The sequence below is a fragment of the Ahaetulla prasina genome, chromosome 2 (assembly GCF_028640845.1).
Source record: "Ahaetulla prasina isolate Xishuangbanna chromosome 2, ASM2864084v1, whole genome shotgun sequence".
Taxonomy (NCBI): Eukaryota; Metazoa; Chordata; class Lepidosauria; order Squamata; family Colubridae; genus Ahaetulla; species Ahaetulla prasina.
This window is the reverse complement of record NC_080540.1, coordinates 229,931,899-230,220,256: the sequence shown is the minus strand read 5'-3', so window position 1 is coordinate 230,220,256 and position 288,358 is coordinate 229,931,899. Positions and strand designations below refer to the sequence as shown.

At 39.8% G+C, this 288,358-nt stretch overlaps 3 protein-coding genes across 4 annotated transcripts; 1 reads left to right on the top strand and 2 right to left on the bottom strand.

Moving 5' to 3' along the window:
- The first annotated feature begins 67,472 nt into the window (after positions 1 to 67,472).
- KLF9 (KLF transcription factor 9) lies at positions 67,473 to 99,472 on the top strand. Its single transcript, XM_058165597.1, has 2 exons — positions 67,473 to 67,999; positions 94,222 to 99,472. Exons 1-2 carry the CDS (start codon positions 67,477 to 67,479, stop codon positions 94,449 to 94,451), a joined length of 753 nt encoding a protein of 250 aa, XP_058021580.1. The 5' UTR covers positions 67,473 to 67,476; the 3' UTR covers positions 94,452 to 99,472.
- A 5,057-nt stretch (positions 99,473 to 104,529) lies between these two features.
- Positions 104,530 to 151,545, bottom strand: SMC5 (structural maintenance of chromosomes 5). Of its 2 annotated transcripts, XM_058165595.1 has the most exons (24): positions 151,225 to 151,545; positions 148,286 to 148,427; positions 146,825 to 146,877; positions 146,089 to 146,251; positions 145,012 to 145,146; positions 143,202 to 143,342; positions 139,382 to 139,543; positions 138,284 to 138,355; positions 136,206 to 136,461; positions 135,423 to 135,577; positions 134,147 to 134,260; positions 132,266 to 132,360; positions 131,510 to 131,642; positions 131,093 to 131,266; positions 128,144 to 128,313; positions 126,793 to 126,916; positions 124,745 to 124,867; positions 117,455 to 117,580; positions 115,142 to 115,237; positions 114,357 to 114,461; positions 112,768 to 112,887; positions 107,486 to 107,665; positions 107,305 to 107,400; positions 104,530 to 105,319 (listed from the first exon to the last, which is right to left on the bottom strand). In XM_058165595.1, exons 1-24 carry the CDS (start codon positions 151,401 to 151,403, stop codon positions 105,191 to 105,193), a joined length of 3,243 nt encoding a protein of 1,080 aa, XP_058021578.1. In that variant the 5' UTR covers positions 151,404 to 151,545; the 3' UTR covers positions 104,530 to 105,190. The 2 variants fall into 2 exon arrangements, with proteins under 2 accessions (XP_058021578.1, XP_058021579.1); XM_058165596.1 differs by lacking the exon at positions 151,225 to 151,545 and having other exon boundaries at positions 146,827 to 146,877; positions 148,286 to 148,374.
- Positions 151,546 to 155,489: 3,944 nt separating this feature from the next.
- On the bottom strand, positions 155,490 to 228,619 carry MAMDC2 (MAM domain containing 2). Its single transcript, XM_058168059.1, has 14 exons — positions 228,340 to 228,619; positions 227,311 to 227,427; positions 197,214 to 197,485; positions 192,870 to 192,954; positions 191,721 to 191,858; positions 184,840 to 185,096; positions 179,954 to 180,047; positions 178,321 to 178,467; positions 168,324 to 168,334; positions 166,365 to 166,521; positions 163,342 to 163,494; positions 160,013 to 160,272; positions 158,242 to 158,326; positions 155,490 to 156,819 (listed from the first exon to the last, which is right to left on the bottom strand). The coding sequence occupies exons 1-14, from the start codon at positions 228,368 to 228,370 to the stop codon at positions 156,755 to 156,757; spliced, it is 1,872 nt and encodes a 623-aa protein (XP_058024042.1). The 5' UTR covers positions 228,371 to 228,619; the 3' UTR covers positions 155,490 to 156,754.
- Positions 228,620 to 288,358: the final 59,739 nt, after the last annotated feature.

Genomic DNA, 288,358 nt, shown 5'->3' with positions numbered 1-288,358 from the left:
AGATTTTCTCCAATATGTTTCATTGTCAATCTGGCCTTTTAAGTTTCTCAATTCATTGCGGCTGTAATTGCATCTGTACCTTTTGTTGTCATTTCCTTCTCTTTCATTCCACTTTTCTCAGCATTGTAGACTTCTTAAGGAATCGGAGTCTTCATGTAATGTGTTCATATTATGATAGATTCAACTTGATCATTTGTCCTTGGATTAAAAACTCTGGATTGATTTATTTTATGATGCATTTGTTGGTTTTCCAGTCCATCGTTAGTATTCTGAAAAGTCTTTTTCACCTCTATTGTTCAAATGTGTAGTACTCTTTCCATCCCATTTCTTCAAAGTTCAATTTTTGCATTTGTAGAGTGTCACAAGGAAAATAATTGTCTACATTATTTGGTAGTCTTTAGTTGTAGAGACACCATAGCAACTTTTTCAAGCCCTTCATTGCTACACGACTGCTAATTTATGGTGCATTTCTAGACTGCTGGCCGTTTACTGTTGTTATCTGAACCCAAAAATATCTACATTAGTGTCTTCAGTGTCAGTTCTAAGACTGTTACTGTACCTATAGTCATTAGATTGATATTTATTTTTCATCATAGTCCTGTTTTTCACAATGCTCCTTGACTTTCCTTATTAGCATGTGCAGATTGTCTGCATTCTCAGCCATGAAGCAGACGATCATCAACATAGCACAGATGATAGCTGTTTATTTGTCTACTTTAAAATCAGAGTCATCTTTTTCCAATCCAGAGTCCCTTGATACATATTCCACATAACTAAGAGACTTTATAGTCTTGCAAATAAGCAGATATTAGTGTCTAAACCAGTCTCATATTTGTATCGTCTCACAGTTCCCAAATTTAAGAGAGTTTTATCTTTAGCTCAGTTTAATGTTTTTCCCATAGTTGTGCTGGAAGAAAACTGTAAGAAAACCTCATATGAAACCCAGTCTATTCTTGTGATATGGTGCCATAGAAAGCACAGCCCATGTATTGCCAATTCTCCAATGGAACATAAAATGACAAGATTGGAAGGCAGCCCTTCCAATCTTCTAATTCAACCTCCTGATCATGCAGGAGAATTTATACCACTCCAGTCCAATCAATGAATCCCAAAAGACCCAGCAGCAAGTCCTGGCAATCCATAGATGGTTAAACCCGTCTTTCCCAGAATTTTTTACCACCGGACATTGTCTGGAGACTAAACCATGGGCGTTGGTCAGAAAAGTACAGCCAATCTACCAAGCCAGGTTTACAGATCAACAACTCACGCTGTGGCTCAGTCTTATGTGTTAACCCAGTTAAACAATTCCCCTTTGTGCAAAGACTTCTCCAGGTACATTCATAAGCAGTTGATTACCCATCTTTGATTTAAATTTCCAAGGCATTCTGGTAGCTTTTATATGCACTATTTGTTAAGCAATCAAGATAAATTTATTTCTCTAAAATATTGCTATATTATGTGTAAGTTTCTCCCACAAATGGTTGCTAATAGTTCTCATCACAAGACCCATCACAAGACCCTCACCTGACGTGACCCTCACCTGATGTAACCTCCCCATCATAAGATCTACTGACCATACAAAGCCCTTACAAGCAGAACTCGGACATTGTCATCTCCTGAACTCCACTGAAGATATTACCTAGCCTGGTAATGAAATGTTCGGAAACCAATCTACACGCAAAGAATGAACCCTCATCCTACAGATATTTACCACTATTGCATAGATCTCATTATTAGGGGGTACTTTTATCCTGTTTGTTTTATTGATTCCATTTTTATTGGTCAGTGCCCAAACTAAAGTTCCTTCCATCTCTATAGATTTTGCATGAGGACAATAAGATGCTCTGGCATTTGTGTTTTCTTAAGGACATTCTAACTTGATAAACCTGGCACAGTCAAAGACCTTTTTATTTATTTATTTATTTATTTATTTATTTATTTATTTATTTATTTATTTTGTCACAACAATATATGTAGGTATCATACAAAAAGATTATGTAGTATATAAACACATATATGAGTAAATATAAGGAGATATAAGCATATATATATATAGGAAGAAGAAAAGAAAAACAATAGGACAGGAACTGTAGGCACATTTGTGCGCTTATGCACGCCCCTTATGGTCCTCTTAGGAATGGGGTGAGGTCAATATTAGAAAGTTTTTGGTTAAAGCTTTTAGGATTATAAGAAGAGACCACAGAGTCAGGTAAAGTATTCCAAGCACTGATGATTCTGTTACAGAAGTCATATTTTCTGCAATCTAGATTAAAGCGGTTGACATTAAGTTTAAATCTATTAGTTGCTCTAGTATTATTGCAATTAAAGCTGAAGTAGTCTTTAACAGGAAGGACATTACAGTAGATGATTCTGTGATTTAAACTTAGGTCTTGTCGACCAATGAAACCTTTTTGGTATCCTTTGACTTTTCTAAGTTATCAGCATGCCTCAGCAAAACCCTTGCTGAAGATTTCATCAACCTTGGCCTTTTATAAAAAGCAGTTTGAACATCTTGCATTCCTCTTCCCTGAATTGGGTTATTCTGAGCATTATTTTACTAACATGTGAAATTAAGGATATTGTATACTACTTTGCACAATCTGTTAAATCTCCTTTCTTTGGTGTTGATATGTAGAAAAGATCCCTTCCAAACTGTTGGTCACTGTGTCATTCCCCAGATTTGCTGGCATTGTTTGGTTAGAAGCTTTAATGATTCTTATTTTGTGTAGTTTGTGTAGGTGTCCAGTTCCTGTAATCTCACAATTTGATGAAGTTCTGATTTGTCTGTTAGTATTAGAGCAGGGGTGGGCAACTATGGCCCCTTTATGACTTGTGGACTTTATGACTTGTGGACTTCAATGTCCTGGCTCAGGAATTCTGGGAATTGAAATCCACAGGTTAGAGGTTCATATAAAGAAATGACATTCTTCCTGTACAATGTTTCATTATATTCCTTTTATCTTGAGTTGATTTTTTTAATCTGTTACGAGCATCCTTTAGCATATTAATTTGAGTATGGAATCTCTTTGCAGGTCTTTTGGAAGATTTTCCTTCCTTTTTTTTTTTGGTGTTTTTTTCCAGTTTTAAGGAGAAAAGATGTTGTGCAGATGTTGTAATATGATCCTTTTTGTCTTGTCTCAGATACCTGGAATTCTTCGTGAAGTTCTTTTCTTCCATTTTTGTCTTCCTTGACTTTGGCTTCTCTTCTATTACATCCAGCTTGGTTTCTTAGTCTTTGTCAGTTTGTTTTCACATACATCTTAACATCTTCTTTGCTTTAATTCCACAATTTCTCTAATTCCATATGAATGAATCAGAATTTCAAACTTTTATATAGCTACCCATCCTATAACAAACACTGGGAGCCTCCTAATCAAAAATTAAAATAAAAGCAAGCACATTAAAAAAACACACCTGGTGCCTAGTTAAGCTCCTAATATGAAGTCACTTCATTTTATTCCACACTTTGCTAGACCAATCCTTGAATACAGCTCATCTATTTGGAACCTGCACTGCATATCAGATATAAATACAATCCAGAGAGTCCAGAGATATTTCACAAGAAGTGTCCTCCACTCCTCTGCTCGCAATAAAATACCTTATGCCACCAGACTCCAAATTTTGGGCTTAGACAACTTAGAACTACGCAGACTTCAATCTGACCTAAGCATGGTACATAAAATTATCTACCACAATGTCCTACCTGTCAGTGACTACTTCAGCTTCAACCAAAACAATACACGAGCAAATAATAGATACAAACTCAAGGTAAACCGCTCCAAACTTGATTGCAGAAAATATGACTTCAGCAACAGAGTGGTCAATGCTTGGAATGCACTACCTGACTCTGTAGTTTCTTCCCCAAACCCCCAAAACTTTAAGCTTAAACTGTCTACTGTTGACCTCACCCCATTCCTAAGAGGTCTGTAAGGGGCGTGCATAAGTATACCCGCGTGACTACCATCCCTGTCCTAATATTCCTTTTTTACTTACTCTTTTCATGTATCCAAATTATGCTTATACTTTTACCTGTTATCTTATATATGTTTGACAAATAAATAAATAAAAATAAATAAAAACACTTTGGGTGTTTGGGGAGTGAGGTCTTCATGTGCTTTGCTGAAGACTAAGAAGAAAGAAGCCTGCTGAACTTCAGGGCATACAGGTAGTCCTTGACTTATGACCACAATTGAGCCCAAAATTTCTGTTGCTAAGCAAGATAGTTGTTAAGTGACTTTTGACCCATTTTATGACTTGCCACAGTTGTTAAGTGATCAAGTTGTCACATGTTCCTGGGATACTGCAATGGTCATAAATACATGCCAGTTGCCAAGCATCCAAATTTTGGTCATGTGTCCATGCGGATGCTGCAATGGTTGTACATGAGAAAAATGGTGATAAGGCACTTTAATCAGTGCCATTGTAACTTCGAACAGTCACTAAATGAATGGTTGTAAGTCAAGGATTACCTGTATTCAGGACTTCATAGCAATTCCTGATTTCTTTTTAAAAAAAATTTCAATTTCTTAAAACTTATTAGTATATGTTCAAACTCATACTGTGGAAAATGTTTTGATTTGTTTTTTCCATTTTTAGTTTGGCTGGGAATTTAGCAATGAGCAGTTCATGACATATCCCACAATCAGCCCCTGAAGATGTCTTTGCCATTATAACTGAAGTGTCTCACCTCCTTGTATCAGTAGTATATTCGATTTGGGGTTTTTTGTGCTTCATCTGCGAATATCCATGTATATAGTATGTGTATAGGTAGTCCTCAACTTACAACAGTTCATTTAGTGACCATTTGAAGTTACAATGGCACTAAAAATAAGTGAGTTATGATTGTTTTTCACACTTGCAACTGTTGTAACAATCCCCATGGTCATGTGATCAAAATTCAGACGCTTGGCAACTGTGTTCTGACTTAGGCTTCCTTAGAAAATATGCAGCACAATCTTAGTCCCAGCAAACCTCTTTTATTCATACAGTTATGAATTATTGTCATTCCCAGTCCGAAAGGCTTCTCAAACAGTCTTTCAGGGGAGTGTTTACAAACACCCACCTTATCTCCCTTGGAATGCTGCTGGAGAACTAATTGCCGCATGCAGGGCAAGGCCAAACTTAGCACACAGTTGAACAGAACTTTCCTAAAGCTTTTACCGACCAGATGAAGTAACTGCTTCCTGCAAATGCGTCCCATTCTCTTCTCTTTTATGCCTTATGGGAGGGGCCAATCATCTCCAAGCCTTACTCCCAAGTCGACCCTGTTTTCTTGTTCCTGTCTTCTGGCAGCTCTGTGCATGCGCACACTAGGAACAGGCTCCTACTGTTCTTCTGCCTCGTTGATGTCAGAGTCCGAAGACAGCAAAGAACTACCAGATTGCCTTGATCCCCACTCTGCCTCTGATTCAGAGCCATCGTCCAAGCCTTCTCCAGACTCAAGGACTGACCCACATTCTTCCCCAACCTCCTCACTGTCTGAATCTGCTGCCAGCTCTGCTGGCCACTGCTGGGCCACAACAAACTGTCTCATATTTATGATGGTTGCAGTGCCCCAGGGTCATCCGATACCCTTTTGCAACCTTCTGATATGCAAAGTCAATGGGGAAGCCAGATTCACTTAATAACCATGTTACTAACTTAACAACTGAGCAATTCACTTAACAACCGTGGCAAGCAAAGTTGTAAAATGGGGCAAAATTCACTTAACATATGTCTTACTTAGCAGCAGAAATTCTGGGCTCAATTGGGATCATAAGTCAAGGACTACCTGTATTGTTTTGGTGTTTGAATAATATGTTAATAGTGAAGAAATAATTGTATTGGCAGAAACTAATAATTGATTCTTCCGTTTCATTACTCTTTCCAAGGCTATGCAATCCAGCTACATTTTCCTCCTTACTATTTTCAGTTTTGGCTTAGCAGGTTCCGACCACAGGCAACAACTCTTGCTTCACGTTCTGTTGATTTCAAATTAAACTTGACCATTAAATTTGTTATCTTTCTCTTGTTCAGTATCAGCGATTAGGACATAAACTGGAATAAGTGTTATTTTAAAGGGCTGTCTGCAGAAATTAATTTACAATGCTCCATTATTGACTGCACTGTACCTAAGAACTCTACTAGTGTTTTCGGACAATGCAAGCGTCATCTCCCTTCTTTGTTATCTTGTGTTCTGAGTAGTAAACCATGTGATCTTCTAACAAAGTGTCCAATCCCAGTCCTTTCCAATTTGTTATATGATGGCAATGAGTAGCAGATATCTGATTGTCATCTCTCATGGTGTGGCTTTCCTGTATTCATGTTTCTTACATTCCAAGATTCTGCTACAATTTTGTCTTTACAGCTTTGGATTCTCTTTTCCTGCTTGGTAACATCAGCAAAGTCGATGTCCTGAAGGCTCTAAACTGGCTACATCACAAACACCATTAGTACTCTGAAAGATCCTCAATTCTTTCTCAGCAGCATGTTGAGTACCATCTGACCTGAGGGTCCATCATCTGGCACTACATTAAAAATCACTTTATCTTCTCTATTTATGGATTTTTCCATGCCCTATGAAAGGCCTTTGTTGTTACTAAAGCGATCGTCTGCCACCAGCATCTTCCTGTTGCTACTGCCCAATGTAGATACCTGCTTGCTTGAACTCGGTAGCTGAGATGACCTTCATATGTTGGGTCAATCTATTTGGAGTATATGCTCTTGGTGTTCATTCCTGATACGTTTCATTCATTCATCCCAGGAACACCACCAATAAGGCAATATTATGACTGGGATGATGCCCTCCCACTTTTTCCTCTTCAAAATCCATTAATGACGTAGAACAGAGCTGTCAAACTTGATTTCATTGAGGGCCGCATCAGAGTTGTGTTTGACCTCAGGAGGGGGGGGCATGTGGGTGCGGCCAGGTTGGTCATGGCTGGGGAGGGTGTGGCCAGGGTTTGTTTCGCTAGCACCCTGCCAGCAAAAACAGAGCTTGGGAGGGCACCGCACGGTCCTCCCGAGCTCCGTTTTCAGCTGCCACGGCTTCCTCCAGCACTCTGCCAGTGAAAACGGAGCTTGCACATGCCATTCCTGAGCTCTGTTTTCCCTGGCTGAGTGCTGGAGCAGACTTTCGCAGCCGAAAACATAGCTCAGGATGAGCAGACCATGGTGAGTGGCTTGTTCTCTGTTTCCAGGGCAACCCCGTGGGCCAGGTCTAAGCACCCCATAGCCGGACCAGGCCTGCAGGCCTTGAGTTTGACACCCCTGACATAGAACAAATTCATAGTGAAGGATTTGTTTGATCATCTCTTTATACAATCATAGTTCCATGTCAGGCATTCTATCTAAATCATTATTTTTAAAAATGCAACATTGAGAGGACTAGATTCCCTAACATGTCAACTAGCTGAAGTGGTCAGACCTGTTATCCGAAAGGATTCTCAAGATGCAGCGATGTTAATTTAGGGGGATTATCTTTGTTGATATCTAGATAATACATTTTATTTAGAGCTTATATGATATTACTTTCTATTATGCACGATTGGTTGCTCTCTAAGAGATACACACATGTAAAGGTCAGTGAAAAATGAAATACAAAAAAATACAAAAAATTTGACCATGACAGAAAAATTGAAAACCTAAGTGTAGGGAGGGCGGGGACTGCAACAACCATAAAGTGGTACTGATAATGCAAATATTTTTGGTAAGTTAATGATGATCTCCAGGCATGGCAAATGCTTCTCCAGCAGCTTATATGTGTCTTAAGATCATCTTACCTTCGCAGTGCTAGCTGTGGGAAATGTGTACATCCAAATCCATACATTTTTGTGCCCCATGGGGGGAAATCATGCTCTAATGCTCAGATAATCTACAAATACAAAGACCTGTTTGTTAAATTCATGTGTCAATAGTTGCCAACATATGACACAATACAGAACAGAAATACCAGTTCTGTTATCAACGAATAACAGAAAGAACAGACATATGGCAAAAAAAAAGACATGACAAAAACTGTGGGTGTCACATAAAAGTAAGCATTCTAGAAATCGCAAGACGTTGATGGATAATCATCATGTTTTTGTGAGTAAAGCTAGTCCTCGACATACGACCATATTTGTGCCCGAAATATATGTTGCTAAGTGAGACATTTGTTAAATGAGTTTCGCCCCATTTTATGACTTTTCTTACCACATTTGTTAAGTGAATCCCTGAAGTTGTTAAATTAGTAACATGGTTGTTAAGGGAATCTGGTTTCCCCATTCACTTGTCAGGAGGTCACAAAAGGAGATCACATGACCTCAGGACACTGCAACCATCATGAATGTGAGTCAATTGCTAAGTGTCTGACTATGGGGATGCTGAAATGGTCGTAAGTGTGAAAAATAGTCCTAACTCACTATTTTCAGTGCTGTTATAACTTTGAACAGTCACTAAATGAAGTGCTGTAAGTTGAGGACCAACTTGCTGTATAAAACTTGCTTTGCTATTCCTTTCAAGCTGATGTAGTCCACACTGAGCTTGCTGGACAGTAAATTCTGGGAATTGAAGTGTCACAATTCTCTATCCAGCAAGCTGACGGAATTCAGCATCCAACCATGCTAAAGTTGAGAAATGTGACTTGAACAGATCCAAAGATGAAGGATTAGACAGAGCTTTACAGAGATCAGGATTTTCCATGCAAGTAACTATAACGTCAGTGTAATGATAAAGAAAATCAGGACTTCCGGTTGGCTCCGCTGACAATGGTGGCGATCGTGTAAGAACCGCTAGGACAGCTACAATCAGCTGCCCAGCAGTTCGTAATTCCCCCTCTTCAGGCGAAGAAGAGGAGGTGAGTGGCAGGGGCAGAGGTAGAGCTTCCCCAGAACCCCTGGACGATGCCAGTGAGTTCGAAGGGTTAAGCCCCCTCAGAACTCCGAAGTGCTCCAGATCCGAGGCTTTTTTCCTGCTTCGGCAGATTTAATTGCCGCGACCAATGCCGGGACCGACTTTAGCTTATAGAAGAAAATACCAGACTGAGCAGAAACAGGAGAACTCTAATTATAAAAGCAAGTAACTAAAAACAATTCCCTGTTATTTTACTTCAAGTTTTGGAGTTTTGTTCTTTAATGAGCTAACGAGCTGAAAACGAAAGTGTTAGAACTTTTACTGCTTGCTGTGTATTGCTGAAGAATTGCTGGAGACTTTTTAACATTGTAACAAGAAGGGGGAAGAGACATTGAGACTGTTTTTTTTTTATTATTATAAAGAGAAACTTTTTAGGAGATGGCAGCAAAACAATTAAAGACAACTGTAACAAAAACCCCAGGAACATCTACACCGGGAGTTTCTCCAGCACACACAGCAGATACAAAATCACTAAATTTGGAAGCACTACAGGATAATTTGAAAGACTTTATAAGAGAATCCCTTAATGATGCTATGAATTTGCAAACTTCTCTGATAGAAGAAAAGCTTAAATTAATTACAGATGAAATGTCAGAAATGAAAAACCAGATGTTAGAAATTCAAATTGGAAATAAAGAAGTCAAGGAAGGTTTGGTGTCAGCTGTACAGGGTTTGGCATCAAATGTGATTTTATTGGAGGAGAAAGTAGAAGAAATAAAGAAATTTAATTCAAACTTGGAAAATAAGATGGAGGAAGCTCAAAGTAAAATGGACAAAGTAGATGATGAAATTGTTTTGGTACAATATAAAGCTATGGAATTTGCATTAAGAATCCGCGGCCTAAAAGAGAATAAACAAGAGAACTTAAAAGAATTTTTTTCTGAGGCCTTTGCGGAGATTTTGGCAGTTCGCCCAGCAGATGTGGCTTTTCACATTGATAAAATTTATCGCGTGAACTCCAGGATAGAAAGACAAAGAAATCTTCAGAGAGACATTGTTATTTACTTCACTACTAGAACAGTGAGAAATGAAATTTTGCAAGCTTCTTTTAAAGGAGTAAAGGTTCAAGCAGCTGGTCAAGAAATTTTAATACTAAAGGAAATTTCTCCAAAAATGCTGAGAGGCAGGAAGGAATTTGCTTTTTTGGTGAATGAAATTAAAAAATGCCAAATTGAGTACAGATGGGATATTCCAACCAGTATAATAGTATATTATGAAGGGAAAGCACATCGTCTTAATACAGTTGGCAAAGCACGAGAGTTTTATGCTTATGTGCTTAAGGCTGGAAGTCCACCATCTTCAGATGGTAGGAGAAAAGAAGGTGAAATTAAGGAAAAAGAAGTGATAGTGATGGAAGAAGATCTTTTACAAGTGTTGGATGCCTCTAAGACAGGACCAGAGATTCCAAGAGAGCAAAGATTGACAAGAGCTGCCGTTAAACGTAAAGAACAGGAAGAAAAGGCCCAACAGGCTCAACTTGCAACTACTAAGACGGAAATAGTGGAAGGACCAAGGCCCAAAGGAAAATATGATTTGCGGCTGGTGCTTCAAAAGTTTCCGGTTGCTGATAATGGCAATTAGACTTTTATCATGGAATGTTAATGGATTAAATTCACCACAAAAGAAAGATATTTCACTATTTGAAGCAATTTAAAAATGATATTGCATGCTTACAAGAAACATATTAGAATATTAGACCAGAAATATCTGATAAATGCAAGGTTGGAAAAACATTTTGTTGCCTCTGCTATGAAAAAGAAGAATGGAATAGTTGTTTATATAAAGAGTAATTTAACTGCAACATTAATTGAGGCGGATAATCAAGGAAGATATATCACCATTGAACTTTTACTGGAGGGGAGAAAGATATTTTTAATAGGAGTTTATGTGCCAAATCAACAACAAGAAAAATTTTATAAGTTTTTACAAAAAAGAATAACAGTTTGGGATTATAAAACTCATATATTAATTGGTGATTGGAATGGAATGATGGATATTCAGAAAGATAAAAGAAGTCTTAGAAATATTTCCAGTCGTATTGAATTGCCAAAGGCTTTCTTTGATTTGATGGAAGATTTAGAACTGAGAGATGTATGGCGAGAACGTAATGAAGAAGAGAGAGATTTTACTTTTTTTTCTGATAGACATCAATCATTTTCTAGGATCGATTTTATTTTAATTACTAATGATTTGTTTTTCAGAGTGAAAAAGACTAAAATTTGTTCCAGAATTTTGTCTGATCACAGTCTGGTTTGGATTGAGCTTGATCGGGAAAAGGAGGCCAGGAGGTTGTGGAGGATGAATGAGAATTTGTTTAAATATGAACAAAATGTAAATGAATGTAAAATTCAAATGAAGGAATTTTTTTCTTTGAATATGAATAAGGGGACACCTATAGAGATAGTTTGGGATGCAAGCAAGGCTTATATGAGGGGAATCTTATTGGATATGAATAATAAATATAGAAATAGATTGCAGAAAAAGCGAAAGGAATTAGAAGAGAAAATTAAAAGGAAGGAGCAGTTATTGGTATGTAAGCCAGGAGATAGTAAAATTAAAGAGTCAATAAATATATTAAGAGATCAATTTAATATGTTAATGGCAGATCAGGTGGCAACTAATTTACAATATGCAAAGCATAACTTGTTTAATAATGCTAATAAGCCTGGAAGGTGGTTAGCATATTTATTAAGAAAGAAACAGAAACAACGTATAATTGATAAAATAGAATATAGAGGTAAGGAAGTATATTAGCAAAATTTGATTAAAAAAGCTTTTTTTACTAAGTTATATGCTAGAGATGTGATTAATGATAAAGACACAGATAGATATCTACAAGACCAAGGTATCTTAGAAATTACAGCAGATCAAAGGGAAGAGTTGAACCAATTAATTACTTCAGAGGAAATAGTGTTTGCAATTAAGCAGCTTAAAGCGAATAAAGCACCAGGTACAGATGGTTTGACAACTACTTATTATAAAAATTTACAAAATGAGATGATTGAACCACTTACAGAGTTATTTAATAGAATACAAAGGGGAGGAGAAGTCTCTCCCTCATGGAGGACACCTTTTATTTCATTAATACCTAAAGAAGATTGAGATGGTGTTAAACCAGAGAATTATAGGCCAATATCGCTTTTAAATACTGATTATAAGATATTTGCTAAGATATTAGCGAATAGATTGATGCCATTGATGACTCAAATAATACTTCAGAGGAAATAGTGTTTGCAATTAAGCAGCTTAAAGCGAATAAAGCACCAGGTACAGATGGTTTGACAACTACTTATTATAAAAATTTACAAAATGAGATGATTGAACCACTTACAGAGTTATTTAATAGAATACAAAGGGGAGGAGAAGTCTCTCCCTCATGGAGGACACCTTTTATTTCATTAATACCTAAAGAAGATTGAGATGGTGTTAAACCAGAGAATTATAGGCCAATATCGCTTTTAAATACTGATTATAAGATATTTGCTAAGATATTAGCGAATAGATTGATGCCATTGATGACTCAAATAATACACAATGATCAAAAAGGATTTATCAAGGGGAGGCAGATGAGATATAATATGAGACAAATTGTAAATTTACTTGAATATTTGGAAAGAAACAGCCAGGTCTCAGCAGCACTCTTTTTTTGGATGCGGAAAAAGCTTTCGATAGATTGGATTGACAGGTTTTATTTAAAGTAATAGAAAAAATGCAATTTGGGGATTATTTTATTCAAGCAATTAAGGCTATATATCGAAAGCAAACAGCACAAATAATAGTAAATGGTGGATTAACAGAATCTTTTAAGATTGAGAAAGGGACTAGACAAGGATGTCCCTTGTCACCGTTATTATTCATTTTAACTTTGGAAATATTATTGAGTAATATACGTGGTTTAGATCGAATAAAAGGAAATAGAATTAAAAATCAAGATTATAAGTTAAGAGCGTTTGCAGATGACCTGGTTGTTACTTTATCTCAACCAACACATTCAGCTGTATATCTAAAGGAGACAATCGATCAGTATAGTAAGGTATCTGGGTTTAAAGTGAATCAACAGAAGACAAAAATGATAATTAAAAATATGAATACACACCAGAAAGAACAACTAGAAAAAATAACTGGATATGAAGTGTTAAAAAGGTTAAATACCTAGGAGTATATATTAAAGCATCGAATGTAAAATTATATAAAAATAATTATGAGGTATTGTGGGGAAAAGTAATTAAAGAAATGGAGAATTGGAAGAAGTTACAATTATCATTGTTGGGAAGAGTGGCAGCTATAAAAATGAATGTTTTGCCTAGACTTTTATTTTTGTTTCAAATGATTCCAATATTGAAGAAAGATGCAAATTTACAGGAATGGCAAAAAGGGATTAGTAATTTTGTATGGAAGGGTAAAAAACCGAGAATAAAGTTAAAAATAATGCAAGACGTTAGGGAAAGAGGGGCTTTAAAAATGCCTAATTTGAAATTGTATTATGATGCAGTTGCTTTATCTTTAATTTCCGATTGGATTAATTTAACAGAGGAAAGGGTTTTGAATATAGAAGGTTATGGTTTGTTATATGGTTGGCATGCATATATTATATGATAAGAAAATTGATAAGATATTTAAGAATAATATGGTTAGAAGTGCTTTGTTGAGGGTTTGGAAAAAATATCAATATAAGTTAGATGGTAAGATACCAATATGGGCTATCCCCAGACATATGATAGAGAATATAAATATATTACAAAAAATGGAGGTTATTACTTATAAAGAGCTTTTGATTATGGAAAAGGGGGAATTGCAATTAAAATCTAGGGAGAAATTGAGGGATGAAGGGAGAAACTATATGTGGTTCCAGTATGGACAATTGCAATCTAGATGGAAAATAGATCAGAAAATTGGTATTAGGCAAAGTGATGATAACTTGGTAAAACAAATAAAAGATCAAGGTCAACAGCATATAAAGAGATTATATAATGTATTGGTAGAAATTGATTCAGAAATGGAGTTGGTTAAAGATTGTATGGTAAAATGGGCACAAAATTTTCAACAACCTATAATGTTAGAAACATGGGAAAAAATTTGGGTGAGGAATGTTAAATTCATAAGCACAAAATTTAAGAGAAAATTTTTATAAAATGTTTTATAGATGGCATTTAGATCCTAAAAAACTGTCATGTATGTATCCAAATGTGAAAGCAAAATGTTGGAGATGTGATTGTGAGGATGCTACTTATTATCATATATGGTGGACTTGCAAAAAAGTTAAAGCTTTTTGGATTAAAATATGGTGGATTATGCAGAACATTTTGAAAAAGATCAAGTTCGTTCCACAGTTCTTTTTATTAGGAATAATTCCAGATTGTACTGTTAAAGAGACAAAACTGATTTTGAACTGAATAACTGCTGCGAGATTATTGATTGCACAATATTGGAAGAAAGAAGACTTACCTACAATTGGAGAATGGATTAGTAAAGTATCAAATTTAGCAGAAATGGCAAAAATTTCTGCCTACTTGAAAGACTATACACAAGAAAAATATATTTTGGAATGGAGAAAGTGGATTGATTATATTCAAAATAAGTACCAGATTAAAAAATACCAATTAGTTTTTGAGTGAAGTTAGGATTTGCTGTGTATTAGAGTTTAGAAAGAAGAAAGAAGGGAATTGATAGTGTGATGGTGTGAAATGACTGAGGATTATGTTTTATGTTATATTTTAGATTAAGTTTGTTAGATATTATACCCTGTATTCTGTTCTGGGAAGTCTGAGAGGTGGGGAAGGGGGAAGATTAGAAATTGATTGATTGCCATTGTACAGGAATAATTGTAGAATAAAATAATTTGGAATGGTGTAAGGTCGGGGCTGCTCAGCAAACACTCCAGAAGGGAAAGGGTAGGGAGAGAGGAGCAGAAAGAAGGAAGAATGTAGGTAGGGAGGAAAGAAGGGAGGGGGAAGAGAGGGTAGGAGGAGAAGAAGGAGGGGAAGAGAGAGGATTAGAAAGGATGGAAGTGGGAAGGAGGAGAGGAAGTAGGAAAGTAAGGAGGAGGAAGGTTGGGGAAAGTAGAAGATGGTAGAGAAGGGTAGAAAGGATTGGGGAAGGGAGTGGCGGCTGAGCAGGCCCAACTGAGCATAATTTGTATATAGGATTGAATGTTGGATAAGTGATTGGACTGTACACCGGTCAAATTGTTGGAATTATTATGGAAAAAATAACAACTTTTTTGGAAAAAAGAAAAAAGAAAATCAGTAATAAAAATATGTGGCATCTACACATTATTAAGAAGTACAGTCAGAAATATTAGACCCAGGACTGGGAAGCCAAGTCCTTTTACTTTAGTGCTTTGGTTAAATCACGTTCATCTACATTTTCACATACTTGAAGGTCACCAAGTTGGGAAAAGCGACTCTACACTAATGCACAAATTTGGTAACCATGGAAATAAATGGCTGAAAGGCTTGATATCCAAGTGTGTGGCAGAACTGAGTTTTTGAGAATCACAGCCTATGTGTTTTAATTCAAATGATGAATGAAAGCTAAAGGGAAATACGGAAGATATAATCTCCATACGCCTTTATATAACCACAAATAATTCATGCAGTGAATATGGCACCTTAAATTTTATGCAGTTGCTGAAGCTTGAAATAGCAAAAAGGTGCTCCTCTGGACAGGTAGAAGAACAGAGTAAATAGAATCCACAGAATAACATTTCCTAGGCTACTTTCGGGGGGAAAAACAACAACCAATAGTTAATGGTATCCAAGGAGAAGGTATCCAATTCAAAGCAGGAATATGTTTCTTCATTCTTTCTTCCCAGTCAAATTTCATCATTCAGTGGTGGGTTTCAAATTTTTTTACTATCGGTTCTGTGGGTGTGGCTTGGTGGGCGTGGCATGGCTTGGTGGGTATGGCAGGGGAAGGATACTGTAAAATATCCATTCCCACCCTACTCCAGGGGAAGGTTATTGCAAAATCCCCATTTTCTCCCAATCAGCTGGGACTTGGGAGGCAGAGAATAGATGGGGGTGGGGCCAGACAGAATTTTTACTACCGGTTCTCTGAACTACTCAAACTTTCCACTACCAGTTCTGCAGAACTGGTCAGAACCTGCTGAAACCTACCTCTAATGCAGCTGGTATAGAACCGATATCTTTTCCATGAGCAAAAATCATATAAAGGTAGTCCTTGACTTACAACAGTTCATTTGGTGACCTTTATGAAGTTACAATAGCACTGAAAAAAAGTGACTTGTGGTCATTTTTCACACTTATGACCGTTGTAGCATCCCCATTGTCACATGATCAAAATTCAGACAGTTGGCAACTGATTCATATTTATGATGGCCGCAGTGTCCTGGGGTCATCGCGACCACTTTTGGAGACTTTCTGATGAGCAAAGTCAATGGGGAAGCCAGATTCACTTAACAATCGTGTTACTAACTTAACAACCATGGTGATTTACTTAACAATGCTGGCAAGAGGGGTCATAAAATGGGGGCAAAGTTCACTTAACAAATCTCTCACTTAGGAACAGAAATTTTCGGCCCAGTTGTGGTTGTAAACCAACCTGTAGTCACGTCAAACCATTTTAATGAAGGGGAGGAACACAGGAGGGAAAGAATTTCAATGCCTGGCCATGGGCCTGATCTCATTCTGGTCTCTCTAGCATTCAACTGTTTTTTGAGATGGGAGCTCCATCGCCATCACCATCACCACCAAGGCTGGTCCTAACCTTCAGGCAAATACCGGCTCCACAAAGGATTCTAGGTGGCTTTATAATATTTTTGGAATTCTTTTGGCTGTTTTTGCGGCTCGAGATGCCTCTGAGAGGTTAGCGTCTCCTCTCTTCCCATGTATGATTCACGCAAGGGAGTTTACCTTGCAATCCCAGTTTTGACAAGGATGTAAACATTATGGGAAGGGAATACGGCAGAGGAAAAGACGTGGCAATTTGATCATGGGAAAGGAAGGAAGGAGAGCTGCTTCTGAGCAGCAAGTAGGTTGTATTCCCTTTAACCGTTAGATTTCAAATGTGTGTTCTTGTTGTAATGTCAACGAGGAAGGGAAGGAATATTAAAAGGTTCAATTGAAACCGATCCCCCTTTTTAACCAAAAAAAAAATCTCCATCTTTCTCTTTCCTCTTGTGATTTCTGAGACCAAGTGGGCTGGGAAGTTCAACCTCAGTTCACTGAAGAGAACATTCTGTTCCCTGAACAACAGGCAAAGCTGCTGTAAAACAAGATCAACAACGTGAGCTCAGTGGCGGCAGCCGCAACAGCTCCACAATAGAGAAACTCTCAATCTGGATGAGTCAAAAGGTTGCTCCATCGACATCAGAGAAAAAGAAAGGGGGAAAAAAAGAGGAAAATACCCACATGGGTGTGCATAGATCAAGGTTGGCGAATGAGCGGACTTTCTGCCCTGCGAGCTCATTTGTTATTCTCCACTTAAAGGGTTTTCCCCTCCAGTTGTCTTTAATCTAATTATAGTTAAGAAAACCCAGGGCAACAACACCCCTCCAATCACAACACGTGTGGGTTTTGCAAAGGTGCTTTGTTACATTTGTCTGTCACAGATTCCAGGTTTTTTTCAAGAATCTCATAGCTATGATTTTTCCCACTGACTTGCACTGGACAGCAATTTAACCCCATGCTTTGCTTAGCTACTGTTTTGGATTAAAAACGGCAAGACCCCACCATCTGTCATAACTGAGATGAGCTTGTGCACTTAAACCTACAAGCGTCAACATTTTAATTTGCATCCTAGGGCATGACCAGTAATGAATGGCTCAGGCATAGTTGGCTTTATCAAAGATGAGCAGCAGCATTAACCTCCTTCACGTGCATCTTAAAATTAAAACTGGTGGCCTTGGATGCATTCACTCCAAGGGTTGCACCTGCACGACTGTGTATCTTACAGCCTTGCTCCAGATACTGCACAACTCTACTTAATCCTTCAGCATGAAAAAGGCATTCCGGTAAAGCCTTCTGTGGGGAGTATCTATGGAGATTCTCAGTCATCCAGATCATGGTTGTCCCAAAGGTGCTTTTTCAAGAGGCAACTGGACTTTCTGGTTTCGCTTCTCATCCAAGAAGCTTCTTCACTCTGACTGGATGGTGGGGAATGGAAGGATTTATACTCCTTGCAGACAGCTGGTATATAGTTCCACTCAGGGGTAAAATGCTCCCGGTTCGGACAGGATCACCTGATCCGATAGTGATGGCGGCGGATGGTTCGAAGAACCAGTAGAAAATTCCCTGCCTCCCCCGCCCAGCTGAGCCGCACGATCATCATAGGTTTTTTTTTTTTTTAAAAGCATTTTTTCTTCGGCTGAATAAATGCTTTTAAAAGTAAAAAAAAAGCCTCTGATGATCAGGCAGCTCAGCTGGGATCGCCAGAGGAGCCTTTTAAAAGCATTTTTTCTACAACCTCTTCGGCCAAAGAGGTTGTAAAAAAAATGCTTTTAAAGGGTTCTGGCGATCAGGCAACTCTGTGGGCATGGCTTGGCGGGGTGATTGGGTGGGCATGGCCAACTTCTTTTTTTTACTTTTAAAAGCATTGTAGAAAAAAATCTTTTAAAAGGCTCCTCTGACGATCCCAGCTGAATTGCCTGATCATCAGAGGCTTTTCTTTTCTTTTAAAAGCATTTTTTTTGCCTTTAAAAGAAAAAAAGCCTCTGACGATCAGGCAACTCAGCTGGGATCATCAGAGGAGCCTTTTAAAGCACTTTTGCTGTCGAAGATGTTTTAAAAGAGATGTGTTATGTTCCTTCTTGCTTCAAACGCTCTATCATCATCCCAGTGCCGAAGAAGCCCACCATCAAGGAACTGAATGACTACAGACCAGTTGCTTTAACATCTGTAGTCATGAAAACCTTTGAAAGGCTAGTGCTTTCCTACCTGAAAACCATCACGGATCCGCTGTTAGACCCCTTGCAATTTGCATACCGAGCAAATAGATCAACAGATGATGCTGTTAATATGGCTCTGCACTACATCCTACAACATCTTGAGTCTCCAAAGACCTATGCAAGGGTCCTTTTTGTAGACTTTAGTTCAGCATTCAATACCATCATTCCAGACATTCTTCTAACTAAGCTAAACCAGCTACAGGTACCGGAACAGACTTGTAAGTGGATCACAAGCTTCCTAACAAACAGGAAGCAGCAGGTGAAGCTAAGCAAGATCACATCAAATACCTCTACAATTAGCACAGGGGCCCCCCAAGACTGTGTGCTCTCCCCACTTCTCTTCTCTCTGTATACCAATGACTGCATCTCCAATGATCCATCTGTTAAGCTACTGAAGTTCGCAGATGACACAACAGTGATTGGTCTCATTCGAGACAATGACGAATCCGCATATAGACGAGAGGTCGAACGACTAGCCTTGTGGTGCAACCAAAACAATCTGGAACTGAACACACTCAAAACCGTAGAAATGGTGGTAGACTTTAGGAAAAACCCTTCCATACTTCCACCTCTCACAATACTTGACAACACAGTATCAACAGTAGAAACCTTCAAATTTCTGGGTTCTATCATATCGCAAGATCTCAAATGGACAGCTAACATCAAAAACATCATTAAAAAAGGACAACAAAGAATGTTCTTTCTGCGCCAACTCAGTAAGCTCAAACTGCCCAAGGAGCTGCTGATCCAATTCTACAGAGGAATTATTGAGTCTGTCATTTGCACCTCTATAACTGTCTGGTTCGGTTCTGCAACCCAACAAGAAAAACACAGACTTCAGAGGATAATTAGAACTGCAGAAAAAATAATCGCTACCAACTTGCCTTCCATTGAGGACCTGTATACTGCACGAATCAAGAAGAGGGCCGTGAAAATATTTGCAGATCCCTCGCATCCTGGACATAAACTGTTTCAACTCCTACCCTCAAAACGACGCTATAGAGCACTGCACACCAGAACAACTAGACACAAGAACAGTTTTTTCCCGAAGGCCATCACTCTGCTAAACAAATAATTCCCTCAACACTCAGACTATTTACTGAATCTGCACTACTATTAATCATTTCATAGTTCCCATCACCAATCTCTTTCCACTTATGACTGTATGACTATAACTTGCTGCTGGCAATCTTTATGATTTATATTGATATATTGATCATCAATTGTGTTGTAAATGTTGTACCTTGATGAACGTATCTTTTCTTTTATGTACACTGAGAGCATATGCACCAAGACAAATTCCTTGTGTGTCCAATCACACTTGGCCAATAAAAATTCTATTCTATTCTATTCTATTCTAAAAGCCTCTGACAATCCCAGCTGAGCCACATGATCATCAGAGGCTTTTTTTTTAACTTTTAAAAGCATTTTTTCGGCCGAAGAAAAAATGCTTTAAAATTTTTTTTAAAAAAAACCTCTGATGATCGCACGGGTCAACTGGGCATGGTGGGGGGCAGGGATTTTTGCTACCGGTTCTCAGAACCACCCACCACCATCGCTACTGGATCAGTTGATCCGATCCGAACCGGGAGCATTTCACCCTGGCTTAGGGCCTTCCAGTTCATCTCCAGTACTAAATGGGGTTACGCTGCCCTAGGCAGACCCAATGTGCAACTTGGAGGTCTTCTTGGATTTGCCACTCTGCTCAAAAAGCAGATAGCAGTTGTGGATAAGAGACCCTTTGTGTATCTTTTTGTTGTGAGCCAGTTGCATCTATTTCTGAATCGGGAGGCACTACTCACAGTCACTCAGGCATGATCATCTGATGGATGGGCTACTGCAATGCTCTCTACATGAGGCTGCCTTTGGAAGAGTACATGGAAACTTCAGCTAATGCAAAATGCAATGGCACGGGCAGTTATGTATATCCCTAGAACAGCATTTACACCTCTGCTCTACTTGCCCATTTGCTTTTGGGTCCAATTCAAAATACTGGTTTTGACTCTTGAAACCCTTCATAGCATGGGGGATGGGTTATTTGAAAGACTTCCCAATTGCTTCTGCCCATCCATCTTGTGTGGCAGAAGTGGTATGCTCTGGGTCCCATCTGCTAAAGAATTATGTTTAATAGAGCCCAGAAGATTGGCCTTTTCTGCCATGGCCCTTGCTCTATGGAACATCATCCCCCTCAAGCAAGATGACCCCTGATGATATCCTTTTAGAAGTCCCTTAAATCCTGATAATGTCAACAGACTTGAAGGTCCCATAGAAATGAGGATCTAACGAAGTGGCAATATTGTATGCAACATCTCATGCTTTCCCTAACCCTTCAGGTTTTTTAATTGTATGTTAATATTTTAATTGTAGGGTGTTTTTGAAATTACTGTTGTTATGATTTTATTGTATGCCATCCAGTCACATTTTTATAAGATATGTGGCATAGAAGATATAGCTAGATAGGTAGGTAGATAGGTAGATGACAGATAGATTGATAGATTAGATATAGAGATAGAAATATACAGATATAGATATAGATGATATAAGATAGATGATTGCTAGATAGATGAGGGGGGGATAATCTTCGAGTTACAAATGTAATGGAATCTGCCAATTACATTCATAATCCAAGGATTCATTTAATTGGATCACGTTAAATGAATAGGATCCCTCCCTGCTTTACCCAATGCATTCGCTAATCGAATGTGCAGGTCATTCAATGCACATGAGGTATCTCAGAGTGGGGAAGACCATGCGGGGCCTAGTGCTGGAACAGGCTACCCAAGGCCTCCCCCGACCCACTGAGATATCTCATGCTCGCTTACAATCTTTTGGGGTCCCTATAGTTGCTTCCCCTCATCCTGCCCCGCCGAGTCTCCACAGGCATTGGGCCTGCTTTCTTTGCTTCCCGGATTCCATTTGTTCTCCCCAGCACATTTCTCATCGCTTTCTTGCTTTTCAAAGATCTCCAGAGCTCCAGAAGAGGCTGACCCACATGGCAGAAAAGCCAAAATCTTTTATTCAGATCCTGGCAAAGCTGTAAGAACGTGAGATCTAAAGAAAACAGCATTTCCAGCATCCTAATAAAAGACTTTGGCTTTTCTGCCTCCTGGGTCAGTCTCTTCTGGAGCTCTGGAGATTTTTGAAAAGTAAGTAAGCGATGGGAAATGGGCTGGGGAGGAGTAAGTGGAAACTGGGAAGCTAGCAAAGAAGGCCCAGCGCCTAGGGAGACCTGGCGGAGCAGGAGGGGAATGGGAAATGGGTAGGGGGCATATTGCAGTGTCTCTGCGTTCAGTCGTAAGGGTGAACAACCGCTGTGGTGGTGCAACATACATAATTTCAGGACTGGATCATATATACTTTGGGAGGGGGGTGTCATAATTTTAAACTATCAGTAATTGAACTGTTGTAACTCGAGGAATACCTGTACATAGGGGGAGAGAGAGAGGAAAGAGAAAGAGAGGGAGGGAGGGAGAGAGAGAGAGGAGGGAGGGAGGGAGAGAGAGAGAGGAGGGAGGGAGGGAGAGAGAGAGAGAGGAGAAGAGAGGGAGGGTGGGAGGGAGGGAGGGAGAGAGAGAGAGAGAGAGAGAGAGAGGGAGAGAAATTTATGTTTATTTATAAACCAGTAAAAATATGGACCTGCCTGCCTGCTAATTTCCCCCTTTACAGGGGGAAGGATAACCGGGAGGATAGTAAAACTAGTGTCACTTCTGTAGGAGATGGGCAGCACTCAACTCTAACAAACACCAGACTTTTTCTACCAGTCTATTGTATTGGGGTGGTAGATGCCTGTAAGTGGGGAGGGGGAATCATCAATGTAACTCTACCTCCTCCAAGACCCACTCACGGAAAGAAAGTGTCTGGCACTTACTATCCCACAGATGATAGGGGGAAATTAAAAAGCAAGTCAGGGCCCATGGTATCCACTGTCGAGACAGAACAGCTGTCCAGTATTGTTGACATAGCTGAAGAACGGATTGAAATCTGGACATCAATTTCTTAAACTGGATTCATTTCCCGCCAATTTCATCTGGCTGGACAAGCACCTAAAAGCTACTATGTGGCTGAGACACCCAACTCAACAGGAAAGACTGAAAGGTTTAGCAAATTCTCTTCTGCTCATTCCCATCTATTTTTCCTTTTCAAACTACATGACAGGCACAGAACACCTGTCTTCCCTACATGATGTGACAGGAGATTTTCTTGAATATTTCAGTAAATCCTTAGGGATTTCTCAGCAATATTTACTCCCATCCTACTCGTGTCCCCATCCCTCACTTTTAGCTGACCTGGGCTCTTTCCTTAAATTTTACGAGAATTCTTTCTTCCTTTATTGACATTATGGCTCTTCCTAGTAACTCATCTCCTCTGCCACTACTTTCTTGTTCAGACTTACCACGCTATTCCGAGAGACACTAATATGACTAGATCGCAAGAAGGCTAGATTGATACAAGTGCTCTTGCCATCCTCTTAGTTCTAAACAGGATCTCTTTAGGGAGGGAGGGAGAGGGAAGGAAGGAAGGAAGGAATGAAGGAGAAAGGAAGGAAAGGGAGGAGGGGGGGAGAGAAGGAAGGAAGGAAGGAAGGAAGGAAGGAAGGAAGGAAATCAGATGGAAAGGAAGAGAAGGCAGGGAGGGAAAAGAATGAAGAATGGAAAACAGAGGGAAAGAAGGTAGGGAGGAAATGAGATGGAGAGAAAGTAAGGGAGGGAGGGAGAGGGAAGGAAGGAAGGAAGGAATGAAGGGGAAAGGAAGGAAAGGGAGGAGGGAGGGAGAGAAGGAAGGAAGGAAGGAAGGAAGGAAGGAAGGAAGGAAGGAAGGAAGGAAGGAGAACAATCCATGCCTACTGCTTACTCTTGATTCTTATATGTTGAATGCAATGAAAACTTGACCAAATATAAAATAAGAATTATTTTAGTGGATCAGGACAAGATCCACTTTAATCCATTATTTTGTTTCTCACAGTGCCCAACCAGATGTCCCTGGAGTGCTCCCAAGCAAGACATTTAATTGATTAACTGATAAATTCAATTTAGATTTCACCGAAGGCAACCGCTAACAGATTGCTGTTTTGGTTCCACAGAAAGAAGTCTTCTATCACCACCACCATTTCCCCGTCTTCGGGAAAGAGGCAGGGATCCTTGCAGAGCTTAGGTCCCTGATGGCGAACCTTTGACATTCCCGCATGCCAGCCTGTGTGCCGGAAGTGGCACACAAAACCATCCTGTGAGGTATGCGCGGCCCTGCGGGCCTTCGCACGCGCGGGAGCACCGATACCCGGAAGAGCAGTGGTCCATTGCGCATGCGTGAGCTTGCACCCAAACACCCGGATACCGGCATGGAAGCACGCCCGACAAACAGCTGGCCATCACGCATGCGCACAACGTCAACCCAGAAGTTTGGGTGCCAGCCTGCGTGTGTGTGCTGGAACGCCGCTCTTCCAGGTTCCGCCGCTTCTGCACCGGCCAGCTGACCGGCACATGTGTGATCACAGGAATGTGGAAGAGGAACCTGCAGGGCTGCACATTCTTCACGGCACGCGTGCTATGGGTTCACCGACACTGGCCTAGGTAATCCTTTTACTCCAGTTATAAAGTTTGTGGCAGCTGCTCTTCAACCATCAACAGTAGGGAATTCCTAAATCTCTTCTGAAACTCCAGAATAGAAGAACTTCTCTTGGCAGGAATGAGTTCCTCCATGTAGCTGTACCTTTGGCTTTTCTTCTATCCGACAGGAAGGAGAGGGTTAAGGATGGCAATCGGCCATGAAGCACAAATTTTTCATTCCAAAATAAAAACGATTTTAAGGATATGTGTCAAAGACAAAGGGTGATGGGCTTTCATTACTTTAGCTGTGTGTGGACACTTGTGTGATCTTCTAACCAACAAAGGCCCAAGCAAAGGACTTCCCTGAAGATGCTTTCTGAGAATTGGAGTGTCATAGCTCCTATTAGTACAATGAAGAGGCTACGTCGTTCTGTTTTGCCTCTTCACAAAGGCCTCCATGTTTTCAATATCCAGCAGTTCCAGCACTGCACCCGTGGGTGGGTGGGTGGGTTTGGCAACTGGAGCTATTCTCAAGACTTGGAGGCATTTTGAATCGCCTAGTGAAAGTTATTCGTGTTGTTGCTTTGCCTCAGCAATAATAGCTGTGTTGCCTCCGCAGCATGAAACCTCATCATGGTAAAGGCAAATCAGCTTGTACTGCCTTAAATGAGTATTTTTGCCAACATTTGTCAGCTACTGCTGTTGCTGCTCTGTCACTTAGAAGAAAGACATTTTGTAATTTAAAAAGAGGGATAAAACACACCTAAGTAAAAACAAAAACAAAAAAAACACTTAAACTTTCCACACCTCTCCTTCCTCAACAAGAATTATTGAAAAAGGAGAACAAACATACCAAAAATAGAGCAACATTGCTGGAGAGAAGAAAAAAAAAAAGACAAGCCATTTTCCTCAAAATTGGACTGTTAAGTTTGAGATAAAATGGATACATGTTACGTTAAAAGCTATTAAGACTAGAGAGAGACTGAATGGTAGGAAAAAAGGATGCTTCCAATTACTGGGGATGATTGTGTAAGTGTGTGTGTGTATTTATATATAGCTTACACACACACACACACACACACACACAAACACGTGAGGCACTACCTTAACGTGATTGTGGGGCTTTGAGGAAGATGGTTGCTATGCCAGAGTACTGGTACTGAAAAACCTCATCAGAGGAATCAGACAAATATATTTCTCCCATAAAAATACTGTGAGACATAAATTACACAAATCCATACCAGCCTGGTCATCACCCCAATCAACAAAGACCACACTAGGTGTTGGAGTCCCTAGACATCTGGTGAAAAACAGGCTACAAGGCTCAGAACTGTTGGCTGAGCATCCAGGGCCAGCAGCTGCAGAACTACTGGAAGAAAGGGTGTTTACCCATCTAAATATAGAGTGATGGAAAATGAAGAATGAAAGCAGACAACCAGAATGTGTTACATTAAATGTAGAAGCTGAATTTCTATGCATTATACATAATTTAAAACTCATTTTATAGCAATGTCAACTTAAGTCACTTTAGGATCTGTGGACTTCAACTTCCAAAATTTTTCAGCCAGCATGAGGAATTACAATTTTACAAAGTATACCACTTTTCATAGTCAAATCTGCCCTTTTAAACTCCGCCCCAGACCAATGAAATTCTTTTTAAAAGGACTGCAACTTATAAAATGAAGCTATTCTGCGCTGGATGCCCTCAGCATAGCAATGGTCTCCAGTTTTCAACATGGGTACAAGTACTCACATTTTTACGTAATGGAGAAATTCTGATTTCCAACATCAGAAAAAAGTTGTCAACAATAAACCAACTGTTGAAATAACAGCACCTGATATAAATTAGAGGCGGAAACATATAGTAATTTATTGGTTCTGTCCTTGGCTCATCCATAGAATCCAGAAAGCATGGCTGGCTGGAAGTGCACAGGTCTTAATGTCACCAAGGTTGAACACTAGACAATGACCTTTGTGGCTATGTTCCTTTGGCTGCAGGAGAAGCTGGGTCTGCAGCTTTGCCAAAGCCACCTGACCTCCAAATCCTTCATCAAGCCACATGGGTTTGTGCTCTTTTGAAACTGATTTGTAAATCTCCATTTAAGAAAGTAGTAATCCTGTGTGTTGCATAGAAGGTTTGTTTAAAATGGGTCCTCCCAACTGTGTTGTTGTGCTGTGCTGTCACAGATGAATACATTGCATTATTTTCTTCTGGCGAGAATAGAATAGAATAGAATAGAATAGAATAGAATAGAATAGAATAGAATAGAATAGAATTTTTTATTGGCCAAGTGTGATTGGACACACAAGGAATTTGTCTTGGTGCATATGCTCTCAGTGTACATAAAAGAAAAGATACCTTCATCAAGGTACAACACTTACCACACTTAATGATAGCCATAGGGTACAAATTTAACACTTAATGATACAACACTTAATGATAGTCATAGGCTACAATTAAGCAATCAGAAACAATATCAATATAAATCGTAAGGATACAAGCAACAAAGTTACAGTCATAAGTGGAAGGAGATGGGTAAGGGGGTTCATGTTGCCCTACATTTTCCTGTTTTGATTATTTGGGTGGGGGGTGGGGGGGAAGTACCATTTGCCAATTCCACAGGTTACAACTGGTCACCACTGGCTATGGCTACTTACCGCAAGTGCTGTTGCTCCTTTGCAGTTTTTGTCAAGAATAAAACTTGCTCATTGCCAATTGTTCCATCCTGATTCACCCTGTCTTCTCTACACTGCCTAGTCAAATACCTATTCCTGTTCATAGCTGGGAAATTTTCTTTCAAAAGAACATTCACTATTTCTTCACTCAAGATTAAGTATTTGGCACACTCTACCATACATCAAAAACATTTTGGAAGCGGTAGAACGCAGCTTCTGAGATCTGCAAGGGAGCATCACACTTGCAGAGGCTACCATACAAAGACAAATCATGCATTGCAAAGATCACTTAGAGATAGGAGATACTTCTAATGTAATCTACCTCTAATGTAATCTATTGAATTCCTTGCAAGGATTGCCCCTCCAACTAGGTAGGACAGACAGGGAGGAAGCTAACCACCAGATTACAAGAATACAAGTGAGCGGTTAGATTAGGAGAGCCAAATTTGCAGGTAGCCTCATATTACAATGAACAAGGACATACATTCAATTTTGCAGCTACTAAGATTGTTGGCTGAGCAGGGAGAAAAATAGGAAGAGAAATGATTGAAGCCTGGGCAATGGCCCCCTTTTCCATCAACAAAGTGCTGATTTACCACCAGTTTATCAAGTATTTAGGAGCCAAGTGCTTGGCAGCACAAGGAAACACCAGCCATTAACATCCTAATAACACATACAATCAGGCACCACAGAAATAACACACCTAGAACAGCCCAAGGCACACATTCTGTTAGAGAAAAGTTCCCGATGATGGGCTACAGTTCAAATCCGAAGACTAAACCTCTGGTTCTGGTGACCAACCCAGATTGAATCCTGCATTCAGTATTTGTTCTAAAAGAGCCCAATGGCAGATCACAGGTCCAGAGCTCCTCCATACCTCCAACCTGCTGGAGAAAACTTGGCTAAAATTTGGCTAAACAAGATATTCAAAGTAACCGAGACGACTTCCGGTATCCAGCGGCAACGGACGTCTGGAAGGCTTCTCCTGCCTCCAGCGCCCGAATCCGGCCGCCGCCGAGGCCCTCAGGGGCCAGGTGTTCCGAAAAGGACACCTGCCGCACGGACGGCTCGCCAGGGGTCTCCCAGCCGACATACAGGACTGTGGGGACCGATGCTGGCGCGTCCTAGGCTCGGCGGGGTTCGGAGGCCACAGGCGCGGCCATTATTTTGGTCGTCGCCTGGGCGCTGTGCCCGTGACACCGGGCATTGGATTATAACTGCAGCAGCCTGGTGGTGAACAGGGCACGGAGAAGAATTGAGGAGGAGAAGGAAGGAATATCGGTGGCGTGGTGGACTGCTCCGGAGTGCGGGGGTTTTTCTCCCCTGCGGTTGGAAGGAGCACGAGTTATTCTGGAGAGAGGAGAACTTAAAATAAGAAGATTACGGTTTTGTGGAGCTCTGGAGAAGAGGTGATGGAGAAATTTAGGAGGGAAGGTTTGAGGCCCCCTCCTTCTGGGGAACAGTGGTGGCGTCCAGCTTCCGCCTTCACTATGAGAATTTTGATGACATCACTTCCCTTGACTTCCTGGTTGACTAACTGTACTCTGGACTCGTTGCTCCTGTGAGTGCCCCTGGTGGATCCGGAGGAAATTACAAGGATACCGTGCCTGCCTGAGGATTTTGTATTTTTTTCCTTAATGGCAAAGGTCAGAGACCAACTGCTGGAGAGATGGAGAGAATTTTGGAAAAGTTATCTAATATGGACAAGAAATTGGATGAAATAAGAGCAGAAATTGTGACTATCCAAAAGGATTTAAAGGATACTCAACAAGTTTCAGCAGAAAACAAGCAGAAAGTGGAAGGTTTGGAGGGTGAGATGCGGGCAGTGCAGAAAGAGAGGAGCGACAGGCAATGCTGTGGTTGGACTACAGATGGCTAAAATGTCTTATTTCCTTAGGTTTCAAAATTTGGAAGAAGTGGACCAAGAAGACTTGAGAGATGTTGTGACTAAATTGTTGGGAGAATTTCTTGGGAGAGGTGTTGATTTCATGAATTGGGATGTGGATCGAGTTTATAGAGTTAATTAGCAATATGCATACGCATGCAGTTCCCAGAGAGGTTCATGTCAAATTTGTGAGAAGAGACGAGAGATGAAATTCTTAGAAAACATAGGAGTGGGGCACTGATTTACAGGGGCAGGAGATAGCCATTCTGAGGCAGATTCCCAGACAGGTACGTGAAAAAGAAAGAAATATTATTTTTGTCAAGCAAATTGTACCAGAAGGAGTGGGCTTCAGATGGCTGATGCCAGAGGATTGATGATTTTCGGGAGGGCATTACGAAAAAATCAGTACAATTGCGGAGGCTACGGCCTATGTGGAGGAACACAAAGCCTTCCTGGAATCAGATGACCCAGGAATTGAAGAAGGGGAGGTTATAGATCATGGGGCTGAAGCGGCTGGCGCTGTTGCGGCCCTGGAGTTGGGTCAGGCTGAACCCAGAGGTCTGAGATCCAAAACTAGGAAGTGATAAAGATATTTGGGATTGTGTTGGTTTTCCTTATTCTCTTTTGTACGATATTCTGTTTATTCTTGACTCTTCTTTATTACGTATTTAAAATTTGCAAACTTAGCTACTTCGTGTCACCTGCTTGCCTTATGGCTGTTGTATGTGTTAAAAAATTTGAGTAAAATTCTTATTTTAGATAAGAAAAATGAAAATTTACCATACCTGATATGTATTTGTATAAACCTTTTTTGACTAATAAAAACTTTTTGAATAAAAAAAAAAAAAAAAAAAAAAAGATATTCAAAGTAACCTTGACCACCAGGAGAACCAGGTGGTTATTTATTCCATTGGCAGATGATGCTCCATGGGAGGGGAAATGAAGCAAAGGAATCCATCAATTGCTCTCCTCAACTTCTCCCCATTTTTCAGACCCTAAGAGCGTGTAGCCCACCAAGGCAGGAGAGGGCTCAACTATGAGGGCAACAAAGTTTATCCTTTTCTTGACTCAAGACGGCCGGAATGTACTCTAAGGCAGCCATCTAGCTCTCCTCTTTATACTATGGCCAGGAGAATACTATGGGCAAAAACAGGACTTGCTTAAATCATTGGAATGGAATTTCAAGTACAGTTCATAGAGTTTTCTCAGACTAAAATTATAGTCTAAGAAGTGGATAATAACCAGCTGGTGAATCACACAATTACAACCATCCTTATCCTTTTCCAGAACCTAACAGTTGCCAACTTCCATAGAGTATATCCCCACAGTTGCCATCATAATGGCATCTGTGGGGTCCTTGGTGCTCTCTAAATTTGGCTGTTTTCTCTCAGACATTTCATTACCCAACTAGGGTATTCGTGTGCCAAAATGGCAATACTGGCATTTGCTTCATACTTATCTCTAAACACACACACACACACACAGAATGCTACCGTTCCCAAGAAATGTTAAAAATGTGTAAAAAATGCCAGTGAGAGGAGTTAAGGTAATCCCCACAGAAACCAGTCAGTGCCTCACAATCTCTTAATCAAACTTTTCAGAAATAAGAAGCGGCTTCTAAGCCTCTTATGGGGAATCAAGGGGTAGAGTTAAACCCCATTTTTAATGTTAAGAGAAGCACCCAGTAAAGGTAAACTTTTCTGTGCATATTTTTGGCCTTACCATGACCAATCCTCTTGCATTTTAGTGCTTCAACGTATTTTGATGGTAGTATGCTAAATTCAACAAAATATAACCTCTTAACCCCAGTCTCTCATTCCCTTGGTTTCTTATTGGAAAACGGAGGTTCAACAACTGACTTTTCAAGGAACCATTTCCATTACAAATAACCATCAACTTACAACCGCAGTTGAGCCCAGAACTTCCTTTGCTAAATTGTTGAATGAATTTTGCCCCGTTGACTTTTCTTGCCACAGTTGTTGAGTGAATTACTGCAATTATTAAATTAATAACATGCTTGTTAAGTGAATCTGCCTTCCCCATTGACTTTGCTTGCCAGAAAGTCACAAAAAGTGATCCCATGACCTTGGGACAAAGTAACCGTCATAAATACTTGCCAGTTGCCAAGTGTCTGAATTTTGATCACAGGGATGCTGCAACAGTCATGTGAAAAACAGTCATAAGTCACTTTTTTCAGTGCCGTTGTAACTTAGGTCACTAAATGAACTGTTGTAAGTCAAGGACTACCGATATATGCATTTCCTCGTGGGCAACACATAGAGAGGGAATTGTCAGGAAGGGTTGCTATTTTCCTTCTTTCCTTGTGCATTCTATATTGCCCCAATCCGAAAGGACTCTGACAGTCTCCTTTCAATTGCAAAATTAAAAGACAAAGAAAAGTAGTATAACAAAATGTCTTGACGTTTGGATAAAACATAATCCATAAAGGGCAGGAAGGGGAAGCTTTCTGCTTAAATAATTTCTACTCCCAGGATTCTCTTCAAAAGCCATGTCTGAATAGCTTTCCTGAAACTCAAAAGAGTTGTAACAAGCAAACACATAACATGAACCATCCAACCTCAAGTGTTAAATCCCCCTTGGATTGATAAGAGATGCTTAATCAATAGTAGTTATAACTGCTTAGCCTAACTGGGCTATTTCCCACAATGAATATACAAAGACAATATTCATTCTAAGACCACCCTGGATTGTCTATTTTTTTTCCACATATACACTTAAACAGGCCAATATTTACCCTGGCTTTATATAGATTCCTTTTGTGAGTGTGAAGCAAAAGGAATTTGTCAGGAGCCTGACAAGATTTCAGAATTAACAGGCACAGCCTAGACTGCAAGCTTCCAAAAGCTGGCAAGTTATGTTGTAGGGGAAAATCAATCTGTATTTCCTGTGTTTTCCACCCGCTTAATTCCAGCAATGCATGCGGAACAATTTATTCTGGTTACAAAAGGTAACATAGTCTAAATATTGTTATGCCGTTATTTAAAACCTAGGCACCAGTATTGCTCTGTTGGAAACTGAAAGCTTTGAGGTTAGTCACAAAAGTGAAAACATATAGTGTTGAGGAAGGGAAGGGGGGAATGAAGTTTCAAGACAGTCGGAAGGAAATAAGTAGGAAATGATTAAAGATGCAACTGCATGCAGTGAAAAACTTGAATATGCTCAAATGTGTAAGTGCTTGAAACTGGTTTGACAGCAAATGTGGAGGAGGAAGATAGATTTTATGTGTGTATATGTACTGCATATATACACAGAGAGAAAGAGAGAGAGAATTGATAGAGATAATGGAGACAGTAGGATAGATAGATGGATGGAGAGAGAGAGAGAGAGAGAGAGAGAGATCAGACAGACAGACAGATAATGGAGATAGTAAGATAGATGATATACGAATAGATAAGAGAAAATGAAAGAGAGAGAGAGAGAGATAATGGAAACAGTAGGGAAGGGGGGCAGGTGGTATAGGATCAAATATCACATATATCAAATTCTGATAATAAACCATGCCCTCTTAATGGTTTACTTACTACTCGCATTCCAGCAAGTGTCTGTACATGCACCGTAAATATTTTTAGTGAAGAGGCTTTCATGGCATCCATACACACAAGGTATCTTGCACTCTCAGGGTTTCTCCCATTGTGCAATTCAGTGTGTGCTAACGCACAAAGGCATCCTCAAGAAAAACATTGCACCGCAGTTGATTCAGCTGCATCGGCATCAGCAGAAATGTCTAATTCTGCCCAACTATGTTCTGAGTATGAAAGTGATTTTTGATTTGAAAAAGGAGGAAAAATTCATGAGCTCATGTTAAAATATTGCTTACTTGGGCACAGGAGCACTTGCCATCTTTCTTGATCCTATACATAGATGTACAGCATGAAGAAACATAGTAATATCAAATCCCAAATGCAAACAATAAGATTATCAAACCCTGAAATTTCCAACTTTCTGAGCATTATTTGTAGCTGTTGACATAGGAACAGTCTTTTGAGGGTGACGGATTACCCTAGATAATGTAAAGAACAAGGACAATGATTTTTTAGTATATTTGCTGCAGGGACTAGATGGAATTTTTCATGTATAAGTTGAATTTGATCAAGTAACATTTTTGTTGTTGTTTTTTCAAAGCAGGAAATGTTATTGTTTCTGGAACCCATAAATAAAATAAGACCACATGACACTCTGCAGTGTTGGAAAATAGATTAATAATGGAAAATGGAATTCCTGGTATGTAAAAAAAATTTGGCTGCATCTCCCTCCCTTGAAGCTATAAATCCCAACAGACAGCATTAAAAGGATGAAATCACAATCCAAACCTACCATGTCATCATTTGACCATAGACTGCACATTTCATAGTTAAAATGCTCTGGAAGGATTCATTTTGAGTTTATTTTTATCCTAAGGGCTTTAGCAGAGTTATTGTTTTGAATGTTGCACACAAACCAAAGGAGTTTGGAGATGATTTTTTGTTGTTGTTGCGGTAGTAACACAGTCAAACGTTGCTAAAATTATTATTCCCTTTAACCTATTTTCCCACCCCTCAACCCAGAAACTGTTTTTCAACCATGACAGAATTGAAGTATCCCCATATTCCTACTTCATGCCATTTGTTCATTTGACTTAGAAGTTATTGGGTAAAACATGTTAGGGCTATTATTCATTTCTTGCCATTAAGAACCAGTTGTCTTGGTAAAAGGCTCAGAACAAGAGACATCCTAGGTAAAACCTCTGTGATGAATTAGGGAATTCTTATACTCTGGCATGACAGGAGCACAAAAGAAATATTAGGGCCAAGTAAGATTTAAGGTCACGATCTCATAAAATAACTATTTTCTAACCACAAACATATTACCTGGCAATTTTTGTTAGAGGGTTTATGTTAATTGTTCCTTCTTGTTTTGGGGATACTGGAGACCAATTTGTAGGTTTGGAAATTTGGTTGATATTTTATTACATAGGTACTCCTCAACTGACAACAATTAGTGACCATTCAAAGTTACAACAGCACTAAAAAAAGTGACTTATGAGCATTTTTCATAGTTACGAGCTTTGAGGCATCCCTATAACCATGTGATCAAAATTCACATGCTTAACAATTGGTTCATGTTTATGACCGTTGCTGTGTCCCGGGGTCATGTGATCCCCTTTTGTGACCTTCTGACAAGCAAAGTCAATGGGGAAGCCAGAGTCGCTTAACAACAGTATTAGTAACACTGTTAGTAGCACTGTTACTAGCAACTACAATGATTCACTTAACAACTATGAGAAGAAAAATCATAAAATGGGACAAAAACTCACTTAACAATGTCATAAAATGGTATAAAAATTGCTTAATAAATGTCTCACTTAACAACAGAAATTTTGGGATCCATTGTGGTCGTAGGTCGAGGTAGTTGCAAGCTTCTTAGTCTTAAGATTAAAATAACATGAGTTGTGTAAATACATGTATAAAAATACAAGGATCCATCTACCCAATTTCTTTTTGAAATTCAATGGAAAAATATTTGGATTATGGTCCTGGTGTTTGTGCTATTTCTAGATTAATTCCACAGCCTTTCAATTTCATTTCCAGTGTAGCTGCCGTGCAGGGAGCTGCTCTGAGCCTCTTTTTTAGCTGAATCTCTTGCCTTGCTTTGAACTTCAGCTGTCCTAGGAACTCTTGCTACTAGTCAGCTTGCATCCTTGTCTTTAGTTGTACAGAAATTCCTTAAGGGTGAATTATTATAGTATCAACATTAATTGGGGGAAAATTTGAACAAGATAAAAATTTTCTTCAGGCAAAAGTTTTAAAAAACTCTTTGATGTTGGAGAATACTTCTGAGAATACCATGGACAGCCAAGAAAACAAACAAATGTATCATCAAGCAAATCAACCCAGAATTCTCACTTTAGGCACAAATAACCAAATTATCTTAAGAACCACGGTGGCGCAGTGGTTAGAGTGCAGTACTGCAGGCTACTTCTGCTGAACGCCAGCTGCCTGCAATTTGGCAGTTCGAATCTCACCAGGCTCAAGATTGACTCAGCCTTCCATCCTTCCAAGCTGGATAAAATGAGGACCCAGATTGTTGGGGGTAATACGCTGACTCTGCAAACTGCTTAGAGAGGGCTGTAAAGCCCTGTGAAGCGGTATATAAGTCTAAATGCTATTGCTAGTGCTGTCTTACTTCGGACACATTATGCAAAGACTTAGCTCTCTGGAGAAGGCTCTAATGCTGGGAGGACAACCAGCAATAAGGTGGAGGGACTCAGTTGTAGTGGCAATGGATGCATTGTTGGAAGACCTCAGAGACCAGGTTAGTGGGGTTCTGTGGGGGTTATTAAGATTCAACAGCAATTTGATGGCACATAATCAAACATCCGGGAAACACACTCCTCCAAACCAGTCCCAAGAGAGATCCAGAATCCCTGCAACTCACAATTTAAAGCCAGCCCTATGCCAGCAGTCACTAACCCACAGTTCCTACAACTTATACAATACTTTCCTTGAAGGTCCTACTCTGCTTCAGCAGCTGGTAAGCTCAGACAGAATAACTGTCAAAATGGTAATTGCCAGACTAAAACCACTTGAAAGGTTGATGTCAGGTGCCTAGCTTCAAGCAAGATTTATAATGGTGCCCATTCCTTCTCCGCTAAACATATTGACATACAGAGATGCCCTATGCACGGTCACTCACGCCCTCGTGACGTCTCGCCTAGATTACTGCAATGCTCTCTACATGGGGCTCCCCTTGAAGGGCATCCGGAGACTGCAGTTAGTCCAGAATGCGGCTGTGCGGGTGATAGAAGGAGCCCCTCGTGGCTCCCGGGTGACACCTATCCTGCGCAGACTGCACTGGCTACCTGTGGCCTTCCGGGTGCGCTTCAAGGTGTTGGTGATCACCTTTAAAGCGCTCCATGGCATAGGGCCGGGCTATTCTGGGACCGCCTTCTGCTACGAATACCTCTCACCGACCCGTGCGCTCTCACAGAGAGGGACTCCTCAGGGTGCCGTCAGCTAGGCAGTGTCGTCTGGCGACACCCAGGGGAAGGGCCTTCTCTGCGGGGGCTCCCGCCCTCTGGAACGAGCTCCCCCCAGGACTTCGCCAACTCTCGGACCTTAGAACCTTCCGTCGTGAACTTAAAACACACTTATTCAGGTGCGCAGGACTGGATTAGATTTTTTAGCTTTTAAATTTTAAATTTTAAATTTTATACTGATTTTAATTGGTTTTATTATTTTTAGTTCAATTGGCCGGCTAAATATTTCATTTTAAAATTATTTTAAATTCATTGTCTATCTATGTATTTTAATATGGCTGTACACCGCCCTGAGTCCTTCGGGAGAAGGGCGGTCTAGAAATTTGATTAATAAATAATAAATAAATAAATAAATTCTACCAGTTCGGACCAATTCGGACGAACCGGTAGTTCCCCACTTCCTGCCAAGAGCGAACTGGTTTTCTGTTGCTGTGAAAGTGGCCCCACCCACCCACTTATACTGACCTTTATTTCTGCTTCCGAAGCACAGTTGATCAGGGGCGGCAGATTGAATTGGCCCTTTTCAGCTGTTTTCCTTGCTCCTTTCCTTGTTTACAACACAGAAGTTCAATAAGGAAACTGCACACGTGCGCACAGTGAACCGCTTGTTCAACCAGTAGGATCCCGCCCATTGACATACATATTGACATACAGGTAGTCTTCAATTTATGACAACAATTGAGTCCAAAATTTATGTTGCTAAATGAAACATTTGTTAAGTGAGTTTTGTCCCATTTTATGACTTTTCTTGCCACAGTTAAGTGAATCTGCCTTCCCCATTGACTTTGTTTGTCACAAAAGGTGATCACATGACCCCAGGACATTGCAACCATCATAAATATGAACCAGTTGCCAATTGTCTGAATTTTGATCACGTGAGCATAGGGATGCTGCAAGTTGTGTGAAAAATAGTCATACCTCACTTTTTTCAGCGCCATTGTAACTCTGACCGTTTACTAAGTGAACTGTTGTAAAACGAGGACTACCTATATTATATTTTATCTGGGATCCACATTCACCTGACTTAAATCTCTTTCAATATCGCAACTCTGGTCCAAAGATGGTTATGTTTTTTACAGTGCTTTTATAACTAGTGTTATATCCATCCAGGATTCATGTATTAAATATACATCATGACAAGTTACTCAAAATCTTTACCAAGCATTTTTGTGGGGATGGCTAGGCATTCTCCTTTCCCATTCCCAGCCATGATTCTTTGCATTGTTTTTGAAGATTTCCCAAGCTAAAATTGGAAGTAGCCTGGAGAGTTCAGGAATTATTAGGCTGTGAAACAGAATCCACTGGGTACATTAGTAGCTTCCTGTATGGTTCTAATTGTAATCCGTATCCAAATAGATCTGATACTCCAGAGCTTTTTTGGCCGATTATACACACTACATCTCGTTCATCTTATGGCTGTCCGGCTCATATTATGCTGTAATAAGCTTTTTATGTGAGAATTGTGCAGGTTCATCATTCTTGGCTATTCCATATACATCAATGACATCTATGAAGGACCAATTCTTCTAATGAAACTTAGCTGGCTGCTAGACAAGTTTGCACCTTGCCATGGTTTTTTAACGTGCGTGTGTGTGTGTGTGTGTATCTATGTATGTATGTATGCTTATACCACATGTGTGAATGTACATATATACACTGTATTTTTTGGAGTATAAGACCCAATGGAGTATAAGACGCACCTTAGTTTTTGGGGAGGAAAATAAGAAAAAAACTGATTGGCAGGTGGATTGGCCTCCCGGAATACCCCCAATCAGCTGTTCCCAGAGGTGAATTTTAGCAACATCTTGGTTGTGAGCTCTGTGCCTTGGTTTTTTTGGCTTTTTTTTCCTGCCTCTGAAACTCCATTTCAGAAAAAACTTTTTTCTGCCTCTGAAAGCCTCCAAAACAGAACTTCAGAAAAAAAGCCTCTGAAGCTCTGTTTGGGAGCTTCTTTTCTGAAGCTCTATTTGGGGGCTTTTTCTCTGAAGCTCTGTTTGCGGGCTTCTTTTCTGAAGCTTCTTTCAGCCTCTGAAACTTCCTTTTGAGAGCTGTGTGGGCTACATTTGGAGTATAAGACGCACCCGGATTTTCACCCTCTTTTTTTGGGGGGGAAAGTGTGTCTTATACTCCAAAAAAAATATGGTAGACACACACATACACAACTTTCCTACCTATCTAAATTTTAAAATAATGTTCTATGAACTTTTTATGAAAAGTAGCTATGTAGAAAATACAAGCAGTCCTCACTTAACAACTGCAATTGTGAATGGCAACTCCATTGCTAAATGACACAGTCGTTGCTGCAATGGATGTAAATTCAAGACAATCAATCATAAAGCTACTTTTGCAGTGCTGACATGTTTGAATGGTCACTAAACAGGGCAATCATAACCAAAGACTACAGGGGTGGGTTCCACTTACCTTCGCTACCAGTTTGCAATGGGACCGTGCATGTGCGCAACTCACAGCACTTCTGTACATGGCAGAAGCTTCTGTGCATGCGCAGAGCGTACATGATGACATCCTGGTGGGTGGGTGGAGCCTCCCACCGCCATTACTACCAGTTAACAAGATCCAGACCGAGCCGATAATAAACCACCACTGATTACCTATAACCCAAAGCCACAAAGTCCTCCCAGAATCCACAAATGCAATGATTAAGAGTCTTGCTCATGTTTTTCTTATTTTAAAATTATTTCTAATAAGAAAACTTGGCACTCTTCAAACTGATACATTTTTTCCCCCTGGGGCAACACTTACACACTCCCAATATTTGCCCTGATGCAGATGGCATATCACTAATGTGCACTGATCTCGCAGCGGTAACAGCCAAATAAATTTGAGTGAAGCTGAGCATTTTATTCTGCAACAAACCTGAACCCTGATGTCTTTTGCTGAGTGATTATTTAACATAAACATTCAAAGATCTTGAAAAGAAAGACTCTGAGTAGTGTGCATCTAGCATCCTTGGAACTAATCCAGCATATTTACAAAACAAAGCTCATGATGCAAAATGGAAAGGCAGATGCCAAAATTCAACTGAATGGCCTGTGGTTTCCTCACCAGAAACACACCCAGTTAAACAGTCAGGCTTTGCTAGTTTGAAGAAGGCCCAAGACAGGACCTGTCCTGAAAAACAGCTTTCCATGACTCCAAAGTTATTATCTCAAAACGTATTGTTCACATTTGGCAGAACCTTTATTTTGAAATGTTGGTCCAAATTTTCTCACACTTTTTCTAAAGCGTAGAAACCATATCATTTCTGAATGTTCTATAAAAGACATATGAGAGGAACTTGCCTTCAAGGCTCCATTTATGGTCTTCCTAGAGCTAACCTCATCCACTCAGCTGTTTGGCTCCACTTTCTCATCCCAGAGATGGGAAGAAATTGTGTTTGCACAAATTACCCTGTTCCCACAGTGGGTTCTTAAAGTGCACATGGGGACATCCTGTACTGCCGTCCATGCAGCTCCATCATGTGACAATGTAAGAATAGCAATTGATGTCCAATATTTTTCCCCTTAATATTTCACCACAGGACTATCGATTTAATATACGAGGTCATTTTTTCTATCACAGCAAGAACCAGTGTGCAGTAGTACTATGAAACATTTATATAGATGCTGCTATCTAGCGGCCATCCAGATTATTGCAGGGTGGAATCAGAAATCAGAATTTTGGAAAATTGCTTAACCTTTAAATGGCAACATCTATTAAATTGTTTCATAGGAGAACCAGAACTGTCCTGTCAGAGAAAGAAAAATCTATGATAAACAATATTCCATAATTGCAAAAAAAAAGAGTTTGAATAACGAGCTTGGCGACTAGTAAAGGCAAAGATGAGCTGGCCTATTGAATTCCATCAAAACTTTTATGTTTTTGTACAGACTTTAAATTTTTGCTGTGGACTATTCAGGACAGAGGAACATACCAATAGGAGGTATTGCCATTATCAATAAAAATAGCTAATTCAACATTTGTAAATTTTCGGAAAGGTCAAAGGGGAAAGATCAAAGGGTAAACCACTAATAATAGCTGCACAAGGAAGAATTCTAGAAGAACTTGTATATATACTTGCAGTTATCTGTCAAATTCATTATGACTTTTCTCAAATACTGAGAATTTGTAATTCAATTTATTGTATTTTAATTCAATTTACTGTATTTTCTGTCATGTTTTCATGACATTTGCAACAAAAATGCCAACACAAGAGATGTGGCTGTTATTTCTTAGTATTTTTTTTTACAAGGATGCACAATGTTGAATTAATTAAGACTGTTCCACTATAAATGTGGCTCTAAATTCCAAGTAAACACAGGAGGGCAAATGACACTTTTGCCATTTTGCTGTTGATTGCTTAAGAGGCCACAATAGATTGCACGTCTCATTGGATTTTGTGCCAGTTCTCCAGAAAGTAGAGCTAATTAATAACAATGTTCTAAAAGAGGAAGATGCTACAAAACTATCAAGTGAACAGTGTAGGATAAAATCCAGATGTGTCAATATTTTGCCTCATTTTATGAGAAGTGTATCTTCCTGATGGTTCTCTGCAACACAGGTACGAATGGCACACACAGGTATTCTTCGATTTACAACTATTCAGTGACTGTTCGAAGTTATAGCAACACTGAAAAGAGTGACTTATGACCGTTTTTCACACTTGCAACCGTTGCAGGATCCCTATGGTCACATGATCAAAATTTGAGCGCTTGGCAATTTGTGACAGTTGCACTGTCTCGGAGTCATGTGATCAACATCTGTAACCTTACAGCTTCTGACAAGCAAAGTCAATGGAGGGAAGCCAGATTTGCATAACTACCACACAATTCCCTTAATGATTGCAGTGATTCATCTAATAACTGTGGCAAAAAGAACATGAGGCATAAAATCATTTAACAACGACCTTGCTTAGAAAAGGAAATTTGGGGTTCAATTTGGTTGTAAGCCAACGATTGCCTGTAGTCCCTTCATTATTATTATTTTTTGCATGATTAAAGAAAAAAACAAACATCTCTCTAATTAACCATGGTTTCCCATTTTGTCCAAATAGCAGATCAAGTGAGGAATCAATGTTAATGAGTAAAATGTCAGCTCATAGCTCTGTTAAGGAAGATTTTCACTAGCCAACATTTTCACCCTTAACATTTCAATCCTATTTGTTATTGAACCATTTAGTGAACTACATCGAATACTGACTGAAAGGCCTAAGCAGTAAAGGGTCATTTTTATTTGGCATCACTAGTCAGAAGTTCTGCTTTCCATTTCAGTGTGAGGAATTTAGGCTGTATGCAATCAAGAAACTTCACAAATACATTTAGAGATGTCCACAATGGGGATGGTGTCCAAACTGCCTGAACATACCATGGGTCAAAGCCCCATCCCTTTCTAAATATGTATATGTTGATATATGTTCAAAGAGGGGATTTGATCATGCAGTTGTACCCATCATCCCAATCACCCTGAGTCTCCCCCATCCCAAGTCATTGTGGATGCTTCTGAATACAATGAAATTACTTTTTCCCCGCCCCCCCCAGTACTCCTCTAAATTTGTTTCCTAAATTTTCAGAATTCTCACAGTAGCTGATGAATTGACCGCACACCTGGAGGGCATCTAAAGAAAACATAGCATAAGACATGAGTAATGGATATGTGTCCATGACCCCACTCGCAAAATCTCTTCTAAAATTAAGTAAGGTAATATGCTCCTGGTGACCAGACCTCCCATAATTCTCTGGTACTTTCAGCTGGGAATTCTGGGAATTGCAAACCCAACACATCCGGAGAGCACTGGTTTGGTGAATTTTATTCTAGGTTATTCTCTAAATAATGCTATATATTTTTGGCACATGTGGAATTTCTTTTTCTTCAAAAAATATCATTGTGTCATACACTGGCAATCCCTATTTATCATTTATCACTACAATGGAACTTGTCTATGGAGATTCTCAGTCATCCAGGTCATGGTTGTTCCAAAGGCGCTTTTTCAAGAGGCAGCTGGACTTTGTTTTTTCTTTGAAGATGTTTTACTTCTCATCCAAGAAGAACTGAAGAAGCTTCCTGGATGAGAAGTGAAACATCTTCAAAGAAAAAAACAGAACAAGTCCAGTTGCCTCTTGAAAAAGCACCTTTGGGACTACAATGGAACTTCAGCATTCCTCATCTCTGATTTTATAAAGAGTCTGTTCTCATATCCTCTAATACAGGAGTCCCCCACCCCTGGGCTTAGATGTGTAAGAACTAGGTTGTACACGAAACCATCATCACCACCCTGGTCTATGGAAAACCATTTTTCTTCTGAAACTGGTGCCAGAAAGGTTGGGACAACTGCACTAATATATTTGACCAGTGAAAGCTGCATGACTTTAGAAAATGCTCTGTCACTAATGTTGATTGGCCTACATATGAAAAGACTTAGTTTAAGTAACTTGCCAAAAAAAAATCCTCAATGAGCTCCAAAGCAGAGCTGAGATTTTTTTGCATCTAAACAAAGCAATGATATCTCACCATATATAATACTGTATTGTTCATCGAGTGGCATCAACTACTGGCCTCAGAACCAGCATGTCCCAATTGCATTTTTTTTGTGTGTGTGAAGCAAGTAGAGGTAGTCCTTGTGTAGTGATCACAACTGGGACCCGGAAGTCATTAAGCGAAGTAGCCACTAAGTGAAAATCACATGACCACACTTGCTTTTATAATTTTACTTCCCTTTTCATTTGCTTCTTGCTACCTCCTTTGACTGAAATTGGTTTGTTTCTCTTTGAGGACATCTTGGTACAGGGTAAACAAGCAAGTGAAAGTAAGGGCAGAGAGCAGCAAAGGCTGTAAATACAAGGACTGTTGCTAAGGGTTTTTTTAGCACCATTTTAATTTTGGATGGTCACTAAATGAGATAGTCACTCAGTGTGGATTACCTGTAAAAGCACTGTGATATTAGGGTTAAATGACTTGAGTAGATTGGCCCATCTCAAGACCACCCTCAGCCCTGGAAATTCAGTTCCTGGTTAACTTAGGGCAAATCACTAAGAATAACAGAGCTGGAAGGGACCTTGTAGGTCATGGTCTCATTCGAGACAATGACGAATCCGCATATAGACGAGAGGTCGAACGACTAGCCTTGTGGTGCAACCAAAACAATCTGGAACTGAACACACTCAAAACCGTAGAAATGGTGGTAGACTTTAGGAAAAACCCTTCCATACTTCCACCTCTCACAATACTTGACAACACAGTATCAACAGTAGAAACCTTCAAATTTCTGGGTTCTATCATATCGCAAGATCTCAAATGGACAGCTAACATCAAAAACATCATTAAAAAAGGACAACAAAGAATGTTCTTTCTGCGCCAACTCAGTAAGCTCAAACTGCCCAAGGAGCTGCTGATCCAATTCTACAGAGGAATTATTGAGTCTGTCATTTGCACCTCTATAACTGTCTGGTTCGGTTCTGCAACCCAACAAGAAAAACACAGACTTCAGAGGATAATTAGAACTGCAGAAAAAATAATTGCTACCAACCTGCCTTCCATTGAGGACCTGTATACTGCACGAATCAAGAAGAGGGCCGTGAAAATATTTGCAGATCCCTCGCATCCTGGACATAAACTGTTTCAACTCCTACCCTCAAAACGACGCTATAGAGCACTGCACACCAGAACAACTAGACACAAGAACAGTTTTTTCCCGAAGGCCATCACTCTGCTAAACAAATAATTCCCTCAACACTGTCAGACTATTTACTGAATCTGCACTACTATTAATCGTTTCATAGTTCCCATCACCAATCTCTTTCCACTTATGACTGTATGACTATAACTTGTTGCTGGCAATCCTTATGATTTATATTGATATATTGATCATCAATTGTGTTGTAAATGTTGTACCTTGATGAACGTATCTTTTCTTTTATGTACACTGAGAGCATATGCACCAAGACAAATTCCTTGTGTGTCCAATCACACTTGGCCAATAAAAAAAAATTTAAAAAAAATTCTATTCTATTCTATTCTATTCTATCTAGTCCAACTCCCTGCCCAAGCAGGAGACTCTACACCAGTGATGGCTAACCTTTTTGCCATTGCATGCCAAAAGCAGGGGGAGTCGCACGAGCATGTCCCCACACCCATAATTCTATGTGTCCCGCCTCCCCCCGCTTATGGTACTGTGGGCCCAGTAGGCCCATTTTTCACTCTCCCCAGGCTCCAGAGCTTTCTAGGAGCCTGGAGCGGGCGAAAACAGCGTTTCCCACCCAGCTCTAGAAGCCAGTAACTGCCCATTTGCTAACTTCCAGTGGGACCTGCTTTTGAGCTCGTGTACCTACCGATATGGCTCCATGTGCCACCTGTGGCACACGTGCCATAGGTTCGCCATCCCAGCCCTACACCATTTCTGACAGATGGCAGTCCAGTCTCTTCTTGAAAGCTTCCAGTGATAAAGTTCCCACAACTTCTGAAGGTGTTGCGATATTATGCCATATGAACCCCTTTATGAAACTGTTTATGAAATTACTTATGTGCAAATATAAGCATGAGCAAGTTTTGAGAAATTGCTTATGTGCAAAAATATCAGCATAGGTAAGTCTGGCTAATTGTTATCATGTAAGCAGAAATCTGTTTGATGCCAAGGTTACAAAGATGTTTGCCAGTAAATGTAACAACACCTATGAGATAGCCACAGAACATTCCTTCTCTGATAAGGTCAGCTTCATAGAGCTTCAAAAGAAGTTTGCTCCTACACACAATTATATGAGATTTATTAGTATGTAGTCAGGATGTCTCAAGATGTATTTCTGTTTGCTGTACCACGTAGGCAAAAAGCAGAGAACAAAGAACCACTTCATGGTAAAACTCCTCCCAAGAATCATGATCTTTCTCCCAAAATCATAGGCTTGTGGATGTGCTTGTAGTCACGTGTTCACGTGTTGAATATATGCTAATATGTAACCACCCCTGCTTACCTTCTGTAACCACCCCTAACCCCTAATCTTAATAAAAGGGTTGTTTCGAGCTAGCTCGGGCTCGCTCACCCGAGGAGAATTGGACTCTGCTTATTCATTTCTCACTCCGTCTGGCGCTGGGATTGCCCAGACCCTTTCGTGGCGAGCCCGCTGGCGCGAGAAAAGCCACAACTGGTGACCCCGACGTGATTTGATCCCGGTCCTGGTTGTTCGCCTTGATGCCCCGTACTTTCGCCAGTGAGGCGCTCCAGTCGTAAGACTTAGTAAGTATGGGGAACGGGTTGTCCAAGGGCCAGGTTACGCACCTCCAAGAACTTGGAGACCTTATTAAGGCTGCAAAAATTATTTGTATGAACCATGGCAAACCTTTACCCTCAATTTCAGCAAATGATCTAGTCAAATTATTGAAATTGATTTGGCAAAATATCCCAGCTATCCCCCTTCAGGGGATATTACATCTAAAAAATGGAGGCGCATATTGAAATATTTAAATGACCCCCCTAAAGCCAATCATGATTTGATTGTAACTTGTCAAGTAATTGTTATTAGCCTGGAGATTTATGAAAAGGCTATCAGAGATTCGAGCGATGCCATGGCGCTCAACGCTGCATCTCCACCTCCATACGAGGATGCCTCCACGCAGCAAAAATCTCTTGAGGTAAAATGTTCCAACATTGCCTCTTTAACTGAAACATCTCCACCATCTGCCCCCCCTCCGCCTCCGCTAACTGCGGACGGGGAGACCTCGTCTCATTCTGCTCTCGCAGCTGGACTGAAGAGAGCGATGGCAACGGGGGACCTTTCCTTAGAGGATTTGCAAATGTTTCCTGTTGCCCTTATAGATGACCCAAAATCCTAATCAAAAAATTCGAGGTCATCAACCCCTTGATTTCAAAATGGTTAAAGATCTTAAAAGGGCAGTGGCAGAATATGGGATTCAGAGTCCTTATACCAGGGGTTTGCTTACTTCCATGGCCAATGGTCATGAATTGATTCCGGAAGATTGGAAAAATATTGCCTCTATGCTACTTTCCTCTTCGCAATTTCTGATTTTGAATCTGTTTGGCGGCAAGGGTAAGAGTGGCGGTGGCCTGGAACCTCCCGCCGGCATCACCGCTGACCATCTTCTAGGGAAGGTGCTGTTAACACCATTGCATTGCAAGCTGCTTCCCCGCACTCCTGTTCCTCCACTTAATGCCATAATCTTATCTGCCTTTCTCAAAGTGGATGACCCTAAGTCATCCGTCTCCTCTTTGCTTCTATCCGCCAGAAACCCAATGAGTTGTATTCTGATTTCATTGAAAATTCTCCAACCTTTTCGTTCTTTGTTCCCTTCTTTTCTTGTGTATCATTATATGGATGACATTCTTGTCGCTGCGCCTGGGCCCCCAGGCACAGTCAAACAGCAATTGCCAAAACTCTTACACACCCTTCAGAAGGGTGGCCTTACTGTTGCCCCAGAAAAAATTCAATCCCACCCCCCCTTCTCTTATTTAGGATATACGGGTCTCAGGTCAGCGGCCCCGAATGTGCCAACCCTCTACCTTTCAAACAAGCCCACTTTAGTTCAGCTACAGCAATACTTGGGGACACTGAATTGGATTCGCTCTTACACAGCTCTAACCACTGCTCAATTATCTCCACTGTTCACAGCCCTCACACAAGGCTCTCAACCATCAGACCGTATACAACTGACCGATCAACAAACGCATGCCATGCATCAAGTCAATCTAACCCTAAAACACATATGGGTAGACAGACTTGCCCCTAACATCCCATTTGGCATGCTCATTGTCAACACTGTAATGCTCCCTACTGGGGCATTAGTTCAAAAGGAGGAGAAACTTCTAATCCTAGAATGGTTTCATCTTCCTCACACTTCACGCACTTCTTTAACTTCAAAGCCTACACAATTAGCACTGCTCATTACAAAGATTAGATCTAGGAGTAAACTCCTCGCTGGAATAGAACCATCTATTTTATATGTTCCTTTTTCTTTGTCTATTTGGGAATCTTTGTTGTCTGTTTCTGATGAATTGCAATTTGCACTTGCCGAATGGCCAGGAAAAGTCTCCTGCCATCCGCCACCAGACCCACGACTGCTACTTCTAAGAACCATTCCTTTCTCCTGGAATTCCCCCTTCTCTCCCCAACCACTACCTAATGCCCTCACTGTCTTTGCTGATGGCAGCAAGTCTTATGGTGCCTGTGCTTGGCAGAAAGGTGGTCAGTGGTACACTAAAATTACTCCTCCTCAAAAATCTGCCCAGAGAGCAGAACTCTTTGCTTCTATATTGGCTTTTCAAAACTTTTCTGATGAACCTTTCAATCTCATCTTAGACAGTCTATATGTCACTCAAATTATTAGCTCTCTATGAATCATATCTGGCTCCCTCCCTGGATGCAGAACTGCTATCTTTGTTTCTCAAACTACAAACACTCATTTCTGCTCGACATCTTCCTTTTCATGTTTCACACATTCGAAGCCACCAGCCTCTGCCTGGAATACTTCAAAAAGGCAATAATGTGGCCGATGCTGCAGCTGCCGCTGCCTCTGTTAGTACTTCACTATCTGTTCTGTCTCTCTCTCCCCAATCTCCCTGGGAGAGTCACGCTTATTTTCATCAAAATAAAAAGGCGCTCATGAAACAATTTGGTTTAACGGTTGCTGAGGCATCTGCTATAATACATCAATGCCCTACCTGCAGCCGCCAAGGTAACTCTCTTCCGATGGGGCCAACCCAAGAGGAACAGTGGCCTGTCAACTTTGGCAAATGGATGTTACTCAATATCCATCCTTTGCTCCATGGAAATTCTTACATGTATCAGTGGATACCTTCTCAGGCTTCATCATGGCCACCCCACAAAGGGGAGAAGCCACTAAACATGTAATCAATCATTGTATTCGGACCTTTGCATCGCTGGGATGCCCCAAAGAACTAAAAACAGATAATGGTCCTGCCTACACCAGTGCTGCATTTGCAGACTTCATGGACGGTGGAACATTACTCACAAATTCGGAATTCCATACAACAGCCAAGGTCAAGCTCTGGTAGAACGCGCCAACCAGACATTAAAAACAGCCCTTGACCGATACACCAAACAACAGGGGAAAAATGCCCCTGGCCTCCCAGCAGTGCAAGATACCTTGAATCGTTGTTTATATGTGTTGAATTTTTTAAACTTAACTGGACAACTGCTCGCGACCGCTGCAGAGCGACATTTTTCCCCTCCCCCATCTGCAGGTCTACCCAAACCACAGGTATACTACCGCGAATTACCTGACCTGACATGGAAAGGGCCTGCTGATCTCATCACCTGGGGTCGAGGTTACACAGCCATCCAGCTGCCGGACCGAGTGCTTTGGGTTCCAGCCAGACACACCAGACCGTATTTGGTTAAAGACGGTCCCCTTCAGCCATCCCTCAACTAGAAAGAATGCTGTAGTTCCCTGTTGCCTTTCAGCTACTGGACACTGCCTCCCTTCCCCCAGAGCACCCCTCCTTTTCCCCCATGGGTGCGATAGCTCAGACTATTTTTAAAAGTTTTTTTCTCTCCCTCTCTCCTCGCTGGCTTATCTTAACTACCCCCCCTTCGTTCCTTGCAGTGCCAGGGAAAAGGGTGGGCTACGGGGGAGAACCATTCACCCCCACTCCATTTTTTTTTCTCTCTTCTTTCTTGTCTGAGAAGGGAGGGGCAATTAGGCTCTCTGGAAGCATTGCTTTTGTAAAAAGCTATGTACAAAACTATGCAGATATATTTTCTTTTTAACCATGAAAACAATTTTGATTTTAATTTTTAACCCTACATACAATTTTGCTTTTGCTTTTAATTTTTAATTTTCCTTTTTCTGGAACTTTTTGAGGTTTAAACTGCCTGATTAAATCTATACCTTTATAAATGTTTTCAAAGCACTGAGTTTGACTCAAAATGTTTCATTTAGCTTTGTATTTTTGAACCTGTTAACATATATAAAGAGAGTTGAAAGGGACCCTTGGAGGTCTTCTAGTCCAACCCCCTGCCCAGGCAGGAAACCCTATAGCATTTCAGACAAATGGCTATCTTCTTATCTGTTTTTTGAAAAATGCACTCAGGTTTTCCACATAAACTGACTCACCCAAAAGTTTAAACCCTTATTTGCTGTTTGTATTGTTTCTTTTTCTTTTTAGCAGCACAATATGTGCCCTGTTTTAGGAACTATTTCAGAGATACGTTAGAAAGTTACAGGATGTGATAAGTTAGAAGGTTACAGTATGTGAAGAGAGAGTTAAGAGGATGTTTTGATACTAGTGCTGAGAAAGTTTTAGGAAGTTAGAAAAGTATGAGTAAAGTAAGACAGATGGTGATTTTGCTAAGATATAATGTGGTTTGTTTTTGAAAGTTTTTGATAGCATGGTTTTGTTAGTGACCAACTTCCACACATAAATAAAAAGGGTGGGAGTTGGGTCTTTATTGATTGATTGTCTTTTTCTCTGTCTTCTACCATACCTTTGTTAAAAAACAAAACTGAGATTTGTATGTTTGTTGTTTCTATTTCAGTTCTACATGCAAGCTATCTATTCCCCCTTGGCCCCCTCCCTAATCCTCCAACAATGCCTTTTTTCACCCAGAAAGGGAGGAGGAGGGGACCCTTTCTCATGTCTTTTAAACATGTAACGATCAAAAGACTTTTTAAGACAGTTTGGTTCTTTCTTGTTTTATGTATTCATGTAAAGATTTGTATTTTGAGATTTCTGTCAGCAGCGAACATCCACATCAACGGTGAGACCTTGAGGCCCTGGTCGACATATCAGTCCCTACCATCAAAAGATTGATGGCAACTGACTCTTTTCTTCCTACAAGAGACATTTATTGCTCCTTTGGCCTTTTCTTTCTCCAAGAAGGTGGATTGTGTGTGGTTTTAAAGGAAGAATGCTGCTTCTATATTGACCATCTGACATTGTACAGGACTCAAAGAAAAAACTAACGGACTTAACTTTGATATGATTTACAAGCTATTATAGTTGTAGTTGGTATAATTGCATTAGGATGTATAATTTACCTTGTATTCTACCTATTTTTGTTAGAACAATTTCTAAAAGTTTATCTTTACTGGCTATTGAAGAACTCGAAGATGATTACACCCAAACTGCACCTAACAATTTCTGCCTGGTTGACGAATAAGAAATAGACAAGGATAGTATGGCTAATATTTGTGTTTACACCAACATGAAACCGACGGATTGTCTGGTCCTAAAAAATAAAAACAGAGGAGATGTTGCAATATATGCCATATGAACCCCTTTATGAAACTGTTTATAAAAATACTTATGTGCAAATATAAGCATGAGCGAGTTTTGAGAAATTGCTTATGTGCAAAAATATCAGCATAGGTAAGTTTGGCTAATTGTTATCATGTAAGCAGAAATCTGTTTGATGCCAAGGTTGCAAAGATGTTTGGCCTGTAAATGTAACAACACCTATGAGATAGCCACAGAACATTCCTTCTCTGATAAGGTCAACTTCACAGAGCTTCAAAAGAAGTTTGCTCCTACACACAATTATATGAGATTTATTAGTATGTAGTCAGGATGTCTCAAGATGTATTTCTGTTTGCTGTACCACGTAGGCAAAAAGCGGAGAACAAAGAACCACTTCATGGTAAAACTCCTCCCAAGAATCATGATCTTTCTCCCAAAATCATAGGCTTGTGGATGTGCTTGTAGTCACGTGTTCACGTGTTGAATATATGCTAATATGTAACCACCCCTGCTTACCTTCTGTAACCCACCCCTAACCCCTAATCTTAATAAAAGGGTTGTTTCGAGCTAGCTCGGGGCTCGCTCACCCCGAGGAGAATTGGACTCTGCTTATTCATTTCTCACTCCGTCTGGCGCGGGGACTGCCCAGACCCTTTCGTGGCGAGCCCGCTGGCCGCGAGAAAAGCCACATGAAGGCAAGCTGTTCTATTGGTTGATTGTTCTCACTGTCTCCTTATTTCTAGGTTGAATCTCTCCTTGATCAGTTTCCATCCACTATTCCTTGTCTGGCCTTCAGGTGCTTTGGAAAGTAGGTTGACCCCTTTCTCTCTGGATTCTGATTATGGTGGAAACTGAAATGGGAGAGCTTGAACTCCTACAGGAAGTACAGGCTTCAGTCAATCAATCAATCAATCAAAGATAGCCCTTAAGCAATGGAGAGGTGAAGTAATCCAAACCTGATGCTAGGAAATCTGAACAAATTATGAAAATCTAGGAAGGCTTTCCCCTTTCAGTTAGCATTTCAAACTGACTAAAATCAAGAAAGCATTAGGGTTCTTTGTTTGCAACACCCTCCTATATATATATATAAAGTTACTTTAGATCCGAAGTAATCCTATCTCTGATCTCTCAGCCTGTGGCTGGTGGAAACTAAAAGGAAACAAAATATAGAGGAATCGCTGCATCTTCAGCACGCCCTTTGTAAAAAAAAATGCACCAAGCCAAAATAACAGCAATCAAAACATAGCTTCACTTCGGCTCGAATTCCCGCCAGTCCTCGAGTGGGTAAACAAACAAGATCCCCGAGGTTGGGATTCTGGCGGGAAGGTGATCCTGGTCCAACGGCTCAGGATCGCCCCCTAGAAGAGCCAGGCGGCGGGAAGTGTCCCCCGCGGGCGGCTGGTGAGAGCAGCGCGTTCGGCTGCATCTTTTGGGGAAAGTGTCAAAAGATAAGGGACGCGGGTGCTGCACAGCCTGTCCTGCGGAATGTTTGCTACGTGGCTGAGGTAGATTCCTCATGTTCTTTGCAGCTTTGATGTGCTGGAACGAAGAGACATTCCTCCTAGCCGAGAAGAGGCGTCCAGCAACCGCCACGCGATGCCCACGGCCCTTCCCTCCTGGTGGGAGGGAGGGTTCCCAGCAGGGGGAACCTCGAGGGGAGGGGACTATTTTCATCGGGCGCCCCCCACCCCCGCTGCTTCTCGCGCGCGGAGCCGAGCAAAGCGGCGGGAGGAGCCCCGCGTGCGAATAAAGAAATTCCCACGAAAGCGGGCCGTGTAATCCGAAACCACCACAAAGTGTCCCCCCACCCCGCCCCGCGCTGGATTTCACCCAGCTCTGGCGTAACCTTCCCACATAAAAAAACCCACAAAAGTTCAACCGCGGCGACACCCTTTCCAGGGAAATCTCATGACTGCCGGCTGCGCATGTTTGCCGCTCGGGGCTGCCCAGCTAGGGAAAGAGCGAAAGTAAACAGCTAAGCGCCGGCAATGCCAGCCGCGGCTTCCAGGAGGGAAGCAACAGCTGCGGCGCCCCCGCCCCTCCTCCCCTCACGCTCTGCTTTCGGAAGGCGCCTTTGCTCCCGGCTGAGGGAGGGGGGTGGCAGAGGGAGGTGCCCCCCTCCCACTCGTCCGCTCTGTCCTTGCGGCGGGGACTGAATGTGGCGCCCCCGCCAGTGCCAGGAGCATGGTTGCTCCAGCGGGGCGGCGGCCCCCGTGCAAAGTGAATTGGAAAATGCAGCGGGGGAGGCGGCGGCGGAGGGCATCCTGGCCTCAATAAGCCTTGGGTGCTCCCCTCTCTTGACAAACCCCCCCCCGCGCGAGGGGGGGCCCGTGGGCTTGAGGGGTGCGGCAGGCTGCGGGCAAAAGCCGAGCCGGCGAGCGCGCTCTTTCCGTGTGTACAACATGGAGGCATGCGGGAGGCTGAGAGGCGGAGGGAGGGAGGGCGGCGAGGAGGGAACGGGGGGTTATTTGAGGTGAAACGGGGAGGAGACAGAGAGGCGGCGGGAGGGGCTGGGGCTGAGGAGAGGAAGGAGGCGACTGCCGCCGCGGCTGCGAGGCGGGAGTGTAGGGGACGGGAAGGGGTGTGTGTGACAGGCGGCAAGGGAGGTGGTGGGCGGCCGGGGAGGAAGCAAAGCGCCGGGGGAGGAAGCGCGGGCAGGAGAGGGGGAGGGAGGAATGAAGGGGACAAGTAGCAGAAGCGGAGGAATGGGGCGAGGGGTGGGAGAGCGTTGATGTCACGCCTCGCAGGGGGAGATCTAAAATAATGCGAGGAGGGGGCGTGGGCCTCCAAAGCTGAGGCGAAGATTATCGTTTGCTAGAACAACCTGTTTCCTTCCAGAAACCGCGTTCCTCTACAGACATTTTCTTTCTGGCTGCTGCTCGAAAATCTCGTCACCCGACTCACCCCACCCCACCCCACCCGTGCTTGTTAGAGGAAGAATCCCCGAGCACGCCCGGACTCGGATCCTTGAAGGTCCCCTTTGGAAAGGGGCCAAGTGGGCGTGGGAGGGTGCATGCACGAGCAGGTTTGATGTGGCGCGCTTTTAGGGTCACCTCCGGAAAGGAGAGACTTAACGGAGGCAACCACCCGGGGACATGGCTGGAGAGCCTTTTACATACAGCATTTGAGCGAGGAAGAGGAAGAGGAAGGAAGGCGAGAAAAGGAGAGGGCGGAGAAGGAGATAGAACACACTGCTAACACACACACACACTCACATGCACACACCCCTCTACAGGAAACGCACCCATCTGAATCACAGAGCTACAGGCGGGGGGGGGGGTGGAGGCTCCACTGTATACAGATAATTGCAAATGTGTCATTTGCGTACACGCGTGCCACAATGGAGGGCGATGCAGGGGGCGTGTTTTTTAAAAAAAAAATCCAGAAGAACCCCTGGGGTTGATTACTTCGGGGTCTAATCCTTCTGTTTATAAATAGCCATGGGTTTAGGTTCGTTTCCTTATTTTATTGAGCCCGGGCGCTCTCGGGGTGACCGAAAGTCTTCCTCCTCCTCTTCCTCCTCCACCACCACCGCAAGGGCGTGCGTGCGTGTGAAAGGGTGGAGCTGGCTACCTCAAAATACCTTGTTGCACCAGCGGCTTCCCAAACATTTCCATTTCACATAAGCTGCTCTCGCAGCGAGGGCGGGAAGGGCGCGGAGTAGGTGGCGGGCAGTCGATTTGCCTCGCGCCCATTTTTGCAGGCTGTTCGCGCGTATTTGCAACTGAAAAGTGCAAACGCCGGCGCCAGGATCAATGAAAAAGCCGCCTTCAACCCTGAAGTCGAAAAGGGAGAACATCATCCAGCATTTCCACTGGATGAAAGCAGCATGGCCTTAGGCCAGATGTCACGCAGCTACCTTAGCTGTCACTGGGCTGCTCTCCTCTTTCTTCCCCATCCAGCTTCCCTCTTCTTTCTATCTGTTTCTGTCTGTCTCGGAGGTGGAGGTGCTAATTTCAGTGCAGCTCACGTGGGTATGGACGCCCTGAGCTTCATGCACAAGCTGGGGGCGGGCTCACCAGCCCCCAATCTAGGGCAGTTTGTTCAACTGCAGTAAAGGGAGCTCGATGTTCCAGCAGCGAAGGGATTTCTGAGAACTGGGACTGTGTCCTCAGATGAACTCCTCTCCTTCTCCTTCTCCTCCTCCCTTCTGCCGCCTGCAGAACAGCTTTAAAAGGGCGATGCCTGTACTTTTGCCTGAACAGCATGTGGCTCGGATGCACGTACATCTGCAGCCTGCAGTGCAGTCTGTTGGTGCGGCCCCACCAGTATTCGCTCTGCATTGAATAGTCGAATTTGCTGTAGAAACTTCTGTAAACAAAGTTATGTTGGGGGGGGATAGACCAGGAATGCTGGGTGTTAGCTGGGAAAGATTACAATCCCAGTCACTCCTAGCATGCAAGCAGCACAAAGCTGGCTTCCATACTTGCTTCTCTTCCAAAGGAGAATTGATCTCCCTGCAAGGCATAGAACAACTTCAACTGTTCTGTTGTTTTGTAAATTTTTGGGGGTAGGGTGTCTTTTAAAAAAACAAAAACAAATGCATTTACAGGAACCCTGCTAAATCCTGAAAATACAGTTTTCTTATCTGCTGCTTTGCCTCACCATTAACATTAGTATCAATTCCTTCTTTATCTTCTTCTCAGGGTATTCTGTTCCCCACCCACCCAATTGTTTTGGAATGTTCTTCTGATAATTATGCACCAGACCTTACCCATTTTTTCCCCCTCATAATTTTTGCACAGGAGGCCTTCCTTCATAGAGGAAGCAGTAACTAGGCAAACAGAGTAGACGGGTTTGTTCTGCATTTCCAGATGTAGCTTTTGTTCCTGTAAATAAATTTAAACAAATGGTCCATGTTTTGGGAGACTAACATAAGACATTCTGCACACATTAAGCAGCAGAAACAAATAGCCAGTTTATGCACCTTATATAATAATTAAACACATAGTTAAAACTTTTAACATCCTACTTTTATCTTGTAATAAAACAATCATGCATGCAAATCATGCATCTAGCTCAGTCTTTCCCAACCCCTAAACTTTCCAGTTTTGCCATAGTATAGTCAAACTTCAGCTTACATCTGGAAGGGAAATGAAATGTCTACATAGTTTTTAAAAAAATGAAATTTGGAACAGTTGTAACAGATACACTTCTGTTGTTTCTTACTTCATTTGAGCTCATAATATCACTCAGGCGTTTTAAAGCTGTGTTTATTTTTTGTTATACAGGTCCAGCAATGGTTGGATAATGCCATAAATCAGGAGTCAGGAAATGGCCCTTGTTAAGAGCTAGGCCACATAACTGATCATCTGTCTAAATAATACTTCATTCACTTTCCCAATAACATCTTATCTTAAAATAACAGGCCAGCTTTACAAAATTATTCTAAAAATAACTAAGAAAACCACTGTTAAGTATTTTGCATACCAACATCATTAACCATGTGAGGAACATATTTAAGGCACATGCACATGTGTGAAATACATAAGCAGATCATAAAACTGCTTATACGATTTGTTCAGATAAGTCTTAATAGATTCTAAAAATTGTTGAAAGAAACATAATTAACAATGCATGTGTTGGAAGAAATATCCATCTGGGTTCAGTTCCAAGTGGGGACAAAGACACTGGAAACATGGAGGCTGCTTGGAAAGATGGTTTAATGGTGGTCAGGATCACATGGCTTGAGATCCTGAACAGAAAAGGGCCCCGAGATCCTGTGTGCTCCCTGGTTTTATGATTTTTCTGAGCTTTGACCTTTCTGGGGCACAGGAAGAGTATCCTGATTGGTTGTCAGACTCCCAGGGGGTGGGGGTCTTAGCTAGCCTTGCTGGCTGTCTCTCAAGCTTGCTTGAGCCTTGCCATGTGGTGAGTTTCAGTTGTATTGTGTTGCAAATCATGGGGGGATTGAGTGAGCTTGGTTGAAGCCTTAATTGCCCATTGACAAAGGTGGGGAGAATGAGTGAGCTTAGCTGAGGCTTTTAATGGCCCATTGACAAAGGTGGGGAGTCAGGAAGTTGCAGGAGCTCCTTTGTCTTTAAAATATGTTTCTCCATTTCTCATCCAGGAAGGTATAATATTCTGCTTTTAACATATTTCCTAGAATATTTCATTCTTCTAGGAGGGGGTGGGTGCTAAATTCCTACAATCCCTACTTTTTTTTTTTTTTTTTTTCAAAACGTGAGTTTTGAAACATGCTCTTGGCAAAAATTAAAATTGATCAAATCAGTGGGTGCTTTTAATTTTCCTGATGCAAAGGAAGCCATTGATAGAGACAACAGAAAAAAAGATTCCTTCAGTGGCTCCCAAAAGCTTTCAACCATGAAGGTCTAGCAGCCAGGGGAAAAGTTCTGGTAAGAATTTTACAGTATCCAATTTTCTATGCCAATTAATTTCAGCTGTTAGATATCACTTTCTGAGAGCTTCCAGTCAGGTTTCAAGCAAGCACACATCCCAAAATTTTCACAGCCATGGTAAATTACAGGCTGTCCATTTCCAAGGGTTGGTTACTGAACCTGCCCTAGCTCTTACTTTAGTGCATCCAAGATTATTTTTTATTAGTCCAAATTGAGGTTAATCAGTGTGCAATCCAGGCTTTTTCCTTTCTTTTCTTTTTTTTTTATTAAATTACACACAACGAGCCCTGGGACTTCTACTCATGAGACCACCAGTGCAACATATCTTGCTTTACTGGGCAACTGGGCAGCATCATTTGTGAGTCATAGTCAGGGCTTGGGTTTTGGATATCACTTTTTCTGCTATCTCTTCAAGAGAGGAATTGCCTGAGGGGGATGCCCCTCCCCCATGGAATTAGCAGGGAGATCTGACTCCTTGGGCTTTTAATGCCACAGAGCAAAATCAACCTAAAAGTCTTGTGTGGAGGTAAGTGAAGGAATAGTTTCAGTCTAATTCTGAATGGTGTGTCTCTCTGTGTGCCTGTGTATGCAGCTACTTTTACAATACAGGCAATACAAACAATACAAACATGCTGGACAAATTTCCTACCATTAGACAGAAATCTAGGTGTTCAGAACTTGCTGTGGTAGCCACTCAAATACAATCCTTACATGAGTACTTTAGACTGATTACAATGTAAATGAGACAAGACAGAAAACCTTACAATGAATTTCCACCTCCCCATAGTCTTTCCAGTTGTCTTCTGGGAATTGAAAAGAGTCTTTTAGTCTTTACTTATACATCTCAGGGTCCTTTCTTTCATATCTTTTGGGTGGCATGCTTGTTGGTCAGTCAGGTTTGGAAAGGTCTGCTCCAATCTGGTTGCTGTGATGACTTTCAGTGGGGGCTGGATTCAAACTCAATTCCTGGCTCCAACAAATGGAAGGTCTCCTCTGGGGCAGCATCTGAACCATGTGCTCTGCTCCCACAGTTGCAGAGTCATCTTTTCAGGGCTGAAAGACATTAGAACAGGATCTCCTCCCCACTTTTGTGGGTAATCTTCTCAGGAAAGGCATTGTAACAGGATTAAAGGGGGGGGGTAGATATCTTGCAGGCAGAGTTTGAAAAGAAACAACACATCAATATTGCAGTTACTAAAAGATAATGCAGTTTCAACAAAATGCAGTTTCAACAACTGATGAGAAAGAAAAAAACTTCACATACTTCAGGAAGAGGATGAACAGGTAAAATCATTTAAATACACAGTAAATGCAAGACTGAATTTTTTTTTTCTCTTGTAAGTGAACTTAAAACGTTTCCTCATAAACTTATCTTGTAAGTGAACTTAAAATGTTTCCTTATAAACTTGAGTTGTTACTTTAAGATAGAGAGGAGAAAAAAAAACAGAAATAGGATGAAAAGTCCTTTTTACTATTTTGTTGGCCGGACAAAGACAGGAAAAGGCCCCTTCCTTTTCTCTCTCTCTTCCCATTTTCATTGTTTCAACCTTTTGTTTTTCTTTTTCCCTAACAATTTAAAATTCTTGTCTCTAGAGATCAGATACATTTTACAGTTACAATTACCTCAAGGGCCCACAAAGACAGACATACACACATAAAAAACAAGGAGGACAAAGAGAAAAACAAAACTCTGAGATTTACACACACACACTGATCATTCCCGCCATAAATCTCAGTTAAATTAGGGAAGGTACAAATCTTAACAGACAGACCACGTGGTTCAATAGAAGACAGAGAAAGAGACAGACAAACAAACAAAACAAAACAAAAACCCAAACATTCCTATTTATATATTTCCCTTTTCTTTTAAGTACCTTTATTTAGCCAAATTTGTTTCCTATTCTCATCTTTATTACACAATTTCCTCAATTTCTATTCTCGCATGCCAGTCAACACTGGCACCTGCCTGGCGTCCCAGGCCCCAAGCATGTCTCTCAGGGATTTCCTCACCCTCGAGCTTACGCTTCCCATGATCCTCGGAATGTGAGGCTCACTTTGTCATAGCCGGGCACTCCCGCAGTTTCGGAAAAAAAAGGTATCCGCGAAGGACTCCGACTCCCTTCTGTCGAAGTATGGGCCCCTTCCTTAAGGGAACTCTTATTTGAAGATCACCAATAAAAAAAATAGTGATCCCGGAGGACCTTGCTGCCCCTACAGCAGGTACGAGCACCTCCTCTCACTCCACATGCTCCACTTTAGGCTTTGCTTTCCTTTTTTGATACACCAATAGTTCCTATATATTTCTTTTTCCCCCTTCACACTTCTTTTCCTTTCACTCAGCTTCCATTCCTTGAAAACACAAAGTTCCACATTTGGCTTCCCCCCCTTGCTTTCTCTATCCTACCGGTCACGGCTTGGTGGAGCTAGCAGTAGGCAGAGGTGCGGCTAGAGGTTGCTCAAAGAGGTGGAATCAGACTGTTTCCTCAGGTGGAATCCCACACACACACTTCTTCCTTCCCTAACAGAAGGTCCTGTGCTCTGGCAAAACCCCCATGCTCTCCAGACTTTTGGTCTTTCTGCGGTTAGGAAATGCACAGAGAAAGCAAGATCCAGCTATGATTGGGAGAAGGGCTCTCTCATTCACACACATGCAGGCATACACATATTTCCCATGCTTTTCCATGCTTAAAATTAAAATTTAGAGGTACTCACCTTCTTTCCAAGCAGTCTTTGAGCTCAACACTCAAAACCCCTTTAAAACCTAGTTCCAAATGGCCAAGGTCCAGGAAAACTTACCCACAGACTCAATGGGTCTGCTGCTAGCAAGGGAGGCTTACCTGGGCCAGGTCCATTGGTTAGGTTAGCTTGGAGTCCCATCTGGGTCGCCAATTGTTGGAAGAAATATCCATCTGGGTTCAGTTCCAAGTGGGGACAAAGACACTGGAAACATGGAGGCTGCTTGGAAAGATGGTTTAATGGTGGTCAGGATCACATGGCTTGAGATCCTGAACAGAAAAGGGCTGAGATCCTGTGTGCTCCCTGGTTTTATGATTTTTCTGAGCTTTGACCTTTCTGGGGCACAGGAAGAGTATCCTGATTGGTTGTCAGACTCCCAGGGGGTGGGGGTCTTAGCTAGCCTTGCTGGCTGTCTCTCAAGCTTGCTTGAGCCTTGCCATGTGGTGAGTTTCAGTTGTATTGTGTTGCAAAACAATGGGGGATTGGGTGAGCTTGGTTGAAGCCTTAATTGCCCATTGACAAAGGTGGGGAGAATGAGTGAGCTTAGCTGAGGCTTTTAATGGCCCATTGACAAAGGTGGGGGGGAGTCAGGAAGTTGCAGGGAGCTCCTTTGTCTTTAAAATATGTTTCTCCATTTCTCATCCAGGAAGGTATAATATTCTGCTTTTTAAAATATTTCCTAGAATATTTCATTCTTCTAGGAGGGGGGTGGGTGCTAAATTCCTACACATGTCATATCTGAACTTACACGTGGTTATCAGGCCACAGTCTTCCAGAATAGTTTTGTCTAGTCATAAATTCCCAGAGAATTCAATGGGTCTCACTTCCAAATACATGTGTAGATCATTATAATATGCACATATAAGGGGAAGGGAGTGATATTTATTTTAAAATAAATGTGCGTATTAATCAATGTGTGCATATCAATAAAATCTTCAATTCTACAGTATTTCAGAAAGGTCTTCATGCTCTAAAACTGGAGACATGATGTGTTATATTGCAGTATGGTCCAGATTTAACAATAAATTCAATGTTTAAATTATTTTATATAGATAATTATATTTATCATATGGATCTTACTTTTTTGCATCCCTACCAAGACCCTTGGTTCTTTATCCTAATTTATACCACACTATTTCTCTTTGTGCGTGTGCGTGTATGCATATGTGTATGTATGCACACACATGTGTGTTGGGGAGCTTGAAGACAGGCATGGAACTTCCATAAAATTCTATTAAGGGTACAGAGTCATTTGAAGTTATTGAGAGGACATCGCAATCAGATTTCAGAATGATGATAGGTCAAAGATAGATAGGAATACTGCACATTACTGTATTATTCACCTTTTACTGTTTGCTCACTAGCTTGTGACACCTTTACGATTTGGACTTGACTTATTGAAATCGAGCTTTAAATTTTTCTAATATATTGTACAGTAGTTATTAATTTGTCCACATCTGTATGCTGCCTGCTCACGTAATTCAAAGATGGAAACACATGGAAAGGTGCAATATAAGACGTGTCTGTGGGAAAGTAAAGCACAAAACAAAACCTTGAGTATAGAACATTCCAATGGAATTATTATAGGAAGATTTCAATTAATTATTAACTCATCTATAAAGAGAGAAACAATGGTTACTGAGGAACATAGAAGGATACAATGAATAATGCGTATTGAGGAACACTGGGTTTTTTATTTGTGAAAAAACAAATGGGTATATAAGAGCTCAGATACTGTTGATGGTTGCCAAGGTTAACCTGTAAATTGTATGCTTCTGAAACGTTATATCAAAAAGCTGATTTGCAATACCGATCCTCATTTTCTTTTGCCACTCATGCTACCCTATAACCATTCTGTGAGTGTCCAAACAATAGCCTTACCTACTGTGGGTAGTTGAACTAATATTTGTATGCCATGGTTTCATGTCTCACACAAAATCCCAAACGATTCCACTTGGGACCACTACTAGAAGAAATAATTGCTAATCCTTTATTCAGACAGAGGTCTATACAGATAGTTCTCCACTTGCGACCGCAATTGAGTCCAACATTTCTGTTGCTAAGCGAGGCAGTTATTAAGTGAATTTTGCCTCGTTTTATAACCTTTCTTGCCACAATCGTTAAGTGAATCACTGCAGTTAGCAACACAGTTGTTTAGTGAATCTGGCTTCGGCATTGACTTTGCGTGTCAGAAGATTGCAAAAGATGATCACATGACCCTGGGACACTGCAATTGTCATAAATATGAGTCAGTTGCCAAGCGTCTGAACTTTGATCGTGTGACCATGGGGATGCTGTGATGGTCGTAAATCACTTTTTTCAGTGACATTGTAGCTGAATGGCCACTAAGTGAACTGTTGTAAGTCAAGGACTACCTGTACACACGATAAACACTAAAAAATAGAAATAATAACTAAAGAATGAAAGAATGGGACAGACAAGGAATGATTAGGCCAGTATTGTAGTCTAGGACAGGGGTCTCCAACCCTGGCAACTTTAAGCCTGGAGGACTTCAACTCTCAGAATTCTCCAGCCAGCTTTGCTGGTTGGGGGATTCTGGGAGTTGAAGTCCGCCAGGCTTAAAGTTGCCAAGGTTGGAGACCCCCGGTCTAGGAAACATTGACAATGAGTAAAATAGGCTTCCTGAACTCCTTTACAAGCTCTTAAAAGTATGTTATTCTGGTTACTAGGTTAGCATATTTAACATAACCTTGCTGGAATCATTAAATATGTTGTAAATTAGAATCACGTGTGTCTAAAGTTATTTATATCTGAAGCTATCTTTACTTAAAGAAAAACATCCCATGCTTTTATAGCTATGAGATCACCATTCTAATTCAGGGGAAATTGTTATCTCATAAAAATATACTGTAATGAAGTCTAAAGTACAGAAGGAGCTGCCCACTGCCAGCTTACATTTGTTTTCATGGCTGGACTGAGTTCAAGCAACTAGCGGCCAAGGAAGACCAAGATGCATTTTCCCTAATAGGCAAAACACGCAGAGTGTACTGCCTCTCACTCATTTGCTCACTTCGGGACAAACTGTAATCAGAAAGGAATTGTGGATCATTTTATTTGTTTTTTCCTCTATACAATGCAGCTGAAGAACAGACACAATCCACAACCTAGCTTAAGTTACTTTTGGCTGGGTTAGCCAGGCAAGTTGCTTCAGATTTCAGCTGAAAAAACCTGTATAGTTCAAAGTGGAGATCTTTCTTTAAGTTTATTGTGAGCCAAACTACCTATCCTATCCTATCCCTTCTTATTTAGTTATTATTTAATTTCTTATTCTATCCAAGGTAGCTAAAAACACTTCAGATTTAAACACAGACACACACACACATAAATAACACATAAAACAAATTAGTAAAAACAATATGGAACCTTTCATATGGCAAGAGCAGCAGCTGAGACAACATACCCACTTGACAGATTAAAGGCCCCTGTCTGTCTCTGTCTCTGTCTCTTTCAATAGAAAAGATAATTCCTGAGAGTGGAAGAAATCTCAGGGAAGGTTAAACAGACCTCTCTAGGCTTTTGGAAGCCCCTTCAAGGGGTCTTCGTGCCATTGCCATGAAACCAAACATCCATCACCTCTCAGTCAACTTGGCTTTTTGCACCATTTGTACTGGAAAATCTGAGGAATTTAGAAACATCTGTCTTAGACATTTAATCTCTGGAGTGCCAGTCTTATGGCTCAGTCAGATAGCTGGCTGCGCTAGTTGGGAATGATGGGTATTATTATAGACTTATATGATATTATATGTTACAGGATGCGTCAACAAGACGGGATGCACCTATGCCCGTGATGGCAAACCTATGGCATGCGTGCCAGAAGTGACACGCAGCGGCCTCTGATGACACCCAAGCCGTCACCCCACCTCTGCTGCATATGTGCGTGCGCCTCCTGCCGGGCAGCTGGTCTTCAGGTCCCTGCCGCACATGTCCGGGGGGGGACTGCGGGGGGGCATATGTGCATGCATGGGGGGCAGGAGGCATGCGGGGGCCGTGCACGCATGTGAAGGTGCACATGTATGCACGGGCAGGACGCATACAGGGGGCTGCACATGCATTGCATTTTGGGGGTTTGAGCGCACGAGCATGCATTTGCACACAAGCGTGCGTGCTTTGGGCACTCGGTCCAGAAAAGGTTAGCCATCACTGACCTATGCTTTCCAAGTTACTTTTTTCAAATACTTATATAATAATATAAAACCCTCAATTACAATACATTATTGGATTCCTTGTTTAAATATACCAAATATGCTGATTTAATTGTACCAAAAAGGCAGCGCTAAAGATTGCTCAAACTACCAACAATTGAATTAATGTCACAATTTAGATTAAGATAGTAGTCAAGATTTTGCAATCCAGACAGCAAACAAAAACCTCCAGATGAAGGAACTGGATATAGAAAGGCACTCAAATTCAGTTTTGTAATTAGCAGTGGATAATGGGGGGGAAAAGGAAGCTCCAAAAATAAAATAAGTCAATGGTGGTGTTTGCCCTGCCAGTGTTGGGTGTGTGTGTATTATTTCCTTGATTAATATTGTTTTCTGCTTGATTGTTTGTCTGGTATTAACTTAGCAGAGCAAATGAAATCGGCAGAGAAAGCTACTGATGCTGTTATTGCTCAGGTAATGATGTTTCTGCAATCAAACAATCAAGCTCACAGAGCACTAAAGACTACATAGTTCAAGTCCAAGCTACATATATTCTCTTCTATTGGAAAATGTCAATTGTTATTTTGTTGATTCTACAAAAGCTTTTGGCTGTGTAGGCCACAAAAAAACAATGGATAACCCTTAAACAAGGGGCACATTCTTGGCTACCTTATTTGCAAACTGAAGAATTTGGAGAATAAGTAGGAAACAACAATGAAATTCTAAAAAATTCAGAAGAAAGTATGTGTCAAGGTTGTATATTGACAATTTACATTTAACTTATATACAGAATATATTAGGAGAAATGCTGGACTAGAATAAAGAAAAACTGGCATTACGTTACCAGAAAAATAACAATAATCTCAAATATGTTGATGATATCACTAATGACTAGATACAAGCAAGACTTGTTGTTGTTTGAGAAGAAAGGAATGGGTGCAGAAAATAGCCTGCTCAATGTAAAAAAACAAAACTAAGATTATGTCAACAAGCAATGCATCCCAACACAAATGGGCAGGAAAGAAAGTGAAGTTGTTATAGACTGTTCTTTCCTACTCTCAAAAAAGGATGATGACTATAGACATGAAATAAAGAAACATCTGGTACAAGAGAGAATGACTTTGACAAGTCAATACAAAATATTGAATTGCAGATACATCAAACTGCCAGACATGGTGTATATTGTCAAGGCCATGCTTTTTCCAGTTGCAACATATGGCTGTGACAGGTGGGCTATCAGAAAGAAGAATGTATGCTTCTGAATTGCTTTGCTGGAGAAATTGTGGAGAATATCTTGGGCTATAAAAGGAACAAAAAATTCAACAGAGGGTGAAGATGTCCTGTCTCTATGTGTACGTGCCTTTGAGTCCATTTTTGACTCCTGGCAACTAATCTCTATGGTTTTCTTGGCAAGATTTTCAGAAGTGGTTCGCCATTGCCTCCTTCCTAAGGCTAAGAGAGAGGGACTGGCCCAGGGTCACCTAGATGGCTTCATGACTAAAGCGGGCCTAAAATTTACAATCTCCAGGTGCCTGGTGCCTTAACTGGTACAGCAAACTGGTTCTCACAGTCTGCTCCCAAAAGCACTAGTAGTAGAAAGTAAAGTTTAAACATTTTAGATATATAATACAAGGGCCAAAGAAGACTCTGTAGCTTGTAACAATCAAAGGCAACTGAAACAAGATAATTAAACATTACCACTGAGTTGATAATCAATTGAGGAAGCATGTTCTGAAAGATAATCTCAGAAATCTATGCTGGGTAGCAAAGAATAAGTGATCGAGTGATTTAAAAATAACAACAAAGATACTAACTTCATTAATGGCCTGAATAGTTCACTTATTCATACTAACAAGAGAAACAATTTTAACATTTCTCTTTCTTTAAATTTTTGCCCTACCCTTTACAACATCATCATCATCATCATCATCACCATTATTATTATTATTATTATTATTATTATTATTATTATTATTATTATTATTATTATTATTTTGGTGGGACAGCTTTCTCAAGGCATAGTATATACAGATAGTCCTTGATTTACAACCATTCGTATAGTGACTGTTGAAGTTGCAATGGCACTGAAAAAAGTGAATTATCGTTTAATATATGATAGTTGCAACATCCCCATGGACATATGATCAAAATTTAGATGCTTGGCAACTGGCACGTACGGTATTTTTGATGATTGCAGTGTCCCAGGGCGATCCCTTCTGCAGCCATTGGACAAGCAAAATCAATGAGGAAGCCAAATTCACTTAACAAACACATTCCCACTGGGAAGAAAGGTTGCAACATTGTATAATGGAGCAAAACTCACTTAACATTTCTCTTGCTTAGCCACGGAAATTTTGGGCTCAATTGTGGTCATAAATCAAGGACTACCTGTATTATTTATTCCCACCCTGGTCATTCCACAATGTACAAATATGCCATCTTAGACTCTTTTTGTTTTGAATCAGTGCCTTGATAATTCATAATCTATATTTAATTGTCAAATGGATGTGTGAACTAAATATAGGGACAGTACTGCAATTACACAATCCCTTCCCCCCCCCCTCCATTCCTAAAGTTATACTAAAGTTTATATTTTACTTTCAAAACACTTCATCCTCACTAATGCTCAGACCTAAGTTTACAAGTGAGGACTGCTTGGAATGTATTTTTCATTGGCGGAGCCGATGTTAGTGACATCAGCCAAAGCACTTTTGATTGGTTAGCTGGTTGCTGGGACTATAAGGGCTTTCGGTGAGGCAGTTAACCCGATTTCTGCCGGGAAACCAAACTTGGAGTGCTGGCTAGCGGAACGCGGGGCGATTAGTCCCGGAGGGAAAAGATGCCAGTGGGAATTGGGGCCGATGGGTCCCCGAAAGCCGGACTGCCTAGGCCCCGCCAGACGACCCATTTGGAGGCGGCGAGCGCCCCCCTCCCTGCTTCCCAGCCTCTGTATCCCTGGGATAAACTCTCCCGCCTTTCCCTTCGTTGCCCTTTTAAGTGGGGGGTTCCAAGGCGTCGAGAGTAGCACGAGGCATCGGGAGGAAACCTTGGGATTGGCCGAGGTCCCCGTCTGTAGACACACCCCTCATGCAAAAAGGGACCTTCTGAGTGGAAGGAGGAGAAGGTAAACAGAGTTGAATCACTCTCCCGGCTGACCAATTGGGGGTGGAGGGGCGGAGGGGGGGGGAACTCGCTGGAAGAACCTTTTGCGTGATGGGCTTCTGCGAAATCGGTCCTGAGCAGGGCTGTGCTGGAACATTGAGGAGCCGTAGGCGAGGGGGGAGTGAGTCAGGCAGTGGGCAGATCCAGCCTCAGTCGCTGCTGCTGCTGCGTAGAGTCCTCACGCTTGGGCTGCTGTTTCAGCACCGCGCCTTCTGAGGAGTGTGTGAATGCGCTGGAAAGCCTCACGAAGCGGGGGCGGAGAAGCAAACGCAGCGGCGGCGGCGGCGGCGGCTCGGGTGCGAGGATCGCTGAGCTCTTCCCGAGCTCCTTTCGATTTTCTTCTGCTTTCCGTCCCCTCGCGGGGTGGGGAAGAGGAGGAGGAGGAGGAGGAGGAGGAGAAGAAGAACAGGGAAAACTCCCTGCTGGTGCTACTTGGATTACTTGAAACCACCACTCGTGACCCTGTTTTCCGAAGAAGGGAGCCTTATCAGTGTCTAGCCACAGAAGCGGGTCCGGGGGTACACGACCCACGCGCGACGCATCACCGATCTGGAGTTGTCCGGCGTCGGTGGAGAGGGGGCGCGGGAAGCGACAGCGACCGAGGGTCAAAAGGTAGGCTAGTGGTGGTTCTCCTGGCTGGGAATCCCGCATGATCGTGGTTATGTAAACGCCGAGCCCCGGCAGTGGATCCCTCCTGGCTGCAACGGCACCCCACCCACCCCACCTCCACCCGCGATCCGCAACCTGAAGGAAGGCGACCCACCCGCCCGGCGCTCGTCACACCGCCACCCCACCTACTTACCCGGCCCTCGGAGGGCAAGAGGGCGGCGGCGGCGGCGGTTACAGGCAGGCAGCGCGGAAGAAGTTTTGCCCCGGGGCCCTCGCCCTGCCCCTCCCCCTCTGAAATTATTACCTCGGGGGGCCCGACGGTCGCCTGCAAAATGTCAGCGGTGGCTTACATGGACTTCGTGGCTGCCCAGTGCTTGGTCTCCATTTCCAACCGCTCCGTGGCACCGCCGGACGTGACCCGCGAAGCCGAGGTCCTGAAGATGCCCGAGGAGGAAGCCGCCGCCGCTGCTGCCGTCGTGACCAAGGAAATGAACGACCCCCGGGACGCCTGGAAGGATTATTGCACGCTGGTGACCATCGCCAAGAGCTTGCTGGACTTGAACAAATACAGAGCCCTCCCCGCCCCTTCCATCTGCAGCGACAGCGTGGAAAGCCCCGACGAGGACATCGGCTCCGACAGCGACGTGACCACCGAATCGGGATCGAGCCCTTCCCACAGCCCGGCCGAGGGCCAGGAGGCTGCCAGAGGGCCCGGCGCCCTGGCCCTCCTGCACGGCGGTGGACCGGTCAAAGGCAAGCTGGCCGCGGAAAAGAGACACAAGTGCCCCTACATCGGCTGTGGCAAAGTGTACGGCAAGTCCTCCCACCTCAAAGCCCACTACCGGGTCCACACAGGTGAGCGGCGGCACTCAGGTGAACGGCGGGGGAGGGGCGGGGGAGTGGAGGGGCGCCGGCGGGCGGGCGGGCGGGTGGGGACGGCCCGGGAGTCGAACGTGTTTGCAAAAGGCAAGGGGTTTAGTACGAGGAAGGGGAGCCGAGCCCAGCTCTTCTGTCGCGGCGGCCGCGGCGGCAGCTCGCTTTTCCTCCCCCTCCTTCAAGTATGTCGGTTGTCCTCAGTTGAACCCTCCTTAAAATGCCGCGGTTGCCTTAGCGCCGCTCTTCCTGCCTTGCCCGTCCCTGCTTTGCCTTCTCTCTTCCCGAGCTCGCTCTGGTGCAGGCTGCGTGCGTTTGGGCATAGGGTGTTACTGCAAATGACGCGTCAAAATGCTGAGGATGGGTGGATGGATGGATGGATGGATGGATGGAGGAGATGAGGGTGTTGGGAGTGGATGACCCCCTCCGGGATCTTTCGTGTCTTCCCCCTGTTCTATAGATCGCTTGCCTTACACCAAGCCGATCGCGGCCAGTAGAGGAGCTGTTCCCTTCTAAAGCCCTCATCTCAATCTCTAAAGGATGTTGGAGGAGGGGTCAGGGGGGCTGCATGGGTGAAGTTGATTTGAGGGTTTCCTCCTATTTTGTGTTTGCTTGAGGGCCCTCCCTTTAAGGTTTTCTCTTATCAATCAAAAGCTGCTCAACAACTGGGTTAGGATTCTCCTGAAATTGTAGACTGGGAGCTAACTTAATGTTTTATTTGGCTACTGCCTTAGAATAGACATTTTTTTAATGCTAGGCCTGGCTTAGCTTCTTTGGCACCTCTGGATTCCATGAACTCCACCTGGGCGTGGCGGGGTTTGGCGGCTGTCGTGGATTGATGACGTATTTTTCCAATTCTCATGAGGTCTCCCACGTGGACGCTTGTTGGTTTTCATTGCCTTGGGATGTCAAACACAAGGGGCGGGAAAGAATAATGGCAGCAAAAGCAGAAGGCCCTAAGGTCCATGTTTTGGGACAGTTTTGTTTAATGATGTCCAAATGCATGTGACACCACTATTTTTTTAAAAAGAGAAATTTGTTATTTTCATTCAGTCTTCAGTAACATGGCAGCTGTCTTCGTTTGAGACACTTGCGTCATGCGTTGCCTAATTGCCTCCTTTTGTGGGCTTTGAACTTGTTGAGTGCATCATCAGTAAGTTGCTTCTTCTGAGGGTATGTTTGCTTATTCTTGGTTCAGACCCCAGCACATTATAACGGGTTATAATTCTGTTTCTTAGTACATCTGGTACTGTCTTGCAGACACCGGAAAGTGCATTCCTAGCACTTGGCGAATATGTTTAAAGATAAACGCTGATTAGGATATTTAAAGTGAGCTTCTTTGAAAGACGAAATGATTGGGGGAAATGAATGCCATCTTTTCCACCAAAGTGCATTGTACCCAGTTGTTGTATGTGGGTGTGTTGGCAGCATCTGTGATCAAACATGAGGTGATTAGTAAGCTTTGAAGATGACACATGGGGCTACATATATTTATGGTGCCTCATTGGCAAAACACACATCACAACTTTAGCTTGCCTTTTTTGTTGGTCATGTGATTATAGAGTGGCATTCCATTTCCAACACAAGGAGCATGGTCTTGGGGTGGTCAGATTGTATGTTATTTGGGGTTTCCTTTGGCAGGGAACAAAAATAATCCAGGCAATAGTTGTATGGTCTGATAAACGGCTTGTTGAAAGCACAAGCAACATGGTAAGGAATTTCAATACCATCTTGGGAAATAAGCAGCATTCACTTGTGAATATGTGTTTTTCTATTTGTGTTCTGTTCCTGCTATTTGAAAACCAGACAGAGTAACAAGACTCAATGTTGCAAGTTGTTCCTCAATCCAAATGATCTGTGAAACAGTTTTTTTGTGACCTAGATTAGGTCATGTGAGTTAGGAGCTGAAGAAAAACGTTGGTCAGATAGTATAAGAATGGATTTGATTTCTTTCTTATGACGAATATGTGATGCATGTAAGGCTTAAAGTGCCTTGCATGGAGATGGGATAGTTGCTGGGAAAGCAAAACGGAAGTCCGTAATCCTTAGCATTTTTTTTATAGATTATTTTCCCCGTCATACATTTTTTTAAAAATTGACTTGAGAAGGAGTAAATCTTCAGTATAGGAAGCCGGTCATGGTACTATTGATGTCCACATTAGGTACATTAGTTTGCCCCTCTAAGGAAGAGGGGCAAACTAGATTTGGCTGAATGTCTATGGTGGAGTATTCCTGGATGATGTGTGGGAGAGATTCTCAACTCTATTTTCCTGTTCACACAACGGGCATCGTAAACTGCAGAATGGAAAATGCACAGGAAAAGGAGTGTCGTGTGTCATTCAGCAGTGATTCCTGTGGCTAAAACCCATAACACAGGAAGGAAAGAGAATATGAGCATCAGCTCTTTTCTGTAGCATGGCAGAAATACTAAATAATTTGTAAAGCCAGATCAATTGCTGAGAATGCCCCAGTAATATCCTACACATAGGAAATGCCGATCATTTTCTAATCATTCTAATGAAGCAAGTCCTTACATTTGTTTCTTCTCAGTAATAAGATTAAAGGTAGGACTTCGGAAAAGGAAGCCATATGGCTCAATACTCAGCTAACCCAAAGGTCTACATTATAGAAATAACATTAAAATTTCCCTTTTCCTATCACTGGTTATAGTTCCCTGATATCAACATCTATACAATATTCTGAGTATTGTGACTGACAGTGACGATTCTACAAATTAATAGTATCAAATTAGTAGTAGTATTTATTGACCTTCCATGTTTTCCTATGCTTGTGAATTCAAGGCTTTTCCATCAAGGAGCTAGTTCAGAGAACAGCAAACCATTTACTATCAACTGAAGGGCGGAGAAATTTGGGATGGAAATTAAGAAATAATCCCTGTTTTGCTTTGAGTTTGTATTGCATCACTGAGTTATTTGCAAGAAACAGGTTTATAATTTAACTAGAAACTTCAGTGTTTTGTCTCTGAAACACTAGTTCCCTTGGCCTATCAAATCCCTATCATCATATGTAGGGATCAGAATTCATGTTACTTGTAGAGAAAATATAATTCAATGATATACACAGGTATTCCTCCTTTAGCTCCAACTACAATTGGAACTGGCAACTTGGTCATTAAGTGAAACCTCACATGTGCTCACGTTTTTACTTTAGTTTTTCTATGCTTTACAGACCTACAAAGGTCTGTATGTGAGGACCGGTCATAAAGTTATTTTTTCATCACCATAATTGCGAATGGTCACTAGATGAAGCAGTTGTTAAATGAGGACTATCTGTAAATAGATCATGATGATGGATCTCAACTGGTTGCTAATTTATAATTCCAGCATTCCTTATCATTGTCTCTGCTGATTAGGACTATTATAACCACCTCTGAAGTGCCAAAGATTTTTCCACCACTCTCTTGGACTAAGATACGGGATGATTATGGCTGAAGCAAATAAACATTGAATACAAGCAGACTGAGAGCCCGTTTCTCTTTTGTTCACTCCGCATCTCTCTGGAGGCATTTTTTGGCTGTTTTCTTCTATCTTATATGTTGTACCTTTTTAGCGTTTTCTTTACCAATATTATTAAAACCATATTTTCCCTGGTAAGGCTGTACGCATAAGGTGCATGTTGTGCACTTTGAGCCTTGCCTTAGAAACACATTGACAAAATGGCTCTCACCAACCTGGCAGGCTTCAGAGAAAGAAGGTGCCAGAGAGGGGTGGGGTGGAGAGGACTGGCTAAACTAAGTAATGCGGGGATTATCATGATGGTTTTGGCACTATCTATAGGGACCTCAGAAGTGCGGAGCCACCAAAATCCTATTGCACCAACAATGCATGCGAGTTGTGCTGAATGTTTTCACGTAGGCTGTGGAAGATTTGGGTTAGCTGGGATGTGAAACTAAGAACAGACAGATGCTTTGCTTTCTAAGCCTGATCATGAAGAATTAAACACACTCTCAAGCTCTGTTTTTCTTGCAGAGTTTTTATAGGCAATGTAAAAGATATGCTTTTTAGAGGCACCTGGGACAATTACAAGAAACAAAGCATAGTTTATCATGTGTGTATGGGAATCTCCATATGGGGGTTGGGTGTTAGTAAATTATTTACTTTAATTGCATACTAGTCCTAATTCCATGGCATTGCGTTGTCCATATTATGGCCCCAACATTTTATTCATGGCGAGAGATACATGATATAAATGGACAGATTTCAGTGCAGGTAGTCCTCAAGTTATGTCCACAACAGAGCCCAAAATTTATGTTGCTAAATAAAACATTTGTTAAATGAGTTTGTCCCATTTTATGACTTTTCTTGCCACATTTGTTAAGTGAATCACTGCAGTTTTTAAATTAATAACATCGTTGTTAAGTGAATCTGGTTTCCCCATTGACTCTGCTGGACAGAAGATCACAGAAGGTGATCACATGATCCTGGGACACTGCAAACATCGTAAATGTGCATCAGTTTTCAAGCACATGACCATGGAGATGCTGCAATGGTCATAAGTGTGAAAAATGGTCAGAAGTCATTTTTTTCAGTGCCGTTGTAACTCTGAATGGTCACTAAATGAACTGTTTTAAGTCAAGGACTACCTGCATAATCTGGTAGATGCAATGACTACATGAGATAACTAGCATGTCAGGAAATCTTTCCTTTGGAAAAATTTAAAAAAAAAACAATTTCTATCATTAAGGCAGGTATTATTACTCTTTTGCTCCCTTTGACTCTCATGTAGATAATGTATGTTTAATTCCTGATTTCAATTTACTATTCATGTAGGCAATGATTGTATTGCCTACTGCAATACTTTAGTCCCATAAAACGGATTAAAATTTATTCACATTAATGTTTTGAAGAGACAAATGTTTCTTTCCATGAAATAGAGTGCCGACATAGTCCAACCTAAGCAAGGAAAATGCCCATTTTGAAAGGAAGCAGTGAATGACAAGAGCCAGGCTTATCCATCAGCTTCATCCTTTGACATCAAAGCTAGTAACTTTAATTGCTAGCCGTGGACATTCTCCAAATGCCGGATCTGTTGATATACAACACACATGAGGAAATTCCTCCCTCTGCCCTTGGGGACTTCCCCAGGTGGCCAAATAATTAGCTACTTACTAAGAAATCTCCTGGATTACTACATTACGGTTCTTATTATCTGATGCTTCCATCTTGCCACCTACTTGAAATAAGACACTTTTATCATTTGGTTCGGACTCAACCAATGTAACTTTTTTCCTGATTCAGGACATCAACCTACATCATACTTGTTTCTCTCCATTATGGACCTGTTTTCTTCCTAGTCTGAAAAAGAAATGAGCAATGGGATCCAATTTCAAAAAATTTTAACAACCAAAAAAAAGCATAATTCCAGCATTAATGCATGTTTCCTATATGGACAGATAAATACCATATCTAGCTACTATCCAAACTGAAATAATCTTCAGAGCTTGTCTTCTATTCTTGCTGCCTAAATAGACAGCTTGTCCACAGAGCATTATGAAAAAAATGAAGAGCAACTTTGTTCTTTCTAAGTGCGATCTTTCCAACATAACTTCCTGCATTGTGCATCTGAATGCATTTTTCCCTTAACGCCCCTGCAGATAGTCCTCGACTTGCAACAGTTCATTTAGTGACCTTTAAAGTTACAACGGCACTGAATAAAGTGACTTATGACCCTTTTTCACATTTATGACCATTGCAGCATCCCCATGATCACATGATCAAAATTCAGATGCTTGGCAATTGAATGGCTAGGGCCTCTGGTGGCTCAACAGACTAATGCAGTCTGTTATTAACAGCAGCTGCCTGCAATTACTGCAGGTTCAAGTCCCACCAGGCCCAAGGTCGACTCAGCCTTCCATCCGTTATAAGGTAGGTAAAATGAGGACCCAGATTGTTGGGGACAATAAGTTGACTTTGTATATAATATATAAATGGATGATGACTATTGTTTGACATAGTGTAAGCCGCCCTGAGTCTTCGGAGAAGGGCGGGATATAAATGCAAAAAAAATAATAATAATAATAATTCACATTTATGACGGGTGCAGCATCCTGGAGTCACGTGATCACCCTTTGTGACCTTCTGACAAGCAAAGTCAATGGGGAAGCCAGATTTGCTTAACAATCATGTTACTGACTTAACCACTGCAGTGATTCACTTAACAGCTGTGGCAAGAAGGATTGTAAAATGGGGCAAAATTCACTTAACACATGTCTCACCAATGTAAATATTGGGCTCAATTGTGGTCATAAGTCAAGGACTACGTATAGTTCCTTTATGCTTTTCTAACTATACATGTTTATAACAAACTGATTTTTTAAAAAAAATCACTTATGTGGAGCAAAAGGAAGCTTTGCAGGTTGCTACCAGCTGACTTTGAAGTATCCGGATGTTTTTGAATAGTGGCATTCCCAGTCCTAAGATTAGGTCTAGGAAGTTAAGTGTTTGGGACAATTGATGCCAGAAGAGAAATGAAAAAGTAAAATTGTTGTGAAATACCCAAATAAAACAGTACTTTTTTAAGAAAATGGAAAAAGATACCTGACAGATCATTGCTGATACTTTGGTTTAGCCCATGGAAACTTAATAGCTTCTAGACAATTCTGGAACATCTACTGCTTAAGAGGGAAAGATGAGAACTAAACCGCCAAATGACGAATGCTTGGACAATGTAGAATTTGCCAAAAACCCATGAGTGACTCCAGTTTTTTGGGAAATAAAGAAGATTGCAGTATATTTAAATAGTAGTTCAAATTGTTTATAAGTGTTGAAGTGTTAAGATTGTGGGGGTACCATATTTTTCAGAGTATAAGACACATCTTTTTACTCCCTAAAAGAAGGTAAAAATTTGGGTGCATCTTATACACAGAATATAGCCCCGCCCAGCCTCTGAAACGGAGATTTCAGAAGCTGAAAAAACCCTCTTAAAGGGAGCTTTCAGAGGCTGAAAAAAAAGCTTCAATAACGAAGTTTCAGAAGCTGAAAAAAGCCTCTTAAAGGGATGTTTCAGAGGCTGCCAAAAAAAACACAACATGGCACAGAGCTCATAACCAACAAACCTGTTGCTAAAGTTCACCTCTGAGAACAGCTGATTAGGGGTATTCCGGGAGGCCATCCACCCACCAATCAACTTTTTCTTATTTTCCTCCCCAAAAACTAAGGTGTGTCTTATACTCCGGTGCATCTTACAGTCCGAAAAATATGGTATTTATGGAGTCAGTACTTGCTTCATAAAAGTCCCTCTTTACAATCTTGTGTTTTTTTCCAAGTGGTTCCCACACTATCTGTCCCCAAAGAGCTGCTACAAATTATATTCCCAACATAAAAAAACCCAGAATCACATGGGTGGGGTAGAGTGTCCATTTAATTTACAAATCTTTTCTCAACTGGGGAGAGACCCCAAGAGAATCCATGATAGGAGAATGTCCCCATCACTTAAAGCAGAGGTCTTCAAACTTGGCAGCTTTAAGACTTGTGGACTTCAACTCCCAGAATTCTCCAGCCAGCTGGCTGGAGAATTCTGGGCGTTGAAGTTCACAAGTCTTAAAGCTGCCAAGTTTGAAGACCTCTGACTTAAAGAGTAGATGGCCTCAGAATGTAGATCTCTGTGGTGAATAGCCATTAAAAACCCTGTTAAATATCTTCTTGGAGTGGAGTCTTACTTTTTCAGAGCCTTCCAATTTATCAGTATTCACTTCTTTCTGTTATCTAGTGGTGCCATAGGTTGAGGGTATGTTTTCTTTTTCTTTTTTCTTTTTGGTATACTGTGAAGAGCTTGTGGGCAGGCTGAGAAAGGCATAGAAAGCAGAGTAGACACAATCAATCAACAGACAAAGGGTGTTGGCAGCTTATCTCACAAGTGGCAACTCAGCCCAGGTAGTGAGAGAGCTGGGGGAAAAAAGCTTTTCAAATCATTCAGAGAGATCTTGCCTTAGTGAGGTCAGTAATAAATGAGGATGGGAAATTCCTTTTAAAGTTTCCTAGATCTGTGTTCATTCCAAGACTAGCATTAAAGATTCCTTTCTAAAATGAACTTCCCGAATGGTGCCAGCAATGCGAAGCTTGGCAAGTACATACTGCCAGTTGTTGCCAGATGGCGAGTTTGACTTCCAGTTCTACGAAGAAGCAGGAAGAGGGAGGAATCTATAATTTCTTCGTATCACCGATCGGGTCACCCTGAGCAGTTTTACATAACTTTTTCCTGGCAGTCCAGGGTCTCTAAAGAGAACTACGGGAGTTGCAAAATTCTGCCATTCAACAATGAAACATTGTTTTTCCTTAGAACGCAGATGAGCCATACATATCAATGGGCTTAAGTATGAACTATGACTGTTTTATTGTCTGTCTCCTGCTTTGGCCTAGGGTCAAAGAATGTGTATTTGAGTGGATTTGATTACCCCTTTAATATTTAAAAACACAAATTCTCTTTTCTATCTTCTTAATCAAAAATTATAGAAGGCTTTAGCCTTCTCTCTTATTGAGCAACCAGATAAAATCGACATTCCAAAAATAATTGTGCTGTTAAATTAGGGCTGTTCAAATCCTCCGAAGGTAATCTTTGATCTGAGGAAGCTTCGAACAGATGACTCTATCAAAGCAGATTGGCAACTTGAAACAGAGATCCATTCTGATGCAGCAAAACAAACTTAAGCACTGTGAAGCAGTTCACAGCCTTGTGAATGTTTTTGCAGATTCACCTTTTTTGGGGGTGGGGGCTGCTTTGGAGGTTGTTACAGGCAATATTCAGTGCTGTAATTTCAGTGCCATATGTGGAAAATGTTGAGGAGGGGTTGAGTGCCATGATGTTGATGTGGAGCTGACCAATGAGATTCATCTGTTGAATTTGTTGAATTTTCTACTATACGCAGAGTACATTTGGAATGGCAAAGCTAATGTTATTTTGGCTACCTTTCATTTTCCAAGTTCTCAACCTCTTGAATGTGGCCTTAACTTTGCTTTTCCTTGCAGTGGGTGGAATGTAGCACTTTGGTGTGGATCTTACCAACCCAGAAGGGGAGTTTTAACAAGCATTATCTGAGCATTGACTCAAGGCTCAGCATGCATCGTGGGTCAAACCTTCCTTTTAAACTCTGTGATAGGAGCAGGTTTAAGGCTGCTCAGAGATGCATTACTGTACTTTTAAGAAGGGGGAATCGAGACTCTGAATAATAGTTTTTCCTCTGTCCTTTCTCTTCTCTGTGATTTGCTGTGGCATTGTATGTTATGGTTGTATAGACATAGCTATATCTCTGCCATGTAATTAACATGCCATCTTGTTAGCAAGCCACTCTGAGCATTTCTCCAAGACCTTCTCAGGAGAGGCTGGGCTTTACTCTGTCCAGTCTGATAACTCCCTGAAGCTGGTGATAAGGGGCTTTTTCCCTCGGAGGAGCCAGCTGTACCATCCCTTCTGTCATAAAACTCAGTGGGAGCAGGTCTACACAACTGCACAAACCTAAGTCTCTGTCAGTGTCATGTGAAGTATTATTATTTTTTGTATTTTCTATTACTTCCATTTTTTTCCCTTAACAACCATACTGAACTATTATGTCTTGAGTGTGAATCTTAAAAAAAAAAGTGAATGTGCCTCTGTTTGTATGTGTGTGTTTATTTCCTTTCACTTAAGAAAGTATAAAAGAATTTAGAGATTTAAAAGAGAAATTCTAGACCATGGTTTTTCATTTTTTTTCAGGCTGCAGAACCTGTTTGTTAAAAAAGAATAGTTCCTGGAACTCCTGACCAAGAGAGGTGGAGCTTCTGACAAACCCAGCTTGCGAAAGCTGGTGACTTAGCAAGTTTGAGGGGAAGAACAGGATTGGATGGCTGAGTTCAAGGTCTCCACCCCACCATTAGCCCCTTTCAAAGAATTTCCCTCCCCCTTAATTCTGTGGAACCCAGATGACCCAAAAAAAGAACACTCTAAAATGTTTGAACTTGGCAGCTTTCTAATATGTTGGGTACAAAACTCCCTGAATTCTTAGTCAACATGGCCAATGTTCCAGAGTTTCCTTTTTAAAGTTTCAATCTGGTGGGAAATTCTCTCACAGTTTTTCAAATGCACAACTACACACCAATCCCAGAACTGTAGTCTCCACGCAGATGTTGGATATCTGAAGATTGTTCTAGTTAGAGAGCTATAAGAAGTCTCCTGAACCCAAACAAAGACTTTCTGAATCAACATCCTCTATTTTCAGAACGGGCTGTAAGGAGAGGGGAGGGAAGGGCAAGGCCTGTATATTATTTCCTAGCAATTGGGGTCTGTGCTTCTAATTAATTGGGAGTGTAGTCTAGCCCAGGGGTCCCCAACCTCGGTCCACAGTATGCTAGAAACCAGGCCACACAAATAAGTGGAGCCCTGTCTGTGGGATGCAACAGCATGCAAAATCACGCCCCCTCTGGTCCACAGAAAAATCTGTCTCCATGGAACCGGTCCCCTGGTGCCCAAAAGGTTGGGGGCCACTGGTCTAGCTAACTGTAACAGCCTTTGAATAGACCTATCAGATTTAAGTTAGAGCATCTAGTGGCAGCCATAAACCAGAAAATTCTACATCTAGTGACTGTTTGGATTTTTGCAAACCAAATCCAGTAGCCAATGTGAAATTATAAATCCCTGGATTTAACTTGATTTAGGGTCTCTTGATATGAATAGATGTTTTGTTTCAAGTGCAAGAATAAGCAAGGATATATTTTCATTCTTCAGGCCAATCATTATCTGAAATCCCACCCATTGCTGTTGGTACTATACTTTTCTGCCAATTAAGTGGGGCTAAGAGGAGCTGGGCCAGGTCATTTTTAGAAGTTGCTTTAGATCTACAGAATCTCTTCTCTTGCAGAAACGCAATTGCTAAGTGTTAAGATCCAGAAACTGATTAGGATTAAAATTTCAGTGGAAAGCATGAAGAATGAAAAAAGGAGTTCCATCATAGTTCTGAATGCAAAGAAACGCTAAAGTACAAAACATGCTCTCTGTAAAAAGACTCATCAAAGCACTCCGCCAGAAAAGGAACCCCCTCTCCATTGTGCAGTTCTGTTTTTAAAAATACATGGAGGTGTGGAATTGGAGAGCTGCAAAAATGGGATGACCCAGTAACTTTATATAAACGTATATACACACAACAATACAAATGCATAAACCAATATAAAAACGAGTTAATGTAAAGTAAGAAAAAAGAAAAAGAAAAAAGGGAAAGAAATCAAAGAGAAGTCCAAGAGAGAGAAAAGGTTAAAAAAAAATAGAAAAGGAAGGAAAAAGATACAAAGTTTCTGATTATTTTTATAGCAGTTACCATATATATTAGCTCTTACTATATAGTTATAGCATAACTCTCTTTCTATAATCTATTCTGTTTAATCATCAAAACCATAAATCATGAAGTTCATTGTTTTCTGTTTAATATGGTTTCCAGTCAGCAATAAATGTAGATATTGTCTTTTCTCTGATCAAAAAAGTCAATTCAGCCATCTCAGCAAGTTTCATCGTTTTCAACAATCATTCTTCCATTGTGTGCCGTGCCGAATCTTTCCATCTCTGCACATAAAATAATCTTGCTGCAGTTATCATATACAAAAATAAAATCCATGAATTTTTTCCAACTGTTTATCTACCAGTCCCAACGGAAAAGTCTATGCAATGTATAGTAATGTTAAGATCCTGTGAATCTTAACGTATAAGCCACATATTTCCCTCCTTTTTTCATCACCATATTACAACCAAAATTTTTATCCCACTTTATCATATAATCTTTCACATGTTGTTCTCCTCTTTCAGATTTCAAGAACAACCTATACATTTTTAGCAATTACATATTCATCATTTCTTTACAATTCTATTCGACACTCAGAAAGTTCAAATCCATACATTATTTTATCTAGTTTAAATCTAATAATTATAAATAAGAGAATCATTGATACTTATATTTCTCTGTCACTAGTTTTACCCTTGATTTTATTTTATATTCCCCTTGATAAAATTCCAATATCTCATGATAAGTTGGCCATTTGTGTTTGCTTATTATTTCTCCTCTGTGAAATGCTTCTTGCCCTAAGAGCCTCTGAGGTATTTTCAGGCACAACATGGGTTTGTATCTATTCTATATTCTCAATATGGAATGTCTAACATATTTTTTTAAAATCTACACTGACCTTGACTTGTTATATCACAAATATCTATGCCACTCAAATCTCCCAAAAGCTTCTGTTTCTCTATAGCACCCAAACGAAACTGCAAAATAGAATTTCAAATCAGGCAAATGCAGTCTTCCTTCCATCGATCCATCCATGCATCCATCCATCTTGACTTTATTATTTTTAATAAATAACTCCTAGTGTGGATATACATCATAATACTTCTTCCTCCTAGTTTCCCACAATAACAACCTGTGAAGGAAGGTTGAGCTGAGAGTATCCTTTGCATCTTGTAACACTTTATATTTCACAATGGAAATTAAACAGTAAAAACTTAGCAGATTTTTTTCCCTGCTGCACAGATTTAGATGTATTCTGAAACTCTTTAAATTACTTGTCAAAACAGGTATTATCTAAAATAAAACCATCAGTCTAGGTGAGACATTCATTATCATCCCAAAAGTTGTTCCCAGCAATGGCAATTTTATCCCATCTTAACATGTATTTTAACTTCATTCTATATCTTAACATAATTATTTTAAAATAACATGCATTTCATATTTGTCTTTATGATATCCAAATAATCTTCTGTTTATTAACATTAAAGGCTCCCAATGCACAAAATGTTTTCAATTTGCCCATTTCTATTCCCTTTAAAAGAATTTCCAGAACCAATACTAGTTCATTTGCAACAGCCCTTAAATTAAAAAGTTTCTTTTAAAATTTTTACTTCCACAAAAGGAGGAGAGGCCATCCCTATTCATTGTTATATCTCACAGCATTTTGTTAAATCTCTTTTAACAATTATTTTTGTTTTCTCTGAAGTGTAGATTGGTCTTATCTTTGTTTTATGAAGTTCTTTCCAAAATTTATACCTTCTATAATCTTAAACAAGAAAGCCCCATTCAGATTGTCAAAGGCCTTTTCTGTTTCTTAGATCATCAGTGGCATGTTTTAATTATGTTGTTCCAAGTATTCCAAAATGTCTAATACATTTCGACATTGTCCTTTTTTTTTTATGGTAAAACCCACAATGTTCCTTATGAATATATTCTTGCAGAAATATTTTTCGTCTGTCAGTCACGATTGTTGTGAACAACTTGTACAGTAGTTATTGTTAAATAGTCCATAATGTCTTGTTAAAGTCATATAACATAACATCAGAGTTGGAAGGGACCTTGGAGGCCTTCTAGTCCAACCCCCTGCCCAGGCAGGAAACCCTACACCATCTCAGTCAGATGGTTATCCAACATTTTCTTAAAAATTTCCAGTGTTGGAGCATTCACAACTTCTGAAGGCAAGTCGTTCCACTTGTTAATTGTTCTAACTGTCAGGAAATTTCTCCTTAGTTCTAAGTTGCTTCTTTCTTTGATCAGTTTCCACCCATTGCTTCTTGTTCTACCCTCAGGTGCTTTGGAGAACAGCCCGACTCCCTCTTCTTTGTGGCAGCCCCTGAGATATTGGAACACAGCTATCATGTCTCCCCTAGTCCTTCTTTTTGTTAAACTAGACATACCCAGTTCCTGCAACCGTTCTTCATATGTTTTAGCCTCCAGTCCCCTAATCATCTTTGTTGCTCTTCTCTGCACTCTTTCTAGAGTCTCAACATATTTTTTACATCGTGGCGACCAAAACTGGATGCAATATTCCAAGTGTGGCCTTACCAAGGCATTATAAAGTGGCACTAACACTTCACGTGATCTTGATTCTATCCCTCTGTTTATGCAGCCCAGAACTGTGTTGGCTTTTTTAACAGCTGCTGCACAATGCTGGCTCATATCTAAATGGTTATCCACTAGGACTCCAAGATCCCTCTCACAGGTACTACTATTGAGCAAGGTACCACATATACGGTACTGGTGCATTTTGTTTTTTCGGCCTAAATGTAGAACCTTACTTTTTTCACTGTTGAATTTCATTTTGTTAGATAGCGCCCAATGTGCAAGTCTGTCAAGATCTTTCTGTAACTTGAGCCTATCTTCTGGAGTGTTGGCTATTCCTGCCAGCTTGGTGTCATCTGCAAATTTGATGAGTTCCCCATCTATCCCTCGTCCAAGTCATTGATGAAGATGTTGAAGAGTACTGGGCCTAAAACAGAGCCTTGGGGTACTCCACTGCATACTTCCCTCCATGTGGATGTAGTTCCGTTGAGGACTACACGTTGAGTGCGGTTGGTCAGCCAGTTACGAATCCATCTGGTGGTGGTGCTGTCTAACCCACATTTTTCTACTTTATCTAGTAGTAGGTTATGGTCTACTTTATCAAATGCTTTACTGAAGTCCAAGTAAATTATATCGACAGCATTCCTCTGGTCTACTAATTTTGTCATTTTGTCAAAGAATGCGATAAGATTAGTCTGGCATGATCTGTTTTTGACAAACCCATGTTGGCTTTTGGTTATTACTTTGTTTGCTTCTAGGTGTTCGGTGATTCGTTGCTTGATTATCTTTTCCAGAATCTTCCCCGGTATTGAGGTCAGACTGATAGGTCTGTAGTTTCCTGGATCTGTTTTTTTTCCTTTTTTGAAGATGGGAACTACACAGCTCCCCTGTGCTCCAGGATCTTTGAAAGATATAGTTCAGTGGTTCTGAGATCACGTCTGCCAGTTCCTTCAGAACCTTGGGGTGTAATCCATCCGGTCCTGGTGATTTGAACTGTCTAGGGTAGACAGGTGTTCACTTACCATTTTCTTCCCTATTTTAACTTGTGTTTCTAATCTGTTTTTTGTAGTGCTCTTTTTGATAGGTTGGATTGTTTTTTCCTTTTGTGTAAAGACAGATGCAAAATATGAGTTAAGTAGATCTGCTTTCTCCCTGTTGCTTGTCATCTTCTTGCCACTTTCTCCCAGCAATGGGCCAATTGTTTCCTTGACTTTTTTCTTGTTTTTAACATGTTGGAAGAAGCTTTTTTTGTTATTTTTTGCTTTTGTCGCTAGCCTTTGTTCATTGTGAGCCTTAGCTTTCTTGTCCTTTGGATGTTAATGTTATATCCACCTCTTTCCAACTATCCTTCCTCCCTGTAGGGTAAAGTTAATCATGTTTTGTAAAGGTTGTAAAAGTTCATCCTTAAAATATTTATAATAAGAACCTGATAATCTGTCTGGTCCAGGAATCTTTCCTAGTTTAATCTTTTTTAGAGCTTCAGAAACTTCCCTTAGTATTACAGGTCCATTTGTAATCTGTCTTTATTCTATAGTCCTGAGTAAATTTTGTTTCTTTAGATATTCATCTATTTTCTCTAGAGAGATTTCACTTCCTTTGTACAAATTACAATAATATTGATGAAATGATTTTTATATAGTCTCATTGTCCATTAATATAATATTTCCCCCTCATAATTTCAACACCATTTTCTTTTCTTTTTCTTTTCATAATTTACGCTAGTCACTTTCCTGGTATATTTGTAAAGTCATTTTCTTTTGTTTTGCATAATTCATTTCCCCCCCATTTCTCTTACAGTTAACATAGATAATTACCATTGTAGAAACTTAATTTGTTGAAAAATACTTGTCTTCTCCAGATAATTCTTTAATTCTTCTTTTCTCTTGATTTCATCTAAAATAGGTTGTGATTTCTCTTGACTGTTCTTTTAAGATCACTGCTATGACCTCTAATAAAACCTTTACTTGCACCCAATCCATTCGTAAATCAGTGCTCTTAACTGAATTATTTTTAATAATTATTTTGGTTTCTTTTTACAATATTTCATTATTGCTTCTTTAGATAACAACTTTTCTTGAGACTTCATTTAAAAGAATTAGATTTTCTTTTGTAAATCAAAATTACAAAATTGGATTATGATCCAAAAAAGTCTTTGGTAATATCTTTATTTTAGAAATCTCAGTGGCCAAATCCTTTGAAATCCAAATCATGTTTATTCTTGAAAAAGACCTATGTTTTTAAGAAATGTGAGTAAATTCTTTTGAATTGCCATTTTTCTGTCTTCATATATGAACCAGCTCTAAATTGTCCACCAAGTCAAAACACTTTTGGTAATTTGTTGAGTAATCCTTTTTTTTTCAGAGGTTCTGTCCATTTGTAGGGAGATTATTCCATTACAATCCCTCATCAACCACCAATTTTCATAGGAAAAAACTATAAAAGTCTCCATATGTTTCTTATGAAGTAATCTGAAACATCGATTCCCAGTATCAAAATCTAGCTCCATCTAAACTAAGTTCCATTAGCAAATCTACCATTAATCGATTCAGATTTTGGTTTTAGTTGGAGATTTATATGCAAAACAATTCCTTTGCAAAAATAAATTCATCCAAATTTTTATGAATTAAATATTTTATGTATTTTTGTTAGCATGTATACAACATTGATACAAATTATATCTTTTAATTGTTTTCAAATAATGATTTTTTTCTCTCTTTTGAGGAGCATTTACTCCATTTATGTTCCACATTAAGTATTTATGATCCATCATCAAGCCAAAAGTTTAAAAAAAATCTATCAGAGATCAGTATCACGTCTTTCAATTTCTTATTGCATCTGTTGGATTTTTTATGTAATCTCCTTTGATACCTCCATTTGGAACTCTTCCGATTCCAATTTTATTTTTCTAAAAGTTCCCTCATCTTTTGAATGGAATCCAGTCAAGACCTCTGTTGTTCCAAAGTAAAAAAATCACACATTCCAATTTGTCCCTTTTCTGCTTTAATCTAATCTCTCAGTAAAAAAAAACAAACCCTCCCTTACATAAAATTCTTAACAGGAATTTATTTCAGAACATGATATTTGTATTCTCAGTCTTCAATCTAGTATTAAAATGCTGCTGAAACACCTGATATCTTGTTGTCTTCTTGACAAAGTGCACTAAAACATCCCTTGTTCTTACAAATCTGGAATTTATGTATTTTATCAGTTTTTGACTCTGTCTTTCTCTTCCCAATCCAGAAAATTTTGCCAAGGCTTTAATGATCTTTTGTTTAATTAACTTCATCAAAATTCTCTGGGATTACTCTAAATCTCAATCAAAATTCCTTCCAAGTGGCTGTCAGTATAGTCTAGAACTAGTTTATCTAGTTCTCTTTCCAGGTTCCTGTAACTTCTATTTTACTCTCTAAAATTTCCACTTTGTCATTAAGATTTACCTCTCCAGACAATTGTTTAACAGAGGTTTCCATCATCTTAACTTTTTAAAAGCTCCTGTTTTAATCTTTACAAGTCTTTTATCCATTCTTTTTTCAAAATATGTTAATTTGATATCAGATGAGTTTGTTAGTTTAGAATCAAGTGATTCTGCTAATTTATTTCCCAATTCCTCAAGCATTTGCTGAACTAAATCTGGTATAATTCTTTTCTCTACAAGTTGCTCTAGCAAACCTCTCTTGCCCGCCATTCTCACACCTGTTTTGGTTGTCAGTGTAATATTGTAATTCAAAAAGGAAAGTGTCTCAAACAAGAAAGAGAGAAAAGGCAAGGTTTCTTACCTGTCTCGCACCCCCTATTTTTTAAAAAATGTTTTACTGCTTTGAATAATTTTACTTCTAATGGCACCCCAGAGTTCCAATCTACATCAAAGTCCATATCCCCATCTCTGTAGCTACCCATCCCGTTAAGTCTGGCTCAAATTATCTTTTCTTCTTATTTTGCAAAATCCACTAATTGTCTGCACTTTTCAATAGTAAACAGAAAATATCCTCATGAAGGTCTGGTTCATTTGTCTAATTTAATCCCAATTTATTTAAAAATACTTTCACTAAAAATAACTTTTAAAATAACTGTCCCCTTTATCTGTTTTAAACTTTCTTGGATCAGGTTCTTGTTAAGCTTTTTGACAAAAACTATAAATCCTTAAAACTCCTTCCTTTCTTTATTCCTTTGTAATCTGAAAAGAATTATAAATCACTGAAGGTGATTTTGACCCAGTCACTCTCTCTCAGCCCAACTCACCTTGGCTGTTGTGGAGAAAACAAAAGGAGGAAGGAGTATTAGCTAAATTCACTGCAGTGGTGGGTTGCTACCGGTTCGCCCCGGATTGGGCAAACCGGTAGTGGTGGCGCTGGGATGCTCTGCTGGAAGGCTCCACCCATCCGCCCAGACGTCTCTGTGCATGTGCAGAAGCATTGCATGTGTGAGTGTGCATGTGCCCACAACCAGTAGCGGCTGAAATTGAAACCCACTGCTGGTGCACTGCCTTGAGTTATTTAAAAAAATAGTGAAAATGAGATTAAAAATAAAGTGGAGTCTTATCTGTATTTAGCTATAAATTAATTACATCCAAAAGTGATTAAGAAATGAGGCGACTGTACTTTGTGTCTATATAATAGACTATGGATTTCATTGAATTCCCTCAACTCCCAGCCAAAAACCAGTTCCAAAAACTTCAGTTCCTGCATTCTACTCATGAGGAGCAACCGTTCAGAAAACAAACACACATTCTCACTGTCTTTCCTTTGTCTGGAAAGGCTTCTATTGCCTGACCTCTGCCAAGAAAGCCGGTTTGGTCTAGTAATTAAGGCCCCCTTGCTGGAAAGTGGGAGACCATGAGTTTATGAATAAAAGCCAGCTGGGTGACCTTGGGCCAGTCACAACAACAACTCATCTCACAGGGTTGTTGTTGTGCAGAAAACAGGAGGAGGAAGGTGTGTTGGATATGTTCACCGCCTTGAGTTATATCCCACAATAAAGTTGGGATATAAATAAATACATAAATAAAATCTGTTTGGCAATCTCTGCCATATACTGTCCCCCTTCTTTGGGGATCTTTAGTTCACATCAGGGGTGAAATGCTCCTGGTTCGAACCAGATTGGCCGATCCGGTGAGTGGTTCAGAGAACCAAGCAAAAATCCCTGGGCCCCTCGCCCATCTCTGGGCCCCCCGCCCATGCCCATCCATGCCCATCCAATGCTAGGTTGTCTGCTTCCCCGCTTGCCGTTTCTTTTCAAAAATGCTTTTAAAAGGTAAAAAAAGGCACTCTGATGATCACAGCTGAGCTGCCTTATCATCGGACCCTTTTTTTTTACTTTTAAAAGCATTTTTTACAACCTATTCGGCTGAATAAGTTGTAAAAAAATGCTTTTAAAAGTAAAAAAAAAAAGATTGTACGCCATAGCTGACCCCCTGTTCTACTTACCCCATGCCTCCTTTTGGTGTGCCCTGCCTGCGCGCACCTTGCATTTGGTGTGGTGCGCACTGCATGCGCACAGCGCACATGCACAACCAGTGAACCGGTAGTAAACCAGTTCAGATTTCACCACTGGTTCACATGAACCTCACTGGAAGCTCTCAGGAATATCCTGTAATTTTTTATATGTCTGCCAGTCTGTCTAACATAATTCCTCTCAGTCAGGCACAAATGACCAGGGTTAAATTATCCTATTTCAGACACATTGGGAAAGACCTATCTCTCTGGAGAAGAATCTAATTTCTAGGAAAGAGGAGAGGAGGACAACAGCATCAAGTGGCAATGGGTGCATGGTTGGAGGACCTGAAAGATCAAGTTAAGGATAGATTACCGGGAGGGGGGTGGGGACTGCGGAATTTGTGATTGATAGGGGAAAAAATTGATCAAATATAATAAATAATCTTCTACCATGCATTGGGATTAAAATACTACAAATGAAACCAATACACTTGTAATAAGATTGTTGTGTTGTGGGACAGTAAAGGCTTAAAATCTCCTTTCTAGCATGGTCTTGCTCTGAAGCTCACACACTAAGCTTGTGTGACAAAATGGCTGCTGCATAGGACATTCCTGTTTTTGTTCACAGCTATGTTTTATTCTGCCTCTCCACTTTGCTTTTAGAGGCCTCCAGGATACGTGTCCTTAATCTGTGAGGATCATTGCCAAGAGGATAGATTCAAGGCAAACAGCAAGCACAAGATAGACAAGTTTAAAGCAGCAATAGCTCTCTTTGGTCAATGATTTTCCCCAGCTCCCTTGAGTAATGTAGAAGTGACTAGTAGTGGCTGAAATCAGCTGTCACATTTTGATTAAAGCCCATGTTTATCTTGATACTGAGAAATAAATGTATTTTGGGCTTGGGCTTGAATGTGTTTTACTCCTATTCAGAATCATAATCCTATAGCTACATTTTTTAAAAAATTTCCTCTGCCTTTTCTAGAGCTGTTGGTCAGAATGTTCTATCACAGTGTTTTTTCTACACTGTCCCTTCTTTCCTCATTACCTTTATTTTCTCTTAGTAGAAGATGAACTACGAGTGCAGCTGGAATTCTATCCATCAGGCTAATTGGGACATCAAGTGAATTTGGGTTGATACATTTTATGGAATTCCTAGTCGTATCAAAAATGTTCCTAAAACTGTAATTCCTTTATCTGAATCTTGGACGTCCATAGAGGATTGTGGGTGAGCATGGTTTCCATATTACATTTTTACACCCACGGGGATGGGGAATGATGTTCCTAATGACATCTATTTCTGAGGGGTCCTTGATGCTCGCTGGGCTTGGTGGTTTTCTTGTAGATATTTCATTACCAAATTGGGTAACATCATCAGTGCACTGATAATGTTACCTAGTTTGGGCAATGAACTGTCTACAAGAAGCTCAGAGAACACCAAGGACCGTTCATTTCAACTCGTGAGCTACAAATATTCTCCTTTATCAGTGCATCTATTTCTCTTGGAATATTTGGGATAACAGTGATATTAGCATCGATATCGGTCATAATCAGAGTAGAACTTGGATTTTAATGGATGTATATTTGAGAAGTTCAGAAGGAGGACTTTTTTTTAATCATCAGAGTATGTTGCAAAGGACATTTTGATATTGTCTTAGGTTCATGAATTTATCTAGGTCACTTTAATTTTTAACATTTGCTTGAAGGTACAGTTAGATGGGAGGTTTTTTGAATAAGTGCAATAACTACTGTATATTTGCCAAGTTAGGATTATGGTCAGGATTGGGGTTAGGGCTAGGAATAGGATGATACTTTTCCCTCTACTTTTACATTCCCTCTAAATGTATATCAATATGAATTAATTAATTCATTACTCTGTCCCTTTCTCCCATCTCCTTCTGGAAAAGCAGAACCTTCTATTGTTTCACTGAAATCATAATCCCAACAGAAATCTCCCACAAATCTCAAAAAGTCACTACCAATCACTGTCTTCCCATTTTATAAATTAATGATACTTAGTTTGAGATGAAGCATCATCTTGCTGCTTGCTTGCAGTAGCTACTAAAAACATAGTCTGCAGATGGATGAAGTGCTGCAGAAATGTTGATCACTGAATCAATGTAATAACTCCCATTGGTGACACATGAAACCTCAAGGAAGGACCTGCTGAAGGATTTGGAGTTACAGCTTCATTCTTGCTGTGCAATAGGTGGTCCAAGACTTGGCTGACCCTTTTCATGTTTTATCCAAGTTGAACTAGCAGGATTCTCTTCTCTCCTTCATTGTCTCAAGCAATGCTGTGGATTCAGTTCCTTTCTTTTTGTTTCTATCCTCTCTCCCCCCCCCCTTTTTTTTTTTTTTTTAGTTTAGCTTTCCAAGTCCAGAACAAACCTGATCATTTTTCATCTCATTATGTTATTGTGGTTAGATCCGGGAGGAGAGAGGGCTCAACCACTTGACATTTTATGAGACTCTTGTCTGTTTTGGAAGACTTCATTATTATGCTATTGAGAATACACACCCTTTGGGAGAAAGTGCTCAGGTTTGGGAGCTGATCGCTCTGATTCACTCCCTTAAACTTACAGATAATAAGTTTGCATCTGTCTATCTCTCCTACTTCATTAGCTCATATGGCAAAGTGGCTATGTGGCTCAGTTTATTTATGAATAAATGGTACAGTATTCTTTCCTATGTTCCATACTCAAGCTTAATAAAACAACTTCTATTTCCCCCCCCAGTGAGTTTAAATGAGAACATTATTGGGATACTAGTGAGTCATTCTCAAGACTGAATAATTAGTATCTGTATCACCATTTACTACTTCATTCAAGAGTAAAAGCATCAATATCTTGACGTAGTTGGCAACGTTCTCCAATCAAAGACTATATTCAAGCTTGATGACTGGTGCAATACCTGGATTTCTAATAATCCACTTTTGTATTATGGCTTTTTTTGAAGGAAAATGAAGCTTTTATCCCAGAGATTTTTAGTAGAAGTGATCATATAGGTCCACATAGGTTATCCTTGGCTACAGGGATTCCGAGCTGCAAGTGAAGTCTCCTGCATACCCCGGAGCTTATCAAAAGCTGCAGCCGTATGCAGGATTCCTTTTAAATAGATTCGCCTTTCCATTATTGGTGGTCCTCACTTACTGACTGCACAGTAGTTAAGACCAGCAGTTTCATTGCTAAGTGATATAGTTGTAATGTGAGATGTGATGTGAACGTGTTGAGTTACAATTTCTGCTCTGGTTATTTAAGCAAATCACCAGTTTATTAAGTGTGATGTCACATGACCAAGACTTGCAACTTCCTGCCAGCTTCTCCATTGACTTTGCTTGTCGGAAGCCAGCTGTGAAGGTTGCAAAGGGTGATTATGTGATCATGGGAAGCTGCGACCATCATAAAATGCACCCAGGTTCCAAGTGCTCAAATTGTGCTAATGTGACTATAGGGATACTGTAATGGCTGCACCTTCAAGGACCAGTCATAAATCTCCTTTTCTAGGGCCATTGTAACTTCAAATTTTTGCTGTGAATGAATGGCTGATAATTGAGGACAACCTGTAATCACATTGAAACACCTATATATGCTATGGTCGGGTCTGTTTGCAGTTATAGCCGGGGAATTCTGGCAAAGCACAAACACCCTGTCTGGGAACCAGATCAGACAGTCCAGCATCTGTGTCCTCGTGTGTACATTCTGTTTGTTTCTCTCTTTAAGACTTCCACTGAAATGTTGTGCTCGCCACTTGATTTGAAAAACTTCAGGGACAGTAAGTGTGTATGAATATCTTGGAGGTTAGGTCATCGTTATAGATCCCTAACATGGATATTAGTATCTCTTGAGAAAAAAACAAACCCTATGACTATTTGCTTAAGGTAAATGACTTTCTTAGTGTATGTGATTAGTTGTATATCAGGGGTCCCCAACCTTGGCAACTTTAAGCCTGGTGGACTTCAACTCCCAGAATTCCCCAGCCAGCTGGCTGGGGTATTCTGGGAGTTGAAGTCCTCCAGGCTTAAAGTTGCCAAGGTTGGGGACCCCTGTTGTATATGGTTTGCTTTGATAATGTTGGAGATCGATTTTCAGTCACAATAGTCTTTTCGGGGGTGGGGTGGGGACCACAATGGTCCAGCAGTTAAAGATGCTGAGCTTGTCAGCTGGAAAAATGACAGTCTGGGTTCGAGATCCGAGCAATGGAGTGAGCTCCTGATCCTGCCCCAGCTCCTGCCCACCTAGCAGTTCGAAAGCATGCACATGTGAGTAGATTAATAGGTACCACTTTGGTGGGAAGGTAACAATGATCCGTGCACCTTTGGTGTATAGCCATGTCGCCCCCACGACCATGGCAAATGTCTTCGGACAAGGTTGGTTCCCTTGGCCAATAAAACAGAGCTGACGACTGAGCCTTAGAACTGGACATGACTGGACAGGAAACCTTTACTTTTAATCTTTTCTGACATATTGAGGGTGATTGGAGGGGGTCTGCTTTCATAAACAAATCACCTATACAAAAAGAGAGACTTAAGTTATTTTTTTTCCTTCTTATTTTGGACTTCAGGCCCTTTTAAGAAAAAAAAATGTTCTTCACAGTTACACTTTATTAAGATTGTCAAGCAAGGGATTTTAGCAGTCATCTACATACAAAAATAATCACATCATACAAGCTGCTTTTACACATGGAAAAGAAGAGGGGAAGTACATTGGCATGCACTTGTAAAGATGATTCATAGAAAACTAAAGCTCTCCTTGTTTGCTTTCCTGGATTCCTACCCACTTGCAAATGTTCGAATGAAATACTCTGAAAGCTTTGCAATAAATAGTGTTCTGACCAACATTCCATTCCTCTTCTAACAACGAATGCCATTCATCTTGGCAGGGATTTGGGAACATATATATATATATATATATGTTTCGATGGGCCCTGAAATAATAAAAACCAGTAGGATGTGGAAGGATATGCATGGTGGATTTTGCCATTAGCAATTGCATCTGTGGTTTCAGATAACTATCACAATGCCCCATGCAAACAGTGTCACAATGGGAGAATTACTGTCAGTCACCTATAGGATGTCTACTTATAGGTTTACTTGTGAAAGCAACACTTATCACGTATAGTTTTGAAAAGCAGATCCACTGTTGAATGAGGCATTTTAGCCCAGGGGTGTGTGCAAAGAGTTACACGTAATGCCTTACATCAGCCACATACCAATGCACATTTAATTACCAATGCACATTTAATTTTTATTGTCAGCTTTCCTTTAGGGGAATGTCAATGGTCCACACCTCTGTGTTAAACAGGCCTGTACATTGGCTTCAGCAGCATTTCCTGAAACAGTTTTTAAAGTTATAGCACGCTGCCAACTGAATCATTTGGCTGGTCTTTGAACAAGATTTCTCGAATTTGCAAGCTGACCTGGTTTTAATAGAACGCAGTTTGTGAAATATTTCTTACACAGGAGACATGGAAGACATAGCTGTTTGGTAGTGCTTGAAATCTTATGCAAAACCAGAAAACCTTTTTCTTTAGTGGACATTCCAGCAATACTTCAAGTCAGGAAGACCTCATCACTGGAGAGCCCAAATATGCTGTTTAGTCATACTTCTTCCGAAAAACTGTTCCCATATTTTCTGTTGCCGTCAGCCTGCCTTCAAAATAACTTAATGGGACACATTGCCTTTAGACTCAAGTAAATAGTAAAAGGAAAACTTAGGAAAGTTGTTTTACAGAAAACTATTTCAAAATAATCCTTTGTTTCTCATATCTTACTGTACAGCTCAAAACTATTGCATTGTGAAAACTCTGTAGCTCACTATTCAGGATTTCATCTCTATGGATAGTAAAATAATAAAATAATGGAATACCATAAACAGTATGGTTTAAACATGCTTTTTTTCCTTTACCAACTTAATGCTGCTGCCTTTTTCCACTTTCCGCCCCCCCTCCCTTTTTTTTTTTTTTGATCTGGTCGGTCTCTTTCCTCTTTTTCTTTTTTGGTGGTCTGGTAAAAAGATGGCAAAGGGTTAGCATTTGGTGCTGCTTAATAACAGAAATATATGTGCCACCTCACCATTGTTAAACCTAAGCACACAAAAGATTGTGTTCTGTATCCGCTAAAAGTTAGGGTCTAAATATGGATGGGAAAGGCAGTTACTCAGTGGTGTAATTCATTCTTTTAATATTGATACTTAAGAATCTCTGATCAATGGAGTGGACAACTGTTCTGCATGAAGATAATATTGCTTGGGATGTAGGATTAGAATTGGAGTACAGAATATGTTGGATTCAGTAGTCTCAACTGAGTTTTTAGTGGTAATATTGACTTATGACCAGGGATGGGTTCTACTTACCTTTACTACCGGTTCACAATGGGAGCGCGGATCTTCTGCATATGCGCAGATCGTCCATTATGACGTCTGGGTGGAGCCTCCCGCCACTTTTACTACCAGTTCGAAAGAACCAGACAGAACCAGGAGCAACCCACCACAGTGCTTTTTCAGGAAGCAACTGGACTTCCTTATTTTTTTCTTTTGAATACTTTCAAAAGAAACTTTCACTTCTCAAGAAGCTTCTTCAGCTCTGACAGGATAGTGGGGAATGGAAGGATTTATGTTCATGTTCCTTGCAGACAGCTGGTCATTTGCATCCTTTTAGAGGGTTGTTGAAGCACTTGGAGGTTTATCAGATAAATTGGGCCAGAAGCGAAATGTCTTCAAAAGAAAAAAACAAGAAAATCCAGCTGCCTCCTGAAAAAGCACCTTTGGGACAACCATGACCTGGATGACTGAGAATCTCTGTAGACTTATAGAGTTGTGGTACTTACTGTAGCATTATGCAAGCCCTGAGCAGTAATTTGTGGGACACTTTCTTCTTTCTTTCACTGTGCCTGTGACATTCCTCCTGGGCTGAACTCTTTCCGTATGTTTTGAATCAATCACATCTCACTCCTCTCCCTTTTTGTCTTCCTTCAGGCGAACGACCTTTTCCTTGTACATGGCCAGAGTGCCTTAAAAAGTTCTCTCGCTCTGATGAGCTAACAAGGCACTACCGAACCCACACTGGGGAGAAGCAGTTTCGATGCCCACTTTGTGAGAAGCGGTTCATGCGGAGCGACCATCTGACCAAGCATGCCCGTCGCCATACTGAGTTTCACCCTAGCATGATCAAGCGATCTAAAAAGACCAGCTCTGCCTCCTTTTGAAGGAAAGACTACAACCGGGGTGAGGGTGGGGAGATGGCCATCAGTGAAAAAAGCAGAATGGATCAGCACAAATATGTCCACCACTGTACAGTAAAATCCCCCCCCCAACTTGCATTTTTAAAGCACATGTAGCTGGAAATTTAAAGATTAACATTTTTTTGTTCTGTCCACCCTGCTGTGCTACCAACCACAGTCTTAAACCAGTGGCTGTTGGGTGGGCGTGGGGAGTGGGGTGGGGGCTGTATGGGGATCAGCAGAAATAATGCAACTTTTTATAGTTTAAAGAATCAACACTGGTGTGTGGGGTGCATGTGTGTGAACACAGACACACACACACACATCTGTATATAATTATATGTGACTGGGTGATTTGACCTGTGACACCACAGTAGTGATTCCAAGCTCTTTGTGATTGCTGTGTCATGGAGATGTTTTGTTGACTAATGTAATGCTGCTTGTATTTTAAAACAAAACAAAAAAACAAACAAAAAAATCCAGTTTAGTGAAACCACTTTCCAACTCACTTAAGTATTTTTGAAGTAAAGCGAAACAAAAACATCGTAGCACATGATAGATGGAATTTCACATTTCTCTCTCAGTGGTCCACCCTGTTCAAGACTGTTAAGAAAAAAAAAAATTCATCGTTCACAGTACCAGACTGGTGGAAGGAAACTGTACTTTTCACCAAGTTATCCTTTTTGAGCTGCTCTTTTTTTTCTCCCGGTGGAAACATGCACAGAAACCAATTATGAAACCAAAAGGAAAACAAGAAATCAGCTGGCATCACACACAAGAGGCTATTCTTTGCCATGTAGAAAAGAAACAATGCAACCTAAATCATGCAAAGAAATGTGGCAGAAGTATGAGACTATTTTTTTCTCCTTTAGCTGTTCCTAGACTTTCATCTGAAAAGCAACCATATACTGTACTGTACAATATGAATACCACTACCAGTGCTTTATTCTGCTGGGTTTTGTTGGAATGAATGCGTAACAGCAGCAACCATCTTGATAAGCTACCACTTTTATAGAAGTTTTTTTTCTCTCTCTTACGACTCTTTTTCTCAATGGTGCATTTTCTTCACCTCTCGCCAGAATTCTGTCTCAGCTAACGGAACTATGCGCATCTGGAGTCGGTAGAGAACCTTTTTCTTATTTTATTTTCTCCGACAGAACATTCTCTTATGTGGACGAAGGCAACTAACACTAATTTTTTTAAACTACTTTTTAACAGTCTTCTTTTTCATAAATTGCAGCTGTTGTACAGAGTCTGGGGAATAACAACCAAACTAACTGCAAGTCGGAATTCAGACTCGGATGCAGGAGGTGTGTCGAAATACCTTTCACGACATAGCCTCACCACTACGTACCTTGCAATCTCAATCCTCCGTATCAGGCTTGATACAGTTAACGATAATGGCAATATTTCATCGGTTTCAAATGCTACGGTTTGCTCTTCGGAACAGAGGCACCATCCACATTGGAGAAAAGCTCTTGCATCTAGCCAAGCTGTGTCATCTTTGTTAATGTCAAAAGCATGAACCTTACGAAGGTTGTAATCCCTGGACATTCCTTCCCCCATCCCTCGTGGTGATGGAGAATCATGTTTACAGACTTCCCTCCTGCCCCCTCTGTCCTTGACTCTTCTTTCTCATGACGGAAGGAGTGGTGCAACTGTTCTACGTAGGGCTAACTTTGTGGGTGAGGAAATCACACGGTAGCCGGAGGGATTACACCTGGATCGGTTTGCCCAACTTTGTAAAGAATCTGTACATACGACCTTGTAAAGTATACCTGCTATGACAGTATCTTGTTCTTGTTTCATCCGATAGAAAGCTAGCTTCCTAGAAAAATAAAATAAAACATCTCAGAGAGTAGAGTATTCTACAATTGTCTGTGGCTTCCAGCACTAGAACTCAGTATGCATCAAGCATTTTTACCTGTGTGGCTCATTATAAAACCTGTCTATGCGAAAAGAACAGCTTTTAAATAAAGGTGTTGGGGCAATGAACAACTTAATGGCATTTCAGAAGCAAAAAGGAACGAGTGTTCTTCAGTGAAGACATGTCAGGAAACCAAGCACACTTTCTACCTCCGTTTCAACTTCTTGAAATGTTTGTTTTATGATAAACCAAAATTAATTTCTGGTGTCCAAAATAAATTGTAGGGATGTTTGTTCTTCCTTATAAAAATAGGTAGCCTGGCTCTTTCTATTGCTCTAGTGTTTTAAAAAAAAAAGTATTCTGCTTTTATCAGTACTGTTAATGCTGCCTTGTTTAATAAGGGTGAGGACTATGTGGTTGGTCAGCAGCTCGCAATGTGATACTATTCCAATCGTCCTCCCTATCTGTATGAAACAAATCCTCCAGAGCCTAAGCTCTAGTCTGAGTCCTACTAAACAGTTTGCCAGATCTTTACTGTTGCTTTCGGTAGGACAAGTGCAGTTTTAGCAAGAGAGCCCAAAAGCCGAATGCTGTTATTTCACCTTTTGTACAAGCAAGCCACAGGCACTTAAATGGCACCCTCCTTATCAGGTCACAAAGGCAGATGAGAATAATTAGGTTTGGTGAAATGGTGGTTAGGGCATTGCCTGTCTCCTGACAGCTGTGGACTTGATCTCATACGACACGCGGCCACCACTAGTCCACCCAAAGGTTCTAAGTTGGTCCCTTGGGCTGGAAAGTCCTAGACGGCCAAATGGTGCTATTCATGTTGCTCCCTTGTGGACTTCAGGTCAGGGTATAGAAATGATGGCTTTGCCTTCACCACAACAGCCAAACCATTTGCAGAATACTTTGCCGTGACCTAATTTGGCAGCATATATTATTTGAACAACAAATCATAGGAATTGCTCCTTTCATTCCTAAAAGGATTCTTATGGACAAATCCAACCATAGGATGTATAAAACGACAACTAGGTTGATTTTCTTAACGGCTCTTCCAGCTATAAAAAAGAGTGACTCCCCAATACATTTGGGATTCACCTTTGTGATATTCTGGTCATCACAATGAGGTGTGCACAATCCTGGTGTGTTATTTCTAGTATTGGAGTGGCCACGAGTTTGCAGTAAGTAGGTTGACTGACATGTAGGTAAACCCATTATATGCTACTGTGGATGCCTCCACTAATGTGCATTGAGAGATGATAAACCTTCTGGCTTGGTAACCAGTAAACATACCACATCAACCACTTTCTGCAAACAGCCACCAGTTTCTCCAACTATGACGCAGGGGAAGTAACTGCCATGATAACTTTTAATTGGGGCTGTCATGCATACCAATAGTTAGGCTACCGATTGACACTGGCCTGCTTCCTGTATTAGTTTTAGACAATGTGTGCATAGCCAGGTCTTAAAGGGCTGGTTTGGCATTCAACAGCAAACAGGGTTGAGCATCTTGGGCATGATTAGTCTGTTGCATAAGTCAATGTAAGACACCCGATTAGCAGTTGTTGGGGCAAAAGGAAAAATAAGGTGCTTAATTCTTACCCATTCACTGTTTTCTTCTTCCCAAACAAATCTCTTCCTCAGGCTGAATCAGTTGGTAATTTGAAGGGCAACTGAGCAGGATTAAGCATGTATAGTATAGATCCTTGTCCCAGCAAACTCTTTGCACTTTGCCGCAGAAGCAAGGATTTCTTCAACCCTGTTTGCTGACAACTGCACCAAGCTGCACTATAATCATTAAAATGTTTTTATGTGGGAAATGTAACTCCCATGGCTGTGCCCCAGAAAAGAGATGTACGGCTCAAGCATCCAGGAGTTTCATGAGGTTACTCTCAGAAGCAGGGAATGTTTCTTTGGGTTTTAATCTTGGCATGCTTACTTGAAAGCCGTGTTCCTTCAAATGAATGAAACTTGCTTTCAAATAAATCTGGTAAGCAACGGGATGTAAAATATGCTTTTTAGGAGTCTTCCAAAAGTAACATCAGAAACTACCCAAAGTTTATTAACCACTAACAAAATAAAATCGGACAAGTTTGTCAGATTTGGTGTAAGAGTAAGCAGTGACTTTTACTTGACAGCGCAGTGAAATAGGTTGCAATCTTTTAGCAAATTGGAATTTGAGAAGAGGCTACAGCAGGTGTTGACAAGAAGGAAAAATCAAGTTCTTAGTGAACTTCTTTGCCAGGCCACTCTGGAAATTCTCAAAAAGAGTGCTGACGTGAATGCAGCTCCTCTCCTCCATTCAGAAAGACCTTCCTAGAGAAGCCATGGCTTTAAACTATAGCTATACAACATCTTTTGTGAACAATTTTGATGACTTCTATACAGGTCTCTCCTGTTTGTTGATGGACTTAGCCCAGTATGCACCAGACATACTTTTCAAATGCTGTTTTATTGCAGGTTAACAAATCTGTAACACTGTAAAATACCAATCTTTACAAGTTTAATCCATTTTATTTTTGTACAGTATTCGTATCCTTTCTAAGTTATTTTGCTGTCCTGTTTTGTAAATCATATGAAATTGTAAAAAAAAAAAAAAGAAAAAGAAAAAAGTAGGAATAGGTGTTTTTGTACATATGTATATAAAAATGTCCAAATACTTAAAAAAAAATAAAATGAAACAAAATGGAAAAGTTGCTTGGGATGATTTGTATGAGTTTGATTGCTCAAAATTGGATAGTACAGAAAACAATGAGACAAAATATCTATTAACAAAGGAGTTGAATTGCTTTCCCCATTTTGATTCTTCCAGATCAGCAAGACAACTCCTTAATCTTTCAGTCACTTAAAGCCTTTGGAGTTGAAATTCAATATACAGAGAGGCCATTATGTTGGGCAAAGCTGATTTAGACAGATAAAAGTAAAACAAGCAATTAAAATAGCAGAACTGCAAGATGGACTAACTTTTTTAAAAGGTTAAAAAAAATGGTGAAGCAGGAAAGAAACAAAAATCATATAATTAAGCTTATAGTTAAAACATCCCAATGTTTTAAGAAGGCAGGTTTAATATGTCAGAACACACACACACACACACAGGTTCAGGAAAATATTGACTATCTAGATTAGGGATGTCCAATCTTAGCAACTTTAAGACCAGTAGACCAGAGTTAAATCTGATGAAAGTAAAATCCATAAGTCTTAAAGGTTGGACACTTCAGCTCTAGGTATTTGGAGTACAATTCTCACCATCCTTGCAATTGGCCACACAGAAGAATTTATGGGTTTGGATATCAACATCTGGAAGTCCCCAGATTCTTCATCCTTGCCCTTAGTTCCTGGCACTTGCTAACAAGCTTTTGATAAATCTGTTGCAGAATCTGGGAAGTGCAAGTATCAAAGCTCTTTCTGCAATTTCCCCATCTTGACTACGGAGGTGTAGGAAGAGCCCTTTAAGTAGCTCTCAACTCAAGAGATTCCAGGGCCCTCTGAATGATACTGGGTTTTCAAGATCAGTATTTTGAATTGCAGTAAGAAAACAATGGTGCCTAGAAGGCAGCAGCCTTGTTTTCATTCTGCTAGGATAAAGATTTTGGTAGTTGCACACAGAACCCAAGGAGCAGTTCTTATTTTGAACACTTTGCATAAGCTTTCAAGATCTTCCCACATGCTACACATCTTATCTGAAAGCCTCAGTTGGTCAAAGTATTTTATTGATGCAGCAGCATGTTACCAAAGTCAAGGTAGGTGCAAAGGCAATGCCTTGACAACAATCCTTCCACCCCAACTCGCCAACTCAATCCTCAAAGTAGATCAACTAGTCCAGAACTAACCCTCACTTCCAAGTTGTATTTGTAAAAGTCAGCATGCATTTGGATTGCATTAAATGTGAAACAGTGTTGGTTTGTTCCTTCCCATCTTCTCTGATGTGCTGGCTGTTCTGTCTGACACACAGAAAAAGGAGTGTGTGCCAAGATGAGTCATTTATTTTCTAGTCTTACTTTCTGAGTTCTTATTTTTCAGGGGTTCTCATGCAAGTTTGCAACAACAGGATGCTGTTTCGATAGGGCAGAAATGCCAAAGATGAACTTTGAACTTCAACACCAGATTTAAGAAAAGTCCTCTCCCAATTGTAACCTCATCATAGGAAAAGGTGCAGACTTTGTCTCCTGTGTCATCTTCTTGTGCTATTTTATTTCATACCATTGCTCACTTTGAGTTCCCTATGGGTACAGAGGCATGTATACATTGAAGAAATAATCAAATTAAGTGATAATTCTTTATGTCACATATGTAAATAGCTATTGTGACATACTCTGCTTTGTTTGTTACTTTTGATCATATGTTTTGCAAAGTCAAGGCTCCAAATCTAGGGCCTTCCGGAAGTATTAGCCCAACTCTCCTAGTTTCCTAGCCAGCAACCAGCATGACCTTTGGGAGATAGGAGAAATGGCCATGATGGATAGTTGGGGTGATCCTGTGTTGTTACTAGCCTGGAACTTTTTTGCCCATTTTTTGACATTTATTTTGGGTTTGTATTAAGGGAAATAAGTACATTTCACTTTAGGCTAACAGCACCCATTCTCTTTCTTCATGCTAAAAAAATCAAATTTGGTCCTACGTAGATTCAGATTATTTAGTGAAAACTAATGTATCTAATAAAGTTCTTTTTTCCAGGAATGTTTTCCAGGAACCTTTTAGAAATGCAGATGGAAAAACCTTCTATCTGGACCTTGAGAATTCTTTTCATGGTCTTGAAAAAGTGAACAAAGATAAATTGTTAATTTCCAGATGGAATATTTAACTCAAACGTTAATATTCTGTAGTATCTAATTTATTCTAGTATTCGGGATCCTTGCAGGAAAAATCTGATTAGTCTGATTATATTCTAGAGGGGTAAAGAATGCTGGGAACAGCCCATGAGATAACAACTTATCAACAGTACTTTCAACTTCAGTAAGTGTTTTCCTATCAGAACAAATAGGACTGGCCCTGAAGGAAAAAATGGATATTAAACCAACACTTTTAAAATCTATTATTACATTACTTTAGATGTTTTCAGTACTAGCAACACCAAATATTCATTCTTGTTTAATATTTTAAATTTTGCTTTAATGCCTTCATATTTTTATATTATACAAACAGATCACACTTTTTTTCAGCCCTTTCCCAACATAACTCAGATTGTCCATTCAAAGGATATTTGTTTTTTATTTGTTCCTGAGCCTTCTTCCATTACCCACAAAACAGATTGCAAGTCAGAGAGTAAGTCCATGAATATTGCCATATAAACTTAACATTAAAAATAATCCTAGCCATAAAGCAAGAATTTTAACACTTAAGCATCAAGAAAGTCAACAGGACAATATGGAGAAATCAGCATCCTTCTGAGCCTTACAGAAACCCTGTGGTTATTTACTCAGAAATAAGCTCTATTGCATTAAAAGAATCCACTCACATGTACCTCTAAAATATTGATTTTTTAAAAGAATGTCTATGGCCTCCCAGCCTAAACACTGCAGCTTCAGATAATGTACAAAGAATGATTTCAAGTGCCTACGCCTAAAATCTAGCTTATTTAATTCATATATATGTTCCTCATATAATGTGAAATGTAAGGTTGTGTGTGTTAATACTGTAAAAAGAACTCCTTGATTTTTTGGGGTATAAGTGCATCCAGCTGGAATAACTTTGTATATAATGGCAAAAAACAAGGATGCAAAAGTTTGCCGAGTAAAACACAATGACTGCACAAGAGGATGTCACTTTACGGCAACCTTTCCTAATTTCAGCTCCTCCAAATATGTTAGATCCGTTAGCTGAGAATTACAGTGGTATATGAAGTTGGGAATGACTATAAACACCACATACTGTAGACTAAGGGTGCTGTGGCATTGTCATATGATGTATTGCAACTTTTCCTTTGCTAAACGGGGCGTAGGTATGGCCAGCATGTGACACACCCAGACCATGAGTTTGACAGCCCTGCTGTAGACCATGACAGGAAATCATAAGCTTAGGTCATGCAATTTTTAGTACTTTTCTGGATGTACAAGTACAATTCCCTGCAATTCCAGCCAACATGCTCAATGGTAAAGGAATATGGGAATTGTACTTCAATGACACCTGGATGGCAAAATGTTGCCCAACATTGCAAAGACTAATTAGGTTATTTTACAGACTATTGTTGAACTCATTACCTGCAAACCTATTTGCAACTCTCTCCATCCAAACAGCTAGAACCCCATTCCTTCTCTGAAGTTGTAAACAAGTAAATCAGTCAACATTTCAAGCAGAAAGATAAGCATCTTTCCAGAAGTTCAAAGTGTTGATGTAATCCAGCTTCTATCTTATCTGCAATTTAGCAACTCTTGGTGATATTACTATTTCCACAGGACCAGTGTTTCCTTCCTTTTTTTTTTCTTTTCTTTCCTGGCTCAGATTTCCAGAAGTGGCCACCATTGATATAATTGGTCTACATTCCCCGCAGCCAACAGACACTTGCTATAGAGAAGTGCAGTCCAAATCGTTTTCAAATGGAAGAGATCTTCCTTTCATTTTGAAAGTTGAGGGCATTTACCCGCCCTCCTCCCACCACACGCTTCCTTTAAAACCTTCCAAGTCCACATGGCAAAGCAGATCTCCCACAGATGGTATTAGAGTGGCCTCTGGTGGTAAACTAGAGTCAGTTCAATATTAAGGAAAACCTATACATGTAGAAGTCAAACACTTATGGGCACAGCAATTCAAGTAAGAGAACTGAAATCAACCTAATTCAAATTCTTTCCCTGCACCTTCAAAAACTACTCTTGGTTGCTGTAAGCATTCTTAATTTTGCCACATAATTTAAAATGAACATGAGGTTCCTTGTTAAACCTCTGGTTCGGCAGCCCTCATCAGATACTTACAGTTACACTATCTTCAGCAACTTGGCTCATTGTTAACTCCTCTCAACAGATACGTTACTGAGCTGCATGATGAAAGAACACTGTAGCTCATACATGTTGCAAGGGCACACACAATGCTATATACAAAGAGACACTATGTCTGTCTACAAATGGGAGTAATAAACGCTCTAGAGTTTCAGGAAAAGGAAGTGATGTAAGCAAACAGAAAAGTTCTCAACATCAGGTGACAGTGGAGAAAAATATGAATTCTATATCTGTCTGGTCCCTAAGCCCAAACGAAAACCAACTGATTAGGAACGTCTATACTTACTATTTAACTAGTCGGGAGACAAGGGACAGTTTTCTCCTTTACTTTCCTAGAAAGAGTTAGTTATCTTCGGGTTTTTTGGTCAGTTTCATAAAACAATAGTTTTAAACAAGGAACATTATCAGCCCCTGTGCTCCTAGCCTCTCAGTATGAAATTATTGCACTAATGATAGAAATATAATTAAAAGGCCTTTCTTTTAATATTTACATTTTTTAAAAATAGATGGCCAATTTTTTTAATAGGTGAACTGAAATCCTGCACATTGATACAGGAAAAATAATAATTAAAATGATAAAAACAAACCTACAAAAGAGCAGCTAGAGTTCATAGTTAACAAATGTTTTGGTCTAGTTGCAAACTTAATGGCTTAAAATGTAACTTTATAAGGAGGAATCATATATACTATGGGGTGCTAGAGCCAGCTCAAGGTGGTTGAGAGTGGAGCTAAGCAAATGCACTTAGCATGTTGATCAGTCTGCAGAAATGAGCAGGCAAAGCCAGTTCTTAAACATTTGTCAGCAATTCTCTCTCTCCCCCCCCCCCCCCCGGGTGTGTAAATAGGAAAATAAAAAGTAAGGAGGTGACTTGAGAAGTAACTAACTAAACCCAATAAAGTATATACTGTTGAATACTCATACCCCTGCACTTATTGCATTCTTGCATTAAACATTCAAATTACAATAAATGTATGTACTCAGAATTAAATAATCATAGTGTCTCATGGGATTTAGTCTCTCATACTTTTAAAATGCAGTTTAAACAATTATTATGGAAATTACACATTTCTCCCATTCCTCTATAATATTATCTACTGGAGACAAATCTTGCTCCTTAGGTTCACAAAGACAATTTCATGTCTCTTGTTGACAAATATGCTTTGGGTATGCTAATCAAAAATGATTTGAAGACCGAGATAATTAGTGGATATTTTTGATTATCAGAAATGTCTTAAAAACTGGGGTTAAAGAACTGAAAATAAATTACTATTTCCCATATATATTTATTATATAAAAAGAGATTTGGCATTTTTCCCTATAAAAAAGACGAACACATGGAACAAAATGTAAGTATGTCCCATGCTGTAAGAATGGTACCATGTATAAAATTACCAGTCAAGCAAGTGGTTGCTTCTAAGATTAGGATAAAAAGTCACTGCATATTTTATATATTTCAGAAATGCTTGAAATTATCATAATTTAGCAACAATTGGAAAGACTATTTTTCATAGTTCAGTATTCCATAGTTATATAGAGCAGATATTTAAAACTGTTAAACATCTTTGTTGAACAGATTTGGTGAACCTACCAGTTTACCAGTTAATCCAAAGACTGTATTTATAAGGCCGTATTGTAAGAAATATAATTAAAGCTTCCAACTTGTGAACAACTGGCAGAACATTTCCATTTCAAATTCATCTAAAATAATTGATCATTGATAAGAAAATATATCCTTTCAATTTATCAATTTATCCCCCAATTCTTCAGAGAAAAATAAGCATAAAAGAAAAGGTTAGTGTTTTAGTCTTATAAAACATTGGCTATCAATGGTTTTTACAAGAGAGAAATTGTGCTTTTAAGAAATACATTCATTCTTGATCTTTCCAAATATTTTTCTTTTCAGTTTCAAAAAGAAATATATATTTTACTGCCGAAATCTCCGCCTCCTTCTAAAGAAAGCTTTTGAGTCCCACTTGCTTGATTCTAGCATAGATGATCCATTGTAGACCAATAATACCGTCATTTTTTCTCCATAACTGAGATTCTGCAACAGCTGTTAATAAGCAAGAAAAAAGTATCTTATTATTTATTTTTTACCAAGCATACATCATTATTAGTTATCATATACTAAATGTTTTCCATAGCAGCTACATTTCATTTTTCTCTGGTATTGCTGTTCTATTTGGATGAAAAATATAGACAATATTGCTAGCTAGGTAAAATAATATATGCAGAATAAATTGGGAACTATTGTTACTATTAATCCCTTTCAACTACAGGGCTGAATCAATTAAATAAACACTACTGTATTAACAGCTAGAGCCAAGAAATCTTTTGCTGTTGACAGAATATATAAATAAAGGAGAAAGAAAAAGAAATATGAGAGGTGCTCTCTGAGCTTGATTGTTGAGCTATCTTTATTGAGAAAAGTATATCTGCACAACCAAAGGTTAATAAAATTAAAGCAATGCTAGGAAGAGTTAAAAAAGATTTTATTAAGATTTAAAAAAGACAGAAATTGGAGTAATATCAATAAATATGTTTCCTAAAATTTTTGCCAGAAAACAAAGAAGCTTCAAAATAGCTTGAAACTAATATTATTATACGTGGACATTCGTAAGACTATCAGTAAAACGAGCACTAAATTTGGCAAGAAGTTGATAGAGGGTATAGCCTCTCACAAGATAATTTCTTTCAGTTTGTATATAAACTATCCAAAACTCCTCTCCAAATACACTAATAATAATGGTTTATTAATATATTCACGGGGAAGAATTGTTAGGGTATTTTAGGGTATGTTAGGTAGTTACTGCCAGCATTTCCACTGACTCTGCTTGTTGGAAGCAGTTGTGAAACACATAAATGGAAATCACATGACCTCAGGACACTGCCAATGGTCGTAAACGCCCACCAGCTGTAAAGTGCCTGGATCTCAATCGTGTGGCTGCAAGGATGCTGTGACAGTCATAAGCGCGAGGACCTGTCATAAAGTTCCTTTTTCAGCAGTGTCATAACTTCAAATGGTTGCTAAACAGGACAGTTATTAAGCAAGGACTATCTCTACATAGTTACCTGAGAGTTAATTTTATTATATTCAGGGATCGTTACTTCTGATTGCTTACATTTAGTTTATACAACTACCTGGAGTTTTAGCAAACATTTTCACTATGTAGCCCATGTACATCTCTTGGCTGTTGGAAGAGGGGGAGAGGAGACAACGTAATATGCTTGGGGATATCATCACATACATGTTATAATTTATCCATCTGGGTCAGAAAGATTTTGCATTAGAAGTTGCTGTCACTCCTGTGGATGCCACTGAATCTGCCATGCTACCTTTTAAAAATGTAAATAATTCTTCAAAGAAGTGGCTCCAAACAGGTACCATGAAGTAGAATGCCATCAGAGAAAAAGGAAAGAACTGTTCAGACTCCGCTTGCCAATTTCTCATTATCTGATTTTCTTTCTTCTAATTTGCTACCAAGCCATGATAATGGCCGGGAAATTCTGGGAGTTGAAGTCCACAAGTCTTAAAATTGCCAAGGTTGATTTAAAACTAAGCTGTATATGTTTTTGGTAAAGTATTACATTAGATTGTTATCAGTATTACTTATTTTCTAATAAGGCAATCCAAATTTAAAATCAGAAATGGGGATAACTTTCACTGGTCTGCAGTTTTTTACAGAGTGATCATTCTCAATTATTAGACCAATACATAGTATTATTTGGTGGGATAAAATAAAAATAATAATTAGTCAGTTAGAAAATCTGCACATTGACAAAATTTTCATCTCTCAATTGCAAAAGGTCTCACTGCTTGGACCCACACATATACTACACTGATTCATTTTCACATTCTAGGTTCTTGGGAAGAACTCAATGAGTATGAAGACCAACACCAGTAAAGAACTGGCAAGTTCTTTAGGTTAAAATCAGGTTAAGAATGAATATGATTTGTACAAAATGGAAAAAAGATAAGCTATAGACAGGTTTGTCTGTATAAAATCTACATGAGATGCAGAGTTTACAGCCACGCACCTTTGGTGTAATAAAGAAGTATTGTGAAGTGCTCTTTTTGCAGGCAGTTTCTACCACCACATCAAAGACTCTCCTTTCATTAACTGGATCCATTCCCTGTAAAAGAAATAAATAGCAATATTGTTTCTCTGCTACAGAATATACTGAAGGAAGCTTTTGTTTCCAGTGCCAGCATATATACCTGATTTATTTCATCAACAACTCTGAAAGGGCATCTGTTGAGTTCTTGCAAAGCCATTAAATACAACATTGTGGAAACGCTTCTTTCTCCTCCACTCTGATGGTAGGGAGTCAACTCATGAAGTTGTGTGCTGCTACGGAATTTGACCCTAATCCGAATCCCGTACTTGTCATATTCCTCCTGTCAAAACACAAATGCCTGTGTTCAGATTATCTTCAAATATTTACAGTCCCTTACTTAATCAATTGAAAGAGAAAATGTCACATCAAGGCAAGGTTTGCACTAACCCTAATTTAGAAGCCAGATCAAGCCCTAAGCTTCCAAGTATATGGCAAGAAACAGCTGCACACCTTGCAGCTGTTTCTACTTTGCTCTCACTTTAATTCCTGATGACTGAGCTTCTTGATGACTGTGCCTCTGCGGGCCTAGAAAGAAACATAACTATGATTCATTGTTCAGACCTGGCAAACACCATTTCAAAGTCTGGTGACAAATCGTGGTTTGTCAGTTCTGATATCCCAATTAAACCATAGTTAAGCTCTCCTAAATTAGAGTTCAGGCATTCAACGTGGGCAGGGTACTGAAATGTATAAGCAACACTGGACCACAGACAACATTGTTGTCTTTCCCCATGCCACTCCCTAGTCTCTACGCTGTGCTTAAGTGTCAATCCTGCAGGAGGATTTCACTCATGTAAATGTGAATGAAGAACAAGATTAGGGAACCAAGTGATGAAGCCAGTGTGTTCTTTACACTCATTACTGAGCAGGGCTTCTATCAATGCAATGGAATGGCTGGAGATCCACCTTGGAGGTACCTATGGAGGGACAAAAAGAATACAAATACATTTAAGAAACAATTCAGTACAGGTAGACCTCAACATACAACAGTTCATTTAGTGATCATTCAAAGTTACAAATGGCATTGAGAAAAGTGACTTACGATCATTTTTCACACTTATGACTGTTGCAGCATCCCCATGGTCATGTGAATTACATTCAGATGCTTGACAACTGGTTCGTATTGATGATGGCTGCACTATCCCAGGATCACATAATTGTCTTTTCTGAATTTCTGACAAGCATAGTCAATGGGAAAGCCAGATTCACTGTGGTGATTCACTTAACAACTGTGTTGTCGTAAAATGGGGCAAAACTCATTTAACAAATTTCTTACTTAGCAACATTTTGGACTCAACTGTGATCGTAAGTCAAGGACTACCTGTATTAGCAACAAATAAAATAAACAGATTTTGTATATTGTTCAAGTGCTTCCTCAAACTAATCTTTAAACTCCTTTGAACAATAAAAATATTTCCCTATTTTGCATAATTTTCAGAATAAATACTCCCTTTATTTTTCTCTTAAGTTGCCTTAAGTTGTTGCTGGGGCAACAGAACAGTGGAAGAAGTGTTGGCACTGTTACTAGTGTTTTTTTCACCTGCTGAAGGAAAATCTAGCATGGAAAAATAATTCACCTTGTTTGTTATCAAAACCAGATATCTCACTGGGTACTCTCAAGCAAGTCTTATGTCAGTCAGATGGTTTGTAAATTTCCAGCAGTTCCTCCAGCAAAATAAATGAAAATTTGTGTCAAAATGTGTTATTTTTCTTTAGAAGGACATAATTGCTTATTTCTAACTGTGGTTTTCTGAATTATTATCTGTATATTCATACATATGGATTATTTGCTTGTGCATAATCCTTTTATAGCTGAGGTTTTCTAATTGGAGACAGGAGCCTACTATGTATGAATGGAATGCTGTTCTTGCCGGGTCTATGACAACTCGCCACAGCCTACTCACTTTAGCCAACTTGCCATAGGACAACTAGGCCCAAGACAATGCAATGCAGGTTAGTTCCTTTTATCATTCATCAAAACATTACAAAAACTGGTAGTCACAGGAATGATTTCCTTTGATACAAGAGATAAAATAATTCTGATGAAAATGTGGTCAACAAAAATAAAAAGAACTAAGTGAATCCCATGGAGAGTTGGCCCACATTGAGTTGGCCATGGCAAGATGTCCTGCAGCGAGTTGGCCGTGGTGAGTTGGCTGTAGAAAATTGGCCACAGCAAGCTGGCTGTGTTGAGTTGGCTGTGGCCAGTTGTCCCATTCCAGTTCTTGCCTCAATGCCCTTAAAGCCATTGCAAAGGTAACAGATACTCACAAAGTACCTGAGAGGGGAAGGAGGATGGTTTCATGGTTTACTACTTGAAGACCCAGCAGCCTATATTTTTATTGTATGTATGGATGGATAGAAAGGATTTTTAATGACTGGGGGCAAATAACACAATTAGTTTAATACTGGTCTTAGGACCAATAAACTACTCACTCTTATGTGTTGACCACGTCAAAAAACAGACACAAGAACTATTGAAACTCTATAAACCAAAAACAAAAGCTTGAGAGCTACACCAAGTTTTGTCTTGCTTATAAAAAAGATAAAATGAGGTTATCTCAAGTTTCTCACCCCTTTCTCTTTCTCAGGGCTGAGTAGGTGTTTAATAAATCACTCTTACATTCCTTGTTCAAGGCTACTTCTGTATCTGTCTACGTGGTTATAAGAAACATCTCAGTTACATGGACACTAGAACTAATGAAGATGGTAGGTTGACACCATGTCTACAGACCACAATTGAATAATTTCTGATGTCTTCAAAGGACAATTCCTTCAATAAATGATAAGATAGGAAGGTTGTTTTGACTATTCAATTGACAAATTACCATGATGAGACCTCTTCCATTTATATTCATTCTAAGAAGCAAAGATGGGCTGTAATAAAAAGAATTGGGCCATGTAATGCATACCCCAGTATCCCAGTTACATTGGACATCTAAAGATCGTAAAATATTTCTAGTAGTATAGCTGGTGACAAGGAGAGTGTAACCAAGAAGATTATGTCAGAAAAAAAACCCAGCTTCATAAAGGACAGACGTCTGAATTATTCAGGTACAGGGTTGAACATTAAAAGTTCAGAGTTCCCAACAACAGCAACTCCACATTGAGTTTCTGATGAAAAAAAATACTGTGTACTATTGCATTGTTTCCAAGACATATGTGACAGAGTTATGAGAATTACAGACTGATTTTAGGGTGTTGGCAAAGGAGGTTAAAATGGGTTGAGATGGAAAAATGCTTGAGAAAACATTTGGTATCAGCTATGAAAACACCAACAAATTCTGCCTGGAGCAATGGCTGGAGTAAATGGTCATTAGGTAAACTTTTACAGACAATAATTTTCAATTCTTCTAGGTGAGAAGAAAACAGAAAATTAAGTCAAGATGACAGAACTTTATATGTCACTGAACATGGCATAAGAGATTAATTGTAAGACCAGTGTGATGTCTGCTGTGAAACTAGAACAAAGGAACCACACAGTGAGATAGAGCGAATAGAGATTTGGTGATAAGTATTCCCTTTTGCTCTAAAGTACAAAATCTGCCCTATTGGTAAATAGGTGAATGTTCTGTGAAACAGACAGAAAAGGTTTGATAAGCTCAATCACCAAAATGCTATCAGGAAATTAGCAGCACCACCTGGTGGTGATGGCAGCAAGGAAGACTGGTAGAAAAGCATAGGGTACAAAGGCAAGGAGGAATTGTGGAAAATTTTACATACAGAGTGATGTCCTGGTCTTTACATCAGACACAAGCACCTTGTATGAATCAAAGATTGCACACTCTGTTCTGAAGTAGAATTGACTCAACAGGCATCACTGCTAGTTATATGGATCACAAGAGACATAATGGCATTTTAAGATGTATTAATTCTAAAAGAGAGCTGTACCTATAGGAAAGTCTGGAAAGAGCAATAGGTGGGAAAAGATAACTGAAGTAGAGATAGTCCCCGTATCTTGGGGAAAGCGATGTGTTATTGCTAAATTATAATATACAAGGAGGAGGAATTGAGATAATGAATGTAACAGAGAGATAAACTTAGTTTGTTTCTCTTTTTAAAGACAGATTTAGACATCCAGCAGAAGCCCCTTAGTTTTGTATTTCTTTGGTCCCTGCAGTGCTTCAGTTAACCAATCCAATGAGGTGCAAAGGACTGTTAGGCCAACCCAATGGATGATACTAAAGCTATGTGCCATGCAGATAATGGCTGCTTAAGAATGTGCCCAGAGATTCTAAGAAATCAGGCACTACTGCTATGAAGGCTTTTGGAGTCTCCAGGTTTTGATCAATACCACAATCTGCACTACTTTTTATCTCAAGTAATCAGAAAATTTGCTATGATGAATGAACTTTATTTTTCTCCCAAAATGAAATGCTTATTAATATGACAGATAGATGACAGCAAATAGCACATGTATATTCAAAGTATTTCTATGAGTACTTACGGATTCTCCCAAGAGCTTCTTATTGCTGGAACTGGGGCCAGGGCTAAAAATCGTTCTTGGTGGAACACAAGTTTTGACTTGATAAGCATACTAATGTGCAGCATCTGACTTACACCTGTTTATTTATTCATTGTATTTTTATGCTAACATTTCTCTTTCAATTCAGGGTTGTTTACAGGAACAATTCCCTAATTTATCATAACCTCAGTAACATAACAATTTGATGACAGAGGCTGGGTAGATTCAGAGTCGCCCAGTGAAGTTTGCAATCCAGTCTTCTAGTGCAGGGGTGGACAACCATGGCAACTTTATGACTTGTTGGACTTCAACTCACATAATTCCTGATCCAATCTTGCTACAGTCATATATATTGTAGCTGCATCTATTTATTTTGCTCAACAGAACTCAATTAGGCAAAGTGAGCCAGACTATATTTGGATTACCCTATTCTTTTCAGCGTGCTCTATGCACCAGTACTTTTTACTTACGGGAAAAGCAGCTCATTGATACCCCATAGATGTTTTAGAATGCAATTTGCATCAATTCTGCCAATATGACCAGTAGCAAAAGATTATGGAAAATATAGTCCAAAACATCTGTCCCCATTTTTATGTGCTACTAGGTAGACCTCTGTTAGTTTTTAATGTAGCGAGTATTCAGTGTTGCAGTTGAAATCACCATTGAAGTTGCATTGTGTCCATATTATTCATAGATCTTATATATGGACTGCCAGAATTTAACTAGGAATATGATAATTTAATATTTTTAAGTTATATATCCTGAGGAAACAAGCTATTGCCTTGAATAGTTTTTTTCTAAATGACAGTATACAAAGCTGTACACCCTATTGCCCATTGTTTAATTGAAAAGCCATAATGTTATGCATAGAGGTGTTTTCCCCTCTATAAAGGAATACATCACTTTTATAATCATACCTCATTTTCTGCATGAAGATCTATCTCCCCTGCACATTGCATAGAGCTAAAAAAGCTGCTGAACTTTTCATTTATTTGGTCAACCATCTTTTTCAAAGGGTTCAGCCATCTTTCCTTAACCTAAAAACAAAAGACTGGTCATAACAGAAGTGGCAGGAAAGATTCCATCATCAATAGTACACAATATGCCAGAACAAAGTATTCAATATATTACTAATTAATAGTGGTCTTAATTACTTACCTACTGCACAGTGGTCAGAAACTACAGATGTATCCAGGCTCTGAATTGCCTATTTCAAATTAATTCATTCATCAATATTGCTCCATGGAAAGTAAATGTAGGTCATGTTGCCTTGCATCATGTTAGATTCTGCACATTCACATCACAACTTGGTAATCTTCATGGGCGTCAACGGATATCATCATCAGGCTAACTTATTTATAAGTGGCCACTAGGAGGTGAAACTGCCATCCCATCTCTCTTTAGACGTATTGATGTACACAAAGCCATACTGCTCAAAGCCATTCTGTTCAGTTGGCTGCCGTTATTTCCAATCCTCCCACTACCTAGGATGAAGGCTAGGATTGCCACATTATGGCTGTTCTACATTAATTTTGGAATCAATGGCTTTGCGATCAATCCGTAAAAGATCTTCAGAAGAGTCAGGCTTTAACAGCTTGGCTTTAGGAGGCAAGCTGAAATGCTTGGGTAGATAATTATAATTTACCTTATTTAGTTCTCTTTAACCTTTATTTAATAAGGAGCACGGTGGTTCATGTTGTTAGGACGGTGAGTTGGAGATTACCAAGTCTGTGTTCAAGACCCAAGTGCTACCATAGGGCAGGGTGCGCGCTCATCTTTCATTCCAGCTCCTTCCAGGGACATGAAAGGAACTCCCAACTGGGCAGCCACTGGGAAACGGTGATGTCATTGGCTAATTCTTTCAACCTGCACAACTATCTATCTATCTATCTATCTATCTATCTATCTATCTATCTATCTATCTATCTATCTATCTATCTATCTATCTATCTACCTACCTACCTACCTACCTACCTACCTACCTACCTACCTACCTATCTGGATTTATTTATTTGGATTTATATGGCTGCCCACCTACTACAGCAACATGGTGGTCTAGAGATAGAGTTCTTGCTTCACAATCAAGAGGCTGTGAGTCTGACCCTAGGTAGCGGCAGATATTTCTCTCTCTGGGTGAAATGAGTAATTGTCTACTGAAACTCCACATAGATATCAGGAAGGGCATCCAGTCAGTAAACGCTTGAGCTCCATTCAGTTGCCCAGACTCTACCTCGATGCAAGAGATTACAAAGTCTTCAAAGAAAAAAAAATGGCCGCACACTTACCTCTAGGCAAGTTACAATTTTTTCCTGTATGTCTTTATATTTATTTGTTTATGAATTCAATTTATATAGCCACCTGTCTTACTAAAAGCCATTCGGAGAGGCACACAACAAACAACACAATTTTACAGCCAATGATAATTTATGCTGCATTTTACAATATAATTCCTTAATGGATATTTATTTCAGGACAAAATGAATAGTGAAAGTAATAACAGTAATACCTGTGAAATATTTCGCCTATACCTGACCAGTTCCTTTTTCTTTTCCTCCAGTTCTGCTGTCATCTGTGCTATTTCTTTAACTCTTTTATTATACTCTTCAACAACCTGGGAAGAAAAGGCTGCTTTGGTTAAAAGGCTTTATCATTTGAATGAACAATGCAGAACATTAACTATCCACATCTGAAGTAAAAATACTGATTATTTTTTCACACACCAAGATTATATTAAATTTGGTAGCTTGTTTGCATCTTATTATCTCAAGCAAGAAGAATCCAAGGCTGTGTCTTATAAGCGTATAGCTGTACCTAACATTGACTTGTATGTTAAAAATAGGATCCGATCTGATCAAACACAACATGGTTGCAGCAATGGTTTTTTGAGTTAAAAGAAATGTATGGTTCAAAAGTTAACTTCTGCCCCCCATTACTTTAGTTCTCTACAGTATATTATAACCGAGTACTGTTTGTTTTCTTCAATTGTGGAAAAGTATCTATTATTCAAATATGATTGGGGGAAGGTACTGCGTAGAGGTAACTTCCTTTAAAGTGAAACTGGTATCTAGTAAATTTAGTTCTTTTTTCCTCATTTCCTATCCTGTTTTTTCTTCTTCATTGTTAAAAGAACAGCAGCACAGAATATATACGACCTTGAACAAATTATTTAAAATTCTAATGGTATTTACCCCACATTATTCCTGCTACTTAGCTGCTGCCGCTGAAGACAGTGATTATTAATTTCTACATAATGCACATAATATACTATTATGTAATACTGGGAGTACATACTGAAGCATTGAGGCCTGTGAAACATGAAGCTTTCGTTTTCTCCTCATTCAGCAGAGCATCAATTTCATCCACTGTATTTGGAAGGTCCGTGAATGCCTAAAAAGATTACATTACATTTGTGTAAAATAAAATAATTATGCTTTCTGCACAAGCATCTTTTATGTTTAGTAAGCTCCTTTATGCCTGCATAGCCTTTTTGCTAGCAAGGCCCAAGCTGCTCGCTTCTAGTTTGTATCTCCCTGTCTTGATACAGATAACCATTTATAAACATGGGATGGCAGAAGGGAACAATTGTGATAGACTTTCACTACTCATTTCAAGCAAAAAAAGGGGAGCAGACACTGATTTATTGTAGCATTCCATTACCAAAGTCCAACTTCAAGCTTCTTCTATTGCTTGAAGTGGAAAGGGGGATTGTTCAAATAATTGTGCAATGATACAATCAATACAGCTTTAGCAACATACTATTATCCAGTTGCAAAGAAAGTTGTGGTGCTTCTTTCCATGTTCTTCAGAAAATAAAGGAACATAGTAGTAAGCATGATAAGTGACACTGTAAATTTCTGATAAGCTATTGATTATACAACTTATAAGTTATATGTTATGCAGATAGCTAGATGTTTTTGGACTCCTGCTGCATATACAAAAATACAATTACTCAATGGAATCATGATTAATAGAAAAATAAAAAGGCATTATTTTGCAATAATGCCTACAATATTTCAAGGTAGTAGACAAGGAATAAAATGAATTATAACATCTTTCTTTGCCCAAAATCTAAGTGTATGGTTCCAGTGGCCAATCCTTATTCAGGATAAGGAAAGAGAAATATTTATGCATTATGTTAGATTTTTCTCTTCATTCTTAAGTCAGTCACGCTAGCTTATTAAAACCTAGTTATCTACTGGAGGCTCTGTGGACAACAAGTGCAAGGATATGAGTGCAATTTGAAGAAATACTAATGGAGAATGATGTTTTAGAAAACTTTTGAAGCCCAATAGTATTACATTCTGGCATAAAATGGGTTTTTTAATTGGATTTTACATGGGGTTTTATATTATATTATGTATTTTATATTTTAACTTTATAGGCCATATCGAATAAGTTTTTTAAATAGTGATTTTATTGTCGTGTATTGTACTGTTTTTAGCTGGCTGTTCACCGCCCTGAGCCCTTCGGGAGAAGGGCGGTATAAAAATTAAATAATAATAATAATAATAATAATAATAATAATAATAATAATAATAATAATAATAATAATAATAATATGATGTCTCCTTGACTTTTCAATCAGACGAGAGCATAAAATTATTGAATTGATAACTGGAAACATTCATGAATTTGAAAAACAGCCTCAAGTAGCCTTTGTGACCTAGAGATATTATGAGGTAATCTACAAACAGTGGAATTCCTTTGGATTAACTGTGTTTAATAAGAGAAAGTTTGTCTTTGAAAATTGTGCCAAAATGAAATTTCAAAATACTGTAAACCAACTATCAGCCAAATGCTGAAGATCTACCTAGTCAGTACTTCTGGGGCTTCATGGGCTTTTAATTAATCTGAACACAATCCACAATGCTAGTCTTAATGTTTAAAATCCTATACAACGTATGACCACAATTGAGCCCAAAATTTTCACTGCTAAGCAAGACAATTTTTAAGTAAATTGTGCCCTGTTTGATGGCATTTTTGCTAGTTGTTAAGGGAATCACTGCAGTTGTTAAATGAATCATGCGGTTCTTAAGCAATCTGACTTACTCCATTGACTTTGTTTGTCGGAAGCCGGATAGAAAGATTACAAATGGTGATCACATGACCCTGGGACAGTGCAACTGTCCTAAATACATGCCTGTTGCTAAGCATCCGAATTTTGATCATGTGACCTGGGATACTACAATGGACGTAAGTATGAAAAACAATCATAAATCACCTTTTTCAATGCTATTATAATTTCAAATAGTCACTAAACAAATGGTTATAAGTCAAGGGCTATCTGTACAGCTCACTCTGTGAATCTATCTATGAATGAATCTTTTGAGGGTTTCTTGGTATTCTTGACATCTAAAGTAAGACCAACTAAAAAAGGCATTCTTAAGTGTAGGCCTTCTAGTGCTTATAGAATCTTATTTAATTTTTCAGCCTTTTACGTTCCACTGTGTCTAATACAGTTGTTTTAATTGTTTTATTCTGATGTCTCACTGATGTCAGGGCAATTTTGCATTTTGAGCTTTCTCAGGAAAAGGGGTGAAGAATATTCTGCATATGTATCTTTGTGTGAATCTGTATGTATAATCTTTTTACTGTGACATTTACCTTGTAGACAGCTTCTGGAAGGTTTTGATCTATACCAAGGTTGCAAACTCTTTTAGCGATGCTCAGTAAACTTTTACACTTTGCTAAAAGAGAATTCTTCTTTACGTCCAGGTCAGAAATTTGTTGCTGAAATAAATAGAAGAGATTAAAACAAAAGGCTAAAACTGTGGAAGCTTTACTGGCTTCAGGAAAATCCAGTCAAACATTTATCTGAGTTAAGCTTTCAGAATGTGCAATACACTGATTGATACAAGTTCAGCAGTAATATATAATGGCTGTCATGTCAGTTTGTTATCTATTTGATAAGTCTAGCAGTCATGGATGACAAGCACTTGACAAGCTATAATACCTGTGATATAAGATAAAATTTGATAAAATGGCTCATCAACTCATATAGATTTAATTCCAACTATTCTTCAACTATAGAAATTACAGATGAAGTTGCCTCAAGCCAAGGCAGTCTATTTGCTCACTTAGCCCAACATTTATGTATTGGCAGTGGTTCTCTGGGGTCAATCTTGTTTGCCTCGACAGATTACATGCCAGTGGTACTTTTTAAGATGCCCCATTTTCTTCTAGGAAGAGATGGACCACAAAAACATCTAAAAGCTGGGTGAAGAATTTTCTTGAATCTGACAGATAAAATCATTTGAAACTGCTAGGAGCTGGATTCCAACTGGGCATGCCTACTTAACACAAATGAATCACAGTATTATTCAGTTAGTTGGAAAAATTTAGATCCTATAACTCCTTAATGCAGTAGACAGAATCCTTGGGTCTACCTGGTCACCTAATTATTAGATCCATGTCACTTCCTGGTTTATTTTTATTCATTATTTACTAAATTTATATGCCATCCATCTTACTGATAAGACACCTCTGGGCAGCTTAATAAATAGTAAAAAGATAAATATAAAAATAATTAAAATTAAGAAGAGTTGCATGAAAATTAAAACCAAATTAAAGAGGACCAACTGAATAGGGACGAAGTCTTCTTATCCACCAACCATCTCCAGTGAAAAATTCCATTGGGGTCCCAAGCCAACCAACTAAATCGGGTTTAAAATGTTCAGATGTATCCAGTAAAAATACAATCTAAATTTTCTGCTTCTTACTACTTAGTTTTTGATTGTTTGCTAACTCACATATAGCTTTCAAAACAGATATTTTTTTGTCTAGGATATGTTTTATGAAAAACCAATATGGAAAACTATACAGCATTCAATATTTCAAAAACAGATCAATACCATATGATTTTTTCAGTCTACAGTGAGATAATGATAATGATAAATAACTTATTATTAAACCAACTTTTGGCACCTTTTAAGATCATAGTCTTACACGCATACACATACAGGAAATACCCAATTTCATTAACTTCAAATCCTCTTTTGGACTTTTTGCATAAAACCCCAAAATGAACATACGATTTGTAGTTTTTATGATTACAAAGGATAGATTATAGAAAGGAGTTAAGTTGTTAATCATAGAGCAAGAGGTAAATTTGGAATTATACTTTTAATTGCTTGAAGATCAGAGGCTACTAATGTATATCTTGTTTCTTTTCTGTTTTTCTTTTACTTTTTATTTAATAGAAAACTGTACTATCTAAGCTAAAACAAGCAGGCAAATTAATGCAAATTTTGTTTTTCTTTTTAATTCAGGAGCTAGAAAACTCTACTTCACATTTAAAAGACGAGGATTATTTGCTTGGCAATGATATATATGAAAAAGATACTGGGATTTTAATGGTGCAAGTCAGTAGTGTAATGCAATTGCAAAATTGCTAATACAACTTTAAAAAAGGTCTCACAAGGTCTCACTTGAGGCACAAGTGACCAGACTCAAATTATCGCATTTTGGACACATGCAAAGACTTAACTTTCTTGAAAAGTCTATAATGCTAGCTAAGGTGAAAGGAAAGCGAAATGCAGGACAACCAGAATCAAGGATCAGTTACATTGGTGATGGATGAACCTCTGAAAGACTTCAAGGGTCAGGTTGGAGACAAATTATTTGCGAACAGGTCTATGTGGTTGCTAAGAGTTGGCACTGATTTACTGGCACCCAACCAAAATCAAATCCTCATAAGTCACTGAGGATTTTATTTTATTTTTGCCACATAAATCAGATGTTCCCCTGAGTATCTTGCCAGATTCTGGATACCACATTCAAAGGATATGCAAATAAGCTAGTATACATGAGACGATAAAAATAAGACAGTCTACTCAAAAGAAAAATAAATTCATGAAGAAATTTTATCATTGCCATGTGACTGATGTACACTTCAAATACCAAGCAGCTATCTTCCAGATGTGCTCTCTGCCTGCACAGAGCAAAAGTCTTGATTAAACGGCTTATAAACGGTTGTGTTGTAAACGGCTTATAAATAGCTGTGTTGTAAATGTTGTACCTTGATGAACGTATCTTTTCTTTTATGTACACTGAGAGCATATGCACCAAGACAAATTCCTTGTGTGTCCAATCACACTTGGCCAATAAAAATTCTATTCTATTCTATTCTATTCTATTCTATTCTATTCTATTCTATTCTATTCTATTCTATTCTATTCTATTCTATTCTTATATTAGAAGCAGTCAGACTTGAATATTAGTTCTTAACAATACAAACAATTCAACAGAACTAATATCCTGAAAGAGTTTTGAGTTCTAGTGCTGATGATGGTCTTCATATGGCTGGTATGTTCTAACTCTGGGTTTCATGAATCAAGAAAATAGTGACAGAATTTCATAATATAAATGTAGTATAGATAGAAACCCTTTAGTGGCAAAAGACAATAGTTCAGCTTTTTACCAAAAGGTAAATTAATAAACCAATATTAGTTTATCTATTATCAGGCCAATCTATTTGAATCGATCCAAATCTATTATGAAGATCTACCAGAAAAAAACAATTTAAATATTAAAAAAGCCTCTAGATGACAATGCCAAACAATTTATTTCAAGCTCAGTTTAGGTTAGTATAGATGTAAACTAAACTTTATTTAACACTATTGTACATTAATAAATTGTAACCAGGATCCTTTTCCATATATAAAGTGAAAAAACTGAAGTAGATGTCTTGAATTTTAATCTAGTAGTTGTGTCCCCAAATAACTGGGTACCTATGCTTTGCTAAAATCACAGTATGATCTTGGATTATTCTCATTTACTAAATTTTATATATAGTATTCAGGGATGGGTTCTAAATTTTTTTACTCGATTCTGTGGGTGTGGCTGGGGGGGAGAGATGACTGAGTGGGAGTGGCCAACTTGACGTTACTCATGCACTCAGTCACATAATTCCCCACCAAACCACACTCACTGAAATGGTGGCAAAAAAAATTGGGACTTTTTGACATTTTTTTTTTGATGCTACGGCCCTATATCCAGGACGGGACGCAGTGGGGTGACAGTGGTCATCTCGGCTTTCCCTCCGTTGCCGTTCCTGGCCGAAAAGTGCCGCTTCTCCCTCTGACGGGCCTTCCCCATGGTTGTAGCCGGAGCGGGCAGGCCAGGGGTGATGGCAATGGCAGAGTCTGGCACTCGGGGAGGGCAAGGTTAGCATGCTCCCAGCCGTGCCCTGCGTGGCCTCCGCCAACTCAGCTGCAGCCCAGATGAGCCAAGGAACTGAAAGAAGCCTCCTGCGTGTTGAACCCCCCTCCCAGCCTTTGCCTGCGCCTCCGCGCTGTTTTCAGGTGCCCAGCTTACTGTCACAGCTGCAACCGTGGCAGCTTCGGGAGACGCTGGTGGCACGGAGGCGCAGGTGAAGGCTGGGAGGAAGTTGCAACACGTGGGGGGCCAAACCTGCTCCCCTTCGCCTCCCCACACTTGTTTACTCGTCTGTCGAGCTACACGGAGATTCTGGCCACCTTCCTCATCCATCGTTCCTGAGCAAACGCTTCCGTCCTCGGCTGTTGCAAAGAAGCGGCAGCTCCGGCTGTGCCACACCTGCTTCATTCTCTTTGAGAGCAGCTTTGCAAAGCTGCTCTCAAAGAGAACTAAGCGGGCGTGGCACTCCCGGAGGTGCCGCTTCTTCGCAACAGCCGAGGACCTCTTCCACTTGGAGCTCCAAACTGCAGGGGGGGGGGCCTGCAACACTGGCAGCTTCGGGGGGCTCCTTCCTTCAGTGGTTCATTTTCTTTTACTTCGTCTAGGCGGCTATGCCAACTTTCTCCTTAAAGGCTGCTCTGTGCTTTTTGATCTTTCTCGGGTGTGGAGAAAAGCGACCCTGTGAAAGGACCGAGCCTGCTGGTGAACTTGGAAGCCGAGAGGCTTCTTTTCCATCCAGCTGCTGGCGCATGGCGCCGAAAAGACCTCTGGTCACTGCCGTCATCTTCGCGCATGCACAGCTTTCTTCTCACTGGCTGAAGGACTTTTCGGTGCCCTGTGGCCAGGCAGCTGAGAGGCTTCTTTGCCAGCCAGACGCTTCCCAGCTCCAGTCAGCTTACTGTTCAATGGACACGTTGGGTGGGCGAACAAGCAGCGACCAGCGAACCAGTTCGGAGGCGTGGCCAGGCTGCCCTTACTACCGGTTCGGAGAACTAGTCCCTAAAGTTACTACCTATTCGGTAGAACCGGGCAGAACCAGTAGGAACTCACCACTGATAGTATTCCCAAGTATGGAAATCACAAAGAATTTTGACTTATGGTACTTAAAGATAAAATGTGACTTTTCTGTATAGCAGAAAATCATGTTTTCCTATGAATTTGGAGTAATAACATAGGGAAATAAAACATCATCCTATTTTACAAAGGCCCAATACTCTTACACCAACTTTCAAAATAGTACAATAATATATAAATAATCCTTAGCTGTAAGTTTATAAATGAGATTCATTAGTCTGAAAAAAAATGAGTCGCATTTTTGTGTATCTGATCCAAGCACAGGTAACATAAAGAACATATGGGAATCCCATAAATCAGGGGTCCCCAATTTTTGGACCTCAGTGACCACCAGGTTCATAATTTTAAATCCTGTGGACCGCTAATACAAATCCAGCGCGCTGCTTGCTGAAGCACCTGGACTCCCAGTGACGGGATGGGGTCCTTCAGGCATTCTCCCTCCCCTCTCTTTCTCTCTCTCCCCCCCACTTTCTCTCTCATCTCTTTCTCTCTCTCTCTGCCCAATCACTCTCTCTCATTGTGAATCTCTGATTCTCTTTATTCTGTCTCTCTCTCTCTCTCTTTCTTCCTCTGATTCTCTCTTTCAGTCTCTCTCTTTTTCATTGTCTCTTTCTCTCTCTCTTTCTCATTCTGATTCTCTGATTCTCTTTCATTCTCTCGCTCTCCGTCTCTTCTTTCATCTCTCTCCTTTCTCACTTGTCTTTCTCTCTCTCCCCCTTTCTCATCTCCCTCCCCCTTTCTCTCATTCTCACTCTTTCATCTCTCTCACCTTTCTCTCTCATCTCTTTCTCTCCCTCTTTCTCATCTGTCCCACACTCTCATTCTCTCTACCCTTTCATTCTCTCTTTCTCTCTCCACCTCATCTCTCTCCCACTTTCTCTCATTCTATCTCCCACTTTCTCTCTCTCATTTTCTCTTTCTCTCCTTCCCCCTTTCTCTCTCTCATCTCTTTCTCTCTACCCCTCTTTCTCATCCCTCTCTTTCATTCTCTCTCTGTCTCTTTCTCTCTCTCTCATTCTCTTTCTGTCTCTCCTCTCATGGGCCAGCCAGTGTCTTGGGGCTGAGAGGAAGTCAAGCATCTCCCCAAGAAACTGAGGTGCACAAACAAGGGCCAGAAGAAATGAGATTCAGCAAGCGATGAAGGGCAGGGGATGAATTCTCCATCCCCCGCCCTTCTCTTCTCAGGCCAGGCGATGAGTGACTGGGAAGGGAGGGGGAGGAGCGGGGACAGCCACCGGTGAGTTCAGCCGACAGGAAGCTACAGCAGGGGGAAGAAAAAGCCCGGGGTTGCTGCCACCCATTGCTTCGGCCCACCTGCAGCGCCACCTCCACCTTGCACCATTACAATTACATTCCAGCTGGCGAGGGCTGCGCTACAAAGTTGCAAGTTACACAAACATCCCTCTATGGTGGAGATTTACAGCCCCACCATGAGTTGCCTGGCTAGTCCCATATTCCGGAGCTCTAGTCACAGGACTGGCCATTGCTCATCCCGGAGCAGCTCCTCCACCCGGTGTACCACTGACCATCAAAATTCTCACCTCTAGGTGAGATGGGCCGCAGATTAGTTTTATAAACAAACAAATAAATAATCATAAATAACTGAAATGCTATTTAACTCACATTTCAGTTTCCCATCATAGTTATGTTACTCAGATCATAAGCATAATCCTGACATTTTCTTCCACAGCAAGAACATGGGGCTATTCACCCTGGGTTAGGGTACTGAAAAATAAAACTATGGTTCCCAATAAGCATGATATCAACAGTGTACAGAAAAAAAACAGTATTGATATGTTCTTAAAATAAAAACTGTGGTATCTATTCTGAATACTGTTTTGTAGAATTTTTGTCCAAAACATGAAACAATACCAGCAAAAGTTAATCTATGGAAGAAAGAGAATTAACAAATTATTCTAAAAAAAACCCCACACTGTCATATCCAAAAGGCAATACTGCCATTCTCTAATGATCAAATGGGGAAACAATTCCTATCATCCTGGATGAAGCAGAAGCATGCATTGCTGCAGATTCATTGAGAGAATACGCAATGAATAAATGAGAATTTATGACCTAAAGTGCCACACTGAAAACCAGAGGTAGGAGGGCATCACATAATATTCATGTGATACTTTTACATCATGTGCATGATAGCATGCACTTTTCAAAAAAATTCTGGGTTGACAAATATGCAGAAGGCATGTATGCAGCATTTGATTCCCACAAAAATACTAACAGTGCTGATGATGTTACCTACTTTGGGTAACGAAACATCTGCAAGAAAACAACCAACCTCAGAGAGCACCAAGGACCTCTCATTTCAACCCTGAGCTACAAATATTCTTCTCTACTAATTAAAAATACTATCATAATACAAGTCATGTTAAAAGCTGTGGAATTTCAGACAAACTTAAATCTAATTGCTGCTATCCATCTTACCTTAATCCATAATTCTGGAGGTAGAAGGATAAAAAAATTTTAGGAAGCAAAGGAATCCTTTATAGGAATTGTTTTTATGTTCATTATTTTGCCCATACAAAGGAAAGGCTAACCTAGTATTATCTAGGAATTATAATCTATGTGAACAACCCTCTTATAAATAACTACACATACATTAGGCATATTTGCACGTTCATTTGTCAAGTAGCAAAATGGAAGGCTTACATCCATAGCTCGTAGGTGTATAGTTGCAGCTCTATATTCAGCATCAAGTCTGCTCTTGTGAAAAGTAGCTATTGTGTTCTCTAGCATCAAGTTTGTTTTGTCTTCATTAAGGACCATACAACTCTGCAAAAAATAAAGCAATAGAAAAGTTTGCAAATGTTTCAAGCTTTGAAAATTTAGATACTCCGATTATATTACTCCACTTCATATAAAATTTGATCCAATGTGGTGTTATCTATATTAGGTATTCATGACTGTCTATTGTCTAGAATCTACCACATCACTGAAACAAACATAACTCTTACTTTTTTTCTTTTCTCAACTGAAATTGTTTGTCCCACTTAACGCTTCTTTAAAAGTAAAACTTTCTCCCCCTCAGGAATGCATCTGAGTACTCATCAAGCAAAATGTTTTCCTCCATAATCAATGACCTACAAATTAAAGAATGTTTTTCATTTTCCAATCCCAGCCCACAATTATACTTGCCAAGGACAAGAATGCAAATAACAGAAAAAGGAGAATGAGCTCCAGAAAGGAAACTTCCAGAAAGAATATTCAGGGAGTTTGAGGTATTCATTTTTTGGTCTTTGAGTCAGTGACTCCTATCGACTTCCTGGACTAGAAGAACTATTCTATCCAATGATATATGTTGCATTAGGAAGAGAGCAGCTGAGGTTATAAAGTCTGTTGTTCATTAAAAAAAATCAATAAACTTTTAAGAAGTTTGAAAGGCAGGAAGGCTCATTATCTCTGCAACAATCTACCCTGCAAATTGTAAGGGAGAGCCATAGATTATTTGTAGAGTACATTCTATGTGTGTTGAATTTCCAGCTCCTCCAGGCAAGGCTGCAAAAACCTGCAATTACGGAGAATGCCTGACAGAAAGCAGTACCAATATTGGGTTAAATGGTTTGGCTCATTAGGATATAGAATAATCGCCTCCAGAAGTTGTGGATGCTCCAACACTGGAAGTTTTAAAGAAGATACTGGACAACCATTTGTCTGAAATGGTATAGGATTTCTTGCCTGAGCAGAGGATTGGAGTAGAACAGATTTCCCCAATCTTTTCAGCTTTGCAGACCGGTGGGAGGGAGAGGGAGAAAGATTCTGTGCATGCAGCTCCATTTGTGTGAGTGGTGGGCATGTGTGTCCGCCACTCATGCAAATGGAGCGCATACAAACACACAGGCTGACCCACCACTTCTGCAGCCCTATTCCAAAAGGCTCAATGCCCGATAGTGTGCCCGGAGGTTGGAACCCCTCAACTAAAAAACCTCTAAGGTCCCTTCTAACTCTGTTATTCTGTTATTTTCTGTTCTAGAATAATAGGGTTGGAAGGAACCTTGGAGGTCTTCTAGTCCAACCCCCTGTCCATGGCAGGTGATCCTATACCATTCCAGACAAATGGCTGTCCAGTCTCTTCTTGAAAATCTCCAGTGATGGAGCACCCAGAACTTCCAGGCAAAAGCCATTATAAGGCAGTTCCTATCATTTTATCACAGCACTTGTGCTAGGCTGAAATCAGTGTCAAGAACAGAACACTGTTTTATTTGCTGAGGATATTTAGTCTGACAGCTACTTAGATTTTGGCCAGGCAAAGTAATTTTCTCTTACCAATTTGCAAAACCACTCAAACATCATCTTGCAATATAGGTCTCAATGGGCAAATTACTTAACATCTGTGCTGTTGTAATACAAATAACCAGAGTTCAGATCAACAGCAGGATTTATTAATTTGAACTATCACACAGCAATTAACATGATGAATCATACACTGAATGTCCGTCATTAATCAAAAGCATTTGTATTATTGAATGCCACTCAATGTAATACTTGTAAGGGGAAAGCAGTCAGGGACAAGAATTTAAGATATGAAACACTAACTATTAACAGTTAAATATTATCCAAATTCAATCCATGTGCCAATCATCACATAAAATGGCCAATTTTGTGACAGAGGAATGAAAAAGATTAATTCATAATTTAAATGTTTTTATAATATACAATTGCATTAAAAGTATCTCTTCTTTTTTAGAAACTGTATTTACCTTTATTAATTGCATAAAATCAATTACAAGTTTTACTTTCTGAGTGTTAAGTTTCTTAATTTTAGCATTTGCTTGCTCAGATTCTTCTTCCAGATTGATGCCATCTTGTTCCATCTGTCTTAAACTGTATAAAAAAGATTTATGAGTCATGTTTTGAGAATAATTATTACGCTCTCCGTTCAACATTACAAAAATATGTTTCGGGAATCTTTTGGAAAATTAGAAAACAAGATTGCTATTTTGAAAGTAGAAAATCATTATCATCAACATCGGAATATGCTGCACAGGTATCCCTAAACTCTCAAAGTTTAGTTTAACACCATCTGCTAACTGTACATTAATCGCACTAATTCTCAATTATGTCTTTGATAAATCTATTCTATCACTTTTCCACCAAGTGAAACATGTTTTAAAACTAGCACAGGTTTCTTGACCCAGACAACACAACAGTATAAAACATTCTTGCCTCAGTTTTCTCAAACTGTTATTTAGTTGAACGTTTACATAATGTTTAGGCTCAAGATAATTATTACAGCAAAGACATTCTAAATAAATAAAATTACATACTATATTTCCTACAAGGTTATTTACCCTGACAGTTAAAATCCCAAGAATATTGTTATTCGGATAGTCTTCAATTTACAATCCTGTAGTTTTGCACAAGTAATTACAAACTGCAGGATAGGGCATTTGTAGCCAGTTCCCAGAAACCAGAGGGAGTCCTCTTGTTGCTGTGGGCTGGCTGCAAATACCCTATGTTGCAAATACTCCATGTCTAAATCCTGCTTGGATTTTGGGACAGACCATTTTTAGCCAGCCTCTTTCAGAGCGAAAGGGCTGCCTCCTGGGATTTTGGCCTGTGCAGGGCAGAGTTCCTTTGGCATGCAGCTTTTTGAGGCATGATGCCTCATTTAATGACCACTTCAGTCCAACATTTTCAATCTCAACTGTGGTTGTAAATCAAGGACTATCTGTAAGTATTGTATGGGGAAGGTTGGGTGAAGAGAGAAAAACTTCAAGCAAAAATAATAGCCACAAGGTGAATGCTGCTGAAAGGAAGAAACAATCACGGAAAAATAACTGAAGAAAATTAAAAAATTAAAGGGAAAATGATTATGTGACTATAACCTAACTTAATATTTGTATTTCAGTTTTAACAGTCTTCTTGTAAGATTTTGTTTTCCAATAAAGGAAACAAAACTACTATCTATTCATTATCATAAAATTGTGGCAGTCACCTCTTTTCCTGGAAGGCATATTACATAGGAGAAGAACTAGATGATGTTTTGGTTTTTCTTTCTAAATTCTACTTTTCTACCTAGATTTTAAAGTAATTTTATATAATCCATACCTATCACATTTCATACTAATTTTTGATTCTAATTGCTTCCTTTTATTTTTTCGTTCCAAGAGTTCCTTTTTCTGTTGACGGAGTTGGTTGTCTTTGCATTCCAGGTGTTTCTGCTTCTCAGAGTGTAATGCCATTTGAGAATCCAACGTTTGCAACTGCTTGTTAATTTCCTATAAGTAGCATAGAAGAAAAATACCATTTTATGTGCAATATTACTAAGCATATTTGCTCTGACTGCTTTAAATTATACATATTTTACTCTCATGTTCAATAAAGTAACAATTTACTATTTGGATTCAAATAAACAGAGCTGTTCTTTTTATGCATGTGTGCGCGCGCACACACACACACACAGTGTGTGTGTTTTGAACAGAAGCTTTTCTATTAACAATACAATTGTGTAGCCAATCTAAATTAAGTCACACTGAGTTCAATGTCCTTTAGGAATTAATGCTAACTAAGATGTATAGAAATGTAACTTTAGTCTACTGATTTGTTGATCTAGTGAATTAAATTCCTGCATTAATCACCTTTTCGAACAGGTGTTACTTAAATTCCACCCACCTACTAAAACTCTTTCTCTTACATATTATCTTAGTAAGGAATAAGATAGACCATTCTTGAATTATTATACATTCTTGATAATCTTAAGAATTTCAGTAATCTATTAATTTGAGGAATCCTTAGTGCTCTCCGAGCTTGGTTGTTGGCTTGAGGATGTTTCATTACCTGACTAGAAAACATCATCAACCTTGATCCACATACATTCTAGTAGAATCAATTTACCGTATTTTTCGGTGTATAAGACATACTTCCCCCCCCCCCAAAGTGGATGGAAATGTGAGTTTTATAGAGTGAATGTTGCCGAAGCCTCACCCACCCACTGGCCCCCACACTTCAGCCTCTGCCTCCCAGCAATTTGCCTCCTTGCAGCAAACAGCCTGGTCAGCTTCAGCATAGCCTGATTTAGCACGAGCAGCTGATTGGGGGTTGGATCTGCCTCCTAGAATACAGCCTATCAGCTGTTCCAGTCTGCGGGGATCGCCGTCACCACATGCCCCATTTTCGGCCTCTGTGCATCCTGGGTCAAAAATGGGACACGTGGAGGCCGAAAATAGAATGTGCGGAGGTGGCAATAGGTGGTAGCAGTGATCACTATAGACTGGAACAGCTGTTAGGCAGTATTCCGGGAGGCCGATCCAACCGCCAATCAGCTGCTTGTGCTAAATCAGGCTGTGCCGAAGCTGACCAGGCTGTTGTTGTGGCTTGTGAGTTGCCAGCAGAGCTGGTAGCAGACTTAGATGATGAGGAGGTTGGGGAGGAACTTAGGCCAGTCCTGGAGTCTGGAGAAGGCTCTGATGGATGCTCTGTGTCTAAGTAGAAAGAGATCCAGGGCTGTCCGACATTTCCCAGCTGCCTTCGGAGTCAGAGATAAGTGGGGAAGAACAGCTGGGGCCTGTTACAGATGCCCGCATGTGCCGAGCTCTCAGGAGAGACGAACAATTGAATACCAGGAGCCGAATCAGAAAGAAAGGTACACGTAGATGCTGAATGGCCCTCCCTGGCTGGGAAATAAATAGAAGCTGAAAGGGAGTGGCGTTGTGGGAAACAGTTGTGTCTCAGAGCCTGCTTGATTTACAGCTTTGTGGCTGGAAGCTCCCGGCCTGGCAATCATCCAAGGACTAATAAGGTCTGTACTTCAGTTAACCCTTGGAAGGATTATTGCGTGGACTTTCCTGTGTGAGAATGCTATGAATTCCCAGTAGCTAAATAAAGAGGGTTTTTCGGGACAAGCGGTTCTGTTTCTTAGTTCTGCTAAGGCTGGGTCAGAACAGCTGTTTGCTGTTTGTTGCAAGGAGGCAAATTGCTGGGAGGCAGATTTTTTCCCCCTTGTTTTCCTCTGCAAAAGCTAGGTGCATTTTATAGTCCAGAGTGTCTTATAGTCCAAAAAATATGGTCATTCTTCTACTATCCAATTATCAACATTCCTTGTTTTTAAAAACTTGCACTAGCTTTAAAATGGATATGCGCACAATATCTCCTCTATTGTATCTCTAGGTTCTCCAAGGTTCTCAAATGAAATTCTACCCTGACTACTATAAGTAACCTTTTTAAGAAGTACAAATTGGTGTACAACAATAAGTTACCTGAGAAAAATTCATAACCCAGATTGTCAATATATTTTCAAAATTAGAAGTCATAGGTTGTAATTATTTGATTCGTAGTATGGTAAAAGAAATACTGCTAGTAACTGAATGAAAGAAAAATCAAGCATAGCAGCACATTTCCAAATTTAAGTGTGAAAACAGAAAGAAAGCGAATAAATCAACACATTTATTTATTTATGAAGGAGTGATATTTGAACCTGGACAGTTGTTCGGTCTCCCTGCTATTTTCAGGACAAAGGCATGACTGAATATGAAAAATAAGCCAGTTTAAAGTTATCCAAATTCTGAAAATATTTTTTCATATCCTGATAATTTGTATGTTGCATCTGTTTTACTGTTCATCATTGTAGTACATGATTTTATTATCATTAGTACAATTTTAAATTGTATGCATCTTTCCTATGGCTTGACATTCTATATCATTCTATACAGAATATGTATCTTTTCCAACTGTGTCTATTCTGGATATGCCACCATTTTCAGAAGCAAGATATACCTGGCTTTTTCTATAATGGTGTATTTTCTGAAACTGCTCAGAAAAATTGTAGACTCAGTCCACATATGAAAAGATTAAACATTTGCCATTAGGAAGAGAATTAACTAATACTGCTAATATTAAATAGTAAAAGTATTATTTTTAAAAAAAAAGAAATGCTCCATGACATTGATATAAAAGAACAGAAAAACTGCTAGGGACAAAGACATTTTAGAATTAAAAACACCCAAAACCTCAAATAAAAATGGAATCTTGCTTTCTTGAAGCAAACAGAAATTAACTTACACTTCTTTTGTCTTCCAACTGTCTTCTTTTATCTGCATCCACTGTAACAGTAAGATACTGTGCTGGCCGCAGTGATATGTTAGTGGAAACAGACTGATTTGTGTAACGGGATATTTTTACTGTGTACTTTTCTTCTGCTGTGTAGATTTGCCTAAGTTTTGTTTCCTTTATTACCTGTACATGAAACAAGTGACAAAATGAATATAACAGGAAGTAGAGAAGTTATCTGCAGCTCCAGGAAGTTTAGCTGCTGCCAGCTAAGGAACTTCCTGGCAAGCTGAAAGGAGGTGGATGGTGTATCTTACTTTGTTACTCTCTTAATGTTTGGTTAATAAAATCTTTTTTGGCATTTCACCGGGGTTCCCTATTATTTTTGTCCCTCAGCTGGCAATAGAGGTGTTCAGGAATACATCTCACCCTTTCAATCATATTCCTAGTCTTCTCTGTCCCAACAGGAACCTCATAAATATAATACTGATGACACAGATAATTCATCACAGGGAATGGAGCATCGAATAGCTCCCTTAAGTAAGAGAAAAATCCATATCGGCTGAAAAAAAAAGAAAGAAAAACAGGTAGACAGCTTTTCTGTTACTATTAATACACATATTCCCTGAGCAATGAAGCTGAGATGGAAATGTGTGGACAGGAAGCATCTTACATTTACTAAAATAAAAATTAAGTTTATGCAGTACAAAAACCAAATGGTTTTTTTTTCCAGGTTATAATTTTACTAACCATAACGGTGTTGATTTTTCTAATCAAATAAGTTGATTTTATTTACAAATTAGAAACTATATTATCAAGTAAAAAACATTATTTAAATTCAAAAGAAAATAACAGTCAAAAAGTAGGCATAAGCCATTCTTGGAATATTTATAGACAAGCAAAAAGAGCCAGTTGGGTGACTTTGGGTCAGTCACTCTCTCTCAGCCCAACCCACACCTCACTGGATGGCTGTTGTGGGGAAAATAGGAAGAGGAAGGTGTGCTGGATATGTTCAACATCTTATGTTACTTGTAAAAATAATCAAAATGGGATACAAACAAGCAAGCAAGCAAGTAGAAACAAAAAACTGTAAAAGATAAAACCATCGAATGAAGCACTGTATATCACTTTTCTATAGTAACACACACTAATTTATCTATTTTAACATAGGGCTGTAATGCTTACTACAGTTCTTCAATTGGTTTTGAAGGTCTTTTTTCAGCAAATGATTCAGTAGGTGCACATACGGCATTCACTCTTAGTTTGCGATTATCCCGCATCTACAATAGGTTGCACCAATAAAGAAAATGTGAATTCATTTATCTTAAAATAATAAATTTGATTATAATTAGAGTATATGATAATATTGCCTTCTGAATCTAACTAAGGATATTCTTTCTGCATTGCCACTGTATACAGGCAGTCCTTGATTACTACTTGCTTCATTTAGCAACTATTTGAAATTATGTTGGTGTAAAAAACAACAAGCTTTGCAACCAATCCTCACATTTGCGACAGTTGCAGCACCTCCCTCCCCCCGGCACAATTTCTACTTATGTGCTTCATACCTGACCACTGGCAAGCAGAGTTAATAAAGATTGTGGAAGTAAAACCTAAGTCACAGTCATGTAATGTCTTGTTTCATAACCATGGGGATTCACTTAACAATAAGGGCCGGTTTAGCTCACGCTGGTAAAGCCTGTTATTAAGAACACAAAGCCTGCAATTACTGCAGGTTTGAGCCCGGCCCAAGGTTGACTCAGCCTTCCATCCTTTATAAGGTAGGTAAAATGAGGACCCAGATTTTTGGGGGGGCAATAAGTTGACTTTGTAAAAATATACAAATAGAATGAGACTATTGCCTTATACACTGTAAGCCGCCCTGAGTCTTCGGAGAAGGGCGGGGTATAAATGTAAACAAAAACAAAAAAACAAAAACAAACAAACAAACAAACAACCAAAGCAGCAGTGGGGTCATAAGCGCATCACGTTCACAAGATATTTCACGTAGCAATCATGGTACTTAGTGACACAGTTGCTGGTACTAATTGTGGTCATTAAGCAAGGACTACCTGTATAAGATAACTAAAGTGCTAAATTCTATGCATATTTTTGCTTTCTTTTCAAAAGGTAAGATTATTAACCAAAAATTGTTCACGAGTATTTGAGAATTACTATTACTATTAGCACATAAAAGTGCTTTTTCTGTACCAGAAAGACAACTTTAACATCTGTTAAGGAGAGAGTCCTATTAAGATTGGAGATCTGCCTTAGAACAGTCTTCATAAAATGGCTTGAAACGTGAACAAAAAACAGCAATGATTAAATATCCATTTAAAAATCTACTGCAATCTTACAATTAGTTAAAGCACGATGTAGGAAATAGGTTCTACTTTATTCTGTGTTAAATGAATCATGTCAAGAAATGCATCCAATTCTGATTGCACACATTGTAGAGGTGTAAAGGAATAAAATAGTTACTCTGGAGACTGTGGACTCTATTACTGTGTGTTGACAGTATTGAAAAGAAGTTATATCTTGCACCAAGCAAGAGTTTGGTATCAGAACAAAGTTGGTGAATGGCTTCTTCTATACTGCTACAACACAACTCCCAAGAATCTCTCATTACTGATCACCTGGCTGGTGAGCCTGGTAGTATCTATCTTATGTCCTTTGAATGATTTATCGGCCACTGAAAGTATAATTTATTTTAAACAAGAATAACAGTCCATCAAGTTAAGAGTAAGGAAATACACACTGTCCCTCCCTCCCTCCCTCCCTCCCTCTCACTCTCTGTGTGTGTATGTGTGTGTGTATGTAGCTTGAAGCTTCAAATATTCATCTTTATTGCTGAACAAAATAGATCCCCCCTCCCCAATTCTACTTGCTTAACAAGTTAATTTCTAAATTATATAATTATATCATATACCTCCCTGGCCGATAGGTGGAAATGCTATTTAATTAAGCAATCTTAATGCTACTACAATGACAGTAATGCTAGGTGCCAAGGCTTACATATTAAGTCTCCTAAACCACCAGTTTCTAATCATTTGAACAGATCTTTACCTCTTTTAAAAATATTTCCATATCTTCCTTCAATTCAAAGACAAAGGCCTTCATGTCATTAGCAGAAATGTGATTTTCTACATATTTAGCGTGTTTATTATCTTTCATATTGATCTATATAAGAAGAAATGAGAGTTACAAAAAAATTGCATTTAAAAAATCCAAAACCCCGGATTTTTTAATAATGTACACTATTCCCTCCACATAATATGTTGCTATAGATCAGGGGTAGTCAACCTTTTTATACCTACCACCCACTTTTGTATCTCTGTTATGTGTTCTAACCACCCACCGGTTCCTCAGTAATGTGCAGTGTATCGTTATCTGTGCATGCCTCTCACGCATTGTGGATTGGGTTTGTGGGGGGCACTGGGTACCAGCTCTGCTTGTCTTTTATAGCTGGGTGGTTTGGGGGGGAGATGCGTGAGCTATTCTGGGATGAGGCTGTTTTGTTTGCGGTTGCAATATAGTGCCATTTAGTTTCACTTACATAGCGTGAACTAAATTTATGCGCGGGCAATACAAATAATATATTTTCAGAAATTTAAATTGTCACAGGGAATTTTGTGAAAACCTAATGAAAATGTTTTTAAATAATGCTACAATTTTTTTTAAAAAACTCAATTAAATTAAAAAAAAAGGAAAGTGCTTCAGGATCAGACAAAATCCCTACCGCCCACCATGAAAGCTGGAACGCCCACTAGTGGGCGGTAGGGACCAGGTTGACTACCACTGCTATAGATAGAACAATCGTTCATTACTGTAACTACACACATATCAATACAGCTTTGACTGTACACAGCAGAAAGTCAATTTGGAGGGTCTTCACAAAACAGTGCAACCTCTTCTCCAACAAGATCTATACTGAATAGTACTCATTAGGCAAAATTGTTATGCTTCATATATATTGTAACTATGAATGCAACAAATCCCCACCCGAACCACTCAACAGGTTACAATTTTATCTTCATGTAATAAGGATCATGATATAACCTCAAAATTAAATAATTCAAAACGTTAATGTATCACAATTCTGACATTTTTTAGAATGCTCTTTATAATACAGGCATATAATAAAGCATCAGAATAAAAACCTTTGGTTCTATATTTTTGTACTTAAGTTTCATGCAACAAATCCACATAGGTAACTTAAGACGTCAAAATACACATATCCCAACTGATAATAAAATAATGGATTATTTAGAAAGTTTTAAAAATAAGATTATAACAGGTAATGATTAAATTTTAATAATAATACTGAAGTGAGTCAACTTACAGAAAGCAGCACAGGATCACAGACACTTTTTTTAAATCGGTCTCTATTCTGTCTTAGCCACATAAGAGCATTATACGTATCTTGGAATCTCCCTTTCAGCTTCTCTTCCTTTATAGTCATCAGATTTTCAAATTGAGCAATACGATCTGCTATACCTGTAATTTTAATAACCCTGAAATGTTTACTGTAATATGTGATTAGAAATATAGCCTCCCTCCCATTTTACTAATAGGCAGTGAAAGCATACTTAACAGGATACTTTTCTGCTCTTCTAACAGAGGTTAATGTTTATAAGAGCTTAATGGAGACTTATGAACTATTCCTATGAGATTATCCAACAAGAGTTACTGAATTTTCACCAGAAAACAAATGTATAATAACTTCTATTCAAAAGATGTCTAAGAATCTAGCTCTCATAGCAATAGCCACCCTTTTCCTCAACCAATCATTCTGTGAGTATAAATTATAACTAGAGAATAAGATGAAATCCAAGATGTTTTTACATGCTTATATAAACCTCATTCCCCAAAGCTATCCCCCAACATCTAGCAAGTCTTAGAATTTCTGAGAATATTCCCTAAATAAGTACCGTATAATGTGAAAAATTAAATGTTAAAGACATTCAGACAGAAATGCTTGGATCCTGCCATGGAACAGGTAAGAAAAGGGAAATATCACATCTTCCCTCTGGACAAAGAGGGTAAATTGCCAGTTATCAATATATGTTTATTTGTTTGGAACTCAGGTTGTATGAATGGCAAAAATATACTTTAGCACCTTTACCTTTTCTTTCTTTTAGCAAGTTCTCCTTTTCCCTACGAAGATCATTTAATTCACCATCAATATTTTCCTTCTCTTCCTCCAACTGTCTAAGGTTGGCATTAAGAGAATTCATTAAAGGCTGAATGTTCTCAGCATTCTCTGTGTTTTTAAGCTCATTGGTCCAGTCTTCTATCAACATACGAGTATTTTGTATTCTCTTCTGCCGATCCATTTCTGCCTCTCGTTTCATCCTTAAAGCTAGCTTAATATCGTCAATCTAAAAAATTCAAAGAAATATTCTCCAGAAATGCCAATAAAAAAGTAAGTTTCTATTATAAAATTGCAAAGAAAAATGGCAAAAGACTTGTACTTTTAATTACTTTTGCCAGTGGTGAGTTGCCCACAGTTCGCAAGAACCGGTAGTAAAACCGGTGGGAGGTTCCGCCCACTGACCTGGATGTCATCATAGGTGATTTGCGCACGCGCAGAAGAGCGCGTGTGGGCACAAGTGAAGTGAGCGAGCACAAGCGGGCGCGATGTGAACCGGTAGTAAAGGTTAAGTAGAACCCACCCCTGACTCTTGCTCCCACAATGAAAGTTGTTCTGTCACACAATTCCAAAATTTCAAATACGGGTAATCCCAAATTTATTATTTTGCAAAGTAGAAGTAAAGCAAACAAAATGGTCTGGCATATATGACTATGGGAAATGATATAGCCAAATACTCAAAGGAAGCATCTGTGTTCTATAATTCCAAGGTACCCACCTCTTATCTAAAATGTATTTTTTTTAAAAAAGTCAATGTACTCTACAATAGATACTGTGTATGGAATAAAAACAGTTAAAAATTACCTAAATTGGAGATTCTCAAATTGTGAACTGTGATCATTGAAGGGGACACAAACAACTGGAGGACTCGATGCAAACATTTTTTTGGCCAATCAGGAAAAGGAACAGCACTATCAAAACCTGCTCCAACTTTGTTAGGGTGCAGTGACAGTGGACTTGGACTAGGGCACAGGTGTCAAACTCGTGGCACCACGTTGCTGTCATGTGATGTTTTACGATGTTTTTTCCCTTCACGGAGATGGGGTGGGAGTGGCCTGCGCGTGATGCATCCGGCCTGTGGGCTACCAGTTTGCACCTCTGGTCTAAGGAATCAGGAAATCCTGAGTGCTGTACAAATTCTGCCTGTGCCAGTCCACAATAAGCTTGTCCAGATAAGGGGGAGTAAAGACTAGAGCAAGTTGACAGAATTAGAAAGTGCTTTGCCTGGGTGATATACATAAACTCATTTTAGGAGGGCATTGTATTACACTTTAAGACCCCTGAAGTAATTGTAAAAGTAAAATTTGAAGTGATTATTATCATAGTAAAATTCAACATTTATATTCTTGAAGATTGTAACAAGACTGCATTAATACTGCAGACTGCCATTAATACTGCAGACTGCCATTCATACAATAGGACTCCTCTTCTTCCCACTTCACCCCCTTGAGGTTGAAGTTTGAGTGACAGGTGAGATTTTGTCAAAACGATGCTGCTACAGGTAATCTCCCTTTAAAAGCCACTCATTCAGTGGCTTTGAACTTTGACTGTTCAAAGTTACAATGGCACTAAACAAGGAGACTTACAATGCTTCCTTATAACATTGTCTATCCATCCATCCATCTATCCATCCATCCAATTTGTTGGTCGCTTGTCTTACCACGGAGTTTCACTTGTCACAGCATCCTTGCAGTTATGTGTTTGTGATTTAGATGTTTGGCAACCAACTCACACTTATGAAAATTGCTGCGTCCTGTGATCGTGTGATTGCCATTTGTGATCTTCTCTCCTGGTTTCCAACAAGCAAAATCAATGGGGAAGCTGGCAGGTCGTCACAAATGGTGACCACGTGACCACAGAATGCTACAATCGCACAGGATTCACCTAGCAATGGCAACTGGAACTGCCTCAACTACTCCCATGGGGTCACATGATATTGTGCTCTACAACCACATCGCTTAGCAATGTAGTTGCCAGTCCCAATTACCAGTGTTAAGTGAGAACTACCTGCAACTACAAGTCAAAGTCTTTTAAGGGAGAAAAAAACTTACTTGCTTGTATTTTTTCTCCAAAGCATCCTGTTGCTGTTTACATTTCTGAGATGTTTCTTTGATGCCTGCGATCTATATAAGAGAATTTTAAGTTAGCAGTGTGTTCTAGTTAGTGAATTTACCAATTAATGTAGCACCAGGGAGCATGAGCATGCTACATTTTTAATGAGAACAGACTGTATAAAGTTTGTTCTTTATAGCTCTTTATAGTTCATGGAAAATAATCACCACTTGATACAAAACTGTAAAGTATTATTGTTGAGTTTATCAACTGCAATTTGAATAGCATATAGAATCATTTTAAGGCTTCAACCTAAACTAGAAATATTTATTAAGAACAGGGTTTCTATTTTGGTAACAGGTACAGCTACTAAACAGAGATATCATAAACTGAGACCAAATTTCTTTTTTCTTCACATTCAGTACTGCACTGAGATATCATAGACTTCCACAAGCAGGAAAATAATAGTGAATGCCTTAAAAAGAATGATTGGCAGAAGTTTAACATGCACTTGTTCAAGATTCTAAGTTTTCAATCAGCACGCTAATACTAAAAATGAAATTAGTTAACTCTCCTAAGTTATATTTGCTCCAGATGCAGAATGGAACAAGGATACTAGTACGGAAAAGAAAATTTATACCCTGGGATAAGACCTTTATCATTTAAAGAGCAGACCTTTTGCTTTGTTTGAATTAGAAATTTAGTCAATCTATGATTTCCAAGTCTCAGGGCTGCAGAACACATTTGATGGTTTAAATTCTGCTAAAGCTAGTTGTCACTTTATCCTAGCAACGTTTAAGTACTGTGATTAATTACAGATTATCAATTAACATCCAGTGGAGGTCAGATTAATATCTGATCCAGAATGCTTTCCCATAGTGCATTAATCTTGAAATGGAGGCTTGTTGGAAAACTAAATTTCATGAAATCTTTTTTTCTATTATTTTAACACAATTACCTCTGAGTTTTTAATAAACTGTTTCAATTTTAAATTTCATGACTACAGCCTACATTCCTATAACTTTTGTTATGTATATTAATCATTTTGACTTCTATAAGATTTCATGCAAATGTTATACAATGACTCTAAAACATGCCTTTTCCTTGATTTTGCCTTCCAGTTTTGCACATTGTTTGTCAGCTTCTCTCATCTCATGAATCTTAGGAGCCTGAGTCTGTCTCAATGTTTTTAATTCTTCTTTCTGTCTATCTCGGGTTTTTTTAGTCTCTTCATACAGCTTCCGCGTTTCTTCATATATCTAAAAAGCAATGCATGCAAAATAATGTCACTGCACCAACTATAGGATGATGCTATCTCATTTTGCTACTTTGTTCACATTTCATATTTATATAATTACTACATGTTAGCTTGAACCAAAATAGCTTAACTAGGCATTATTTAGCAAAGGAAAAACAATACAACTGACATCAAGAGACCACCAGATGGAGGAATGCTCCTATATTTTGTACTGTTAACTAAATTTTTATTTGACATTATGACCAGAATTACAACACTGCATAAATTTTAAGTGCCTGAACAATTTTACGGTGCAATTGCTGTTTGTAATACTTACACAATTGTTTGCTTTTTAACGAACATGAACCACTTGTTGATGTGTGTGTGTGTGTGTGTGTGTGTGTGTGTGTGTGTGTATACACATACATACACACATACAACAAATATGGATTTCATTGTCTTATAAACTTTTCTTTTTTCCGATGTTTAAAACAGTTTATTTCTGTCAAGATGACTGCTATACATTAAATATCCATGAATTTCTCAAACAAGTTAAAGGAAACAATGTAGTTGGCAACCCTGAAGCTGACCTGACTGGCCATTTTGAGGTTTCAGTGTTGCCACACTGGAGCTGAGGGATAGGGAGAGAGGAACAGAGATAGCTGGGGTTTTGTAGTCAAAACAAAATACTTTCCCCAGGGAACCAAGGATATTTCCACAGCTGGTCAGAGAGAGGAGGAATAAAGTTGCCAGGCAACTGGATGGCACCTTGATTGGACCATGTGACTGTCTGGGAAAGGGGGAAAACATTTACTTTTAATTAGGTGAAAACTGTGGGAATATTCAGAGTCGGTTTTCACCAGCCTGTACCAATATGGTATGTCAAATAAAACTATTCTCTGAGGAACCTACCTGCCTCGGAATTCTGTTTGTTATGGGTATATTACTTGGAACCCTGACATTAGCATTTTAAAAGTATTATGAATTTAATTTGGGGATTATAATTTCAAAGATATTTTTCTTACTTTTTTTAAATAACAGCAGATTGATGCTATACAAATCATATTCAAGAATTAAATTTTATATAGCTAATCAAATTCTGGGCTCTCACTCAGACCTTTTTGTACTATTCAATAGTATTTACTTAACTAAGCATATATCAATTTGCATAAATGTTGAATCATAGAAGCAGTCAAGTTTTAAAATATTACAGCAAAATGAAACACCATGACTTTAAAATTGTGTTCAGGCTATTTAAGTGGGAGCAGCATGATGTTTTTCTTGAATTAAAAAAAAAACCTAATACAATCAGAGTTCAAGCAGATGGTGGGTTAATCTGTTTTGGCTTGCCACAATAGAGAATCATTTCACTTTTGCAACATATTACTCTAGAAAAAACAACCAAGAGAATCGGTACTAAAAACATTGTAAAGAACATTGTAAATCTAAATCAACAGATTTCACAAGAAAGGGAAACTCTCTGTATTCAGCAAGGAATTTAGATTGTTTGTTTCTATTCTTACAATTCACTATCATGAAATAGACTGAAGAGATCCTTCCTTATATAGAGAGAGGAGGTTTCCAAAACATTAACCTACTACCATGTTTCCCCGAAAATAGGACATGTCCCAAAAATAAGGCCAAACCTGATTTTTGGGGTGGGCATAAATATGTGCCCTCCCCCGAAAATAAGCCCTAGTGACAGGGTGGGCGTGGCCAGCCTTTTTGGGAGAGAAGGCAAAGGGTAAGTGCTTGCAAATTCCCACTCTGCTCCTGCCTCTCCACTAGCCGACTCCCGGCAGCCCCAGATGCCCAAAGCCCGCGGCTGCCTGGCTCCCTTTTCCATAGCACCCGGCTCTTTATCAAGGATGGTGGCAGGTGGGGTGGAGGAGAAGCGAGATGCATGGAACAACACAGGGCTCACTCCTTTTGCCGTCTCTTCTCCCCCTCTCACCAGGCATGGCAGGAGTTCCTGCCCCTGCCCAAATTGGATGCAATTTGGGGGTTGCTGGTGGGGAGAGGAGGGGCCGGGGAGACGCGCATCTTACCTGACTTGCAGCTTGGAACTGCAAGGCAGGTAAGATGGCTCCATGTGCCCCAATGGTACCGTAATAGCAGCCTGGCTCCTGCCCTTCCCCGCCATCTCTTTGTCAAGAGGTGGTGGTGGCAAGTAGGGCGGAAAAGAAGTGAGGGGCATGGAGCGTGACGGGGCTCCTCTTGCCATCTCTTCTCCTCCTCTCGCCAGGCACGACAGGGCTTCCTGCCCCTGCCCAAATTGGATGCAATTTGGGGGTGGCAGGTGGGGAGGAGTGGGGCTTGGGAGACTTGAAATGTGTCTTACTTGCCTTGTAGCTCTGTCGCGTATCTCACCCTTGTCTGCAGGCAAACATGTTGTAGGGTAAAAAAAACCTCATGAGTTCAAACTTCTTGAACTCATGAGAAGTTTGGTTTTACCCTACAATGTGTTTGCCTGCAGGCAATGGCGAGACACACAAAAGAGCTGCAAGGCAGGTAAGACGTGCGTCTCGTGTCTCCCCGGTCCCTGGCGAGGGGGGGAGACAGCAAGAGGAGCGAACCCCGTCTTGTTCCACGCATCTTGCTTCTGCCCCGCCCCACATGCCACCCGCCTCGCCAGGTGCTGTGGAAAAGGGAGTTGGGCGGGCACAGGCTTTGGGTGTCTGGGGCTGCCGGGGGTTGCCTGGCAGAGAGGCAGGAGTGGGGCGGGAGTTTGCAGGCGAGGGGGATGGATGGATGGGAGGCAGGCAAGTGCCAAGAACGCTGGGGAGATTCCTATCTTTGGTTGCCCCAGCAAACAGCTGACGAGCAGCTGTGTTGCGCTGCTACAGCAGCACAACACAGTAGCACTCATGAAGTGGACACGCTCGCCGCCTCCTGCACCCCCAAAGTAATAAGACCCTCCTGATAATAAGGCCAAGCCCTTATTTTGAAGTTCAAAAAAACATAAGACAGGATCTTATTTTTGGGAAAACATGGTATCAGGAATGTGGTTCTGGGTTAGTTTTTATTTTTTCACAGCTGTTATTTTATAGTTTGTAGCTGATCTTGCCTATACTTGGAAGTTAAGTAGAATTAGGCCTGATAAATGCTTGGGTGGGAGATTCCCAAAGATTATCACGGCTATGGCCTGGACTACGGAGTCAAAAATCATCAAAGAAGGCAGTAGCCAAACAATTCCATAAATTACTATTATAAAATTATGTCCATGAAACTGAGCTTAACCTTACCTTTGTGTGATTTATTGAACAATTTAATTTTTTTCCTACCCTGTTCTATAATGCTCAAATAAGGTTGCAGGATGAAAACAAAATCTTAACTCCATTCCAAGAAAAGAAATTATTTTAGAGCTCCATATTAGATGCAAATTGGGGGATAGGAAAAAAAAGTGAATTTTTCATAATTTCATTTTGAAAACGTTACTATTTTTATAATTTATTCTGCATTTAATAATTATGGAAATTAGCAAAAAGGCATATTTAAAACCAACAGCTGGCAATCTCCCTTCTTTGTTACCTTGAGCAGACATTTACAGATTACAGATATCTGACATTTGATCAGCTTCCTACTTCACTCCAAGCCTTGCTTTTGTGCATGTGTAGGTCAATGTGTACTTGTGTTTAAAAATACATTTTCAAATCTCTTTATAAAAATTAAGAACTTACCACCCAAGGCCTTTTTTTCTCCAGCATTGCAATTGAATCTAGATGGTGCTGACGTTCATGATATCGCTCCACATCTTGCTTATATCTTTCATTCTTTTGCTTCATTTTTTCTAGATTGCTATTTTTTTCCGTGCATGAATTCTGTCAGCACATATATTTTAAATTATTTACATGACTAAAATAACAAAGTTAACTCTCAGGTTATTGCTATTCTACCATATACTTCATTCAATTATGTTCATGAGAAGAACATAATTAATATTAATGCAAATGGGAATTTTATCTCCAGAAATAGAACTTATTCTGCAATGTGCAGGTTAAAAACAGAAAGGTCAACGGGTTTGTAGTCACGTAAATGATAGATTCTAGTCAATTATCTGCTCTCAATTTCCACCTGCTGAATGGGAGAGGCAATTTTTAACAATTCTCCCTCCATTTGGAGAAGTCCTCCATTTCCTACTGGCATTGATGAAAATCTTGACTGGACCAATGAACATTCAACAAAGGGACACCACTTGGTACAACCCAATATACCTTTGAATATAATGCATAATTAGAATTTCTGGTCTTTGCTTTGAATCAGCTCAGATCCATATAAATGCATTAACAAGTCAAATATTTATTGAATGAAAATCTTCAATCAATCACTACTTATTCCCAAGGACTCAGATGTAAAGAAAAAAAAAACATTTAAGTCTTTCTAAAGACTTAGTTTTTTTTTCTTATTTGATAATAATACAGATTTAGAAGTTTTCTTGTAAACTAATTATTTCTACTCATCAAATATATATCTTTACATTTTAGTATTTTGTTTTTTATTCTTTATCCTATACAGTTCTTTCGTGTTTTTTCGGTTTCATTTCTTTTGTATTTTTTGATTTTTTTAAAATTATAAAATACAATATGGGGGGAGTTTTTCTGAGGAACAGGGACAGAATCAGCAATCATTAAACAAACTTCAATTGTTTGGGTTTTTTAAAATCTTAGATTTTAAGATCTTTAAAAAAGATAAAAGCTAGAAAGAAGATCCACAATAAGCAAAGAATAAAGGAAAGCTATAAGAAACAAAGCCAATAAACAAAGATAACAGCAAATTAGGGGACGGGAGAAAAAAGTGAATTTTTCATAATTTCATTTTGAAAATGTTACTATTTTTATAATTTATTCTGCATTTAATAATTATGGAAATTAGCAAAAAGGCATATTTAAAACCAACAGCTTGCAATCTCCCTTCTTTGTTACCTTGAGCAGACATTTACAGATTACAGATATTTGACATTTGATCAGCTTCCCTACTTCACTCCAAGCCTTGCTTTTGTGCATGTGTAGGTCAATGTGTACTTGTGTTTAAAAATACATTTTCAAATCTCTTTTTAAAAATTAAGAACTTACCACCCATGGCCTTTTTTTCTCCAGCATTGCAATTGAATCTAATGCAATTTGTATTTTTGTGATTTTTTTTTGTTATAAAATACAACAAATGGGGAAAAAGGAAAAAAAAGAAAAGTTTTTCTGAGGAACAAGGACAGAATCAGAAATCATTAATTCAATTGTTTGGGTTTTTTTAAATCTCAGGTAGTTAAAAAAAACATAAAAGCGAGAAAGAAGATCCAAAATAAGCAAAGAATAAAGGAAAGCTATAAGAAACAAAGCCAATAAACCAAGGTAACAGCACTCCTGCTCTTCTGAGTAGTCATAAAATATTCTCAATAAAAAGAAGGCAATTTATCTTGTACATACTTAGAATGCAACAAACCCAATATTTATCTTTAAAATAATAAAGCTTACACAATACATATTAGACTCTTACTTCAAGTTCTCGCTCCCTCTGCCTGAAGTTTTTGAGATCACAGTGAAATTTGTACATCTCCGGTGGACCAATGGATTTCTCTGTAGCTTCAAGTAACTCAATTTTGGACAATTTTGCAAATTCTCCAACTTTATCCTGCAAAGCAGTTGTGCAGTATTTTATGTGTATAATTGCATTCAATTATATTTTACATTAAAAGACATGAACTTTGAACTAATATAAATATCCAGCTATTTTTTATCTCTTCCTGACTAGTAGCCATCAGACAGCAGTTTCCGCAGGCTCCAGATAACAACCTTGGCATCTATATGTTAAGACATTCACCCCAAACAAGGCTTTTGAACACTGAACATGCTGATTCTCCACCTTACCAACAGAATGTACTCTATCACCAAAATATACTTCCCAGGCAGCTTGGGAATGCTGGAATCAGAGACAAGCCAACAGAGGTCGTGGCCAGAACAGTTTCAACTGCTACAGATGGTCCTATGATTTTCCCTGTGAGGTAGCGTTTGTTTGTTTGTTTGTTTGTTTATTTATTATTTATTTATTTATTTATTTATTTATTTGATTTTTATACCGCCCTTCTCCCGAAGGACTGTATTTCACATACAGGCAAGTTACTCAGCTGAGAGAGTTAAATAACTATATGAACTGTAAATAATTTCACACTTCTCACAGAGCACAAGGTTGTACCCAAGACATATCTACTGCAGAATTTCACTGTGCAATAAATATTCCATTTGTAGTACCACTCAGAGAAAATACTTCAGTTATGCTAATATAAATGAGAGAAGCCTAATATTATGATAATTTTTCCTAACATTTAGTCATAATCCACCTTCCTGTCATTTAAATCCATTATCATGTCATGCACACTTTGGAATGAAAGAGGTGGTACTGTAAACATGATTGTTTTCATAACTTGCATCTAATAGCAATAGGCATCTAATTGCATGTAATCAGGTAGTAAGTATTTACCTTGCACAAGATTTCTCATATCACTTCTTCCTTTATTATTTCATTTATTGAAACTGTTAATATTTATATATATTTTTAAATGAAAAGTATTCATACCTGTGGAAGAAACTGGCATAGATTGCCCACTTGAATATTTAAAGCAGAGACTTGTTCCTCCACCATTTTCAGACTGCAGGGGTTTTTATTAAGAAACCAAGTTGACTGATTGTTTGATACAGACATTTCTCGTGTGATAATGACATTGTTCGGCATCTTAAATCTAATGGTCAGAAAATAATTGTTACATTTTACCTTAGGCTATGGTAATATTTAGTACAATATAATTTATGTAGTATTAAAATAAACATGTATATCTCAATGTTACACTTTCTCAACTATTCTTCAATAACATTAATTTTCAAGTACAGGTAGTCCTTGACTAACTACTACAACTAAGATCAAAATTTCTGTTGCTAAGTGAGACATTTTTAAGTGAGTTTTGCCTCATTTTATGACCTTTCTTGCCACAGTTGTTAGTGAATCACTGGATTTGTTATGTTAGTAACAAGTGACTCTGGCTTCCACACTGACTTTGCTAATCAAAAGGCTGCAATAGGTGATCATATGATCCCAGTACACTGCAACTGTCATAAATATGAGTCAGTTGCTAAGGGTCTGAATTTTGATCACATGACCAGGAGGATGCTGCAATGGTCATAAGTGTGAAAATCAGTCATAAGTAACTTTTTTCAGTGCCACTGTAACTTCGAATGATCACTAAAAAACTGTTGTTAAGTTGAATACTACTTCTACACTTGTGAAAATAGGCATATAAACAAGACTCATTACTCACACCTCAATTTCAACTGTTCCTTTATTGCAACCTCGCTTCACATAATGACCAACCTAAACAAAAGGAAAAGATACACAGAGATCATTAATTTATAAGTATTGCATATCAATACCTAAGTAGAGTTGTTTAATACAAATTGTGAAAATATTTACAGATCCCTCACATCCTGGACATAAACTATTTCAACTCCTACCCTCAAAACAACACTATAGAGCACTGCACACCAGAACAACTAGACACAAGAACAGTTTCTTCCCGAATGCCATCACTCTGCTAAATTCCCTCAACACTGTCAAACTATTTACTAAATCTGCACTACTATTAATCTTCTCCTCATTCCCATCACCCATCTCCTTCCACTTATGACTGTAACTTTGTTGCTTGTATCCTTACGATTTATACTGATATTATTTCCTGATTGCTTATTTGTATTCTATGACTATCATTAAGTACCTTATGATTCTTGATGAACGTATCTTTTTTTTTATATACACTGAGAGCATATGCACCAAGACAAATTCCTTGTGTGTCCAATCACACTTAGCCAATAAAAAATTCTATTCTATTCTATTCTATTCTATTCTATTCTATTCTATTCTATTCTATTCTATTCTATTCTATTCTATTCTAAAATTGGGACTACCAGTGAATACCAGTGAAATGAAAAAAGAATGCAGAGAAGAGTAAGTATAAAGAGGTATCATTTTGGTTACCTAAACTCAAAATGCAATCTAGCAGAATTTAGCTCTCTAATTCATGACAGAAATCATAACTGCCAGTACAATACAGTATTTATAACAATATATGCAATTTAGTAAGTAGCATAAAAGTAAAAAGAACAGAATTTGATATTTAGTCACCTCTGAAATCATTAGTTAAAACAATCCAGCAGATAGAATACAGTATTGCCATAACAAAGGAGAGAGAAGAATTAAGGAGTAGCACCAATGCATGAATTATACTGAAGGACAACAAAACATTCCAGAGATTAAAGTTGTTTAGAAAAAAAAGTAGACAAAATAAACCAGGCTCTCTCCTAGTTCTGTTAACCCTTTAATGCCTTAGTAGGGACTTTATTATGGCAACTGCCCTCTAAATAGGATCCCCCTTGAGTTTCAGATAACCCCCAGTTTAATGACTTTTAACAGAGCATTTAAAACATGGTTTTGCCACTTAGTTTAGAGTAAGTAGGGATCCTTTTTATCTATTTTATTTCTGCTGGTGGCAAAAAGAATTGGTTACTTTACACCCCAATAATGCTATCTTTTGTTTAAATGTGATCAATTAATAAATATGAAAATCAATTCTGAAAGAGAGTACATTAAGGTTATTATACAAAGGACTATCATTTATTTGCTATGTATTATATGGAAATTATTTTATACAACTAAAGTTATATACCATAACAGAAGCCCAAACAATATCATATGATTCCAAACAGAACCAAACCAGAATCCTCACCTTCTCAGCTCGTCCTATAAAGGAAGGTTTTCCTGCCAATCCAAGGCATATCGCACACACAATGCTTGATTTACCTGTCCCATTAGCTCCCACTATCATATTTAGATGAGGGCCTGGCAACACCACACAGTTATCATAGGTTCTGAAAAGCAATTTTTAAAAGAATTGTTTATAAGAAAGTTATTTTTAAGGATAAAAAGCAGAAATTATGCCCTCAATGATTTATTTATTTTCCTATTTTTTCACTAGTTTTGAGTTCTCATTAAAATAGAAAGGCAAGATATAAAGCAAAGAAAGAAGCTAACAAATAGATACTGTATTTAAGATAATCTGACTTTAAATTTTAGCTCTGAAACAGAGAAAAATAAAATCATATGCCACAGTTTATCAAAGGACAAAGAAATTTAATGTATCTTAACTGAAACAAGAATTCTATCTAAAGCTAACTTTTTAATGCTAGTCTTTTAACCATCAAACATTTGCAATACTTCCTTTAGAGGTGGGAGTTATATCTATGTCTTTTATGGAAAAAGACAAATGGAGGGGGATGCAATACTTATATGAAGAAAGTGAACAAGGAGTTTTCATTGCAATCATTTGTCAATTCAGTCTCATAGTTTAACATTGGGCACATACCTGGGCAACTTTAATAAAGCTTAAATGAAAGGTTCTATCATATCGCAAGATCTAAAATGGACAGCTAACATCAAAAACATCATTAAAAAAGGACAGCAAAGAATGTTCTTTCTGCGCCAACTCAGTAAGCTCAAACTGCCCAAGGAGCTGCTGATTCAGTTCTACAGAGGAATTATTGAGTCTGTCATTTGCACCTCTATAACTGTCTGGTTCGGTTCTGCAACCCAACAAGAAAAACACAGACTTCAGAGGATAATTAGAACTGCAGAAAAAATAATTGCTACCAACCTGCCTTCCACTGAGGACCTGTATACTGCACGAATCAAGAAGAGGGCCGTGAAAATATTTACAGACCCCTCGCATCCTGGACATAAACTGTTTCAACTCCTACCCTCAAAACGACGCTATAGAGCACTGCACACCAGAACAACTAGACACAAGAACAGTTTTTTCCCGAAGGCCATCACTCTGCTAAACAAATAATTCCATCAACACTGTCAAACTATTTACTGAATCTGCACTACTATTAATCTTCTCATAGTTCCCATCACCAATCTCTTTCCATTTATGACTGTATGACTATAACTTGTTGCTGGCAATCCTTATGATTTATATTGATATATTGACCATCAATTGTGTTGTAAATGTTGTACCTTGATGAACGTATCTTTTCTTTTATGTACACTGAGAGCATATGCACCAAGACAAATTCCTTGTGTGTCCAATCACACTTGGCCAATAAAAATTCTATTCTATTCTATTCTATTCTATTCTATTCTATTCTATTATGGCTAATTATTAGTTCCAGTACCAGGGGCAATATGCCTCTCAATACCAATTATTGAGAAACAAGAGCAGAAAATAGGTATTATTTGGGTTTGATTACAGTGAATATTTGGTTGGCTAGTGTAGGATGAACATGTTTAAGTGGACTCTTAATCTGATTTAGCAGGGCCCTTTCATAAATACTTGCAAATTAAGACATAGTGACCAAGTAATAAACATCATTATAGAAATAGCACACCTTTATTTAATATAGTAACTGTGCAGCTGCCCTGGAGTATTTAACATTAATGTTTACTGGATTTCAGCTTTTTAGCTCATTGAGTGCATGTTTATTTAGTGACCTCAGGAAAGCTACTAGACCATAATTTGCACAGCAATATTAATCCCATGCTCACTTACATGAAAACCCATCTTTTTGAATTTGGAATGGAGTCCCCAATCTTCTCCCCTTCCAATATAGTGGCTTAAAACTGCTTTCACCTCCATCCAATACAACTAGCCATACTGATTTCAAGTGGAAGAAATTATACTCAACAACTATCAGATATATGTTGGTTTTGAAAATGCTGCTTCAAGTAAAGACTCAGAGCCTCTTTGGCTAGTCTATATCTAGTCTAATCTCTTATGGCTAGTCTAGAGAAAAGAAGGACTAAGGGGTGACATGATAGCAGATTCCACTATTTGAGGGGCTGCCACAAAGAAGAGGGGGTCAACTTATTTTCCAAAGCACCAGAAGGCAAGACAAGAAACAATGGATGGAAAATAATCAAGCAGAGAAGCAACCTTGGATTAAGGAACAAAACCTTCCTAATAGTGATAACAATTAACCAGTGGAATAAACTGCCTCCAGAAATTGTGGATGGTTCATCACTGGAGGTTTTAAAGAAGACAGCCGCTTGTCCAAAATAGTATAGGATCTCCTGCTTGAGCAGGGGGTTCGACTAGAAGACCTCCAAGGTCCCTTCCAGCTCTATTCTGTTTGATTGACTCCAAGTTCGTCCCTTCCCGAGGAAAGTTGCGAGTCCCCGGTTGTATAGATGGCCAGCGGGGGCACGACTGTACAGGCTGCAAGGGGAAATCAGAAACCGTGGGCTACCGACCCACTACAGACTCTCTATTCGACTCCAAGCAATTACTCCCTTTCCATTTAAAGGCAATGGAACGTCTCTAGAACGCTGTTACGATCTGAGGTAAAGTATATGAAGATGAACCTGATTTTTGTGATGAGGCAACTACTGCTGGTAACAAAAAAGGGCATTAGGGCTCTCTTGGATTTAGGGTAAGCAAGCCTGAGAGCGCCCGGGCAAAACACCATTCAGGGATACCACCGAAGAACCCACCGAATCCCACGAGAGCCATCACGAACCCTCTGGTCGCGGGGGGGAAAGTTTCCCGAGAAAATAAAACCCGCGCCTCTCGGCCTTGAAAGAGGCCGCATCCACTGCGCCTCTTTTTTTTCTCTCCCCCCCGTTATTAGCCATCCGTACAGCTGCTGCCCGTACGCCTTTCGCACTCACAAGAAGTTTTCCATGGAGATTCTCACGATAGCGCCCTCGACGAACGTTGGGCTCGCGCTTCCTCGATCGCCCGATCGCGACTGGCTTTCCCTCGAGGTTCGTTTCTTCGAGCGATTCCTGCCGTCGCTGCTCCCCGCCGCCTCAGTATCCTCAGATTTACGCTTGCCAGAAGACGCCATCTTTGCCGCCTCCCGCAACAACTAATGCGAATTCTGAGATGGGCTAGGCGAGCGACAGTGTGCGCTCGATTCCCATTGGTTGCTCTGATCTTTCGTTAGGCTGCCGGCGGATGTCATTGGTTACCACAATCCCTCGTCTCGTGAGTGTTTCCGTTAGAAGAAAACAGGGGACCATTTCCTCATTTTTTTTCTGTTGCATACCGGCCCGGGAAAAAGCTCGAGAGATCTCAATGTCTATTGGATGGTGAGGAAAAAAAGGGCGGGAACAAGCGTTTTTACTGGGTGCGAAAAGCAGTGGGGCGTTTTTTCTGTGAAACCTTGAGCTTTTCTGGAAGCCGTTGTGCAAATGAAGCGTTACTCTTTAACAATTTGTAGTAGACATTTTAAGTACATTACGAATTAGGATTAGTAGATTTGGACGGCAGAAACTTGCTCTCCTGCTACTTTAGCGGTCGTTCCCAATTTACGCGAGGGAGAATTTTGGGGCCACTTAGAAAAAGCCTCTCCCTGATGAACCAAAAATAGTTGCTGATTAGGAAAGCGGGTAGGTAGGCGCGCTAGTTAGGAGCAGGGAAAAAAGTATCGTACAAAACTGACAAAGAATACATAGTTTCTAAACCAACCCGTGTCAGTGCAGAATAGGATTGCAAATCACAATTATCAATGAGTGTTACAGAAGTAACTATGGCAGAGGATGGGGTTGAACCCAAGCATCACATGACATTTATGTGATCCGTATCTAGCCAAGACTTCATTGCTTTTTTTAAAAATCCTCTTCGAATTTAGGATAAGATAAGGCAACTTGCCTTTCCATGGGAAAGTTGGTGTGCATCGTTTTTCGCCAGCTTCATGTCCTCCAGATTTGTAAACTATCCTGTCACTGGTTAATTGGGATTATATTCTAAAATATTTAGATCAGAGGGGTCCAATTTTGGCAATATTTTAAGACTTATGAATTTCAAATCCCAGAATCTCCCAGCCAGTATGCGACAAGTTCATCTGCAGAAGGATAAGAAAGGTGAATCGATCTTTTGATAGGAAAAAAAGGGAATAAAATGATGGTAAAAAAAATGACTTTTTGCTCCCTTTTTTTTCCTATCAAAAGTTCAGTTCGCTTCCTTTATTTTCCTGCACATGTGCTTATCTCATTCTGAAGTGGAGGTTGCAAGTCAAGATTAAAACTAGCCTAGTTTTTCAGGCGCTGTTAAACTTCAATTCTAGTGAGCATAATACCAATGTCTTGATTGTAGTTAAGACTTTCAGTCCTGCAAGCATATTAAGACAAAGGAATGAAAAGTATTAGTATGCTGTTATCTTCATCCTGGAGTTTATTTTGCTTCTATCTGCCAATTTTTGTTTGAGTTAATGATGTTATGTCTATCTGGATTGAATGGGCTCCAAGGAAATCTTCAAAGTTAATGATAAAAGTGAATTATTATTTTTGGCACATACCCTTACATACTTTTCTTTATAAATCACCTAATTCTACCCATCTGCTTTTCATTATTTTAATACCCACTTTTATTTGTGTGCAGCAAGAGGAAAACACTACACAGAAAAAGGAATCAAGCGCTTATAAATTTACTTAATTAGTGGAATGTCAAGGCCATTTGACTCCAGACAACTCTAGATGGTTGCATAATAAAAGGAATTAAAAACAAGATCATGAGTTTCTCAACCTCTGAAAGAAGGGAACACAACACAAAAAACACCCCAAGGGAAAAACAACGGGATAAACAGCCATCCTACCTCGAAACCTAGGACCAGAGCCAAGTTTTCAATGACTTTGAAAACACCACCATGGTAAGTTGTATAGATGTCTTTTCTAGCTTGCAGATGCTGTAACAGAAATAGCTTTCTAAGTTCTGATTAATTGAAGGGACCAGGAACCCATCCACTCTGCCAATTTAGGATCAGAATGGGAATGCTCCTGATCTCTTCAGCTAAATATGTCATCTAGTGGGATCAAAGAAGTATGCCTTTTCTGTTATGGTGCTTTAGGATAAATTTAGATTCTGAAACGACTAGGATGTGGCACTTAACAGGAAATTAATTAATTAATTAAATTAATGATACAGTATTCATAGAAGTGTAAAAATGGGCAAGATGGCAGATATTGCACTGTGATGCAAGCTCTACCCTTTTATATGTATACTAATGTGAAGGGAATGAAATTTGCATTTTTCTCCCTTACCACAGATGGTTATGATCCAATTCAGATCAATCTTTATTAGTCATGGACCAACACAAGGTACTGATCCACATATATATGATCCATTATATTCTCTCTCTCTCTCTCTCTCTCTCTATTCAGTGGTGAAATCTAAATTTCTTTCCTACTGGTTCTGTGGGCGTGGCTTGGGGGGTATTGTGACTGGGTGGGCATGGCTATATGACTGGGGGATCAAGACAGAAATTAACAATGTCCTGCTGGAGCAGGGTTGGACTAGATGACCTCCAGGTCCCTTCCAGCCCTGGATTATCTTCTGAATCTGCGTCTAATGCCAGGTTTGTAGCCCTTCCTTCCTCTCCTTTTTTCTCCCTCCCTCCCTCCCTTCCTTCCTTCCCTTCCCTTCCCTTCCCTTCCCTTCCTTCCTTCCTTTCTCTCTCTCTCTCATGAATCCACTTCCCCATTTTTTGCCTATACCCCCCATTTTTTGCCTAGCAGGCTTCAGCTTTTTTACCTTTTAAAAAATGCTTTTAAAAGTAAAAAAAAAAGCCTCTGCCGATCAGGCACATCAGCTGGGATCATCAGAGCCTTGTTTTAACTCTTTAAAAGCATTTTTTTTACAATCTCTTCAGCCGAAGAGGTTGTTAAAAAATGCTTTTAAAAGTTTAAAAAAAAAAGTCTGACGATTGCATGGCTCAGCTGGGCACGGGGGGGGGGGGGAGGTATTTTTGCTACCAGTTCTCCGAACCACCCGCCATTGCTACCGGATCAGTTGATCCGGTCCGGAATGGAAACATTTCACCCCTCATACACACACACATTTTTATTTCTCTGCTACACTATAGCAAACAGGCACTGTTCACTATTTTTTTGAAAAATCAGAACAGACAGGATTTTTGCAAGTTCATAAGTTATTAAACTAGAGGATGTTATTTTTTAAATCTCCACTAGATGTCAGGAGAATATCACAGGCAAGAAAGAAATGTATCAACAATTAAACCATTTACATCCTATTTTTGACCCCAAAAGATGATGGAATATACTGACAGCCTATAATAAACGATGTAAAAAATGTAATTCTATTTAAATGTGTAATGCAATAAAATAATTAGAAACGCTGCAATGAATGGTATTAACACAACTACTGTACTAACAATATTTTGTGGAACAAAATAATGGGTAAATGGATATCTATTTGAATTGGATATAAAAGATCTAGGTTTTGCATCCAATGTTATTCACTGCTTGGAGGCATGGTACAGGCACACTATATTCTTTTCTATAGCCTTTATGCAGATTGCAGATTCCAAAGAATAATGGGAGATTTTAGAAATTTTTTAGAGATTTTGGAAACGCTGGAGGAAATGTTAGATGTTCGTGTAATCCCAGTACTTGACATGACATTCATTCAATGGCATAATGAGCATAAATCAGGCAGGCTTACATTCCTAGGAAGATGTTAATACAGATAACATACAGATCATTCTTGCAATCATTTGAAAGGCCCCTTCTCCAAATTGCACAATTTGGAGAAGGAGGGTTTTGAGCGATTGCAAGGGCCCACTTGACATGTGGTGGTCTCTGTAGAAGGCCACACCCTGTATCAGCTGGGCATGTCTGTCAGAAAAACAACACAAATTGGACCCAGGCGTAGTGGGTGGGGAAGGGCTCAGGCAACTCAGCATGAGATGGGGAGAAGGCCTAGACCTCCCAGCCTGCAACAGGTTTACACGCACCTCTGGGCACTAAGCTCCCTAAACCTCCCATGTACTCCCATGCAAGGTACTCCATGCTTCAGTTAATGTTCCATCAGATTACTTAAGGCAGCTACTATGAAAGCCAGTATTGTGACCATTGAGAAAAATGATTATGTGGATGTTTTGCTTAACAATTTCTTTTACTTAATGACGAGGTTCCAGTCCCAATTGTGGGTGTAAATTACTTTAATCTGGATTTCATATGAATGGCAACAGAAAGCCAGGTACATAATATTAACAGAATTGTTTACTACAGCAATTGGCAAGTTATGTTACATTACAGACCGTATTTTTTTTCAAATACATTTCATAGCTAGCTAATTAAAGCAGTCTGGTCTGGCAGTTTCCACTGTAGGACGATTGTGGAAAAAACATCAATTTCATTTAAAAAAAAATACATTTCTAGCCACAGGTGGAGTTAAAGTGAATTAGAAACACATTTTATTAGATCAATTAAAATTATAGAAAAAGCATTTGTACACACATATACATCTATGAAATTCATGTCCCTCTATACCTATCACACACTCAACATTCAAATGGGTATCATTTGTTTCAAACAGGAATATAATATTTTGTGGTTAAATGTACCTTAAAGTCGTTCTTGACAAGTCTATCAAACTACTAATATATTAAAAAATAAAATTGCATCCCAAATAGTTTCCTCATATGTATGTTGTTCAATATTGGTATATTGCATTATATTTTATAGAACACTTACATAAATTTTATCTGTCAGCTGCAGCCTTGATAAATGGATTCATTATAATACTTATTAGCAAAAAACAGCACAATAATTAAAATATTTTATTGGTGAGACCCTTAAATTGCAAATCTATGCACATCATCTGGGAGTCACTGTCATTGAGCTCAGTGCCATGAATTTCTGAGTGGACATGCATAGGATTCCATGATATTTGGCACAACCAAAAAGATTCCAACAGATATTAGTCTTCCTAAATAATAACAGAAAGATTTGCAAACAACATATAAAATGTTAATAGTGTTTATAAATTTCTTTCATATTTCAGAATTTTTAACCAAATCCATTATTTGCCAACGAGGCATTCACTGAATGCAGATTTTATTAACACAATGACAGATTGTGTCCATTTTACTTTATATGTATGGCTGAAAATTCTTCTTTAAAAATCTATATTGAATTTTGCAAATTTGGTGCAAATTCAATAGCTCCTTAGAATAATTGATGTCACATGCAAAAAAAATATGCATAAAACAAAGTGAGAGAAACCCTGAGTCAATAACTTCATAAGCAAGGCACTAAATCTTTCCTCAGCAATTGCTGTGCCTTTGTGTCTTTTACAAAATAATCCAGTAGTTATTTTTAAATTTGAAAGTATGGACAAGTTTGTGCAGTTTGTAATGTAGAGAAGGCACTGGTATTCCATCGGCTTCTGCAGAGTTCAGTACTCTATTTCATTGAAATCAGCAGAATATCCTGACGACTGTAGTATAGTTTCTTCCATTTCTAAGAGGACAGAAAGAATATTAGAAACATCTGCATATTACTTTACAGATAAAAGTCATTTTGACTGTGCTACGATGCAGGGAAGGATAGTCTGAAGCCTAGCTATCCTTTCTTTCATGAATATTAAAGTAGAAATAATGAGAGCTTTAGCTCAAGAATGGTTTTGTGGGACTTCTGATAAATATATCATCTTTATAAATCTATAAAGAATAGCTTTTTTTGCCCAGGACCCCAAACCTCATGGTCCTGTCCACCATTAAACCATCTTTCCAAGCTGTGTCCATGTTTCCAGTGTCTTTCTCCCCACTTGGAACTGAACCCAGATGGACATTTCTTCCAACACACCCCCATCCAATCAGAGCACAAAAAAACCCCCATCCAATCAGAGCACAGCCAAACTCCCACCCAATCAGTTCAAACCCCCACTAGCAGTTAAAAAGGAAGAAACAGCTGCAATCACACATTGCTCCCAGAAGCACGAAGCTGAAGCCTGAAGATGACGAATGAGACTTCGTCGAAACGTCACCAAGACACTTCCAATTTTACGCGGGAGAAAACCCGAATAACCAAAGACACACACACACACACACACACACACACACATATAAAATTCAGTCAAATTAATTTTACCTTTACAAGGTCCTCTTTGAAATGAAATGTCATCTATAGCAATGTCACTTCTTACTGATATTCCATGAATTGCTTGAACAGTTGTCTCTTTTGTTTTCAAATTTTACACACACACACACATACACACACACATGGGAAGTTAGCACCCACCCCTCTTCTAGAAAAATGAAATATTCCCAGGAAATATTTAAAAGACAGCGTATTATGTTTTCCCTAAAGGAGAAACATGTTTCTAAAGACAAACTCAGCGCCTCAGCTCCCTGCTCCCCTCCCCCAGCAGATATTTCAATTTATCTACAAGACAAAGGCTGGGCCAGTTTATCTACAACACAGAAGACATGGCCCTCAAGTCATGATAGGATTAGCCCTCACTCAAGATCCAAACCAGGACAAAGCCATTAAATAGGAATTGCCCAAAGCCCCTTCATTATATCATCACCCAGCAAGATTCAACCAGGCCTGGGACAACCTAGAAAGTTACCCCTGCATGGCCCCATGGGAGTCTGACAAGCAATCAGAATACATTTCTTACACAGAAACAGAAAGCTCTAAGGTGGGGCCCAAGAGAGGGTATAAATCTCTCTCTCACACGTGTTTTTTTTGTCCAGAACCTCAAACCACATGGTCCTGTCCACTATTAAACCATCTTTCCAAGCTGTCTCCATGTTTCCAGTGTCTTTCTCCCCACTTGGAACTGAATCCAGATGGACATTTCTTCCAACATGTATATTTAATTTACCATATCTATCTATCTATCTACCTATCTAGCAAATTCAGTCAAATTAATTTTACCTTTACAAGGTCCTCTTCGAAATGAAATGTCATCTATAGCAATGTCACTTCTTATTGATATTCCACGAATTGCTTCAAATATAATCTGCATTTTTTAAAAAAAGCATAATTTATGAATACAGTTTGAATTGTATAAAGTATTCTACATGCAAGATATTAATTTTGATATGTATGTAAATTTTTGCTGTTTCTCAAAAAAGAGTAAACTATCATAACTAAATAAAGTAGAAGAAAGCTCTGTTAAATGAATATCTCTCCTGCCCTCTCCAAGTCTGTTCTGGAAAGTTTGATGATCCTTAGGAATAGGATTCTCCTATTTTATTTCCCAGGAATAGGATCGTCCTATTAAATAGAAATGTGGAGCTGTTCAAAATTTACTGTTAAAATATTAAATTTGTTCCATTAATATCTTTTTGTTATTTGGGCTTCTTTTCTCCTCTCTCAGATTCTCCTGAGAAGTCTAACTTTTCATAAAGATTGATCAATCTTTAAGACAAACTTTGAGGCCAAGAAAATCCCACCACATAAGTTTCTTTTGAGATATATTCTGTTGTCCCTTCCCAGGAATTATTTATATATCTTTCCTCTCAATGAGTGAACCTTTTTTTAAAAAAATGTAACGTTTCTTCTCATATATTTTCATTTTTTTTAATTAGAGGAGAAAGGGAAAATTGTTCTTTATCCTCCTGGCAAGCCACATGATAGCAGAGGCATCTTACACACCAAAGTAATGATCTTCCACATTTTTTGTACTCTTTGTCTTGTTCAGCAAGGAATAACTTCAGCAAGGAGCCTCTACCTGTGCCTTCATTAGCTGGATGTAAAGGCTCCACCAGCCTTACGTTTACTTGGAGGCCTGAAGGCCACTACTCCAGATTCAGAGCAAACCTGTACATATATTTTTTAGAAGAATTTACTTTTAGAAGCAAGAAAAATATATTCTTCTCCCAACAGAATAACTTTCCTTTCCTTCTTTGTGTCCTTCTTAAATCTATTCTGGGGAGTTGAAAGACGGTTCATGAACACAGATCTGTACATACTTGGACTGAACCATATTGGCTGTTTTCTCAAAGAAATGTATAACTGTTGCTTTGAATTTATATTCCTGAATCTCTTCCTTCAGACTATTATATGTAACTGAAATCCAAACTGTACAACATTAGATCTACACATTTAAATTATCTAAAACTGGATAGAGAGATATATAGTTAGTACTATGAGCAAGTACCCAATTGAAATTGTTTGCTAGATTTGTGAAGTGTAAAGGATAAATGTTTTATCGAATTTCTCTTTTTGTGTGTATAATTTTTAGACTACTTGAAAAATGGTTATACAGTGAAGGGTGGAGCATTTCACAAACATCTCCTTCAGTATCGCCTTCCTAAGTAAGGACAAAAACATTGCATAGCATCTATGAGAATATCTACAAAAATTTCTCCTAAATATAATTTCTAAAGCAAATTCTCCATCAAATTAAATAAGAACCTTAGGGAAAAAATACATGCAAATTTCTGTGCATCAAATCTGATACAGTTATGATTTTTAATGACAGGCTTATTTTAGTTGCTTATACAATCAATTTAGATTCAATTAATTGAAAACTATCCAGTGCTATTTTAAATTGGCATGCTTCAGTCTCATTTTTTCCTTACAAGTCTTTACAACTGTTACTGGCATTTAACAAACTTGTCAACTGGAGAATTATCTCCCCAAATTTTCTGGGCCATAAGTTAAACAGATACTGATTCCTATAAAGGGCTTGTTAACTTACCTGATGAGATTTATCACATGTATATTCTATTAGGCCCCTTAACCATGAGATGCTTTGTTCACCACGTCTTCTCCAGATGAGGATCTCCTTTTTAGAACCATGCATTTTCAAATAAACATTTAACAGTCCGGTCCCGTGTCCATACATATGATAAAAAAATATAAGGCACTGATGTCCAAATGTCTTTCGTAATAACCTTGAAATAAGTTGTGCCTTCTGTCCATAGATCATATTAGAAGCTTCTATATACATGTAATGTCCTTCAAAAAGAAAATATATGAAAGTATATTTTAAGAGATTTTATCATTCATATAGAGTGATTTAGATGTCTGAATTTTACTAGAAACAACCATCTCCTTTCCATCACTTTTGAGAGGATTTACACCTCAAAAGTACATGTATATTCAACATTTATTATTCTATGATTTATCTATCTTGGCAGTTATTGATCTTTTCCAATATGAATTAACTTCTCTCAAATCTTACCCAAAATTATCGGAAAAGTCTGGAAAAAGTACCGTAACAATTGTCTTATTTAACATAACATAACATAACATCAGAGTTGGAAGGGACCTTGGAGGCCTTCTAGTCCAACCCCCTGCCCAGGCAGGAAACCCTACACCATCTCAGTCAGATGGTTATCCAACATTTTCTTAAAAATTTCCAGTGTTGGAGCATTCACAACTACTGAAGGCAAGTCGTTCCACTTATTAATTGTTCTAACTGTCAGGAAATTTCTCCTTAGTTCTAAGTTGCTTCTTTCTTTGATCAGTTTCCACCCATTGCTTCTTGTTCTACCCTCAGGTGCTTTGGAGAACAGCCCGACTCCCTCTTCTTTGTGGCAGCCCCTGAGATATTGGAACACAGCTATCATGTCTCCCCTAGTCCTTCTTTTTGTTAAACTAGACATACCCAGTTCCTGCAACCGTTCTTCATATGTTTTATCCTCCAGTCCCCTAATCATCTTTGTTGCTCCTCTCTGCACTCCTTCTAGAGTCTCAACATCTTTTTACATCGTGGCGACCAAAACTGGATGCAATATTCCAAGTGTGGCCTTACCAAGGCATTATAAAGTGGCACTAACACTTCACGTGATCTTGATTCTATCCTCTGTTTATGCAGCCCAGAACTGTGTTGGCTTTTTAACAGCTGCTGCACACTGCTGGCTCATATCTAAATGGTTATCCACTAGGACTCCAAGATCCCTCTCACAGGTACTACTATTGAGCAAGGTACCACATATACGGTACTGGTGCATTTTGTTTTTGGCCTAAATGTAGAACCTTACTTTTTCACTGTTGAATTTCATTTTGTTAGATAGCGCCCAATGTTCAAGTCTGTCAAGATCTTTCTGTAACTTGAGCCTATCTTCTGGAGTGTTGGCTATTCCTGCCAGCTTGGTGTCATCTGCAAATTTGATGAGTTCCCCATCTATCCCTCGTCCAAGTCATTGATGAAGATGTTGAAGAGTACTGGGCCTAAAACAGAGCCTTGGGGTACTCCACTGCATACTTCCTCCATGTGGATGTAGTTCCGTTGAGGACTACACGTTGAGTGCGGTTGGTCAGCCAGTTACGAATCCATCTGGTGGTGGTGCTGTCTAACCCACATTTTCTACTTTATCTAGTAGTAGGTTATGGTCTACTTTATCAAATGCTTTACTGAAGTCCAAGTAAATTATATCACAGCATTCCTCTGGTCTACTAATTTTGTCATTTTGTCAAAGAATGCGATAAGATTAGTCTGGCATGATCTGTTTTGACAAACCCATGTTGGCTTTTGGTTATTACTTTGTTTGCTTCTAGGTGTTCGGTGATTCGTTGCTTGATTATCTTTTCCAGAATCTTCCCGGTATTGAGGTCAGACTGATAGGTCTGTAGTTTCCTGGATCTGTTTTTCCTTTTTGAAGATGGGAACTACATCAGCTCTTTTCCAGTCCTCTGGCAGCTCCCTGTGCTCCAGGATCTTTGAAAGATATAGTTCAGTGGTTCTGAGATCACGTCTGCCAGTTCCTTCAGAACCTTGGGGTGTAATCCATCCGGTCCTGGTGATTTGAACTCGTCTAGGGTAGACAGGTGTTCACTTACCATTTTCTTCCCTATTTTAACTTGTGTTTCTAATCTGTTTTTGTAGTGCTGTTTTTGATAGGTTGGATTGTTTTTCCTTTTGTGTAAAGACAGATGCAAAATATGAGTTAAGTAGATCTGCTTTCTCCTGTTGCTTGTCATCTTCTTGCCACTTTCTCCCAGCAATGGGCCAATTGTTTCCTTGACTTTTTCTTGTTTTTAACATGTTGGAAGAAGCTTTTTGTTATTTTTACTTTTGTCGCTAGCCTTTGTTCATTGTGAGCCTTAGCTTTCCTCACTTCATCTTTACAGGCTCGGGCTATTTGCTGATATTCTGCCTTAGTTATTTGCCCTCTTTCCACTTTTTATATTTGTCCTTTTTGTCTTTCAATTTGTCAGATAGTTCTTTATGCATCCATGCTGGTTTCTTTTGTGATCTACTATTTTTCTTCTTCATTGGTATTGTGTTAGACTGTGCTTTTATAATCTCACTTTTCAAAATTTCCCAAGCTTCTTGAGTTGTTTTCCCCCTGAGGATTCTCATCCATTGAATCCTTCTCAAGCTCTCTCTAAGTTTATTGAAATTAGCTCTCTTAAAGTCCAAGACTCTAGTTTGACTTTGTTCTACTACTTGTATTTGCTTAATGTTGAATTCCAATATTGCGTGGTCACTTGCCCCCAAGGTTCCTGTAGCTTCAACACCTTCTATCATTTCATCTCTGTTAGTGAGAATTAAGTCCAATATGGCTGATCCCCTTGTCGCCTTCTCTATTTTTTTGGGAAACAAAGTTGTCTGCTAGGTTTGTTAGGAACCTGTTGGATCTTCCACTTGGTGCAGAGTTTGTTTCCCAGTTGATGTCAGGGTAGTTAAAATCCCCCATTACTACTGTGATGTGCTTCCTACATACCTTAGTTAGCTGACTAGCAAAAAGTTCATCTACTTCCTCTGTTTGGTTGGGTGGCCTATAGTATAGACCTATGGCAATATCGTTTTTCACCCCTTTTATATTGACCCAAATACATTCAAGATGATTTATTAAAGAACATTTAGGATAAAATTTTATTAGCATAAAAATTAAAAAATGAAGGAATAGTTTTCTCTATTTTTAAGCATGGAAATCCTGATCTGAATGTTTAATAGAAAAGAATAAGTATTGAGTGTTCTCATTTAGATTACAAATCTATCTTGGAATAAAACCTGTTCTTATTTGATATTTCATTATACTGTTTAGATCACTTATCATCATTTAAACTATAACTTACCTACCCCAGTAGTGTGGTCTCCTATTGGACCAGTATAAGATGTAGGAGTTGGACTTCTTCTCCTATGCCAACCATGCCGATTTCTTGGTTGCAGAGTAAATGCACACTCATTTTTTTCAAAGGTACATTCTCCAGGAAAAACAGGTGGTATATCTACCAAACACATAAAGTAAAATGCAGTTATGTTTAAGTATATTTAAATATATCTAACTGACCTGTGTAAAACTCCTGGTATGGATAAGGCTATCCGTTTTATTCAACTGGACTTGGTATAGATACTGCTTTTCTATCTTAATTTACTAATTTGATGTTCCTTTACTCATTATTTTAAAAAAAGCAACCAATACCACATTACATTTTCTGCTTTCTAAAAATTCCAGATATTATTTTTCTAAGTAAATATGATTTTTCATTTAAAATAGACGTTATAAGTAATAATATTTACTTAGTTGCACGTTCTATAATTTGGCTTAATATTGCTAAGATAAGTGGTAGTTACTAATAGAAAAACCATGTAACTATTCATGGGTTAATTAATTCAAATTTCATTTGAATTAATTAAACCATGAACTCAATCTCTTGAGTTTACTCATGATTTATTAATTTGTCTTGTCACAGCCAAATGTGACCGTAGCAATTTACAAAGTACCATGTTTCCCCAAAAATAAAACCCTGTCTTATATTTTTTTGCCACCAAAAACAAAAAGGCACCAGGCTTTATTTTGGGGTGGGGGATTCGTCCACTGACTCACCTCACTTGTGGGTGTCGCCCCTGGCCTCCTTTTCGCTGTCAGAGGCCTTCAAGAACTTCTTCGGCCAGCAAGGCTTGCTTTCTTTTCTTTTTTTTTTTAAATTTTATTTTCCATAATAATTTCAACAATTTGACCAGTGTACAGTACAGTCAATTATCCAACAGTTAATCCTTCCCATAAGTTGTACTCAATCGGGCCTGCCCAGCCGCCTCTCCCTTCCTTAATTCTTTCTACCCTTCTCTACCTTCTTCTACTTTCCCCATCCTTCCTCCTCCTCACTTTCCTGCTTCCTCTCCTCCTTCCCACTTCTCACTTCCACCCTTTCTAACCCTCTCACTTCCCCTCCTTCTTCTCCTCCTATCCCTTCTTCCCCCTCCCTTCTTTCCTACCTACCTACCTACTTTCTTCCTTCTCTCTACTCCTCTCTCCCTATCCTTTCCCTTCTGGAGTGGTTGCTGAGCAGCCCCGACTTTACACCATTCCAATTTATTTAATTCTTCAATTATTCCTGTACATTGGCAATCAATCATTTGTAATCTTTCCCCCCCCCCTTCGGCCAGCAAGGCTTTCTTGAAGGCCTCTGCAGCCAATCACCAGCCACAGAGGTCTTCAGCAAAGGGCTTTAGGAAAGCCTTACCGGCTGCAGAAGAAATGGGCCGAGGTGTGCGAGTCCTGGCTGCAACTGTCTGAAGGTAAGTAGTAGGGCACCCACATCCCCACCATAACTTAATTTTTACGGTGCACCCTGGAGTAGGCGGGGTCTTCATTGGGGTTTATTTTAGGGGTAGGGCTTATATTGGGCACACATGTAAAAATCAAGCTATGACTTACTTTCCGAGTAGGTCATATTTTCAGGGAAACATGGCACATAGAGAATAAAGCATTCATAAAATTCTAATTTAAAATGGCTTAAATCAGTTAAATCACATAATAATGGAATAAAAACATGGACTATCATATTGAAACCATATATGCATTAACAGCTAATTCTACATTATACAACTAAATTTTTGGTATTTTGCTAAAGCTAATCAGAGATAGCGCTAGTCTGATTTTGGGGGACTACCACTACTATGAGGAACATCTTTCTGGAGCCCTGTTACTTTCAAAAATGCAGAACATTTAACTGTCAATCGTTCAGGACAATTCCTACAATAGGTTGGATTCTTATTTTATATATATATGGAAACAGACAGACATAGACATAATGGACATTTATGCTAATGGAAGGTACCCATTTCCCCTGTATTTAAATCCCAATTGAAATGCAGGTCTGGTCAATTTTTTTCTAAGGGTAATTATAGGAGTGTTTTGGAATTTGATAGAAGAAATTCTGTTTCTTTATAGGAATTTCTTGGGCATACTGAACACTCTTTGTACTCTTATTAGTTCCAATGCATGTGTCTCTACTCAAGCACTAAAACATGAATAAATTGTGAATTTGCATCCACACCATTAAAATGAAGATAAGCATAGTTTTAAAACTTAAATCTATATTTCCATCCAATATGGAATAGTGTATGATAACCTAAAACAAATACCCTGTTTCCCCCAAAACAAGACATCCCGATAATAAGCCCAATCAGGCTTTTGAGCGCATGGCAATAAGGCCAAGTATTTCACGGTTCAAAAAAATATAAGACAGGGTCTTATTTTTGGGGAAACACTATATATATATATATATATATATATATATATATATATATATATATATATATATATGTATGTATGTATGTATGAATGTATGAATGTATGTATACATGTGAGTTGGTCTATTGGTTTTTAAAGTAGTTCTGTCACGAGGCCTGATCTTCAGGCAGATTTCTGCTTCTGGGAGCAATGGCGTGATCACATGCTTCCAGAAGCTTGAAGCCCGAAGATGACGAATTATCGATGCCGACTTCCATTTTTCAGAAACCCGAATAACCAAAGACCTACATACAAACACCCGCGAAAACCTCAGAAAACAAATATATATACACATACATACATACATACATATATATATATATATATATATATATATTTTCTGAGGTTCAATCAGATCAAAACCCCACTAGCAGTTAAAAGGAAGAAACAGCTGCAATCACATTTCTCCTAGAAGCACGAAGCTGTAAACACCTAGCCTGAAGATGACTATATATATGTGTGTGTGTGTGTGTGTGTGTGTGTGTGTGTGTGTGGAAAGTTATGCAGAACTTTAATATCAGAAAGTTTACATCAATGGCAATAAATATACATACTACAGATTTGAAATGTAATTAATTTTACCAGCACTTTGACAGCTTCCCAAATTCACTGATATATCATCTAATGCCACTATTCCACAATCCCAAAAGTTTCTACACCAGCTCAGAAACACCACCTGAAATGTGCACAAAAATACAGTCAATCTTAATTTTTCCAAGCCCATTTCCCCCAAAATGCTCTTTTAATGAGTTGACTTCTATAAAGCATTTGAAAGAGATGCTTTATAAAGCATATTAAATATTTGCACCCATAGTCCTTGAACTGCTTCAACATCCCTTGAAATTTGCTTCAAAGGATGTCAGTACGTATGGGCATTCATTCACTTTACTCATGATCTTAAAACAAAATGTTCTCAATCTATGTACATATCACAGACAGTAAGAGACAAATCTTGAAGCTAACATTTTCCCAATATTCATGCAAAAAAATGTTTTGCTTACTACAACTAATTTACAAACAATTTCTAATGCTCTGAATATATGAAGCAATCAATTTGTATTTCTTGCATTATTTTGTCAGTTACATGCAAAGAAGATATAAGTATAAAAGATTGCTAACTTTCATTAATAAAACAGCTAAGAAATTCCTAGCAAATTCTATGGTATTACTAGAACTTGAAACATGTATAGAATATTTATATTTGAGGTTATTGTTTCAAATTATATTTGTTCTGTAGGTGAAATAAGTATACCAACAATTGAAGTAGAAATATTATTCAGGCATTTGATACTTTCCTCAAAAGAATACAATAATGATATGTGGAGTCCTTGATACTCTCTGGCTTGATTTTACAAATGTTTCATTACCTGATTACGGTAGGTAATTTTGTTTTGTTTTTCTTTTCAAATGGCAGCTATTGGAATTTTATGTAGGCAGTTTTCTGCATATTGCCAGAAGAATCTTTCAATTCCCTACCATCTAGGTCCAAAAATAACTTTCAGTCAGAGAACCAATGCCATTTCCATTCCATGACCAGATCAGAATCCTTATTGGTAGAGATCTAGATAATCTGCTTCCTATAAGGAAGGGGCTTCTTCAGGAAAGAGTTGCACTCATAACGTCCCCCATAGCAGATGACACTAAGATTTACCTCTCTCTCTGTCTCTCTCTCTCTCTCAACAATGTCTAAAAAACACCACTAAAAGCAATTACAATAGCAAATTTATCTGGTTAAAAGCATTATGGAAACAAATTGGTTTCCAGCCAGAACTGTATATAGAAATGATATTAAAGTTCTTTTACAAAAGTGTTTTGTAAAATTTTATTGTGATTATATTATTGTTTCTGCAGAAAGCAACATTGTTCAAACATGGCTGAAATTATGGTCCTTGGTGCTCTCTGAACTTGGTTTTCTTGCAGACATTTCATTACTAAACTAGATAACCTAGTTTGGTAATGAAATGCCTGCAAGAAAAATACCAAGCACAGAGAGTACCAAGGACCCTAAAGTTCAATCCCAAAATACAAATATTATCTTCTATCAATGGCTGAAATTTCATAAGCAACTCAATATTTCAATTTTTTTTTTGTTTACATTTATACCCCGCCCTTCTCCGAAGACTCAGGGCGGCTTACAATGTATAAGGCAATAGTCTCATTCTATTTGTATATATGATTTAATGTCCTTTATACTTGCTTTCTAGAAAAAAAATTCCCTGAATTCTATAAAAAGCATATAATAGCAAGGAGTGTGTTCTTTTATACTAAGAATTAAGATCTTGTTACAGACAACATGAGAAGTATAATGAAAATTAATATAAATAATATAAATTCTCAATTATTGCATTTGATTTAATTACACAAAGCAATTACACAAATGTTCTAAAATCGTGTTTTTCAAGTAGCTCATTAATGTTAGTGGCCAGTTTCTTCTATATTATATATTGTAGTGCCAGTAATTGGTTTAGAGAGCTAATTTCAAATAGATACTCCAGAATGTACTCATCCCTGGAAATCAAGTCTTTCATTATTATGCTTTACAGCTTTTCCAGCTGAAATGACAGAGATTGAATATTAAATATTCACTATTTCTTATTTGAGGAAAAATGCAGAATAAAATACATTATCAAAAAGAGTTTCTGATGGCTGAAATTTTTAAATTGGAGAAGAAAGCAACGGAAAGATCTGATTCTCTTGTGCTATGTGACATTCAAGGATGGCCAAGACTGAACTTGGCTGCTGAGGGTGTTTACTATTTCTATAGACACTTGGAAAGGAAAAATTAAAGTTGCATAAAATGAGCTGCAGGGAAGATGAAGTAAATGCTGGTTGTGATCTACCAGTATTTATGCTATATGTAGTATACTATAATAGACTAGTATAAAGATTCTAAACTTAGAATCTTTTGATCTGCAACATATATTCCTAGATAATATAAGCAAACATTACATTGCTGGCCATGGAAATAGTTATTCATTTTACTCTATGCACACAAACAACATTATTAATACATTTGTCACAATTGGTATTGCTTTCCATTTGGATCAAAATTATTAAAACAGGATGTATACACTTCTCTCTGGTACAGTTTAAAAATCATGAATTTACTAATATCTTCAGTATGAATAGAATATTTGCATATAAACTGATCTTCAGGTGAAAGGTTTCAAATTTTCCTAACATGATCCCTCTTGTTAGTCAACAAAAGTTTCAAATATGCTATTCAGTGTCCACTGATTTGTCATTAGAAGGATTCTAACTAAATGAATCTAAACAAAGAAGCAGTACAACCAAACCATATAGTGACTGCCCTTCTATCTGTGGTCAAGAAAATGAAAGACAGAATACATTGGTTGTTAGGTGATTTCATTTCTTGAACAATATGGTTTTCTTCAAAGATATAAACAGCCAGAGAATCTCTCATTTTGTAAAAATATTGTAAGTTTTCTGGCAGAGTTGGACAATGTATCCAGGTTATGTAAATTTTGCCCTATCTCCCAAAGGACTCAGGGCGGTTTACAGGCATATAAAAACATCAATATACAAATTAAAATAATCATTAAAGACTTATTCTAATGCCAATAATTAATAATACCAATTATTAAAAATAGAAATATAAATATTAAAATCAATTTAAAACCCTCTAAATTTAAAATCTAAGCCAGTCCTGCACAGATGAATAAATGTGTCTTGAGCTCGACGGAAGGTTCAAGATCTGGAAGTTGGCGGAGTCCTGGGGAGTTCGTTCCAGAGGTGGGAGCCCCACAGAGAAGGCCCTTCCCTGGGCGCCAGCCAGCACACTGCCTAGCTGACGGCACCCTGAGGAGTCCTCTCTGTGAGAGCGCCAGGTCGGTGAGAGGTATCGCAGTAGGCGGTCCCGTAGATAACCCGGCCCTATGCCATGGGCGCTTTAAAGGTGGTCACCAAAACCTTGAAGCGCACCCGGAAGGCCACAGGTAGCCAGTGCAGTCTGCGCAGGATGGGTGTTACATGGGAGCCACGAGGCTCCTCTATCACCAGCAGCTGCATTCTGGACTAACTGTAGCCTCCGGATGCCCTTCAAGGAGCCCCATGTAGAGTAATCCAGGCGAGGCGTCACGAGGCGTGAGTGACTGTGCATAGGCCTCCCGGTCCAGAAAGGCGCAACTGGCGCACCAGGCGAACCTGGTAGAACGCTCTCCTGGAGACGGCCGTCAAATGATCTTCTAGAGACAGCCGTTCATCCAGGAGGCGCTAAGTTGCGCACCCTCCATCGGGCCAATGACTCGCCACCGATGGTCAGCCGGATTTAGCTGACTGTACCGGGATGCGGCATCCACAGCCACTCTGTCTTGGAGGATTGAGCTTGAGCCTGTTTCTCCCCATCCAGACCCATACGGCCTCCAGACACCGGACAGCACTTGATAGCTTCATTGGGGTGGTCCGGTGTGGAAAAATACAGCTGGGTGTCATCAGCGTACAGCTGGTACCTCACACGAACCACTGATGATCTCACCCAGCGGCTTCATGTAGATGTTGAACAGAAGGAGTGAGAGAATCGACCCCTGCGGTACCCCACAAGTGAGGCGCCTCGGGCTCGACCTCTGCCCCCCTGTCAACACCGTCTGCGGCCGGCCGGAGAGATAGGAGGAGAACCACCGGTAAACGGTGCCTCCCCCTCCCCATCCCTCCCACCCGCGCAGCAGGATACCATGGTCGATGGTATCACAAGCCGCTGAGAGTCTAATAGGACCAGGGCAGAGGAACAACCTATCCCTGGCCCTCCAGAGATCATCCACCAACGCGACCAAAGCCGCCGTGCTGTAACCGCCGGGGAAACCGGACTGGAACGGGTCTAGATAGACAGTTTCATCCAGGTGCGGGAAACTGATATGCCACCACTCTCTACAACCTTCGCCGCGAAGGTTGGAGACGACGATAATTACCTAAAACAGCGGGTCAGGAAGGCTTCTTGAGGAGGGGCCTCACCACCGCCTCTTTCAAGGCGGAAAGACCCTCCACCAAGAAGCGTGAATCGCCTGGAGCCAGCCTCGTGTCACCTCCCTGTGGCCAGCACCAGCCAGGAGGGGCACGGGTCCAGTAAACACGTGGTGGCATTCAGCCTCCCCAACAACCTGTCCATGTCCTCGGGAGCGACAGGGTCAAACTCATCCCATAAAATGTCACCAAGACCACCCTCAGCCGCGTCTCACCCATTACCGCAATCTTGGTCCAAACCATCCCGAGCTGAACGATTTTATCGTATAGATAACCGTTAAACTCCTCAGCACGTCCTGCAGCGGGTCATCCCACTCCCCTGGTGTAGGAGGGAGCGGGTCACCCAAACAGGGCGGCTGGGCGTTATCTGCCGATGCAATGAGGAGGAGGCGTGGCCTCGCTTCCCTCAATGCCACTAGGTAAGCTAGTATAGGACTTCACTAGTGTCCGATCAGCTTCTGAACGGCTGGACCTCCAGGAACTCTCTAGGCGTCTTCTCCGGCGCTTCATCCTCTCAGCTCCTCGGAGAACCAAGGAGCCGGTTGGGACCTCGCCGGGTCAGAGGCAAAGGCACGACACAGTCTAAGGCCCCCGCCGCGCCCCGTTCCCAGGCCGCAACAAGTTCCTCAGCCGAGCCGTGGGCCAGACCCTCAGGAAATGGCCCAAGCTCCGTCCGGAACCTCCGGGTCCATCAGGCGCCTGGGGCGGAACCAGCGTGTCGGCTCCGTCTCCCTGCGGTGGTGAATGGCGGTCAGAAAGTCCAGGCGAAGAGAGAGTGATCTGACCATGACAAAGGTTCAGTGACTATTTCCTTTAAGTCCAGATCTCAACCACTGACCAGAGACAAAATCAGGTCCAGAGTGCCACCCCAATGTGAGTAGGGCCATCAACTACTTGGGTCAGGTCCAAGGCGTCATGGAAGAGCCATGAACTCCCGAGCTGCCGTCGATGACGAGCGGACGATTGGCAAGTTAAAGTCCCCATGACTAAAAGTCTGGGGTCTCAACTACCACCCGGCCAGCACCTCCAGGAGCTCGGGCAGGGCAGCTGTCACGCAGCAAGGAGCCAGGTGCGTGATCAGCAAACCCATCTGGCACCTATGACCCCATCTCACAAAGAGGATTCGCACCCGGCAATCTGAGGTACAGTGGTCTCCTCGGCTCTAGACTCTCTAATCACAACCGCCACCTCCCCACCCCTACCCTGAGCCCTCGGCTGATGGAATGCACGGAAACCCGCGGGCACATCTCCACAAGGCACACCCCTTCCGTGCCCAGCCAGGTTTCCGTAACGCTATAAGGTCCGCAGCGCCCCCTGGATAAGGTCATATATTAGGGGCCTTATTAACACGGACCGTGCATAACATCAGCCGCAGGCCCAGGCTCTGGGGGTCTTGACCATCCGGGAACGGAAAGAAAACATCATATTGTTATGTATAACAGTTGTACCTTTAAATATTTGAGCTTGCTGGGTTCACCCTATATTAAAGAGCTGTTGTCACTACCCTGGTCTCCAGCCTCGTTACTTCCGAACATAACATTGGCGACGAGGTGGGATCTCGAGGCTGAGGAGAACCAGAACCGAGCTGAAGCACGATCCGAACCCAGCAAACTCAGGGCAGAAAAGCGGAGATGGCCAGTTACACTCCACCCGCACCGTTTGACCCAGCTAAGGAGAAATGGGGAACATATGACCCGTTTGAAAGCTTTCTAAAGCCAACGAACTGCAGGGTTCAGATAACAAAAAGGGCTTATTTCTTAAGCCACTGCGGTCGGAGGTCATTGATATCGCGGAAGCCCTGGCAGAGCCAACGCCGTTGCAGTCGGTGTCGTGGCCAACTCTGCAGACTTTGCTGAAGAACCATTTCGCACCGTCCAAATCACGTGCGGCGGTTTGAATTCGGAGGCGAGGCAGATGGAGGCGAGTCCATGGTGACTACATGGCCGCTAAGAAGGCGTCAAGGACTGCGGATACCGAGACCTAGGCGAGGTGCTCCTCGAGCAACTCATCCGAGGTCAAGACATCCGTTCTGGCGGCGGCTGCTAGCAGAGCAACCTCACTGCCACGCTCTGGGCGAAGCCAGAGCACATGAAATGTCTCCCAAGCGGCAGAGACTCTGCAAAGCCTCTTCACAAAGGCGGCAGCGCCAGCACCAGGAGGAGATTCAGACCGAATCCGGCGGTGAAGATGAGGAAGGGTCTGCCGGACGAGCGCGACAAAGGGACCGTGAATCACGGAAGCTGCGGAGGTCAACACCAGCGCCAACGCTGCAAATTTAAAGATGCGATATGCGGTGTGGGAAGAAGGGACACCTAGCTCAAGTTTGTCGGCGGCCCAACCTTCCGCCGAAAATTCAAATCGGCCAATCAGGCGCGGAATCGGCAAGGCGACCCGCGATTGGCTCAAACAAAAAGCGAGTCAACCAAACAACTGTTCATAGGCGCGCCTCGACAAAGTGGAAGAAGATCTTCACCAAGCCCAAAATAGAGAGTGCGGTGCGGCTTGAAGTAGACACGGGATCAGCGATCACCATCATGTCCTGGGACACTTTGGCGAAGTCGCTGCCGTCCGTCATGCGCCACCTGCAAGCACAAGCGACTACGAGTCCACGACTACCAGGGAATCGCATCCCTGTTCGAGGACCACCTCCGTCCGAGTCGAGTCGGCCCTCACAAGAAGACCCTGCCCATCACGATCGTCGAAGGAACTCTGCCCAGTCTGTTGGGACTAGACTGGTTTCGTGCCCTGGGCATGGGAGTGACTGGCATCTACAGAAGTGACTGCAATTTGAAAGACATTCTCTTTAACGAGTTCAAGATGTCTTCAAGGACTGCCTGGGCAAGTACAAGGGGACCCCTATTTCCTTCAACTTAGACCCCAGGTAGCCCCATTAGGCTTAAGGCAGGAGAGTCCTTTGCCCTAAAACCAAAAATCGATAAGGAGCTGGACAAGCTCATAAATCAGGGATTTTGGTGCCAGTCGATCACGCAAAGTGGGGACGCCATCGAATCACCCCATCAAATCGGACGGGTCAATTAGAATTTGCGCTGACTACAAGGCGGCGCTTAACAAAACCTTACAGAAAAGCGTGCCGGTTCCGTGGTGCAACACTTATTGCACTCTTTGGGGCAAGGGCAAGTCTTTGCAAAGTTAGACTTGGCCCAAGCCTACCAACAACTGCCAGTAGACGCCCGCAGCCGAAGCCCAAACGATTGTGGCGCACAGGGGTCATTCAAGCACCGATTGCAATTTGGGGTTAGTGTGGCACCAGGGCTGTTCAAAACCTGATGGAACGACTACTGCAAGGGCTCCCAGGGTAGTTCCTACTTGATGATGTCCTAATTTCAGGGAAAACATGGAGGAATTGGGGGCGGTTAAGAAAGGTCTTGAGCATTTTCCGGACAGCGGATTAAAAGTCAAGACAAACAAAATGTCAGATAGGGGTGAATCGGTCGATTTCTTGGGCTACGGATAGACAAGAAAGGAATTCACCCTACTGAGAGCAAGGTTAAGGCAATTAGGAAGGCTCCAGCGCCCAAAAACAAAGCAGAGCTGCAGGCATTCCTGGGATTGGTTAATTTTACGCGGTCTTTTAAAGAACAAAGCAACCGTCTGAACCGCTGCATAGGCTCTTAGGAAAAATACTGTTTGGTCTTGGGAAAGTCAGAAAATAGGGCTTTTGAAGCAGTAAAGAACCTGCTCTCAAGTGATAGCCTGCTCATCCAATATCACGACTCACTACCCCTAGTGCTGGTTTTGCGATGCATCCCTTATGGGGTGGGGCTGTACTCAGCCATAGACTTCAAACGGCACAGAAGCCCCTATAGCGTTCTACTCTAGAACGATGTCCTCCCAGAGAGGAACTACAGCCAATTAGACAAAGAAGCACTAGCCATTGTATCAGGGTCAAAAATTCCATGAGTATGTCTTTGGGCGGAATTTTGAAATCGTGACTGACCACAGACCGTTACTAGGATTACTGGCTGGCGACCGCCAACGCCTGTGGCACTTTCGCCACGCTTGACTCGATGGACTATATTTCTAGCCGCTTACTGTACAAGCTGCAGCATCGACCAGGAAAAGAAGTGGGGCATGCAGGCGCATTGAGCCGATGCCCACTGCCAGGGCGACCAAGACCCCACTCCGGGGACACCCATCCTCCTTATTGACTCTTGGACTCTGGCCCAGTCACATCGGAAGTGGCTCGGCATCATACCGACATTGTGTTAAGGACTGTACTCGGTTGGGTACAGAGAGGGTGGCCGCTGGGCGAGCAGTTCAAAGAATTTGTTAAGAAAGCGAGATGAGCTCTCGGCTCAAGGGGTGCCTGTTATGGGGTGATCGTGTAATAATTCCTGTTAAGTTAAGGGGAAAGGTATTGGACCTCCTCCACGAGGTCACCCAGGATCGTAAGGATGAAGGGGTTAGCTAGAAGCTATGTATGGTGGCCACTCATGGGCAGAGATTGCTGAGAGGGTAGGGAAATGCCAAGCTTGCCAAGAGTCCAGACCGCTACCCCAACAGCCCCTGTCAGAGAATGGGAAAAGCCCCAAGGGCCTGGTCAAGAATCCACATTGACTTTGCTGGCCCTTTCACGGCCAAACGTTCCTAGTGGTGGTGCATTCTCAAATGGTTGGAGATCATACTCATGAAGTCCACCACGGCCGAGGCAGTAATCGCAACACTGCGCCACCTATTCGCAACTCACGGATTGCCGGACACTCTGGTGTCCGACAATGGGCCCCAATTCACGGCAGGCCAGCTTGGAGAGTACCTGGGAGAGGGAGGGATCCGACATGCCCTCTCTGCCTTTCCACCCTCGTCGAATGGCCTTGCAGGCGTTCCGTCCGGGCGCTAAGGAGGCGTGTCCAGGCTCCAGCCAGGTGACTGGCAAACGAAAATAGACTTTTTCCTAGCCGTCCAGCACAGAACCCCAAGCACAGCCACTGGGAAAAGCCCAGCCGAATTGCTAATGGGACGGAAACTCCGGTGCCCACTTGACCGTTTGAACCCCCATTACACACCAGAGGGTTACAAGGGGGAACTAGAAAAGACAAGGAAAATGAGCATAGGCGACCGGGTGTGGGCCCGAAACTATGGGGACGGCCCGAGTTGGGTCGCAGGACAAGTAACAAAGATAACAGGCCCAAAATCGTACGTGGTAGAGCTACCAGACAACCGAGTGTGGCGACGCCACATAGATCAGTTAAGGAAACGAATAACTGACCAAACCAAACCAATAGAGACAGGTAATGACCAATACCACTTTGAATCCACAGCTGACAATGACCCGGGGGAGGCGCAAGACTTAGCTGAGGTCCCAGAGTTCCAGCGACGCCATCAGGTCCCCGAGGGAAGCAGCAGGGAAAATTCAAAATTAATCCAAGGCCGGATGGCCAAGAAAAGAGTCGGCCAATAATCCGGAGCCCGATGGCTCAGAGAAAGAGCTGGGAGGAAAACAGCCCCTCCGACCAGCTCAAAACACCACCCAGAACTGAACCGCGAGGTCAGAAAGAACTAGGAGACGCCCAGGTTATTTGCGTGACTACGTCGAAAAATAACATGTAAATAAATATGTAAATAGAGACAAAGTGTTTTCTGGGAGGGGAGGAGTGTTATGTATTAACAGTTGTACCTTTAAATATTTGAGCGGGAAATCAGCACGTTGCTGATTGGACGAAGCCTCCTGCAGAACTGTATAAAAGGAGAGGTTTTTCCCCCAGCCTGCTGCTGGGTTCACCCTATATTAAAGAGCTGTTGTCACTATCCTGGTCTCCAGCCTCGTTACTTCCCGAACATAACAGATATGATCCCCCCCTTCCGCCATATCTGCCCCTCCCACTTACCGTGGAAATCGGGCCACCCTCACCAACAGGAACGCAATCCTGTTGCGTTCCTGTTATCTTTACAGTTTTAAAAAAACACTTTTTACCAAACTTTTAAGACTAATTTTGTTCCAAAGCTATTTTGCCATAATTATAGGAATGATAATTAGGTAATTAGGTTACATATACAGGTAGTCCTCAGCTTATGACCACAATTGAACCCAACATTTTTGTTGCTAAACAAAGCAATTAAGTGATTTTTGTCCCATTCCATGACCTTGTGCCACAGTTGTTAAGCAAATCATTACAGTTATTATGCAGTCATTAAGCAAATCTGGTTTCCCCTATTGACTTTGCTTGTCAGAAGCTGGCTGAAAAGGTTATAAACGGTGATCACATATCTGGGGACAGTGTAGCTTTCTTAAGCACATGATAATTGCCAAGCGCCTAAATTTTGATCATGTTACCATGGAATGATGATTCAGCGGTTAAAGATGCTGAGCTTGTCAACTGGAGAGCGGACAGCCCAGATTCAAGATTCAAACTCTGCACAATGGAGTGAGCTCATTACTTGCCCCAGTTCAAAAGCATCCAAATGCAAGTAGATTAATAGGTACCACTACGGTGGGAAGGTAATAATGTTACGTGAGCCTTTGGCTATAACCATGCTGACCACATGACTATGGAAATTGTCTTCTGACAACACTGGCTCCCTCAGCTAAGAAATGGAGATGAGCACCATGCCCCAGAATCAGCTTTGAGAGGAAAACCTTTACCTTTTCACCATGGGGATGCATAATAGTCATAAGTGTGAAAACTATCATAAATCACTTTTTTCAATGCGGTTGTAACTTCAAACAGTCACTAAATGAATGACTGCTAGTCAAAGACTGCCTGTAATTTAATTTTTCTCCCCGAATTTTTCAATGAGCAGACCATTAAAAAACAACAACCCCCTTTTTTCTGAAACTATTGTTAGATTTTCAGACATAAGCAGCACTTTTGCACAAAACTAGATATCAATATATATATATGGATCTGGCTGAAACTGTTTCATATATACTACTATATATTTATAGTATTTATATATTTATATATATTCATCGCATTAATAATTAATGCCTTGATTCGAAATGAAGCAATTCACCACAATTGTTCTTTTAATAGAAAAGCTATTTTGGAGGTGAACTGGAACATCAGACTTTGAAGTTTGGCCAGTAGCTCTTTTCTCAGTGAACTTATACAGCAGGCTTATATCATCTCCCCCACCAGTCCTTCCCTATTTGTCAGCATCTGATTACTACTAGTAGAGGGGGGAGCCACATGTTTGAAAACTCTTTAAACTGAGATCTTGTTTTTGAGATGTCTGAAATAATGCTGCATCTAAATTTATGTAAAGCTGGCACTAGGTGATCCAAGTTTCATAATGTTTGCACAGTTACATTTATTACTGCATCTCTTCGTATGATCTGAAATCACATACATAGTCTTATATCAAAGCAGAACAGCTAAATAAATCCCAGGATTCTTACTTCAAGTATTTTATTTAAGGCTCTTTCTTTAAGACTCTCATAACAAGATTTTTTTTCACATCCTGTAATGGCTCAAGCCTGTCAAGAAATTGCTATAATGTCCAGATTTCCCTCAAAGCTTCAGGAGATTCAGGTTGAATTCTGCATGTTGAAGAAGTTAATTTATCCACCCTATATATCTTCCAATAAAGAATGTTTACTTACCTGTGCCAGTAGTGTGGTCACCCGGTCTATATGCATTAGGCTTCACTTTTATCCTGCTCCAACCAGGACCATCCTTGTAATCTTGATAAAAATGGCAAAAATTCTCCTCAAAAGTGCAACTTGCCTGTAAGGGAATGAAGGACGTGCCTAAGGGATAACAGATCAAATGAAAGAGAACTGAAACTACATACTTGAAAGAGTAAGTTGATAAATACTAGTAAAATCAGTAAGAAGGAATCAAGCTGTTTATCCATTAATAACAGTTAATCTTTTCATCGTTCCCATTACCATCTCCTTCCACTTATGACTGTATGACTGTAACTTTGTTGCTTGTATCCTTACGATTTATATTGATATTGTTTCCTGATTGCTGATTTGTAGCCTATGACTATCATTAAGTGTTGTATCATTAAGTGTTAAATTTGTACCTATGACTATCATTAATTCAGTTTTGGAATTTCACTCATCGTGTGCCAGTTTCCTCATGCTAGTAAAGAACTCTGAAAAACAATGGCTTCTGAGTTTTTTTTATGCAGAAGAGGTTTTTCTGGAACCTTGACATGAAGTCAGAGCTGACTTCACTTAGGTCGTGCCGACATGGTGCTCCTAATAAACAACTGGATTTTTCTTGCAAAATGGCTTGAGGCTCCTGATTTTATTAGGGCATTGGTCAGAATCCTGACATCATGATTGTCTTCCATTATTTATAGGGATGGATCTTTCCTATTTTTCAGTAATGGGAAAAATATGTGCAGAACGCTTTATTATTAATAAAGTCCTGTATGTGGGCAGAATTTTTTTTTACTCAATAACAATTGATGTCCTAGTATCTGTTTTTCTGTCTTCTACCTCAGGGGTGTCAAACTTGATTTCATTGAGGGCCACATCAAGCTTGTTTGACTTTGGAGGGCCAGGGTGGGCATGGCCAGCTTGATGTCACTCATGTCCGGGGCACATGTGGTGGCCCAAGTGCTTAGCCAGCGAAAAGGGGCTCCCAAGCTCCATTTTCTTTTCTTTTTTGCATTTATATCCCGCCCTTCTCCGAAGACTCGGGGCGGCTTACACTATTTTAGCAACAGTCTTCATCCTATTTGTATATTTATATACAAAGTCAACTTATTGCCCCCAACAATCTGGGTCCTCATTTTACCTACCTTATAAAGGATGGAAGGCTGAGTCAACCTTGGGCCTGGTGGGACTAGAACCTGCAGTAATTGCAAGCAGCTGCTGTTAACTCTGTTAGCCACAGAGCACATTTTCAGCTGTGACGGCCTCCTGCAACCCTCTGCCAGAGAAAACAGAACTCAGGAAGGGTGTACGCGACCCTCCCAAGCCCCATTTTTGCTGGCAGAGGTACTGTGGGCCAGTCTTTCACTATTTCCAGGGCAGCCCCGCGGGCCAGATCTAAGCGCCCTGCAGGCCAAATCCGGCCTCTGGGCCTTGAGTTTGACACCCCTGGTCTATCTTGTATACTTCCCATCTCACATTAAATTGACTGTATCATAAGAAGGAGAAGATATGTTGAGTTGTCTTAATGTGTAATAGCAATTAAATTATGATTTGACAAAGAAAAATGTGTATTATAGAACATTCATGTTTACTTAAAATATAAATTAACGTGGGAAACCTGTACCTGTTTGATTTCTACAGAAAACTGGGGAGAAAGAAATGTCATCAAGAGCCAAATATCCTCCTTTGGCACTGCTGAAAGCAACTTCAAAAATAACCTGCAAAAATATCCAAGCATAGTTAGATTATAATTATACAAAATGTTATTTTGGTGATCAGATGCCTTGAAGAAGCAAATCCAATCATTCCCAGCTAATCCTTATTTTTATACAGAGGAAAAAGCTTGAAGCCATATTTTTCTAAAATCACTTACTGCTTATGACTCAAATAATTTGGTTAAAATTAAAATATGATCACGGGGAGAAAAAAGAATAAAAAACATGTATATGTTTAACAGAATAACAGAGTTGGAAGGGACCTTAGAGGTCTTCTAGTCCAACCCGCTGCTTAGGCAGGAAGCCCTACACCACTTCAGACAAGTGGTTATCCAATGTTGGAGCGTTCACAACTTCTGGAGGCAATTTGTTCCACTGATTAATTGTTCTACCTGTCAAGAAATTTCTCCTTAGTTCTAAGTTGCTTCTCTCCTTGATTAGTTTCCACCCATTGCTTCTTGTTCTACCATCAGGTGCTCTGGAGAATAGTTTGACCCCCTCTTCTTTGTGGCAACGCCTCAGATATCATAACAGTGCTATCATGTCAACTCTAGTCCTTCTTTTCATAAGACTAGACATGTCCAGTTCCAGCAAACGTTCTTTATATGTTTTATCCTAATCATCTTTGTTGCTCTTCTCTGCACTCTTTCTAGAGTCTCAACAACTTTTTACATTGTGGTAACCAAAACTGGATGCAATATTCCAAGTGTGGCCTTACCAAAACATAAAGTGGTATTAACACTTCACGTGATCTTGATTCTATCCCTCTGTTTATGCAGCCCAGAACTGTGTTGGCTTTTTTAACAGCTGCTGCACACTGCTGGCTCATATCTAAATGGTTATCCACTAGGACTCCAAGATCCCTCTCACAGTTACTACTATTGAGCAAGGTACCACATATACTGTGCATTTTTTTTCTTGCCTAAATGTAGAACCTTACTTTTTTCACTCTTTAATTTCATTTTGTGAAATTAGATAGCGCCTGTCAAGATCCTGCTGTATCTTAAGCCTATTTTCTGGAGTGTTACCTATTCCTGCCAGCTTGGTGTCATCTGCAAATTTGATGAGTTCCCATCTATCCCTCGTCCAAGTCATTGATGAAGATGTTGAAGAGTACTGGGCCTAAAACAGATCTTGGCACTGCTGAAAGCAACTTCAAAAAATAACCTGCAAAAATATCCAAGCATAGTTAGATTATAATTATACAAAATGTTATTTTGGTGATCAGATGCCTTGAAGAAGCAAATCCAATCATTCCCAGCTAATCCTTATTTTTATACAGAGGAAAAAGCTTGAAGCCATATTTTTCTAAAATCACTTACTGCTTATGACTCAAATAATTTGGTTAAAATTAAAATATGATCACGGGGAGAAAAAAGAATAAAAAACATGTATATGTTTAACAGAATAACAGAGTTGGAAGGGACCTTAGAGGTCTTCTAGTCCAACCCGCTGCTTAGGCAGGAAGCCCTACACCACTTCAGACAAGTGGTTATCCAATGTTGGAGCGTTCACAACTTCTGGAGGCAATTTGTTCCACTGATTAATTGTTCTACCTGTCAAGAAATTTCTCCTTAGTTCTAAGTTGCTTCTCTCCTTGATTAGTTTCCACCCATTGCTTCTTGTTCTACCATCAGGTGCTCTGGAGAATAGTTTGACCCCCTCTTCTTTGTGGCAACGCCTCAGATATCATAACAGTGCTATCATGTCAACTCTAGTCCTTCTTTTCATAAGACTAGACATGTCCAGTTCCAGCAAACGTTCTTTATATGTTTTATCCTAATCATCTTTGTTGCTCTTCTCTGCACTCTTTCTAGTCTCAACAACTTTTTTACATTGTGGTAACCAAAACTGGATGCAGTATTCCACGTGTGGCCTTACCAAAACATAAAGTGGTATTAACACTTCACGTGATCTTGATTCTATCCCTCTGTTTATGCAGCCTCAAACTGTGTTGGCTTTTTTGGCAGCTGCAGCACACTGCTGGCTCATATTTAAATGATTGTCCACTAGGACTCCAAGATCCCTCTCACAGTTACTACTATTGAGGAAGGTACCACATATACTGTACCTGTGCATTTAGTTTTTCTTGCCTAAATGTAGAACCTTACTTTTTTCACCACTGAATTTTATTTTGTGAAATTAGATAGCGCCTGTCAAGATCCTGCTGTATCTTAAGCCTATTTTCTGGAGTGTTACCTATTCCTGCTCGTTTGGTGTCATTTGCATATTTTATGAGTTTCCCATCTATCCCCTTGTCCAAATCATTGATGAAGATGTTGAAGAGTACTGGGCCTAAAACAGATCTTTGGTACTGTACCACACTGCATACTTCTCTCCATGTAGATGCAGTTCCATTGAGGACTACATATTGAGTGTGGTTGATCATCCAGTTACAAATCCATCTGGTGGTGATGCTATCTAGCCCACATTTTTGTATTTTATCAAGTAGTAGGTATGGTCTACTTTATCAAATACCTTACTGAAGTGCAAGTAAATTATACCAACAGCATTCCTCTGGTCTACTGGCATGATCTGTTTTTGACAAACCCATGTTGGCTTTTGGTTATTACTTTTTTTGCTCCTAAATGTTCACTGATTTGTTGCTTGATTATCTTTTCCAGAATCTTCCCTGGTATTGAGTTCAGCCTGATAGATCTGTAGTTTCCTGGATCTATTTTTTTTTTCCTTTTTTGAAGATGGGAACTACATCAGCTCTTTTCCAGTCCTCTGGCAGTTCCCCAGTGCTCCAGGATCTTTGAAAGATATAATTCAAAGGTTCTAAGATCTCATCTGCCAGTTCCTTCAGAAACTTGGGTGTAATCCATCTGGTCCTGGTTATTTGAACTCAGCTAGGGTAAACATCTGCTTACTTACCACTTTCTTCCCTATTTTAACTTGTGTTCCTAATTGTTTTTTTGTGGTGCTGTTTTTGATAGGTTGGACTGTTTTTTTCTCTGTGTAAAGACAGATGCAAAAAATGAGTTAAGTAGTTCTGCTTTCTCCCTGTTGCTTGTCACCTTCTTGCCACTTTTTCCCAGCAATGGACCAATTGTTTCCTTGACTTATTCTTGTTTTTAACATGTTGGAAGAAGCTTTTTTTTGCTGTTGTTATTTTTTACTTTTGTCGCAAGCCTTTGTTCATTGTGAGCCTCAGCTTTTCTCACTTCATCTTTGCAGGCTCGGGCTATTTGCTGATATTCTGCCTTAGTTATTTGCCCCTCTTTCCACTTTTTATACTTTTTGTCTTTCAATTTGTCAGAGAGTTCTTTATGCAGCCATGCTGGTTTCTTTTGAGAGTTATTATTTTTCTTCTTCATTGGTATTGTGCTAGACTGGCCTTTTATAATCTCACTTTTCAAAATTTCCCAAGCTTGAATTGTGTTCCCCTTGAAGATTCTCATCCATGGAATCTTTCCCCAGCTCTAAGTTTATTGAAATTAGCTCTCTTAAAGTCCAAGACTCTAGTTTGACTTTGTTCTATTGCTTGTGCTTGCATAATGTTAAATTCCAGTACTGCATGATCACTCGCCCCCAAGGTCCCTGCAGCTTCAACATCTTCTATCATTTCATCTGTTAGTGAGAATTAAGTCCAATATGACTGATCCGCTTGTTCCCTTCTCTACCTTTTGGGAAACAAAGTTGTCTGCTAGATTTGTTAGGAACTTGTTGGATCCACTTGGTGCAGAGTTTGTCTCCCAGTTGATGTCAGGGTAGTTAAAATCCTCCGCAATAGCACATTACTATTGTGATGTGCTTCCTACATATCTTAGTTAGCTGACTAGCAAAAGTTCATCTATTTCCTCTGTTTGGTTGGGTGGCCTATAGAATACACCTATGGCAATGTCATTTTTCCCCCTTTAATATTGACCCAAATGCATTCAAGATGCATTTTCATCATTGTTGTGCCCTATTTCTGTAGCAATGTAGTTATTTCTTATATATAGTGCAACTCCATCTCCTCTTGTATTTGGTCTTTTTCTTTTAAATAATTAAAATCTCTCTAGCTGTATATTCCATTTGTGGGTTTCATCCCACTATATGTATATGTAATTAAAGTTAAAATCACATGCTCACTTACCTAGAAGCACATGACTGTAACTTTAATATCATATCATAAGGAGGAAACTTTATAATATCTCCATTGTTACTTGTCCTTGTCTCAAAAACTTGGGATGTGCAGAAATAAACTCAAATTTACAAGCCTCATTTTTTATTTGCTGAATAATACATACATTCATGTTTATATGCCAAACTCAATGTCTAGCTGGCCAGACTAGATTTGAGTTCCAAAAGAACCACAGATCTATCTATTTTCCACTATCTATAAATAAGAAGCAATGATTGGCAACACATATCTGTATGTTAAAGAAAAGTGCACTGCCTCACATGCCATTTTCCTACGTCCTATATGAACGTTTTTTTAAAAAAGGAGTGGCATCTTATAAGAATCCTCAAGGGAATTTAATTAAAGGAAATAATTCATAAAGAGAAAAATTATTACTCCATACCATTCTTATAATAAATAAAATAAAGTTAAGCCTCTACCATATTGAAGAGGAGGCTCTAGTCTAGTATAACATTACAAATTCTATATACGTAGTCCTGGATTTATATTAATTTGTTCAGCAACCCAGGGCCTTTCCCACGCCTCAGCATCTTGTTAAATGACAGCACCGTGCTAAACGACAGTAATAACTTTTGACTATCTGGGCTCAATGGTGGTCAGAAGTCACGAATATATATCTTTGCTGTAATATGCAAAGATACAGGTCTGTTGTTTTAATTCCCTTACCTCCATTGGATATGGTGCGTTGAAGTCAACTTCACCTAACAGCCAATCATTATTCGTTGGTCTATCTGCTTTCCAAAGCTCCTCATAAAAGCCATTTACATCTCTTGTATAAATAGTAAAAACAATGACATTTTCCTGCTGTACTTGATAATAAAAAGATAAACAGCCTGACATTGGAGTTAGTGTCTTAGGTGAAACCAGTTGAGCTACTTCCTGAAAGTGCTTGACGTAGAGAGAATCCACATACATGTAATGACCTACAAGAGAAATATATTTGTGAAAATAGCATAATTGTACATTGTTTCATAAAATTCTGTACAAAGACATGACAATAATGAGCTCAGAAGCAATATTCTCAGAATATTTGCTACTCTGATTTAATATAATCAGTATGTCTGCAACTCTCAGCACTTGGATTATCAGCTTTATCAGCTGATTTTATCACCTTTTCTATTATCAGAAAAGGTGATAAAATGCTGTACAATCAGGCCAGAAATGCACTAACAAGGGAGATCAGAGCAGCAAAAAGAAGCTACTCTAAAAAGCTAAAGAATCAATTTTCAGCAAATGAACCAGCAAACCTCTGGAAAACTCTTAAAAATATCACCGGCTATGGCAAACCTCCTTCCCAGGCTGAAGGTAATCAACAACTGGCAGATGACCTCAATGAGTTTTACTGCAGGTTTGAAAGGAAACTACAGCCACCTATCTCCACAACCCCCATCTCAGACACACCAACAACAGCCAAGCCTCCTACAACTGACCCCATTTCATTGGGTTCACAACCCCTAGTGATCACAGAAAAGGAAGTGCAGGACCTATTTCACAGACAAAAGTCAGGAAAAGCTCCAGGCCCAAACAAGATAACTCCTTCTTGCTTAAAAGTCTGTGCTGACCAATTGGCCCCCATATTCACCCATATTTTCAATAAATCACTAGAGATGTGTTATGTTCCTTCTTGCTTCAAACGCTCTACCATCATCCCAGTGCCGAAGAAGCCCACCATCAAGGAACTGAATGACTACAGACCAGTTGCTTTAACATCTGTAGTCATGAAAACCTTTGAAAGGCTAGTGCTTTCCTACTTGAAAACCATCACGGATCCGCTGTTAGACCCCTTGCAATTTGCATACCGAGCAAATAGATCAACAGATGATGCTGTTAATATGGCTCTGCACTACATCCTACAACATCTTGAGTCTCCAAAGACCTATGCAAGGGTCCTTTTTGTAGACTTTAGTTCAGCATTCAATACCATCATTCCAGACATTCTTCTAACTAAGCTAAACCAGCTACAGGTACCGGAACAGACTTGTAAGTGGATCACAAGCTTCCTAACAAACAGGAAGCAGCAGGTGAAGCTAAGCAAGATCACATCAAATACCTGTACAATTAGCACAGGGCCCCCCCAAGGCTGTGTGCTCTCCCCACTTCTCTTCTCTCTGTATACCAATGACTGCATCTCCAATGATCCATCTGTTAAGCTACTGAAGTTCGCAGATGACACAACAGTGATTGGTCTCATTTGAGACAATGACGAATCCGCATATAGACGAGAGGTCGAACGACTAGCCTTGTGGTGCAACCAAAACAATCTGGAACTGAACACACTCAAAACCGTAGAAATGGTGGTAGACTTTAGGAGAAACCCTTCCATACTTCCACCTCTCACAATACTTGACAACACAGTATCAACAGTAGAAACCTTCAAATTTCTAGGTTCTATCATATCGCAAGATCTAAAATGGACAGCTAACATCAAAACATCATTAAAAAAGGACAACAAAGAATGTTCTTTCTGCGCCAACTCAGTAAGCTCAAACTGCCCAAGGAGCTGCTGATCCAATTCTACAGAGGAATTATTGAGTCTGTCATTTGCACCTCTATAACTGTCTGGTTCGGTTCTGCAACCCAACAAGAAAAACACAGACTTCAGAGGATAATTAGAACTGCAGAAAAAATAATTGCTACCAACCTGCCTTCCATTGAGGACCTGTATACTGCACGAATCAAAAGGAGGGCCGTGAAAATATTTGTAGATCACTCACATCCTGGACATAAACTGTTTCAACTCCTACCCTCAAAACGACGCTATAGAGCACTGCACACCAGAACAACTAGACACAAGAACAGTTTTTCCCGAAGGCCATCACTCTGCTAAACAAATAATTCCATCAACACTGTCAAACTATGTACTGAATCTGCACTACTATTAATCGTCTCATAGTTCCCATCACCAATCTCTTTCCACTTATGACTGTATGACTATAACTTGTTGCTGGCAATCCTTATGATTTATATTGATATATTGACCATCAATTGTGTTGTAAATGTTGTACCTTGATGAACGTATCTTTTCTTTTATGTACACTGAGAGCATATGCACCAAGACAAATTCCTTGTGTGTCCAATCACACTTGGCCAATAAAATTCTATTCTATTCTATTCTATTCTTTATCCCAGTTGCTTGATATGAACATATCACAATATTAAAATTTATCCTTTTTAGCTTATATCATACGAACTACCTTATTCAAAGAGAGGAAAAGTTTTTAATAAATAAATGTAGAGTTTTGACATTAGAGTATCTAAATCTTTTAGCCAAAGCTATGCAGTATGTTTCCAATAAGAAGTTTACTGATGTGCAATATAACATTAAAGGATATCTTAGTCAGTTATATAAGGTTTAATCCTAAATAAATGAATATACCGTAGTAAACCTAAATTATAATTACATGAAACACATGCAGATCTACATGCATATGTTAATTCTAATTCATGTTTAATTTTTTAGTGCAGCCAAATCAGTATTGAAACTGCATGTCAGATATCTTTCAAATTGCAGCATATGTAACAAAGACTCCTTTCATATTTTGCATCTCAAGCAGAGTAAAATACCAAAAAATCAGTCAGCCTGACATGATGAGGGAAAAAGGGTCAAAATAATACATATTAAAAGTATGACAGAATACTAAGATGATGATGCTTCATTGTTTTTGTGTTGGTTTATGATATTTAATGCCAAGCAGAAGTTCCACAATAGTAACAAGAACTGATGTTGGCTGATGTTTTTCAAACCACTAGCTTCACTTATTGGCCTTTTCTCATTTGGATTATGGAAAACTATTGGCTTGACATCTGATGCCACTTCTATGGTTCTTGCAAATTCCTGCTTTCCCATGAACTCCCAGCACATATTTAATGTTTACTGTAATTTGTTGAGTACATCTTTGTCTTCCTCTTTTAGAACTAGCAATCATCCTACAGCCTAAGCAAAATTATATGGGACAATACATATGCTAACCCTTATTTAAAGTAGTGGAGTAGTGTTACATATGTCATATACCTGCCACTAGTTACTACTTGTGTGACTGCATTCTGCACCAGTTGAAATTTCTAAATGGTCTTCAAGAGTAGCCCCAATGTAGAGGCTGTTACATTAGTCAAATCTGGATATTACAAGGGTATGAGTTACTATGAGCAAAGCCTCCTAATCCAGGTGTGGACGCAACTGAAGGTGTACAAAAGCTGTCCTGACCACAGCTGCCACCTGCTCTTCAAGTAGGAGCTTGAGTCCAGGAGGAGCCCTAAATTGCACATCAGGTCTGTTTGGGGCAGGTCTGCCCCATCCAGAACCAAAGATGGCAAATCCTTGTCTCTGTGGGATCCAAATATTCACAATCACTCTGTCTTGCAAGAGTTGAGTCGGAATCTGTTTTGCCCCATCTAGGCCCCAACATCTCTGGGTAGGATATCCACGGGGTAGACATATAGAGCTAGGTATTATCCACATATTGATGATATCACAACTCAAACCAACCTCAACCAGCAACTTCATGCAGATGTTAAATAGAAGGAGAGGGAGCCCAGAAGCAACTTGCAAAGTAAGGGCCATGAGCTAGATCTCTCTCTCTTCTATCAATACTGACTGGGACCGGCCCTGTAAGAAGGAGAACCCGCACAGTACAGTGTTGCCCACCACCAGTTCCCAGAGCTGGTCCAGAAGGATACTATGATCGATGGTATTGAATATTGCTGAGAGGTTAAGAAGAACCAGAATGGATGCACTACCTCCATCCCACTTCCGCCAGGGTAATCAATGTGTGCTATCAATGCTATTTCAGTCCCAAACCATGGTCTGAACCCTGGCTGAAAGGGGTCTAGATAATCCGCTTCATCCAGAGTTCTCTGAAGCTGCCATGCAACCACTCTCTCCATCACCTTCCCTAGAAATGGGAAGTTGGAAACTGTCCAGGCTATGATCCTTTAAAGAGGGGGCACACCACTGTCTCTTTAAGAATTGGCGGGACCTAATAATGTCCCTACAGTTATAATAGTTCATCTGTTTGAGAGATGTCCCCTATTAGTTCTTCCATATCATAAAACTAATTTCTTTTAAATGTCATCAATTTCCCATATTTCTAGTTTTAAGGAGTACATTACAATATCACTTGGTACCTCCTTTCATTTGTTGATATAACTGAAAAGTCCATGCCTGGAATAGAATCTACTCAGATTATGAAAAAAAGTTATTAATTTCCAATTTAGGTAACTGGAAAAAGTCCAGGGAAATAGACCTTGTTTTTAATGAGATCTTAACTATAGAAATTATAATCTATCTGCCAGTTGTGTTTGTCTATTTGATCCTTTGAAAATATTTCAGAAGCTGTGAATACTCCATATTGTAGTTTTCCATACTAGACCATCAGAAGACAATCCAGAATGATTCCCTCATCTATACTGATATCATTTTGTGACCTATTCTTAGTAAAGTAATTTCAGTAATGTAGAAATATATAAATGCATTTCTACAGGTTTTTACTGATCCCTTCTCCTTTACTACATTGGCTCTTATGAGTTCTTATTAATATAATTATTCTAAAATGATACAAAGATTTTGCTTGTTTTAAAAATGCTCCCAAATTCTATGGTACACAGGTTAGGTCCTGGCCTCTCCAATTTTCCACAAAAAAAAAGCAATGTAATCAGAGATGAAGTATTTTTTTATCAAACTCAAAAGACGATATGGAATGAGCAATGTCTGCGGAATGAGCAAAATTAATCCTTGCCTTGCACAGCTGCTCTATTTTTAGAGCTAAATGCATCTGTTGCACTCAGCTTTTCCAGTGCACAAATATAACACATTGTGGTTTAACATCTTCTCAGAGGTCTTTAATTTAAAAGTTAAGAACTCAACTCATACAATTTGCAAAAAAAAAACAAAAAACAAAAAAAAAAACCCACCACCCCAAAACCCTAAATTGGATTTTTACCAGAAATATAACTTCTTTGTTATTCAAAAATTTTCTTTCATTCCTTTCCTGAGTATTTGCTTCTAACTCAGGGACATTTTTACATTAGAAAATCTCCATTGAGATCTAAGTTTTCCAACTAAGTTGTAGTCTACTGTCCTTGAATATTATAAGATTTGAAAAAGTTGTTTTGCAGATTAGTTTTATGCGAGTTTTATCAGTTTATTTCAATCATCACTGTGATCTTCGTATAATTCCAAAAAACTCTGATGAAAACATAACATTGTTTTAGTACTTCTAAGAAGATACCAAATGTATTTTAATTCTCCGAAAAGAATTATTTCTATTGTTTCTTCCTTTTATTATATGTTTTATATCATAACTGGACATGGATGTGCCTTTCATAGAAAGGGATCGTCTGAAAGCTCCCATTAAAAGGTGGGGAAAGGAATATACTTTTTAATTATTTTTCTTTGGTAGCCCCTCTAGTCTCTCAATCTTCTCCAGAAGATATTCTAACGCTTCAAAATAGCATCTGACCATAGTTCTGGGAAATACATGAATTAATGAATATATTTTTTCACTTCCAGCACTGGAAAATTATTCAGAGAAAGTTTAGGTAAAGACCATGGAAGTATTTATTTACCTCACATCTCACCAAATAAGAAACCTTTCCCAGCAGATGACAATTCTATTTTAAAGTTTTATTTTTTTTAAAAATCAGTTAAATTAGGCCACTCAAAAAAATTGAATCAAACTTAGCTTTTGAAAAACTTACATCTCTGATAATTAGGCTGGATAAAGAGAATTGTGTGATACAAAAAGAAGAAAATTACTTCTAACTGATTTCCACAGGACTCAAAAAGATAATTCAAATGTGATTATGCCAGAATAGATAGATGAGCTTCAACAATTTTACCCAAAAAAATCAATAAACATAGGTTTAAATAAATTATATAATATTCTGAGTAATATGCTTAGCGAATGTAGTTACTTTAAGATAACAAGGTAAATTATTTACTTTTTAATAATCCAGATGTTCAAGAGCTGATATGAAGTTTTATTAATTTTTTTCTCTAGATTTTTTTCTATGTGAGCAAAGCTGAGAAAACTATACAGAAATTATTCTTGGAACAATGCCTGGATTTAATTTAATAAATAATTCACACCATACAAATGTATTGTAAACTGAATACTATAAATGAAATCTATACTGAATACTATAAATCAAGCCTGAAAGCACTTAGTGCAAAAATGTAGATCGTAATTTGTTTTGACCGAAACATGGTTATACTTTACATGGAAAACAGTAATGAAAAGCTGAATCTTTTGTGTTTTCTGACTCCCTTCCTCCCCCAACACACACAAAGAATGCCCCATTTATGTCAAAATTGCCATTACCAAATTCAATTTGCAGGCCTCCCCAGCCCCATCTATTTTTAAAACACACATTTTAAAAAACTACATGATTATAAAACATTCATTCATGGTGCTATTGTATTCTAATGAGAGAACTTGGAACACAGAATTGAGAACACAAATGAGAGAATTTGGCATTACTTGTAATTAAAAGTAACAGATATCTTCTATCCTGCTCTCTTTCAAAATAAATAATTCTTTCTTGCTTACCAAATTCATTCCTAAAGGTATGATCTTTTGGAAGGATAGACTGTGAATTTCCTATGTTTCCACCACCAACAAACCAATTAACATTTGGATTCCAGCGGTTCATAAAACCACAAAGATGATTTTCTTCAAAATCACATTCTGCAGTTGAAAAGAATATCAAAGCACATAAATATTCGTGGTTTGGCACCCATGACTATTTATTGTAATCAGTTATTATTATAATATACTATTATAATCAGTTCAGTGTTCTATTTAAAATGTACTGTGAACGTTCAGAATAATATAAACTTTAATCCTACATACGTGTTACTATCATCATCCACCAAGCTGTTAAACAGAATAAGGAAGGAAAGCGTAAAGCAGGAATTGTTGAACTTTTATGATATGTTAAATCAAGGGTCCCTAATCCTCAGGCCAGAGACTGGCACCAGTCAGCGGCCCGCCAGGAACTGGGCCTCAGAAGCAAGTGAAGCCCCATCCGTGCAGACACAGGATCCAGGAAACATATAAAACCACACCCTCCATAAAGTCTATGGCTTCCAAAAATTAGAATTAAAATTCAACACTTGTGGAATGTCCCTGACTGGAATATCATCACATCATCATTCTAAGCCAAGCAGAAGTGGCTGCAGAATAATATCCCAAGAATATTCTCCAACACCTGAGTTTTGTACCCCAAGCATGTAGCCTATCTTTGGAACTTTCTGAGGATCAATTATTCCTGCAGAACTCTAGATTTCTCTTGGCTAAGTCCTCACAGCCTTACATTCAGTGACACAGAAGATATTAACAGCTATACAAAAGATGTTACAGAACCTAAAAAACAGATTTCAATGTTAATTCATTTTAATCTATGGATAGCTGCAAACCAGTGCTGAAGCAACATGGTTCTTTTTCATAGCTGCTTTTTGTCTTAAGTTCTGACTGAGCAACAAAGATTTCTAAAGATTTGGAAACCTGGGCAGAATATTATAATTAGTCTATTATAATTATTCAAAAATACACCACTTGTCAGGTTAGGATTAATAAAATATAATATTTCAATATAATATTGAATTTCTCTTAACTAATATTCTTTTGACAATAGATTTCCAATTAAATATTACATTGTCATGCTATTTATACACAATTATTAAAATAGCTATTTACCTATGCAGTAGCCAGTTGAAATTTTGATTTCAAAAATTGCTATGCTGGCAAAAGTTTCTGTTCCCAGTACACCTTCCAATACAATCTGTAAAATAAGCATAAAAGTACAGTGTGAGTAAGCATTGTGTTTTAATAAACTGGTTTTAGAAAATAAATAGTGTAACACTGGTCTACAACGAAAAAGCCTCGGAAACGAAAATAGCTTAATTTTACCAGATTTTTTTTTTATTTTTTTTTACATTTATACCCCGCCCTTCTCCGAAGACTCAGGGCGGCTTACAATGTATAAGGCAATAGTCTCATTCTATTTGTATATTTTTACAAAGTCAACTTATTGCCCCCCCAACAATCTGGGTCCTCATTTTACCTACCTTATAAAGGATGGAAGGCTGAGTCAACCTTGTGTTTTAATAAACTGGTTTTAGAAAATAAATAGTGTAACACTGGTCTACAACGAAAAAGCCTCGGAAACGAAAATAGCTTAATTTTACCAGATTTTTTTTTTATTTTTTTTTACATTTATACCCCGCCCTTCTCCCAAGACTCAGGGCGGCTTACAATGTATAAGGCAATAGTCTCATTCCATTTGTATATTTTACAAAGTCAACTTATTGCCCCCAACAATCTGGGTCCTCATTTTACCTACCTTATAAAGGATGGAAGGCTGAGTCAACCTTGTATACAGCTTCAAGTCAAAACTGCATCAAAATAATTCAAAATTCACACATTATAAATTTATCTTTTGTTGATACCAATAACATAACTTTGCATTCATTTATTGGTTTTCATGGAACATTTTCATGCTTTTGCATGAAAACTGACAAGCTCAATATCAGATTAAACAACAAGATTCCATCTTTATTCTATTCTATTATTGAGTTTTTGGCTTTTCCTTGTGAACTGCAGTAGGATCATCCCTGAGAGATTCCTGCAGTAATTGCAGGCTACTGTGTTCTTAATAAGCCTTAATAACAGGCTTTTACCAGCGTGAGCTAAACCGGCCCCTAATTGGGTCACTAATAAAAGAAAATTTAAGTCCTGAATATTAATTGGCTCCAGGATCCAAGATACAGCTTCAAGTCAAAACTGCATCAAAATAATTCAAAATTACGAGGGGGATGTGCAATTATACTCCATAACTTTTCTGCAAAATGTGACATAGCAACGAGAATGGTATCACACATTATAAATTTATCTTTTTGTTGATACCAATAACATAACTTTGCATTCATTTATTGGTTTTTCATGGAACATTTTCATGCTTTTTGCATGAAAAACTGACAAGCTCCAATATCAGATTAAACAACAAGATTCCATCTTTATTCTATTCTATTATTGAGTTTTTTGGCTTTTCCCTTGTGAACTGCAGTAGGATCATCCCTGAGAGATTCCAGCAGTAATTGGCAAGCATGGACGGACTCCATTTCCTTTGGTATCTTTTCTCCATGCCTGCAATATCCTGGTGTAATCTCTCCCCATGCTGATCACTCACTGCCCCACAGTTCAAAGAGAAATAGTCGAAATGCAGTATAAGAAGTGAATTTTCAGTGACATGTTTACACCAAGTGCTTTATAGGACCTAAGTACCATTTTCATTCTTTTACCGTACTTTGTCAAGAAGGCATCATGATCATTTGACACCTCCCTCCGTTGTAGGCAAATATACTTGCCTGTGTATAAATCTTTATTGTGAAATATCTTGAAAACTTTAGCCAAACAGCACCTTTATCACCCGTTTTGTAATTCATCTAATCAAAGTATATAAAATCAACACATTTTATCTTGGAGGTCGATAATTTCCCAAAATTGGTAGACCAGTGTAATTGTGCCACAAATCACTGGATTTGGATTACCTTTCTCTTACCCTTCTTACAATAATCTCTTGAACATCAATCTTTCAGAGTAGTGCTTAATGTCTAGCTTAGTAGAAAATGTAAATATATGTTCAGATTAAGAGAGAAAAAGTGGTTATGCCTACTTTGTCATATGGAAATAAGAGTATGTCAGCAACAATAAATTATGCATTGGAATGGTTTATGAAATACATGCAATGATAGAAAAGAGATAAACATATATGAAAAGTTCTACAGTTCTTTCGATTCATCTTCAGTTGTATATTTATATAGTCTGTAATAACTGGGAACAAATGCAAGGACTTGTTTCAGATGCTTACCTTGAATCTGTCTGTCCTATTTTTTACATCTACACTGGCTATGAGCCAGCTTTCTGAATGTTCTGTGGTTGTCCAAAGCAAATGATCAAAGCTTTCACCTTCCACTCTTATATATAGGTTTAGGGTAATAGAACCTAGTGGCAATTCTGAAGCGGATGCAATCTGATATATAAGTCGAATACAACTCCACTCTCCTGTGTATAGTTCAGGGCTGAGCAATACAGCTGTGTCACCACTTGTTCCTCGTGAGGTATCCACAGAAATGTAATGACCTGAAAATGTACAATCATTGGATTTGAATAAGAAAACATGCCTTACTGATGTTTAGCACTCTTAAGTGCAATCAACCTCACCCAACATGGCCAGTAACTGAACTGAAGAGAAATTTGCCTCTTTGCTTTTGATTCAGATGAAGGATGTGTAGAAATCCAAAATATCTGGAAATTACCATATTGCAGAAGGGTAGATGATTGAAATATAGTTTGCAATACCTCTCCCTTCTCTGTAAAACTAAATAGATTTACGAGTTGCTTTTTAATTTATTATTTAATTAAGTAAGATTTAAAGAAATAACAATAATATTTTGTAATATATTTATATAGTCTGTAATAACTGGGAACAAATGCAAGGACTTGTTTCAGATGCTTACCTTGAATCTGTCTGTCCTATTTTTTACATCTACACTGGCTATGAGCCAGCTTTCTGAATGTTCTGTGGTTGTCCAAAGCAAATGATCAAAGCTTTCACCTTCCACTCTTATATATAGGTTTAGGTAATAGAACCTAGTGGCAATTCTGAAGCGGATGCAATCTGATATATAAGTCGAATACAACTCCACTCTCCTGTGTATAGTTCAGGGCTGAGCAATACAGCTGTGTCACCACTTGTTCCTCGTGAGGTATCCACAGAAATGTAATGACCTGAAAATGTACAATCACTGGATTTGGATTACCTTTCTCTTACCCTTCTTACAATAATCTCTTGAACATCAATCTTTCAGAGTAGTGCTTAATGTCTAGCTTAGTAGAAAATGTCTCTAAATATATGTTCAGATTAAGAGAGAAAAAGTGGTTATGCCTACTTTGTCATATGGAAATAAGAGTATGTCAGCAACAATAAATTATGCATTGGAATGGTTTATGAAATACATGCAATGATAGAAAAGAGATAGAATCATGAATATATGGTTGCTAAATGAATGTGGACGAATATAAAACTGAATACCCAATACAAAATAAGTTCATTGACTTGGACAAAAATAGAGAATGAATATAGATTCTTTTTCATTTTCCTGCACATGCAGGATCGGTTTCCCCCCCTGTGCCCGATCAACTGACCATTGATCCATTGGTTGTCAATAGGAAATGACCAGTTTCTTTCCAGAGCTTGATGCCATGGGCATCAGAAAGTGATTAGCCCAAAGTCACGAATCAGCTTTCATGCCTAAGGTGAAACTAAAACACAGTCTCCTGGTTTCTAGCCTGATGTCTTAATTACACCAAGCTGGCTCTCCCTATGAAAACTAAGAAAGTAATGAGTGGATGAAATTAATGAAACGTTCACAAAAAGAAAGGTGAAAAGTTTAAATATTTTTCAATGTATGAAGTGTTATATGGACGCAGGAGAAGCAAAGATGATTTGCAAGGACAGAAATATTTTAAATATAATGTATAATTTCTGGATTTGGTGCAAACCAAACATATTTGCTATATTTGGTTTTCCCTTATCTTAAGTCTTTTCATTACTTTTTTCTCCATTTATATGAAGAAAGATCAAAGTGAAAACGAACATTGTACTCTAGAGAATAAACTATTTTCCATTATTTTTTCTTTAAAGACTACTACAATTTTCTGGTTTTGCTAAGAGAAGTCTAAAATATAGAGCAATTATCTTTTCTGACGTGTTTTGTGGTACAATCAATCTATAAGGACAGCAAGTTCCCCTCTGATTTACACATTAATTAGAACATCTGATAAGTTATCAAAATGGATGTGTGAATGTTCAGTATCCTTTCACAAATAATAAAAATTGTTCCAAATATTTATGTTTCATAAGAAAAGAGATAAACATATATGAAAAGTTCTACAGTTCTTTCGATTCATCTACAGTTGTATATTTATATAGTCTGTAATAACTGGGAACAAATGCAAGGACTTGTTTCAGATGCTTACCTTGAATCTGTCTGTCCTATTTTTTACATCTACACTGGCTATGAGCCAGCTTTCTGAATGTTCTGTGGTTGTCCAAAGCAAATGATCAAAGCTTTCACCTTCCACTCTTATATATAGGTTTAGGGTAATAGAACCTAGTGGCAATTCTGAAGCGGATGCAATCTGATATATAAGTCGAATACAACTCCACTCTCCTGTGTATAGTTCAGGGCTGAGCAATACAGCTGTGTCACCACTTGTTCCTCGTGAGGTATCCACAGAAATGTAATGACCTGAAAATGTACAATCATTGGATTTGAATAAGAAAACATGCCTTACTGATGTTTAGCACTCTTAAGTGCAATCAACCTCACCCAACATGGCCAGTAACTGAACTGAAGAGAAATTTGCCTCTTTGCTTTTGATTCAGATGAAGGATGTGTAGAAATCCAAAATATCTGGAAACTACCATATTGCAGAAGGGTAGATGATTGAAATATAGTTTGCAATACCTCTCCCTTCTCTGTAAAACTAAATAGATTTACGAGTTGCTTTTTAATTTATTATTTAATTAAGTAAGATTTAAAGAAATAACAATAATATTTTGTAATATATGTTTTTCATAAACAATCGGTAGGATTAAAATTGTTTTTACCATGTATTATATACTTAATTAAAGTTTCTCAATTTTAAAGTAAATTATTTTACAGCTTTTGAATATGTGAGTAATATTTAGGTTCATTTCACAGGACTAGGTACTGAGGATCTGTTTGCATAATGCTGAATTAGCAAGGTCTTTTTTAAATTCTGGAGTGCAAATTGGATTTTGACAATATTATTTTTTTCTTGTTATTTATTAAATATCAGTGTATACATGACATGAAGTATTTCCTGACTGCCATGATTTAATTATAATGGGAAATGGGAAATTCTTGGTCTCCAGACCAAACCTTTCCAAATCAGCACCCAATAAACTTAAAATCACAAAAGATGAAAATAATAACACAAAAGTTGCACAAATGCATACTTGCCTCTCAAATAGCATTACCCAGCATGATATAACTGCCTATAATATCCCAGAAATTTTCTGTTTCTACAGAAATAAGCAGATCATAGAAATGTGTGCATCTAACTTTACTTCATATGAGTGTTACTTCATATTAGTGTTTTAAGATGTGCTTGTGACATTAGAGGTGTGTTGGTTGTGGATATGAATATGCTTGCAGATCTGTATTTGCAAATATGAAAGAAGGCTGCATAGTCTGACAGAAAGCCCAAGACAGCTGCAATTGGATGGAATTACTGAGACCCTAAAACAAAGATAGTTAAGACATTTAAAGAATATTGCCAATATATGAAGCAGTATATCAACATATTTCAATGAAGTCTGTTTGCAAATGCAGAAAGATACAGTATGTAGAAGTATAATGTATGGTTGGATAAAGTGTATTTCCATTTCGTGTTATTATTTATGCCTTCATTTCTTTGGCTTATTATTTCTTACTCTCCAAAAAGGAACATTTGATTGTTCTCTGTATATGTATCTTTTAAAATTGTCATGCCAACTGTTATCCATGCCAACAAATTGTCAAATATATTAATTCCAAATACTAACTAGAAATAGATGTTGAAAAAAGCAATTTTACAAGCTCTTAAAACATAAATAAATTATAGCTTAATTTCAAAAGTTAGGGGATCTGTGGTTTTTCAGATGAACAGAAAAGCATACTGCATCTATTTCTGGGAAAGCTATTGAGGGCAAACATTCTATTTGTTTACAAAATAAATTCACTGTGGTAATATAAATTTGTAAGAATAAATCAAGATTAACCTTGAATCTGACCTGAAGCAAATGGTATAAAACTGAAACAAATACCTTATGTAACTTGGGGGGGGGGAGTCTGTACTTTATATAGAAAATACGTGTTCATGACTTGTCTTTTCCTGTGTATTCTAAGCTCATTTGACTTGTTTTTAAAGATTCTTTAAATTAAAGCAAATAAATAGCGGGAAAACACTTGATTGAAGAAGTGGAAATATCAGGAACATTAGAAAAGTGATGTTGTAAATTTTAAGAAAAATGAAGTGTAGTCAAACTTCAAAGAAGGGGATTATAATAAACATAAAACTATGGTAAGTAGGATGCCATTGCTCCAAAACCTAATGAGAAAAGTAGCTCAGGATGGATACGAGTTCCTAAAGGAGGTACCAAAAATAAAATTACAAACAATTCCAGTGTGGAATAAACGGACAACAGTGGCTACACAAAGGCAGGGAGGGAGGAGAAGGTGGGGGAGGAGGGAGGGATTCTTCATTTTGGCTTTATTATTATAAAATAAATGATGACATGGTGTAATATGTCACATGTTCTTGTTCATCTGAGATTACATTAATCTACTTTTAAGAACTGTTAAGGACCAGATAATTTGTACTATGTCCTGTATGTAAAACAGAGAATTCAAAGAGGGTCCATTTTCTCTTTCACATGACTGCATAAACATACATGTGGGTTATTGCTTTAATACATTCTACACTTTCTAGATTTATTTGAACAAATAAACATGGAGAAAAAGACATTTCTTCTTCAAAAAGGGGCGTATTACAGTCTAGGCAGTTTGACACAATATTGAAAAAAACACAAATTATAAAGATACCAATTTTGGAAAAAAATGTAATAATTATCACAAACTAAGGATTCCTTTGTCAAAAACAATTTGACAGACTAACCATATCTCATTTTTTTAAAACTTCCTTATTAGACTATTAAGACTTTAATAAAGTTTTCTATAGCATGTTGATTAGCAACCTGATAAAGTGGACACAGGATGGCATGACAATTAAACAGATACAATGCTGACGGAAAATCATACTCTAAAAATGTCTATCAGTGGGTCCTCATCAAATTGGAGGGAGATCAAGCTCGATGCCAAAAAGACCAGGTCCTGGTTCTGTACTCTTCAAACACAGATGAGGTTAGTGGTTAAGGCACCAGGCTAGAAAGCGGGAATTCAAGTCCCAGCTTAGCCATAAAAGCCAGCTGGGTGACTTTGGACCAGTAAATTTCTGTTAGGCCAACCCATCTCACAGGGTTATTGTAGGGAAACTAGAAGGAGGAAGGTGTAGAAGGTGTATTGGATATGTTCACTGCCTTGAGTTATTTGTAAAAATAATAAAGGTGGAATTTAAATAAACAAATATTAATGGCTTGGAAAGAAAGGAGAGGACAAATGTTTTTATCTTTGCAGCAATCAGGCCCACAGAGGTCCATTAGGAATGATAAATGGGTTTTATTGTTTGCCATGCCACTATGGCAGCCATCTTGTAAAGATGTTTTATCATAGATGAATCTTGTAAAGAGGCAAGGCTCCAGTCATTCTCTTTTTAGGAATTCACTCACCACATACTGTCAAAATTCCAGCTGTTCTCTTAACTACAAAAGGTTGCCTATCTCTGCACTTATATTTAATCTATTGTTAAAAATTATCTATTTAAATACCATTAATTATGTTTATGTTAATATCAGAAGCTACAAACTACAGTATCTTGTAGTCTAACTATAATTTTATTAAGCAGGTTCCTGAAAATGGTGGATAGTCAAAATAAAAAATGACAGGACAAGAAGAACTGTGAAAGACTAAGCAGAAGACTTGTTTCCTTCAGCAGTTTTTTCCCCCGCAGTGGCCACAGACAGGATGCTCACAGACAGGATAAGTGAGTAAATCATCCTGCCTACCCAAATTCTTCAGTAATTGGCATTTACTTCTGCTAGAGGAAGAAAATTATAACAAAAAACTATCCCAATATTTTTAACATAACAAGTTGGTGACCATACATAATTATATTTTGTGGTAAGAAATTTTACCCTTTAACTTTACATTATGTAGTATTTTGTCTGTTTTGAATCCCAACCATTCAACTTAATTGGATGGTGTTGGATTGCAGTACTTAGTCAAACCAGCAAATTTCTCTGTCCATTTGCTCCACCTGTCTTTTTACCAAACTAAAATGGAAGCATTGGTATGTGTCACGTTGATGTCATGTGACGTATCGTGATGTTTTTTGCCTTCATGGAGCTGAGGTGGCGTGGCCTGCACATGATGCATCCAGCCTGTGCGCTGCCAGTTTGACACCCCTATAATTTAACTAATCATTTTGGCTAATTTTTTTTTTTGCATGTTACTCAATTATGCAACATTCTTTTATTAGGCAAGATCCTACACATGGTCATATAGCCAGACAAGTCTTGTGTCCAAGAAAGTGCCATAAAGTTATCTGAATAATGTTCGGCAAAATATTGAAACTCCAGAAATCTCCATATACCCACTATAATATATTTATCAATACTAAATAGTTTATATCATTACATGGTTCTTACTTAATATAAACTGATTTGCACTGAATCCTAATTCTGGAAGTTTTTAGTCATTTCATAACAGTAGAGTTTCAAAATCTCCTCTTGTTCTCTGGCATATGTTTACTGGCTCTGCCATGATTTTTTCATACTCAATTTCACATCAGAACAACTAAAATTATTTTTAGCTGCAGATGGAATGGATAAAATCAACTTTCTAAAGCATTTGCTTATTTAAAGAAATGAGTCTGCAATAAAAGTAAAAATATTTTTATAAACATATGGAAATTATGACTAGATGAATTTTCCATTTAAATAATTATTAGTTTATATAAACCAGCTTAGACTCAATTATTTAAATCCAGTTAAGTCAGTTGATGAATGGCATTGTAAAATAAGGGGATTAACAAATAATAGCTGTTGTTCTATCAGCATTATATTAATGGGAAAGTTGGAATTTATTATGCAGGTACATAATTACTCTTAAATGAAATGTGTATGTTTCCTAAGTGGAAACATGAGAGCATTTGAAGAAAATAAAGTTACAGATTGTCACTTGATATAGTTAACATTTACTTTATATCAAGTGTTAAGTCAGAATTGTTATGATAGTAAATCTATTTTAAAAAGGACCTTTTGTTACAATTGTCTTATATGGCCATGATGAGAAGAGTAACATTACTTTATAGTAGTGGCCAAAATTGTGGAAACCTTTTGGGAAAAGTGCATTTTTGAGGTTTGATGGCTAATAACACCACTTTTTTTTAGTAGTACCATAAAACTATATATCAATAGAAAGATAATTTAATCAAGAATGTAATGCAACAACGTTTGTTCAATTACCAGTATTCTATGAAAAGTTATAGCCAAATAACCAGAAAAAGAAAGCACAACTTGCTTAGGTTGATATCAGGTAGCATTCCTTCATCGGATTGTAGCCAATGAGCATGAGTGCTTAGACAGCCAATCAGGTGTCCTCTTGTTTTGGCAATGAGCCAATCAGATCACAGTAGGATTCAGTTATTGATGTCAGGTATTGAAGCTGAGAGGAGGACATTTGTCAGTGTGTTATGTAATCGCTGTCAAGTTGGTTGGGTTATTTATGTTCTTTCATTTAGTGAGCTTGTAAAACATAATAAAATTAAAGTAATGGTGCAAAGAGTTAACTGGTCACCCAGAAAGCGATGTAAAATAGTATTATTAAGTGAACAAGGCTACAGTTATAAAGACATTAGAAGAAAAACTGGTGGAAACGTAACCAAAGGTGGCTTTTTTTTTTTTTTTTGAAGAGGTATAAGGAAACTCAGTCACTACAAAACCACACTAGTAAAGGCAGGAAAAGATGCACAACAGCAAATGATGATAGAAGAATTAAGAGATTGTGCCTACGTTACAGAATAAAATCATATGGCTGTGTACAAGATGAAATGGCGCAATGCAATGTGAAGTTGAGTGCAAGGATTGTTCGGTGCAAACTGCAGGAGTTTTGCCTAAAATCTATAATTCCACAAAAAAAGCCACTTTTATCTCTCAAACAAAGGTTGAAAAGCATTACATTCTTGATTAAATTATTTTTCCATTGTTATATAATTTAATGGTATTACTCCAAAAAAAAGTGGTGTTATTAGCCATCAAACCTCAAAAATGCACTTTTCCCAAAAGGTTTCCACAATTTGGGCCACTATTGTATGGGGTGGAAATTAAATAAAAGTGGTCTGTTTTCAAAGCTTGTTTTATTCTAACTCCTTATTCATCATTTTACATATGTTTGTACGTGGGTGGCAGAATGTCTAATGTTTCCGTTTTAAAACACACAGATTTATAAAATGTCTGAGGTCTTTCCTTTCTAACACTGCTTTCTAAGGAGTTTTGTTCACTAACCATGATATGAACATGACAGGAAATTGGTACAATTGCCACAATGTTGCACTGGCATTAAAAATGCCCAGGTTTTAATCCACAGATGCTCACTAGAAGACTTGGGCCAATCACTCTCACCCTAACCCACCCCACAAAAAGTGGTAGTTGAGGGGAGAGGAGACAGGATATAAATCTACATAAATAAAAAGCTTTCATCCCTCCACTACACCTCAGGTATTTCAAGTCAAATAATTGTGCTAGTTTCCCTCTACTTGTAATACAAAAATTTCCTATGAATATTTGCTTCACTCATAAGAAAACAAAATTATTTTGGATTTAAAGTAGGTAAATTTACTGCAGTGAGCAAGCAGTTGAGCTATATAACTTTGGAAAGTAGCTACGCGTGCCTTGGCCCTTGTCTCTGTGCACATTAAAGCAGGACCTCCCTGTTGCCTTTGATCTATTTAGTTACCAAGTCTTGGTTTAAGGGGAGGATGCTAACTACTTATTTGATACCACAGAAATGTCTATTCTTGTTTTACAGTCTCTGGAAACACCCAAATTTCATTTCCAGACTCAGAGATCAGTTTAAGTACATGGACCAGCCGAAGCAATTAACTCCACAGAATGGCTAAAACAATCTTTTATTGAGACTGGCTGAAATAAAAGATTCTTGCAAGTCTAATTTATCCTATACTCCTTATACCAGTGAATAAGGAAGATATCTATCTGACTCAGGGATGAAATGTAAAATTTGTTACTACTGATTCTGTGGGCGTGGCTTGGTGGGGGGGGAATGTGACTGGGTGGGCGTGGCCAACTTTTTTTTTTAACTTTTAAAAGCAATTGTTTACAACCTTTTTGGCCGAAGAGGTTGTAAAAAAATGCTTTTAAAAGCCTCTGATAATCAGGCAACTCAGCTGGGATCGCCAGAGGAGCCTTTTAAAGGGTTCTGGCGATCCCAGCTGAGTTGCCTGATCATCAGAACCAGGGGTGAAATGCTCTCGGTTCAGACCGGATCAGCTGATCCGGTAGCGATGGGGGTAGGTAGTTCGGAGAACCAGTAGCAAAAATCCCTTCCTCCCCCTCTGCCCATGCCCATCCAATCGCCCAGTCCCCACTTGCCTACTTGCTGCTTCTTTTGAGCTCACAAAGCCTTGCTTCGGCTGCTGCAATCAATTGCATCAGCTAGCAAATGAATCTGCCTGCCTGCAATCCATATCATCGGTGAGCAACTCTATCTGCCTGCCTCCAATTGGGTAAGTAACTGTGTATGGGGGAGCTTTAAAAAAAGTTAATTGGTTTTTTTTTAAAGGAATTTTATTTTATTTTTTTAGACAGCAATTTAAAGTTAAGAAAGTTTTAAATTTAGCTGCTTTTATCTAAAATATAAATAGAAAAATTAAAAAATAAAATAAAATATTTGTGCAGCTTTCTGAGATTTGGTTTGTTTCTGCAATGTTTCAGTCTAACTACACACACAAAATCTCACAAAGCTGTATGTGGCATTTTTTTTTATTAAAGAGTTTTACAAAGAATTTTTTCAATACATCCCACTCCCCTCCCCCCAGCCATCTTCACACACATCCAACTTTCCAGAGCAAAATACAGGGTATAAGATCTAACAATCATAAGCTAAAATACACTAATTATCCATAAATTCCCATCCCTCCCCTATAACTTCAACTCTCCTTCTCCGTAATAAAGAAAAAAAAGGAAATGTTCATTCATAAGATATTTGGTATTTCTTCATCCAATAATTGTTCTAATTGTAGTCAGTCCATCTTATTCATTCCAGTATATTTTCTTGTGGGTATTTATTCAGGTACACTAAAATTTCCACTGCTTCCAACAGTTCAGTACTTTTAGCATCCATACCCAATAACATCAATTAATAAATAAACATTATCTTCTTCTAGATTTTTTTTTATATAATCAACCAAACTATAACATTTTATAAAATTTTCTCTCTTAACTTTTTAACTTATATACAATTAACATTTAACCCAATTTTTTCTCCCCCATATTTCCATATCATATCCATATGAGTTACCAAATATTTTATAACCATTTTGTCATACAAGCCTTAACCAATTCCATTTCTTTTTTTAATTTTTTCCCAACACTTTATATGACCCAACATCAGTTTTTGTCCAACATAACTAAATCCACCATATATAATAAAATAACATCAATATAATATATCTCCCACATTTAAATTACAGATTAAGACATATACACCCCAACTTAATTTCCAAATACCATCTATAAAGCATTTTATATAAGAAAAAAAAAATTTCCTGAGTTTTATACTTATCCAATTAACTACTTACTAAAGCCAATTATAAATTATCCTTTCTACTTTTTATATCCAAAAATTTTGCTTGTGATTTACCCTTTCCCATAAAAAGAAGCTCTTTTCGTTTGAAATTGTTGCTTCTTTACTCCTTGTTCTTTACGTTTAGTAATTACAATCATTCTTTGCTCTTCCCCTGCTGCTTTCAATCTTTCTTCCTTAGTCACAGCCTCTACTTTAGATTGTATTTGCTTTGCTACCTTCTCACACTTTTTAACCACATTCACTTTTCTTCCCATTTTAATTTCTAGCAGTGGTGGAGTTCCAGCCTTCAATACGTTAGTATAAAAATCTCTTGCTTTAAACACCGTATTAAGTCGATATTTCTCTCCTGCATAATTTACTGTTAGTCCAGCTGGAACATCCCATTTAAACCGTATCTGACAATTTCTAAATTCGTCCACCAAAAAAGCAAACTCTTTTCTATTTCTTAAAATTTTTGAGGGAATTTCTTTTAAACCTAATACCTCTTGTCCTAATATTTGAGTTTTATTTTTATAAGAAGCTTGTAAAATCTCAGTCCTAATCTTCCTAGTTGTAAAATAAATCACTACATCTCTTGGTAACTGGCTTTCTCTTGCAACCCATGAATTAACACAATAGATTTTTTTCAATTTGCATTTTAAGATCTACAGGTTTCTGTCCAATCATCTGTGCAAAAACCTCTGCAAAGACATCTTTTAAATTCTCTCGCTTACTTTCTTTCAAACCTCTCACTCTCAATGCAGATTCCATTACTCTATATTGCAACAAAACTCGTTCTTCATCTGCAGTGTCTACCTTAGTCTGAAGCTCCTCTATTTATTTTTTAAATCCAAATTAACTTGATTAACTTCTTCAACTCTTTCATCCAGTTGATTTGTGTATTCAAGAAAACTTTTAAATGCTGCCACCATATCTTCTTTTATTTCTTCGTCCTGAGCTTCAAGAGTATCTTTAACTTTCATTATTTTCTCTTCAATTTCCTTGAATTTTTGGTCTATAGCAAAAATTTGAGCCTTTAGAAATTCCTTCAACTCTTCTTGTAATTTATATATTTATATATTTAACGAGGCACCAGTTTCCTTAAAAACAGCAAACAGAAGCCATCTTACTTAAACTTTATACTTTGCAACAGAGTCAAATCTGTTCATAAACTCCTTATTTGGGTTGGGTAAATCAATTCTGCAGTCCTTCAACTTTTCTCTTTAACATTTCTTCACACAAATATAAAATCCAGCAAGTTTAAATAGTGTTAACGATGCTAACAAGGACTTCCTTAACTTTCGTTTTCACACCCTATTAAGCAGAGGCGCCATTTTCTTTCTTCTCAAGTACCGTTCAAAGATCGAGTTGAGGTCTGGTGCTTACATCAGCCTGTCATCCTGCCTTTGCTCCGTCTGCTTAAAGTAAATTAAGATTGATCTTCATCTTGATAGCAGAGATGGTCGCAGCATTTTGTTCTGCATTAATAAATTAATACAGAGGATCCCAGATCCGGAGCTTTCACCAGGCTTAAATAGGGAGCTCTCACTCTTTTTGCCCCTAGAATTTTTTCTAGGGCTCTCGGAGAGTTCTACCTCCGCCTGGCAGCTCACCTTTCCCTCTTCTCCCGAGGGAAAGGTTTCCAAGCTGTCAGACAGCTGATGAGCACTGTCTGAACGACTTTAACGAGATCATGGGGCTGACAGTCCAAAAGGACCGTCTCCAATGCCTGCGGCGCCACCGGAAGTCCGTATGTGGCATTTTGTGTGCGTGTGTGTGTCAGTTGTGTTGTGTTGTGTGTGTGTAAAGTGTGAAAGTTGGTTTTTTGGCTTTTTGTGGCAGTGTGAGGTTCCTGCTTGTTGCAGGGGCCATTTTGAGTGAGGTGCATCTGCTTTTACATTGTGTGAGTCAGTTGTATTGTGTTATGTATGTGTAAAGTGTGAAAGTTGATTTTTGAGCCTTTTGTGGCTGTGTGAGGTTCCTGTTGTTGCAGGGGCCATTATGGGTGAAGTGCAGCTTCTTTTACATTGTTTGTGAGTCAGTTGTGTTGTGTTGTGTTGTGTTGTTTGTGTGTAAAGTGTGAAAGTTGGTTTTTGGTATCTCTTATTGTTTTGGGTACTTTTACACAAAACAATAGGAGATTGTAATGTTTATTATTTTTATTATTTTTATTATTTATTGTTATTGGCCATGCCCACCCGGTCACCTGACCACCAAGCCATGCCCACCAATTAAGCCATGCCCACAGAACTGGTAGGGAAAATTTTTAGATTTCACCCCTGGCCAGAACCCTTTAAAAGCATTTTTTTACAACCTCTTCGGCCAAAGAGGTTGTAGAAAAAATGCTTTTAAAAGGTTCTGATGATCCCAGCTGAGCCGTGCAATCATCAGAGGCTTTTTTTTACTTTTAAAAGCATTTTTTCGGCCAAAGGAAAAAATGCTTTTAAAAGTAAAAAAAAAACAACCTCTGATGATCGCGCAGCTCAGCTGGGTGCGGGGGGGGGGCAGGCATTTTTGCTACGGGTTCTCCAACCCAGCTGCTGCCATCGCTACTAGATCAGGCGATCTGATCTGAACCAGGAGCATTTCACCTCTGATCTGACTGCTTACAAATGCTATCTGTTTGTGAATACAAGGGTGAAATGTTTTTTACCCTTGTAACAGATCTTGCATATCTTCATCAAGGTCATATTCCTTACTTTTACAGAGAATTCCTTTACAAGGCTGGGACAGTCAACTTCTGCAGAGACATCTTTCTGCACACTGTCCTAACAGTCCTTTCCCACATACTTGTCAGGTCTGTGCTTTAGACCAGCAGCCCCCAACCTTTTGGGCACCAAGGACCAGTTCCATGGAGAGAGGTTTTTCTGCAGACAAGAGAAGGCGTGATTTGCATGCTACCTATATCCCATGGATGGGGCTTCGCTTGTTTGCATGGCGTGGTTTCTGGCATGTCGCAGGCCTGGTGCTAGTCCAGGCCAGGGGGTTGGGGACCCCTGATTTAGACACAAGGTTGTACCTGTTTTTGAAACACAGATTTAATATTCTATTAAAATATTCTTGGATGAATCTTCATAAATTGCCCAACTGATGTATAAGATGGTGCAGGAAGAACACAACTTAAAGTCAGAGAAACTACCCAAATGTTCATGCCACACACTTTCCTTCCTCTGCACTTACAGTCTGTCAGTTGACTTATCCTTTGTCATAGGTTTCACATCTTTTCAGAAGAGCACTAGACACAGGTTAGCCCAATTGATAGGTCACAGGACATAGGAAAGATTGCAGGGAATACCATGAATGTGCCTCCTTTTTTACCTCATTCCAGGATGTGATGCTAGTTCACCTTCTCATGGTGCACCTTGAATAGCACGGTAGTATGAACCAAATGGCTAGCAACAAGTGGCAGCCAGACTACATTGAAGAATTGGCAGTTAATGACAGTTGGTAACCAGACATCTCTGTAGAACTCCTGGGTTTCTAAATAGATGGCAACGGATAAACAAAACAGGCCTTTCTCTGGTGCGCTGCTTAGAGAATCCAAGCAGTGGGTTTAATCTCATCTGATTGGCCAGAGACTGAGTTAAATTTGCATAAACACTCCTCCATCCTCCCCTGGAGCTCCAGTTCGTTAACTCAGTCAGGCCAAGAGAGACTTTAATATTAGAGCTCCACTGTTTGCACTTTCTAATAGCTATTTTGTTACCATTTTTTAAAGTAGCTTAATTGAGTTTAGAGACTTTGTAGCTTCGTGGTGCTCTCTGAGTGGCGCTATTTACAGTGGCAGTTTCTTCACTTCTAGGGAGCCTGCAGATCGTCAGATCAAGCCGAAATAAACAATTTCATGAGGTTGGAGGCCATTTTCATGAGTTTTGAGGCCGTTTTGGCGTGCAAGGAGCTGTGGTGTCAGCTCTGCGCCGTTTGTCGGATTTACAAGCGCAAAGGGGGTCGTGGTGTCGGCTCTGTACTTTTACTTTAAATGTTCAAGTTTTTCTTGTGGCTAATTGACCAAGCTGGGAGCTGTGGTGTCAGCTCTATTCTGTCAGCCTTGTATTTTCAAAAGCAAAAGGGACCATGGTGCCGGTTCTGCCTTTCAGCGTGTTGGCAAGCCATTTATTTAAGGGAAATTCCCTCATGCCATTTGACAGTTTATATTTGAAGTTTGAATTGGGCGCGCGACTCCAGTGCAGCACAGAATTCCCTACTGACGGTTTGGCGCGTGGCAGCATCCTTTATTACCTCAGCTAATTAGCAAGGTTTAATATTGCATTGGAAGTAACAGGGCTGTAGTGCTGACTCTGAACTTCTGAATTTCTATTAAAGCTCTGCAATTGCTCTTTGTCCCTTTATATGATCAGCTAGATAGCAAAGGTAAAATCCAAGGATTTGATCTACTGGGGGCCACATACCACCACAGTTACAACACAGCTACGTATGTCAGAAGGAATATAGAGAATGCTTTTCTACTGTCATACAATACCATGTGGAAGAAGGGTCTGCTTTACAAACTGAGTCACATCATCTCCTGTAAAATCATCTATTGCCTAATAAACAACATGCTCAGCGATAGATCCTTTCAGATCATTATGGGGGACAATGTTAGCAAGTTAAGAAGACTCAACAATGGCCTTCCACAAGGTTCTGTACTGATACCTACACTGTTCTTTATATTTCAGATATGCCAGCTACAAGGGATCGTAAATTTGGATATGCAGATGACCTGGCCCTAGCAGCATAAGATAAAAACACAGAAGTATTGGACTGCCTCATCTCTGAGGACCTGAAGTCCCTGGGTAAATTCTTTGCTGACCAGAGACTCATACCCAGTGTCAGCAAAACGGTGACTACCTGTTTTCATCTCAAGAACAAACTCGCCAATGCCACCCCAAAGGCCTATCTGAATAACAACCTACTCCCTTATGATCCCCATCCCAAATACCTCAGAGTAACTTTGGATTTGACCCTCTGCTATAAGAAACACCTAGAAAACATGTCTGCTAAAATCAATACCAGGAACAACTTACTTCAAAAACTAAGATGATCAAGATGGGGAGCCTCAGCCCCTACTCTCAGAATATCAGCACTAGGGTTGGTCTACTCCACAGCTGAATACTGCGTCCGTTTGGCTTAATAGCTGCCACACCAGCAAAATTGATGCTAGACTAAATGATACAATGAGGATCATAAGCGGTTGCATAAAATCTACTCCTACTTGCTGTCTCCCCGCCTTGAGCCACATTGCACCACCAGCCCTACAAAGGCAGGAAACCTTAGTGAAGGAGTACAACAAAATTATGAGAAACCCATTTCTTCCTGTGCATGCTGATCTTCCTCCAATTCTATCAATTGGCAGGCTTAAATTCAGGAAGCCCTCTCTGGCACTCGCTCAACAGCTGTCTAACAACTTTGACACCAACACACAGTGGAAAGCCAAATGGGCTGCTAAACACCCAGATACGTAGGCAGATACGAGGCAGTTACGTAGATGACCCTACACAAATGATGCCAGGTTTTGATCTTGCTTGCCAGCATTGGTCAACTCTGAACAGGATCCGTATCCAACATGGTGTCTGCCAGGACTTATTGTTTAAGTGCGGTCTTGTCTCTACCCCTCATTGTGACTGTGGTGTTCATTGACAAAATATCCACCACATTGTGTCCAAATGTCCATCAAGAGCTTACACCGGCCCAATGTCTGCTTTTTTCAACATAGACCACCCTGTCCTTGAATGGCTGGGTAGACCGGACATTAACATTTGAACTCCTATAAGTCCATGTATTTGCCATACACTAAATAAATAAATAAATACCCCATTCCACCTCTTTATGGCAACTTATTAGGCAAGTCAGAAGTAACTAAGCTGCTATTTTAACTATCTGCCTAAACTCACCCAACCCACTATCTATGTTTGGGACAGTGATTGATAGTTATTTTTCCACCAGCAGCAACTTGGAAGGGTAATAAAGCCAGAAAATCCACCAATCTCTTTTCTTTATTTGGCCTACAATGGGTATGTAAAATTAGCATATTTTGATAACTTATTACAGTAGCAGAACATGAATCAGCAATGGGGCAACACAATTTATACCATCATAAATTTTTGCTCATTGAAGGACAAGTCAATAGCACTTTTAATGCAGCAATGAGAAAAAGCTCTAAGAAAACAATACAACCAAGTTGATTTGCACATATTATGCAGTAGTGGTTTTGCTTAAAATAGAGCAAATTACCTTGGACATAATGAGATTTACTTTTAAGTTCAAATTTTGCATTTTTAAATGTACTTTTTCTCAAAGCATATGTTGCTACTTCTACACTGCAGTGCTTTTAACATAGCTGAGACACTACAATTAGCCAGAAATGAGTTGCAGTGAAGACACCACACAACACACAAATCAAGTTTTGTAAATAGTGGGGTAACAGAAACAATGAACTTCATTGGACTGACAATGGTGTCATCTTGTGGTTTAAAAATGTGAAGGAACAAAATGTACAATTTCTAAAAAAAAGAAGTTGTATAGAACAATCTATGAATCACTAAAAGTTGCATGCTGTTGCAGAGCAGCAAATCTGTGTGCAATTGTTTAGGAGTAATCCCCAGTAAAGTCTGTCTATTTCTAAGTAATCATACACAGAACTGAATTTAGGAACTCCATAGATTTATTTATGAATTAATTAGGTGAGTGTTTATGTACTGTATCTAATATTGCTGGCACTCAAACTAGAAGTTCTGAGCATTGCTGATATTACAGACAGAACAGCACATTGCACAACAAGATCCAGAGACATTTTAAACAAATGAGGCTATCTGTTTGCTCCTGCTCTTTGAAATTGTGGTGACATGCAGACAATACATATATATACCTGCCTCTTGTGCCCTGATCAGTGTACACTTAAGGACTTTATGGCAGCCTTAAGTATGCCTTGTTTTAATTGTGATGCTTCTGACATGAATAAAGAAACAAGCTTAGAGTATTGCATAAACCTACCATTGTGGCTTGTAATCTATGAGTCCTAATTTAACCTGGTATATAAGTAGAACCTCTTGTTTGTATGTTTAGGATCCAGACCTAAAACATCTTACTGAGGCAAAATACAATATGGAATACTTCTCCATCTATTTAGAGAAGCAAATGGGACTGATAAATTTTAAAAGATAGCTTTTAGCTTTAAAGCACAATTGGGAAAGGGATTGCTTAAGTCAGTGAGGTCACAAGATGCCAGCTTCCTAGGATGTGGCAAGCAGTCCCAGAGCCCCATGCTTCAGGGTGCAAAAAGTCAAAAGGACATAGATGGGGGGGGGAATAACTGGGTGGGTGGAGAGTTGGAGGCAGTCCCTTACTTTACTAAAGCTCAGGGCTGGGAGGACCAAGACTGGAATAGCTTCTATTGGGGTAGATAATCATTTGACAAGCCATAAATCTTGTTTAATAGCTACAGTAGGGAATGCTAAGATTGCTATGTTTAATGTGTAGATATTCCAGCCATTAAAAATAGTGTATGTAATGGAATTCTTTTCTCAGAGTACACACAGTAATATTTTATATTATGCAAATATATTCAAAATGCAATTGTTAAATTACTTGCTTTCAGATGATTCAGTCAAAGAAAATACATTTTATAATCTTTACCAGCTTTATCTCTTGAAATGAAATTAAAAATAAAATCCAATCTCTTGGATTAATTTAGTTAAACACTGAAGTTTGGGAGAAAAATATTTTATATTCATAAATATTTTCTTGTCCCTAACCATCTGGAAGATGCATCTGGCAAGAACATATTCAAAGTGCTTTATCAAACCTATCACACACAGGCCTCAAAGAAAAATATACATAACATTTTCTTCTTGAATTATTTTGTATTTCTGATTCTATTAGAAAATGTTGCCCTACATCCAACTCCCATGATACTCCTTCCAATTCTGGGATACTTTCAAGTACCAATCTTGTCTACTGGAAGTAACTTTGATGCTACTAAGGGTCTTTTAATTTTCATATGTAGAAATAAACATCCCCTGATAAGTATTGTTATATGCTGATGTGGCAATTTAGTTATATAGCAAAACTTATAAATTCTAAGAATAAAATACAAAAAGATTTTAGAACTAGATCTTGTTTTTTTACTGGTTGGTAGTCTTGCCGGCATTTACTGCACTAGCTTTAAGTGCAGCATTTGTACCTTTTCCTTTTTCTAATCTTATTTCTGTTTGCAGCTGCCATGTCTAATTTACCATTACAGTAACCTGGTTTAGGGCTTGCACCAGCCAATTTAATCTGATTCATCTGAACTTGTTGACAACTTTTTCCTACAGAATTGCCAACACTGTACCAGGGCCAGGAGCTGAGAGATTCTTTTCAAGGGTTTGGTTTTCCTCCTACCTTCATCTACTAGGAGGATGGACTTATTAGCATGCTGTATGAATACAGTTACTGTCTGCATTTGCACAACACATTAAATATGATCATTTTAATTTGGATTTACTGAATTGACCAGGTTTCTCAGTTCACACAATAAGCTGAACCTAATGGTTGGATTCTCATAGAAATCCTTACAAGGTCAAAACTAATCAAAACCATTTATGTGATTACTGATGGGTGAGAGACTACCCGCAGTGCATCAATGGCAAAACTGAAGTCAAACTTTCTTCTATTCATAATAGGAGTGTATAATAAAGAAGAGGCCTGCTTCCTCTATAGGCCCACCCCCCACAAAATTATTGCAGGAATTATTTGTTTCATAATTTAGATAGCAGACCTGCTTTTCAAAAGATGACGGATGACATAGTTAAGTGTATTAATGCATCTCCATAAAGAGAAATGCAACACTACTGGGAATAAAATGACATGTTCAGAATTTTGGCAATGTGAGCTACAGTGGTTTTTTTTTATTATTATTACATTGCCTTCCTGATCTAATTCTATTGCCTAGATTCAATGTAAAAATACAAAAAGTTGCCAATCAGGTTTGGTAAAGTCCTAAAACTTGAAAAATGTTTTCTTTTGAAAAAGACTGAAATCAACTGTACCTCTTTATAAAATAAAGCCCTTATTCCCCTTGTCAACTCCATTAGCAGGATCATGCTAGTTTCCTGCTGTCACCATGCATTCATAAATTTCCAAAGCAAGAGTCCCAACTAAATATTATCCTTTCAGCAGAATTGTAACTAGACACAATAATGTAATGATTTTCAATTCATTAAAGTCATCACAGCTAAAATATAATAGCTAGAAAGCTGTGTCAGTGTCCTCATCTCTTCCACCATAGTAACCACTTATGTAAGGCACAAATATGGATTTCCCCTCCTCAGGTTTTTTTTTCTTCCAATACTTTAGAATATTTTTTACTAAAAAGAAAACTGCATATTTCAAAATATTCCTGAAGAAACTAACAGGAACACTCAAGTTGCTTATAAAGAATCATTAATTTTTACTAAACTGCTGCAAATGGAAATCATAACTTTTATGATTTATGAATTTCCTGATATACCAAACCACTTACAGAAGATCAGAGGTTATATTTTATATAAAGATTTGTCAGTATAAGACAACAAATTTGGTGAGAAAAGGCAGTTGCTTTGCCTCCAAAGTAATCCATCTAAATCTTTCCAGTCTACATTTGCCAAAACAAACATGTCAAAAAATAGCTACATACTCCTAAAGAAAAATGTTTTTAAAAAGCTGACAATATACATTATGGTAATAGAGGCAAACAGTGAAGGGTTCCAAGAGGCAAAGTTATAATACTGTACATGAGAAATTCCCTTTTCTACCAGATCATGCTGCTTTCTACAAAGATATGTGTTAAAATTTCCAAACAGATTTTTACTCTTACGCTAAGCTCATGAAAATATGTTAATCCTAAAGTATTGTTACAAATATGTTACAATTGTAAGACTGTCCGGGCAAGTTCCTTTGAGTCAATATGAATTTGACATAGTTCTCAGCAATGAAACATGTATGCAGCAAAACATAGCAAAAAGGACTATTCTGATAACTTGGATACATCTCTAATTAGTAGACCAGCAAAATATTATGCACACAGTATAATTGGAATCAGTAAGACAATTGACAATGTAGATCACAACCTTCTTGTAAGATAGAAAAATGTGGGATAGACAGCATCACCACCAGATGGATTTATAACTGGCTGACAAATCACTCTCAATGTATAGTCCTCCATGGTAGCATCACCAACCAGTGGTCCATGGACCACTGATGGTCTGCAAGAAAATTTTGGTGGTCCGCAGAAAAATTATTTGCATTTTTTATATTGCACTAAATACTATTTATCTTTTTTAAAAAATCATATTAGTGGTCCATGGGATTTAAAATTATGAATTTAGTGGTCCCTGAGGTCTGAAAGGTTGGCGACCCCTGCTCCATGGAACTACATCTACATGGAGAAAAGTATGCAGTGACGTCACACAAGGCTCTGTCTTAGGTCCAGTACTCTTCAAATTCTTCATAATCTATGAAGATGAGGGCATAGAAGGGAACTCATCAAATTTACAGATGATACCAAGCTAGGAGGAAAAGTCAATACTTTAGAAACTAGGCTCAAGATCCAGAAGGATATAACAGATTAAAACAATAGGCCCTAACCCTATCCAGTAAAATTCTATTCAGTGGCGAGAAAAGTTTTACACTTAAGCAAGAAAAACCAAATACACAGATATAGAATAGATGGTACCTGGCTTGAGAACAGTAACAATGAGAAGAATTTAGGAGAGATAGTGAATAACCACTTAAGTAGGAGCCAGCAGCGTGCTGCAGTTGCCAAAAAAGCCAATACAAACTGAGACTGCATCAACAGAGGAATATTATCAAGATCAAATTAAGTACTAGTACCGCAATAAACTGCTTTTGTAAGACCATACTTGGAATACTTCATCCAATCTTGGTCACCATGATATAAAAGAGATACTAAGACTCTAGAAAAAGTGCAGAAAAAAGCAATAAAAATGATTGGGCTAGCGAAGAGAAAGACTGGGATGACATAACAGTTTTCTAATAATTGAGGGGCTGTCACAAAGCAGAAGGGGTCAGCCTATTCTCCAAAGCAGCTAAGGGTAAGACAAGAAGTAACGATGGAAACTTATCAAAGAGTGTGTTGTGTCTTGCCCGCTCTCACCGCAGCCAGGGTCTTCTTATCTGCTTCCGAACGCTGAAGAATGTCCTAGTATGCCTCCCGGCCCCAGCCCTGGCTCCATGCCCAGACAGGCTGCGGAGGAGGGAGCACCTCCCGGCCCCAGCCCTGGCTCCATGCCCAGGCAAACGGAGCAACTAGACCCCTCCCCCTCCCCCACATCATGTGAGCCTGAGGGAGGTTTATTACCAACAGCTGCCGACTGGAGTGACCCTCGCTTCAGAAGAATTGATAGGCGGCGGCGTCAGAAGGAAGGGAGGGGCAGGCCTGGATAAGTGCTGAGTCATGGAGCCACACCCCATGGCCTATATAAAGGATCTGCTTTCTGGCAGTCTCTGAGTCAGGCAAAGTCGAACATATCTTGCTGAAGTCACTTTCTGGTCTCCTACCTGCCTTGAGGACTTTGCTAGGACTTTGGCAGAGCTGCAAAGGCACGCCTGATTCGGATTTCCTGACCCGGCCGTCAGCGGAGGAGGGAGCACCTCCCGGCCCCAGCCCTGGCTCCATGCCCAGGCAAACGGAGCAACTAGACCCCTCCCCCTCCCCCACATCATGTGACCCTGAGGGAGGTTTATTACCAACAGCTGCCGACTGGAGTGACCCTCGCTTCAGAAGAATTGATAGGCGGCGGCGTCAGAAGGAAGGGAGGGGCAGGCCTGGATAAGTGCTGAGTCATGGAGCCACACCCCATGGCCTATATAAAGGATCTGCTTTCTGGCAGTCTCTGAGTCAGGCAAAGTCGAACATATCTTGCTGAAGTCACTTTCTGGTCTCCTACCTGCCTTGAGGACTTTGCTAGGACTTTGGCAGAGCTGCAAAGGCACGCCTGATTCGGATTTCCCTGACCCGGCCGTCAGCGGAGGAGTGGGACACGACAGAGTGATCCAACCTAGATCTAAGAATAAATTCCGACAGAACAAGCAGGTTGCCTTCAGAAGTTGTGGGAGCACCATGACTAGTTTTTAGAAAGAGATTGGACAGCCATTGTCTGGAATGGTATAGGATTTCCCACTTGAGCAGGAGGTTGGACTAGAAGACCTCCAAAGTCCTTTCCAATTCTCTTATTCTGTTAATCTCTAAAATTGAGATGTTGGGGACCTTCTCATTCCCTATTTCCATATGCCTTCCCACTCAACTGAACCAGAGTTCTGAAGCCTACTCCTTACAATCATTTATTTCCATTAGCCATTTCTGGAGTATTTATTGCATTAGCTTACAAATAAGAAATCTGGGGTCTTCCAGATAACTAGAAGTCCTTTGCCACTTCAAGGGTTTCAGAGTTGTTCCTATGCTTGTTGCCCTGTTTTCCTTGAGTCCTCCCCACCACCATTAATACAAGCTATGCAGATTCTGCTTGAATTATCTAATAGTTAAGTAATAAGGAATATAAAGTAATACACCTCCTACTAGATTCACATTATTCGTTTGGTTTATGTTTTAATTTTACCTGTTTAATCAAGGAGTGGAATATAAGTAAGTTCAAATTTATTATTTAAAGCCTAACTAAAAATAACCTTATCAAATAATTTAAAACTATTTTTAAAAGAGACAAAACATTACAGCACCTTAGCATCTTTCAGGACCAAGATTGGCTCAACAAACACAGTGTTTCTAAGCCTTAGTGCATTCATTATACAAACATATCACTGGAAAAACATGCCTAAGAGCATCTATATTTGTAAGTTAATGTCAAACTCTTCATTTTAAAAGGCTGGTCAAAATCATTCTATGTTACCGAACTTGATATTAATACTTCTTTCCAAATGACAAATAAGCTCTCTTTTTTAGAAATATTTCAATGTTATAATGTTAATATACATTGCATCAGCATTTTTATTTTACTAAATGGTTTGTCCTGTATTTGTTAATTTTTTGCATAGTTTCTAAAGTATATTCCCAAATAGAGCCATAAATTAATGCCATAAGTGTTGGCATACTAACATCTTAAACATTTCACTACTTATTAACTTTTAAGAAATAAATATGATATGGCCACAAAGTCTATTCTGTAACACTTACTTAGCATCTTGTTCCTAGATCAGATTGGCATCTACCAGATAAAACTATTACCTAAAAAGGAAAATAGAACCAAGTTGTATAAACTGAGCCAAACTGCTCTCGGTGATTCAACTGACCTAATGTAGCACAGGTTTAAACAGTATAATTCCATTCAGTATATGAATGTGTTGAGGAGGAGAAAGACTTTCAGATATATTGTACATGTTCACTGGCTAAATATAAGATATAAGTAAACTAATGAAGAACACAGCCCCCACCCCACCTGTAACTGATATAGAATTAGGTCCCTCTGGTGCAATGGGAAATATTCTGCACATGAATGGGAGGTAATTTAGGCTCTTTATTATTTGCACAGTACCCCATTATTAAAAAATTCAAATGGAAACTCTTTGATTTCTTCTTTAAAAAACAGAAAAGGCTATAATACAAAATTTTAGAAGTACTTCAGAAACTTATAAAAGTGGGTTCCTATTATGCTACTCCTAAATATCTTTATTGTTCTTATGAATCCCAGTAGATGTCCAGAGTGACACAGGATTCTTTCATTGAAAAAAGAAAAATAAGTTTTCTGTATATTCAGCTCAGAAGATAAATATTCTCCTCAAAGTGATTTTCAATCTAAAGATAATTTGATTCACATGTTTTCAAGAATTCTTTAGCAGCAAGAAATGATATATGGCAGTTCTAATTATGAAAAACAATGGTTAGAATAAGAAATGCTGACAGCTCTTACTTATGAAGTGAATTAATAATCTAACTGTCTTATCAAAGTCAGGTTAATAAGCCAATTCTAAAAGTCCCCCCCCCAAAAAAAATTGTCAATGACAGAAGCTTAACTGTACCAAGGCAAAACGGTTAATACTGCAGCACAAAATACTATTCAAAAGCACAGAAAACTCTACTTCCCCAAACAAAAATATACTTAATAGTCTGTCGTGTTGATTTAACCAGATTATTGTAATGTTCACCACATATTGTACAGCTGTTCTATGATTCATTGATGCTATTCAAGCACAAATCTTCCGGTCAGTCACTAGAATAGCAGCAATAAATCAAACCATGTAGCCAAAGATATTGAAAATATCTAGTTTCAAAAAAAATAAAATAAGATTTTTATTCTTTTGCACATCCAAAAATTTGTCTTAAATGAGTGAACTCAAAGTTGAAATGGGTAGCTACTCTTATTTCTAAAAAAGCGTATCATCTCTATAATACACATCATCTTATACCATACAACATCACCTTATACTACGGTATGCTACACGTTACGTTTTGGACTATGCCAGAGTTTCTCAATTTTGACAACTTGAAGAGGTGTGGACTTCAACTCCCAGAATTCCCCAGCCAGCTGGGGAATTCTGAGAATTGAAGTCCATACCTCTTCAAGTTGTCACAATTGAGAAACACTGGACTATGCACACATAAACATTTTTTCAGTAATGGTAACACATTCACTTCAGCTATATAAGCTGCAAACCTTATTAGATCGCTGTTAATAATGCTACCAAAATTACCGTTTCTTTACCATCACGCAACTGAAGCTGATCATCTGAGTAAAAAGGTAAAAAGATAAGGCACCTTGGGATTCAGTAAGCCCCATAGTGAATAGCTGAACACAACATACAGCCTGTAAGTTAACCCACATGTGCTGCATGCTGTAGAGTAATTATAGGCACAATGTAGCCAGAAGTATTTTTTAATGCTGCTACAGTATTTTACATACAGCAATCATCTCCAACATTATATATGTGGAGCAATGCCTGGAATTCCACAGCCAGTAGGATTATTGCTGTGAATTTAGACAGCTGAAGTCCACACAATCCAGAATTCCTTGGCAGTGAATCAAATTATACAATTCTGAAGCACATTAAGGTCATCATGAGTCAATTTTTCAAGAACATTAAAAATCTCTCCCTTAATCATTTCAGAAAAAAACTCCATCAAATGTAGAATCCCATTTCTAACAATAGTCCATTAGATGCTCCCAGAAAACCACAAGGAGTTATCCTACACTGTTTAAAAGACAAAACATAGTCTTTCAAAAAATAAGGCAACATGCCATTTACATTTTATAGTTTTATGAGTTTTTAGACATCCAGATTTTAACAGAATAACAGGGTTGAAAGAGATCTTGGAGGTCTTGCATATTTGTAATAGGGACAATCTTCTTCAATACTCTATGGCCCTTTAAATTCAAAAGATCAGATTCCCCAAACATTGTCTTTCTGCTAGGTTTTTTTTTTCACTTGCCTCTAATATAATGAAAACAGATGATCATACAACTAATGTATTGGACAAGGTAGCTTGCATTTTTTGAAAGGAAAGTAGCACTTCCTTAATATAAAGAATAAGATTTAATATTATTCCATTTTAAAATGTGAACAGTAAAGCAATATCTTATTTTTAAATATTAAGCACTTTATGCATTTCTTATTTATCCGAGATTTGAATCTTTATGAGATCTAGACTATCATTTATATGGAGAATTCCATTCTGTAGAATGTCTACTAATGTTCTTAGAATATTTCCTTTCAGAAGCAACTAAAAAGCTTTCCTATTCCATCCAGCTTTTTCCAAATTAATCGTCTTCTTCAAATTTTTGTTCTGACTTTAATTTTTCCATTTATTTTATAGAATATTTTAACTGGCTTTAATTTATATAGTTATAAATCATCCTTAATTTTATAAGCCAGAAAAAAAAACATGCACATCAGCTGTTTCCTTAATGATTTGTAATCTATAAAAGATAAGCTTCCATGTGGAGGTACATATATGCAGATAGGACTCCTTTCCTGTGGGAGAACAGTACATATTCATTTTCTGAATGTTGTCCCTCTGCAAGGAGCCACATGTACTCATTCCATGTGATCACTAAGCCCTATAAACAATAACACTAATTATACGTTAGTGAGGGCTGTGGCATGTGAAATATCAGCGGAATATTCCTAAAAGATTGTTTTCAGTCTAGGAAAGAAGTATATGAATATTGTAAATCAAATAAGAAACTGGCAATGTCAGTAACTTCTAAGTAGAGAAACTTTGGTGGCTGCCAAGGAATAAGACAAATTCCTGTTGAATATTAAGAGATTTTAATCATAAGAACAATTCAGTATTAGAACTGGTTACCAAGGGAACAGTGAACTAGGCAAGCAAAGGAAGCTGAACAGCTATCTGTTATGAATGCTTTGGACAGCTGCATGGATCACAGGATTCAATTCATTGGTCTAAATGCCCCATTCAATCAGTGGCTTCCGCAGGAGGATGGTAAAAATCAGCAAGATGGACAGAACATTCAAATACATCCTTGTAAAAAATATTTAATCAATTTGTACAATTGACCAAGATATTATGGCCACCCACCGTAACAACCAATTTATTACAAAAATGACCTTGATGGGAGAAAGAATCATACACTAAACCTGGTTCTTGTCTTAGAGTGGAATTAGGAGATACTACTATCGGTCCCTTTTCTGTTTACCAAAGCACTCCAACCCAGCCCAAAGGATGATTAGACCTATTCAATCAGTTCCTCTAGCTCCCAGACAGCTCTTGATTCCAACTTGGAAGGAACTAGGGACTGTTTACAATAATGAGACTTTGGTTGTTGCTTAGAATGAGGTAGCAAAAGGTTTTAGATTGGATTGCACCATCTTGCCTGCAACAGACCACATTATTCCCTTGGTTTACCGAGTACCTCTGCAGAGTAAAATAGCAGAAGATATGCCTAGGGAGCCACTGGAGGAAATGTAGGAGCAAGCCTGAGCATCCTTTACCTTATGGCAGAAATATGTATGTTTCTCTGATGTGGCTACTTTTGCTTTTGATCCAAGCCCCTCCTGGTTTGTCAAGCCTCCAGACTGGTAGCCCATGTCTGAATTTTCAGTGGTAAAGTATGAAAGGGGCACTGGTTTGTCTCTCCTCAAAAGAACATCTTTGGATCAGGCAGAACTGGACTATTTTCATCCAGACTCCAATCTTCCTTCTTTAGGGAATTTTTTTTTAGAAGGTGGTTAGCCAACAGGTCCAAAGTGTGCTGGGGAAAGCAGATTATCTGGACCCCTTTCAATCAGGTTTCAGACTAGGATACAGTAATAAGCAACTTTGATTGTGTTTGATTACCTCTGGTTGGCTCAGGATAAGGGGAGGTATATTCATCCTGGCCCTCCTTGACCTCTTTTTATTATTATTATTTATTAGATTTATAAACCGCCCTTCTCCCGAAGGACTCAGGGCGATGTACAGCCAGAATAAAAAAAGCAATATATAGTTAAAATACAGTTAAAAAACTTATTATACAATGTGGCCGAATTTAAAATAATTAAGAATCTAAAAAACCCCAATTAAAACCAAAGAGAAATTTAGAAGTTAAAACTAAACAATTTAAGAAAGCCCTTGCGAACAAACAGATATGTTTTCAGTTCGCGAAAAGTCCGAAGGTCAGGTATTTGACGTAAACCAGGGGGAAGTTCATTCCAAAGAGTGGGGGCCCCCACAGAGAAGGATCTTCCCCTGGGGACCGCCAGCCGACATTGTCTGGCGGATGGCACCCTGAGAAGGCCCTCTCTGTGCGGCGTCTGGTCGGTGGGAGGCATGAGGTAACAGAAGGCGGTCCCGTAAGTACCCAGGTCCCAAGCCATGGAGCGCTTTAAAGGTGGTAACCAAAACCTTGAAATGCACCCGGAAGGCAACAGGAAGCCAGTGCAGTCTGCGCAGGAGAGGTGTCACATGGGAGCTACGTGTGACTCCTCTATCACCAGCGCAGCTGCATTCTGGACCAACTGAAGCCTCCGAGTGCATCTCAAGGGAGCCCCATGTAGAGAGCATTGCAATAATCCAGGCGGAGGTAACAAGGCGTGAGTGACTGTGCATAGGGCATCCCGATCAAGGAAGGCGCAACTGGCGAACCAGGCGAACCTGGTGAAAGGCTCTCCTGGAGACGGCCGCCAAATGATCTTCAAGCGACAGCCGTGCATCCAGGAGAACACCCAAGTTGCGCACTCCCTCCTTTGGGGCCAATAACTGCTTCAACAGTCAGCTGCGGCTGCAGCTGACTGTATCGGGTGCCGGCATCCACAGCCACTCCGTCTTGGAGGATTGAGCTTGAGCCTGTTCCTCCCCATCCAGACCCGTCGGCTTCCAAACACCGGGACAACACTTGACAGCTTCGTTGGGGTGGCCGGGGTGAAAAGTACAGCTGAGTATCATCAGCGTACAGTTGATATCTCACCCCAAAGCCACTGATGATCTCACCCAGCGGCTTCATATAGATGTTGAACAGGAGGGTGAGAGAATCGACCTCTGACACCCACAAGTGAGGTGTCTCGCGGTGACCTCTGCCCCCTGTCAACACCGTCTGCGACCGGTCGGAGAGATAGGAGGAGAACCACCGATAAGCGGTGCCTCCACTCCCAATCCCTCCAACCGGCGCACGAGGATACCATGGTCGATGGTATCGAAAGCCGCTGAGAGGTCTAATAGGACCAGGGCAGAGGAATAACCCTGTCTCTGGCCCTCCAGAGATCATCCACCAGCGACCAAAGCTGTCTCCGTGCTGTATCCGGGTCGGAAACCGGACTGGAGCAGGTCTAGATAGACGGCTTCATCCAGGTACTGGGGTAGCTGCCGTGCCACAGCACTCTCTACAACCTTCGCAGTGAGCGAAGGTTGGAGACAGACGATAATTACCTAAAATAGCTGGGTCCAGGAAGGCTTCTTGAGGAGGGTCTCACCACTGCCTCCTTCAAGGCAGCAGGAAAACTCCCTCCAACAAAGAAGCGTTGGTAATCCCCTGGAGCCAGCCTCGTGTCACTTCCCGGGAGGCCAGCACCAACCAGGAAGGGCACGGGTCCAGTAAACATGTCGTAGTATGCAGCCTCCCCAGCAACCTGTCCACGTCCTCGAGAGTCACAGGATCAAACTCATCCCAAATAACCTCCACAAGACGCGACTCCGCCCTCCCTCCTGGATCATCCCAATTTCGGTCCAAGCCGTCCCGGAGCTGAACGATTTTGTCTTAGCAATCTTTAACAACTTTGACCATAGTATATGTCTGGACTAGCTGAGGGGTTTGGGGAGCTGTTTTGTAGCTGTTATTCTTCCAGGGCTGATTCCCATTGGTGATGATGGGAAGAAAAAGGGTATAGATCATAGGTCTCCCCTCTGCTTTTTAAGATCCACTCCTGGAAAAAGTCACCTGTGATCATGGGATACAGCAATTGTATTACATTAACTGGATAAATGGACTAACATAGCAAATAGAAAATTGTGTTTTTAAAAAAACTCAAACCAATACGCAGAATGAATAGATAGTATAGGAATAGATGGATAAATGGTAGTTGTAGGCTAGTGACTTAGACTCAACTTGCTGAAAACTTTACAATATGATTCTGTGTGCCAGAACAGAAAGATAACACAACTTCCCTCAATAACTTTGTTTGAGCTTCCCCATGTTTCTTACCTTGACATAGATACATTGCTTGTACAGAAGCATCTTCTAGCTTTGATAAATACTAGAGAACACCAAAAGGAGAATGTGGCCTTGGAGCCTTTTCTATTTGCAAAAACTAGAAGAGTTTTCGGTGGACTGATGTACATGGAAAAATCACTTTCAGTTTTGTAAGTATAGGTGATGCTGAGAAGAGGCTCTGAAGCAAACAAAAGAAAGCAACATGGTTGCTCTTAAATCCTCCACCCCTGTGCACTTAAAAAAGAAAATTACCTTCCTTTTACATTACAACTACATACCAGTTCCATGAATGAATGAGTTTATTTGTAACATTTAGATGGCCACCTAACTCTTAACCATCTGACTTTGGATGACATACAAAAAAATTAACAACATACAGAAGAAAAGTAACATCACTAAAGCAAACTAAAACGGAGATCATATATATCTCACCCAATGAGAACTCTACTTATCTTTATCCTCATGCCTAAAGAAAGAACCAGGTCTTACCATAACTGTCTTTCTAAAGGCTTGCAGGAGTTGGGACTGACTATATATTGGAGGTGAGGATTGTTCCAAAGGGCAGGAGCCACCACTGAGAAGGTATTTATAGATTATATAAAGTTTCAAAAAAAAAGGGATCTGGAATGTATCCTCTGTCAAAATGTGTGAAAAGGCAAATATCCTTGGGAGAAGGTGGTCCCCAATAACCCATGCCATGTAGAGCTTTATAAATAACCAAGACCTTCAATTGCATTAGAGGCCTATAAGGAGCAGGACTTATTGAGTGAAGCTATTATACAAGTGTAACAAGAAGCACCCACAGTTACCAATGACACTGAGATCTGGACCAACTGAAACTTAAGAATGGTAGTCAAGGACAGCCTTATGCACGGGTAAGTTCTAATCTATTTAAGAGATGAGTAAGATATGAGTGACCCTGAGCAGGTCCCCAAATCCAGAAATGGACATAAGGCAAAGGCCACTTGGTCTTTTCATGAAGGAGCTGTGACACAAGGAAACACCCCCAAGTTACAAGCACGTCAGTGTTTCTAGGACCTGTGGGGCCCAAAACGTACAACCACTTGCTCTTGGTAAGGTTCAGTTAGGAATCCAAGTCAAGCAATATGCAATTCAGTATATAAGCATATTGATTGTCAGATCTTCCTGGGGAAGCTTTCCATAATCTAGGCTTTTTATAATCTTTTATGTCAATGTGTCTTAAAGTGTGGCCCAAGGACCCTCACCCAACACGTTCTTAGGAAATCAAAACTATTTGTCAGATATTAAAGATTGCTGCAAAAATTTAAAATGTCATTCTTCTCATTTTTCTGTTTGTTAAAACAAAGAATTTTTCATGAAAATATTTAAATTAATCTAATGGGTTTAATATTTCTATTTAAGTAAATACTGAACATATTATACAAATGCATGTCCATTTTTAAAAAGGTATTATTTATATAACCCATACAAACAAAATTTATTTTGGGGTCATCTGTAATTTTTAAAAGTGAGAAGGGGTCCCGAGAGCAGAAATTTTAAGAATGTTGCATTATATCATCTCCTCCCCCATCTATTAAATAGGACACCAAAAAAATGTAGAATATTCTTTATTCACAGATATTCTTTATCAGAAAGATGCAAGACATCCTGTCTGCTACAAACCTATCAGCATCTCTGCTTGAGACAGTGATAAAATGTTTAACTACTTATAGACAGACCCCCACAGAATGTCTGGAATAACTTAAATTCAAGTAAGTCATTAAGCCAGTCAGTAAAAATGTTTGTGTGGAGTATGGAGGTGTGAGTGTGCATTTTTTGGAATTTGGCCTGCGACTAAGTTTGTAGATGGAAATCCAGCCTTTTAAACATCTAAAAACTAAAGAAAAGATAATACAGTGTTAATTGGTATTACTATGAAAAGATGTGGCTTAAGGAAATAAGCTTAGGATGACCCTAGAAAAACCTTTTTCTTACCTTCCTCATTCAAAATCCATGGAAGTGCGGTGATGTCCGTTTCATAGCCACAAGTGCTGTCTTCAAAGGCACAAGAGCCAGCAGAGTACGATTCAAGGGCTCTGGCTAACTGCAAAACTAAAGAAGACAAAGTTGGCTTAGTTTACAACATAATGAGAGTGGATCAGCTGTGAAAGGGAGTCTGTGAAAAATATGCACTTCAGGAAAGCAAGTACAAGGCAGCCTTTGGCTTAATTCAATGGAAATCAACTGTGCACTTTTGCAGTAAAAGCTGCAGTAGCAGTCTTAACAGTTACCAAGACTGTCTCCCAGTCTTACAGATGCAACACGATTGCAGCAGATTCTAATACTAATTTTCTCATTTGCTACTCTAAAAATCTATTACAAGACTCAGTAACTGCATGGTTCATGCACCTGCTCTTCGGTCAATGACCTCTATGCCTTTCTCTATCAGCCATGACCCACTGCATTTTCTAGGGGGAAACCTGTCTTGACCCAATGGGGGGTGGGAGATAAGAACACATTTTTTTTAAATCTGGGAAATACAATACCCCAAAATAAGTTCAGCTCCCTAAGGCATCTCTTAGAGACCTCAAGATGCTTATCTTAGAGCAAAGAAGTCACAAATACAGACTTCACTACAGAATTAATTAGGAGACTTAACACTTTTTCGGATTCAAGAGAGACCAGGTTATCAGCCATGTGAGACATATGCTGTGTTTCTATGACACACGCCCCCATTTTTTATGAACGGTCCCCTCTCTCTATGCAATTATCACTTTCTCAGCCTCATAGTTATCTCTGGACCTTTCCTTCTAGTGGTAATCCCTCCCCCCCAAACAACAAGGGGCGTTCATACTATTCCCTCATAATAAGTTTCCGTCTATCTGTCAAGACTACGGGTCCTAAAGCTTCTGCTCCAATTCCATTTGTCCCCCGAGGCTGCAAAGTCACCTCAACGCCACCCTCTGCCGACCCCAACCCGTTCCAGGTGCAGGAACCGAGTCGTCGCCGCCGCCGCCGCCTTACCTTGCACGGCGAGAAGGCAGCGCAAGATCATAGCGGCGCCGGGAGTGAGGAGGCGAGGAGGACAAAGCAGCTCGGCGGCCACCGCGCGGCTAATCTCCCGCCTCGAGGAGCCGAAGGCGCTGCGCGCAATGCCAATTTAGAAGCCGCGAGCAGCCGAAGCGAAGCAGCAACCCGGTGGGGAGGTGGGAAGGAGGGGCTGAGCTTGGACAGCCTCGGAGGCAGCCCGCCAGCTCCGCGGGAGGAAGGGAGGGCCTGCTCAAAGCAAATAGAAGAAAGATCCATGAGGGAAGCCCCGCGGTCTTCACACGGAGTAAAGTCTCCCCCCCCCCCTCCATCCCTCAGCCATTGGCAACAGCTCCCAAGGACGCGCGGGCGGGAATCCGCTCGGCTGGAAGAATATGCTCCCAGTTGCTAGGAGAGCCTCCCCTTTTCGCCGCCGCTTTCCATGCTCCGCAGCAGAACCCGGATGCCAACTTTTTATTTATTTTTATTTTTATTTATTTATTTGTCACAACGGTATATATAAGCATAAGCATGAAATAACTATACGATATATAAGCATATGTAATATGTACATATGTAATATGGAAGCATGTGTAACTATATTAATTGGATATAACGAAAGGGAACATTAGGACAGGAACGGTAGGCACGCTTGTGCTCTTATGCACGCCCCTTACAGACCTCTTAGGAATGGGGTGAGGTCAATAGTAGACAGTTTTTGGTTAAAGCTTTGGGGATTTTGGGAAGAAACCACAGAGTGGTAGTGTATTCCAAGTATTAACAACTATGTTACTGAAGTCATATTTTCTGCAATCAAGACTTGATTCTGCAATCAAGACTTAACTAACATTAAGCTTAAATCTATTTTGTGCTCCAGTGTTGTTGCAATTGAAGCTGAAGTAGTCTTCAACAGAACGTAGTTCTTCCATGTCACTAGCTGACACCAAAACGTCATGCAATAACCATTCCATGAGGTTCTGGAACAGACCAGGGGCAATGCTGACCCCAAACTGGAGTCTGGTGCACTTAAACGCACCCCTGTGTGTTACTATTGTCTGTGACTCAGCTGTTTCGTTATCAACAGGCAACTGCTGATATGCCTGAGCCAAATCAAGTTTGGCAAAGATTTGCCCTGGTCCCAGCGAATGCAGCAAATGTTGGACTATGGGGACAGGGTATGCGCTTTTCTGCAATGCCTTATTCAGCATCACCTTGTAATCGGCACAAATACGGACAGATCCGTCTGGTTTAACTGGTGTGACTATCGGTGTCTCCCACTTGGCGTGGTCGACCGGAATTAATATGCCCTGTTTCACTAGCTTATCCAGTTCTTTATCAATTTTAGGTTTAAGGGCAAAAGGAACCCTCCTGTCCTTGAGCCGAATCGGAGCTACTTTTGGATCGAAATTAAATGAAATGGGGGTCTCCACATATTTGCCCAGGCTGTCCTGGACTATGTCTTCAAATTCCTGGAGCAGCTCCTCTCTCAGGTCGCCTCCAACACTGTAGACTCCGGTGATGCCCATCCCAAGGGCCTGGAACCAGTTGAGACCTAGCAAACGAGGCAACTGTCCATCTACGGTGGTGACTGGTAGCGATTTCTTATATTGTCCATACTTGACTCGAACTGTGGTGATGCCTCGGACAGGGATTTGATTTCCCTGATAATCCTGGACTCTTAGTCTCTGAGGTTGCAATTGGCATTTTGCGACACTTCGAAGGTCTTTGGTGATCGTATCCCAGGACATGATAGTGATCGATGATCCGGTATCGACTTCCATTTTACAAGGCACCCCTTCTATGCAGGCTCTTGTAAAAATCTTTTTTTCTGGTTTCGTTGAGGCTTGGCCAACTCGTACTTTGATGTGGTTGGACTTCGCACCCTTTTTGATTGAGCCAATAGGTGGCCGTTTTGCAGAGCTTGGGTTCTGCTGATAGGCTGGTTTAAATTCAACTCTGGACTTTTGGCGGCACGGCTGGAGAGCTCGACACACCCATGCTAGGTGCCCTTTTCTGTCACATCTATGGCAGATGGCTTCTTTAAACCGACCATTTTGTCTCTGGTGATGGCCCCCACAGCTCGCGCACTCATCGTTGTCACTTCTTTCCGATTTTCCCGTTTGGAAAACCTCTTCCTCACTCTCGCCATCACACTCAGACTGGATTTCCTCACTGTGAACTAGTGTTGCTTTAGCAGATGAATTCAACGACGTTGGTTTTTGTAATGTTTCAGCAGCTTTAGTGGAAAGTTCATGTGCTCTAGCTTCATCTAGGGCAATATTGAGAGTCAGGTTAGTTTTGGCGAGGAGCCGCCTCTGCAAACAAATGTCCCGTACTCCACAAATAAGCTGCTCTAAAAGGGAGTCCTCTAGGTTCCTATATTCGCAGTGAGTAGCGGCTTTTCTCAATGCAGCCACGTAAACGCTGATCGATTCTCCTTCACATTGGACTCTCTGCCGGAGTTCATATCTTTGCACGAACTTCAATGGCACCGGGGCATAGTGCTCTCTGAGTGTTGTCTGTAGCACTGGCCAGGGCACTGACTGGACGGGCGTCGGCTCCGATAACAATTCGGCGGTGTCAAATACTTCTGGCCCGCAATGGCTCAAGAAGTATGCACGCTTCCAATTGTCCGATACTCCTTGCAACTCATTAGCCTCGAGGAAGCATTCAAAACGAGCCATGTATAACCCCCACTTCTCTTTTGCTGGGTCAAATGGCGCTGGCGACGTATAGTTAGTCATTCGATTCGTTTCTATGTGGCTACCCTATAACACCTTCGTTGCCAATGTTAAGTTCAGGCAATGAGGAGGCAGGAGACAGTCATTGGTGACAACAGTTCTTAAGTTTATTGTGAGAATCCAGCAAAGAAATAGCAGAACAGTCCTTCTTATATAGCATTTTGGCTGAGGCACCAGCCAATCAGTAACGTGCTTTTTCCCCACCCAAAATTCCCTCCAAAAATTCAAATACATAACACATTCCCTTTTAACACAATTCCTCAGAAATTTGTTTTTCTTAAATTACATTCTTATAACCAGCTCAGCAAGAATGTTAACGAGCCACACAGTGTAGGTAATTCTGTCATGGTTTGGTTTCTGTCATCATTTTTATCTAACTACAGGTATTCCTTCCTTCTCCAAACAGAAACAAATTTGTATGTGTATAGCATGCTTCTCCATACATGTGATGAGTTATTAACCAGATTGCAAGTTAATATTATTGTGAAGACACCTGCCTTCACTGCCACTCACTTGAAATACTGCAATTTGCTCTGCGTGGGGCTGCCCTTAAAAACCAGAAACTTCAGATTTCCCAAAATATAATAGCCCAGGTTAGCCAGGACTTCTGAGTTCTGGTTCTGGCTCCTGCTGCATGGGTATTGTATATAAAGAAGTTTCTTACATAAATACGTAAGGGGCCCCATGCATAAGGGGCATGCATAAGAGCACAAGCGTGCCTACCATTCCTGTCCTATTGTTTCCTTTCGTTATATCCAATTAATATAGTTATTACATACTCATATTTAAATATATGCTTATATACTGTACAATTATTTCATGCTTATGCTTATATATACTGTATGACAAAATAAAAAAATAAAATAAAAAAATAAATGAATCCTGCTGAATTAGCTACAGCCTCCCATTAGAATAGAGGTGTCCAACCTTGGCAACTTTCAGAATTGTGGACTTCAACTCCCACAATTCCCCAGTCAGCATGAATGGCTGGGAAAATCTTAAGAAGTTGAAGTCCAAAGGTCTTACAGTCGTCAAGGTTGGAACCCCTGCATTAGAGATTAGGTTATCGTCCTCTTTAACTACCATCTGGAAGCAGATGAAATTACAGTAAAGTTCTCCCAGAAAGCATTTGGTTTATTTTATCCATTTTTTAAATGTTATTTTTATGTTGGCCATGGTTATTTTCATTGTTGTATTCCCGCAAATTGCAAAATTACAGGATGATGGAAAGATATAAACATAGATATATACATTTGCTATTGGTAATCCCATACTTTGAAATGCACATGTACAGCACACAGTGCTATCTGGTGCTTTAATTTGCTTCTATATTCAATTTTTTTTCTCAAAGTTGCATTTAAATGCAATAGTGTAGCACCCGCATATTAGTTTAATTCTATTGTTTTAATTTAGATATATGGCTTTTAACACCTAGTTAAGATCTTTCAATGTTATTTTCTTATTTGCTGTTGATCTGAAAAAATAGTCAACATTCTCTGTTCTCATGTGGATAGGATAGGATAGGATAGGATAGGATAGGATAGGATAGGATAGGATAGGATAATAGAGTTGAAAGAGACCTTGCAAGTCTTCTAGTCCAACACCCCCCCACTCCGCTCGGGCAGGAAACTCTATACCACTTCATACTATACCACTTTATATTATATAAATATAAACAATAAATAAATAAATAAATACAAATGGTTATCTAATCTCTTCTTAAAAACTTCTACTATTGGAGAATTTACAACTTCTGGAGGCAAGTTGTTCCACTAATTAAATGTTCTAATTGTCAGGAAATTTCTCTTTAGTTCTAGGTTGCTTCTCTCCTTGATTAGTTTCCACCCATTGCTTCTTGTCCTGCCCTCAGGAACTTTGGAGAATAGCTTGACTCCCTCTTCTTTGTGGCAACCCCTGAGATATTGGAACACTGCAATCATGTCACCCCTGACCTTCTTTTCATTAAACTAAACATACTCAGTTCCAGCAACAGTTCTTTATATGTTTTAGCCTCCAGTCCCCTGATAGTTTTTGTTGCTCTTCTCAGCACTCTTTCTACATTTCAGACTTCTCAACATTTTCTCAGAGTTTATCAGAATCCATTCTCCTGAATGGTTTTCCTTTTTAAAAAGACAGAGAAATCATAAAACAACTCTCCAGTACCTGAGAAATTAAAACAATTTAGAAAACTATTCAAGAAACTTTACAAATTCTCACCTAACCTGAAATAAAAAAGTTGAAATAAAGCAGGTGAAAGTTGCAAGCAATACATTTTTAATTGTGAATAGTCAATGTAAGGTAAATATTATAGGAAGGTCTTAGATAAGGGAAGAACTTTGAGAAACCATTTAATACTGTAGCATGATATGGAATTTCTATTTGAATTCTGTTTCTAATGCTTGCATGAAAGTAACTATAGTTCAATCCAGATAACAATAGTCTTGGCAAATGCCATAGTGTAAAGATTCTGTTCCAAATATGGTTCCCTCTACCAGAAGTTTCAAATCTTACTGTCAGACAAAAAAGAAAACTATAGTTCAAATTATTATTCTCCAGGATGTCCTAATATGATAAAATTACTTGCATTCTGTAATCAAAGTCATTTTATCGGTGGTTCTCCTCCTACCTCTCTGACCGGTCGCAGACGGTGTTGGCAGGGGGGCAAGATCGACCGCGAGGCGCCTCACGTGTGGAGTGCCGCAGGGGTCGATTCTCTCGCCTCTCCTGTTCAACATCTATATGAAGCCGCTGGGTGAGATCATCAGTGGTTTTGGGGTGAGGTACCAACTGTACGCTGATGATACGCAGCTGTACTTGTCCATCCCAGGCCACCCCAACGAAGCGGTCGAAGTGCTGTCCCGATGTCTGGAAGCCGTACAGGTCTGGATGGGGAGAAACAGGCTCAAGCTCAATCCCTCCAAGACGGAGTGGCTGTGGATGCCGGAACCCCGGTACAGTCAGCTGCAGCCGCGGCTGACTGTTGGGGGCGAGTCACTGGCCCCGATGGAAAGGGTGTGCAACTTGGGTGTCCTCCTGGATGGGCGGTTGTCTTTTGAAGATCACTTGACGATCGTCTCCAGAAGAGCTTTATATCAGGTCCGCCTGATTCGCCAGTTGCGCCCCTTCCTTGACCGGGATGCCCTATGCACGGTCACTCATGCTCTTGTTACCTCTCGCTTGGATTACTGCAATGCTCTCTACATGGGGCTCCCCTTGAAGAGCACCCGGAGGCTCCAGTTAGTTCAGAATGCAGCTGCGTGGGTGATAGAGGGAGCCGGTCATGGCTCCCATGTAACACCACTCCTGCGCAGACTGCACTGGCTACCTGTGGTCTTCCGGGTGCACTTCAAGGTTTTGGTTACTATCTTCAAAGCGCTCCATGGCTTAGGACCGGGTTACTTACGGGACCGCCTACTGTTACCGATTGCCTCCCACTGACCCGTGCGCTCTCACAGAGAGGGACTCCTCAGGGTGCCGTCCGCCAAGCAATGTCGGCTGGCGGCCCCCAGGGGAAGGGCCTTCTCTGTGGGGGCTCCCACCCTCTTGAATGAACTTCCCCCAGGACTTCGTCAACTACCTGACCTTCGGACCTTTCGCCGCGAGTTGAAGACCTATTTATTTATTCGCGCAGGACTGGCATAGAAATTTTTTAGCAGTTTTAATATTTTGATATAAATTATTTAGGGTTTTTATGGTTTTAAATACTTTTAATCTGGCCTGATATTGAATAAGATTTTTAATAATTGTTTTTATTATGTATATTATCTACTGTTTTAGTTTGGCTGTGAACCGCCCTAAGTCCTTCGGGAGAAGGGCGGTATAAAAATCTAAAAAATAAATAAATAAATAAATAAAATAATGACTTTTGGGAACTTATGATGATTAGACATATTTTTTTCCAGAAGTAAGGGCATACCAAAGATAAGTTCACCAACTAAGTTGCATCCTCACTTCATAATTATCGCTAGAAATATTAAGATTTTTTAATGATCTATTTACAGATATTTAATTATCTGGAACCTTTATTTTTGTGCTTTACAGTCCTCTCTAAGCGGTTTACAGAGTCACCATATTGGTCCCAACAATCTGGGTCCTCATTTTACCGACCTCGGAAGGATGGAAGGCTGTGTCAACCTTGAGCCAATAAGAATCGAACTGCCAAACTGCAGGCAGCCGGTGATCAGCAGAAGTAGTCTGCAGTATTGCATTCTAACCACTGCACAGAATACACAACTTTTATGAAGAATTCCTTGTAGGTAGAATAATTTTTTATAAAGATTGACAGGCACTTCTCCAATTTCATCAGGAGAGTTGTTGCTGTTAATTTGTTAAGTGCACCCATACTTAATTTAGGATTTGCAGGACAGATCTTAAAGAATGAGGACACCAAGGGAGACACCAAGAAGGCAAGACAATTTTTAGAGACAGTTTATTAAGAAATTAGGTAATCAATTGGAAATAAGTAGGAATTTTCTGACAGTGAAAACAATTAAGCAATGGAACAACTTATCTCCCAGAGTTGTGGGTGCTCCATCACTGGGAGTTTACAAGAAAAGATTGAACACCCATTTGTCTGAGATGGTATGAGGACTTCTGCCTTGGGCAGAGGGCTGGACTAGAAGACCTCCAGGGTCTTTTCTAATACTATGTTTCTAAAATTGTATAAAATTGTCCCTGAATATACTTCTGGCATCAGGGGACCTGCCCCAGTCAGCTGGATAAGCCCAAATGGTGCGAATGGTTTCCAGAATTCAAGTCACAAAGTGGTTGCTTTCTTTGGGGAAAGTTGTATAGCCCTGCAGCCTCTTTTTCCCATCCACCCCCAGTATTGTTCAATTTAGGCATCAGCAAAGGAAGATTAGATACTAATTAATTAGGACTGGTTATGTTACTTGCTTTGGTAATGAAATGTCTGCAAGAAAACCACAAAGCTCAGAGACCACCAATAACTCCACTTACTAATGAAGATTAAGTGTCTAGCAGGCGCTGAGTGCCTGCTATAACAAAAGAGGAAAATGTTTATCTGATTGGGGTTAGCACTGGAAATTATCTCATGGTTCACAAGAATAAATAGGAAGAGTTAGCTTGTCTAAGCAGCTTGTCTTCCAGGTGTTAATTGAAAAATTCAGGTCAATCACAGGACAAGAGCCTTAAGCTAGAACAAAAAGAGGGATGGTGCAAAAGCCCAGAAACAACTATGCAAGCAAAGAATGAAGCCAAGAAAGCAGAACACAAAAGCAGAATACTGTAAGAAGAACAGGATACGGACACTACAGGACACAACAACAGAGGCACAAGTAAATGATACTTGAAACATCAAATGTATAAACAATCTCTTACAAAAATTGCTTTCTATACCCATGCACAGAATATGGGAAGTACAGAGATAGATCTTAATTCTGGAAAATAAATTTGACATCATAGGCATCACTCAAACTTGGTGGGATGATATTCTTGATTGGTACACATCACAGAAAGGCTTCAGTTTGTCAGAGTGCAAACGGTGTGACTATTCTGAGATAACCCAGGAGCAAAATACAGTAAACAGAGGTTTGTCTTTCAAATAGTGGTTTATCTACAAAGAATATATATATATATATATATATATATATATATATATATATATATATATATATATATATATATATATATATATATATATATACACACATACATACATACACACACACACATAGCACAGAAGCACACACAGGGCCTCTCTTATATATACAGCCTCTTAAAGTCATATCAACCCAAAAACCTCGCTGATTCATTCCCTGCCTTATATCATAGTAGCAGCTGGTCAGTTCTTAAAGTATTTCACTGACATTTATGCAAAAGGAATAGATCCAAGACAAAGAGTATGGGTGTTGCAGTGTTGATAATGAGCACAGAGATACACAGAGTAATGGAATGTATCTATAAAGGGGGAAGTCATGTGCTATATTACAGAAATAGCAGGTTTACAAAAAAGAGGGAGCACATTCCATGAAGGAGTTGGGGGGGGGACACGAGACAGTACAGAGCAGAATCACGGGAAGTGGGAGAAATTTAGGAAAGCCATTCCCTCAAATCTCCCAGGATATTGTGATGGAATGTAGTCTGGATTCCCAGGAGGTTAGGGCTGCATTCCAGAGGACCAAGAGACAGCAAAGTTTAGATAGTTTTGTTAGGAGAAAGACAAGACAGCTCCTTCCTAGAAGTTCTCAGAGTATAACATTAGTGATGCAGGCAGTTGCTTTAGTTTGGCAAGATTTCTGCTTATAGGAGAGAAACAATAAAAGAAACTGCTTAGAACTACCTCTGCATCCGTTTCTTGGTTTTGGAGCCCAATAGGTATATCTGTTTCATTATTGTAGTATAGGTTTAGCCTAGCAAGATTCTGTCTATATGATGTACTGTAAGCAAATAAAGAACTTTGGCTGGATTGTGTTACAGTACATCATTCTTGGGCTGACATACACAGAGAGAAATTTGGGGACAGGTGCATGCAAACCATTTTGAAAATATTTGGTGAAGAATCCAATGCACCTTTCTGCATGAGGTGGCTCTTCTTTCAACGAAGGAATTAAAAAAAGTGATTATAGGTGAGTTCAAATATTTGTTAGGACTATAATTCTACCAAGAGTCTGTTGCCCAATGAATTCCCTTGTTCTAGGTAAAGGTAAAGGTTCCCCTTACACATACATGCTAGTTGTTGCCGACTCTAGGGGGCAGTGCTCATCTCCGTTTCAACTTCCTTGTTCTACTTGTGGACAATTCCAGGTATTACCTCAATACCGATGTTTAGTACCCCACCAGTACCGCACCAGTGCTACTGCAATTTCGTTGGAAAAGACTGCATAAAGAAGTGTTGTCCTGATGTGCTTGCTCCAGTCATGCTTCCTAGAAGCTGCCAAATTGTTGTTTTTGGTCTCTTAGGTATTCAGTCTAACTGAAGGCAGTGTCTGGGAAAATGCATCCATCTTCCCCATTTCAATTATACTGTACATTTCTTTCCTAAGCTAAATAATCATAGCTTGGATAGCAAAGAGATAAGCAAGCTCAGCTGGCAAAGACAGGAGATTTAAGCTCTCTATTCACAGACGTAGAAATGATGGTGGAAGTGTGTGTAAATGTATAATATATTCTTCATCTTTCTTCTCCCGAAGGAGTCAAAAGAAAAACAAAAGAAAAACTACCTTTATAAAAATAATTTAGTAAAAGCAATCAGCAATATAACTATTCTCCCTAAAACGGGACAAAGTATATACTAAGAATACATTTCTGAGTGACTGTAGGTTCATGGGACAACTATGTGCATTTGCCTACATATGTGCAAATGCAGCCTTCAAAGCATTTTTCATTGTTGCATCTGTATTAAGAGAGCCAGTCTGGTGTAGTGATGAAGGTATCAAATTAGAGGCTAGGAAACTGAGTTCGAGTATTGTCTTATCCACAAAGCCAGCTGGGTGATTTTGGATCAGTCACTCTCTCTTACCCCTAGGAAGGAGATGATGGCAAACCGCTCACCAAAAATTTGGTGAATAAAAGTGCACAAACCATCTATGTAGCTGCCATGAAGAAAGACCAATTCAAAGGCACTCCCAAAAAGTGTAATGACTATCTACTCCTGAAATAGACTGCATTACCTCAACATTACATACAGCTATATATATATATATTTTTTCAGGAAACCTTCTTCCTCTTGGTAGAACAAATTGACCCAGCATGGGACCACAAAATGGTTAAGGTTAAAAAAAATGGATTGTTTTTGTGACGACTCAAAAGTCTAAATAGATGCCTTCAGCCTTGCAGAAACAAAAGGAATCTCTGTTTATAAACCTAAGCTACTGTACTCTGTGGGGGGGAAATGGCTTGAGTTTTGGAGAGAGCCTATGGATTGCCATGGATGTAAGGTTTAATGCATCTATTTGGTCCCTTAAACCCAAATAACAGTGCCATAAAATTGTTTTACCTTGGCCAGATGAGGCTTGCATTTAGAGAATTCCAATTTCAAATTCCAGAAATAATGAAACATGTATTTTCAGTGCTGTATACGAGTGTACTTTTACTCTCATCCATTCTCAGTATTTAAAACTGATTTTTAAACCCAGCCACTGCCCTCTGCATTGTTCAGATTTTAAGGATAATGCATGCTGTTGATCTTTCTGCTCCATTTCCCAAGTCACTCAGTTTATGATCAGGGCAGAATAAAACAAACATTAAACATACGAAATCTGAGCTGCAAAAATCTGGATAACCTCTAGATGGCAGCAAAGACACACATAAACCTCTTGTGACTCTCTCTAATTGCTGTTTATTTGGATTTTTGAGCCAGATAAGGTAGGTCTAACATATCAGGAGGGTGTTGTGTTTCTGAACTATATTTTCCCAACTTGATGGTGGAAGTTGGATTCAAGTTACAGTATAATCTGAATTGCTTGATGACTATTAAATATGCTGAATCCCCTGAAATATATCAGTGCTAAAGGTCACGTACGTAACTACAAAGAAAGCTGAATAAAAGGATAAAATTTATTTGTTTGGGGATGATAAAAGAAATTAATTTTCCATACGATATACCTGGCTTCCAAAAGAGATGGTGTACCAATAAAATTGGATTGAATTAAATTTGGAAAACATGCACAGGGAGTTCCATTATTACTGTAAATTCTGCAGTGTGCTAACCCATCTGACCTGCAACTAATTCCAAAAGTCATTTAATCCCCAGTCTGCTTTTCAATCACATTGTCCTCACTTATTGCAAATTGCAGAGACTTTCATCTTGCTTTCACTTCTCCACCTGCAAGCCTGCTCCTTGTAGGCCACATCTTTATCCATTTACTCATCCAAAATTAGCTGCCAGCCAAATTATCTGAAAATGTCCACCAGAGCAGGGGTCTCCAACCTTGGTCCCTTTAAGACTTGTGGACTTCAACTCCCAGAGTCCCTAAGCCAGCAAAGCTGGCTGAGGAACTCTGGGAGTTGAAGTCCACAAGTCTTAAAGGGACCAAGGTTGGAGACCCCCGCGCCAGATAATACTCATTCTCTCTGCCTAAGCATAAGTGTATCCTGCATAAGTGTATCCTGTCTCCACCAGATTCTAGCAATCCATGAAGGGAGAAGAAAAAACTTAGCAATAATTAATTGGATTCGTTCTCTCCACACATATAAATCCATACATTTACACCCATGTGTTTTTGTGGGTTTCTGTGATGGTTTGCAAAGCATTAATAAAACAATTAGTCTTATGGGTGGTTACAACTGATAGCTTGTTTTGGGAAAGTACAGATTCCTCCCTAATGATGGCACTGTGGGAGGCCATCCAAGGAACATGCAGCCTATCTACCAAAGTTACTGTAGATGCCCACAGAAATAAAAATTTAACCTTAATAACCAAGAGAGGTTCTTTTTTAAAAAAGCATATTTCCAAAAAGAACTGAAATATTTCAGGAAATACAGCATGTTCCAACACTTTTGTAGCCAGAGATGTGTGTTCAATTGAAAAGTGTGAATGCAAAAGCAGAATATTCTGCCTAAGTGATAGCCTGTATTAACCATTCATAACCAGCCACCATTCTGAGATGATCTTCCAATGTCTTATAAAGAAGTACAGCTTGTACAATTAGATGCCTTCTACGTGACACCACACAAGCATGAGCTGAACTAGACAGAGACTTTTCCAGCACCTTTCTGCAAATAATAAAAAGCCTGCTTTGTTTCTCATCATCTTCTGCAGCATTGGAATGGATTCAAATATGATCTAACATGTAAGAAGGCCAAAAATGAATCAGCTGCAAATTGAAATCTAAACTGCAAAGCAACAAAAAAGACCCAGAACCATTCAAGTATTAATTAGATAACCAAGTGAGATCAAAATTCCAACTCTTGTAAACAGACAGCAAATGAAAACCATAACGCGAAAGTCAAACTTATTTTAATAAACAATCCTAATTAATGATTCTAGCATTATACTTTCAAAAGCATTGTACTCTCTATAAGGTAAAGGTTCCCCTCGCACATATGTGCTAGTCGTTCCCGACTCTAGGGAGCGGTGCTCATCTCCATTTCAAAGCCAAAGAGCCAGCGCTGTCTGAAGACGTCTCCGTGGTCATGTGGCCAGCATGACTCAACGCTAAAGGCGCACTCTTACCTTCCCACCAAAGGTGGTCCCTATTTTTCTACTTGCATTTTTTTTTCATGCTTTTGAACTGCTAGGTTGGCAGAAGCTGGGACACGGAACAGGAGCTCACCCCATTACGTGGCACTAGGGATTCGAACCGCTGAACTGCCAAACTTTTGATCAACAAGCTCACCATCTTAGCCACTGAGCCACTGCGTCTGTCTACTCTCTATACAAGTAGCATATTAATACTTTTTGGAACTGAAATGCTTGTGCAGATTTCTATCCCTAAGGATGCTGGCTTGACTTCATGGGATCTTGAAATTTCTTGGTATACTGTGATATCCAATCTTTCGTAGTGTTCTCCACAGTTACTGGAATAGTTGATAGTATCTACAATGTTGTTTCTACTAAATAAAGCCAACACAGTTCTAGGCTGCATAAAAAAAGGGATTGAATCAAGATCACATTAAGTGTTAATACCATTTTATAATGCCTTGGTAAGGCCAAACTTGGAATACTGCACCCAATTTTGGTCACCATGATGTAAAAAAGATGTTGAGACTCTAGAAAGACTGCAGAGAAGAGCAACAAAGATGATTAGGGGACTCAAGCAGGGTGAAATACTCCCGGTTCGGACCAGATCACCCGATCCGGTAGCGATGGCGGCTGGTGGTTCGGAGAACCGGTAGCAAAAATCCCTGGCCCCGCCCCCTGCCCCTGCTGAGCCACGCCATCATCAGAGGTGTGGGTTTTTTTACTTTTAAAAGCATTTTTTCTTCAGCTGAAAAAATCCTTTTAAAAGTAAAAAAAAGCCTTTGATGATTGTGCGGCTCAGCTGGGATCATCCGAACCCTTTAAAAGTTTTTTTTAACAACCTCTTGGCTGAAGAGGTTGTAAAAAAAAAAGTTTTAAAAGGCTCCTCTGGCAATCCCAGCTGAGTTGCCTGATCACCAGAACCTTTAAAAAACATGTTTTCTACAAGCTCTTCGGCTGAAGAGGTTGTTAAAACAATCCTTTTAAGAGGTTCTGGGCTGGATCAGGCAACTTCAGCTGGGATCGTTAGAGAAGCCTTTTAAAATCTCTTTTTCCTCTGGCGATCCCAGCTGAGTTGCCTCATCACCAGAGGCTTTTAAAAGCACTTTTTTACAACCTCTTACAACAGCCCCCACCCATGCCCACCCAATCGCCCCATCCCCACTTACCTATAATTGCTGCTCCTTTCGGACTCGTAAAGCCTTGCTTTACTTTGGTTGCTGCAATCAGTTGCATCAGCTAGCAACTGAATCTGCCTGCCTGCAATCCATCTCCTCGGTGAGCAACTCAATCTGCCTGCCTCCAATTGGGTAAGTAAACTATTAAAAATAGTTAATTGGGTTTTTTTAAGGAGTTGGGTTTTTTTAGACAGCAGTTTAAAGTAAGGAAGTTTTAAAATTAGATGCTTTTATCTAAAACAGCCTTTTATCTAAAACAGCCAGCTTTCCTGGCTGAGGAATTCTGGGAGTTGAAGTCCACAAACCTTAAAGTTACTAAGGTTGGAGACCCCTGATCTAAAAAATATAAATAAAATAAAATAAAACAATAAAATAAAATATTTGTGCAGCTTTCTGAGATTTAGTGTGTTTCTGTAGTGTTTCACTCTAACTACACAAACACACAAAATCTCACAAAGCTGTATGTTTATTTATTTATTTATTTATTTATTTTATTTGATTTTTATACCGCCCTTCTCCCGAAGGACTCAGGGCGGTGTACAGGCATAATAAAAACCGACCATACAATATACAGGTTTAAAATACGAATTAAAAAACTTATTAAATTAGCCCAGCAATTAAAATTTACCATACTAAAAAACCCCGATTAAAATTAATAAATTCAACATTTAAAAACCCAATTTAAGCCAGCCCCGCGCGAATAAAAAGATGAGTCTTGAGTTCGCGACGAAATGTCCGAAGGTCAGGTATTTGGCGTAGGCCCGGGGGAAGCTCGTTCCAGAGTGTGGGGGCCCCCACAGAGAAGGCCCTTCCTGGGGCCGCCAGCCGACATTGTTTGGCGGACGGCACCCTGAGAAGTCCCTCTATGGGAGCGCACGGGTCGGTGGGAGGCATGTGGTAACAGCAGGCGGTCCCGTAAGTACCCAGGTCCTAAGCCATGGGCGCTTTAAAGGTCATAACCAACACCTTAAAGTGGACCGCGAAGGCCACAGGCAGCCAGTGCAGTCTGCGCAGGAGCGGTGTTACATGGGAGCTACGCGTAGCTCCCTCTATAACCCGCGCAGCTGCATTCTGGACTAACTGAAGCCTCCGAGCGCACTTCAAGGGGAGCCCCATGTAGAGAGCATTACAGTAATCCAAGCGAGAGGTAACGAGCGCATGAGTGACTGTGCATAAGGCATCCCGATCAAGGAAGGGGCGCAACTGCCGAACCAGGCGAACCTGGTGGAAGGCCCTCCTGGAGACGGCCGTCAAATGGTCTTCAAACGACAGCCGGTCATCCAGGAGGACACCCAAGTTGCGCACCCTATCCTTTGGGGCCAGTAACTCGCCTCCAACAGCCAGCCGCAGCTGCAGCTGACTGAATCGGGGTGCCGGCATCCACAGCCACTCCGTCTTGGAGGGATTAAGCTTGAGCCTGTTTCTCCCCATCCAGACCCGTACAGCCTCCAAACACCGACAGCACTTCAACAACTTCATTGGGGTGGTCCGGGTGGAAAAGTACAGCTGAGTATCATCAGCGTACTGCTGGTATCTCACCCGAAACCACTGATGATCTCACCCAACGGCTTCATGTAGATGTTGAACAGCAGGCGAGAGAATCGACCCTGTGGGACCCCACAAGTGAGGCCCCTCGCGGTGACCTCTGCCCCCTGTCAACACCGTCTGCGACGGTCGGAGAGATAGGAGGAGAACCACCGATATACGGTGCCTCCCACTCCCAATCCCTCCAACCGGCGCAGCAGGATACCATGATCGATGGTATCGAAAGCCGCTGAGAGGTCTAATAGGACCAGGGCAGAGGAATATCCCCTGTCCCTGGCCCTCCAGAGATCATCCACCAATGCGACCAAAGCTGTCTCCGTGCTGTATCCGGGTCGGAAACCGGACTGGAACGGGTCTAGATAGACGTCTTCATCCAGGTGTTGGGGCAGCTGTCGCGCCACGGCATTTCTACAACCTTCGCAACAAAGCGAAGGTTGGAGACTGGACGATAATTACCCAAGATAGCTGGGTCCAATGAGGGCTTCTTAAGGAGGGGTCTCACCACCGCCTCTTTCAAGGCGGCAGGGAAAACCCCTTCCAACAAAGAAGCGTTGATAATCCTCTGGAGCCAGCCTCGTGTCACCGCCTGAGTGGCCAGTACCAGCCAGGAAGGGCACGGGTCCAGTAAACATGTCGTGCCGTGAAGCCTCCCCAACAACCTGTCCACGTCCTCGGGAGCCACAGGGTCAAACTCATCCCAAACGTGTTCAACAAGACGTGCCTCCTCTCCCTCGCTTGGATCATCCCACATTCGGTCCAGACCGTCCCTCAGCTGAGCGATTTTATCGTATAGATAACCACTAAACTCCTCGGCTCGTCCCTGCAAAGGGTCATCCCGCACCTCCTGATGTAGGAGAGAGCGGGTCACCCGAAACAGGGCGGCCGGGCGGTTATCTGCCGATGCAATGAGGGTGGAGGCGTAGCATGCGAAATCTAGGAGGCTTAGGGGATTTTTAATGAACTGTTTTAATCGTTTTTTACCAGGGAGTTTTAAGGGAAATTTTAAGGGGGGGAGGGAAACTGACGGGTTTGGTTCTGGGGGGTGGATGGGCCCATCAGGGAAGGGGCTAGGTCCACCATGTGTTCGCGGCGGTAACTTAATAGGTCCTGGGGTTATGGCGAGGGGTGTCGTTCCAGTTTGTCAGGGTCGAGCTATTATTACGGTAAGTGGGAGAGGCAGATATGACGGAAGGGGGCCACATCAGGTTTTGGGGCTCGCCTCGCTGTTTCTGACGATTGCGTGCTCCGGCCCCCCAGGAATTTCCCGTGACCCGAGTGGCCAGGATAATCGGGACCTGGGCCTCCGGCTGATGTTATGTAATGCCAGGTCCGCGGTTAATAAAGCCCCCCTGATCTCAGATCTTATTCAGGAAGGGACCGCGGACGTTATGGGCGTTACGGAGACCTGGTTGGGCACTGAAGGGGGGGTTCCCCTAGTGGAGATGTGCCCACCAGGCTTCCGAGCATTCCATCAGCCGAGGGCCCAGGGTAGGGGTGGAGGGGTGGCGGTTATCATCAAGGAGAGTCTGGAGCCGAGGGAGACCACTGTGCCTCAGATAGCTGGGTGTGAATCCCTCTTCGTGAAGTGGGGTCGTAGAACTCAGGTGGGCATGTTGATCACGTACCTGGCTCCTTGCTGCGTGACTACAGCCCTGCCTGAGTTGTTGGAGTTGCTGGCCGGGTTGGCAGTTGAGACCCCCAGACTGCTGGTCATGGGGGATTTCAATTTGCCATCAGCCGGCGTAGCATCCTCAACAGCTCAGGAGTTCATGGCTTCCATGACGGCCATGGACCTGATTCAGTTAATTGACGGCCCTACCCACGTCGGGGGAGGTACCCTAGACCTGATTTTTATCTCTGGCCAGTGGTTTAATGATCTGGTTTTAAACGATTTAGTTGTGGAACCTTTGTCATGGTCAGATCATTTTCTCCTTCGTCTAGACTTTCTGACCGCTACCCACCATCGCAGGGAGACGGAACCAATGCGTTGGTTCCGTCCCAGGCGCCTGATGGACCCGGAGAGGTTCCTGACGGAGCTTGGGCCGCTTCCAACACCTGTCCCACGACTGACTGAAGAGCTAGTTGCGGCCTGGGAACGGGCCGCGGCTGGAGCTTTGGACCGTGTCGTGCCTTTGCGCCTCTGACCCGGCGCCAGTCTCAACCAGCTCCTTGGTTCTCCGAGGAGCTGAGGGAGATGAAGCGCGGAGAAGACGCCTAGAGAGTGCCTGGAGATCCAGCCGCTCTGAGGCTGACGGACACTAGTTAGGTCCTATAGTAGGACCTACCTAGTGGCAATGAGGGTTGCGGCGTTCTCGCTTCCTCCTCATTGCGCCGGCAGATAACCGCCCGGCCGCCCTGTTTGGGTGACCCGCTCGCTCCTCCAACAGGAGGGGCGGAGGACCCCTACAAGGCGTGCCGAGGAGTTTAACGGTTATCTATACGACAAAATCGCTCAGCTGGGACGGATTGGATCAAAATTGGGTAGATCCAGGCGAGGGTTCCGAGGACCGCCTTGTTGAGGTGGTTTGGGATGACTTTGATCCTGTGACTCCGAGGACATGGACAGGTTGCTGGGCAGGCTGAACGCCACCACATGTTTACTGGATCCGTGCCTCCTGGTTAGTACTGGCTACTCAGGAGGTGACACGAGGCTGGCTCCAGGGATTACAAATGCTTCTCTGCGGAGGGGTCTTTCCGCGGCCTTGAAAGAGGCTGTGGTGAGACCCTCCTCAAGAAGCCTTCCTGGACCCAGCTGTTTTAGGAACTACGCCAGTCTCCAATCTTCGCCACGGCGAAGGTTGTAGAGAGTGTGGTGGCATGTCAGCTACCCCAGTACCTGGATGAAGCTGTCTATCTAGACCTGCTCCAGTCCGGCTTCCGCCCGGATACAGTACGGAGACAGCTTTGGTCGCGCTGGTGGATGATCTCTGGAGGGCCAGGATAGGGGTTACTCCTCTGCCCTGGTCCTATTAGACCTCTCAGCGGCTTTTGATACCATCGACCATGGTATCCTGCTGCGCCGGTTGGAGGGGTTGGGAGTGGAGGCACCGCTTATCGGTGGTTCTCCTCCTACCTCTCTGATCGGACGCAGACGGTGCTGACAGGGGGCAGAGATCGACTCAAGGCGCCTCATGTGTGGGGTGCCACAGGGTCGATTCTCTCACCCTCCTGTTCAACATCTATATGAAGCCGCTGGGTGAGATCATCAGTGGCTTTGGGGTGAGATACCAACTGTACGCTGATGACACCCAGCTGTACTTTTCCACCCCGACCACCCCAGTGAAGCTGTCGAAGTGTTGTCCCGGTGTCTGGAAGCCGTACGGGTCTGGATGGGGAGGAACAGGCTCAAACTTAATCCCTCCAAGACGGAGTGGCTGTGGATGCCGGCACCTCGGTACAGTCAGCTGCAGATGCGGCTGTCTGTCGGGGGTGAATCATTGGCCCCGATGGAGGAGGGACGCAACTTGGGCGTGCTCCTGGATGGCCGGTTGTCCTTTGAAGACCATTTGGCGACCGTCTCCAGGAGAGCATTTTATCAGGTTCGCCTGATCCGCCAGTTGCGGCCCTTCCTGGACCGGGATGCCTTATGCACAGTCACTCATGCCCTTGTTACCTCTCGCTTGGACTACTGCAATGCTCTCTACATGGGGCTCCCCTTGAAGAGCACCCGGAGACTTCAGCTAGTTCAGAATGCGGCTGCGCGGGTTATTGAGGGAGCGTCTCGGAGCTCCCACATAACACCTATCTTGCGCAGACTGCACTGGCTACCTGTGGTTTTCCGGGTGCGCTTCAAGGTATTGGTTACCACCTTTAAAGCGCTCCATGGCTTAGGACCGGGCTATCTACGGGACCGACTACTGCCGGCTGCTATCTCCCATCGTCCGCACGCTCCCACAGAGAGGGACTCCTCAGGGTGCCGTCAGCCAAACAGTGTCGACTGGCGGCCCCAGGGAGGGCCTTCTGTGGGAGCTCGACCCTGTGGAACGAACTTCCCCTCGGACTCCGACAATTACCTGACCTTAAGACCTTTCGCCGCGAACTTAAAACTTATTTATTTCATATGGCTGGACTAGCCTGATTTTTATTTTTATTAGATGGGTTTTTAAAATTGTGTTATTTTATAGGGGAGTATGTTTTTAACGTTTTGGGCATTTAAATCAGTTTTTTAAGGGTTGTTTTAAATTATTGTGTGTATTTATATTTTATCTGCCTGTTCACCGCCCTGAGTCCTTCGGGAGAAGGGCGGTATACAAATTAAAATATTATTATTATTATTATTATTATTATTATTATATTATTATTATTATTATTATTAGGAGCGCCTCGCTTCCCTCATTGCCACTAGGTAGGTCCTAGAATAGGTCCTAACTAGTGTCCGATCAGCTTCGGAGCGACTGGACCTCCAGGTGCTCTCTAGGCGTCTTCTCCGGCGTTTCATCTCCCTCAGCCCCTCGGAGAACCAAGGGGCCGGACGAGATCTGCGCCGGGTCAGAGGCCGCAAAGGCGCGACACGGTCCAGGGCCCCGGCCGCGGCCTGTTCCCAGGCCACGACCAGTTCCTCAGTCGTGCCGTGGGCCAGATCCTCAGGGAATGGCCCAAGCTCCGTCTGGAACCTCTCAGGGTCCATCAGGCGCCTGGGACGGAACCACCGTATAGGTTCCGTCTCCCTGTGGTGGTGAATGGCGGTTCGGAAGTCTAGGCGAAGGAGAAAATGATCCGACCATGACATTGGTTCTGTTACTAAATCATCTAATACCAGATCATTTAACCACTGTCCAGAGATATAAATCAGGTCCAGCATGCCTCCCCCTGTGTGTGTAGGGCCATCATTTACTCGAATCAGGTCCAAGGCCGTCATGGAAGCCTGGAACTCCCGAGCTGCCGTCGATGACAAGCCAACTGATGGCAAGTTGAAATCCCCCATAACTATAAGTTTGGGGGTCTCAACCGCCACAGCAGCCAGTACCTCCAACAGCTCGGGCAGGGCTGTGGTCACGCAGCAAGGAGCCAGGTACGCGATCACCAAGCCCAACTGATTCCTATAGCCCCAACGCACACAGAGGGATTCGCAGCCGGCAATCTGAGGAACAGTGGTCTCCCTCGGCTCTAGATCTTCCTTAATAACAACCGCCACCCCCCCACCCCTACCTTGGACCCTCGGCTGATGAAATGCTCGGAAGCCTGGAGGGCACATCTCCACCAGGGGGACCCCCCCCCTCAGGGCCCAACCAGGTCTCCGTAATGCCCATGAGGTCCGCGGACCCCCCCTGAATAAGATCACAAATCAGGGGAGCCTTATTAACCACGGACCGGGCATTACATAACATCAGCCGAAGATCCAAGCTCGGCATTTTGTGTGTGTGTGTGTGTGTGTGTGTGTGTGTGTGTGAGTCAGTTGTGTTGTGTTGTGTGAGTGTAAAGTATGAAAGTTGGTTTTTGAGCTTTTTGTGGCTGTGTGAGGTTCCTGCTTGTTGCAGGGGGCATTTTGGGTGAAGTGCAGCTGCTTTTTACATTGTGTGTGAGTCAGTTGTGTTGTGTTATATGTGTGTAAAGTGTAAAAGTTGGTTTTTGGTACCTCTTATTGTTTTGTATACTTTATTATTTTTATTATTTATTGTTATTGGCCACACTCACCCAGTCATCTGACCACCAAGCCACACCCACCAATTAAGGCACGCCCACAGAACCGGTAGGGAAAATTTTTAGATTTCACCCCTGGACTCGAGGATAAAACATATAAAGAACGTTTGCTGGAACTGGATATATCTAATCTTATGAAAAGAAGGACTAGAGGTGACATGATAGCACTGTCACGATATCTGAGGGGTTGCCACAAAGAAGAGGGGGTCAAACTATTCTCCAAAGCACCTGAGGGTAGAACAAGAAGCAATAGGTAGAAACTAATAAAGGAGGGAAGCCACTTAATAATAATAATAACAACAACAACAACAACAACAACAACAACAACAGAGTTGGAAGGGACCTTGGAGGTCTTCTAGTCCAAGCTCCTGCCCAGGCAGGAAACCCTACACCATTTCAGACAAATGGTTATCCAACATTTTCTTAAAAATTTCCAGTGTTGGAGCATTCACAACTTCTGCAGGCAAGTTGTTCCACTGATTAATTGTTCTAACTGCCAGGAAGTTTCTCCTTAGTTCTAAGTTGCTTCTCTCCCTGATTAGTTTCCACCCATTGCTTCTTGTTCTACCCTCAGGTGCTTTGGAGAATAGTTTGACCCCCTCTTCTTTGTGGCAACTTAGAACTAAGGAGAAATTTCTTGACGGTTAAAATAATTAATCAGTGGAACAACTTGCCTCCAGAAGTTGTAAATGTTCCAACACTGGAAGTTTTTAAGAAGAGATTAGATAACCATTTGTCTGAAGTGTAGGGTTTCCTGTCTAAGCAGGGGGTTGGACTAGAAGCCCTCCAAGGTCCCTTCGAACTCTGTTATTCTATTCTGTTCTGTTCTGTTCTGTTCTGTTCTAAATTAATGTATTGAATAGCTCCACAGTTACATGTTGTTTACTGGGACTATAAAAACAAAGTGCGTGGCAATCACATTCCTTAACCCTGTGCATATTGTTTTTTTTAACTGGAAGAAGCACAGTATTTCCTCAAGGAAAAAATGTTAGAAATTAAGGCTGGGGAGTAGAAAATATAGGGTATCAGTATCAATGCCCAATCTTGAAGAAAAATATATTGACTACATGACAGATGGGGAAAAAAACCATGTTTGACATTCACTGGAGAAGCAAGAACAAGGTATTTTCTAGTAGTCATACAGTTTGGAGAACTGCCCTAGACCATTCCAAATGAAGGAATCAAGCAGATGTCAGACAAAAGAGACGAAAGGCGCAGGAATCTAAGCAGTAAACATAAGAGCAATAACTGTAGTGGTACCACAGAAGAAATGGTGAGAAGATGTAGTACAGTGGTAGGTTTCAAATTTTTTTACTACCGGTTCTGTGGGTGTGGCTTGGTGGGCGTGGCAGGGGAAGGATACTGTAAAATCTCCATTTCCACCCCACTCCAGGGGAAGGTTACTGAAAAATCCCCATTTCCTCCTGATCAGCTGGGACTCGAGAGGCAGAGAGTAGATGGGGGTGGGGCCTGTCAGAATTTTTACTACCAGTTCTCCGAACTATTCAAAATTTCCGCTACCGGTTCTCCAGAACTGGTCAGAACCTGCTGAAACCCACCTCTGATGTAGTAGTATGGACATCTATTCTTTTTCCACCTATAAGATATATTCTCTGTGCTCACATTTAAAACAAGCTTTACAGGTTGAATCTTACCATTTCATAACCACGTTTACTTTTGAGCCTCTTATCTGTATTTAAAAAAATAGATTAAAAGAACTGCAACTGTTTACTATTCCAACTTCTAAAGTAGGGAGGATGAGCAGCCAAAAATAAAGATAATGCTTCACTTAAGATATGTTTGGCAGTCAACTGAGTTCTGAGTCAGACTTTGATAAGATGTGCCATCAGACCATCTTTAGATGTTGTGCTATTTACACATCTTGCCTTTGAAAATTAGGGAAAACTGAATTTTTTGAACCTTGCCATCAGCTAGCCACTTCCAGGTGTCTGTCCACTGTCACTTTGGGGGTTTGTGATAGACTGAAAGCAATTCAGTTTGGAATATTTTTTTTCCTCAGTAACTTTCTTCAAAACCCTTAGTGGCTACAAGCTGGGCACCAATACCAGCTTAAGAAAGATACATACAAGATTAGCACATTTTGAGAATAACCTGGTCTAGTGGTTAAGGCTAGAAATCAGGAAACTATACAAGTTCTAGTCCTGCTTAGGCAAAAACCAGCTGGGTGACTTTGGGCCAGCCACTCGGTATCAGCCATAGGAAGCAGTCAATGACAAACCACTTCCAAAAGTGTTGTGAAGAAAACTTAAGGAACTAATTTAGACAGTCACCAGAAGTCAAGATTAACTCAGAGACATCCTCACACAAATATAGCAAGGGAGACAATTAATTAAGCTACTTGGAACTCTAGAGATCCCTATTGCTCAGGAAAAATGAAAACTATAAAATAGTCATCTTTAAAATGACTCACATCATTTTAGTGGTTTTGATAGTTAGGTACGTCAAGTGTGAATAATCTTGCTTCCATTACTTCAGACATAGCCAGATGTTACACAAGGCTGAAGGCACAATGGTTGGAGTATATGGCAGAAAATACCCAGCCTTTCGTCTCTAAGAAGTTCTCTAAAGTTCTCACAGCTGAATGAAGCGCAGATGGGATTTGTTTCCTGCAATGCCATTCAGCTTCTCTGGAGACACCTACCACACCCTCCTGGTTCCCAGCTCATATTTCATTCAACATGGGGAAAAAATTCTCATGACTGCATGCTGGAAGAAAAAAAAACCACAGGAACTGTTATGTATGTCTTTGGAAAAGAGGGCGGTCATTTTTTCAGCTTATTTTATGAAGGGTCAAGAGGAACAGCTAGCTTCATAATAAGCACTGAAAATTCTGGAGGGGGGAGAAATAAAAAATGAATGGTTGGTAAATGTATATTCTCATGCCTCAAGTTGAATACTAATTCTTACGTCTCCACCCTCATTGCGTCGGCAGATAACCACCCGGCCGCCCTGTTTCGGGTGGCCCGCTCCCTCCTTCATCAGGAGGTGCGGGATGACCCTTTGCAGGGACGAGCCGAGGAGTTTAGTGGTTATTTATACGATAAAATCGCTCAGCTCCGGGACGGTCTGGACCGAAATTGGGATGATCCAAGCGAGGGAGAGGAGACACGTCTTGTTGAGCCGGTTTGGGATGAGTTTGATCCTGTGGCTCCCGAGGACATGGACAGGTTGTTGGGGAGGCTTCATGCCACGACATGTTTACTGGACCCGTGTCCTTCCTGGCTGGTACTGGCCACTCAGGAGGTGACACGAGGCTGGCTCCAGAGGATTATCAACGCTTCTTTGCTGGAAGGGGTTTTCCCTGCCGCCTTGAAAGAGGCGGTGGTGAGACCCCTCCTCAAGAAGCCCTCCCTGGACCCAGCTATTTTGGGTAACTATCGTCCAGTCTCCAACCTTCGCCTGCTAAGGTTGTAGAGAGTGCTGTGGCGCGACAGCTACCCCAATACCTGGATGAAGCCGTCTATCTAGACCCGTTCCAGTCCGGCTTTCGACCCGGATACAGCACGGAGACAGCTTTGGTCGCATTGGTGGATGATCTCTGGCGGGCCAGGGACAGGGGTTATTCCTCTGCCCTGGTCCTATTAGACCTCTCAGCGGCTTTTGATACCATCGACCATGGTATCTTGCTGCGCCGGTTGGGGGGATTGGGAGTGGGAGGCACCGTGCATCGGTGGTTCTCCTCCTATCTCTCCGACCGGTCGCAGACGGTGTTGACAGGGGGGCAGAGGTCGGCCGCGAGGTGCCTCACTTGTGGGGTCCCGCAGGGGTCGATTCTCTCACCCCTCCTGTTCAACATCTACATGAAGCCGTTGGGTGAGATCATCAGTGGCTTCGGGGTGAGATACCAACAGTACGCTGATGACACCCAGCTGTACTTTTCCACCCCGGGCCACCCCAATGAAGTTGTTGAAGTGCTGTCCCGGTGTTTGGAAGCTGTACGGGTCTGGATGGGGAGAAACAGGCTCAAGCTTAATCCCTCCAAGACGGAGTGGCTGTGGATGCCGGCATCCCGATTCAGTCAACTGCAGCCGCGGTTGACTGTTGGAGGCGAGTTACTGGCCCCAAAGGACAGGGTGCGCAACTTAGGTGTCCTCCTGGATGATCGGCTGTCGTTTGAAGATCATTTGACGGCCGTCTCCAGGAGGGCCTTCCACCAGGTCCGCCTGGTTTGGCAGTTGCGCCCCTTCCTTGATCGGGATGCCTTGTGCACAGTCACTCATGCGCTCGTTACCTCTCGCTTGGATTATTGTAATGCTCTCTACATGGGGCTCCCCCTGAAGTGCACTCGGAGGCTTCAGTTAGTCCAGAATGCAGCTGCGCGGGTGATAGAGGGAGCTACGCGTAGCTCCCATGTAACACCGCTCCTGCACAGACTGCACTGGCTACCTGTGGCCTTTCGAGTGCACTTTAAGGTGTTGGTTACGACCTTTAAAGCGCTCCATGGCTTAGGGCCTGGGTACCTATGGGACCGCCTGCTGTTACCACATGCCTCCCACCGACCCGTACGCTCTCACAGAGAGGGACTTCTCAGGGTGCCGTCCGCCAAACAATGTCGGCTGGCGGCCCCCAGGGGAAGGGCCTTCTCTGTGGGGGCTCCCACACTCTGGAACGAACTTCCCCCAGGTTTACGCCAAATACCTGACCTTCGGACTTTTTGCCGCAAACTGAAGACACACCTTTTTATCCGCGCGGGGCTGGCTTAAATTGAATTTTAAATGTCAAATTTTATTAATTTTAAATGGGGTTTTTTAGTGTATGGTAAATTTTTAAATTGTCAGGCTAATTTAAATAAGTTTTTTAAATTGCATTTTAATTGTATTTTGTATTGTTTGTTTTATTCTGCCTGTACACCGCCCTGAGTCCTTCGGGAGAAGGGCGGTATAAAAATCAAATAAATAAATAAATAAATAAATAAATAAATAAATTACAAGAGGTATGAACTCCTGTTCCAATCTGCAACCTCTCTCAGAAAGATGGGAACAACGTGAGTACCTTCTGACCCACTGCTAGTTTGAAAGAGGTGCATTTGTTGGGTAAAAGTTTGTCAACATTCGTTACAGTTCATTCATACAAGTTTGTTGCGTTAATGCATTGTGTGTTGTTCACTTTTCACTGCAAGACAGTAAGCAAGCAGAAGAACTGGGAGTTGGTTTCGAGCAGGGGTGTCCAATCTTGGCAACTTGAAGACTTGTGGACTTCAACTCCCAGAATTACCCAATCACAGGTTTAAAGCCGCCAAGGTTGGACACCCCTGGTTTAGAGTATATTGGGAATGAGATGAAAATCAAATGAATTACAGTATTATCTGGTACAATTCACTACTGCATAAAAATCTGAACTATTGATCTGGGACTAGGTTAAAGATAGGCTCTGTGTACTCCTGCTAAGGCATAAACCCCAATCAAATGGAAGAGCTTGTAGTTCTGGGCAACCATGCATAGGATCAGTATTTAAGTGGGACTAGGCAGCTTTTCATGGTATTATGAAGATCTGTTCATTTGGCCAAATCTATTCTTAAATTACTCCCAGATGGAAAGGAAGACTCAGACTTTGTGAAATGTTTTTAGAGAAGCTTTTTAGACAGCTGGACTGCCTTTCCCTAGACTGCCATATAGCAAGTTGAATTGTTCCAGAAGAAATCTGTCAGGAATTTACAACAGTGGATTTACACGTTCTCCATTTGGCAATATTTGTTTATCAAACAACTGAACATATATTTGTTTCTAAACATATTTACCATCTTACTGATATAGCAATAGCTATTTTTCGATATCCAATGTTATAACTACAGCTGCCACCACTTCAGCAAATTACAGACCAAGTCAGATGACTAACAACGAGCGTACATATTTGCAAATATTTCCTAAATAGAAACGAGGTAAAAAGTTCCAGTTTCTAATTTTGAGCTCATCCCCTAATATTCCAGCAAAATGTTTTGTGGCTGTTGTAGCTATCTTACGAACTTCTGAAGTTCTGTCGTGACAGCATTTTGTGACAATATATGTGTGGGTGTTTTTTTTAAAAAAGAAATCCTTATTTCCAGTATTCCTGATCTACCATTATTTGGATGAGCCTTAAGCACCCCTCCCCATGCCTGGTGATTAGAAAAGGCTCTGAAACATTATTTTTTATTTTCATCCAACTATTTTTTTATTCTTTTGTGTAAATCCACCACTGTGATTAATCTTAACTATTGTTTAGGGTAGGAGAAGCAATATGTTGCATTTCCAATGCTTTTGATCTCTACTTACAGCAGCCTGCCCCATGGCATTCTAAAGAGGCTAACAGAAGCAGAGCAGATCTTAGTTTTTGTCTTGATTATCAATCACCTTGTTGGTGAAATGTGCTACAGTGGCCCAAAGCAAATATTTTGGTGTCGGAAGAAGGGAACTAACATTAACTATAAAGACAACATACTATTGTAATTGAAGCCAGAATCACTGTTATAAGTCATGGCACATATAAGTTTTTGGCATTTTTTTTACTGTGGTTATTAAGCAAAGGCCACAGTCATTAAGTGAATGCCACAGTCGTTAAGTGAATCCATTTCAACCAATTAATATTTTTAGCCAGGAACTGGAAATAAATGTTGGAAACCAGCAACAAATCGGGGTCTATGGGACACTGCAAATGGACATAAATGTGGGCTAGTTGCCAAGTGTCCAGAATAGGATCACATGTCTGTGGAGGAGGTGGCCGTCAGAACTGTGAAACCAAATTGTAAATAGTTATAAAAAATGTAAATCATAGCTTCGAACTGTTGCTAAGCCACCAGTTGTAGGTCAAGAATTACTGTAGTGTGACCTTGGTACCCTACCCTAACCTGAATGCAGATTGGAATGGGTCTAAATGTCCCTGCTCAACTAAATGCCTCCTGCTCAATAATCTTCCTCCAAAAGGGAAACAGATCAATAATTATTCAACAGACCTGGGTTGAGCAATGGCTTCTTGAGGAGGAGTTGGGCCACTCCTCTTTCACACACAGCCCAACCCATCTCCCAAGGATGCATTAACTATTACTCTCACCTAAACACCTGCCACCTTTCACCAACCAATAAGGGGCCAGTGTGTTGTGGCCCACCAGTGGCCAGCAGAGCTGGCAGCAGATTCGGACAGTGAGGAGGTTGGGGAGGAACGTGGGCCAGTCCTGGAGTCTGGGGAAGGCTCAGGAGAGGGCTTTGAGTCGGAGGCAGAAAGGGGGCCAAGTCATCTGGTAGTTCCTTGCTGCCTTCAGAGTCTCCAGAGTCTGACATCAGCGAGGCAGAAGAATAGCAGGAGCCTGTTCCCAGTGTCCACATGCACAGAGCTGCCAGAAGACAGGAACAATTAAGAAAACAGAGTCGACTTGGGAGTAAAGTTTGGAGATTATTAGCCCCTCCCATAAGATATAAAAGAGGAGCGAACAGGATGTAAGCTTTTGCAGAAAGCAATTAGTTCATCTGGTCAGTAAAAGCTTTGGGAAAGTTCTGTTTGACTCTCTGCTAAATTTGGCCCTGCCCTGCATTAGTTCTCTGGCAGCATTCCAAGGGAGATAAAGTGGGTGTTTGTAAACACTCCCCTGAAAGACTATTTGAGAAGCCTTTCGGACTGGGAATGAGAATAATTCACAACCATATGAATAAAAGAGGTTTGCCGGGACTAAGATTGTGCTGTGTACTTTCTAAGGAAGCCTAGGTCAGAACACAGTGGTCTAATACACAGGTTGCAGAGCTGAGGTCAGGAAGAGCTCTGTCTATTTCTTCAGGTCTAAGAGACTCAAAATGATTCCAGCCTCATCTGACAGAATCTCTATCACCTCTGCTGGTTCTGTCCAGCTAATGTCTAACTCTGGGTAAATCCAAACAACTTTATTCTGCACTATATGAACTCTTACAGCACCCTATTCAATATTCTTCCAGTCCCATCTTTCCTAGAAAGCCTAAAAATGGTTATGGGACAGCAATCCATGCATGGATTAAAAACAGAAAAATATTGACATTTGGTGCTGCTGTTGCTATAAGCGGTTTTCCTTTACAATTACAGTTTTGTCTTTCAGAGTCTCTAGAATGTGAAAAATAACTTTGGCTACTTGATAGTCTTCAAATATTTTGTTTCAGGTCAAAATGCGTGCTTTCAAAAAAATAACTTTAATTTCTCACTGGAGAATCAGTAAACTGCCAAAAAGTCAAACCCATCAGTTTTAATTCTACACTACAATATTCTCTCTCTTTTTGAATCCTTCCGTGGAAAGTATATTCTTCATTGTTCTTAGCATTTGCAATACTCTACAAATTTTTTAAAAAAAATTAAATTTATTGTTTTATCATAGAAAATAAAATACAAAACAGTAAAACAAACCAACTGAAGCAAAACAAAAATATACATTCAACCTTAACAACAAAAAAGAAAAAAAAAGTGTTAAAAAAGAAGTAGGAAAAAGTGGTCAATTAAATTTAATATTTAACATGTAGGGGATACATATACACATACATACATACATACATACATACATACATATATACATTTCCCTGAAACGTTTGGGCCCCAAAATAAGCACTAGGACTTATTTTGGGGGTGTCTTTTTTTTTAATGTATGGAAGGCCGACGGCGGGATAGGAGGCTGTGTGGGGCGCCAGTGCCATTGCTGCAATGCGGAGGGTGGAGCTGCCCCATGCGGCCTGCACTGGCTTACCTCAGGGCCCATGCAGCCATACCACCCCACCCCAACACTTGCCTTGCCTCGCAGCAGCATCTCTGGAAACCCCGTCCAGCAGGACCCAACATGGCTGCCGGCCACTTCTTCTGCTTGCTCGCAGTTTCAACAGACCAGGAGGCTGAGCAATGGCCATGAGGTAAGGTGGGTGGCAGAGCTGTCCCATGCACCCTGCACCATCATCTTATCTCAGGGCCCCCACAGCCAGGCCATCCATGGCCTGACACCAGCCTCACCTCACAGCTGCAGCCCAACCACACCACTCAGCCTCCTGATCTATTGTGGCCATGAGCAAGCAGAAGTGGGCTGGTGGCCACATGGATTCCTGCTGCACATGGTGGCGGCTGCTACTGCTGCTGCAAGGCAGGTGTCAGGGCATGGATGGCCTGGCTGCAGGGGCCCTGAGGTAAGCCAGTGCAGCATGGGGCAGCTCCACTTGCCTGCCTCGCTCATGGCCGTGGCATGGTGAGCAGCCAAATGGAATGGACAGGCAGGCAGCTGCATAGACTCTTAAGTATGGCTTATTTGGGGGGGGGGGTAGGGCTTATATTAGGCACATACATAAAACATGCTAGAGCTTATTTTCAGAATAGGTCTTATTTTTGGGGAAACAGGGTGTATGCATGTGTGCGCGTGTATGCCTGCAAACTGTAGTCTCTCATTCAGATTGGTTTTTTCCCTGTTGATTTAGTTGCCTTCTATTAAAGACATCATAAAGGATCATTTCTGGCCAAATTCAGTAGCACTGTATTTTCTAAACAACTTCCTTTTTGCATACAATTCCTCCTCCATAACTACCAGTTTTTACAGTTTTACCTATGTTTATTTGTTATTTTGGATTATTTAAATGCTCCATGATCTTCTATGATCCTCTCTTTTTCTGTGGATTCCAGTCCTGATAAAATCTGTTTTTTAATTTCATAAGAAAAGCAGTGCTTTTTATTTTAAGAACAAGTTGATTTATTAAATGTCAAGGGCTGCATCACTAGGGTGCTCCTTAACCTATCTCTATTGGCTCTCATTATCAAAACAATATATATGCCCAAGTCTAAAAAAAGACTGTACTATTTTTACAATGCCAGTCAAATGCATCTCAATTAATAAAATAACCAAAAAGGACATCCAAATTCTTCTTTTATGGTAGAACATTTTCATTGGATTGGCCTGAATATAGCTTTACATTTACAGTAATATCACATGACCTTGGGCTAAACAAACATTACAGCTTTCTGTAACAAGCTACAGTTTAGAGATGTTACAAAAAAAATTAGATTTGGATTGTTCCTCAAATTATAATGTTATTCCCCAGTTAACGAGTAAAAACTTTCTGTTTGAATTTTGCCTTCTGAATAATACCTTAGCCTTTTGTGATTATTTGTATGTACTCCCACAAAGGGCAGAATCTAATTCTGAAGACAGTATGATTTTTAGAGTCTCTGACCATAAATACAAACGAAAATATTATCTGTGATACCATTTTGCTATAGAGCGTTTAGAGTTCTACAATAATGAAGTATAGAAATAACTACACTGCTCAAGCATACTATTTTTAAATTTATTTACGGTTACTTAAAGAGATTCCCATATGTTTTTAATAATGTATGATCAGATATGTTGGAAATAAAGAAAATAAGAAAAATTGTCTGTACACATCCACACATCTCTCTCGCTGTGCCTTGATGATGTCTTGCCAATCATTCCCCCTCCCTCCCACTCTTTTTTTATGCCTTCAAGTCAATTTTGATTACAGTCAACTGCCTGGATTAATCCCAGCAGTCTTCTCAGCAAGGTTTAACTTGACCTTCCTAGGGCTGAGAGAAAGTGACTGGCCCAAGGTCATCCAGCTGGCTTTGTTGCTAAGGCAGGTCTAAAACTACGGTGGATCTAATTTTTGCACAGCATAAGAGGTAATTAATTAATTAATTAATTAATTAATAAGAATTATAATAGAAAAGGAGAATATGGGCATTTTTAAATCAGAGACACAATGTTTAAGGACAGAGTAAATGTTATGAGCTAATCCATATTGGCAAGCATCCATTATTACAAATATTTAGTCCAACACTGCTATTAATGGGCAGTGATTATCAGCCCTCATTAAAAGACATGGAATTTGTAGAAATGGCAGACATAAATTTATGAGCACATCAATTAATAGTATCTTGGTCTTAACAGGAGAAGAGGAGGAGGAGAAAAGTCACTTTAAATTGTCCAGTTTTCTTGCAAGATTTTTTAGGAATGATTTATCATTCCTTCCTTACTAAGACTGAGAGGAAATGTCCGGTCCAAAATCACCCAATTGGCTTCATGCTTAAGGCAGGATCAGAATTCATAGTCTCTGGCCTTCCTTAATCACTAAACCAAACCAACTCTCATTTCTTAAGGACACAATCTCACAACCCCTGCCTTCATGCATCTTCAGCCCATAGCTCCAGAAATTTGTTTAGCTGGTCCCATGCTGAAGTTCTGTGTTCCGTCTTTGTGCATTTTTGGGGTGCTTCAGTGATTAATATAGTAACAACACAGTGGAGAGTTGTGATTGCACAGCTCCTATTGGCCATTTGCAGTTGCGGTGTATCCACCCATAAGTTTCACCTTTGGTATGGTAACTGCTTGTTGAGTTACATTTTTGGAGGAGAGGAAAGGTGTCTTGTGAACAATTACATTTCCTTTCCTTATTTGTTAAATAATTTCAAGAAAATGTTTGCTGTTTACAAATGGCACTTATGTACTGGGGCAATGGAACCTTTCCCATCTGTTTCCTTCTGCAGTTGAGCTGAGCTGCATCTTTTGCTTGTTATTCTGGGGGCAGGAACAGCTTTAAGCATGAGCTACAATGTCATAGCTGGGACATGCCAGGAGAAACTGGAGTCTACCTTACCAGTATCTCTTGCTAGCCCTCTCTGAACCACATTTAGACCAGGGGTGGGTTCTACTTACCTTTACTACCGGTTTGCAACGGGGCTGTTTGCGTGTGCATGTGCGTGTGCGCTTCGCTTGTGCGTGCATGCGCGCTTCGCTCATGCGTGCGTGTGTGCTTCACTCATGCATGCGTGTGCACTTTGCTCATATGTGTGTGTGCGCTTTGCTTGTGTGTGCATGTATGCTTCTGCACATGTGCAGAAGCTTCCTGATGATGTCCAGGTCAATGGGCAGAGCCTCCCACCAGTTTTACTACCGGTTCTTGTGAACCGGTCTGAACCGGGGGCATCCCACCACTGATTTAGACAGAGTGAGAGAATGAGTGAGAATAGGTAAGCAGAGTAAAAGGATGCAAGCAAGGCCTTGAGAGATCCCGAAAGAAACAAAGCAAGCGAATGAGAAGGTGTGCAAGAGAGCAATACAAATGATGCAGTGAGAGAGAATGGAATGGAACAGAGGTGAGCGACAGAGTGAGCAAGAGAGAATTGGTGAGACAGAGCAAGGGAAATAGAGAGAAAAACTGACCATTGGAAAGCAACAAGAAGCAAGCAAGAGCACAAGAAGGAACGAGAGAGTGAAAGACTCTGCAAATGAGAAAGTATGCAAGTGTAGAAAGTAACAAAGATGGCCTTGAAAGAGATATGCAGAAGCTATGACTTAGGCCAGGGGTGTCAAACTGGATTTCATCAAGGGCCGGATCAGCATTGTAGTTTTCCTCCACGGGATGGCAGGGGGGTGGGGAAGATGGGACGGAGCCTCCTGCAGCACCCTACCGGCCAAAACGGGGCCCAGTCTGCCCCATTTTCGGCCTGAACGGCCTCCTGCAACACTTTACCAGTTAAAATGGGGCATGGGAGTGCCGGGCATGCCCCCCCCCGCACCTTCTTTTCTCCCTCCCGAGATCCCTCCAGAGGCCTCCTGAGGTCCATTTTTGGCCTGCAGAGTGCTGCAGGAGGCCATGGAGGGCGAAAACAAGGTTCAGGGTGGGGGGCGCATGTGGACATAATCTGTGGATGGCCCTGATCTTTGAGTTGGATGAAACATTCTCAGTAAATCAGGAGAGACAAAAGCCCACCTTGACCTTGCAGATCAAGTTTTGACAGGTAGCTAATTCCACGACACTTACCATCTGTAGAAACTTGTCCCCTTTCCCAGCCCCTGGCCCACCCCATTTAAGAATGAGTAAATAAGAGGTGTTTTTCACCGGCACAAAATCCTCCAATTACTTTCCTTAATTTGCTGCATATTAAAGTCTTCGTGGCAGCACCAAACACTGGTCTTATTATCAAGAAAGGACAGAGATTGAGTATTGAGGCAAATTATGCTGGAATACTTTGGTACTATTTCATGCACCAGAGAAAAGTATGTTAAGCCAGCCATTGGGTATGCTTTCAGACTTGCACAGTATATGATCACCAAGCATCTATTGTGTCTTTCAAATTTTGACAGCTTTACAGAAAACTTTAGTAAGGATTTGATGTAGAAACTGAAGAGCCTAAATAACTGTCTTTATTATATATGAATGACACAATTCATCAGTCCAAGTTATTTTTTTTCCGGTCCATATGTAAGCTAATATCAAGTAAATTGTAAAGCTTCTATTTTTCATCATTAAACTAGCTCCAAAATCCAACACCAAAAGATAACTAATCGAACAGATAGCTTCAGTATATTCCATCCTGTCCTGCATGCTTTCAGAATTATACAAAAAAAACCTTATGTGAATATTGAAGCTCAGGATGCCCAGAGAAAGTAATGTTTCCCCTGACAACTCCCTCTAGAATCCATGCCACAGTAGGTTCAAGCTGGATTGGTTTTGTGGCTAACAATGACACCATGCCAGTAGTGGGTTGCTACCGGTTCTCCCCAGTTCGCAAGAACCGGTAGTAAACATTTTGAATAGTTCGGAGAACCGACAGTAAAAATTCTGCCTGGCCCCGCCTCCAATCTATTGCTGCCTCCCGACTCCCAGCTGATCGGCTAGAAGGAAAAAATCAAGACTCACTTGTCAAAGAAGAGGGGGGGAAAAACAAGACACCATCCCTTTAAATTGAGAAGCCAAGAAGCCTCCCAACTGATCAGCTTGCTTCTCAGCCAGGAGATTGCTTGGCAAAGAAGAAGTGGTGGGAGGGAGGGAAACGCTGTCATTTTAAATTGACAGAGCAGCTAGAAGCTCCTTTCTGGGTCAGCTGAACAACAAATTGGATAAGAGGAGGAATTCTCATATGGTTCAATGTTTTTGAAGTTTTGGGGTTTGTGCAACATGGGCTTTATGTTTCTAAAAAGGTTTGTGCAATTTCCATTGTGAACTATCCTGTCTTGAATGAGTTTTCTGCCTGCTTGTAAATGGAGCCGAACTTCTGGCTTCCATTTTATATTATCTGTAAGCACCTGTAGCTGTTTTCTGCTTACAAAGTTTCCTTTATGCAGCTGGCAGGAATGTGGAATTCCAGGCAGGTTCCTTGCTAGCAGCTTGATTATTCCTTAATTATCTGGGATATTTTATTTGGGAAATTTGTTTATTTAGGAAATAAAATATGTTTGTGTTGTTCCAACAGAGTTATTAACACTTGGAACACACTATCTGACTCTGTGGTCTCTTCTCAAAATCCCAAAAGCTTTAACCAAAAACTGTCTACTATTGACCTCACCCCATTCCTAAGAGACTATAAGGGGCGTGCATAAGAGCACAAAAGTGCCTACCGTTCCTGTCCTATTGTTTCCTTTCATTATATCAAATTAATATAGTTATTGCATACTTTTGCTCATATATATGCTTATATAATACATAGTTATTTTATGTTGATGCTTGTGTATATTGTTGTAACAAAATTAAAAAAAATGAAGTGGGGGGAGTTTGATTCCTTCCCAGAACAGATTAGTGGGGTGGGGAGGAAATAGGGATTTTGAAGTAACCTTCCCCTGGAGTGGGGAGGGAATGGGGATTTTAGGCTTGCTATCAAATATCAGCCATAATACTAATGATTGTTTTGAACAATATGCAGGTTGTATTACATGAATGGCTATTTTATATGTGAAATTATGACTGAAACCTATTTAGGTTCACACTGTCAGGAAGTTTGTCCTTAGTTTTAGATTGCTTCTCTCTTTGTTGAGTTTCCATCTATTGCTTCTTGTTTTGCCTTCTGGTGCTTTGGAAAATACTTTTCCCCCCACTTCTTTCTAGCAGCCCCTTAAAAGCCTGTTGCCTATCACACTCTTGGGCAAAGTATGTGAGCCATTTCCTCCTTTCAGTGGTCCATGAAAGTGCATCTATAGCAGAGGTCTCTAACCTTGGCCACTTTAAGACTTTAAGACAGCAAAGCTGGCTGAGGAATTCTGGGAGTTGAAGTCCGTAAGTCTTAAAGTGGCCAAGTTTGGAGACCCCTGATCTATAGTATATAGATAATAAAGCTGAAAAAAGGTGAACAACATTTTTGCAGAACTATAGATACGTTGAGGCTGGGTGTGACAAGGAATGGTTGGGAGGGGAGGGGCCAGGCGAGGTACCCCTTGACATGAGAGACATTGAGTTGGCCACGCCTACCCAGTCACATGACCATCAAGCCACACCCACTGTCACATGACCATCAAGACACACCCACAAAATAAGCCACACCCACAGAACTGGTAGTAAAAATTTTTAGAACCCACCCCTGTACCATGCCATTCATTTTCTGAATAAGTAAATCTCCCTGCTTGGAGACCTGCTCCCAAGATTCTGAATCTGCCCAAATGTTGGGAGTTTATTGGTGAAGACCATTCTAGAAGCTTTAAGGAAACCATACTTCTGAGAAAGGTTCAGAAGATTCCAACAAATCCTGTGAAATCCATTCCAGGAAGCTTGTAAAAATGGAATCCATTTACATAATAGCATTGCAACACTTTCTTCAATCATTCTGTTTTCCCAACACAATAATCCTTCCCAAAAATCAGAGAATCCTGACTTGTCCCCAAGCAGCCGAGTATGTGCGTTTGGCATAAGAACTTGGATGTCATTATTAGGTTTGCTTTATATAGCAAAAAGACATTGTTTGTCCTCACATAATAACAAAGCACACAATGATTACCCAATCAGAATGGCAAATATATATGCTACTGTTAGAAGGAGATCATAAATTCTGTCAGATGTCACAATGATAAAATTCCTTGGAAAGTCCCTGACATACGTTTGCCAAAATGGGTTTGTGAGAACTGTTTCTGTGCCTGAGGAGCATGTTTGTACTGAGAAATTTCCGCACAAAGGGCTTCAATATTTTTGTTTTTGACAGAGAAGTTCAAAACCAATCCATAACAGCCAACTCTAAATTTCCTGCTTACCAACTCTAAATTTCCTGCTATACCTTTGAGGCATACGGGTCAATAGAATAACATGATTGCTCTAGCTATGGCCCCTTCACAAGGAATTTGATGTTTGGCCAGACCTCATGACCCGATTATGGATTAGATATGCTTAAATGTGTTATCTAATTTATTGGCAGAAACACTAACTTACTGGTATCTAAAGTGAAAATGTTCAGCTAGTATCTAAGCTGTAGTTAGTATTCGTGTAACAACTTTGATTTCCATAGATGGGACTAGCTAAGCATGGCAGGAAGATCAATTTTCCCTCCAAACAAGAGAGGACTTAGAAATATTGTTCTGGTTTACAAGAGAACAAAGTTGATATAGCTCTTTCAGTGTAAATAACTGTGCACAGACATGTAAAATAAACAACTAATGTGATCAGCAATAATTATTTTTAACTAAATGACTGTAAGACACTGTATCACAGATCAACCCTCAGTGAGTCCTCTTGAGTTGTACAAATTCTATTCCCAATATCCATTTATATCCGATTGTGGTTGAAATATGGTTGATTTTTTCCATGAGCTACATCACATGAAGTTCACAGTGGCTGGAACTTTCTGTCTATTAGAAAAAAGACATTTCCTAACTCCTCCGCTTTAAAGGTTTTTGCAGCAAAAACTAGATGATTGGAATAGAGCTGTTTTATAAGAACTTGTAATGTAGATGTGTATTTTAACCCTTAGAATCTGCTCCATATCATTTTCTGTTCATAGACACAAGGCTAGAGATTCCAAGTTTTTAATATGGCTAGAATGAAAACTCAACACAAATAAATTATTATTTGGGATAAATTTGTTCCTGTTTCTTATAATGGGTAACCACAGAATAGCTTGCTTCCTCTAGCTATTTTTATTTAGACTAAAATCAACTTTATATTTTCAGCTGTGGTCTGCAGTGTCAATTCATTTCCATGAACCTTGAAAATTATGGCTTGTCTGGGTAACTTAATGCCAATCTTAATTTTAGTCCTTTAAATAACCGTCACTGTCCCCTGCATTTGGGGAATTACTTTTGTTAAATGTATGTTTTCCTTCTCAAGGAACTGATACAAGTTTTCTGGAAAATGATTGTGGCTTCCCCTTCTGCTTGAAATAGAAAAAAAGAGGGAATAGTCAATTGTGGGAGACACCAATGATAAGGTTCTGAAGAGGAAAAAATTGATCATGTAAGGCAACAAATATGAAAGACAACCACATTAAAGGAACTGATGGATTCAGCAAAGCTGCATCCACACATCATTACATAAGTAGACTTATTTCAGTGTGGTTTCGGTTGGCCCTAGTAGAAAGGAAGCACATTTTTTTTTCTTAAACTACCTTTTTCTCATTTTATGAAGTCAATCCTGAACAGTAGCTGAATTAATTAATTAACAAGAATGTTCTTTCTGTGCCAACTCAAAAAGCTCAAACTGCCCAAGGAGCTGCTGATCCAGTTCTACAGAGGAATTATTGAGTCTGTCATCTGCACCTCTATAACTGTCTGGTTCGGTTCTGCAGCCCAACAAGAAAGATACAGATTTCAGAGGATAATTAGAACTGCAGAAAAAACAATTGCTACCAACCTGCCTTCCATTGAGGACCTGTATACTGCACAAATCAAAAAGAGGGCTGTGAAAATATCTATAGATCCCTCACATCCTGGACATAAACTGTTTCAACTCCTACCCTCAAAACGACACTATAGAGCACTGCACACTAGAACAACTAGACACAAGAACAGTTTTTTCCCGAATGCCATCACTCTGCTAAACAAATAATTCCCTCAACACTGTCAAACTATTTACTAAATCTGCAGTACTATTAATCTTCTCATCATTCCCATCGCCCATCTCCTTCCACTTATGACTGTATGACGGTAGTCTTGTTGCTTGTATCCTTACGATTTATACTGATATTGATTGTTTCCTGATTGCTTAATTGCAGCCTATGACTATCATTAAGTGTTGTAAGTGTTGTACCTTGATGAAGGTATCTTTTCTTTTATGTACACTAAGAGCATATGCACCAAGACAAATTGCTTGTGTGTCCAATCACACATGGCCAATAAAAAAATTCAATTCTATTCTAATGGATATTTGGAGGGATATTATTTTAATAATCTCTAGTGTTAACATACCATTAAATAGGACAGGCCTTTTTTAGTACCATGATCTTATACCAAGATTATTGAATCTTAAGTGTAATTGTTATATTCTGAATGAGCAAATAGTCACGCTTTTGAGAATTCAGTAATACAAACTTGACCCTCCATTCTTCAAACAGAAGGAGGATAAGGAGATAGCAATAATTTTCCAAGAGAAAGGACAACTGATATTTGGACTTTGCTGTCATAGTTTGGCATATTATAGAATCAATAATAAGGTAACAAACAGGATTGATTGATGTTCCAACACTGGAAATTTTTAAGAAGATGTTGGATAACCATTTGTCTGAAGTGGTGTATGTTATGTATCTGAATTCTTGGAGGGAAATTTGGGCGGGAAAAAGCATGTTTCTAATTGGCTGGTGCCTCAGCCCAAACGCTATATAAGGAGGACTGTTATCCTATTCCAGTCGCTGGGTTCTCACAATAAACTTAAGAGCTGTTGTTACTGAAGTCCTGTCTCCTGCCTCCTTATTTCGCAAACACAACAGTGTAGGGTTTCCTGCCTGGGCCGGGGGTTGGACTAGAAGACCTCCAAGGTCACTTCCAACTCTGTTGTTGTTGTTGTTGTTGTTGTTGTTGTTGTTGTTGTTAGAGCCATGGTTGCACAGTGTTTAGAAAACACTATTGCAGTCTAATTCAATTCATTGCCAGGAGTTTAATCCTAACCTGCTCAAAGTTGACTCAGCTGACTCTTCGGCTTTGAAACGGAGATGAGCACCGCTCCCTAGAGTCAGCAACGACTAGCACGTAAGTGCGAGGGGAGCCTTTACCTTTTACCTTATAAAAAGTTTGCCTACCTGCTAAAGTAATCAACCATTTTAAAAATAGAAATTGTTATTGAACATGGATAAGAATGTCCAAAAAGTGGTTTTGTTAGCAACTGGACTCTAAACAACTACAACCTCAAAATCAATAACCAAACCATTTTTTCCTGCATAGTTGAGAACTGTGTCTTCTGTTTGCAAAACATCTGTAATTCTCACCAGGGGGTATATTTTCTCTGTCAATCCCTCTCATCTTCCCTTTCTCCTCATGCTCTTCTGCTTCTACTTCTAACTGATATATTTCATTCAAACACAGACTTATTATTCAGTCTTAGATTTTTAAAAAATACATTGCAGGAGGCTAGGCATTTTCTCTTTCTAAGGATTTTCACAAACATTTTTCTTGGCTTTGAGTTTTATGTGCTTTCTGAATTTTAGTACTGGAAGCATTTGGAACCTGCAACTGAGCAAAATAACATTTTTTTTTACTGTCTGATGGTACAAAAAACTGCAAGATCACCAGTTTTACAGAGAGCATTAAGGAAAATGGGAAATCAGCACAGACTTGCCAAAAGAAGCCTCACATTGTTGTGTTGCAGCTCTGTGGCTACTAGTAATTTATTTATTCAATAACTTCCCTTTCTGTTTCAACAGATGCTCAAAATAAAATTGAGAAACATATTTCAAAAGATTAAAAATAAAATAAATACTAAAATCAATGAACATTGCAAATGAAGTATTAACCATTTAAAAGAACAATGTATGATTCAATCTCTTAAAAACCTGGGAAAAGAGATGCATCTACAAATTTTGTACATCCTAAGTGCAGGAGAGGCAGATGCACAGCAGAATGCTGCTGTGACAGTCATAAAAACATCACAAATCCATTTATTCATATGATTTATATGGCTGCCCATCTTACACAAGTGACTCTGAGTTATTTACAGAATTAAAACACACAGATCCACCAGCCCCAAACCCAAGGATAAACAACAATCCCACTCACTAATCATGTTGATGATGTAATAGAGTAGATTTCAACTAAACTAAGAAAAACCTCTTATTGCTAATAAAATTAGTTATGGGAGACAAGGACTCTTTTTTTTTGTTCTTCAATCAGAGGCTGAATAGGCAGTAGCGTCAATTCTAGACTGGGGCTTGAATATATAATATATATATTATGATGTAGATATCTATGTGCATATATATGGGTAGCAGGAATTCTAGAGACTTCGTGATATTTCAATTGTGAACTATACAATATATCTCTTTTCCTACCCAGAATATTTCATAGTTTGCAGCTGCTTCTTATGCCTGATATGAGATCAAATGAGCAAACAAACAGAATTCTTGTCATGCAAATAAATCTCATTATAAAAGGTAAAGGTAAAGATTCCCCTCGCACATATGTGCTAGTCGTTCCTGACTCTAGGGGGCGGTTCTCATCTCCATTTCAAAGCTGAAGAGCCAGCGCTATTCGAAGACATCTCCATGGTCATGTGGCTGGCATGACTGTACACCAAAGATGCACGGAACACTGTTACCTTCTCACCAAAAGTGGTCCCTATTTTTCTATTTGCATTTTTTATGTGCTTTCGAACTGCTAGGTTGGCAGAAGCTGGGACAAATAACGGGAGCTCACCTCATTACGTGGCACTAGGGATTCGAACTGCTGAACTGCTGACCTTTCGATCGACAAGCTCAGTGTTTTAGCCACTGAGCCACCGCATCCCTCATTATATCTCATTAAAGTAGTCTATAATTCCCTGAACAGCCAGTCATGGCCCACAATACACTTCTCAGCCCTCAGATACAATTATATATGCCAAGAACACAGTGGCTGAGGCAGAGGTGGGATTCAGCAGGTTCTGACCAGTTCTAGAGAACTGGTAGCAGAAATATTGAGTAGTTTGGAGAACCGGTAGTAAAAATTCTGACTGGCCCCGCCCCCATTTATTCTCTGCCTCCCAAGTCCCAGCTGATCAGGAGGGAATGGGGATTTTGCAGTATCCTTCTCCTGGAATGGGGTGAAAATGGAGATTTTACAGTATCCTTTCCCTGTCATGCCCACCAAGCCACACCCACAGAACCGGTAGTAAAAAATTTTGAAACCCACCACTGGGCTGAGAGGAACCCTAACTACGTACTAAGAAAAGAGTCAAGAACCCAATTACATTCAGGCAAAATTGAAAATCACTTGCATGAACCAATTATTTGGCTCCCATCCTTCCCTTTTCCTATCAACCTATCATACTTTTTACTTTGCATCGTTGCTCAGCCATGCCAAACAGCTACTCAACTCAGATGTCACTGTCCTAGTCTATTCTATTTTTCATCATACAAGAGTACCCATACCACTCTTAGTACCCTGAGAGTTCTGATATCTCCCTCTATAGAGAATTCAAAATAGTACCATAGTCAGTGGAGGTATTGCTATTAATTAGCTCAGCAAGCTTGTCCTCTACTGGAATTCTTTTCTGAGATCAGCTGAAGCCAGGTTGTTCTAGAGTTTGGTAAAAGGGCCCCAAACTCTACCATTTCCCACAAACAATATTAGATGCGATAACTCAACATTTACCTCCAGAAAAATGGCCTTAGCAGCTGAACAACATACTGAGCTCAGCTAGAGTTATCCATGATTAGACTTTTGCCGCTTCAGCATATTGTACAATCCCAAACCCTGTGACTAATTATGGCTAGATATTTTGTGAAACTGGAGAATTGATTAATTCAGTCAATTCTTTGATTGTTGTGAACTGTCCAAGATGTTGGGAGTCAGTATCATACAGTTTAATAGAGGGGGGAGGAGGAGGAGGATCTATGGTGTATGAATAAATAATAAAGTTTAAACTTTGTTTCAAGGATTTCTGAAATGAAGGTTGCACAGAAATATAATAATCCTGTGGGATTGCTTTGCTGTATTCAAGCAAGACCTTGTGTTTTTTGAATTGTGGCTCCAAAAATAATAATGTTTTGTCTTGTGTTCCTCCTGGCACTATCCCCATTGTGTTTTTCTTTGAGGGCTTCAAAGGAATGTGAGAGAGTTGGTCTTGTAAGTGAGCAGTCTGTAGGAAGCAATGAAAAAATAAACACAGAGTAACCAGCATGAACACACTTACTTCTTTATTGGTCATAAGTGAACAGAAGTGACAAATGCTAACCCTCCATGCAATAACAATATAAATGTGTCAACCATAGGATTAAGCCATTGTTTCCCCATTCTATCTTTCTAACTTCTGAGCCACAATGACTTTTCAGTTGTTCCCAGCCCCTTGGACCATTGAACCTAAGAATGGATTCTTGACATGAGATTGAGTATCAACATGTTAGGGGGGGTGCATAAGCGCACCAGTGTGCCTACCGTCCCTGTCCTACTGTTCCCAATCATATGTAATCATTCTATGTGTTTATGGCTATGTTTTGCCTATTTATTTATTTATTTATTTATTTATTTATTTATTTATTTATTTATTTATTTATTCGTATTTGTATACCGCCCTATCTCCCGAAGAACTCAGGGCGGTTCACAGGCAAGTAAAAACATATATGTACAAATTAAGAAAACCATTAAAAAACTTATTCTAAAAGCCAAATTATTAAAAATAGTATAAATATTAAAACCAATTAAAACCCCTATAAATTTAAAAACTAGTCCAGTCCTGCGCAGATGAATAAGTGTGTTTTAAGCTCGCGACGGAAGGTTCGGAGGTCCGGAAGTTGACGGAGTCCTGGGGGGAGTTCGTTCCAGAGGGTGGGAGCCCCCACAGAGAAGGCCCTTCCCCTGGGCGTCGCCAGACGACACTGCCTAGCTGACGGCACCCTGAGGAGTCCCTCTCTGTGAGAGCGCACGGGCCGGTGAGAGGTATTCGGTAGCAGTAGACGGTCCCGTAAGTAACCCGGCCCTATGCCATGGAGCGCTTTAAAGGTGGTTACCAAAACCTTGAAGCGCACCCGGAAGGCCACAGGTAGCCAGTGCAGTCTGCGCAGGATAGGTGTCATACGGGAGCCACGAGGGGCTCCCTCTATAACCCGCGCAGCCGCATTCTGAACTAACTGCAGATATAAGGATATAACTTATATCCTTTTTTTTGTGCCAATTTTTTTTCATGTGTCCATATCTATGTTTATACTGTTACTTGTTTCCTTGTTGACAAATAAATAAATAAATAAATAAATAAATAAATAAATAAATAAATAAATAAAATAAATGTTCATTAACTAAGTTTGTATATGTGAGTGAGGGGAGGGGAGCTGAGAAAGAACCGAGCATTCTGGTGCATAGCTCACATCAAAGGCCTATCATTGTTCTGAAGAGGTTAGGGCCCAATAACAGGAAGGAGAAGACTCAAGCAAGAGGTCTTGACATTCATGTACATAGAATGTTTATGCTTCAAAGCTTATGAACTAAATTATCATCTTTTTAAAGAAACATCAATACAGGAAATGGCTCCCTGGGAGTTACAAGCACATCCACTCTTGTTATTAAAAGCATCCAACTCAAGCACAGCATTAACAACATTAAACAGGAGAGAAATTCCCAGTTGCTTCTGCTTTTCTGTGATTTACAGAAGAAGCCAAACAGGAACTGATTACATGCTGTGTTACGCCAATAGATCTGTGCTATATCTTCCATAATACACCCTAAAACTCCATGAAGTCAAAATTCAAACCAAAACAAAAACAAAACAAAAATCCCTTTCTTCCATCTGCAGTTTAGCGAAAAACACAGGGTCAAGATGAGAACCATGAACTCAGCTGCAGCTAAAGCGAATAAAACTTCACCTTATTACCAGGACTTCCCTGGAATGGAATTTTGACTGTCCATGGAGGCACTTTGTGTATTGGATTTTATGAAGTTTCTTGCTTTTCTCTTTGTTCTTGAGCAAAGAAATCTCCATCTCTTGGGAAAGATGGGTCTCTAGCTAAGCCAAGCCAGTTGTTGAAAAAGCTGAGATGCAATGAAGTGCAAGGCAATGGGATGAATACTACAGTAGTAGGAACAGCCTTAATGTTCAATAGAGAATTAAGAGTTCAGAGGGAATGCTGTTGCTTAAACTGGCACGACAATCAGTGGTGGGTTTCAAAATTTTTACTACCGGTTCTGTGGATGTTGCTTGGTGGGCATGGCATGGCATGGCTTGGTGAGCATGGCATGGGAAGGATACTGTAAAATCTCCATTCCCACCCCACTCCAAGAAAGGATACTGTAAAATCTCCATTCCCTCCTGATTAGCTGGGACTTGGGAGGCAGAGAATAGATGGGGGCGGGCCAGTCAGAATTTTTACTACCGGTTCTCTGAACTACTCAAAATTTCCACTACCGGTTCTCCAGAACCGGTCAGAACCTGCTGAAACCCACCTCTAATGGGGATCCATCTGAACTGATAGGTTGATTAGATATCAGATAAAGAAATTTCTTCTGTGTCATAGCCCAAGCTCTGGACATGTATTCTGAGTCTGAAGTTAAAGAAGCTGAACCTGTGGAAGGTCAGCCCCAGAAAGGACAAAACCAGAATCACAAGAGTGATCAAGCACTACCTGCTCATCCTGGAACTGAGGTTACTCTTAAGACTGTCTGGTATCATAAAAATGGATTTCAAAGAGATTATAGAAGAACAGATTTCACTGGACAACAGTGAGACTGAATCTGGATTTTAAAATGACAGGTTATAAGAATGATACAGAAAAAGATGTAACACTGAAAATGAAACAATAAAATGGAATATACAAATGGCAAACACAGAAAAGGGATTTGGATGATTTTCTTATTTTGGATTTGCAAAACTTTTGAAGGAGTTTCCGAGAAGAGAAAAAGAGAAAATAAAAGGAAATTCAGTTTTGGGATGATGATGAAAGACACTTTAAGGAGATGTGAATATTTGAGCAACCTTGCACAGTTGGTTTGTGGACATACTGCCGTATGGTGGGATTGAAATTGTGACTTCTGATGTAAAGCTGTTGTTTTTTGGTTGTTCTTTTAATTATGATGTACATTTTTGTACAGTACCTTAAGTCACTTTGAAATTGGGCAGTGCTAGATGAATAGATTGGGGTCTCCAACCTTGACAACTTTAAGACTTGTGGACTTCAATTCCCAGAATTACTCAGCCAGCTTTGCTGGTTGAGGTATTCTGGGAGTTGAAGTCCACAAGTCTTAAAGTTGCCAAGGTTGGAGACCCCTGGAATAGATGAATAAATAAATTCTGCAGGAAAGAAATCATATATATATGGCTAAATGTTACTGTAATCTTTCCATGTCCTAAGATCTAATTAAGAGTCTTCTTCTAAGCCTCAGCTGTGAGAGGTGTACCTTGATAGGTATTTCCAATGGCCACATCTAAATTATAAAACGTGGGATAGGTTGAAATCTTCTTTAATAGGTTTCCATCATTAGTGGAGATATTTTCCATTTCAGAAGAGCATTCAATTTACAAGAAATATGATATTTTTGTATCCTTTTTAGCTTCTGAATTTACCCGCTTCTAGCATATACTTGTGTTAGGCTGAGAATTTGTTCTGCAATGTTTTCTTATCAGATCTCATTCAGTTTGATAAACAAGAGTTTGCTACCTGTAGTCTCCCCAGTGTTAGGTACCTTTGTTTACTACCACAAAGAGGTGGAGACACGCCGCATTCTACAGCTAGAATCTTTCTTGCAATATATCGCCCTCTTTAGGGCAACCATCAAATGTATTTATATTTAGATCATGGCCAGAATTTCAATTTGGAGTCAATATTAGAGGCTTTGTGAGTTTTCAAAACTACCATTAAAATAATGTTTTAGATTTTTATTTGGGAGCATAGGCACACCAATTTGGATTGTTTCATAAGCACCAGGAAAAGAAGTCCAAGTTCTGACAGAAAATAAATACATTAAATCAAACAGATGTTAAATATTTATACAAAGCACATCCAGATTCATCATTTTATTTTTAACTTTACCAGATTATAAAACAGCAAAAGAGCACATAATGTAACAATAAAACTAATGCTATATCTGCCAAAAAGTATGTTTTTGTACCAGAGCACTTGCGTTAATATACTTTCTTAATCCTGTGTCTGTTCTTATTATGCCTTATTTTATGACTTCTGTGTATTTCAGTTGATTCAGTCAAAATTACTGTAAACAATCAATTATTTCTAATTCAAGCATTTGCTAACGTCCTTATTCAAAACTTCCAGAGTACTGCATCTAATCTGAACAGGAGTGGGTTCTACTTACCTTTACAACTGGTTCGCATTGTGCCCCCACGCACATGCGCAGATTGCTTTTTATGACGTTCAGGTCAGTGGGCGGAGCCTCCCACCAGTTTTACTACCGGTTCTATAGAACTGGTCCGAACCAGGGGCAACTCACCACTGAATCTGAACTGAGATAAGGCAGCCTCCCACCATATGTGGCCCCTAAATGTCTTGGTCTTCAAATGGCATCCAACACTTTGGACATAGTTATGCCTCTTTGGCAGAGCTGGGCAACTATGGTCCCTTTATGATCTGTGGACTTCAACTCCAAGAATTCCTGAGCCAGCATGGCCATTCCTGCTCTTTGGCCTCTATTTATATAAGTAGTTACAAAACAAGTAGTACTTGGTAGAGTACAGATAATACAGATAGAAACTGCCCCTACGGATTAGAATAGAATAGAATAGAATAGAATAGAATAGAATAGAATAGAATAGAATAGAATAGAATAGAATAGAATAGAATAGAATAGAATTTTTTATTGGCCAAGTGTGATTGGACACACAAGGAATTTGTCTTGGTGCATATGCTCTCAGTGTACATAAAAGAAAAGATACGTTCATCAAGGTACAATATTTACAACACAAATGATGGTCAATATATCAATATAAATCATAAGGATTGCCAGCAACAAAGTTACAGTCATACAGTCATAAGTGGAAAGAGATTGGTGATGGGAACGATGAGAAGATTAATAGTAGTGCAGATTTAGTAAATAGTTTGACAGTGTTGAGGGAATTATTTGTTTAGCAGAGTGATGGCCTTCAGGAAAAAACTGATCTTGTGTCTAGTTATTCTGGTGTGCAGTGCTCCATAGCGTCGTTTTGAGGGTAGGAGTTGAAACAGTTTATGTCCTGGATGTGAGGGATCTGTAAATATTTTCACGGCCCTCTTCTTGACTCGTGCAGTATACAGGTCCTCAATGGAACGCAGGTTGGTACCAATTATTTTTTCTGCAGTTCTAATTATCCTCTGGAGTCTGTGTCTTTCTTGTTGGGTTGCAGAACTGAACCAGACAGTTATAGAGGTGCAAATGACAGACTCAATAATTCCTCTGTTGAACTGAATCAGCAGCTCCTTGGGCAGTTTGAGCTTACTGAGTTGGCGCAGAAAGAACATTCTTTGTTGTCCTTTTTTTTTTTTAGTTACATTAGTAGCAACTCCTATTAATATAAGGAGGAGGAGGATTTTGTAAGGAATTCTCAGAAAAAAACAGTGCTAGCTAGGCTAGCTATTCCATTAGTGACTGGATGCTGCGAGTACTGATTCCTTTGTGGTTAGCACAGATAAAAATAAAACACACTAGCAAATAGATAAAATAGCATAGCACAGCTTTCCTCCACCATTTCCTTCCAAAATTGTCATGCTGTTTGCAAATTGGAAGTTGAAATTTAACAACCCCAGAGGGAGGATTATTACAATAAATACAGGCTGGTTTAAGCTTATTAATTTTCTTTAATGACTTTCTTCTTAAAATCTCTTCAGTTTTCTTGTTATCTTCTGGTTTTAAGCACATCCATTCCAGGCACCCATAATCTTACAGGCCTATCCATAACAATATATTCCCTCCATGAAACAGCTGTGTTTCAGGACATTTCTGTCTCTGGTATCAGTTCACCAAAGGATTCAGATGCCCTGACACATATCTTCCTATTTTTTTTTTCAAGGAGAACAGAAGGATGGTTTAATGAGATACGATTTCTCGGAAATTATTCCGACATGTACAGACAGTAAGCAATTATGTGATAAAATATATCCTTGGGAAATTGTTACAAAGGTCAAAAAAAATGTGCTAAGTGCTCAGAGTAATCACTGAGGTAAATATTTCTAATACTGTTTTTGAGCAATTTACTCTTTACAGCAACAGGGATAACTAAAAGTAAATGTTATGCACATAAATGCACATACATGCGTGCACCAATAATACCTTTTATATATTTATATATAATTTTTGTTAGCATTTAAAAAAAACAATAAAAGTACATGTTTTTGAAAGAGAAAAATAAAGTTTTAAAAAGGAGTAAGTAAAAAAAAAGTACAAAGTAATAAAGAACAGAGAAAAGAAAGGAAAAAGAAAAGAAAAGGCTTCCAGTCTTCACACAACACTTATGAGTATTTTTATACTTTACCCCCCTCTCTAAGGTTACAACATAAACAATACCTTTTTACAAAAGGTTTTGTAACTAAAGCAAGATATAAAATGCATACAAAAGTAAAGCCCAACTTGTTATGTTATGGGCTGACAATTGAAGGAGTGGTTTAAGATAAAAAAGATTTTGATTGTGGTGTGCCAAATGTACTGCCTTCAGATCCTGCAATTGTCAAGGAATACTAATTTTAAGTCGCTTAAAGTGAAGTTTAAGAAGGTTTCAATGTACTTATTTTCAGAATAAAAATCAGAGGCAATAGTTTTTCAGCTGTTTGATGGGTCATGAGGGTGGGGGAAACAGCTGGCACATATTTGAGAAGATTTATCTACTTTGACTTATTCCTTTTAAGAATTATTTAAAAAATTATTTCTTTTCAAAAAGAGCAAATAACTTCATTTAGTATTAATTCTACCCAATAGAAATTATAAGAAAAATTTAAAAATGAGACTGTCATTATATTCGGGAGGAAAAGAGATCTACTTCTTTAAATGATCCCCTTTTTCATCTAACTTGGTTATCAAATAGGACATTTATATTTTCCATTTAAATAATTTTCTGATTTGATGTAAGAATTTTACATATTATTAAGTAATAATTCTATTTTTATATTATGCTTTGTGAATCCTCTATGTCTGCCCAAAATCACTCTTGTGACATGGACAGTTAGATAAGTCATATAACTAAATGAATATACGAACAAAGAAAATGAATAAAACAGGGTTTTATTTACTCTTCATTTTGGGTAAGGAGGTTGGACAAGATGTTGATGGCTATTTTGACTTACAGTAACAGAAGTCAGTGGGAGGCAGGATGCAGAACTAGAACAACTTCACAGCATGATCATAAATGCCTCATTGAGGGAAGAAAAGGATTTTGATGGGAAACCATTCAAGAGGTTTTGGCAGGAAGAAAACTTGGCATGTTTCCAGACCTTTGGTGCTAATTGACTGTGTTGGCACAAAAGGCATCTTAGTGATTTCCGCCCCCCCCACATCTAGTTAATTCTTGAATGAAAACAGTGGCATATTAGCAAAAGCACTGTTTCTGAGGAAAATCTATAACATATAAAAACACATACGTGTAGGAAGACCCGTCCATAGGAAAGAAAGCAACTGGCCATTATATTCCTGAGATAGAGAGGTGGAAGGGCACAGCAGCAGATGAACTCTTGACATGGTAGCCTACAGTCCAGGAAGAATAGAATAGAATAGAATAGAATAGAATAGAATAGAATAGAATAAGATCACATGACCTTGGGGCACAGCAACGGTCATAAATGTGAACCAGTTGCCAAGTATTTGAATTTTGATCACCTAATTACGTGGATGCTGCAAAGGTCATAACTGTGAAAAATGGTCATGTCACTTTTTTCAGTGTCGTCAGGTTGGGAGTAAGTGGCTCAGAAGGAGAAGATGAGGGGTTCTGGAACAAAAAGATGTTCCCTCCACCCATCCTGCTTTATTCTGGATCTTTGGATCACCAATTCTACTGAAATAAGTTTGCGATGGAGATTTTTTTTAAAAAAAGTATCTTTTTCTGCTGCACTGCTAATCAGTTCCTTACTGCTGGTAGCAAGAAGTCATTTTAATAAGGAAGCACAACAACACCATCAGTGCAGGGATGAAGTCTACTTACCTGGTTTGGAAGTGCGCACGCTGACCCTTCTGCACGTGCACAGAGGGTAAAAAACAGGTTACTTCCTGGTTTTAACGACGATTGGGTGGGTGGGCGGAGCCTCAAGCTGCCATCGCTACCGGTTCTCCAAACCACCGGGCGTCATTCGCTACTGGTTCAGCTGAACCGGGCCAAACCAGGAGCATTTCACCCCTGCATCAGTGTAGTTTAACATTACAGACTTAATGTTGGCATCATAATAAAGTTTATTATTATTCCTACAAGAGTCACCTTCTAGGCAGCATAAACATATTTAATTAGTTAGTTACAGACAATGCCATTTCTGTAAAGGGAACAAATGGTTTGTTTGAACAACCTGCTAACCTATGACATACTGAACATTTGTTGACTGAATTCACATTCACTCAGTTGTTTGGATTCAAACTTATGGAAACATTACTCTATCACACTGTCCAGATTAATATACCATATCTTGTGTTACAAATTAATCAATCATTTTAATTTTATAAATGCTATGCTATGTAACTCTCCAATGTCTGTTTTTAGTATCCACTGAAAGAGAATTGAGTGCAGAATATGCTAGCACATGGTTTTTATAGTCAGTTATATATACATATTCAGTGAATGAAAAACTTGTCCATTCCAGCCAGTATCCCAGTATCCCTATGCTGCTACAGTGACTTTTTAGTGGAATTAATGGCCAATGAAATGGCTGAGTAATGACTCAGTTAAACAGCTGGGTCTCCCAACTGTGCTGCAAATCAGCTACAGCTGGTTGGAGAGAAAATTGAAACGAGCTAAAAGAAAGTAGCAGTTCACCATGAATGTGCCCCAAGTGACCAATTAACTGAAGATTTCGAAGGAAGTAAAGCTTAAAAGTGGAACAAATCCCAAAAAAGGGGAATAAAGGCACTGTCGTTATAAGCAACTGGTGGAAAACAGTGTAGCAAGGGATAGGTAAAGTTGTCCCCAGCTGTTGGTGACTTGGTAAAGGGATTACTAAGAATTAAGATTGGCCCAGGCAGGTTCTTATTGGTTACTTTAAGGCAGGGGTCTCCACCAACCTTATTCTTCCTCAGCCAGCCTGGGAGTTGAAGTCCACAAATTTTAAAGTTGCCAAATTTAAGCTGATAGGAACTATGCTCTCTGTTTGGTTTGGAGCAGTGGTAGTCAACCTGGTCCCTACTGCCCACTAGTGGGCGTTCCAGCTTTCATGGTGGGCGGTAGGGGTTTTGTCCGATACTGAAGCACTTTCCTTTTTCTTAATTTAATTGACTTTTTAAAAATATTTCATAGCATTATTTAAAAACATTTTCATTAGGTTTTCATAAAATTCCCCGTGACAATTTAAATTTCTGAAAATATACTATTTGTATTGCCCGCACATAAGTTTAGTTCATGTTACATAAGTGAAACTAAATGGCACTATAGTGCAACCGCAAACAAAAGAGCCTCGTCCCAGAATAGCTCGCACATCTCCCCACACACCACCCAGCTGTAACAGACAAGCAGAGCTGGTAGCCGGCGGCCCTCCCCAAAACCCAATCCACGATGCACGAGAGGCATGCACAAACGACGATATACAGCGCATTACTGTGGAACCGGTGGGTGGTTAGAAAATTTTACTACTAACATAGATACAAAAGTGGAAAGTAGGTATAAAAAGGTTGACTACCCCTGGTTTGGAGAGTAACAGAGCCTGGTTCTTTCAGCTCAGCCAGTCTCTAAGATGATCCCCAGCTTGGATTCGATAACTAGCAGTTGACCAACATTAGCAGGATTGTGTGTGTGTGCTGTTTTTTTGCCATCTTATGGTACAACCCTCCTTTTATCAGCTGTTGAGATATATTTGGACATGGGTTTAGTGCTATTATGGAATGAGGTTAAACCCATGTTTAAAATGTCTGAATTTAACTCTATCTAGATATTAGCTTATATATCAACCAATATCAGGCTTCATTTGAATACACTGTGAAAAAATCAGATTGAATTTTTCCATATGTCAAAAATTAGTGGCCTTCCTATCAAGCTCCAGCCCTGTCCCACACAAAGAAGAGTGATTGCTGGGGAATTTCATTTTGTTATCACCTCATTGTTACCTAGGGAGTGAAAACGGAGAGGAAAGGGATGATAGAGAGAGGGGGGAAAATAAAATCCCACCATTGGCCATGGTGACAATGGTATAAGCCAGCGTTGGGTTTCACATTTTGTTACCACTGGTCCACCACGCATGTGCTCCAGAGGTGGGTTTCAGCAGGTTTTAACCAGTTCTGGAGAACCGGTAGCGGAAATTTTGAGTAGCTTGGAGAACTGGTAGTAAAAATTCTGACTGGTCCCACCCCCATCTATTCTCTGCCTCCTGAGTCCCAGCTGATCGAAAGGAAATGGGGATTTTGCAGTAACCTTCCCCTGGATTGGGGAGGGAATGGAGATTTTACAGTGTCCTTCCCATGCCACGCCCACCAAGCCATGCCACACCCACCAAGCCACACCCACAGAACCAGTAGTAAAAAATTTTGAAACCCATCACTGGTGTGCGCCTTCCACACATGCCCCCAGTCTTCTGCGCAAGCCCAGCCTCAAAAATGTGCCTAAATAGGATGACATAGAGCCTGGGGGCCCGGGAGAGCAGGCCCACCCATGATTTCCACTACTGGTTCAGGCGAACTGGTCCAAACCGACTGAATACCACCTCTGGTATAAACCTTTAAACCTTGATTGTACCATTGTAAATCTCCCATCAGTCTGGAAAGTGGAGGTAAAATGCACCCATGGTTGAAACTGGAAGTATGTAGGTCATGGCTCTCCCTAGTTCACTGAGTCATCAGAACATCTGCTGCTGGTACAGTACAACAGCTAATTGGATCATGTAATCATGAGCATGGTTAATTCCAAAATAAAACCAATTAAAATTTATCTCCCTTTCCAAGGCAAGACACAGTGCAAAGCAATGGTTCTTCCTCTCTCTAGATAGTCCTACAGCAGGGGTCTCCAAACTTGGCAACTTTAAGACTTGTGGACTTCAGCTCCCAGAGTTCCTCAGCCAGCAAAGCTTAAAGTTGCCAAGGTTGGAGACCCCTGTCCTAGAGAGTGTTTCCCCCTTCCCCCCATCTTGAAGCCTCTTTATAAAGAAGTTAAGGAGTTTGTCCACAGGCACAATAGTATTCATTTCCTGAGAGACCACAGTGTAAATCTGTTTATTCTCTACATCACTCAATGAAACTAAACTCCCTGGAGGGATGACTCTCAGGTCATCGTGCTGAAGGTTGCAATATTAAAGTAGTGTGCCATTGGTTAAAAGCAAGCAACCCTATCAAACAGAAAAGTTTATGCTGCTGAGTGAGTTACAGCAGTTTGTATATTTTTTTAAAGTAAACCCTATTAACTGAATTCTTATTTAAATGAAAATGTTGCAAGCAGTTAAATAATTGTAAAAAATGCCTTCAATCTTACGCTGTCTTGGAATTCTTGGGAATTTTACATAAATTCTTAATAGCATTGTGGATTTTATTAGTGGTATTTTTACTAACTCGGCTCTCCGCTTCACTTTCTCATGCAGACCAGACATATAAGCACCAGTGGCAAATTCCAAATGTCATCCTGCACTGTTTAAACAAATCACTTGGCTTTTCCTTAGCAATTATTTTTGAGCCCAGTGCTGAGAATAGCAAAACGTTTATATGTAACATTTTTCCATTCTCCTCCTTAATAACAAATAACCTAGAGGAGCAAATGGGATTGTCATAAAACTGGCGAGTTTTCCCCCCTTTAACCATATGTCCCAAAAAGTGATAAGCAAGTTTGGAGAAGGCAAGACCATGTAGGTTTGAGACCATTATTCCTTGAAAGAAAACATGCCATTCAGGGTGGCCTTCCCATATTATTTTCACAACAATGAAACATATTTTATTTCCTACTGACAATGCAAAGTGAAATAAGGATTGCAACAAAGGAGAAGCAAAGAAACAGAGAAGAATTACTCAAATTAATGGTAACAATAGGCCTCACTACAGCAACAAACACTGTTCCAAATTCCAAAACTTGGTTAACTTATTTTCCAGATTGATGCCATCAAACTGGGAATTTTCCTTTCTGTGTCTGGTAATCATTACAGAAATATGCAGATTGGTGAGGAACTTTTACGATCGCATCATGACCCTAAGAAATGTGTTTAGGATTTTAATTTAACATAAGGGAAAAGGGGATTAACACATAATCTTGCAATGGGAAAGAATTATCCCGCAGCCTTATTTTATTATAGTGGCAACTTGGGTAGCATCGAGTTTGGACAAGTAAATTTCTAATGATTTGATAAATGTGAAAGTATGGCAATTGCAGTGTTTTTTTTTATAAAAAGTTTTATTTTTACAATCATATCAAATAATTCATCCAATGTACAGTTATATACAATTAGTCGGGCTTGCCCAGTCACCACCCCCCTTTTTAACACTCTTCCCTCTTCTACCTTCTTCTACTTTCCACCTTCGTCTCCTTCTCTTATCTACATCCTCTCTTCCCTCCACCCTACACCTTCCTTCTCCCTCTTCTACCCCTCTTCCTTCCTCTTCTCCTCTTTCCTACCTCCTACTCTCTCTTTTCTCCCTCCCCACCGTTCTAAAATGGTAACTGGGCAGACCCGACCCTGCATTAATTATATTTATACATCTTCAATAATCCTGTACATTAACCATCACTCCATCTCTACCAAACCCCCCAATTCCCTCCCCTTACCCCCACCCCCACCCCGACTTCCCAGAACAAAATGCAGGGTATCAAAACTAACAATCATAATCTAAAATAATTCCTAAATTATAATCTCTAGTCACACCACACTTAGTCACACTCTCAATTCCCCTCTCCTTCAAAAATATATCTAATACAAAATATTTCCTAAATTTACTCATATGCTATTCGATATTTTTTTATCTGATACTTATTTTGAATATAATCAATCCACATTTTCCATTCTAAAATATATTTTTCTAGTGTATAGTCTTGTTCTTTTGAATCTAAACCCGTCGTAGGTATTTCCAATACTTGTAATAAATCTTCTTCCATCACAATCTGTTCTTGTACCTGCTTCACTTCTCTTTCCTTCACTTCAGCCTCCCTTCTTCTAGCTTCCAATGGGGGAAGACTTCCAACTTTTAATACCTCAACATAAAATTCTCTTGCTTTTCCAACTGTATTGAGACGATGTACTTTCCCTGCATAGTATACTATTATACCAGTTGGAATATCCCATCTATATTCAATCTGACGTTTTTTAAGTTCATTCACCAGGAAGGCAAATTCCTTCCTAGCCCTTAACATTTTTGGTGGAATTTCCTTTAATATCAAAATATCTTGACCAGCAATCTGAATCTTCTCCCCCTTATATGAAGCTTGCAAAATCTGATTTCTCACTGTTCTATTTGTAAAATAAATAACAACATCCCTTGGCAACTTTTTTTGCCTTGCTATCCAAGAATTCACACGATATATTTTATCAATTTGATAAGCCACATCTGCTGGACGAGCTGCTAATATCTCAGCAAATACTTCAGAAAAATTTCCTTAAATTCTCTTCCTTATTTTCTTTCAAACCTCGGATTCTAAGAGCAAATTCCATATTTCTATATTGTATCAAAACTATTTCATCCTCTGTTTTTCCATTTTACTTTGAAATTCATCCATTTTATTTTCTAATTTTAAATTATGTTGCTTAATTTCTTCAACCTCCTCTTCTAATAAAATCACATTCGTTGCCAAACTTTGTACTGCCATTACAAATCCTTCTTTAACTTCTTTATTTCCCACTTGAATTTCTGATATCTGCTCTTTCATTTCAGACATCTCATCAGTTATTACTTTAAATTTTTCTTCTATAAAGCCTTTTAAGTTCTCTTGTAACGCCTCTAAATTCAATGTTCTAGTCTCTGCTGTATGAGCTGGAGAGGCACCAGCTGATAAAGTTCCAGAGCTCTTTGTTACAGTAGACTTTAATTGTTTGGCTGCCATCTTCTATAAAATTATTTATTTATTTATTTCCAACTTAATATTCACTTTAAATCTTCTTAACTTCTGAGAAACACAGTCTTTTAAAGCAATATTTAAAAATCTCCCTAGATTCTAGATTCTATCAGCAGGCAGCAAAGAGTTAAAGAGTTAAAGCAGCAAGTAACATGCAAATTACCAACTGCAGATGGCAAACGCTGAAAGTATCACTTTCGCTTTCCACTCGTTAACTTGTTAACAATTCGCCTCCATTTTCTTGCTGTTTTCAAGCTTGTTACAAAGTAACGGGGAATCGGCTTAGCTACTTGCATAAAGTTCTCCCACTTTCGTTCTGTCCGGTATAATCCTTTATTGTCCAAAATAAATCTCGGCGTTTGGTCGTGGTGATTGGTTCCACCAAAGCAGAAGAATCCTCGGATCTGGAGCACTTCGGGTTACTGGAGGGAACTTAACCCTTCAAACCCCTTTTTTCTCAGGGGCTTTAGGGAAATTCAACCTCTGCCCTCAGCTCACCACCTTCTCCTTCTCCCGAAGAGGGGGTTTTCCGAACCGCTGGACAGCAGATTTAAGCTGTCCTAGCGATTCCACATAATCCAGAGGTTGGTGATCGTAAAGATCACCGCCATCACCTACGGTGCCAAACCGGAAGTCCGCAATTGCAGTGTTTTTGAGTACAATTCCTACTAAACAGTAGTTGAAACAGGCACTCCATGTAAAGGCAAGGAAATGTAGATGCTAGATACGATTCACTTCTGAAAAACATGGTAACAATCATGTAAATCCAGCTGGTGCATAGCCACCACTTGCTGAGAATTCATCTTATGAGCTTCTCTGCTTGTTTTTATCTTCACCTTTAAGCAGAAATTTCTACTTTATGCTCAGGAGTATCTATGGGGAAGGTTCGGAAAATAAGGTGGTGGCTAGAACCATGGAACTGAAGCCCCTCCCTCTTTTTAAATATGTGTTGTGCTGCACATAAAAAGGGACAGGGCTTTTGTTGACTTTTTTGTCCTTTGCTGACACCTCTGCTTGTGTGTGTGAACTCTGCCAAAATTAAAAGTTGCCCTTTGGGTGAATTGAATTTTTGATAACTTCATGGATGTGTCCATGTAGTTTTCTGGCACACAATGAATATAGTTTTAACAGAATAGAACCTATGTATGTCCTTGGTACTCTCTGAGCTTGGTTGTTTCTTTGCAGACATTTCTTAGATAATGACATTTCTGCAAAGCAAACAACCAAGCTCAGCAAGCACCAAGAATTCCACAGAATATGGTTTTCCAGAAAGTGTTTTCAATTTCAGAGTTTATTTTCCTTAAAAAATATTTGCTGTGTCCTGGTTTTTCACAAATCCCGTTTAACCTGTATTTTACAGGCACATAACTATTATAACTGATATGTTATTTCCAAGTTTTATTCTTGATAACCTTATCTGAATAGGAGATATTTGCTCTTAAATCCTGATTATAGTAGATATGATAGTACACTTCATAGTTGTAAAGCAGTGATAGGATGACTTAACAAATTGTAGTAAATGGAAGAAAAAAGAAGCATCATTTGGCCTATTATTTTCTTCATTATTAAGTAGAGCAAGACACTTTATTTACAGTATTAAATTACACTTGGGTCTGTCTATGAAATGGCAAGAAAACAATATGTATTTTTCAGAATTGCAGCTCAATAGTGCTCAATTAAGCATAGTATACGAACCCAGCCTATCCACTAGAAAGAGTTGAATTCGGGAGTAAGAGTTGCTGGGCAGAAAGCATCATATTTTAATTCCACTGTAGACTGCTCTTCAATTATACTGTCAGAACTATATAATAAACACAGTGTGATACCACTGTGTTTGCAAATATAAAGATCAGAAGCAATGATTGCTATGGAAACAGGAACAAACAACATTTAAGAATAGTTTTTCTACACATTTTCATCATCCTCGTTTTAGCTAAAACTGCACAAAATATTTTTAGTGTAACACTGCTTATCATAAGCCTTATTTATGTACACTGTGTGTGAAGCTATAATCCTTTGGCCTAAGCTTATTTAGGGCTGAAGAATTTGCTTTGTCAAATTTCAGTGATGTATTGCCTTGGTGATTTATAAAATGTTAATCAGAAGATACTAAGTGTTCTTTCCTATATTAGCCCCCATAGACAGATCTGAACAAGCAGCAGTAATCTGAACTAAATCTAGGAATAGGAGTTGCCATATATTACTATTAGATATATTACTGAGGTGACCTGGAACTAAAGCAGTTCCAGGTCACCTCAGTAATATAGAACATTTTCTTTCACTTTTCTCTAATTGAATATTCATATAAATTTTACCTCAAGTAATTTGTTTTCTGACATGTAAAATTACTGGAGTTATTCTGAACATGTTCCCTTAGCTCTACCTTGAAGATGTGTTGTTAAGTGTCCTTTAAAGGCATGGCATCCTGACATCTTACCCACAGCCCATAACTGAGACTGAACTTAGTTTGCAGCTGCTGCTTTCCATCTTTTCTCAACACAAGGCTTACTATATGCATAAATTGTAGTGTTTTAGGAATGACCACAGAAATGAAACACTTGGGCACTGAAATCTGCCCAGGACCTATTTTCCATTTTTGGATACCTAGAAACACTACTTTTAGGTACAATTGATGGGGTATGGGGAACCCTGTTTTTTAAAAATGCAGTCTAATTTTACCTACCTGGTCAAAATTTGCAATGCACTGATGCAGTAATTTTAGACAGTGTGAGATAAATTAGCATTGGCCTTTTATTAGAGAAATATGTTGGTTATATTTTTTGTTTTGTAAAAAAATATTTCATGGGCTCCAGTACCATCACAAGGATTTATTTAAGG

Excerpts from the sequence above, each read along its gene's own strand:
- SMC5 (XM_058165595.1), bottom strand. The coding sequence starts at position 151,403 with ATGGCGTCTTCTGGCAAGCGTAAATCTGAGGATACTGAGGCGGCGGGG. Across the intron at positions 138,356-139,381 it reads AAGGCAAAATCAAGGAAAAG|ATCGCAGGCATCAAAGAAAC; the intron begins GCATGTTTTAGA and ends TCTCTTATATAG. Across the intron at positions 112,888-114,356 it reads ATAGGCGAAATATTTCACAG|GTTAAGGAAAGATGGCTGAA; the intron begins GTATTACTGTTA and ends TTTTGTTTTTAG.
- MAMDC2 (XM_058168059.1), bottom strand. The coding sequence starts at position 228,370 with ATGATCTTGCGCTGCCTTCTCGCCGTGCAAG. Across the intron at positions 197,486-227,310 it reads ATGGATTTTGAATGAGGAAG|GTCATTACATTTCTGTGGAT; the intron begins GTAAGAAAAAGG and ends GTACATTTTCAG. Across the intron at positions 163,495-166,364 it reads GGGAAGCTGTCAAAGTGCTG|ATATACCACCTGTTTTTCCT; the intron begins GTAAAATTAATT and ends TGTGTTTGGTAG.
- KLF9 (XM_058165597.1), top strand. The coding sequence starts at position 67,477 with ATGTCAGCGGTGGCTTACATGGACTTCGTGGCTGCCCAGTGCTTGGTC. Across the intron at positions 68,000-94,221 it reads CCACTACCGGGTCCACACAG|GCGAACGACCTTTTCCTTGT; the intron begins GTGAGCGGCGGC and ends GTCTTCCTTCAG.